Source organism: Pseudophryne corroboree, chromosome 3 (assembly GCF_028390025.1).
Source record: "Pseudophryne corroboree isolate aPseCor3 chromosome 3, aPseCor3.hap2, whole genome shotgun sequence".
NCBI classification, from domain to species: domain Eukaryota; kingdom Metazoa; phylum Chordata; class Amphibia; order Anura; family Myobatrachidae; genus Pseudophryne; species Pseudophryne corroboree.
Window position 1 is genome coordinate 46,216,718 of NC_086446.1, and position 205,242 is coordinate 46,421,959.

Sequence of the window (205,242 nt, forward strand, 5' to 3'; positions counted from 1 at the left end):
AGGTACCCTTGGATTCTACTGGACAAGAGGACCGACCTGCGTGGGGCCATAGGTAAGTATGTATGTATGTGTGTATGTAAGTAATAAAATTATACTTTCACGGTGTGTGTGTCTTGTCTTTTTTTGGGTATTTTTTTAGTGGTAGTACTACAGGTACCAGCGGGCCCGTTTTTCCGCCGCATGCTGGTACTTGTGGTTCTCCAAGTACCAGCATGCGGGGGAGTCTTGCTGGGACTTGTAGTACTGCTACTAAAAACAATATCTTTTATTTTACAACAAAGGCTATCAGCCCTCCCATCCGCAGCCCATTGGATGGGGGGGGGACAGCCTCGGGCTTCACCCCTGGCCCTTGGGTGGCTGGGGGGGGGGGGAACCCTTGATTGAAGGGGTCCCCACTCCCCCAGGGTACCCCGGCCAGGGGTGACTAGTTGGATTTTTGATGCCACGGCCGCAGGGCGCTGTATAAAAGTGACCCCCGGCTGTGGCATTATCTGTCCAGCTAGTGGAGCCCGGTGCTGGTTTTAAAAATACGGGGGACCCCTACTCTTTTTGTCCCCCGTATTTTTGGGACCAGGACCAGGCGCAGAGCCCGATGCTGGTTGCTTAAATATGGGGGAACCCCTGTCATTTTTTCCCCCATATTTCTGCAACCAGGATCGGCTCAAAGAGCCCGAGGCTGGTTATGCTTAGGAGGGGGGACCCCACGCATTTTTATTTGGAATTTTACATTGTTTAATTTTTTTAAAACAAAATACGAACCCCAGCACGGATCACACAGATCCAGCCGAGATTGATTGTAAAAAAAAACGGCAGTGTTTTGCTAATCACTGCCGTAAAATTAGGTAAAAAAACACGAATGACATCGACATCGGAAGCAAAGAAAAACCCGAATACGACAGCTTAGTAAATCCATCGTAATCAATTCAAAAAGTTGCAGTTTTACACTGTCGATGTCATTCGTGATTGAACTTTGACCTTTTTACGGAAATTACGATTCTTAGTAAATAAACCCCAGAGAGAGAGAATGCCAGTACACACCCAGCGCCACTGTACACAGAGACAAAAATCCCAGGCTGTCAGCGTTTTTTATATATATATGTGTAACAACACCACATTTTTGCGCCAAATAATGTGCCCCCCCTCGTTTTGACCCTCTGTACTAGCTAACAGCAGGGGACAGTCCGGGGCCGCTTCTCTGCAGCATGCTGAGGAGAAAATGGCGCTGGTTAGTGCTGAAGGATCAAGCTCCATCCCCCGATGGCGGGCTTCGGTCCCACTCTAAATCTTTATACTGGCAGGGGATTTGGATTTATATAGCCTCTACAGTATATATAAGTTCTCTGCCAGTCTTATCTGAGGTATATTTATGCTGCCCAGGGTGCCCCCCCTGCGTCCTGCGCCTTTACTGTGGCGCCTGTGTGTGTGAGCTGGGAGCAATGGCGCACAGCGTTACCACTGCGCGTTACCTCAAGAAGATCTGAAGTCTTCTGCCACCTTTGAACTTTTCTTTCTTCTATTACTCACCCGGCTTCTATCTTCCGGCATCTGTGAGGAGGACGGCGGCGCGGCTTCGGGACGAACAGCTAGGGTGAGACCTGCGTTCCGACTCCCTCTGAAGCTAATGGTGTCCAGTAGCCTAAGAAGCAGAGCCTATCATTTAAGTAAGTCTGCTTCTCTCCCCTCAGTCCCACGATGCAGGGAGCCTGTTGCCAGCAGTGCTCCCTGAAAATAATAAACCTAACAAAAGCTTTTTCAGAGAAACTCAGGAGAGCTCCCCTGCAGTGCATCCAGTCTCCACTGGGCACAGGAACTAACTGAGATCTGGAGGAGGGGCATAGAGGGAGGAGCCAGTGCACACCCATTCTAAAGCTTTACAGTGCCCATGTCTCCTGCGGAGCCGTCTATACCCCATGGTCCTTACGGAGTTCCCAGCATCCTCTAGGACTTAAGAGAAATAAATGATTTCACTGTGACACTCTCAGATCCCCTCACCTCACCGGTCATGTAACTGTATTATTACTATAGATATAAGTGATGTCACAGTGAGGCTCCCAGGTCCTCTCACCTCCTCAGTCATGTCCCTGTATTATTACATTAAATATGTGAAGTCACTATGACACTCCCAGATCCCCTCACCTCCCCGGTCATGTCCCTGTATAATTACTATAGATACAAGTGATGTCACTGTGACGCTCCCAGATCGCCTCAACTCCCCAATCATGTTCCTGTATTATTACTATAGGAATTAGTGATGTCACTGTGACACTCCCAGATCCCATCACCTCCTCAGTCATGTCCCTGTATTATTACTATAGATACAAGTGATGTCACTGTGACGCTCCCAGATCCCCTCACCTCCCCAATCATGGGGGTAATTCCAAGTTGATCGCAGCAGGAATTCTGTTAGCAATTGGGCAAAACCATGTGCACTGCAGGGGATGCAGATATAACATGTGCAGAGAGAGTTAGATTTGGGTGTGGTGTGTACAATCTGCAATCTAATTTGCAGTGTAAAAATAAAGCAGCCAGTATTTACCCTGCACAGAAATAAAATAACCCACCCAAATCTAACTCTCTCTGCAAATGTTATATCTGCCCCTACTGCAGGGCACATGGTTTTGCAGAACTGCTAAAAAATGTCCTGCTGCGATCAACTTGGAATTACCCCCCCATGTCCCTGTATTATTACTCTAGGTATAAGTGATGTCACTGTGACACTCCCAGATCCCCTCACCTCCCCAGTCATTTTCCGGTATTATTACTATAGATATATGTGATGTCACTGTGATGTTCCCAGATACCCTAACCTCCCCAGTCATGTCCCTGCATTATTAATATAGATAGAAGTGATATCATTGTGACACACCCAGATCCCTCACCTCCCCAGTCATGTCTCTGTATTACTACTATAGATATAAGTGATGTCACAGTGACACTCCCAGATCCCCTCACCTCCCCAGTCATGTCCCCGTATTATTACTATAGATATATGTGATGTCACTGTGACGCTCCCAGATCCCATCACCTCCCCAGTCATGTCCCTGTATTATTACTATAGATATGTGATGTCACTGTGACACTCCCAGATCCCCTCACCTCCCCAGTCATGTCCCCGTATTATTACTACAGATATATGTGATGTCACTGTGACACTCCCAGATCCCCTCACCTCCCCAGTCAGCAGGTGGACAATCTCCAGGGTGAGATGTAATATCCTCTCATTTGTGTGACTCCGGTCCATGTCCATTCTCAAAGTCTCTGGATCCGCACCACGTAATTATCTAGGAATAAATAATAAGATTTTACTTACCGGTAAATCTATTTCTCGTAGTCCGTAGTGGATGCTGGGGACTCTGTAAGGACCATGGGGAATAGACAGGCTCCGCAGGAGACAGGGCACTCTAAGAAAGAATTTGGATACTGGTGTGCTCTGGCTTCTCCCTCTATGCCCCTCCTCCAGACCTCAGTTAAGGAAACTGTGCCCGGAAGAGCTGACAGTACAAGGAAAGGATTTTGGAATCCAGGGTAAGACTCATACCAGCCACACCAATCACACCGTATAATTCGTGATAAACTTACCCAGTTAACAGTATGAACAACAACAGAGCATCAGATAAACCCAATGCAACCATAACATAACCCTTATGTAAGCAATAACTATATACAAGCATTGCAGAAGAAGTCCGCACTTGGGACGGGCGCCCAGCATCCACTACGGACTACGAGAAACAGATTTACCGGTAAGTAAAATCTTATTTTCTCTAACGTCCTAGTGGATGCTGGCGACTCCATAAGGACCATGGGGATTATACCAAAGCTCCCAAATGGGCGGGAGAGTGCGGATGACTCTGCAGCACCGATTGAGCAAACACAAGGTCCTCCTCAGCCAGGGTATCAAACTTGTAGAACTTTGCAAAAGTGTTTGAACCTGACCAAGTAGCCGCTCGGCAAAGCTGTAATGCCGAGACCCCTCGGGCAGCCGCCCAAGAGGAGCCCTCCTTCCTTGTGGAATGGGCCTTAACCAATTTAGGCAGCGGTAATCCAGCCGCAGAATGAGCCTGCTGAATCGTGTTACAGATCCAGCGAGCAATAGTTTGCTTTGAAGCAGGCGCCCCAAGCTTGTTGGAAGCATACAGGATAAACAAAGATTCTGTTTTCCTGACCCTAGCCGTTCTGGCTACATAAACCTTCAAAGCCCTGACCACATCAAGCAACTCGGAATCCTCCAAGTCAGTAGTAGCCACAGGCACCACAATAGGTTGGTTTATATGAAAGGATGAAACCACTTTCGGCAGAAATTGTGGGCGGGTCCGCAATTCTGCTCTATCCGCAGATAGGGGCTTTTATGCGACAAAGCCGCCAATTCTGACACACGCCTAGCCGAAGCCAAGGCTAGTAGCATGAACACCTTCCATGTGAGATATTTAAATTCCACCGTTTTGAGTGGTTCAAACCAGTGTCTTTTGAGGAAACTCAACACCACGTTAAGATCCCAAGGTGCCACTGGAGGGGGCTGAATATGCAGCACTCCCTTTACAAACGTCTGAACTTCAGGTAGAGAAGCTAGTTCTTTTTTAAAGAAAATGCATAGGGCCGAAATCTGGATCTTCATGGAACCCAATTTTAGGCCCAAAGTCACTCCCGACTGTAGGAAGTGAAGGAAACGGCCGAGCTGGAATTCCTCCGTAGGGGCATTCCTGGCCTCACACCAAGCAACATATTTTCGCCATATACGGTGATAATGTTGAGCCGTCACGTCCTTCCTAGCCTTTATCAGCGTAGGAATAACCTCAACCGGAATGCCTTTTTCAGCATGGCGTTCAACCGCCATGCCGTCAAACGCTGCCGCGGTAAGTCTTGTAACAGACAGGGCCCCTGTTGCAACAAGTCCTGTCTTAGAGGCAGAGGCCACGGGTCCTCTGTGAGCATTTCTTACAGATTTGGATACCAACTCCTTCTTGGCCAATCCGGAACAATGAGTATTGTTCTCACGCCTCCTTTTCTTATGATTCTCAGCACCTTGGGTATGAGAGGAAGAGGAGCAAATACATAGACCAACTGGAACCCCCACGGTGTCACCAGTGCGTCCACAGCTATCGCCTGAGGGTCTCTTGACCTGGCGCAATACCTCTGTAGCTTTTTGTTGAGGCGGGATGCCATCACGTCCACCTGTGGCAGTTCCCACCGACCTACAATCTGCACGAAGACTTCTTGATGAAGTCCCCACTCTCCCGGGTGGAGGTTGTGCCTGCTGAGGAAGTCTGCTTCCCAGTTGTCCACTCCCGGAATGAACACTGCTGATAGTGCGCTTACGTGATTCTCCGCCCAGCGAAGAATTCTGGTGGCTTCCACCATCGCCACCCTGCTCCTTGTGCAGCCTTGTCGGTTTACATGAACCACTGCGGTGATGTTGTCTGACTGAATCAGAACCGGTTGGTCGCGAAGCAGGGTCTCCGCTTGACGTAGGGCGTTGCATATGGCCCTTAGTTCCAGGATGCTGATGTGAAGGCAAGTCTCCTGACTTGACCACAGACCTTGGAAATTTCTTCCCCGTGTGACTGCCCCCCACCCTCGGAGGCTTGCATCCGTGGTCACCAGGACCCAGTCCTGAATGCCGAATCTGCGGCCCTCAAGAAGGTGAGCACTCTGCAGCCACCACAGGAGAGACACTCTGGCCCTGGGGGATAGGGTGATTAACCGATGCATCTGAAGATGTGATCCAGACCATTTGTCCAGTAAATCCCATTGGAAGGTCCTCGCATGGAACCTGCTGAAGGGAATGGCCTCGTATGATGCCACCATCTTTCCCAGGACTCGAGTGCAGTGATGCACCGACACCTGTTTAGGTTTTAATAGGTTTCTGACCAGTGTCATGAGTTCCTGAGCCTTCTCCATCGGGAGATAAACCCTCTTCTGGTCTGTGTCCAGAATCATGTCCAGGAAAGGCAGACGAGTCGTAGGAATCAACTGCGACTTTGGAATATTTCGAATCCAGCCGTGCTGTTTTAACACTTCCCGAGAGCGTGCTACGCTGATCAGCAACTGCTCTCTCGACCTCGCTTTTATGAGGAGATCGTCCAAGTACGGGATAATTGTGACCCCTTGCAGTGCCGAGCAGGAGCACCATCATTTCCGCCATTACCTTCGTAAATATTCTCAGAGCCGTGGAGAGACCAAACGGCAACATCTGAAATTGGTAATGACAATCCTGTACCACAAATCTGAGGTACGCCTGATGAGGTGGATAAATGGGGACATGAAGGTATGCATCCTTTATGTCCAGAGACACCATAAAATCCCCCCCTTCCAGACTTGCGATGACCGCTCTGAGCGATTCCATTTTGAACTTGAACCTTTTCAGGTATATGTTCAGGGATTTTAAATTCAATATGGGTCTGACCAGAGCCGGCGCTAGCCGCTCATCAAAGGGATGCAGTGCAGGGAGGCGCACAGCTGAAGCGGCGCTGTCCCTGCCCTGCACCCTGCTGCTGCCGCTGCGCCTGTCACAGTGGATGACAGGTAGCGGTGCTGGCAGCTTACAGCGCGGCTCCCTCCCACTCGTCCTCCCCAGAGAGAGCATACATTGTGCGGCCTCAGCCCACACACCGCGCCGCTGTCACCTCCCGTGCTGACTAGAAGTATGTGGGCGTGGCCTAATCGCGGGAGCCGTGGCCACGCCCCTTTCTGGGGAAAAAGTAATAAAAAAAAGATTTCCAGTGCTGAGCAGGGTGGGTGCAGTCTGCAGTCCTTGATACCTGAGCCCCCAGCCAGGGTCAATTCGAGGGGGGAGAGTGATCAGTGTGATCACTCCCCCCCCCCCCCCGGCCCCCACCCATACAGGAACAGACAGAGGCTCAGCAGCAGCAGCCTCTATGCCCCACTGCAGCACAGCACACTGCATCTGCTGCCAAGATGAGAGCTGCTGCTGCTGCTGCCCAGTAAGTTAGGAGGGGGGGTGGGACTGCAGCGGACCAGGGCCCCCGCCACGCCCCACCATCAGTCCCGGACCTGGGTAATTAGTACCCGCTCCCCCCCCCCCTCTCGGGGTCACTGACAACATCCTACAGAGCCACTGGAGTAACGGAGCCAGCAAGAAACCGGAGGAGAAGGGAGAGGAGGAGCAGCGCCCATGCCGGGACCTCCTGCAGGTACTGGGGCCGCACTGTGGAGGGAATGAAGGCTGTACCTGGCATAGAGGGTCATTCAGAGATGAACGCAGAGTGCTGCATATGCAGCCAGTTCTGCGTTCATCTCTGTACATGCTGAGGGCCGCCCAGCAAAAAGCAAGGCTATCCAGCATGTGTTGCGCCGCCTCCCGATGCATCTGCAATTATATTGCCAATGCATCTGATCTAAGGTTGACCCCTGGCAGCGCTGTCAGCAGCCTTTTTTCCGAAGCGGCTGTTTGTGACATCATGCAGTCGCCCCAAAAATGGTCCCGGCCCACCCCTGCAACGCCTTAACCCTGCTGCACTGTCTCCTGTCAATCACATTGGGGTTGCATCCATCGGGATGCGACCGCAATGTATATGCCCACTGCGCATGCACTGTTTGCTGCCACTGGCAAACTGCACTGCGGGCCACTAATGTGGCGGGGTCTGAATGACCACCATAATGTGTATAATGGGCTGTACATGGTATAATGGGCTCTACCTGGCATGACATGTATAAGGTGCTCTACTGTGACGTGTATTAGAGGCTTTTACTCTGGCGTAACATGTATAAGCGGCTGTCCTGTGTGGTGTAACGTGTATAAGGGTACTACTGTACAGGGTAATGTGACTAGCGAACACTACTGTGCGGTGTAATGTGACTAACAGACACTACTGTGCGGTGTAATGTGAGTAACGAACACTACAGTGCGGTGTAATGTGACTAACGGACACTACTGTGTGGTGTAATGTGAGAAATGGACACTACTGTGCAGTGTAATGTGAATAACGGACACTACTGTGCGGTGTAATGTGAGTAACGGACGCTACTGTGCAGTGTAATGTGACTAACGGACACTACTGTGCGATGTAATGTGAGTAACGGACACTACTGTGCAGTGTAATGTGAGTAACGGACACTACTGTGCGGTGTAATGTGAGTAACGAACACTACAGTGCGGTGTAATGTGAATAACGGACACTACTGTGCGGTGTAATGTGAGTAACGGACGCTACTGTGCAGTGTAATGTGACTAACGGACACTACTGTGCGGTGTAATGTGACTAACAGACACTACTGTGCGGTGTAATGTGAGTAACGGACACTACTGTGCGGTGTAATGTGACTAACGGACACTACTGTGTGGTGTAATGTGAGAAATGGACACTACTGTGCGGTGTAATGTGGCTAACGGACACTACTGTGCGGTGTAATGTGAGTAACGGACACTACTATGCAGTGTAATGTGACTAATGGACACTACTGTGCGGTGTAATGTGACTAACAGACACTACTGTGCGGTGTAATGTGAGTAACGGACACTACTGTGCGGTGTAATGTGACTAACGGACACTACTGTGTGGTGTAATGTGAGAAATGGACACTACTGTGCGGTGTAATGTGACTAACGGACACTACTGTGCGGTGTAATGTGAGTAACGGACACTACTGTGCGGTGTAATGTGGCTAACGGACACTACTGTGCGGTGTAATGTGAGTAACGGACACTACTATGCAGTGTAATGTGACTAACGGACACTACTGTGCTGGGGAGGCGGGGTCATATTAATATTTGCTGATCAAGGGGGGTTCATAGTAATGTGTGCTGGGGGAAGCGGCATGTGTAAAAGGGTGCCCTACCTGGCGCAAAGTGTAAAAGGGAACTCTACCTTTCTCAGTGTATAAAAGAGGACTCTACCTGGTGCATTGTGTATAAGGGTGCTTTATCTGGAATAATGTGTGACTGGTTCTACCTGGCATTGTAAAAGGGACTCTACCTGGCATTGTAAAAGGAGACTATACCTTGCGCAATATGTAAAAGAGTGCTCTACCTGGAATAATGTGCGACTGACTCTACCTGGTGCAATATGTAAAAGGGGGCTCTATCTGGCGTAATGTATATAAGGGACTCTACCTGGCGTAATGTATATAACTGGTACTACTGTGTTGCGTAATTTTGAATAATGGAGACTACTGTGCATTGTAATTATTTTACGCCGCTATACTTTACTTAATTTTTTTATGCCTCTATATTTTTGCCTTTGGCACGCACTATCCATGTTGTGGATCTTGAGGGGGAGGGGGGCACCAAAATATCTAGTTACAGCCTTGAGGATGAGATCGGTCACATTTATATTTGTAGAAAGGCGCAAAATTGATAGTTTGCAGGAGGGCGCCGAACACCCTAGCACCGGCCCTGGGTCTGACCAAACCGTCCGGTTTCGTTACTACAAACATGGTCGAATAATAACCCCTTCCTTGTTGAAGGAGGGGAACCTTGACCACCCACCACCTGTTGAAGATACAATTTATGAATTGCAGTTAACACTATTTCCCTCTTGAGGGGGGAAGCTGGCAGGGCCGATTTGAGGTATCGGTGAGGGTGCATCTCTTCGAATTCCAGCTTGTATCCTTGAGACACAATATATATTGCCCAGGGACCCAACTGGGAGTGAACCCACTTGTGGCTGAAATTTCGGAGACGCGCCCCCACCGGGCCTAGCTCCGTCTGTGGAGCCCCAGCGTCATGCGATGGATTTAGTGGAAGCCGGGGAGGACTTCTGTTCTTGGGAACTAGCTGCGTTGTGCAGCTTCCTTCCTCTGCCCCTGGCAAGAAAGGACGCACCTCGGACTTTCTTGCCTTTCTGTGATCGAAAGGACTGCATTTGGTAATACAGTGCTTTCTTAGCTTGTGAGGGAACATATGGCAAAACATTTGACTTTCCAGCAGTAGCTGTGGAGAACAGGTCCGAGAGACATTCCCCAAACAATTCCTCACCCTTGTAAGGTAAAACCTCCATGTGCCTTTTTGAGTCGGCATCACCTGTCCATTGCCGAGTCCACGGGACCCTTCTGTCAGAAATCGACATAGCATTTACTCTAGAACCCAGTAGACTAATGTCTCTTTGAGCATCTCTCATATATAGGACAGCGTCTTTTATATGCCCCAGGGTCATTAATATAGTATCCTTGTCTAAGGTATCAAGTTCCTCAGACAGGGGGGTAAATTTACTAAGGTGGGAGATTTTTAGAACTGGTGATGTTGCCCATAGCAACCAATCAGATTGTATCTATTATCTTCTAGAAGCAGCTAGACAAATGTTAAATAGAATCTGATTGGTTGCTATGGGCAACATCACCAGTTCTAAAAAACTCCCACCTTAGTAAATTTACCCCAGGGTGTCCGTCCATGCTGCTACAGCACTACACACCCAGGCCGACGCGATCGCTGGCCTCAGTAAGGTACCTGAATTTGTATAAATGGACTTCAGGGTACCCTCTTGCTTTCTATCCGCAGCATCTTTGAGGGTGGCCGTATCCTGTGACGGCAGGGCTACCCTCTTGGATAAGCGTGTTAAAGCTTTGTACACCCTAGGGGAGGATTCCCAGCGTAACCTGTCCGTTGGCGGGAAAGGATACGCCAGAAGCATCCGTTTGGAAATCTGCAGTTTTTTATCTGGAGATTCCCAAGCCTTTTCACATAACTCATTTAGCTCGTGTGAAGGGGGAAAGGTCACCACCTGCCTTTTTCCCCCATACATATGAACCCTCTTGTCAGGGACTGGGGTTTCCTCTGTGATGTGCAACACATCCTTAATTGCTATAATCATATAACGGATGGATTTAGCCAATTTAGGCTGTAACTTTGTATCATCGTAATCGACACTGGAGTCAGAATCCATGTCGGTATCTGTGTCAACAATTTGGGATAGTGGGCGCTTCTGAGACCCTGACGGTCTCTGCGACATAGGATCAGGCACGGGCTGAGACCCTGACTGTCCTAAGGCTTCAGCTTTAGCAAACCTTTTATGCAAGGAATTAACATTATCATTTAAAACCTTCCACATATCCATCCAATCAGGTGTCGGCGCCGTCGGCGGCGGAGACACCACATTCATTTGCTCCCGCCCTGTTTCCACATAGCCTTCCTCGTCAAACATGTCGACACAAGCGTACCGACACACCACACACACAGGGAATGCTCTTTTTGAAGACAGTTCCCCCACAAGGCCCTTTGGAGAGACAGAGAGAGAGTATGCCAGCACACACCCCAGTGCTATACAACCCAGGAATAACACAGTAACTTAATGTTAACCCAGTAGCCGCTGTTTATATTGATTTTTGCGCCTAATTATGTGCCCCCCCCCCCTTTCTGTGGAGAAAACATGGCACTGGTGAGTGCTGAGGAAGAAGCCCCGCCCCCTCAGCGGTGGGCTTCTGTCCCGCTTCAATGTACAATTTTTGTCAGGGGCTCATACATATATACAGTGCCCAACTGTATATATGTTAAACTTTTGCCAAAGAGGTCCCAATTGCTGCCCAGGGCGCCCCCCCCGCCCCCCCCCCTGCACCCTTACAGTGACCGGAGTATGTGAGGTGTGTGTGGGAGAAATGGCGCACAGCTGCAGTGCTGTGCGCTACCTCAGTGAAGACCGGAGTCTTCTGCCGCCGATTTTGAAGTCTTATTGCTTCTCATGCTCACCCGGCTTCTGTCTTCCGGCACTGCGAGGGGGACGGCGGCGCGGCTCTGGGATCGGACGACGAGGGTGAGACCCTGTGTACGATCCCTCTGGAGCTAATGGTGTCCAGTAGCCTAAGAAGCAGGACCTATCTGCATAGAGCAGGGTTGCTTCTCTCCCCTCAGTCCCACGATGCAGGGAGTCTGTTGCCAGCAGAGCTCCCTGAAAATAAAAAACCTAACAAAATACTTTCTTATAGCAAGCTCAGTAGAGCTCACTAAACAGCACCCAGCTCGTCCGGGCACAGATTAAAACTGAGGTCTGGAGGAGGGACATAGAGGGAGGAGCCAGAGCACACCAGTATCCAAATTCTTTCTTAAAGTGCCCATGTCTCCTGCGGAGCCCGTCTATTCCCCATGGTCCTTACGGAGTCCCCAGCATCCACTAGGACGTTAGAGAAATAATAATACCACATATCAGTGTGTGCCGGGAGCTGTGTTATTCCCCTCATATATCACTGTACAGTCCCCTCTCCTCTATATAATAATACCACATATCAGTGTGTGCCGGGGGCTGTGTTATTCTCCCCTCATATATCACTGTACGGTCCCCTCTCCCCTATATAATAATAATACCACATATCAGTGTGTGCCGGAAGCTGTTTTATTCCCCCTCATATATCACTGTACTGTCCCCTCTCTCCTATATAATAATACCACATATCAGTGTGTGCCGGGAGCTGTGTTATTCCCCTCATATATCACTGTACGGTCCCCTCTCCCCTATATAATAATACCACATATCAGTGTGTGCCGGGAGCTGTGTTATTCCCCTCATATATCACTGTACGGTCCCCTCTCCCCTATATAATAATAATACCACATATCAGTGTGTGCCGGGAGCTGTGTTATTCCCCTCATATATCACTGTACAGTCCCCTCTCCCCTATATGATAATAATACCACATATCCTTAGGTGTGCGCAGGAGGGGTGCTTGGTGCGCACAGGCACCCCCTAATGTCCGGCCCCCCCCGATCTCACATGCCTGATGCAGCAATCACCAAGCAGGTTGATTACTGTCCCCTCTGCGCTGCACCCTGTCAGGACTGTATTACTGACCAGACGCCTGGGTTAATCAAGGGTGCCACTGCCACCGGCTTTCAAATTCCCAGCTCCACCTCCATGTACAAAAACAGCGTTATGTGACATGATTATGTCATGCTGCTCGCACGCCCACCCGTCACATGCCCACCTCTCTCCTTCTATGCTATGCCAACGCCAGCCACTGATGAGGATCAGCATGCAGCCAGCGTTCCTCTTAGGAAGACAAATTCAATACTGGCAGGCGGTCGGCAGCAACACTGACAGGCTGAGGGGGAGCAGGGTAATTGCAGTGAGTGCCATCAGGGGTGTTTGTTTGGTGCACACCACAATATCTGACAATGTATCTGCTTTATCTGGCTTGGTACAAAAGTGGATATTTTATATGCATTGACCATCAATAGTTGGTGCTAGACACACCCCTCCGACGGTGCACCCCGTAATAAAATGTGCTGCGCACGCCAGTGCACATATCAGTATGGTAGATGCTAGAATCAAGTGGGCTAAGGGACCTTTTCCGTCTGAGGGAAGGGCCGCGACGCAAGGGGGAGGAGCTAGGCCAGCGGGATAGTAACTCTACTATCCACGCCACCAACTATTACCTTTAGTAATCAGGTGGCGAGCGAAGCGAGCCACCGAGCCCGAAGCGTGGCGAGCGGGTACCCTGCTCGCCCGTAGCTCCTCCCCCTGGTGACGTGTCTCCTCCCCTAGATACGCCTACCCTGTTCGCCAGTAGCTCCTCCCCCTGGTGACGTGTCTCCTCCCCTAGATACGTCCCTGCTCCCACTCCGAAATAGAATCAACCCTGCCCCCAGCGCCTGTCACACTGCCATGTGCTGGACCTGCGCCCTCTCCCTGTGCTGAGGCCGGGGGCGGGGCTAGAGGAGGGGCCGGGGGCGGGGATATAAACGTCAGTGTGTCCGGTTACTGAGGAGGAAGCAGCTTGTGTTCCCCTGCCAGTCACACCTCACTTCCGGCCTGTGCGTTCCATCACACCTACGGCCTCTGCGGTCCACACACAGGAAGAGAGTTTTTTTTTTCTTTCGCGGCAACTTCCGGGTTTCCCTCGAGCGGGAGTCCGTCGTCCGCAAAAGCAGGTAATGGGGTCCTACTATACAGGGGGAGCAGCCTGTGGTGTCCTGTTATTAAACAGGAGGAGCAGCCTGTAGTGTCCTGTTGTTATAATTATTATACAGGGGGAGAGGCCTGTAGTGTCCTGTATATTACCTGTAACACATATGCCCCCCTCGTATATCGCCTGCTACATATTTGTCCCCGCCCCCCTGTATATCACGTGTCACATATCCGCCTCTCAGTGAGCGCAGGCATTACCCTCTATATATTATAAGGGCACGGCCGTGCTCTTATATTAAGGCTGAATATATATATAAAACTGTGGCTCCAATAGGGGATTGCAGTGGGGGCAGTGCAGGGTTATGGCTCTATGACAGGAGGCAGAAATAAAGCAGAGCATGCCCCATGTTATAGCAGTGAGGGCGGCGGAGGCGTGCTGTGTGGTGTGCGCACATGACCCCCTATTGTCCTGGCACCACGCGTTTTGTCTTTGTCAGGGAATCAGTGAGGGAGACAGTCCCAGCTATAACGGGGCCCTCTCGGCTCTGTGTCTGTATAGTCACGTCAGCCTGACTGTTATAATATTACATTATATTCTAGATCTAATTCTAGGGTCAGTCTGACACTTGAAGCTCTCACAGCGGAGACGCATCAGACAGACGGTGACCCCAGCCTGAGATAATGATCCCAATGCTCCCACCGGAGATAATGGCCTAAACTAGGAGCAATTCTGAGAGACCTTCATTTTCACAGTCTCAGAAAACAGATAGCAGAGTTTAGTTTTTTTTTTTAGCCAACAATTCACTAAGTATACAGTATATATCAGTGCCGTAACTAGACATTTTAGCGCTGTGTGCAAGAAACGGCACCCCCCCCCTCCCGCATATTTAAGACAGGGCCAGTGCACACGCGGCCAAAAAATGTAGGGGCGTGGCTTCATGGGTAAGAGGCTTAGCCTCAAAATAATATCATGTCATATTACGCTGCACAGTAGTCTCCATTATTCAAATTACGCCGCACAGTAGCGCCACTTACACACATTCCGCCAGGTAGAGCACTTTACATCCCTCCCTGCCCTTAGAGTGTAATGTAGTGTACAGTAGTTTAATATAGTGTACTGTAGTGCAGTGTGTAGGCAGCCAATTACATGATTTCCCCTTCTTTCGGCGCTGGTGCCGGCTTCTTACTCGACGCTCCCTCTGTACACTGCACAGCTGAGCACATGGGGGCCGAGGGAGGCGGCGGGCCAGGGGAGCTCAGTACACAGGGAATTTACTGGTAGCCAGCGTTGCTGCTGACTTTATGCGGCAGAGGCTCCCACTGGTCGGAGCTTGGGGCTGCGGGCGCCAGATCCTGCATGAGCGCATAGGGGAGTGGGAACAGGAGGAGTGGCTTTCAGCAGGAGAAATATGTGGCTGTCAGTGCTCCTGTAATGTAGCCCAGGATGTGCTGAGAGCAAAGGGTTTTGTACCATTTGTGTTAACACCTACAAACATGGAAATCACTCTACACAAGTGTGTCTCCATGATGTACAGTCCCCTCACAATAGGAGCACATGAGATGCAGTGACCCTGCAGTGTCTGTATGATGTACGGTCCCCTCACAATAGGAGCACATGAGATGCAGTGACCCTGCAGTGTCTCCATGATGTACAGTCCCCTCACAATAGGTGCACATGAGATGCAGTGACCCTGCAGTGTCTGTATGATGTACGTTCCCCTCACAATAGGAGCACATGAGATGTAGTGACCCTGCAGTGTCTGTATGATGTACGGTCCCCTCACAATAGGAGCACATGAGATGCAGTGACCCTGCAGTGTCTGTATGATGTACGGTCCCCTCACAATAGGAGCACATGAGATGCAGTGACCCTGCAGTGTCTGTATGATGTACGGTCCCCTCACAATAGGAGCACATGAGATGTGGTGACCCTGCAATGTCTGTATGATGTATGGTCCCCTCACAATAGGAGCACATGAGATGCAGTGACCCTGCAGTGTCTGTATGATGTACGGTCCCCTCACAATAGGAGCACATGAGATGCAGTGACCCTGCAGTGTCTCTATGATGTACGCTCTCCTCACAATAGGAGCACATGAGATGTAGTGACCCTGCAGTGTCTGTATGATGTACAGTCCCCTCACAATAGGAGCACATGAGATGCAGTGACCCTGCAGTGTCTGTATGATGTACGGTCTCCTCACAATAGGAGCACATGAGATGCAGTGTCTGTATGATGTACGGTCCCTACGTGTATATCATGTTTAGGTGAGTGATGCAGTCAGTACAAGTGGTATAAGTAAGTGTAGAGCTCCCACATAGTGACATTATATACTGCTGTCTTATTGTAAACACTACTTCTTTCTTCCCTTTGTTTGTTAACAAATATTTCTATATCAGGGTCCACAGTGATCCACAGGATCTACCTTGGTATTTCTCCGGCAGTGTCCACAGGTTATCCACAGGATAACAATGGGATATGATGGAGCGATAGCGGATTGGCACCAAACGATCACAAGCTTTCAGTCCTCCCAGGATGCAACGGACTAGTCCATATATCCCGCCCACTAGCTGAGGCAAATCAGTTTTTGATTTGGTGCGGCATGAGCCGGACCATGGTCACAGGGCTGCTGTTCTAGGCAACCCTAAGCTTTATTATTTTATTTTTATAGTCTTACTATATTTTGAGCAATTTTTCTTAACAGCATCTTACACGCATATTGGAAAGAGTCGCTCCAACAACTCTGCGCCGGGTCGCAACAATGCTTACCCACGTGTACAGTGTTGTCTCGGCGGGCATCTGTGTTGGATATTCTAGCAGGTCCAGCAGACGTTACCAGGCTGTGGCCAGAGCACGGGGAGAAGGTAAGGCATCGGTTCCGCTTACTAGGGGAATACGGACACAGCCGCACTGTATTGGAGGAGACTACCAAACAGTGGCTGATGTGCTGCCACCACGGTGCTCCAGCGCTAGGCCTTAGGGATCATAGGCGCACATGATTAGGATGAGGCCGCGATCCCTGGGGTGATGTCAGCAGTGGGGAGTCAGACGCTCTCCTGGTCGCCCCTCCCCCCGGTTCATGACCAGTTTCCACGTGTCTCAGACGCTACCATGAGGGGTCTTGATCGCAGCTTAGGCCGCTGCTTCTGTGTTCACTAAAATGCTACCGTGTGGAGACCCGGTTACTATATCTGTATAGTCCCGGAGCATCTGTGTGCACAGTGCGTCTGTGTTCGCTGTAATCTCGGAGCGTTGGTGTACACTAGTAGCGTCTGGTTCCACTGAGCGTTTTTTAACGTATTGATCGAGCCTGGAAGTGAGGTGTGTCTCCCTGTATCCCACTCTACTGAGTGCGGGTGATACAGCACTACAATTCTATGAATAGTTAAGCTTAGTGCCTAATGCATATGAGTCTGTGTACATACTGTGGTTTTCTTCACTTTTGCGTTCTAAATGCATTATTGTCTGTATAGAACAGAATTCAGTAATATGTACCCCTACATACTTTGAAATGTGTTGTAGTTGATGATATGCTCATATGTCTAATTTATAGATTACATGTATGACTGACTGCTAGTTTTGATTACTGACTTTGTTATAATATTGTCAGTGGTTCTTTTTTGACCTCAGTACTGATGTGGGTACTGTCTCTGGAGGGTCAGTTTGATATCACTTTCAGAGGTATTGTGATTACAGTCATAAATAGTGTATAACACTGTGAAGGTGCTAGATGTTAGCATGTCTTAGAGCGGCAAGTTAAGAGGTTGTATTTACAGTAAGCAATACTCATATACATATGTTGTTTGCATGAACTGTATTATCCTCTCTGACCTAGGCAGATTGTCTAGGTTTAACTTGAAAAGTTTTTTGTTTTACAAATGCAGCTCTCTTCATACGGTATGTCCCCTACAGCTTTTCAGAGTAAAGCAAGCTGAGAAACCAAACACAAATAAAGCATCCACTTCACAGGCTACACAGATAATTCATCACACGATGAAAGCTGTATACTTCAGCATACAAGGTAAAAGATATTTCTCTGACGTCCTAGTGGATGCTGGGTACTCCGTAAGGACCATGGGGGTATAGATGGGCTCCGCAGGAGACTGGGCACTCTAAAAGAAAGATTATGTACTATCTGGTGTGCACTGGCTCCCCCCTCTATGCCCCTCCTCCAGACCTCAGTTAGTATCTGTGCCCGGCCAGAGCTGAATGCACCCTAGGGGCTCTCCTGAGCTTCCTAGAAAGAAAGTATTTGTTAGTTTTTTTATTTTTAGTGAGATCTCATGGCAACAGACTCACTGCTTCGTGGGACTGAGGGGAGAGAAGCGAACCTGCCTGCTTGCAGCTAGCTTGGGCTTCTAAGGCTACTGGACACCATTAGCTCCAGAGGGATCGAACACAGGCCCAGCCTCGGTCGTCCGGTCCCGGAGCCGCGCCGCCGTCCCCCTTGCAGAGCCAGAAGAACGAAGAAAATAGATGAAATCGGCGGCTGAAGACTCCGGTCTTCATGAAGGTAGCGCACAGCACTGCAGCTGTGCGCCATTGCTCCCTCTGCATACCACACATATTCCGGTCACTGATGGGTGCAGGGCGCTGGGGGGGGGGGGGGGGGGGGGGGGGCGGGTGCCCTAGGCAGCAATTAGAGTACCTTAGATTGGCTAAAAGCACATAATACAGTGTATAACACTGTATATGTGCATAACCCCCCCCCCCCCCCCATTATACAGACAAACGCGGGAAGAAGTCCGCCGATGAAGGGGCGGGGCTATCTCCCTCAGCACACCGGCGCCATTTTCTCTTCACAGTTCAGCTGGAAGGACGCTCCCCAGGCTCTCCCCTGCAGCTCCAGACTTCTAGGGTAAAAAAGAGAGGGGGGGCACATAAATTTAGGCGCAAATCTATATGTATATATAAGCTGCTATAAGGGAAAAATCACTCTGTACAGTGTGCATCCCTGTGATATATAGCGCTGTGGTGTGTGCTGGCATACTCTCTCTCTGTCTCCCCAAAGGACTTGGTGGGGTCCTGTCCTCAGTCAGAGCATTCCCTGTGTGTGTGCGGTGTGTCGGTACGGCTGTGTCGACATGTTTGATGAGGAAGCTTATGTGGAGGCGGAGCAGGTGCCGTTAAGTGTGATGTCACCCCCTGTGGGGCCGACACCAGAGTGGGTGGATATGTGGAAGGTATTAACCGACAGTGTCAACTCCATACATAAAATATTGGATTACGTAACAGCTGTGGGACAGCAGGCTTCTCAGCCCGTGCCTGCCCAGGCGTCTCAGAGGCCATCAGGGGCTCACAAACGCCCGCTACCTCAGATGGCAGACACAGACGTCGACACGGATTCTGACTCCAGTGTCGACGACGAGGAGACAAATGTTCAATCCACAAGGGCCATCTGATGCATGATTACGGCAATGAAAAATGTGTTGCACATTTCTGATATTAACCCGGTTACCACAAAAAAGGGTATTATGTTTGGGGAGAAAAAGCAGCCAGTGGTTTTTCCCCCATCAGATGAGTGAATGCAGTGTGTGAAGAAGCATGGGGTTCCCCTGATAAAAAACTGGTAATTTCTAAAAAGTTACTGATGGCGTACCCTTTCCCGCCAGAGGACAGGTTACGTTGGGAGACATCCCCTAGGGTGGATAAGGCGCTCACACACTTGTCAAAAAAGGTGGCACTGCCGTCTCAGGATACGGCCGCCTTAAAGGAGCCTGCGGATAGAAAGCAGGAGGCTATCCTGAAGTCTGTATATACACACTCAGGTACTATACTGAGACCTGCAATTGCGTCAGCGTGGATGTGTAGTGCTGCAGCAGCTTGGTCCGATACCCTGTCAGATAATATTGATACCCTAGACAGGGATACTATTTTGCTAACCATAGAGCATATTAAAGACGTTGTCTTATATATGAGGGATGCACAGAGGGATATTTGCCGGCTGGCATCTAGAATTAATGTGATGTCCATTTCTGCCAGGAGAGTATTATGGACTCGGCAGTGGACAGGTGATGCTGATTCTAAAAGGCACATGGAGGTTCTGCCTTATAAGGGTGAGGAATTATTTGGGGAAGGTCTCTCGGACCTCGTATCCACAGCAACAGCTGGGAAGTCGACATTTTTACCTCAGGTTTCCTCACAGCCTAAGAAAGCACAGTATTATCAGGTACAGTCCTTTCGACCCCAAAAAGGCAAGCGGGTCAAAGGCGCTTCCTTTTTGCCCAGATGCAAGGGAAGAGGGAAAAAGCTGCACCAGACAGCCAGTTCCCAGGAACAAAAATCCTCCCCCGCGTCCTCTAAGTCCACCGCATGACGCTGGGGCTCCACAGGCGGAGCCAGGTGCGGTGGGGGCGCGTCTCCGGAACTTCAGCGACCAGTGGGTTCGCTCACAGGTAGATCTCTGGTTGCTGCAAGTGGTATCTCAGGGATACAAGCTGGAGTTCGAGGCCACTCCCCCTCGCTGTTACCTCAAATCAGCCTTGCCGGCTGCTCCCAAAGAAAGGGAGGTAGTACTGGCAGCTATTCACAAGCTGTACCTCCAGCAGGTGATAATCATGGTACCCCCCCCTTCAACAGGGGTGGGGTTACTATTCCACAATGTTTGTGGTACCGAAACCGGATGGTTCGGTAAGACCCATCCTAAATTTTAAATCCTTGAACACTTACATAAGGAAGTTCAAGTTCAAGATGGAATCGCTCAGGGCGGTTATTGCAAGCCTGGAAGAGGGGGATTTTATGGTGTCATTGGACATCAAGGATGCATACCTGCATGTCCCCATTTACCCACCTCACCAGGAGTACCTCAGGTTTGTGGTACAGGACTGTCATTACCAATTCCAGACGCTGCCGTTTGGTCTGTCCACGGCACCGAGGGTATTTACCAAGGTAATGGCCGAGATGATAATACTCCTCCGAAAGAAGGGAGTTATAATTATCCCGTACTTGGACGATCTCCTGATAAAGGCGAGGTCCAAGGAGCAGTTGCTAGTCAGCGTAGCACTATCACAGGAAGTGCTGCATCAGCACGGCTGGATTCTGAATATTCCAAAGTTACAGCTGATTCCTGCGACACGTCTGCTGTTCCTGGGCATGATTCTGGACACAGAACAGAAGAAGGTGTTTCTCCCGGAGGAGAAGGCCCAGGAATTATCATCCCTGGTCAGGGAACTCCTGAAACCAAAACAAGTGTCAGTGCATCACTGCACGCGAATACTGGGAAAGATGGTAGCTTCTTACGAAGCAATTCCCTTCGGCAGGTTCCATGCAAGGATCTTCCAGTGGGATCTATTGGACAAGTGGTCCGGATCGCATCTTCAGATGCATCGGTTGATCACCCTGTCCCCGAGGGCCAGGGTGTCTCTGTTGTGGTGGCTGCAGAGTGCCCATCTTCTCGAGGGCCGTAGATTCGGCATACAGGACTGGGTCCTGGTGACTACGGATGCAAGCCTCCGAGGTTGGAGGGCAGTCACTCAGGGAAGAAATTTCCAAGGACAATGGTCGAGTCAGGAAACTTCCTTACACATAAATATTCTGGAACTAAGGGCCATTTACAATGCTCTGAGTCAAGCAGAATCCCTGCTTCAAAACCAACCGATACTGATTCAGTCAGACAACATCACGGCGGTTGCCCATGTAAACAGACAGGGCAGCACAAGAAGCAGGATGGCGATGGCAGAAGCCACAAGGATTCTTCGATGGGCGGAGAATCACGTGTTAGCATTGTCAGCAGTGTTCATTCCGGGAGTGGAAAACTGGGAAGCAGACTTCCTCAGCAGACACGACCTCCACCCGGGAGAGTGGGGACTTCATCCAGAAGTCTTCAAGCTCATTGTAAACCGTTGGGAACGACCACAGGTGGACATGATGGCGTCCCGCCTCAACAAAAAGCTAAAAAGATATTGCGCCAGATCAAGGGACTCTCAGGCGATAGCTGTGGACGCACTAGTGACACCGTGGGTGTACCAGTCGGTCTATGTGTTCCCTCCTCTTCCTCTCATACCCAAGGTACTGAGAATAATAAGAAAGAGAGGAGTAAGAACTATACTCATCGTTCCGGATTGGCCAAGAAGAGCTTGGTACCCGGAACTTCAAGAAATGATCTCAGAGGACCCATGGCCTCTGCCGCTCCGACAGGACCTGCTGCTGCAAGGGTCCTGTCTGTTCCAAGACTTACCGCGGCTGCGTTTGACGGCATGGCGGTTGAACGCCAGATCCTAATGGAAAAAGGCATTCCTGATGAAGTCATTCCTACGCTGATTAAAGGTAGGAAGGATGTGACAGCAAAACATTATCACCGAATATGGAGAAAATATGTTGCTTGGTGTGAGGCCAGGAAGGCCCCAACAGAGGAATTTCAGCTGGGTCGTTTTCTGCACTTCCTCCAGTCAGGAGTGACTATGGGCCTAAAATTGGGGTCCATAAAAGTCCAGATTTCGGCCTTGTCTATTTTCTTTTAAAGAGAACTGGCTTCACTGCCTGAAGTTCAGACGTTTGTTAAGGGAGTGCTGCATATTCAGCCCCCTTTTGTGCCTCCAGTGGCACCTTGGGATCTCAACGTTGTGTTGGATTTCCTAAAATCACATTGGTTTGAGCCACTTAAGACCGTGGAGTTAAAATATCTCATGTGGAAGGTGGTCATGTTGTTGGCCTTGGCTTCGGCCAGGCGGGTGTCAGAATTGGCGGCTTTGTCGTGTAAAAGCCCATATCTGATTTTCCATATGAACTAAAGAGAAAAAAGTATTCCGTATAAGGGCACACTCAAAACAAATACACTAATATATCCTAAAGTCCACGCCCCTTAGGGGAGAGGACCACAAATTGGTTAAAATATAACTTTTATTGATATATGTTAAAGCTTACGAAATATGTGTGGGTGAAAAAATAATAATAATAATGAAAAAATAAAGATAATGGAAAAATTAAGAAAAATGGAAAAATTATAAAAATTATAGATTGTGCAAACTTAATGTGATATTAAAAAGCTGAACCACTGTATTGATGTGCGTGTTGTTAATTCTTCCAATAAAGAAGGTGTGTGTCACTTTATTCTGTGGTTACATTAATCATTGCTACAACTGTTGCAATGTTGTAGCTGCTTATGACAAAGATGGTATTTGTATCAATTTCACTATGAAGGTCTTATTTTTAAAACCTACTATACCTTCCACATAAGCAATGTATAGAAACACACACAAATAAAGGTATTAATAAAATGCTGCTGGATAGATTTCTTCATAAAGAGTGATGTAATTATTGTACATAATAGTCCTTTATATGTATATAACTTTATATGTCCCCATCAATGTTCATAGTTACATATCAGTGTTTCCTATAAGGGGTACAATAGTATTAACCCTATGCTTGTCTCGTGGGCTAAGTTCTCTTATATATACACACACAGTGGGTAGCGATAGTCTCACTATACACAATAGATATTGTTCTTGCACCCACATTTATAATAGATCTGTGTTAATATGCCCTGAGCAATGGTCTTATAGTAAAGTGGCAGCATTAAATATCCAATAAACAGTATGTTTAAAAGTCGGATATTAATTAATAATAGTCGGCGTCTCGGGGCATTTTCAGTGTGTCCCAGCGCCCAGTATTAAATTAAGCTGCAGCAAGCACCTCTATCCGCTGTAACTATAATGTACAAGTAACAGGGGGTTATATGGTAATAGTCCTAAGAACCGCTATCGGCGTTTACCGATAAACGCGGTCAGACCTGTTGATTACAGCTGACCGTGATCGGGATCCCCCGATTGATGCGGTCATAGGATTGTTGTTGGACCGTATGTACTAAATACTTATAAACAAACGTACGATAGATCCTGCTCTCAGGTGTCTATTAGCTGTATGAGTACGTCTGCAGTTCAACCATTAACAGTGTGCCCGTGCTGCTAGCACGCACGTCACACTTGAATAGGCTAATGTAGTCAATCCAGCAGTGTAATATGGAGGAACACATGCACAAACATATATTAACTTTGTAGGAGACTTAAATGTCCATTTTAACAGTGGTAAAGCTGACAAAAAGACGGACACGTTCTAAGCGTGCCCCGTCCTGCCTAACGATCGTTTCGCATTACAGCTTCATCATAGGGATGAAGCTGTAATGCGAAACGATCGTTAGGCAGGACGGGGCACGCTTGTCAGCTTTACCACTGTTAAAATGGACATTTAAGTCTCCTACAAAGTTAATATATGTTTGTGCGTGTGTTCCTCCATATTACACTGCTGGATTGACTACATTAGCCTATTCAAGTGTGACGTGCGTGCTAGCAGCACGGGCACACTGTTAATGGTTGAACTGCAGACGTACTCATACAGCTAATAGACACCTGAGAGCAGGATCTATCGTACGTTTGTTTATAAGTATTTAGTACATACGGTCCAACAACAATCCTATGACCGCATCAATCGGGGGATCCCGATCACGGTCAGCTGTAATCAACAGGTCTGACCGCGTTTATCGGTAAACGCCGATAGCGGTTCTTAGGACTATTACCATATAACCCCCTGTTACTTGTACATTATAGTTACAGCGGATAGAGGTGCTTGCTGCAGCTTAATTTAATACTGGGCGCTGGGACACACTGAAAATGCCCCGAGACGCCGACTATTATTAATTAATATCCGACTTTTAAACATACTGTTTATTGGATATTTAATGCTGCCACTTTACTATAAGACCATTGCTCAGGGCATATTAACACAGATCTATTATAAATGTGGGTGCAAGAACAATATCTATTGTGTATAGTGAGACTATCGCTACCCACTGTGTGTGTATATATAAGAGAACTTAGCCCACGAGACAAGCATAGGGTTAATACTATTGTACCCCTTATAGGAAACACTGATATGTAACTATGAACATTGATGGGGACATATAAAGTTATATACATATAAAGGACTATTATGTACAATAATTACATCACTCTTTATGAAGAAATCTATCCAGCAGCATTTTATTAATACCTTTATTTGTGTGTGTTTCTATACACTGCTTATGTGGAAGGTATAGTAGGTTTTAAAAATAAGACCTTCATAGTGAAATTGATACAAATACCATCTTTGTCATAAGCAGCTACAACATTGCAACAGTTGTAGCAATGATTAATGTAACCACAGAATAAAGTGACACACACCTTCTTTATTGGAAGAATTAACAACGCGCACATCAATACAGTGGTTCAGCTTTTTAATATCACATTAAGTTTGCACAATCTATAATTTTTATAATTTTTCCATTTTTCTTAATTTTTCCATTATCTTTATTTTTTCATTATTATTATTATTTTTTCACCCACACATATTTCGTAAGCTTTAACATATATCAATAAAAGTTATATTTTAACCAATTTGTGGTCCTCTCCCCTAAGGGGCGTGGACTTTAGGATATAATAGTGTATTTGTTTTGAGTGTGCCCTTATACGGAATACTTTTTTCTCTTTAGTTCATTTATATCAAATCTTATTCCAGGAGCACCTCCCCCGATTCATAACTCTGTAATATTGAAAACTGAATGATAAGCGGGGTACTATTGAATACACACAATTGACGTATAAATAAATCTATTTAGTCTGTGCGACCTTTTTCTTTCGTTCATACTGATTTTCCATATGGACAGGGCAGAATTGAGGACTCGTCCTTAATTCCTTCCTAAGGTGGTATGAGCGTTTCATTTGAACCAACCTATTGTGGTGCCGGCGGCTACTCGGGACTTGGAGCATTCCAAGTTGCTGGATGTAGTACGGGCCCTGAAAATTTATGTTTCCAGGACGGCTGGAGTCAGAAAAACTGACTCGCTATTTATCCTGTATGCACCCAGCAAACTGGAGGATTCCAAGTCCCTAGATGTAGTCAGGGCCTTAAAAATTGATGTAGCCAGAACGGCTCGGGTTAGGAAAACAGAGGCACTGTTTGTCCTGTATGCAGCCAACAAGGTTGGCGCTCCTGCTTCAAAGCAGACTATTGCTCGTTGGATCTGTAGCACGATTCAACTTGCACATTCTGCGGCTGGACTGCCGCATCCTAAATCAGTGAAAGCCCATTCCACGAGGAAGGTGGGCTCTTCTTGGGCGGCTGCCCGAGGGGTCTCGGCATTACAGCTTTGCCGAGCAGCTACTTGGTCAGGTTCAAACACTTTTGCAAAGTTCTACAAGTTTGATACCCTGGCTGAGGAGGACCTTGTGTTTGCTCATTCGGTGCTGCAGAGTCATCCGCACTCTCCTGCCCTTTTGGGAGCTTTGGTATGATCCCCATGGTCCTTACGGAGTACCCAGCATCCACTAGGACGTCAGAGAAAATAAGAATTTACTCACCGGTAATTCTATTTCTCGTAGTCCGTAGTGGATGCTGGGAGCCCGTCTCAAGTGCGGACTCTCTGCAATATATGTATATAGTTATTGCTTAACTAAAGGGTTATTGTTATGAGCCATCTTTGAATGAGGCTCAGTTATTGTTCATACTGTTAACTGGGTATAGTTATCACAAGTTGTACGGTGTGGCTGGTATGAGTCTTACCCTGGATTCCAAATCCTTTCCTAGTAATGTCAGCTCTTCTGGGCACAGTTTCCCTAACTGAGGTCTGGAGGAGGGGCATAGAGGGAGGAGCCAGTGCACACCAGATAGTACCTAATCTTTCTTTTAGAGTGCCCAGTCTCCTGCGGAGCCCGTCTATACCCCCATGGTCCTTACGGAGTACCCAGCATCCACTACGGACTACGAGAAATAGAATTACCGGTGAGTAAATTCTTATTTTACTCAGTAAGTAAACTGTTATTATGGAGCAGTGGGGGCTAGCTGTCCTTGGAGGCAGCAGAGCCTAGGTTGTATAAGGCATTTTTTGTGGAAAATCCCAGAATAAGGTAGGACCTCCTGATGGGGGCACCAGCGGTTTAATGGGGAAAGAGTTGGGTGACACCCAAATAAAATAGAAATCTCACTAAATGGGATATCTGTTTCTTTTTCCTTTTCCAGCTGGGTACTGTCTTTAAAAATGTATTTTAAATATTCATATTTGTTACAATGGCCTCTACATCAGATTAAGGCCAGCCCAGATTTTCAGCTGGCATGAAAGCAAATAGCTGTTTGGGCTAGGGTACTGGAAACGTTCAGTACCTGGTTAGGAACAAGATTCCATATATAAGTCACGTTATCTTGGTTTCTCTGACGTCCTAGTGGATGCTGAGAACTCCGTAAGGACCATGGGGAATAGCGGCTCCGCAGGAGACTGGGCACAAAAGTAAAGCTTTAGGACTACCTGGTGTGCACTGGCTCCTCCCCCTATGACCCTCCTCCAAGCCTCAGTTAAATTTTTGTGCCCGACCGAGCAGGGTGCAATCTAGGGGGCTCTCCTGAGCTTCTTAGAAAAAGTTAGTTTTAGGTTTCTTATTTTCAGTGAGACCTGCTGGCAACAGGCTCACTGCATCGAGGGACTAAGGGGAGAAGAAGCGAACCTGCCTGCTTGCAGCCAGCTTGGGCTTCTTAGGCTACTGGACACCATTAGCTCCAGAGGGACCAAACACAGGCCCAGCCTCGGAGTCCGGTCCCAGAGCCGCGCCGCCGGCCCCCTTACAGAGCCAGAAGCAAGAAGAGGTCCGGAAAATCGGCGGCAGAAGACATCAGTCTTCATCAAGGTAGCGCACAGCACTGCAGCTGTGCGCCATTGCTCCTCAGGCACACTTCACACTGCGGTCACTGAGGGTGCAGGGCGCTAGGGGGGGGGCGCCCTGAGCAGCAATATAAACACTTTGGCTGGCAAAAATACACCACATATAACCCCCAGGGCTATATGGATGTATTTTAACCCCTGCCAGAATACAGCAAAAAGCGTGAGAAAAGTCCGCCTAGAAGGGGGCGGAGCCTATCTCCTCAGCACACTGGCGCCATTTTCCATCACAGCTCCGCTGGAAGGACATCTCCCTGACTCTCCCCTGCAGTCCTGCACTACAGAAAAGGGTAAAAAAGAGAGGGGGGGGGGGGGGGGCACTAATTTGGCGCAGTTTGATAATATCAGCAGCTATAAGGGGAAAACACATTATATAGTGGTATCCCTGTGTATATATAGCGCTCTGGTGTGTGCTGGCATACTCTCCCTCTGTCTCCCCAAAGGGCTAGTGGGGTCCTATCCTCTATCAGAGCATTCCCTGTGTGTGTGCGGTGTGTCGGTACGATTGTGTCGACATGTTTGAGGAGGAAAATGATGTGGAGGCGGAGCAATTGCCTGTAATAGAGATGTCACCCCCTAGGGAGTCGACACCTGAGTGGATAGGCTTATGGAAGGAATATGTGACAGTGTCAGTTCTTTACAAAAGACAGTTGACGACATGAGACAGCCGGCTACTCAGCTTGTGCCTGTCCAGGCGTCTCAAAGGCCATCAGGGGCTCTAAAACGCCCGTTACCTCAGATGGCAGACACAGACGCCGACACGGAATACTGACTGCAGTGTCGACGATGAAGAGACGAATGTGACTTCCAGTAGGGCCACACCTTACATGATTGAGGCAATAAAAAATGTTTTACATATTTCTGATAATACAAGTACCACTAAAAAGGGTATTATGTTTGGTGAAAAAAAACTGCCTTTTTTTTTTCCCTGCATCTGAGGAATTAAATGAGGTGTGTGATGAAGCGTGGGTTTCCCCCGATAAAAAACTGATAATTCCTAAAAGGTTATTGGCATCATACCCTTTCCCGCCAGAGGATAGGGCACGTTGGGAAACACCCCCTAGGGTGGATAAAGCGCTCACACGCTTGTCTAAACAGGTGGCACTACCCTCTCCTGAGACGGCCGCCCTTAAGGAACCTGCTGACAGAAAGCAGGAGAATATCCTAAAATGTATATACACTCACACGGGAGTTATACTGCGACCAGCAATCGCCTCAGCCTGGATGTGCAGTGCTGGGGTGGCTTGGTCGGATTCCCTGACGGACAATATTGATACCCTAGACAGGGACAGTATATTACTGACTATAGAGCATTTAAAAGATGCATTTCTATATATGCGTGATGCACAAAGGGATATCTGCCGACTGGCATCAAGAGTAAGTGCGCTGTCCATTTCTGCCAGAAGAGGGTTATGAACACGACAGTGGTCAGGGGATGCGGATTCCAAAAGGCATATGGAAGTATTGCCTTATAAAGGGGAGAAGTTATTTGGGGTAGGTCTATCAGACCTGGTAGCCACGGCAACTGCTGGGAAATCCACATTTTTACCCCAGGTAGCCTCTCAACATAAGAAGACGCCGTATTATCAGGCGCAGTCCTTTCGGCCCCTTAAGGGCAAGCGGGCAAAAGGTTCCTCTTTTCTGCCCCGTGGCAGAGGGAGAGGGAAAAGGCTGCAGCAAACAGCCAGTTCCCAGGAACAGAAGCCCTCTCCTGCCTCTGCCAAGTCCTCAGCATGACGCTGGGGCTTTACAAGCGGACTCAGGCACGGTGGGGGCCCGTCTCAAGACTTTCAGCGCGCAGTGGGCTCACTCGCAAGTGGACCCCTGGATCCTTCAGGTGGTATCTCAGGGGTACAAATTGGAATTCGAGACGTCTCCCCCTCGCCGTTTCCTAAAGTCTGCTTTACCGACGTCTCCCTCCGACAGGGAGGCGGTATTGGAAGCCATTCACAAGCTGTATTCCCAGCAGGTGATAATCAAGGTACCCCTCCTGCAACAGGGAAAGGGGTATTATTCCACGCTGTTTGTGGTACCGAAGCCGGACGGCTCGGTGAGACCGATTTTAAATCTAAAATCCTTGAACACTTACATACAGAGGTTCAAATTCAAGATGGAGTCACTCAGAGCAGTGATTGCGAACCTGGAAGAAGGGGATTATATGGTGTCTCTGGACATCAAGGATGCTTACCTCCATGTCCCAATTTACCCTTCTCACCAAGGGTACCTCAGGTTTGTGGTACAGAACTGTCACTATCAGTTTCAGACGCTGCCGTTTGGATTGTCCACGGCACCCCGGGTCTTTACCAAGGTAATGGCCGAAATTATGATACTCCTTCGAAGGAAGGGAGTTTTAGTTATCCCTTACTTGGACGATCTCCTGATAAGGGCAAGATCCAGGGAACAGTTGGAAGTCGGGGTAGCACTGTCTCAGGTAGTGTTGCGGCAATACGGTTGGATTCTCAATATTCCAAAATCGCAGCTGATCCCGACGACATGTCTTCTATTCCTAGGGATGATCCTGGACACAGTCCAGAAAAAGGTGTTTCTCCTGGAGGAGAAAGCCAGGGAGTTATCCGAACTAGTCAGAAACCTCCTAAAACCAGGCCAAGTGTCAGTGCATCAATGCACAAATGTCCTGGGAAAAATGGTGGCTTCCTACGAAGCAATCCCATTCGGCAGTTTTCACGCAAGAACTTTCCAGTGGGATCTGCTAGACAAATGGTCCGGGTCGCATCTTCAGATGCATCAGCGGATAACCTTGTCACCAAAGACAAGGGTGTCTCTCCTGTGGTGGTTGCAGAGTGCTCATCTTCTAGAGGGCCGCAGATTCGGCATTCAGGACTGGGTCCTGGTGACCACGGATGCCAGCCTGCGAGGCTGGGGAGCAGTCACACAGGGAAGAAATTTCCAGGGCTTGTGGTCAAGCCTGGAGACATCACTTCACATAAATATCCTGGAGCTAAGGGCCATTTACAATGCTCTAAGCCTAGCAAGACCTCTGCTTCAAGGTCAGCCGGTGTTGATCCAGTCAGACAACATCATGGCAGTCGCCCACGTAAACAGACAGGGTGGCACAAGAAGCAGGAGGGCAATGGCAGAAGCTGCAAGGATTCTTCGCTGGGCGGAAAATCATGTGATAGCACTGTCAGCAGTGTTCATTCCGGGAGTGGACAACTGGGAAGCAGACTTCCTCAGCAGGCACGACCTCCACCCGGGAGAGTAGGGACTTCATCCAGAAGTCTTCCACATGATTGTAAACAGTTTGGAAAAACCAAAGGTGGACATGATGGCGTCCCGCCTCAACAAAAAACTGGACAGGTATTGCGCCAGATCAAGGGACCCTCAGGCAATAGCTGTGGACGCTCTGGTAACACCATGGGTGTACCAGTCAGTGTATGTGTTCCCTCCTCTGCCTCTCATACCCAAGGTACTGAGAATTATAAGACAGAGAGGAGTAAGAACTATACTCGTGGCTCCGGATTGGCCAAGAAGGACTTGGTACCCGGAACTTCAAGAGATGCTCACAGAGGACCCGCGGCCTCTGCCTCTAAGAAGGGACCTGCTCCAGCAAGGACCCTGTCTGTTCCAAGACTTACCGCGGCTGCGTTTGACGGCATGGCGGTTGAACGCCGGTTCCTGGAGGAAAAAGGCATTCCGGAGGAAGTCATCCCTACCCTGATCAAAGCCAGGAAGGATGTAACCGCAAAGCATTATCACCGCATTTGGCGAAAATATGTTGCGTGGTGCGAGGCCAGGAAGGCCCCAACGGAGGAATTTCAACTGGGTCGATTCCTGCATTTCTTGCAAACAGGAGTGTCTATGGGCCTCAAATTGGGGTCCATTAAGGTTCAAATGTCGGCCCTGTCGATTTTCTTCCAGAAAGAACTGGCTTCAGTTCCTGAAGTTCAGACGTTTGTCAAGGGAGTGCTGCATATACAGCCTCCTTTTGTGCCTCCAGTGGCACCTTGGGATCTCAATGTAGTTTTGGGGTTCCTCAAATCACATTGGTTTGAACCACTTAAATCTGTGGATTTAAAATATCTCACATGGAAAGTGGCCATGCTGTTGGCCCTGGCTTCGGCCAGGCGCGTCTCAGAATTGGCGACTTTATCCTGCAAAAGCCCCTATCTGATTTTCCATTCGGACAGGGCGAAATTGAGGACTCGTCCTCAGTTTCTCCCTAAGGTGGTGTCTGCGTTTCACCTGAACCAACCTATTGTGGTGCCTGCGGCTACTAGGGACTTGGAGGACTCCAAGTTGCTAGACGTTGTCAGGGCCCTGAAAATATATGTTTCCAGGACGGCTGGAGTCAGAAAATCTGACTCGCTGTTTATCCTGTATGCACCCAACAAGCTGGGTGCTCCTGCTTCTAAGCAGACTATTGCTCGTTGGATTTGTAGTACAATTCAGCTTGCACATTCTGTGGCAGGCCTGCCACAGCCAAAATCTGTAAATGCCCATTCCACAAGGAAGGTGGGCTCATCTTGGGCGGCTGCCCGAGGGGTCTCGGCTTTACAACTTTGCCGAGCAGCTACTTGGTCAGTGGCAAACACGTTTGCTAAATTCTACAAATTTGATACCCTGGCTGAGGAGGACCTGGAGTTCTCTCATTCGGTGCTGCAGAGTCATCCGCACTCTCCCGCCCGTTTGGGAGCTTTGGTATAATCCCCATGGTCCTTACGGAGTTCCCAGCATCCACTAGGACGTCAGACAAAATAAGAATTTACTTATCGATAATTCTATTTCTCGTAGTCCGTAGTGGATGCTGGGCCAAGTGCGGATTGTCTGCAATACTTGTACATAGTTATTGTTAACTAAATCGGGTTATTGTTTTTGTGAGCCATCTTTCCAGAGGCTCCTCTGTTATCATGCTGTTAACTGGGTTCAGATCACAGGTTGTACGGTGTGATTGGTGTGGCTGGTATGAGTCTTACCCGGGATTCATGAATCCTTCCTTATTGTGTACGCTCGTCCGGGCACAGTATCCTAACTGAGGCTTGGAGGAGGGTCATAGGGGGAGGAGCCAGTGCACACTAGGTAGTCCTAAAGCTTTACTTTTGTGCCCAGTCTCCTGCGGAGCCGCTATTCCCCATGGTCCTTACGGAGTTCCCAGCATCCACTACGGACTACGAGAAATAGAATTATCGGTAAGTAAATTCTTATTTTCTGTAAAAGGGTAATATTTATTAGCATATCTGCGGTCTCTGTGACAATGCAGAGAAGAGACAGGGTTTGATTGTCCCAGGGCAATAAGTCCTAGGGTAGGCCAGGATAGAAGTGGCTCCATTTGTAGCTTAAGGCAGCTATAGATGTTTGTAATGCTGCTGCTGTATGACCCTTAATTAAAGCGGGTGGCAGAGCAATTTTCTTTATAAGAAAGGTGATTCAGAGTCGGGAAAGGGTTCTGGGAACTTAATTTTGGAGTAGCAGACTCCAGGAAAGTCTTACCTTTTCCCTCATTTAATCCTTCTTTAGGAGTCCAATTCTGGCCTTCACGGGCATAAAACGGAAAACTAAAGGATGGTGACAGCAACCAGAGGGCCAGCTGTCGAATCACATTCACCATCAGGAGATGGTGTGGGCCTCTTTCCTGGGGGATACCCAGAGTAGGGGGCTGACTTCTTCATGGGGACTATAACATTATGAATACAGTGTCTGCCTGCAATGTGTGCATCCCGGGTTTGATACCGAGTGGGGCTGTGCAAAGATTGACCCAGGCAGGTGCGGGAGTGCAGAAAAGGGTATCCTTACTTATCTTTTCATGAAGTAGTCCTCTCGAAGGTTCCCTTACTCCAGTTCGTCTCGGGTAGAGGCGACGGCAGGGGTTTTGTAGGAAAGCAGTTGAAATTGTTTTACCTCAGACTGAGCCCCAGGGGCTTAATGGGGCTACTGGCCTCCTGGGCAGGGGATTCAGGTCCCATAGAAGTGGAAGTCAGTACAGCGACTATCTCTTCACAGGAGATAATGCTTTTCAGGTAATCCAAATAGAGGGGTTTGTCTAATCTGGTTGATATAGAAGGATGGGGACTCCATTCTCATAAAACCAAAACAGATAAGTTTGGGTATCGCGTTTTATATGGAAACATTACGTCCCATAGTTTGGGGATCCAGGAGAATACCTAGATTCTCTGGATAATTATCAGTTTCTGTAGGTTATGGCATGCAGACTGTATACCTCAGGAGCTAAACAGTGTTGGGCCTGGTTAGTACTTGGATGGGAAATCACCTGGGAATACCAGGTGCTATATGTATTTCTCACTACCAACACAGTACTCCTGATACTTTCTTTTTTTGTACACATACTGAAATGTGTACCGTGTGTGTCTAATCTTGTGACAAGCCTAGCATAAATTTCTATGGCATTGTCCATCTGTGTTATTTCAAGGTATTTCTCTTTCAGCAACATCTCAGTTTAGGCCTTACCCTTTTGGTTAGCCACAATCCCAGAGTATTTACCGGACAGTTTTATCCCCATAGATAGGAGATAAGACAATTGCCATTCTTGACCACTTCTTATCCTGTCAGGATTTTGTGCCATTTCTAACAGACAATAACTTGTCAACAGTGGCACGGTGGGTTTTTAATGGGCAAAGCCATGTCTGGTTTCATAACAACGGATTACTCATAATGGATTTTGTCTGACTCAAGTCTGCAGGAAGTATTTACTTTGAAGTAAGTATCCAAGGTATGATAAGACTTGGGACTTGTTACACATGTGATTATATCTTTTCACGTAATAGTGCAAATGAGTGGTTAGCGGTGTTAACAAATCGGCATGCTGAAGTGTGCGCAATTGCACTCAGGGCTCCTACGGTATCTCATTTATCAGCAGCCGAGTCACACTGGAGATGCCCAATCTCAGATGTCCTTGGAAGCTACACAAATGTTTGTATGGTTGGTCTTTGGGTAAAAAACCACCTGTAAGTGTCAGGTGTGGTATCTGTGAACAAGCTACTGTCAGAAGAGTTAAGGATGGTCATTGGCCTAGTGGCTACAGACAGCTCATCTAGACAGGGGATATCATTTTGGATATCGGTTTGGAGTATCCTGACAATATATGCAAGTCTTCAGGGGTCACTGTCCAGAAGAATATTCTAGGGACCATAGACCACAGAAGTAAATTGTCTTTTAATAAGCCTGTTTACACTTCAGGCCTATACATGGTATTGTTCGGGTAAAGGACATTCCTAAGGGAAAACCAGTCCACGTCTGGCCAGACGAGGCTACGACAGTAGCATATTTCAACTTTTCAAGAGGAAAGCGCAGATAAAAAGGAAGGAGGTAGGTCACGTACAAAAGTGGCCAGAACTCCATCTTTCAGGTTTTCCATAGCAAGTGACTAGGAGTCTTAGATTGAGAAGCGTTTCTCATCTCGACATACCATTTCGGTAGACGAATGGGCTTAACGGTCGGTTCAGACTCAGGTACACTAATACGGGTCACACAGGATCAGGGACTGATCTTTGTGGGCGCTATGGGAATTTATTTCACTTATGTGTGTCCACCAATCCATTCTGCTAAATCAGGATGGTGAGGCAAATGAAATAAGGTAAGTGCCGTGATCTAATGGTTCCGGCTTGATACAGAAGGCGTTGGTACTATGATTTGCAGGGAATGGTGCTCCACTTCTGCTTCTCAACGCCCACATCCACTCATGCAGGGTCCTGGTTGTTACCGACATCTACATCAACTGTCTTGGACGGCGTGGTTCTTGGATCTGTATCCTGAACTCCAGAGGATTCTCGCAAATATTTCCAATTATGCTCAGAACAAGGAAAGACCTTCTCAGCTCATATTTACCAAATATGGTATATTTATTGGTAACACTGAAAGAGGCTTGGACCCGAAAGTTTTTGGAGTGTCCAGAGTTCTGCCGTTCCTTCATACAGGAAGGAATAGGGGTTGAGGATGGCTTTCTTGAAAATGCAAGTGTTGGCATTTACTGTATGATTCCAAAGTAAATTGCCAAAATTACAGGTTGTGCGCACTTTTCTCAGGGAATACTGCGCATTCAATCGCTTTTTCTCTAACATTCTAGTGGATGCTGGGAACTCCGTAAGGACCATGGGGGAATAGACGGGCTCCGCAGGAGACTGGGCACTCTAAGAAAGATTTAGTACTACTGGTGTGCACTGGCTCCTCCCTCTATGCCCCTCCTCCAGACCTCAGTTAGAATCTGTGCCCGGACAGAGCTGGGTGCTTTTAGTGAGCTCTCCTGAGCTTGCTAATAAGAAAGTATTTTAGTTAGGTTTTTTATTTTCAGAGAGCTTCTGCTGGCAACAGACTCTCTGCTACGTGGGACTGAGGGGAGAGAAGCAAACCTACTAACTGCGGCTAGGTTGCGCTTCTTAGGCTACTGGACACCATTAGCTCCAGAGGGATCGAACACAGGACCTGACCTTGTCGTCCGCTCCCGGAGTCGTGCCGCCGTCCCCCTCGCAGAGCCAGAAGACAGAAGCCAGCAGGTTGAAGCAAGAAGACGTCAAAATCGGCAGCAGAAGACTCCTGTCTTCATATGAAGTAGCGCACAGCACTGCAGCTGTGCGCCATTGCGCCCACACTAACCCACACACTCCGGTCACTGTAGGGTGCAGGGCGCAGGGGGGGCAGGGCGCCCTGGGCAGCAATTAAGTACCTCCTTGCAAAAGCAGCATATACACAGTTGGACACTGTTATATGCATGAGCCCCCGCCATTAATTTTACACAAAATCGCGGGACAGAAGCCCGCACTGAGGGGGCGGGGCCTTCTTCCTCAGCACTCACCAGCGCCATTTTCTCTCCACAGCTCCGCTGAGAGGAAGCTCCCTAGGCTCTCCCCTGCAGAAGCACGATAGAGAGGGTGAAAAAGAGAGGGGGGCACATAAAATTGGCGTAAAAACAATATATACAGCAGCTACTGGGTTAACACTAAGTTACTGTGTGATTCCTGGGTCATATAGCGCTGGGTGTGTGCTGGCATACTCTCTCTCTGTCTCTCCAAAGGGCCTTGTGGGGGATCTGTTTTCAAATAGAGCATCCCCTGTGTGTGTGGTGTGTCGGTACGTGTGTGTCGACATGTCTGAGGTAAAAGGCTCCCCTAAGGAGGAAGGGTGATAAGGGAGCGCTAGTAAGTGTCGGTTACCTGCAAAGTAAAAACAAATATTTAAAACAATTGCTTAGCATTGAAAAATGCTGCTGCTGCATTGCAGAATGTTTACACTCTTTTTTGAATGTTTGATTGGGTTTCCGGATGGCCGGTATGGAGGTTGCTAGTGTCAGAGTTTCCGTGTCTTTTGCGGGCGGGGAGGTGGAGTCGGTACAGGTAACCGACACTTACTAGCGCTCCCTTATCACCCTTTCTAACTAATTTCCAATTGGAGCAGCTCTACACTTTCTAGCGCGGTATTAACATATCTTTCTCTCCTAAGGAGGAGATAGAGCGAATGTGTTTGAGAGGGTGTCTCTGTCGACAACGCCGACACCTGTTTTGGATATGTGTAAGTGCTAAGGTGAATTTATTGCACAAAAGATTAGGGAACAGACAGGAAATCTACCCATGTCTGTCTCTATGGCACAGAGACCTGCAGAGTCTCTCAATGATCACTATCCAAAATAATAAAACACTGATATCGACACGGAGTGTGACTCCAGTGTCGACTACGAAAATGCAAAGTTACAGCCAGAATGGCAGAAAAGTATTCAATATATGATTATTGTAATAAAAGATGATTTGCATATCACTGATGACTCATCTGTCCCTGACACAAGGGTACACATGTTAAGGGGAAGAAAGCTTAGGTAAATTTCCCTCCTCTCATGAGGAAAAAGAGCGGGAATCTCCAGACAAGAGACTGCAGCTTCCCACAGAGTATTCTCAGGCAGTATCCTTTCCCCACTAGGGCCAGGATGTGATGGGAATCTTCCCCTAGGGTGTCACGTTTGCCCAGAAGGTAGCCCTAGCTGTTCTCAGGGATCCTGCAGATAGCGTGCACATTCTGGTACACTACTCAGACCGGCGATTGTGTCGGCATGGGTTTATAGCGCTGTGGCAGCGTGGACAGGCACCTTTCAGCAGATATTGAGACCCTAGTATACATATAGATATGTATATGTATATATAGAGATATATATATATATTAAAGATGCTGTCTTAAGAGATATGTGTGTATATATATATATATATATATATATATATATATATATATATATATATATATATGACATGCCTAAAGAGACATGTGTATACTGGGTCCTAGAGTCAAAGCTATGTCGATTTCTGCTTGACGTGTCCTGTAGAATATGCAATGGACAGATGATGCCGACTTAAGAGGCATATGGAAGGCTGAGGATTGTGTGAAGGGTTCTCGGACCTGGTCTCCACAGCTATAGTTGGTAATTCTGATATTTTACCTTATATTCCTGCACAGCTTAGGAAAGCACGGCATTATCAAATGCAGCCTTTCGAATAAAGAAACAAGAAAGTCTGAGGTGCGTCCTTTCTTGCCAGAGGCGGGGGCAGAGAAAAGAAGCTGCACAACACCGCTAGTTCCCAGGAACAGAAGTCCTCCTCGGCCTCTACAAAAATCCACCGCATGTCGCTGGGGCTCCACAGGCAGAGCTAGGCCCAGTGGGGGCACGCCTTTGTAAGTTCAGCCACAAGTGGGTTCACTCCCTGTTAGATCCCTGGGCAATAGATATCGTGTCTCAGGGATACAAGCTGGACTTTGAGAAGATGCCCTCTCACCGACGGCCCTGCCGGCTTCCCCCCACGAGAGGGGAACAGTGTTAACTGCAATTCACAAATTGTATCTTCAACAGGTGGTGGTCAAGGTTCCCCTCCTTCAACAAGGAGGGGGTTATTATTTGACCATGTTGTAGTCCCGAAACCAGACGGTTCGGTCAGACCCATATTGAATTTAAAATCCCTGAACATATACCTGAATAGGTTCAAGTTCAAGATGGAATCGCTAAGAGCGGTCATTGCAAGCCTGAAAGGGGGAGATTTTATGGTGACTTGGGACATAAAGGATGCATACCTTCATGTCCCCATTTATCCACCTCATCAGGCGTATCTCAGAATTGCGGTACGGGATTGTCATTACCAATTTCAGACGTTGCTGTTTGGTCTGTCCACGGCCTGGAGAATATTCACCAAGGTAATGGCGGAAATGATGGTGCTCCTGCGGAAGCAAGGTGTCACTATTATCACGTACTTGGACAATCTCCTCATAAAAGCGAGATCAAGAGAGCAGTTGCTGAACAGCGTATCACTTTCTCTGGGAGTGTAACGGCAACACGGCTGGATTCTATATATTCCAAAGTCGCAGTGGGTTCTTACAGCTCATCTGCCTCTCCTAGGCATGATCCTAGACACAGAACAGAAAAGGGTTTATCTCCCGATAGAGAGAGCTCAGGAGCTCGTGACACTGGTCAGGAATCTATTAAAACCAAAACAGGTGTCAGTGCATCACTGCACTCGAGTCCTGGGAAGGAGGGTGGCATCATACGAGGCCATTCCCTTCGGCAGGTTCCATACGAGGGCCTTCCAATGGGACTTACTGGAAAAGTGGTCCGGATCACATCTTCAGATGCATCGGTTAATCACCCTATCCCCCAGATCCAGGGTGTCTCTCCTGTGGTAGCTGCAGAGTGCTCACCTTCTCGAAGGTCGCAGTTTCGGCATTCAGGACTGGGTCCTAGTGACCACGGATGCAAGCTTCCGAGGGTGGGGGGCAGTCACACAGGGAAGAAATTTCCAAGGACTGTGGTCAAGGCAGGAGACTTGGCTTCACATCAATATCCTGGAACTAAGGGCCATATACAACGCCCTAAGTCAAGCGGAGACCCTGCTTCGCGACCAACCGGTTCTCATTCAGTCAGACAACATCACCGCAGTGGCTCATGTAAACCGACATGACGGCACAAGAAGCAGGGTGGCGATGGTAGAAGCCACCAGAATTCTTCGCTGGGCGGAGAATCATGTAAGTGCACTGTCAGCAGTGCTCATTCCGGGAGTGGACAACTGGGAAGCAGTCTTCCTCAGCAGGCACGACCTCCACCCGGGAGAGTGGGGACTTCATCAAGAAGTCTTTGCGCAGATTGTAGGTCTGTGGGAACTGCCACAGGTGGACACTTTTGGCATCCCGCCTCAACAAAAAGCTACAGAGGTATTGCGCCAGGTCAAGAGACTCTCAGGCGATAGCTGTAGACGCATTGGTGGCACCGTGGATGTTCCAGTCGGTTTATGTGTTTCCTCCTCTTCCTCTCTTACCCAAGGTGCTGAGAATCATAAGGAAAAGAGGAGTGAGAACAATACTCATTGTTCCGGATTGGCCAAGAAGGACTTGGTATACAGAGATGCAAGAAATGCTCACAGAGGACCCGTGGCCTCTGCCTCTAGGGCAGGATCTGTTGCAGCAGGGACCTTGTCTGTTCCAAGACTTACCGCAGCTGTGTTTGACGGCATGGCGGTTGGACGCCGGATCCTAGTAGAAAAAAGGGATTCCGGATGAGGTTATTCCTACGCTGATAAAGGCTAGGAAGGACGTGACGGCTAAACATTATCGCCGTATACGGCGAAAATATGTTGCTGGCTGTGAGGCCAGGACGTCTCCTACAGAGGAATTCCAGCTGGGCCGTTTCTTTCACTTCCTACAGACGGGAGTGACTTTGGGCCTAAAATTGGAGTCCATGAAGGTCCAGATTTCGGCCCTATCCATTTTCTTTCAGAAAGAACTGGCTTCTCTTCCTAAAGTTCAGACTTTTGTAATGGGAGTGCTGCATAGTCAGCCCGTTTGTGCCTCCAGTGGCACCTTGGGATCTTAACGTGGTGTTGAGTTTCCTGAAATCACACTGGTTTGATCCGCTTAAGACCGTGGAGTTAAAATATCTCACGTGGAAAGTGGTCATGCTATTGGCCTTAGCTTCGGCTAGGCGTGTATCAGAATTGGCGGCTTTTGTCAGGTAAAAGCCCCTATCTAGTTTTCCATATGGACAGGGCAGAATTACGGACTCGTCCGCAATTTCTGCCAAAGGTGTCATCTGTTCATTTGAACCTACCTATTGTGGTGCCTGCGGCTACTCGTGACTTGGAGGATTCCAAGTTACTAGATGTAGTCAGGGCTTTGAAGATTTATGTAGCTAGAACGGCTGGAGTCAGGAAAACTAACTCGCTGTTTATCCTGTATGCATCCAACAAGCTGGGTGCTCCTGCTTCAAAGTAAACTATTGCTCGCTGGATCTGTAACACGATTCAGCAGGCTCATTCTGCGGCTGGCTTGCCGCCTCCAAAATCAGTAAAAGCCCATTCCACAAGGAAGGTGGGCTCTTCTTGGGTGGCTGCCCGAGGGGTCTCTGCATTACAGCTTTGCCGAGCAGCTACTTGGTCGGGTTCAAACACTTTTGCAGAGTTCTGTAGATTTGATACCCTGGCTGAGGAGGACCTTGTGTTTGCTCATTCGGTGCTGCAGAGTCATCCGCACTCTCCCGCCCGTTTGGGAGCTTTGGTATAATCCCCATGGCCCTTACGGATTCCCCAGCATCCACTAGGACGTTAGAGAAAATAAGATTTTACTCACTGGTAAATCTATTTCTCGTAGTCCGTAGTGGATGCTGGGCGCCCGTCTCAAGTACGGACTTCTTCTGCAATACTTGTATATAGTTATTGCTTAAATAAGGGTTATTTTATGGTTGCATCAGGTTTGTCTGTTGCTCTGTTGTTGTTCATACTGTTGACTGGGTATGTTATCACAAGCTATACGGTGTGATTGGTGTGGCTGGTATGAGTCTTACCCTGGATTACCAAAATCCTTTCCTTGTAATGTCAGCTGTTCCGGGCACAGTTTCCTTAACTGAGGTCTGGAGGAGGGGCATAGAGGGAGGAGCCAGTGCACACAAGTAGTACTAAATCTTTCTTAGAGTGCCCAGTCTCCTGCGGAGCCCGTCTATTCCCCATGGTCCTTACGGAGTCCCCAGCATCCACTACGGACTACGAGAAATAGATTTACCGGTGAGTAAAATCTTATTTTTCACCTACAGAAGACTTAAGTCTAGTCCTATAGGTCCTTTCAAGTTGCCCATTGGGACCACTTAATAGGTGAATCTTAATTGGTTGACAACAAAGGTACACTTTTTACTGATTATAGCATCAGATGTAGGAACGCTGTCATGTCGTTTCCTAGTTCTGGATTTTTTTATCCAAGTAAAATAGTTCCCAGACCTAGGTCTGGGTATCTTCCTAACGTGGGGTTGTATTCCACCTTAATGAAATTATGGTAGTCCCGTCCTTTTCAGGTAGCAGGACTTCTCTGCGGGAGATACGTCGCTGAACGTAGTCTAAACATTTAGGATCTACGTGAATCATACCGGTGCCATCAGAAAGACAGATTCTCTCTTCATTCTTTATGGATTCCATAAGAATAGATGGCTGGTTACTAAATAGACGCTGGCTAGATAGCTTCGAATAAGGACTTCGCAAGCATAATCTCAAGCAGATCTCCCTGTTCCGGCTAATGTCTCTGTTCACACTACTCATGAGGTAGGTCCTTCATGGGCAGCACAACAGGGTGCTTCAGTAGAACAGATTGGAAGGCAGCCGCATGGCTTCCATTAACACAATCAATAGACATTATGCTGGCATACTTTGCCTCTCATGATGCTTAATTCGGGCATAGGGTTCTCCTGTTCAATCAGAAGTGTCCCCACCACTAGGGTTGCTTTGGGAAGTCCCATTGTCATCCTGTGGATAACCTGTGGACCCTGCCGGAGAAATATACGTTATGGTAAGAACTTACCGTTGATAACGGTATTTCTCCTAAGTCCACAGGGATCCCTGATGCATCTGATTTGAGAATCTTTACACTCACTGAACCTCTGCCCTCTTATAGGGATGGGTGTGCGTGTGTGGTCTTCTCGCCTGAATAGGGTTCTACCTAATGCTCCTGCCTAAATGCTTTGGAATAAACTGATTTGCCTCAGCTAGTGGGCGGGATATATGGACGAGCCTGTTGCATCCTGGGAGGACTGAAAGCTTGTCATCGTTTGGTGCCAATCCGCTATCGCTCCATCATATCCAATTGTTATCCTGTGGACTTAGGAGAAATACCATTATCAACGATAAGTTCTTACCATAACGTGTGTGTGTGTGTGTGTGTGTGTGTGTGTGTGTGTGTGTGTGTGTGTGTATATATATATATATATATCAGCATATAGAAAACCACAGCACTCGCCACCCCAGAAGTGGGGTGCAGTATCCGCACTCGCCACTAATAGGGTGGGGTGCATGTAGCCCATGGCCACCTACTCAAAAATATAGAAACAAAAAGTACAGCACTCACCAAAATAAGCTCAATTATCCTCACAACATCTATGGATAAATGAATAAATGATTGGGGTTTAGTTAGTGAATTGGCCAATGCACGGAAGCCTGCATACCGCTCCACGGTACCCCACCTTCATGCAGGTCCTACACTATTACCAAATCATCTAAATTAAAACCTGGCAACTGTATCTCATAACACAACTGCAAAAATGCCCACTTGGTGTAAGGTATACCTGCCATGAACTGCATGGCTTTTAAAGGTACACTAGTCACCTGACACTGGCTAATTATTTACTAAAGGGCAGCTGACACAGGTTTAAGATAATTGGGGTGCATGAACATAGTTTGTGGCCACAGTTAATGAGTTAACCAGAGGTTAACCCTAAAATATACCAGCATATAGAAAACCACAGCACTCGCCACCCCAGAAGTGGGGTGCAGTATCCGCACTCGCCACTAATAGGGTGGGGTGCATGTAGCCCATGGCCACCTACTCAAAAATATAGAAACAAAAAGTACAGCACTCACCAAAATAAGCTCAATTATCCTCACAACATCTATGGATAAATGAATAAATAATGGGGGTTTAGTTAGCGCATTGGCCAATTCACTAACTAAACCCCCATCATTTATTCATTTATCCATAGATGTTGTGAGGATAATTGAGCTTATTTTGGTGAGTGCTGTATTTTTTGTTACTCTCTCTCTCTCTCTCTCTATATATCTATATCTATATATATCTATATATATCTATATATATATATATATATATAATAGTAGCGACAGTGGAACGGGCACCAAACAATTACGCTTTTCAGACTCCCAGGATGCAGTGGGTCAGCCCCCCTATATCCCTACCTCCCTGCTCAGGCAAATCAGTTTTTGTTTGGTGTGGCAGGAGCCGGACCACTAGAACAGTTGGGCTACAAAAAAAAATTCTGCAGCCACAAGATTTTGTTATTTCTTTTTCATCCACTAGGGGTCACTGGAGTACTCTTGGGATATGGACGGGCTTCCGTAGGAACACAGCACTGAATATTTAAATTTAGTAACACTCCACCCCTCCATATCCCTGAGCACTTACTCAGTGTTTTTTCTGTGCTGAACGTGGCAACACATGCTTAGCTGAAGTCACGGTTTTGTTGAAGAAACTTTTATTTTTAATTTTTATTTTTTCTACTGTTTGACCACATCCCTGTCCCCCTTCCAAAAGGCAGGGTCAGGGATCGTGCAGCTGCTGATAGCAGCACGGGCGTGTCGGGCCTCTCTGAAAGAGCTCCCTCACAGCCCTCACATCCTCCTGCACTGGCTGGCCGGCGCTTACTGAAAAGCCCCGTCGGAGCCTCCGCACGTCTGCAGGAGTGAGGTATGTGAAACGGGGCGGTCAGCTCCCGCTGCCGCCCCGACGTGTGGAGACATAGTGCTGGGTGACGGCAAGGAGCGGCTCTCCCCTCTCAGCCTCCGGCATCTTCCCGCTCAGGCGCCCGCCCATTCCACCCCGCTCAGGCGGCCGCACGTTCGTCCACAGACCTCCGTGCAGGCACCGCGGCTCTCTCCACTCAGGCGCCCGCACGTTCGGCCACAGACCTCCGTGCAGGCGCAGCGGCTCTCTCCACTCAGGCGCCCGCACGTTCGGCCACAGACCTCCGTGCAGGCGCCGCGGCTCTCCCCGCTCAGGTACCCGCCCGTTAGGCCACAGCCTCCGGCCAGGCACCTCGGAACGACCCTCACTTCGCCGCAGCGCTACCTTGGTAGCTGACACGCTATTATACAGGAGCCCACCGCTGGGACACACGAGGCACATAGCGCTCTACGATACCCGCTGGGGGCCCACACGCTGCGCTGCCGCTGTAATAAGATAAACAGCCATTACAGGGGGGACATATCAGTGAAATACTGCAGCAGCAGAGGGATTATTACAGTATAATCAGTGAATGCAGCACTGTGATTATATGTATAAGTATAGCAGGGCAGCCATTTTTAACATGCTTCCTGTGTCTTCCTCTGTGATTCCAGAACGTTCCTGTCCTACATCTCTTCTCCACCGGAGGCGCAGGGGTGTTCGTGGGAATTTGGGATCAAAATTTATAGTACTGGCCACGTGTATTGCACTGGGCCAGATATATATACAGAGCCACCTTATTGCTATTTTACTGAGTCGTGCAGGTGTCTGTGTTTTGTGTATTGTATTGTCTGTCGCCATAATGAGTAAGGCACCAGCAAAAACTAAAAAGCATATTTGCAAAGTATGTGGCAGTGTGTTACCGGATGGATCTACCACATGTAACGTATGTTTTGTGGATTCCGTTCAGAATACCATTTCTGCTCCGGTTTTGCAACCAATTTCATCACCGGATCCTCCGTGGGGTATGTTAGTAAATGTACTGGAGAAATTTCAGACAGAAATGACCGCTGCTCGTCTGGAGCGAGAAACGCTAAGATCTGAGTCTAGGGTGAGACCGCCAGAACTACCGGAGGCGTCTCAGCCTTGCGTAGGGTCCAAATCCATTTTGGGCAAACGGGATAATTTTCATATGTCTTATGATTTTCCAGTGTCTGCTATGTTGCAGTCTGACGATTCCATCCCAGACCTCACGGAACACGATGAGGGGGAGGAGGGCGAAGTGGAGTCAGACGGCGAGGATGTTAACAGTTCCGGCATTGATGATCTCATCAGAGCGGTACGGCAGTCGCTAAGGTTTCCTGAAGCTGAGCAGCCTCTCACCAATGATCAGGTCATATTTACTAAACGACGGAAGACGCCAGTAAGTTTTCCTGTGTCGGATTCTCTAAATCAGATGTTAGTAGAATCCAGACAGAATCCAGATAAACGGTTTTCTATACCTCGCAGATTTAAGTCTAGTTATCCGTTTCCAGAATCGGTAACGGGTACATGGGAGAATCCACCAATAGTTGATTCTTCAGTGTCAAAGCTTACCAAGAAATTAACCATACCAGTGCCATCAGCTACTACGCTTAAAGATCCGTCAGATCGTAAGATAGAAACTATGCTTAAATCCATGTATGTAGCAGCAGGTGTGATGCTAAGACCTGGATTGGTTGGCATTTGGGTCACTAAGGCGCTCATAATATGGCTTACAGAACTCAAATCGGCTTTACATGACGAAAACCTGATAATTCAGGTGAATCAAATGATTGAGGCTGTAGAGTATCTCTGTACAGCGTCTACTGACGTCTGTCAGCTCACTTCTCGTATTTCATCTTCGCTAGTTACGGCACGAAGAGCACTCTACCTGCGTACTTATCAAGCGGAGGCAGAGGTCAAACGAAGTATAGAGGCGTTGCCTTACGATGGCAAGAAGTTGTTTGGTCCAGAATTGGACGCATGGATTAAGGAGGCTACGGGAGGTAAGTCTGTGTTCTTACCATTGCCTCCACCTGCGCCAAGAAGAAGGTACGCTGGACCTTCGTTCAAATCCTTTAGACCTCAGCCCTTTCGAGGACGTGGCAGAGGATCAGCCACGCCTGCTAGACGTGGTCGAGGACGTGGTTTCCATCAAACCAACACAACTCGCCAAGACGCTAAGGTTACCGACAAGCCAGTGGCATGACGGGTTACCAGCCCATCTCGGATCTCCAATTGTGGGAGCACGCCTTCACACGTTCCATGGGGCGTGGTTCCACACGTCCGCGGAGGGCTGGATTCGCAATTTAGTGTTAAAAGGTTACAAAATAGAGTTCGACTGTCTTCCGCCTCTGCGGTTTTTCAAGACAGGTTTGCCTCTGTCGGACGACAAGAGGACAGTTTTGCAAATTGCCATTCAGTCCTTACTGGATTCGGCAGTGTTGATTCCGGTCCCTGTACACCAACAGGGTCAGGGTTATTATTCAAGTCTATTTGTGGTCCCGAAGCCGGATGGCTCAGTCAGACCAATATTGAACTTAAAGGGCCTCAATCAGTACGTAACTTACTACAGATTCAAAATGGAGTCTCTACGGTCGGTGATTGCGGGGTTAGAGACCAAGGAATTTATGATTGCGCTAGACCTCAAGGATGCGTACTTACACATTCCAATTTGGCAGCCTCATCAGAAATTCTTACGATTTGCAATACGCCAAAACCATTACCAGTTTCAGGCTCTGCCGTTTGGCCTGTCATCAGCGCCTCGGGTATTCACCAAAGTAATGTCTGTGATGATAGCTCACCTCAGATCCCTGGGAGTGACGATAGTTCCGTATTTAGACGATCTGCTCATCAAAGCTCCGTCTCAACAGATACTTACCCAACATGCGCTGCTAACTTACAATGTACTGGTTCACCACGGTTGGATTGTCAATTTCAAGAAATCACATCTGATTCCGTCTCAACGCCTTCAGTTCCTAGGTATGATTCTCGATACGGTCAATCAAAGGATTTACCTACCACAACAGAAAGTACAAATGCTACGCCATCTAGTACAATTAGTACTCAAACCACGCACAGTGTCGGTACACTTGTGCATTCGCCTGTTAGGCACAATGGTGGCAGCTTTCGAGGCGCTTCAGTTCGGGAGATTTCACTCTCGTCCATTTCAGCTGAACGTGCTTGCCCAGTGGTCGGGCTCGCATCTGCAGATTCACCACAGAGTGAGGTTGTCACCAATAGCAAGAGTTTCTCTGCTATGGTGGCTCAAGGAACACAATTTAACCGCAGGAAGACGGTTCGGAGTTTGCAATTGGATAATTCTAACTACGGACGCCAGTCTCAGAGGTTGGGGAGCGGTAATTCAAAATTGTCAGCTCCAGGGTCTCTGGGCGGATCACGAAAAATTGCTGTCAATAAATGTTCTAGAACTCCGCGCGATTTTCAATGCGCTACGACAAGCGGTGCACATGGTTCGCTCTCAGCCTGTCCAAGTGCAGTCGGACAATGCGACAGCGGTCGCATACATCAACAAACAAGGAGGAACGAGAAGCCGCATGGCAATGCGGGAAGTAGCTCGAATCCTCAATTGGGCAGAATACCACCAGGTGATATTGTCGGCCGTGTTCATTCCGGGAGTGGACAACTGGGAAGCGGATTATCTCAGTCGTCGGGATCTTCACCCAGGCGAATGGTCATTAAATCCAGAAGTGTTTCACATGTTGGTTCAGCGATGGGGTTATCCTCAGGTGGACCTGATGGCATCTCGACACAATCATCAAACGCCCCAGTATGTGTCCAGAACAAGAGATCCAAAGGCAGTCGCGGTGGATGCTCTCACTGTCGCGTGGCCGTACAGTCTGGTGTATCTGTTTCCACCGTTTCCGCTGCTCCCTCTGGTGCTAAAACGGATCAAAAGAGAGTCGCTCACAGTCATACTAGTGGCGCCTCATTGGCCTCGGAGAGCTTGGTTCTCGGATCTTCGAGGATTACTCGCAGACGATCCGTGGCCACTCCCGATACGTCCAGACCTGTTACAACAGGGTCCTTTTCTTTACCCCGATTTAGCGCGGCTGCGTTTGACGGGGTGGCTGTTGAGACCGCCCTCTTAAAAAGAGAGGGCATTCCAGATTCAGTTATACCAACCATGTTACGGGCTAGAAAGCCGGTTACGGCAGCTCATTATTACAGAATATGGCGTGCCTATATAGGTTGGTGTGAAGCTCGGAAATTTCCGACATCAGCTTTCAAGTTATGCCGCCTTTTGTTGTTTCTACAATCAGGCTTAGATGGAGGATTGCGTTTATCTACACTAAAGGTGCAGGTATCTGCTTTGTCAATTTACTTTCAAAGACGATTGGCTCTATTGCCGTCTATACGCACCTTTCTCCAAGGTGTAATCAGGGTACAGCCTCCTTTCATTCCACCTACAGCGCCATGGGACTTGAATCTGGTTTTGGAGTTCTTACAGTCTTCATATTTTGAACCCTTACAACAAGTGGATATAAAGTTTCTCACTTGGAAAACAATTTTTCTCTTAGCCTTAGCTTCGGCAAGGCGTGTTTCGGATTTGGGTGCCTTGTCCTGCAAGCCACCGTATTTGGTGTTTCATGATGACAGAGCGGAACTTCGGACGAATCCCGCCTTCTTACCAAAGGTAGTGTCATCTTTTCACATCAATCAACCAATAGTAGTTCCTGTGTTGACAGCACATTCTGGAACTCTGGATGTGGTTCGTGCGTTACGCGTTTATGTAACCCGAACGTCTTCAGTTCGTAAGACGGATACGTTATTTGTTCTCTATGATGCTGCCAAGATGGGTTGGCCAGCATCTAAACAAACTTTATCCAGATGGATAAAACTGACCATACGCCAGGCTTACCTTCATGCTAGGTTACAACCGCCTACGTCAGTAACCGCTCATTCCACACGTTCTGTGGGAACTTCATGGGCAGCTGGTCGTGGGGCTTCTGCGACGCAGCTTTGCCGGGCGGCTACATGGTCTTCAGTGCACACGTTTGTGCGCTTTTACAAGTTTGATACTTTTGCGGCATCAGCATCTAGCTTTGGCCGCCTAGTGTTACAAGTGCCAAACTGCTCTCCCGCCCACGGGGGAAGCTTTGGTACGTCCCAAGAGTACTCCAGTGACCCCTAGTGGATGAAAAAGAAAATAGGATTTTGGTACTTACCAGGTAAATCCTTTTCTTTGAATCCATAGGGGTCACTGGACGCCCACCCAGAGCAGTTTACTTACTTGGGGTTAGTTCTGAGGATCTTATGGTAACACATTTTCACCGACTGGTTCACGTTACAAGTGCTGGTTAGGGTGTCAACTGTTAGTTGTCAGTAACGTTATGGGTTAACTTCGTTATTGTCAGTTATGTTATATGTAATACTCCATTATTAACCTCTCTTAATTCCTGTTCGGCTCAGTAAAAAACACTGAGTAAGTGCTCAGGGATATGGAGGGGTGGAGTGTTACTAAATTTAAATATTCAGTGCTGTGTTCCTACGGAAGCCCGTCCATATCCCAAGAGTACTCCAGTGACCCCTATGGATTCAAAGAAAAGGATTTACCTGGTAAGTACCAAAATCCTATTTTTATAGTATTTTTTCTTTTTATGAGTGATCTCTCTATGCGTCTTAAGAAAGATGCTCCAACAACTCTCTGCCGGGTTGCGGCAACTGTTAACTCCGAGTACACTGCTGTTTCGGCGGGCTTCAGACTGGATGTACTGATGACTCCAGGCTACGTCCGGAGAACGGAGAGAAGGTAAGGCGTCTGTTACCGATCAGCGGTTTAAGATGCATATAACGCAACCTTATTGTCTCAGGTGGAGACTACCGGACAGTCGCTGATGCTGCTGCCACATCGGGTGCACCAGCGCTAGACCTCAGAGATCATAGGTTCTGGGGAATAGTAGAGGCCGTTATCCCTGAGGTTGATGTCAGCAGTGGGGAGTCAGACGCTTCCCTGGTCGTACCTCCTCCCAGTTCATGACCAGTGTCTGCAGAGTTTCCTGCCATGACCTGCTATTTCTCTAACATCCTAGTGGATACTGGGGAACTGTACTTTCATAGGGGTATAGATCGGGTCCACTGGATCATGGCACTTTAAAACCTTTAGTGTGTGTGTGTGTGCTGGCTCCTCCCATCTATGCCCCTCCTACCAGACTCAGTTTAGTAAAATGTGCCCAAGGAACCGGGTGCATCTCTCTGGAGCTCCAGAGAGTTTCCTTTAATTTCTCTAACGTCCTAGTGGATGCTGGGGACTCCGTCAGGACCATGCTGGGGACTCCGTCAGGACCATGGGGAATAGCGGCTCCGCAGGAGACAGGGCACAAAAGCAAGCTTTTAGGATCACATGGTGTGTACTGGCTCCTCCCCCTATGACCCTCCTCCAAGCCTCAGTTAGGTTTTTGTGCCCGGCCGAGAAGGGTGCAATCTAGGTGGCTCTCTTAAAGAGTTACTTAGAAAAAGTTTTTAGGTTCTTTATTTTCAGTGAGTCCTGCTGGCAACAGGCTCACTGCATCGAGGGACTTAGGGGAGAGATTTTCAACTCACCTGCGTGCAGGATGGATTGGATTCTTAGGCTACTGGACATAGCTCCAGAGGGAGTCGGAACACAGGGCTCGCCCTGGGGTTCGTCCCGGAGCCGCGCCGCCGACCCCCCTTGCAGACGCTGAAGATGAAGAGGTCCGGAACCAGGCGGCAGAAGACTCTCAGTCTTCATCAGGTAGCGCACAGCACTGCAGCTGTGCGCCATTGTTGTCAGCACACTTCACACAGCGGTCACGGAGGGTGCAGGGCGCTGGAGGGGGGCGCCCTGGGCAGCAATGTATAATACCTGTATGGCGAAAAATACATCACATATAGCCCTTGAGGCTATATGGATGTATTTAACCCCTGCCAGATATCTAAAACTCCGGAGAAGAAGCCCGCCGAAAAGGGGGCGGGGCCTATTCTCCTCAGCACACAGCGCCATTTTCCCTCACAGAAAGGCTGGTGGGAAGGCTCCCATGCTCTCCCCTGCACCGCACTACAGAAACAGGGTTAAAACAGAGAGGGGGGGCACTGATTTGGCGATATGTATATATATTAAAATGCTATAAGGGAGGAACACTTATATAAAGGTTGTCCCTGGATAATTATAGCGTTTTGGTGTGTGCTGGCAAACTCTCCCTCTGTCTCCCCAAAGGGCTAGTGGGTCCTGTCCTCTATCAGAGCATTCCCTATGTGTGTGCTGTATGTCGGTACGTGTGTGTCGACATGTATGAGGAAAATATTGGTGAGGAGGCGGAGCAAATTGCCTGTATGGTGATGTCACTCTCTAGGGAGTCGACACCGGAATGGATGGCTTATTTATGGAAATTACGTGACAATGTCAACACGCTGCAAGCCGGTTGACGACATGAGAGGGCCGGCGAACAAATTAGTATCTGTCCAGGCGTCTCAAACACCGTCAGGGGCTGTAAAATGCCCATTTACCTCAGTCGGTCGACACAGACCCAGACACGGACACTGATTTCAGTGTCGACGGTGAAGAAACAAACGTATTTTCTTTTAGGGCCACACGTTAAGGGCAATGAAGGAGGTGTTACATATTTCTGATACTCCAAGTACCACAAAAAAGGGTATTATGTGTGAGGTGAAAAAACTACCTGTAGTTTCTCTATCGTCCTAGTGGATGCTGGGGTTCCTGAAAGGACCATGGGGAATAGCGGCTCCGCAGGAGACAGGGCACAAAAAGTAAAGCTTTTTCCGATCAGGTGGTGTGCACTGGCTCCTCCCCCTATGACCCTCCTCCAGACTCCAGTTAGATTTTTGTGCCCGGCCGAGAAGGGTGCAATCTAGGTGGCTCTCCTAAAGAGCTGCTTAGAAAAAGTTTAGCTAGGTTTTTTATTTTACAGTGATTCCTGCTGGCAACAGGATCACTGCAGCGAGGGACTGAGGGGAGAAGGAGTCAACTCACCTGCGTGCAGGATGGATTGGCTTCTTGGCTACTGGACATCAAGCTCCAGAGGGACGATCACAGGTACAGCCTGGATGGTCACCGGAGCCGCGCCGCCGGCCCCCTTGCAGATGCTGAAGTCAGAAGAGGTCCAGAATCGGCGGCTGAAGACTCCTGCAGTCTTCTAAAGGTAGCGCACAGCACTGCAGCTGTGCGCCATTTTCCTCTCAGCACACTTCACACGGCAGTCACTGAGGGTGCAGGGCGCTGGGAGGGGGGCGCCCTGGGAGGCAAATGAGTACCTATAAAGGCTAAAAATACCTCACATATAGCCCTAGAGGCTATATGGAGATATTTAACCCCTGCCTAATTTGTCTAAATAGCGGGAGACGAGCCCGCCGGAAAAGGGGCGGGGCCTATCTCCTCAGCACACGGCGCCATTTCCTCTCACAGCTCCGCTGGTCAGGACGGCTCCCAAGTCTCTCCCCTGCACTGCACTACAGAAACAGGGTAAAACAGAGAGGGGGGGGCACATTTATGGCGATATTTTGATATAACAAAGCAGCTATAAGGGAGCACTTATTATAAGGCTATCCCTGATATATATATAGCGCTTTTGGTGTGTGCTGGCAAACTCTCCCTCTGTCTCCCCAAAGGGCTAGTGGGTCCTGTCTTCATTAGGAGCATTCCCTGTGTGTCTGCTGTGTGTCGGTACGTGTGTGTCGACATGTATGAGGACGATATTGGTGTGGAGGCGGAGCAATTGCCAAATATGAGGATGTCACCCCCTAGGGAGTCGACACCAGAATGGATGCCTTTATTTATGGAACTACGGGATAGTGTCAACACGCTAAAGCAGTCGTTTGACGACATGAGACGGCCGGACAATCAATTAGTGCCTGTCCAGACGACTCAAACACCGTCAGGGGCTGTGAAACGCCCTTTGCCTCAGTCGGTCGACACAGACCCAGACACAGGCGATGACTCCAGTGGTGACGGTGACGAATCAACCGTATTTTCCAGTAGGGCCACACGTTATATGATTTTGGCAATGAAGGAGGCGTTACATTTAGCTGATACTACAGGTACCACTAAACAGGGTATTATGTGGGGTATGAAAAAACTACCTATAGTTTTTCCTGAATCAGAAGAACTAAATGACGTGTGTAATGAAGCGTGGGTTGCCCCTGATAAAAAGCTGATAATTTCAAAGAAATTATTGGCATTATACCCTTTCCCGCCAGAGGTTAGGGAGCGCTGGGAAACACCTCCTAGGGTGGACAAGGCGCTAACACGCTTATCTAAACAAGTGGCGTTACCCTCTCCTGAGACGGCCGCACTTAAAGATCCATCAGATAGGAGGATGGAAAATATCCAAAAAAGTATATACACACATGCAGGTGTTATACTACGACCAGCTGTAGCGACTGCCTGGATGGGCAGTGCGGGGGTAGTTTGGTCAGAGTCCCTGATTGAAAATATTGATACCCTGGACAGGGACAATATTTTACTGTCGTTAGAACAAATAAAGGATGCATTTCTTTATATGCGTGATGCACAGAGGGATATATGCACACTGGCATCACGGGTAAGTGCTATGTCCATTTCGGCCAGAAGAGCTTTATGGACGCGACAGTGGACAGGCGATGCGGATTCAAAACGGCATATGGAAGTTTTGCCGTATAAAGGGGAGGAGTTATTTGGAGTCGGTCTATCAGATTTGGTGGCCACGGCTACAGCCGGGAAATCCACCTTTCTACCTCAAGTCACTCCCCAACAGAAAAAGGCACCGACTTTTCAACCGCAGCCCTTTCGTTCCTTTAAAAATAAGAGAGCAAAGGGCTATTCATATCTGCCACGAGGCAAAGGTCGAGGGAAGAGACAGCAACACGCAGCTCCTTCCCAGGATCAGAAGCCCTCCCCGGCTTCTACAAAAGCCTCAGCATGACGCTGGGGCTTCTCAAGCGGACTCGGGGACGGTGGGGGGTCGTCTCAAAAATTACAGCGCGCAGTGGGCTCACTCGCAAGTAGATCCCTGGATCCTGCAGATAATATCTCAGGGATACAGGTTGGAATTAGAGACAGATCCACCTCGCCGTTTCCTGAAGTCTGCTTTACCAACGTCCCCCTCCGAAAGGGAGACGGTGTTGGAAGCCATTCACAAGCTGTACTCTCAGCAGGTGATAGTCAAGGTACCTCTTCTGCAACAAGGGAAGGGGTATTATTCCACTCTTTTTGTGGTACCGAAGCCGGATGGCTCGGTAAGGCCTATTCTAAATCTGAAGTCCTTGAACCTGTACATAAAGAAGTTCAAGTTCAAAATGGAGTCACTCAGAGCAGTGATAGCGAACCTGGAAGAGGGGGACTTTATGGTATCCTTGGACATCAAGGATGCGTATCTCCACGTTCCAATTTACCCCTCACACCAGGGGTACCTCAGGTTCGTTGTACAAAACTGTCACTATCAGTTTCAGACGCTGCCGTTCGGATTGTCCACGGCACCTCGGATCTTTACAAAGGTAATGGCCGAGATGATGATTCTTCTTCGAAGAAAAGGCGTATTAATTATCCCATACTTGGACGATCTCCTAATAAGGGCGAGGTCCAGAGAACAGCTAGAGATGGGATTAGCACTGTCTCAAGAAGTGCTAAAACAGCACGGGTGGATTCTGAATATTCCAAAATCCCAGTTAATGCCGACAACTCGTCTGCTGTTCCTAGGGATGATTCTGGACACGGTTCAGAAAAAGGTTTTTCTCCCGGAGGAAAAAGCCAAGGAGTTATCCGAGCTTGTCAGGAACCTCCTAAAACCAGGAAAGGTGTCTGTACATCAATGCACAAGAGTCCTGGGAAAAATGGTGGCTTCTTACGAAGCAATTCCATTCGGCAGATTCCACGCAAGAATTTTCCAAAGGGATCTGTTGGACAAATGGTCAGGGTCGCATCTTCAGATGCACCTGCGGATAACCCTGTCTCCAAGGACAAGGGTGTCTCTTCTGTGGTGGTTGCAGAGTGCTCATCTATTGGAGGGCCGCAGATTCGGCATACAGGATTGGATCCTGGTGACCACGGACGCCAGCCTGAGAGGCTGGGGAGCAGTCACACAAGGAAGAAACTTCCAGGGAGTATGGACGAGCCTGGAAACGTCTCTTCACATAAACATTCTGGAACTAAGAGCAATATACAATGCTCTAAGCCAGGCAGAACCTCTGCTTCAGGGAAAACCGGTGTTGATCCAGTCGGACAACATCACGGCAGTCGCCCATGTGAACAGACAGGGCGGCACAAGAAGCAGGAGTGCAATGGCAGAAGCTGCAAGGATTCTTCGCTGGGCAGAGAATCATGTGATAGCACTGTCAGCAGTGTTCATCCCGGGAGTGGACAACTGGGAAGCAGACTTCCTCAGCAGACACGATCTTCACCCGGGAGAGTGGGGACTTCATCCAGAAGTCTTCCACATGCTGGTAACCCGTTGGGAAAGACCAATGGTGGACATGATGGCGTCTCGCCTCAACAAAAAACTGGACAGGTATTGCGCCAGGTCAAGAGATCCGCAGGCAATAGCTGTGGACGCGCTGGTAACGCCTTGGGTGTACCAGTCGGTGTATGTGTTTCCTCCTCTGCCTCTCATACCAAAAGTATTGAGAATTATACGGCAAAGAGGCGTAAGAACGATACTAGTGGTTCCGGATTGGCCAAGAAGGACTTGGTACCCGGAACTTCAAGAGATGATCACGGAAGATCCGTGGCCTCTACCTCTAAGGAGGGACTTGCTTCAGCAGGGTCCCTGTCTGTTTCAAGACTTACCGCGGCTGCGTTTGACGGCATGGCGGTTGAACGCCGGATCCTAAAGGAAAAAGGCATGCCGGAAGAAGTCATTCCTACTTTGATTAAAGCAAGGAAGGAAGTAACCGTGCAACATTATCACCGAATTTGGCGAAAATATGTTGCGTGGTGCGAAGATCGGAGTGCTCCGACGGAGGAATTTCAACTGGGTCGATTCCTACATTTCCTGCAATCAGGATTGTCAATGGGTCTCAAATTGGGATCTATTAAGGTTCAAATTTCGGCCCTGTCGATTTTCTTTCAAAAAGAATTGGCTTCAGTCCCTGAAGTCCAGACCTTTGTTAAGGGAGTGCTGCATATACAGCCTCCTGTGGTGCCTCCAGTGGCACCGTGGGATCTCAATGTGGTTTTGGATTTCCTAAAATCTCATTGGTTTGAACCACTAAAAAAGGTGGATTTGAAATATCTCACATGGAAAGTGACCATGCTTCTAGCCCTGGCTTCTGCCAGGAGAGTGTCAGAATTGGCAGCTTTATCTTACAAAAGCCCATATCTGATTTTCCATTCGGACAGGGCAGAACTGCGGACTCGTCCGCATTTTCTCCCTAAGGTGGTATCAGCATTTCATCTGAACCAACCTATTGTAGTGCCTGCGGCTACAAGTGACTTGGAGGACTCCAAGTTACTGGACGTTGTCAGAGCATTAAAAATATATATTGCAAGGACAGCTGGAGTCAGAAAATCTGACTCGTTGTTTATATTGTATGCACCCAACAAGATGGGTGCTCCTGCGTCTAAGCAGACGATTGCTCGTTGGATCTGTAGCACAATCCAACTTGCACATTCTGTGGCAGGCCTGCCACAGCCTAAATCTGTAAAGGCCCACTCCACAAGGAAGGTGGGCTCATCTTGGGCGGCTGCCCGAGGGGTCTCGGCATTACAACTTTGCCGAGCAGCTACGTGGTCAGGGGAGAACACGTTTGTAAAATTCTACAAATTTGATACTCTGGCTAAGGAGGACCTGGAGTTCTCTCATTCGGTGCTGCAGAGTCATCCGCACTCTCCCGCCCGTTTGGGAGCTTTGGTATAATCCCCATGGTCCTTTCAGGAACCCCAGCATCCACTAGGACGATAGAGAAAATAAGATTTTACTTACCGATAAATCTATTTCTCGGAGTCCGTAGTGGATGCTGGGCGCCCATCCCAAGTGCGGATTATCTGCATAAATTGTACATAGTTATTGTTAACTAATTCGGGTTATTGTTGAAGGAAGCCATCTTTCAGAGGCTCCGCTGTTATCATACTGTTAACTGGGTTTAGATCACAAGTTGTACGGTGTGATTGGTGTGGCTGGTATGAGTCTTACCCGGGATTCAAAATCCTCCCTTATTGTGTACGCTCGTCCGGGCACAGTACCTAACTGGAGTCTGGAGGAGGGTCATAGGGGGAGGAGCCAGTGCACACCACCTGATCGGAAAAAGCTTTACTTTTTGTGCCCTGTCTCCTGCGGAGCCGCTATTCCCCATGGTCCTTTCAGGAACCCCAGCATCCACTACGGACTCCGAGAAATAGATTTATCGGTAAGTAAAATCTTATTTTTTCCTGAATCAGATAAATTAAATGAAGTGTGTGATGATGCGTGGGTTTCCCCCGATAGAAAATTATTGGCGGTATACCCTTTCCCGCCAGAAGTTAAGGCGCGGTGGGAAACACCCCTCAGGGTGGATAAGGCGCTCACACGCTTATCAGAACAAGTGGCGGTACCATCTACGGATAGGGCCGTACTTAAGGAGCCAGCTTGATAGGAGGCTGAAAAATATCCTAAAAAGTATACACACACATGCTGGTGTTATACTGCGATCAGCGATCGCCTCAGCCTGGATGTGCAGAGCTGAGGTGGCTTGGTCGGATTCCCTGACTAAAAATATTGATACCTTTGACAGGGACAGTATTTTATTGAATATAGAGCATTTAAAGGATGCATTTCTATATATGCGAGATGTGCAGAGGGATATTTGCACTCTGGCATCAAGAGTAAATGCGATGTCCATATCTGCAAGAAGATGTTTATGGACACGACAGTGGTCAGGTGATGCAGATTCCAAACGGCACAAAGATGTATTGCCGTATAAAGGGGAGGAGTTATTTGGGGTCGGTCCATGGGACCTGGTGGCCAGGGCATCTGCTGGAAAATCCACCGTTTTTTACCCTAAGTCACATCTCTGCAGAAAAAGACACCGTCTTTTCAGCCTCAGTCCTTTCGTCCCTATAAGAGTCATATCTGCCCAGGGATAGAGGAAAGGGAAGAAGACTGCAGCAGGCAGCCCATTCCCAGAAACAGAAGCCCTCCACCGCTTCTACCAAGTTCTCAGCATGACGCTGGGACCGTACAGGACCCCTGGATCCTACAAGTAGTATCCAAGGGGTACAGATTGGAATGTCGAGAGGTTTCCCCCCTCGCAGGTTCCTGTAGTCTGCTGTACCAATGTCTCCCTCCGACAGGGAGGCAGTATTGAAAACAATTCACAAGCTGTATTCTCAGCAGGTGATAATAAAATTACCCCTCCGACAACAAGGAAAGGGGTATTACTCCACACTATATGGTGGTACTGAAGGCTAGGTGAGACCTATTCTAAATCTGAAAAATTTGAACACTTGCAAGGGTTCAAATCCAGATGGAGTCACTCAGAGCAGTGATAGCAAAGAACAAGGGGACTATATGGTGTCCCGGGACATCAGGGATGCTTACCTCCATGTCCCAAAATTTGCCTTTTCTCACCAAGGGTACCTCAGGTTCGTGGTACAGAACTGTCACTATCAGTTTCAAGACGATGCCGTTGGATTGTCCAAGGCACCCCGGGTCCTTACCAAGGTAATGACCGAAAGGAGGATTCGTCTTCAAAGAAAATGGACGACCTCCTGATAAGAACAAGGTCCAGAGAACAGTTGGAGGTCGGAGTAGCACTATCTCAAGTAGTTCTACGACAGCACGGGTGGATTCTAAATATTCCAAAACCGCAGTTGTTCCGACGACACGTCTGCTGGTCCTAGGGATGATTCTGGACACAGTCCAGGAAAAGGTGTTTCTCCCAGAGGAGAAAGCCAGGGAGTTATCCGAGCTAATCGGGATCCTCCTAAAACCAGGAAAAGTGTCAGTGCATCATTGCACAAGAGTCCTGGTAAAAATGGTGGCTTATTACGAAGCGCTTCCATTCGGCAGATTTCACGCAAGAACTCTTCAGTGGGATCTGCTGGACAAATGGTCCGGATCGCATCTTCAGATGCATCAGCGGATAACCCTATATCCAAGGACAAGGGTGTCTCTCCTGTGGTGATTACAGAGTGCTCATCTTCTAGAGGGCCGCAGATTCGGCATTCAAGATTGGATGCTGGTGACCACGGACGCCAGCCTGAGAGGCTGGGGAGCAGTCACACAAGGAGTGTGATCAAGTCTGGAGAATTCTCTCCACATAAATATACTGGAGCTAAGAGCAAATTTATAATGCTCTAAGCTTAGCAAGACCTCTGCTTCAAGGTCAGCCGGTATTGATCCAGTGGGATAACATCACGGCAGTCGCCCACGTAAACAGAAAGGGCGGCACAAGAAGCAGGAGGGCAGTGGCAAAACTGCAAGGATTTTTCGCTAGGCGGAAAATCATGTGATAGCACTGTCAGCACTGTCATTCCGGGAGTGGACGACTGGGAAGCAGACTTCCTCAGCAGGCACGACCTCCACCCGGGAGAGTGGGAACTTCATCGGGAAGTTTTCCGCATGATTGTGAACCGTTGGGAAAGACCAAAGGTGGACATGATGGCGTCCCGCCCGAACAAAAAATGGGACAGGTATTGCGCCAGGTCACGAGACCTTCAGGCGATAGCTGTGGACGTCCTGGTAACACCGTGGGTGTAACAGTCGGTGTATGTGTTCCCTCCTCTGCTTCTCATAACCAAGGTATTGAGAATTATAAGACATAGAGGAGTAAGAACTATACTCGTGGCTCCGGATTGGCCAAGAGGGACTTGGTAACCGGAACTTCAAGAGATGCTCACAGAGGACTAATGGCCTCGGGAGCTAAGAAGGGATTTGCTTTCAGCAAGTACCATGTCTGTTCCAAGAGGAACCGTGGCATCGGCCTTTAAGAAAGGACCTGCTCCAGCAGGGACCTTGTCTGTTCCAAGACTTACCGCGACTGCGTTTGACGGCATGGCGGTTTGAACGCCGGATCCTAAGGGAAAAGGCATTCCGGAAGAGGTCATACCTACCCTGGTCAAAGCCAGGAAGGAGGTGACCGCACAACGTTATCACCACATGTGGTAAAAATATGTTGCGTGGGTGAGGCCAGGAAGGCCCCACGAAAAAAAAAAAAAAAAAAATTTCAACTAGGTCGATTTCTGCACTTCCTGCAAACAGGAGTGTCTATGAGCCTCAAATTGGGGTCCATTAAGGTTCAAGTTTCGGCCCTATAGATTTTCTTCCAGAAAGAATTGGCTTCAGTTCCTGAAGTCCAGACGTTTGTCAAGGGAGTATTGCATATACAGCCCTTGTGTGCCTCCAGTGGCACCGTGGGATCTCAACGTAGTGTTGGGATTCCTCAAATCATATTGGTTTGAACCACTCAAATCTGTGGATTTGAAATATCTCACATGGAAAGTGACCATGCTGTTGGCCCTGGCCTCGGCCAGGCGATTGTCAAAATTGGCGGCTTTGTCTTACAAAAGCCCATATTTGATTTTCCATTCGGACAGGGCAGAACTGCGGACTCGTCCCCAGTTTCTTCCTAAGGTGGTGTCAGCGTTTCACCTGAAACAACCTATTGTGGTGCCTGCGGCTACTAGGGACTTGGAGGACTCCAAGTTGCTAGACGTTGTCAGGGCCCTGAAAATATATATATATATATATATATAATTCCAGGACGGCTGGAGTCAGAAAGTCTGACTTGCTGTTTATATTGTAGGCACCCAAAAAGCTGGGTGCTCCTGCTTCTAAGCAGACTATTGCTCGTTGGATTTGTAGTACAATTCAGCTTGCACATTCTGTGGCAGGCCTGCCACAGCCAAAATCTGTAAATGCCCATTCCACAAGGAAGGTGGGCTCATCTTGGGCGGCTGCCCGAGGGGTCTCGGCTTTACAACTTTGCCGAGCAGCTACTTGGTCAGGGGCAAACACGTTTGCAAAATTCTACAAATTTGATACCCTGGCTGAGGAGGACCTGGAGTTCTCTCATTCGGTGCTGCAGAGTCATCCGCACTCTCCCGCCCGTTTGGGAGCTTTGGTATAATCCCCATGGTCCTGACGGAGTCCCCAGCATCCACTAGGACGTTAGAGAAAATAAGATTTTACTTACCGATAAATCTATTTCTCATAGTCCGTAGTGGATGCTGGGCGCCCATCCCAAGTGCGGATTGTCTGCATTACTTGTACATAGTTATTGTTACAAAAAATCGGGTTATTATTGTTGTGAGCCATCTTTTTTAGAGGCTACTTCATTGTTATCATACTGTTAACTGGGTTCAAATCACAAGTTGTACGGTGTGATTGGTGTGGCTGGTATGAGTCTTACCCGGGATTCAAGATCCTTCCTTATTGTGTACGCTCGTCCGGGCACAGTACCTAACTGAGGCTTGGAGGAGGGTCATAGGGGGAGGAGCCAGTACACACCATGTGATCCTAAAAGCTTGCTTTTGTGCCCTGTCTCCTGTGGAGCCGCTATTCCCCATGGTCCTGACGGAGTCCCCAGCATGGTCCTGACGGAGTCCCCAGCATCCACTACGGACTATGAGAAATAGATTTATCGGTAAGTAAAATCTTATTTTTTGTTTTAGTTTATTGTTTTCAGGTAGTCCTGGTTGGCAACCAGGCTACCTGCTTCGTGGGACTTAGAGGGGAAACCGAACCAACCTCCTGAGGGTTAATGGTTCGTAATCCCAGCTGACAGGACACTGAGTTCCTGAGGTGCTGATCACACATCGTTAGTATGTGTGCCCACGCCAGCAGCAAGCCGCCACCGTCTAACAGATGCAAAAGATCGAGGTGCTATGAGTGTTACACCGGGGTCCTGATTAGTGAGTCCCCGTTGCAGTTTGGCGGCATGTCGTGTGGTGGTCACGAGCCATGAGCTGCAGTGCCCGCCGCAATAAAACTGGCTCAGGGCTCATGCCCTGCAGTTCTCACTGCCCCTTAGGGCTTGTCTGTGCTGTTATCTATATGAAATTTACGGGATCCGGTCTGAAGATCGACAGTGTCTAGGTCGACAATGTTTAGGTCGGTCACTAGGTCGACACGGTCAGAAATTCAACATGTTCTAGGTCGACAGGTCAAAAGGTCGAGTTTTTAAAAAAATTATATTTTTTTTAACTTTTTCATACTTAACAATCCAAGTGGACTACGATTGGAACGGTAATCTGTGCCGAGCGAAACGAGGCACCTTGCCCGAAGCATGGCTCTGGGTTCCATGGCAGCGCCATGTCTGTCTCGGCTTGCAGGGGTCTCTGGCTGTGCCAATGGTCTGCAGACGCGGAGTCCAGGAAAAGTGTAGAGAACCTACCCTATTTAGGTCAGGCTCTTTTTGGGGAGGCGCTGGATGCGTGGATTGCTACGGCTACGTCGGGTAAGTCTCCTTTTCTTCCCTCAGCTGCACCGGCTACAAAGAAACCTTTTACTCCCAACACGTGACAATCCTTTCGGCCCGCTAGGACTAGAAAGAACAAACCCTCCCACACCTTCTTTAGAGGTGGTCGAGCCAAATCCAAGAAACCTGCACCTGCAGGTTCCTAGGACCAGAAGCCTGCTTCTGGTGCCTCAAAATCTAACGCCCCATTTAATAAGACTGTGCGTGCCTGTATCTGCTGTGAGGTTTCACTCTCAGTGTTTCCCAGATATAACTGTCACTATATTCTGTACCCTACGAGGCTAGGTGCGTCAGTGTCCGCTAATATAGTGCGTCACAGTATTTCTCTTACGTCCTAGAGGATGCTGGGGACTCCGTAAGGACCATGAGGTATAGACTGCCTCCGCAGGAGACATGGGCACTATAAAGAACTTTAGAATGGGTTTGCACTGGCTCCTCCCTCTATGCCCCTCCTCCTGACCTCAGTTAGATCCAGTGCCCAGAGGAGATTGGGTGCACTACAGGGAGCTCTCCTGAGTTTCTCTGATAAAGAATTTTGTTAGGTTTTTTATTTTCAGGGAGCACTGCTGGCAACAGGCTCCCTGCATCGTGGGACTGAGGAGAGAGAAGCAGACCTACTGAAGTGATAGGCTCTGCTTCTTAGGCTACTGGACACCATTAGCTCCAGAGGGAGTCGGAACGCAGGTTTTCCCCCACTGTTTGTCCCAGAGCCGCGCCGCCGTCCTCCTCACAGAGCCGGAAGATTGAAGCCGGGTTAGTATAAGAAGAAAAGAAGACTTCAAGGCGGCAGAAGACTTCAGATCTTCACTGAGGTAAGCGCGCATCGGTAATGCTGTGCGCCATTGCTACCACACACTACACACACTAGCGGGCACTGATGGGTGCAGGGTGCAGGGGGGGCGCCCTGGGCAGCAATAATAACATCTATATCTGGTATTATAATAGGCACTGCGGAGGCAGTCATTCTTTAATTCCCCCGCCAGTTTTGATATTGAGCGGGACCGAAGCCCGCCGCTGGAGGGGGCGGAGCTTGGTCCCTCAGCACTAACCAGCGCTATTTTCTCCACAGAGATCTGCAGAGAAGCTGGCTCCTCTGTATCTCCCCTACTGAACATGGTGACACAGGGCTGAAAAGAGGAGGGGGTGCACTTGTAAGGCGCAGTGAGTGTATTAACACAGTGAGTAATATAAAAAGCGCTATTATCTGGGAGTTTATTTTCCAGTGTCAGTTGGCGCTGGGTGTGTGTTGGCATACTCTCTCTCTGTCTTTCCAAAGGGCCTTATTGGGGAACTGTCTCCTTATAACTATATCCCTGTGTATGTGGGGGTGTCGGTACGAGTGTGTCGGCATGTCTGATGCGGAAGGCTCAGCTAAGGAGGAGGTGGAGCAGATGATTGTGGTGGCTCCGTCGGCAACGCCGACTCATGATTGGATGGACATGTGGAATGTTTTAAATGCAAATGTGACCAAGAGATTGGACAAAGCAGAGTCCGGGAGTCAATCCATGGCTTCGGCTGGGTCACTGGGCCCTTCTGGGTCTCAGAAACGTCCCCTATCCCAAATAGCAGACACTGATACCGACACGGATTCTGACTCCAGTGTCGATGAGGCGAGGTTACACCCAAGGATGGGCAAAAGTATTCATTATATGATTCTTGCAATAAAAGATGTTTTGCATATCACAGATGACCCCTCGGTCCCTGACACGAGGGTGCGCATGTATAAGGAAAAGAAACCTGAGGTAACCTTTCCCCCATCCCATGAGCTTAACGAGTTATTTGAAAAAGCTTGGGAAACTCCAGATAAAAAACTGCAGATTCCCAAGAGGATTCTTATGGCGTATCCTTTCCCTGCACAGGACAGGGTACGGTACGTTGGGAATCCTCACCCAGAGTAAACAAGGCTTTAACACGCCTGTCCAAGAAAGTGGCGCTACCGTCTCCGGACACGGCAGTCCTCAAGGATCCTGCTGTTTGCAGACAGGAAACTACTTAAAAGTCTATTTATGCGTATACAGGTGCTTTGCTCAGACCGGCAATTGCATCGGCATGGGTGTGTAGTGCAGTTGCAGCTTGGACAGATACCTTGTCAGCTGACCTTGATACCCTAGATGGGGATACCATTTTATTGACCTTAGGCCACATTAAAGACGCAGTCTTATATATGATTGACGCTCAAAGAGACGTTGGGCTGCTGGGTTCGAGAGCCAACGCCATGGCGATTTCTGCTAGGCAAGCCCTGTGGACCCGCAGTGGACGGGTGATGCCGACTCAAAGAAGCATATGGAAGTTTTATTTGGGGAAGGTCTCGCGGACCTGGTTGTCACAGCTACCACGGGTAAAACTACCTTTTTGCCTTTTGTTCCCCCGCAGCAAAAGAAAACTCCACAATATCAGATGCAGTCCTTTCGGTCGCATAAGTCCAGAAGAGGTCGGGGCTCATCTTTCCTCACCAGAGGTAAGGGTAGAGGAAAGAGAGCACCTGCTCCGGCTAGTTCCCAGGAGCAGAAGTCCTCCCCGGCTTCTACTAAATCCACCGCATGACGCTGGGGCTCCACTGAGGGAGTTCGCACCGGTGGGGGCACGTCTTCGACATTTCAGCCAGGTCTGGGTTCTGTTATACGTGGATCCTTGGGCGATGGAAATTGTATCCCAAGGCTACAAATTGGAATTAGAAGAGGTGCCCCCTCGCCAATTTTTCAAGTCGGCCTTGCCAGCTTCTCCCCCAGAGAGGGAAGTAGTGTTATCTGCAATTCAAAAGCTGTATCAACAGCAAGTGTTTGTCAAGGTTCCCCTAGTCCAACAGGGGAAAGGGTACTATTCGACCCTGTTAGTGGTCCCGAAGCCGGATGGTTCGGTCAGACCCATTTTAAATCCAAAACCCCTGAACCTGTACTTGAGAGTTCAAATTCAAGATGGAATCGCTCCGGGCTGTAATCTCCAGTCTGGAAGGGGGGATTTTATGGTGTCACTCGTCATAAAGGATGCATACCTTCATGTCTCCATATATCCTCCTCATCAGGTGTACCTGAGATTCACTGTACAGGACTGTCATTACCAGTTTCAGACGTTGCCGTTTGGGCTTTCCACGGCCCGAGGATTTTCACCAAGGTGATGGCGGAGATGATGGTGCTCCTGCACAGGCAGGGAGTCACAATTATCCCATACTTGGACGATCTCCTGATAAAAGCAAGATCGAGAGATCAATTGCAGAAGAGCGTGTCGCTCTCCCTGAGAGTGCTACAACAACACGGTTGGATTCTCAATCTGCCAAAGTCACAAATGATTCCAACGACTCGACTATCATTCCTAGGCATGATTTTGGACACGGAACAGAAGATGGTTTTTCTCCCGATGGAAAAAGCCCAGGACCTCCAGAACATGGTCAAAGACTTGCTAAAACCAAAAAGAGTGTCTGTTCATCAATGCACTCGAGTTCTGGGGAAAATGGTGGCAGCCTACGAGGCCATTCCCTTCGGCAGGTTTCATGCAAGGACGTTTCAATGGGACCTCCTGGACAAGTGGTCCGGGTCCCATCTACTAATACATCAGAAGATAAGCCTGTCCCCCCGGGCCAGGGTGTCTCTCCTGTGGTGGCTGCAAAGTGCTCACCTTCTAGAGGGTCGCAGGTTCGGCATTCAGGACTGGGTTATGGTGACCACGGACGCGAGCCTCCGAGGATGGGGGGCAGTCACACAAGGAAGACATTTTCATGGGCTATGGTCAAGCCAGGAGGCATGTCTACACATCAACGTACTGGAATTGAGGGCCATATACAACTGCCTACGACAAGCGGAGGATCTTCTTCGCGACCTACCGGTTCTGATTCAATCAGACAACGTCACAGCCGTGGCTCATGTAAACCGCCAAGGTGGGACAAGGAGCAGAGTGGCAATGGCGGAAGCCACCAGGATTCTTCGCTGGGCGGAAAATCACGTAAGCGCTCCGTCAGCGGTCTTCATTCCGGGAGTGGACAGCTGGGAAGCAGACTTCCTCAGCAGACATGATCTCCATCCAGGAGAGTGGGGACTTCATCAAGAAGTTTTTACAGAGATAACAAGTCTTTGGGGAATTCCTCACATAGACATGATGGTGTCACGCCTCAACAAGAAGCTTCGGAGGTATTGTGCCAGGTCAAGGGACTCTCAGGTAGTAGCCGTGGACGCCCTGGTGACACCTTGGGTGTTTCAGTCGGTCTATGTGTTCCCCCCTCTTCCTCTCATCTAAAAAATATTGAGAATCATAAGACAAAAAAGAGTGAAAACATTACTCATTGTTCCAGATTGGCCTCGAAGGGCCTGGTATTCAGGAGATGCTCACAGAAGATGCCTGGCCTCTTCCTCTCAGGGAGGACCTGTTACAACAGGGGCCTTGCGTGTTCCAAAACTTACCGCGATTACGTTTGACGGCATGTCAGTTGAACGCGGAATCCTAGCTGGGAAAGGTATTCCGGAGGAAGTCATCCCTACTCTGATAAAGGCTAGGAAGGAGGTGACGGCAAAACATTATCACCGTATCTGGAGGAAGTATGTTTCTCGGTGTGAAGCCAAGAATGCTCCTACAGAAGATTTCCATCTGGGCCGTTTTCTCCACTTTCTACAGACAGGAGTGGATATGGGCCTAAAATTAGGCTCCATTAAGGTACAGATTTCGGCCCTATTTTCTTTCAGAAGGAATTGGCTTCTCTCCCAGAAGTCCAGACTTTTGTAAAGGGAGTGCTACACATCCATCCTCCTTTTGTGCCCTCAGTGGCACCTTGGGACCTTAACGTGGTGTTACGGTTCCTGTAGTCTCACTGGTTTGACCCTCTTCAAACAGTTGAATTGAAATTTCTCACTTGGAAGGTGGTCATGTTGTTGGCCTTGGCATCTGCAAGGCGGGTGTCCGAATTGGCGGCCTTGTCTCACAAGAGCCCCTATTTGACCTTCCATGTGGATAGATTACAGTTGAGGACTCGTCCTCAATTTTTGTCTAAGGTGGTTTCTTCATTTCATATGAATCAACCTATTGTGGTGCCTGTGGCTACAAGTGACTTGGAGGATTCAAAGTCCCTTGATGTAGTCAGGGCCTTAAAAATTGATGTAGCCAGAATGGCTCGGGTTAGGAAAACAGAGGCACTGTTTGTCCTGTATGCAGCCAACAAGGTTGGCGCTCCTGCTTCTAAGCAGACTATTGCTCGCTGGATCTGTAACACGATTCAGCAGGCTCATTCTACGGCTGGATTGCCGTTACCAAATTCGGTAAAGGCCCATTCCACGAGGAAGGTGGGCTCTTCTTGGGCGGCTGCCCGAGGCGTCTTGGCATTACAGCTTTGCCAAGTGGCGACTTGGTCGGGGTCAAACACTTTTGCAAAATTCTACAAGTTTGATTCCCTGGCTGATGAGGACCTCATGTTTGCTTAATCGGTGCTGCAGAGTCATCCACACTCTCCCACCCGGTCTGGAGCTTTGGTATAAACCCCATGGTCCTTACGGAGTCCCCAGCATCCTCTAGGACGTAAGAGAAAATAAGATTTTAAACCTACCGGTAAATCTTTTTCTCCTAGTCCGTAGAGGATGCTGGGCGCCCGTCCCAGTGCGGGTATATTTCTGCAAGGCTTGTATATAGTTATTGCTTACATAAGGGTTATGTTACAGTTAAGATCAGTCTTTGGCTGATGCTGTTTTGTTCATACTGTTAACTGGTTGCGTATATTCCATGTTATATGGTGTGGATGGTGTGGGCTGGTATGAATCTTGCCCTTAGATTAACAAAAATCCTTTCCTCGTACTGTCCGTCTCCTCTGGGCACAGTTCTTTAACTGAGGTCTGGAGGAGGGGCATAGAGGGAGGAGCCAGTGCACACCCATCTAAAGTCTTTAGAGTGCCCATGTCTCCTGCGGAGCCCGTCTATGCCCCATGGTCCTTACGGAGTCCCCAGCATCCTCTACGGACTAGGAGAAAAAGATTTACCGGTAGGTTTAAAATCTTATTTTCTTCAAGCAGGAATGGACAAGGGTCTCTGTATAGCTTTCTTGAAGGTACAAGTGTCAACATTATCTGTATGGTTTCAAAAGAAAATTGCTAACCTAGAGGATGTTCACACTTTTTTCCATGTATTGCTTCACATTCAACCTCCTTTTGTTCCCCCCTACAGCTCCATGGGAATGAATTCTCATGAAATCTAGAATGAATTCTCAGGGCACTTCAAGTTGCTCCTTTTGAACCACTGATTCGAGTGGATCTCAAATGGTTGACAGCTAAAGTTCTTTTTTCTTACGTCCTAGAGGATGCTGGGGTCCATTTTAGTACCATGGGGTATAGACGGGTCCACTTTGAGTCATGGGCACTTTAAAAGTTTGATAGTGTGGGCTGGCTCCTCCCTCTATGCCCCTCCTACCAGACCCAGTTTAGAAAAAGTGCCCGGAGGAGCCGGTCACAGCTAGGAGAGCTCTTAGGAGTTTTTCTAGTTTTTATTGTTTTCTGAGTTGTTAGGTCACAGGCAGGCTCCCTGCTTCGTTGGACTTAAGGGGGAGTAGGACCCAACTCTAGAAGTTAATGGTTCTCTATCTCCGCTGACAGGACACTGAGCTCCTGAGGGTGATGATCGCAAGCCCCCGAGGCGACCGCTCACTCCCGCAGCACAGCCGCCACCCCTTAACAGAGCCAGAAGATAGAAGAGGTGGTGAGTATGACGCCGGCGACCCGGTTAGAGGGAAGCCGGCGGGTATGGCAGCACAAGTGTGGGAGCGCAGCTCTCGCAGGCTGCGCTCCAGCTGGCTCAGAACACACTGTGCTGGCGCGTGAGGTGCGTCCTGGGCTGACGTTTGTACCCTAACACTGGTCACGCCAGCCTGGGTATCGGTTCATCAGTGCATTCGCCTTCTGGTGAAGATGGTAGCATCTTACGAGGCTCTACAGTACGGTAGATTCCACGCATGGTCTTTCCAATGGATCTCCTGGACACATGCACCAGCGGATACGCCTGTCGCCGAAAGCCAGGATTTCGCTCCTATGGTGGCTGCAAGCTTCTCACCTTCTTGAAAGTCGCTGGTTCGAAATTCAAATTGGATCCTTCTAACCACGGATGCAATTCTCAGAGGTTGCGGAGCAGTCACCCAAGGGGAAAACTTTCAAGGAAAGTGGTCAAGTCTGGAATCCATCCTTCCGATAAACATTCTGGAACTGAGGGCCGTATACAACGGTCTTCTACAATCGGCACATCTTCTGCAAGATCGGGCCATTCAGGTTCAGTTGGACAATGTAACGGCATTGTCCTACATAAAGCGTCAAGGCGGAACGAAGAGCAGAGTGGCGATGTCAGAGGTGTCGCATCTTCTGCAAGATCGGGACATTCAGGTTCAGTTAGACAGTATAACGGCAGTGTCCTACATAAACCGTCCAGGCGGAACAAAGAGCAGAGTGGCGATGTCAGAGGTGACAAGAATCCTCCTCTGAGCAGAAAAGCACGTGCTGGCGCTGTCAGCCATCTTCATTCTGGGAGTAGACAACTGGGAAGTGGACTTCCTCAGCAGACACAGTCTCCAACCAGGAGAATGGGGCCTCCACCCGGAGGTGTTCACAAAGGTAACAAGTCGGTGGGGAGTTCCTCAGATAGACATGAAGGCCTCCCGCCTCAACAAAAAAGCTTCGGAGGTACTGTTCCAGGTCGAGAGACCCACAAACAGTGGCGGTGGATGCCTTGGTAACTCCGTGGGTGTTCCAGTCAGTATATGTGTTCCCTCCACTTATTCCAAAAGTTCCCAAACTAATAAAGAGAACAAGAGTTTAGGCAATCCTCATTGCTCCGAACTGGCCAAGACAGGCTTGGTACGCGGATCTCCTTGAATTACTGCTGGAGGATCCGAGGCCTCTTCCTCTTCGCGAGGACCTTCTCCTGTAGATGAGTGGATCTGAAAAAGATGGGGAGGTTAATTGCTCTCCCCTAAAGGATGTCTCAAAATGAGATGTTGGTGTGAAAATTACAATAAGAGATGCTGACAATAAAACACCTTTGCTGTATCATACAGAGCATATGGACTCAAAAGTTGCAGCCCACGGATTGCCTGGACAGTTAATAATAAATAAACGGTTAACCATAAATTGCTAACAGGCACAAAAATCTCAGACTTGATATCGGATCCAGTCTGGAAGTTAATGAGAATTCATACAGACTTCAGATCCACTCATCTATTGAACACGTTATTTTCAGTGTGTGTAAATAAAGCTTGTGAGGGGAGAGAAATTAATCTCTCCAGTTTTCCAGACCCCTCTATTCATTTACGTGTCATTTTGGGGGCGACCTACGGGTCATTGACCAATATCAGTTATTATATTAGTTTTTCCTAATTGGCCCCATCAGTGGCCATTGCCTATGCTGACAGGTATTTTCTCCACTTTCTACAGTCATACCATGCTGGACATGCCCGATCTCGCCTGATCTTGGAAGCCAAGCAGCATTGGGCCAGGTCAGTACCAGGAAGGGTGACCCTCTGGGAATACCGGGTACTGTAGCACCAAGGAATATACCTTCTGCTGATGAGCAAATTTAATTCTATTCAAACCTTTTAATCCATTACCGCAGCTGACCCACTTTCTAGGAGTCCTGATTTAACACAAGCCGGTTTTCCATTATCTCTTCTATGAATATACAAATGTATATAACATCATAACCTCATAGAGATAATAGGAATATTTATATTTTCGCTTCTGACAAACGTCAAACATCAATACTCACTTACAAATCAGTGGGTTTACAGATAAACTTCCTGTCACCCTCTTTATATAAGCGAGTTACATATTGTATCGTCTACATTATTTTGTTGTTTAATACTTGTTTTAACAATATTGCTGATGCACAGCAATAATTTTATTATCCTTTCGTCTGTGATTAAAAGTTAAGTTTTATCCTTTCCCACCCACACATTACCATATCCTATCCAACCCTCTTATCTTTCCAATATATAGAATCAAGTGTGCCCCTGAGAGACATTATCAATAGTCCCCCTTTTTTTGCCTCTTGCTTAAACACTTCTACAGTTTGTTTTGGAACTGATGTCCGGGAGCACCACCAACCTTGTTCTACTTTAAAAGCCTTATTAGGCGAAGTCTGTAGCTTTATGTTGGTTTAAATACATTTGGTCACATATGATATATACCAATTGAATTCTAACTATTGTACAATCTGGACCAGTGAGGATTCCTAAAAACCCCCACCCAATACAACACATCCTTTACCACCTGGTAATTTACAAGTCTCCTTTGATCACACAGATTCTATACTTACTACAGTAGTGTCTGTATTGGTAACAAATGGTACAGGAAAACAACTTATACAAAGTATAGAAATTGTTTCCCCCTGCCATTCACGTATCTGGAGTGAATATTCAGGAAATCATTGAAAACAAACTGATTTCCCCAATAGCATAGACACACCAAAAGACCACCTAGGGGTCATTTCACAGGAAGTGCTGTAACCAAAGTATTGGTCATTTCACTCTTACACCTTCTCACAGGAACTGCAGAACCCAAGCACATTACCTGCGGTGCCCTGACCAACAAATCAAAAGATCTGATCACACTAGGAGGTTACTGAGCATATGACTTCCTATGTGAGAGTGTGCTATGACTTATCCTATAGTTACTAAGAGCATCTTGGATACAAATACATTATAAAACGTGCAGTATATAACTCTCCAACTGCGCACAGCGCAGTGATATAACATAGACACATCTTTAAACAGGCTGCGCCCGACGCCGTTAGTACTTTTGAATGGGGCGCCTAGCGCTCATTGTCTCTGTAAAATGGGGCCGGGCATGGAAGGATAACCCCTTCAGTGTCGCTGACGCCATTGTCCCTGTGGCTGACGGGGTCTCCAGCCACACAATCACTATATGATCTGTAGAGGAGCTGTGTGTCTTATACAGTGATAATCTGTTGGTCAGTCTTAAAGTAATCAGACATTACTAAAGTGTTATTTTGTTGTTATTCAGGATGAGTACCTTTCTGATATGAAGGCCGAAGATATAGAGGGAGAAGAGACGTATATGATTGATATGAAGGCAGAAGATATAGAGGGAGAAGAAGAGACGTATGTGACTGATATGAAGGCAGAAGATACAGATGGAGAAGAAGAGACGTACGTGACTGATATGAAGGCAGAAGATATAGAGGGAGAAGAAGAGACGTATGTGACTGATATGAAGGCAGAAGATACAGATGGAGAAGAAGAGACGTATGTGAGGAGATATCAGAAGTGTAAGGAAGAGGAAATCCCTACAGATATCAGCAGAGGTAATATCCTTATTACAGAAAAGAGTCACATATTCTCCTGCTGCATCACTACAGATGTCTCTTCCCCTACACCCTCCTCTGTCAGTACAGACTAATGAGGGAAATGTATCTGCTCAATGTGGGAGTCGGGTAACATCAGCCCCGATTATACTCCTGCTCTCTCCCTCACATCATGTCATTGTCTTACCAGCCCAGAGATTTGGCCAGTCTCCTCTCCACACTCTCTGGTGTATCTCATACATCAGGAGCCATCATCCCCTATTGTACTCCTGCTCTCCCCCTCACATCATGTCACTGTGTGTTACCAGCCCAGAGATCTGGCCAGTCTCCTCCCCACACTCTCTGGTGTATCTCATACATCAGGAGCCATCATCCCCTATTGTTCTCCTGCTCTCCCCCTCACATCATGTCACTGTGTGTTACCAGCCCAGAGATCTGGACAGTCTCCTCCCCACACTCTCTGGTGTATCTCATACATCAGGAGCCATCAGCCCCTATTAAACTCCTGCGCTCCCCATAACATCATGTCACTGTGTGTGTAACCAGCCCAGAGACCTGACCAGTCTCCTCCCCACACTCTCTGGTGTATCTCATACATCAGGAGCCATCAGCCCCTATTATACTCCTGCTCTCCCCTCATATCATGTCACTGTGTGTGTAACCAACCCAGCGATCTGACCAGTCTCCTCCCCACACTCTCTGGTGTATCTCATACATCAGGAGCCATCATCCCCTATTGTTCTCCTGCTCTCCCCCTCACATCATGTCACTGTGTGTTACCAGCCCAGAGATCTGGACAGTCTCCTCCCCACACTCTCTGGTGTATCTCATACATCAGGAGCCATCAGCCCCTATTAAACTCCTGCGCTCCCCATAACATCATGTCACTGTGTGTGTAACCAGCCCAGAGACCTGACCAGTCTCCTCCCCACACTCTCTGGTGTATCTCATACATCAGGAGCCATCAGCCCCTATTATACTCCTGCTCTCCCCTCATATCATGTCACTGTGTGTGTAACCAACCCAGCGATCTGACCAGTCTCCTCCCCACACTCTCTGGTGTATCTCATACATCAGTAATTAGGTCGTCACTATTATGATTGACTTATTGGCTTCATTTACTAGCATAAGTCTGGTGGGACTATTCTACCTGGGGATGACCAGAGGACCGTATAGAGGCTGCTGTTGCAACATACATATCCACCTGGAGCACTTTGTGTAGTGTGGAAGCAGATGTTGGTAGTTCAGCCCACGAGTGTTCTGTATGTATGTGTGGGGGTAATCTGGATAGATATTGTGTTTAGCAATGTCACTAGCTGAAGAGGCTTCCTGTTCTGTAATGCTGGCCTGTGTATGTTACATAGCAAAGTCTGCATTATGTGGGGGAGAGATAATCATTGGTGATGTGCCATCTGCATGTCCCTGTGGCTGGTGCTATGACATCTGTGATTGTGGGAGCAGAAGACAATATTTTATCTGTTCTCCGAGAGTCTTACTTGATGTTAGTACATTTATAATTGTAATAATGTGGTCATAGGTTATAAGTTGAAATTTAACAACTAAACATTATTCATAATAGTGACACGGTGGTGTAGTGGTGAGCAGTGTTGTCTCGCAGCATTAGTGATGAGTTCAGTTCCCAACCAAGGTTCTATGTGTGGAGTTTGTATGTGTTTCCTACACCTGCTGCGCATGCCTCCAAACTACTCTCTCTAACCTCCTCTCTTGGCCTCTCCCAATGGACTGACTCCTCTACTCATCAGGCGGGCCACTGCCTTGATCTAGTATTCACCAGACTATGCTCCATCTCTGAACTCACTAACACTCCTTTCCCCCTCTCAGATCACAACCTTATCACCTGCATGCTTTCCTCTGTTAATTCAAACCCTGTGTTGCGGAAGTCCTCCAATCTTCCTCAAACTCGCAGAAATATTAACACCATTAATCTTCAGGAACTTTCCACTTCACTTCAACAACTGCTTTCACCTATTTCTGCATTCACCTCTCCTGAGATGGCTGTATCACACCTTAATAAGACTCTAGAACTAGCCCTTGATGAAGTGGCTCCAGCTACCCATCACACTCCACGCAGGCCTAGATGTCAACCATGGCACTCCAAATCAACAAGACAACTACAAAAACTCACACGAAAACTTGAACGTCAGTGGCGTAAATCTCGTATTTCAAGTGACTTCCTCACATATAAGACAGTCTACCATTCTTATAAAAATGCTCTGGACACTGCCAAACAAACATATTTCCAAACTCTTATCTCTGCTCAAGCCTCTAACCCCAAACGACTCTTTAATACATTTAAATCACTTCTGAATCCTCCTGCACCTACCCCACCAGCCACTATCAAGGCACAGGATCTTGCTTCCTACTTCAAGGAGAAGATTGATAAGATCCGAGATGAAATGGTATGCTCTTCGGCAGCCAGTGACCTGCTCCGTTCTTTACCTGAACCCTCTGGCACTCTTTCTTCATTTGATCCCACAAATGAAGATGAAGTATCATCACTCTTCTCATCCTGCTTCTCTACTACCTCTCCTCTTGATCCTTTACCCTCACAAATAAGTAAAGCTCTGTCTCTGGTGCTCATCCATACCTTAACTAACATCTGTAATCTCTCTCTCTCTACTGGTATTTTTCCTTCACTCTTCAAGCATGCAGTGATTACTCCCATTTAAAAAAAAAAACTAAATTCTGACCCTAATGCTCTCTCAAACTACCGCCCTATCTCTCAGCTCCCTTGTCTCTCTAAGCTACTTGAGAGACTTGCCTACACTCGACTCACACACTTTCTTAACTCATACACTTTGTTGGACCCACTTCAGTCAGGCTTCCGTTCCCAACATTCCACAGAGACGACACTGACTAAAGTGGTTAATGATTTGGTCACTACGAAGTCTAATGGCCACTACTCACTACTTATTCTTCTAGATCTATCTGCTGCATTTGACACTGTAGACCACTCTCTTCTCATACAGACACTACAATCCCTAGGTCTTAAAGACACAGCCCTTTCTTGGTTCCTATCGTACCTATCTAATCGCTCCTTCAGTGTTCGCTTCTCTGAATCTACCTCCTCTTCGCTACCTCTTTCAGTTGGAGCACCGCAAGGCTCAGTCTTGGGTCCTCTGCTTTTCTCTATCTATACCTCATCTCTTGGTAAACTAATCAGCTCTTTTGGTTTTCAGTATCATCTGTACGCAGATGATACTCAAATCTACCTATCCTCCCCTGACTTGTCCCTATCTGTACTGGACCGTGTCACTGAATGCCTTTCTGCCATCTCATCCTGGATGACATCTCGCCACCTCAAACTTAATTTTTCAAAGACAGAGTTAATTATATTTCCACCGGCCAATAGTAGGTACCAACCTGATATCTCTATCACTGTTGAAAACTCGACTATCTACCCTACCCCACAAGCTCGCTGCCTAGGTGTCATCCTTGACTCTGATCTGTCCTTTGTTCCCCACATTCAATCTGTCTCAAGATCATGTTACATGCATCTAAAAAACATATCCAAAATACGACCATACCTTACACAAGACACTGCTAAAACTCTAATCCACGCTCTCATTATCTCCCACATTGATTATTGCAATAGTCTCCTAACTGGTCTTCCCAAAACAAGACTCTCACCACTACAATCCATTCTGAATGCAGCGGCGAGGCTTATCTTCCTCGCTAGACGTTCATGGTCTGCAGATCCACTCTGTCAGTCCATCCATTGGTTACCTGTACTCTACCGCATTCAATATAAAATACTTTTACTCACACACAAGGCCATTAACCAAACTACACCAACATACATCACTTCGCTTATCACAAAATATCTCCCAACCCGACCTCTGCGCTCTTCACAAGACCTGCGTCTCTCATCCACACTCATTACTCGCTCCCACTCACGACTGCAGGACTTTCATCGGGCTGCACCCACCCTGTGGAATGCCCTACCACGCACAATAAGACTCTCCTCTGGTCTCCAAATCTTTAAGCGTTTCCTCAAAACTCACCTCTTTAGGCAAGCGTATCAAATTCCTGAACCGCCCACATAACTTTCATAAACCTTCCTATCAAATTACATCCACTCTGTACAGTCCACACATATCCTCACATGTCTTCTCGTTCTATGCAATAGATAGCACCTTTCCTTGTGTACATATGCCTATTTTCCTATAGATTGTAAGCTTGTGAGCAGGTCCTTCCTACCTCTATGACTGTTATCACCCAGTTTGTTATTGTTATTTCAAATTGTAAAGCGCAACGGAATTTGCTGCGCTATATAAGAAACTGTTAATAAATAAATACACCTCTGCAAAAATCATACTGGTAGTTTATTTGGCTTCTGACACATATGAACCCTAGTGTGTCATGTGGAATATAGATTGTTAGCTCCACTGGGGCAGGGAATAATGTGATTTTCTAGTTATTCTCTGTAGAGCGGAGTAATATGTGTGTACTGTATATAGAACTGTGCATTATACTACTCATATTATTTCCAGCAGATGGAGGCACAAGCAGGAATTCCTTGAAGGGAGATCTCATCTTGTCTGCAGATAGTAAAATAGAAGATAACATCACACAGGATTCTCCAGGAGACATCCCCATTACTCTAACTACACATCCAGTACCTGATACTTCATCTGATCCCTGTAATCGCGATGACTGTTCATCTAATACCTCAGATTTTGTTACACATCGTGCAGCTCATACATGTGATAAAATATTTCCATGCTCTGAGTGTGGGAAAAGTTTTGCAAGCAAATCACGTCTTGTTAGACATCAAAGAAGTCACACAGGTGAGAAACCATTTCCATGCTCTGAGTGTGGGAAATGTTTTCTGTGTAAATCAGAACTTGTTATACATCAGAGAAGTCACACAGGTGAGAAACCATTTCCATGCTCTGAGTGTAAGAAAAGTTTTGCAGGCAAATCACATCTTGCTAGACATCAGAGAAGTCACACAGGTGAGAAACCATTTCCATGCTCTGAGTGTGGAAAATGTTTTCTGTGTAAATCAGAACTTGTTATACATCAGAGAAGTCACACGGGTGAGAAACCATTTCCATGCTCTGAGTGTGGGAAAAGTTTTGCACACAAATCACTTCTTGCTAGACATCAGAGAAGGCACACAGGTGAGAAACCATTTCCATGCTCTGAGTGTGGGAACTGTTTTCTGTGTAAATCAGAACTTGTTATACATCAGAGAAGTCACACAGGTGAGAAACCATTTCCATGCTCTGAGTGTGGGAAAAGTTTTGCACTCAAATTACGTCTTGTTAGACATCAAAGAAGTCACACAGGTGAGAAACCATTTCCATGCTCTGAGTGTGGGAAAAGTTTTGCACTCAAATTACATCTTGTTATACATCAGAGAAGGCACACAGGTGAGAAACCATTTCCATGCTCTGAGTGTGGGAACTGTTTTCTGTGTAAATCAGAACTTGTTATACATCAGAGAAGTCACACAGGTGAGAAACCATTTCCATGCTCTGAGTGTGGGAAAAGTTTTGCAAGCAAATCACATCTTGCTAGACATCAGAGAAGTCACACAGGTGAGAAACCATTTCCATGCTCTGAGTGTTGGAACTGTTTTCTGTGTAAATCAGAACTTGTTATACATCAGAGAAGTCACACAGGTGAGAAACCATTTCCATGCTCTGAGTGTGGGAAAAGTTTTGCATGCAAATCAAATCTTGCTAAACATCAGAAATCACACAGGAGTAAAGTATTACTATGACCTGATACACAACAGGGTTGTAGGAACACTATTTATTGCATTGGACAGGTCCGGACTGCCCATCTGTCACCTCTGGCATATTCCAGAAGTGCCAATGGACTGGTGGATTCACCCAGATCCACAGAGAGATGGCAAGGCCGTGTGCAGCGCAGCCTCTGGTTCTCTGGTTTAGCCGCCCCTACTTCCCAAAGTGTCTGTCTCCATGGAAATGGGGGCGTGCAGTAAGCCCACTCTTCCCTTACAGTACGTCCTCGTGTGTCATGTTCCTGCGCCCCCCTCCCCGTGATGTGCGCTTGCAAATTTACAAATGCCCAATTCAAATAGGAGCCCCAGTTTGTCCCTGCCAGTAGATATCGGCACCACTCTCCACATCAATAACAGACCATCGTGTTATATAAGCGTCTATGGGCCTAATTCAAGGTCGATCGCAAAAGCAAAATCTTCCTCTCATGGTTAAATCCACGTGCACTGCAGGTGGGGCAGATGTAACGTGCAGAGAGAGTTAGATTTGTGTGAGGTGTGTTCAAACGGAAATCTAAATTGCAGTGTAAAATTAAAGCAGCCAATATTTACCCTGCACAGAAACAATATAACCCACCCAAATCTAACTCTCTCTGCACATGTTACATCTGCCCCACCTGCAGTGCACATGGTATTGTCAATTAGAGAAAGATTTTGAAAACGCCCATTGCAGAAATTGCTAATGCATTGCAATATGCGGGTTGATCACAAAACCATACACAGTTATCGGAACATCGTCGATTTTTCCTATCTGCGCCAGGCAAGGTCGTCCACAATTCGTGTGACACAAACGCTGGAAGTGGTCATCGCTGACATTAGAGGGCCTCCTTAAAAACGCCTGGGCATGCTTGCATTGTGTCAGACACAGACAGAAAACTGCAGGTTTCCGCTCAGAAATGCCAACTTCCTGTCAGTCAAACCGGCTGCATTGCGCTCATGATCTGTACATAATATATGTTGCTATTTTCCCTAACGCTTGCGCATTGCAAATGCTGCACCTACACAGTCGTTCGATAATCGACCGGATTGCGAATCACAAATGTTAAAATCCTTTCTGAATAAGAGCATAGAGAGATTCTTCAAGAATGTATGAGATCAGTGGGTGTGGTAAAAGGATTGGGTGTAACCAAGTATTATAAAATAAGTGCACCATCAAATTTCAAGTTATCTTCCTGTAACCCTGAGATAAACAAATGCTGTCTCTCAGTCTGTACAAGGGCGTGGTCTTTGGAATAAATAATTCTTAATTAAACTGAATTCAATTCAATCTGTTACTTCATACAACATGAAAATAAACTATTCAACACATAGAGAAGCTAGCGTGAGGACATGGAGTTGCAAGTAAACGGGAAACTTTAGGAGGAAGGTTACTAAGCACATAGTGTCTGGACTGTAGGTATAAGAAAAATAGGGAATGTGGGAGATTGTACTTTGTACACATTTGTTGATAGGAATAAATAGTGCCCCAAGATTTCCTGAAATGCTGGAATACCTTTATCTTTCCATGTCTGATAGTGAGCTATTGTGAGAGAGGGTGAGAGGTCAGGGTTCCCTGAAAATGGAACAATGCGGATCTGTATGTAAACATGTATTAATAGTCACCCAAGTCTTATAAGTGTCTGTAAATAAAATATGTGACAGTATACCTCTAGGACGTTATGTACGGGGCAGATGCAGAAGGGCGGCAGGAGAGAATGGTGAAAATAGCTCTTACTCTAATGGTAAACTAGTGAAACGAGACAATCGTGAACAGTGGGAAATATAACAAAAAATGCTTATTTAGAAAATGTCTGAATATCTGGTAGATGAAGGCCTCCTCTAGACTTTGGTTGAATCATCTTTAGTTTGGAAATTCTAGTTTTTTTTTGCCTTTCCATATACATTTAGAAAAGGCTTTTGTCCTCCGAAGTCATCTAATTTTGAAAGCTAGATCACCAAACATTTGTGCTCAAAGGGTTAATGTTTTCTTAACCAGAACTCCACCTTAATAGTGCCTAATAGAAGCAGCTCCCAGCTGACATAGCCAGTCACAGCTTTAACAAGAGAATGACTGATGCAAGTTACTCTGGTAGAGAGCGCTTATACATTTATTAGAACTTAGTAGAATTTGTCCATTCAGGACACACAATTAGGTAAAATGACTATAAAAGTAGCAGTGATGTATCAAGATGTTAATACAACTCTCCTCAGCAATGGATATAAACAGTCACAGATAGCTTTACCTATAACAGGCAGTAAGAACGCAGTGTTCAGTTAGTGAATGGTCAGCCAGCGGTATGCTGCTACCTCACGCTCACATTAGTTATTCTCACCAGCTGTATCTATAGCCGTCCTGGATATAAAGTCTCCTATGCTCCATTGAGCTGCTCGGCTGTAGTGGAGTGTAGCAAGTGCTTTGTGATATGCAGCGGGAGGGAGGCCGCGGCTCACGTACTTCTGTCTGTCTCCATGCTGTATGGTGGCAATTGGCAAAAGGAGCGCAGTAGGTGTGGGAGGGTGCCGTCTGTCCTTAACGCATTTCGCCACTGTCCGTTCTGGCAGATTGTTCAGAAGGAATGGTAATAGTGTGCACTCCATGTAGTCACCTTTTTAAAGGCATCAGTATCCAATCAAATGTCTCAGTTCATTATTAAGGTGATTCTCTGTCACAATCCTGACTGTAGGTTTCATATTTGGTGACTTACCCTTGCCATCTGTCCCGGATCCTGTGTCTTTTTCTCATTGAGTTAAACAGCTTGTCAGCACTATGAGTTTTCTTGAGTTCGCTGCCTGAGAGATAATGGTTAATTAGCTCCACCTGTGGTGATCTCCTGTGTGAGGCTGAATTCAGTGGTCTGAGGTTTGGGCCTAAAAGCCAGCATCCTATGTTTTGCAGAAGTTCAGGCTTCAGTGTTCTCTCGGCCTGCTAGGCCTCATTCTACAACACAAAATAGTCTAGAGTAGTCACATGACAGTGACTGTTCACCTGACCCAGAGTTGTCCAATCCTCTGCCAGCCTGAGACTCTCTGCATCACCTAATCCTGCTCATCAATCACTAAGGACCAGGAAGTATAAGTTGGGAGACTGAGTTGGAAACTGGGCCAGTTCCTCATGTCACACACACAGGTCTGTGGGAGTCTTAAAGCTGAGCTCACTAAAGGTAACCTTTGTACCTAAGTTCCTGTGGAAACTGTTCCCTTGTTACCCTGTTTGGTTTACTTTTGTGTTGCCACTGATTTCACTGTTTCCATGAGTCTCAATGTAAAGGCACAGCTGTAGTGGTTCATCTTAAAGGCACAGTACTGTATTCCATAGTCTCCATTGAAAACCACAGCTGCCGTGTTTCAGTTTTACTGCTGTTGTAGTTGTGATCTCCAGAGCTCCCGTATCCCTGTGGCTTCCGTGCCTCCAAGAACCTCCGTGCCACAGCATCCCTGTGCCTCAGCACTTCCGAACCTCCGTGCCTCCAGGCACTTCTGCACCTCCGTGCCTCCAAGCACCTCCGTGCCTCCAAGCACCTCAGTGCCTCCAGGCACTTCTGCACCTCAGTGCCTCCAAGCACCTCAGTGCCTCCAGGCACTTCTGCACCTCTGCCTCCAAGCACCTCAGTGCCTCCAAGCACTTCTGCACCTCAGTGCCTCCGAGCACCTCCGTGCCTCCAAAAACCCAGTGCTCACAAGCGTAGTTTGTGTCTCCAGCATCCGGTACTCCTTAATTCTTTACTCAGCACCTTTTTCAAGTTCTGTCTTTCAGGAGACCTCCAGCATCCATACCTGCTTCCTGTCTGCCGACCAAATCCTGCATGAGGAAAACCTAGATTCAGTCATCTCTGCTGCGGCCCCTCTTCCTGGTCACCGGAAGAAACCCCGAGCCCACAACACCTCCAAACCAGGTCAGTGAAAGTATTCACATAGTCCTCCAGTCGCCCGAACAGACTTCACTAACACCGGGTTCACAAAACCTCAGTCATGACAGTAGGAACTGGCCTCATGGACCCGGCTGAAAGTGTTTGTCTGACGCAGGACCTCCTAAGCAATATTGCAGGACGCTTGGAAGGTCTGGAGTCGACTCAGCATCAATTAGCACAGTGTCTGCAGCGGAATTCTTTCTCCCGAGATTCTCTGACCTGCACTAAGACTCCTGACCAACTGCAGTTTTTCTACCAGATGTTATTACAGTTACAAGAACTTTTGTCTAGTATTCTTTCTGTGATGCCTGCTCTCTTCAGGAATACTACCAACGTTGTTGATCCTGTTTTGTCCCATCCAGTTAATAGAGTCTCTTCCTCTGTGCAAGGAAAAGTTGTTCATCAGAGCTATCCACGGCCCAAGCTCTCTGAAGCTGAACGTCAGCGGCGTAGGGAGCTACACCTCTGTCTTTACTGTGGAAATTCCAGTCACTTTGTTAAAGACTGCATTCTTCGTAAGCCAGGGAATGGTGACAAATCTCAGTATCACAGTGCTCATGTCTACAAGTCATCCACAGTAGCCGATCCTGCTACTGCTGACGGGGGTATCAAGACGGCTACTCTGAAAGAGACTCAAATTTATGACTGGGGTCCGGTGATTAAAAGACCTTATCCAAAGTTAGGTGTCCAGAGAAGAATGTTTAAGCCATTTAGAGTCACAGATGAGTCCGTGTCTACAGCCCAAGGAGGGGCGTCCGTGTCTACAGCCCAAGGAGGGGCGTCCGTGTCTACAGCCCAAGGAGGGGCGTCCGTGTCTACAGCCCAAGGAGGGGCGTCCGTGTCTACAGCCCAAGGAGGGGCGTCCGTGTCTTCAGCCCAAGGAGGGGCGTCCGTGTCTTCAGCCCAAGGGGGGGCGTCCGTGTCTTCAGCCCAAGGGGGGGCGTCCGTGTCTTCAGCCCAAGGAGGGGCGTCCGTGTCTTCAGCCCAAGGAGGGGCGTCCGTGTCTTCAGCCCAAGGGGGGGGGGTCTGTGTCTTCAGCCCAAGGGGGGGCGTCCGCGTCTTCAGCCCCAGTGAGGGGTTCAGAGGGTCCAGCCCCAGAGAGACTACAGAGCGCTGCCCAGCCAGAGAGACTACAGAGCGCTGCCCAGCCAAAGAGACTACAGAGCGCTACCCAGCCAGAGAGTCTACAGAGTGCTGCCCAGCCAGAGAGTCTACAGAGTGCAGCCCAGCCCTGTGAAGAGGGGGCTCTTGCCTCAGCCCAGCCCCGTGAAGAGGGGGCTCTTGCCTCAGCCCAGCCCCGTGAAGAGGGGGCTCTTGCCTCAGCCCAGCCCCGTGAAGAGGGGGCTCTTGCCTCAGCCCAGCCCCGTGAAGAGGGGGCTCTTGCCTCAGTCCAGCCCCGTGAAGAGGGGGCTCTTGCCTCAGCCCAGCCCCGTGAAGAGGGGGCTCTTGCCTCAGCCCAGCCCCGTGAAGAGGGGGCTCTTGCCTCAGCCCAGCCCCGTGAAGAGGGGGCTTCTGCCTCAGCCCAGCCCCGTGAAGAGGGGGCTCTTGCCTCAGCCCAGCCCCGTGAAGAGGGGGCTTCTGCCTCAGCCCAGCCCCGTGAAGAGGGGGCTTCTGCCTCAGCCCAGCCCCGTGAAGAGGGGGCTCCTGCCGGTCCAGCAATACTCCAGTACCAGCCTGGTCAGTCTCCGTTGGCTCCAGCAAATTCGAGTATCCTCGGATCCATACAGTCCTACTCGTCCAGCCAAAGTTTTCTCCAGTTTCAGCCTCTAAGCTTTCGTCTGATGGTTTACCACCTATTTACTTTGATGGAGATTTATTGCAATATGCCGCTCTGGTTAAACAATTTCTCTCTCGGATGGAGTCTGATCCTTCAGGTGCAGTAACTCCTTCCAACGTTACTCGATATCTGTTCCTGGCATTCAGAGGAAGAGCTTTGGAGTGGGCCAACATGCTTTTTGAGAGTAATGATCCTGTGTTCCATGACTTACAGACTTTTAGTAATGCTGTGGTTAAAGAATTTGGTCCTAAACCTTTGGAATCTGACTCGGTTAAAAAATCATGCTCTAAAGGGAATGCAGAAGGAAGTTTGTGCTGTCCTCCCAGGGATAATCTAAAAATCTCCTTCGGTAAGAATCCGACCATTAAAATTGCTCAAGTTGGAGTCTCTCCTAGCCCAGAGAATTTAAAACTCCAGTGCACCTCCTTTTCATCTGCAAACTGTGTATCTAAGGGAGATTCATATCTTCCATTAGACTTGGACTCAGACTCTAAATTTGATCCAGTTCATGATGCTACTCCTTTCTTGGGAGGCCCCATGTTTTCTAAGGAAGGTTTTTCTTTACAGGAGATTCCGCTGTCCTTGGTCAAAACCAAATGTTCCCGTAAGAAGAAGAGGCATCAACGAAGGTCCTAAATTCTTCTGTATGAATTTCTCAAGTTCCTCTAAGATTCAAGGTGGGTGTCCGGAGTCCACCCTTGAAGAGGGGGATACTGTCACAATCCTGACTGTAGGTTTCATATTTGGTGACTTACCCTTGCCATCTGTCCCGGATCCTGTGTCTTTTTCTCACTGAGTTAAACAGCTTATCAGCACTATGAGTTTTCTTGAGTTCTCTGCCTGAGAGGTAATGGTTAATTAGCTCCACCTGTGGTGATCTCCTGTGTGAGGCTGAATTCAGTGGTCTGAGGTTTGGGCCTAAAAGCCAGCATCCTATGTTTTGCAGAAGTTCAGGCTTCAGTGTTCTCTCGGCCTGCTAGGCCTCATTCTACATCACATCCTAGTCTAGAGTAGTAACATGACAGTGACTGTTCTCCTGACCCAGAGTTGTCCAATCCTCTGCCAGCCTGAGACTCTCTGCATCACCTAATCCTGCTCACCAAGGACCAGGAAGTACAAGTTGGGAGACTGAGTTGGAAACTGGGCCAGTTCCTCGTGTCACACACAGGTCTGTGTGAGTCTTAAAGCTGAGCTCACTAAAGGTAACCTTTGTACCTAAGTTCCTGTGGAAACTGTTCCCTTGTTACCCTGTTTGGTTTACTTTTGTGTTGCCACTGATTTCACTGTTTCCATGAGTCTCAATGTAAAGGCACAGCTGTAGTGGTTCATCTTAAAGGCACATTACTGTATTCCATAGTCTCCATTGAAAACCACAGCTGCCGTGTTTCAGTTTTACTGCTGTTGTAGTTGTGATCTCCAGAGCTCCCGTATCCCTGTGGCTTCCGTGCCTCCAAGAACCTCCGTGCCTCAGCATCTCCATGCCTCAGCACTTCCGTGCCTCCAAGAACCACTGTGCCTCAGCACCTCCGTGCCTCAGCACCTCCGTGCCTCCAGGCACTTCTGCACCTCCGTGCCTCCAAGCACCTCCGTGCCTCCAAGCAACTCCGTGCCTCCAGGCACCTCCGTGCCTCCAGACACCGCCGTGCCTCCAGGCACTTCTGCACCTCAGTGCCTCCAGGCACTTCTGCACCTCAGTGCCTCCAAGCACTTCTGCACCTCAGTGCCTCCTAGCACCTCCGTGCCTCCAAAAACCCAGTGCTCACAAGCGTAGTTGGTGTCTCCAGCATCCGGTACTCCTTAATTCTTTACTCAGCACCTTTTTCAAGTTCTGTCTTTCAGGAGACCTCCAGCATCCATACCTGCTTCCTGTCTGCCGACCAAATCCTGCATGAGGAAAACCTAGATTCAGTCATCTCTGCTGCGGTCCCTCTTCCTGGTCACCGGAAGAAACCCCTAGCCCACAACACCTCCAAACCAGGTCAGTGAAAGTATTCACATAGTCCTCCAGTCGCCCGAACAGACTTCACTAACACCGGGTTCACAAAACCTCAGTCATGACAGTAGGAACTGGCCTCATGGACCCGGCTGAAAGTGTTTGTCTGACGCAGGACCTCCTAAGCAATATTGCAGGACGCTTGGAAGGTCTGGAGTCGACTCAGCATCAATTAGCACAGTGTCTGCAGCGGAATTCTTTCTCCCGAGATTCTCTGACCTGCACTAAGACTCCTGACCAACTGCAGTTTTTCTACCAGATGTTATTACAGTTACAAGAACTTTTGTCTAGTATTCTTTCTGTGATGCCTGATCTCTTCAGGAATACTACCAACGTTGTTGATCCTGTTTTGTCCCATCCAGTTAATAGAGTCTCTTCCTCTGTGCAAGGAAAAGTTGTTCATCAGAGCTATCCACGGCCCAAGCTCTCTGAAGCTGAACGTCAGCGGCGTAGGGAGCTACACCTCTGTCTTTACTGTGGAAATTCCAGTCACTTTGTTAAAGACTGCATTCTTCGTAAGCCAGGGAATGGTGACAAATCTCAGTATCATAGTGCTCATGTCTACAAGTCATCCACAGTAGCCGATCCTGCTACTGCTGACGGGGGTATCAAGATGGCTACTCTGAAAGAGACTCAAATTTATGACTGGGGTCCGGTGATTAAAAGACCTTATTCCAAGTTAGGTGTCCAGAGAAGAATGTTTAAGCCATTTAGAGTCACAGAGGAGTCCGTGTCTACAGCCCAAGGAGGGGCGTCCGTATCTACAGCCCAAGAAGGGGCGTCCGTGTCTACAGCCCAGGGAGGGGCGTCCGTGTCTTCAGCCCAAGGAGGGGCGTCCGTGTCTTCAGCCCAAGGGGGGGCGTCCGTGTCTTCAGCCCAAGGGGGGGCGTCCGTGTCTTCAGCCCCAGTGAGGGGTTCAGAGGGTCCAGCCCCAGAGAGACTACAGAGTGCTGCCCAGCCAGAGAGACTACAGAGCGCTGCCCAGCCAAAGAGACTACAGAGCGCTGCCCAGCCAGAGAGTCTACAGAGTGCTGCCCAGCCAGAGAGTCTACAGAGTGCAGCCCAGCCCCGTGAAGAGGGGGCTCTTGGCTCAGCCCAGCCCCGTGAAGAGGGGGCTCTTGCCTCAGCCCAGCCCCGTGAAGAGGGGGCTCTTGCCTCAGCCCAGCCCTGTGAAGAGGGGGCTCTTGCCTCAGTCCATCCCCGTGAAGAGGGGGCTCTTGCCTCAGTCCAGCCCCGTGAAGAGGGGGCTCTTGCCTCAGCCCAGCCCCGTGAAGAGGGGGCTCTTGCCTCAGCCCAGCCCCGTGAAGAGGGGGCTCTTGCCTCAGCCCAGCCCCGTGAAGAGGGGGCTTCTGCCTCAGCCCAGCCCCGTGAAGAGGGGGCTCTTGCCTCAGCCCAGCCCCGTGAAGAGGGGGCTTCTGCCTCAGCCCAGCCCCGTGAAGAGGGGGCTTCTGCCTCAGCCCAGCCCCGTGAAGAGGGGGCTCCTGCCGGTCCAGCAATACTCCAGTACCAGCCTGGTCAGTCTCCGTTGGCTCCAGCAAATTCGAGTATCCTCGGATCCATACAGTCCTACTCGTCCAGCCAAAGTTTTCTCCAGTTTCAGCCTCTAAGCTTTCGTCTGATGGTTTACCACCTATTTACTTTGATGGAGATTTATTGCAATATGCCGCTCTGGTTGAACAATTTCTCTCTCGGATGGAGTCTGATCCTTCAGGTGCAGTAACTCCTTCCAACGTTACTCGATATCTGTTCCTGGCATTCAGAGGAAGAGCTTTGGAGTGGGCCAACATGCTTTTTGAGAGTAATAATCCTGTGTTCCATGACTTACAGACTTTTAGTAATGCTGTGGTTAAAGAATTTGGTCCTAAACCTTTGGAATCTGACTCGGTTAAAAAATCATGCTCTAAAGGGAATGCAGAAGGAAGTTTGTGCTGTCCTCCCAGGGATAATCTAAAAATCTCCTTCGGTAAGAATCCGACCATTAAAATTGCTCAAGTTGGAGTCTCTCCTAGCCCAGAGAATTTAAAACTCCAGTGCACCTCCTTTTCATCTGCAAACTGTGTATCTAAGGGAGATTCATATCTTCCATTAGACTTGGACTCAGACTCTGAATTTGATCCAGTTCATGATGCTACTCCTTTCTTGGGAGGCCCCATGTTTTCTAAGGAAGTTTTTTCTTTACAGGAGATTCCGCTGTCCTTGGTCAAAACCAAATGTTCCCGTAAGAAGAAGAGGCATCAACGAAGGTCCTAAATTCTTCTGTATGAATTTCTCAAGTTCCTCTAAGATTCAAGGTGGGTGTCCGGAGTCTACCCTTGAAGAGGGGGATACTGTCATAATCCTGACTCTAGGTTTCATATTTGGTGACTTACCCTTGCCATCTGTCCCGGATCCTGTGTCTTTTTTTTACTGAGTTAAACAGCTTATCAGCACTATGAGTTTTCTTGAGTTCTCTGCCTGAGAGGTAATGGTTAATTGGCTCCACCTGTGGTGATCTCCTGTGTGAGGCTGAATTCAGTGGTCTGAGGTTTGGGCCTAAAAGCCAGCATCCTATGTTTTGCAGAAGTTCAGGCTTCAGTGTTCTCTCGGCCTGCTAGGCCTCATTCTACATCACAGCCTAGTCTAGAGTAGTAACATGACAGTGACTGTTCACCTGACCCAGAGTTGTCCAATCCTCTGCCAGCCTGAGACTCTCTGCATCACCTAATCCTGCTCACCAAGGACCAGGAAGTACAAGTTGGGAGACTGAGTTGGAAACTGGGCCAGTTCCTCGTGTCACACACAGGTCTGTGTGAGTCTTAAAGCTGAGCTCACTAAAGGTAACCTTTGTACCTAAGTTCCTGTGGAAACTGTTCCCTTGTTACCCTGTTTGGTTTACTTTTGTGTTGCCACTGATTTCACTGTTTCCATGAGTCTCAATGTAAAGGCACAGCTGTAGTGGTTCATCTTAAAGGCACATTACTGTATTCCATAGTCTCCATTGAAAACCACAGCTGCCGTGTTTCAGTTTTACTGCTGTTGTAGTTGTGATCTCCAGAGCTCCCATATCCCTGTCGCTTCCGTGCCTCCAAGAACCTCCGTGCCTCAGCACTTCCGTGCCTCCAAGAACCACCGTGCCTCCAAGAACCACCGTGCCTCAGCATCTCCGTGCTTCAGCATCTCCGTGCCTCAGCACCTCCGTGCCTCAGCATCTCCATGCCTCAGCATCTCCGTGCCTCAGCATCTCCGTGTCTCAGCACTTCAGTGCCTCCAAGCAACTCCGTGCCTCCAGGCACTTATGCACCTTCGTGCCTCCAGGCACCTCTGCACCTCCGTGCCTCCAGGCACCTCCGTGCCTCCAGGCAGTTCTGCACCTCAGTGCCTCCAGGCACTTCTGCACCTCAGTGCCTCCAAGCACTTCTGCACCTCAGTGCCTCCTAGCACCTCTGTGCCTCCAAAAACCCAGTGCTCACAAGCGTAGTTGGTGTCCCCAGCATCCGGTACTACTTAATTCTTTCCTCAGCACCTTTTTCAAGTTCTGTTTTTCAGGAGACCTCCAGCATCCATACCTGCTTCCTGTCTGCCGACCAAATCTTGCATGAGGAAAACCTAGATTCAGTCATCTCTGCTGCGGTCCCTGTTCCTGGTCACCGGAAGAAACCCCTAGCCCACAACACCTCCAAACCAGGCCAGTGAAAGTATTCACATAGTCCTCCAGTCGCCCGAACAGACTTCACTAACACCGGGTTCACAAAACCTCAGTCATGACATTCTCACACCTGGAGAATGTATTCAAAGGCAACTGCCCCATGTGGAGTTTTATAAAGTATATCTTATCATTATAGAAATAGTATTATAAACATGGCCTCATTGAGAAATTGGTGAATACGTGGAAAACAAAAGTATAGAACCTGTATAAAGTGCGCACTAGGAGGGAAGGCAAGCCCCAAAAAGATTGCAGGACAACACAGATTTAGTCATAAAACCTGTCGACAAAGGCGGGGGGGTAGTGATCCTGAGTAAGGCAGGCTATGAGGAGGAGGTGTTAAGACAAGTGGAGGATCAATGATCTTACATCAAATTGAAAAAAGATCCTACACAGGAGATCATGGACAAACTACAAACCCTGTTGGTGAAGTACCTAGAGCAAAACATTCTTGAGGAAAGAGAGTATAAATATTTATACAATGAGGAACCGGTCATTCCCGTGATCTACGTTTTGCCCAAAATACATAAAGACCCACTTAGACCACCACGGAGGCCAATTGTCTCTGGAATTAATTCCGTGACCTCCAATTTGTCCGAATACCTCGATTTCCATTTACAACCTTTAGTGGTAAAGAATCGATCCCACTTAAGAGATACTACAGATTTTCTCAAACACCTGGACGCTATAATATGGGAGGAGTCGGACATCATGGTCACAGCCGACGTTAAGTCATTATACACAATAATTAACCATCAGGAAGGTCTTAAGGCCATGACAGCAGCTTTAAGTAAAAGTGCATTGACAACTGGATTACAAAATTTTATTGTAGATGGCGTGGAATTTATTTTGACAAACAATTATTTCCATTTTAAGGATACATTTTATCTGCAGAAGGTGGGCACAGCCATGGGCACCAGGTTCGCTCCGAGTTATGCTAACCTCTTTATGGGGTTATGGGAGGAGCAATACATTTGGGATAACAATCCCTTCGGAGCGAACCTGGTGTCCTGGGTTAGGTTTATCGACGATATATTTTTTATATGGAGGGGCGATGGCCTAACATTAGATGCATTTTGTGAATATCTAAACCACAATTCCCTGAATTTAGCATTCACCTTCGAGAGAAGCAATAAAGAGTTGCACTTCTTGGATGTAACTGTTTATTCGAAGAATGGTGCATTACAGACAAAGAATTATAGAAAACCTACTGATTCTAGAGCGTATCTTCAACATAACAGTTGCCATCACCCAGATTGGCTAAAATCCATACCATGTGGACAGATGCGACGTTTACGGAGAAACTGTACGGAGACTGTTACTTTCAAAGAACAAGCCAGGGAGATGCAAAACAACTTCATAGCATCCGGCTACAAACTGGAGAAAGTAAGCGAGTCCGTAACTAGAGCAGGCAACTTATCTAGGGAAGAACTGATACACAAGAAAGATAAGGTACCTAACATCAAACCCACACCTTTTGAATGGGCCTTCATTTCGTTCTTTAATAGTCAACACAGAGATTTAGAAAGGATTCTTAAGAGACATAGGGGAATCCCGAAAAGGGACCCCATAGTGGGGAACAAACTCCCAAATAAACCGAAATGCATTTTCAGGAGGGCTCCAAATCTAAGTAATGCACTGGTAAGGACGGCTCTACCACCTGTAAAATCACTGCCCACGATTAAATCGAAAGGATTCTTTCGATGCGGGATGTGTATTGGGTGCCGTACAGTGAAAGGTGATGGTAACAATAAAACAAGTGAACTCATGATAAATGGAAAGAAGGTGAACATCAAAACCTTTGTTACAGGCAACACAAAAAATGTTGTGTACGCTGTCGAATGCACATGTGGACTTTTTTACATTGGCAGAACTTCCAGACCTTTAAAGGTGCGGATCAGTGAACACCTTAGAAATATCAAAAATGGTCTGGCAACGCATGCTTTGTCTGACCATTTCCGCATTGCACATAATAAAGATCCTACGGCAATTAGGAGATTTTTAGGTTTACAGTGGGTGAAAGGGAATTGGAGACAAAGGGACCTCCCAGCACAACTAGCGAGAGCAGAAATGAAATGTATATATGAGCTGGGCACACTACAGCCGGGGGGGCTTAATCTCGATTTCGAGATAAAATGGTTCTCTAACCCAGCTTTTCCTTCTCTCATCACCCACTTTTTGATTGCACATGATATGTCTGCACTTTGATTCTTTGGCACGTTGCACTTTGATATTATCAAACTAGGAGTTTTGTACCAGCCATTGTTATAACAGTGTTTGTGAACTATATGGTTAATTGAGTGATCTCCTTTATATCTTCCTCCCGATATACCTGATGACAAACTACATGTCCGCATAATGCTCCGTGAGAACTTCTACAGGAGACAGCTATTTATACTATATACGAGTGAGACATTCTCCGCTGGACGGAGCGGGTTGCCACGGAGACGGGCGCGTTAAGCCGGTTGCCATGACTACAGACGCAACGGTCGGAAGCGGAAGTGACGGCGAGGCGCGGAAGTGCTCATGGGACTTGTAGGAAATTGACTGTATAGGAGCCACCTGCGCCCGCTGCACGGGGATTGGGGGAAACCGTATTTAAATAGAGGAATGGGACACAACGGAGGACACACTACTAAATAGCCTTGAAAAAGACCCGATGAACATGGGTAGAAACGCGTTGGTTTAATTTTATTTGAGGCTGAACCAGGAGATCCAGTACGGAGGACATGGGGAAGCGGTGAGGTGTTCCCTACAGTCTCTGAGGATTTACTAATTCTATATGCCTCTAATCCTACCTGCTGCTGGCAATTACATTTGATTGGACTCCCTGTTCGGATATCTCTGGCTGCTATACTGTTGATGCTGCTATATCTGTTTTATGTTATATGTTTTATCATTAAAACTGTTTTTATCTGTGCTATACTCTATGCACTTTACTGTTGCTTTATAATTAGTACAAACGGTGCTTCACTATATGTACTTTATTTGTCTCTTTTTCCGGTAAACATTACATTGGAGACAGGACCACACGTGATAGTGGGTCCAGAAAATAATTTCTCCACTGATGCGCTTGGTTGTATGTATTAACATTAGTGATGTGCACCGGAAATTTTCCGGGTTTTGTGTTTTTGGTTTTGGGTTCACTTCCGCGGCCGTGTTTTGGATTCGGACGCGTTTTGGCAAAACCTCACCGAAAACTTTTTGTCGGATTCGGATGTGTTTTGGATTCGGGTGTTTTGTTTTCAAAAAACCCTCAAAAACAGCTTAAATCATAGAATTTGGGGGTCATTTTGATCCTGAACACCTCACATCTCACAATATTATTTTTAGTCCTAAAATTTGCACCGAGGTAGCTGTGTGACTAAGATAAGCGACCCAAGTGGCCGACACAAACACCTGGCCCATCTAGGAGTGGCACTGCAGTGTCAGGCAGGATGGCCCTTCAAAAAAATACTCCCCAAACAGCACATGACGCAAAGAAAAAAAGAGGCGCAATGAGGTAGCTGTGTGACTAAGATAAGCGACCCAAGTGGCCGACACAAACACCTGGCCCATCTAGGAGTGGCACTGCAGTGTCACGCAGGATGGCCCTTCAAAAAAAAATACTCCCCAAACAGCACATGACGCAAAGAAAAATTAAAGAAAAAAGAGGTGCAAGATGGAATTGTCCTTGGGCCCTCCCACCCACCCTTATGTTGTATAAACAGGACATGCACACTTTAACCAACCCATCATTTCAGCGACAGGGTCTGCCACACGACTGTGACTGAAATGACTGTTTGGTTTGGGCCCCCACCAAAAAAGAAGCAATCAATCTCTCCTTGCACAAACTGGCTCTACAGAGGCAAGATGTCCACCTCATCATCATCGTCCGATTCATCACCCCTTTCACTGTGTACATTCCCCTCCTCACAGATGATTAATTTGTCCCCACTGGAATCCACCATCTCAGGCCCCCGTGTACTTTCTGGAGGCAATTGCTGCTGGTGAATGTCTCCACGGAGGAATTGATTATAATTCATTTTACTGAACATCATCTTCTCCACATTTTCTGGAAGTAACCTCGTACGCCGATTGCTGACAAGGTGAGCAGCTGCACTAAACACTCTTTCGGAGTACACACTGGAGGGAGGGCAACTTAGGTAGAATAAAGCCAGTTTCTGCAAGGGCCTCCAAATTGCCTCTTTTTCCTGCCAGTATATGTACGGACTGTCTGACGTGCCTACTTGGATGCGTCACTCATATAATCCTCCACCATTCTTTCAATGGTGAGAGAATCATATGCAGTGACAGTAGACGACATGTCCGTAATCGTTGCCAGGTCCCTCAGTCCGGACCAGATGTCAGCACTCGCTCCAGACTGCCCTGCATCACCGCCAGCGGGTGGGCTCGGAATTCTTAGCCTTTTCCTCGCACCCCAAGTTGCGGGAGAATGTGAAGGAGGAGCTGTTGACGGGTCACGTTCCGCTTGACTTGACAATTTTCTCACCAGCAGGTCTTTGAACCTCTGCAGACTTGTGTCTGCCGGAAAGAGAGATCCAACGTAGGTTTTAAATCTAGGATCGAGCACGGTGGCCAAAATGTAGTGCTCTGATTTCAACAGATTGACCACCCATGAATCCTGGTTAAGCGAATTAAGGGCTCCATCCACAAGTCCTACATGCCTAGCGGAATCGCTCTGTTTTAGCTCCTCCTTCAATGTCTCCAGCTTCTTCTGCAAAAGCCTGATGAGGGGAATGACCTGACTCAGGCTGGCAGTTTCTGAACTGACTTCACGTGTGGCAAGTTCAAAGGGTTGCAGAACCTTGCACAACGTTGAAATCATTCTCCACTGCGCTTGAGACAGGTGCATTCCCCCGCCTTTGCCTATATCGTGGTCAGATGTATAGGCTTGAATGGCCTTTTGCTGCTCCTCCATCCTCTGAAGCATATAGAGGGTTGAATTCCACCTCGTTACCACCTCTTGCTTCAGATGATGGCAGGGCAGGTTCAGGTATTTTTGGTGGTGCTCCAGTCTTCTGTACGCGGTGCCTGAACGCCGAAAGTGGCCCGCAAATTCTTCGGGCCACTGACAGCATCTCTTGCACACGCCCCTGTCGTTTTTTAAATAATTCTGCACCACCAAATTCAAGGTATGTGCAAAACATGGGACGTGCTGGAATTTGCCCAGATGTAATGCACACACAATATTACTGGCGTTGTCCGATGTCACAAATCCCCAGGAGAGTCCAATTGGGGTAAGCCATTCTGCGATGATCTTCCTCAGTTGCCGTAAGAGGTTTTTAGCTGTGTGCGTATTCTGGAAATCGGTGATACAAAGCGTAGCCTGCCTAGGAACGAGTTGGCGTTTGCGTGATGCAGCTACTGGTGCCGCAGCTGCTGTTCTTGCAGCGGGAGGCAATACATCTACCCAGTGGGCTGTCACAGTCATATAGTCCTGAGTCTGCCCTGCTCCACTTGTCCAGATGTCCGTGGTTAAGTGGACATTGGGTACAACTGCATTTTTTAGGACACTGGTGAGTCTTTTTCTGAGGTCTTTGTACATTTTCGGTATCGCCTGCCTAGAGAAATGGAACCTAGATGGTATTTGGTACCAGGGACACAGTACCTCAATTAAGTCTATAGTTGGCTCTGAATTAATGATGGATACCGGAACCACGTTTCTCACCGCCCAGGCTGCCAAGGCCTCAGTTATCCGCTTTGCAACAGGATGACTGCTGTGATATTTCATCTTCCTCGCAAAGGACTGTTGTACAGTCAATTGCTTACTGGAAGTGGTACAAGTGGTCTTCCGACTTCCCCTCTGGGATGACGATCGACTCCCAGCAGCAACAACAGCAGCGCCAGCAGCAGTAGGCGTTACACTCAAGGATGCATCGGCGGAATCCCAGGCAGGAGAGGACACGTCAGACTTGCCAGTGACATGGCCTGCAGGACTATTGGCTTTTCTGGGTAAGGAGGAAATTGACACTGAGGGAGTTGGTGGTGTGGTTTGCAGGAGCTTGGTTACAAGAGGAAGGGATTTACTGGTCAGTGGACTGCTTCCGCTGTCGTCCAAAGTTTTTGAACTTGTCACTGACTTATGATGAATGCGCTGCAGGTGACGTATAAGGGAGGATGTTCCGAGGTGGTTAACGTCCTTACCCCTACTTATTACAACTTGACAAAGGCAACACACGGCTTGACACCTGTTGTCCGCTTTTGTGTTGAAATAATTCCACACCGAAGAGCTGATTTTTTTGTATTTTGACCAGGCATGTCAATGGCCATATTCCTCCCACGGACAACAGGCATCTCCCCGGGTGCCTGACTTAAACAAACCACCTCATCATCAGAATCCTCCTTGTCAATTTCCTCCCCAGCGCCAGCAACACCCATATCCTCATCCTGGTGTACTTCAACACTGACATCTTCAATTTGACTATCAGGAACTGGACTGCGGGTGCTCCTTCCAGCACTTGCAGGGGGCGTGCAAATGGTGGAAGGCGCAAGCTCTTCCCGTCCAGTGTTGGGAAGGTCAGGCATCGCAACCGACACAATTGGACTCTCCTTGGGGATTTGTGATTTCGAAGAACGCACAGTTCTTTGCTGTGCTTTTGCCAGCTTAAGTCTTTTCTTTTTTCTAGCGAGAGGATGAGTGCTTCCATCCTCATGTGAAGCTGAACCAACCCATGAACATAGGCCAGGGCCTCAGCCGTTCCTTGCCACTCCGTGTCGTAAATGGCATATTGGCAAGTTTACGCTTCTCCTCAGACACTTTTCATTTTGATTTTTGGGTCATTTTGCTGATCTTTTGTGTTTTGGATTTTACATGCTCTGTACTATGACATTGGGCATCGGCCTTGGCAGACGACGTTGATGGCATTTCATTGTCTCGGCCATGACTAGTGGCAGCAGCTTCAGCACGAGGTGGAAGTGGATCTTGATCTTTCCCTATTTTTTTAACCTCCACATTTTTGTTCTCCATATTTTAATGCGCACAACTAAAAGGCACCACAGGTATACAATGTAGATGGATGGATAGTATACTTTATGGATGACGAGTGACGACACAGAGGTAGGTACAGCAGTGGCCTACCGTACTGCTATATACAGTATAATGGACCTGGTGGACACTGTCAGCAGACTGCGTTTATAGTATAAAAAAAAAAAGACACCACAGGTATACAATGTAGATGGATGGATAGTATACTTATGGACGACGAGTGACGACATAGAGGTAGGTACAGCAGTGGCCTACCGTACTGCTATATACAGTATAATGGACCTGGTGGACACTGTCAGCAGACTGCTAAACTAGTATAAAAAAAAGCCACCACAGGAGTGTTTTTCATGCAGACAAACGTATACTGGTGGTCACTGTCAGCAAAACTGTGCACTGTACTCCTGCTATAGCTGCTCCCCAGTCCCCACAATTAAGCAGTGTGAGCAGTCAGCACAGATATATCATGCAGCACACTGAGCACAGATATGGTATGGAGCGTTTTTTTCAGGCAGAGAACTGGTGGTCACTATCAGCAAAACTCTGCACTCTACTCCGAGTCCTAACAGCTGCTCCCCAATCCTCCCCACAATAAGCTAAGCAATCAGATCAACTGTGTAGTATATAACTATATAAACGGAGAGGACGCCAGCCACGTCCATTCCCTATCAATCTCAATGCACATGTGAAAATGGCGGCGACGCGCGGCTGCTTATATAGAATCCGAATCTCGCGAGAATCCGACAGCGGGATGATGACGTTCGGGCACGCTCGGGTTAACCGAGCCATACGGGAGAATCCGAGTATGGCTCGGACCCGTGTAAAAAGGGTGAAGTTCGGGGGGGGTTCGGTTTCTCGGAAACTGAACCCGCTCATCACTAATTAACACCAATTGTTTTTGCAATTCATTGAGAAATTGCTAGTTTAATAAGCAACATATATAAAAAGCATACATATATATATTTCTGCTGCGGGTACACTGGGCTCCACAAGGATTGGATAATGGGGTGTAGAGTAGGATCTTGATCCGAGGCACCAACAGGCTCAAAGCTTTGACTGTTCCCAGAATGCACAGCGTCGCCTCCTCTATAACCCTGCCTCCCTGCACAGGAGCTCAGTTTTGCAAGTTGGTGCTGCAGTAAGCAGGCACTTAACAGAGGGGCTGCTCCAGGAAGCCCTATGAAAAGCTTTTTATGAAGAAAAAGTGAAGACTTCAAGGGCAGCAGCGGTGTGTAAATGTCAGAAACATTCACTGCTGCAGCTCCAGCTCTCCCCGGCGGCGCTCTACACTCCCGAGCCCTGGTTGCCGGGTACCTACAGCGGAGGCTCCGGTTTTCTTCACGTTAGACACACACAGCTGGGGCTCTCCAAGATCGCATGGGCGCGCTTCGGGAGAAGGTTAGTGGGTCCCGCTTGTGGGACCTGGTCTTTATCGCGATCCGGCACGGTCAGTGGGAGGCGGGCCGCGCGCGCTGGCAGTGGACACTGTGGCAGTACAGGCGATCCCACTAGATCACCAGGGCATGGGCGCAGGTCAGGTTTTCTCTTTAAACCAGTTTTTATATCGCCCAGAGTACCCGTGTTTTTGCCAGCAGGGGGATAAGGCTTAGACCTGAAGCCCCTCCCCCAGCCCCAGGGCGCCATTTCCAGAAAGTGTTCCAGCCCTGGAGCTGCATATCTGTCTTTTCCTCACTCCCTGTCAGTGTCTGCGGAGCCATTATCCCTCAGCTCACTGTTCCTGGGAATGCTTTGGCAAATTCTCCTATGTAAAGCCGCCTGGTTGTCAGTGCTGGCCCTTTACATGACACTTAAGTATTCTACCTGCCTTTTTAGTCAGTGTTAGTAAGAAAGAGTGCACTTATAGTACAATTACCCTGTGATATACATCAAGTTCTTACTGTGTACTGTTATATCTATTGTTATATAGCTGTGTAAGCTAGTCCAGTGCAGTATTATTGTTAGTAATAACCTCTGCATTGTACAGACTGTGACTATTTGTGTGTGCATTAGATAGCTGAGTGGTGTCCATCTTGTGTCTTTCACTCAACTTGCTATCCCTATATTCTATAACCTGAGGGGGCTTGGTGTGTCAGATGTTATCTAATATTGGATTTTCACAAAGATATACTGTATTACGTATTTTTCTCTGTGATTTAGTCACCATATCTCTCCTTTATCTCTGCTAGTGCTGACCACACTGCGCAGGGGTTTGGGTTTAGAGGTATAGTGCTGCTCATAATTGTACTGTGTTACCTCATTCTGCAAGTTATATCATGTCTGCTTCTGAGGGTAACGGTTCTGGGGCGGAACACACTGCCGCTGTTGCTGAAGCCCAGACCCATATGAGGAGAATATAGCAGCTGTGGGCTCTTGTTCTGGGGGCTCCTTGCCCCCCCAGTGGGAGTGTGGCAACGGAGGCACATTCTGACCCACCGTGGGCCGCCTTTTCCACACTTCTGCATACGCTGGTTCATAATCTTACACCCCCTATGGGACCCCCAATGCCGGTACACCCGTATATGTGGTCCCTGCAGCTAACACGCCGTGGGCGGACGATTTATCTGCTCAATTGAAGAAGTTGAACCAGTCCTTGACTACTAAAAAGTCTGACCAACGCTCGCCTACGTCCAAGGGGTCCCCTAAGCGAGCGCTTGTCTCCTCACAATCCACTGCTGTCACTGACACCTCTCTGATGAAGACGGCACATATACTGACCCCACAGGTTCTGACTCATACGACTGATGGGGAGGGTAGTTCACATGTTGATGTTCCTGATCTTTTGGAGGCTACTAAGTTAATTCTACAGATTACAGATGATCTCGAGCCATCTGTCCCTCCTAAGAAGCCAGATAGGTATGAATATTGCCGATATGGCCAGTAGATGGCGTTCCGCCCAACGTAGAATCCGTGAGACTTCCTTCATTGCAAACGGCTTCAAGTGCCGCCTTGATGATTTATGTCAGCCACTGTGGTGGCGTTGTCCGACTGTACTTGCACAGGACGGTTCTGGATTAAATGCTGGGCCAGGTTCAACGCATTGAAGACTGCCCGCAATTCCAGAATGTTGATCGAGAGGAAAGATTCCTCCTTGGTCCACCGACCCTGAAGGGAGTGTTGCTCCAGCACCGCACCCCAACCTCTTAGACTGGCATCTCTCGTCAACAGGACCCAGTTGGATATCCAGAAGGGACGACCCCTGCACAATTGTTGGTCCCGGAGCCACCAAAGCAGCGACAGACGGGCCTCCGGAGTCAATGAGATCATTTGAGATCTGATCCGTTGAGGCAGGCCATCCCACTTGGCTAGAATCAGTCTCTGGAGGGGGCGAGAAAGGAATTGAGCATACTCCACCATGTCGAAAGCTGATACCATGAGGCCCAGCACCTGCATTACCGAATGTATCGACACTTGCGGACGAGAAAGGAAGAAACAAATCCTGTCCTGAAGCTTTAGGACTTTCTCCTGAGACAAGAACAACCTCTGGTTGTGAGTGTCCAATAGCGCTCCCAGGTGCACCATGCTCTGAGCAGGGACCAGTGAGGATTTCTTCCAGTTGATGAGCCGCCCGTGGGCTTGTAGAAGCCGGAACGTCATATCCAGATGACGTAGGAGAAGTTCTGGGGAATTTGCCAGGATTAACAAGTCGTCCAGATACGGCAGCATCCTGACCCCATGACAGCGGAGTACCACCGTCAGCACCGCCATTACTTTGGTGAGAACTCACGGAGCCGTTGTTAAACCAAAAGGTAACGCCCGAAACTGATAATGGAGGTTGCCAATAGCAAACCACAGGTATTGCTGATGTGACGCTGCTATAGGAATATGCAGGTAAGTATCCTGTATGTCCAGGGAGACCATGTAGTCCCCAGGTTCCAAGGCCAGAACTATAGAATGAAGGGTTTCCATACGGAACTTGGAAACCTTCACAAACCTGTTCAATGCCTTGAGCTTGAGAATGGGCCGGGAGGACCCATTCTGTTTCGGGACTAGAAACAGCGGAGAATAGTACCCCCGGCCCCTCTGAGCAAGAGGCACCTGTACTACAACTCCTGTATGCAGGAGGGTCTGTACCACCGGATGCAGTGTTTGCCTTTGTCTGGTCTGACGGAACATCTGTCTGGCAAAATCGATGAGGGGGTCGATTTTTGAAGGCTATGGCTACTCCAACTTTTCTTCAGAAAATAAAATTACTAATGGCAGTCAACCTGCCTGCCATTAGGTACCGAGATGAGATCAGATCCTCAGACCCCTTGTGAGACCATATGCTGGTGCGGTTGGCCCTGGGTTCCTCCTAATGCAAGACAATGCTAGACCTCATGTGGCTGGAGTGTGTCAGCAGTTCCTGTAAGACGAAGTCATTGATGCTATGGACTGGCCCGCCCGTTCCCCAGACCTGAATCCAATTGAGCACATCTGGGACATCATGTCTCGCTCCATCCACCAATGCCACGTTGCACCACAGACTGTCCAGGAGTTGGCGGATGCTTTAGTCCAGATCTCGTAGAAGATCCCTCAGGAGACCATCCGCCACCTCATCAGGAGCATGCCCAGGCATCGTAGGGAGGTCATGCAGGCACGTGGAGGCCACACACACTACTGAGCCTCATTTTGACTTGTTTTAAGGACATTACATCAAAGTTGGATCAGCCTGTAGTGTGTTTTTCCACTTTCATTTTGAGTGTGACTCCAAATCCAGACCTCCATGGGTTAATAAATTTGATTTCCATTGATAATTTTTGTGTGATTTTGTTGACAGCACATTCATCTATGTAAAGAACAAAGTATTTAATAAGAATATTTCATTCATTCAGATCTAGGATGTTATTTTAGTGTTCCCTTTATTTTTTTGAGCAGTATATATATATATATATATATATATATATATATATATATATATCGAGGAATGGACCGGCACTCTCCTGACTAGTTTTCTTACCCCGGTGCCTTCTGGTATAAATTTGCAGGTTCCAAAAGAAGACAGCGGCACTCGAGGATTTAGTAAATATGAAAAAGATGTATTCAAAGGTTTACAAGTAGCCGACTTGTAAACCTTTGAATACATCTTTTTCATATTTACTAAATCCTCGAGTGCCGCTGTCTTCTTTTGGAACCTATATATATATATATAAATCCAAAGGGGAACAATGAAAGGCACTCGAGAGGACAAAATACTCAGACAGATAAATGGTCCTGTGTCCTCTCGAGTGCCTTTCATTGTTCCCCTTTGGATTTCTATGTTTGCGTGGACTATGGTACCGGGGCCTGTTGCGCTATACCGTCTGAGTGCCGGCCGATAAGGGACTTTATATATATATATAATGTGTACTGAAAAGATATCAGCGCCACGGATGCAGTATCTTATATGTTAACACTAGAATGGGAACCCTGCAAGTATTGTGCAAAAATCTGCTTAGTGTGTTGGCACTCCCTTTAATATATCAGGGTGTCAGCTCGTTACCTCAAATAGATATAGGTATTGGTACCGTTACCTATGAAAATGGTTATGTGGACAAAGGATGAGGTGGTAGAGAGCGACCAATGGTGCCGAATAAATGCTAAAAGCAGAATGATGATATAAAAAATGTGTACAAATTTATTGCAGTGGGACGTACTATACAAAACTGGTTATAAAAACATACAAGCTCATATAAAAAGATATATATATATATGACCCTATACAAAAAAAAAAAAAAATTAAAAAAGATTATTAAAATTTAAAAAGAAAAGAGCATGGTGACATAAAACTAGATGTATTACTTAAAAAACTTTGAAGTATCACTTTAACACAGAGGGTAAAAAATACTTAAGTTTAAAAAGCACAAAAAGAAATAAAAGGTGTTCAAAAGGATATAGAAAAGAGGAATCAAATAGCTTAACTTTGTGGTGAGGTTAGACCAAAGAGTAGCACCCAACGCGTTTCGTCCTATCTGGACTTCATCAAGGGGTCCCCTTGATGAAGTCCAGATAGGACGAAACGCGTTGGGTGCTACTCTTTAGTCTAACCTCACCACAAAGTTAAGCTATTTGATTCCTCTTTTTTATATCCTTTTGAACACCTTTTATTTCTTTTTGTGCTTTTTAAACTTTTAAGTATTTTTTACCCTCTGTGTTAAAGTGATACTTCAAAGTTTTTTAAGTAATACATCTAGTTTTATGTCACCATGCTCTTTTCTTTTAAAATTTTAATAATCTTTTTTCATTTTTTTTTTGTATAGGGTCATATATATATATCTTTTTATATGAGCTTGTATGTTTTTATAACCAGTTTTGTATAGTACGTCCCACTTCAATAAATTTGTACACATTTTTTATATCATCATTCTGCTTTTAGCATTTATTCGGCACCATTGGTCGCTCTCTACCACTTCATCCTTTGTCCACATATATATATATATATATATATATATATATATATATATATATATACAAATGTAATGTTCCATAATAAACATTTATTTTTATTTTGCTAGCTATTGATACCTTATATTCCACACTCAGAGCAGGGGGATGGTGTGAAGATGGTGGCAACGGGGATGGAGTACAGTACTAACTGCGCTCCTGGAAAGGTACCAGAGGCACATAGTGAGGCGCCCTAGGCCAGAGCTTACCCCCACACTTGTCAGCAAGCCTGTCGGGGTCCGCGGTTCTCAGCCAGCAACTTTCCTCAGGCAAGTATAAAAATATGAAGAGCGGGAAGACCGCGCCATTAAGGGGGCAGAGCTTCTCAGAGCGGACCCATTTTCCTGCCTGTACAGGGCTGGATGGAAGATCAGGTCCCTCCACAGTAGCTCCATCTGATTGTACACGGTACCAGGGGGTTGTAGAAGGGAGGGGAGGCTGTAAAACGACTGTGTCTCCTATTAAGGGACACAGTCTGTGCTGGTAAGGGGTTGCCTTTTACTAAAAGCGCTATTTTGTGGGTTGGCTCCGATATTTGGGTCTCTCTTGCCTGTCTTGGGGGGGGGGGGAGAGAACTCTGTGTGTGCGTGTGTGCGTGCGTGCGTGCGTGCGTGGAGTGTTTGGTGGTCTCCTTTAGCTATGTCCAGGGACACTGTCATATGCTGCAGAGGATTTATCCTCCCAGGATGATCCCATTCCATGTAATCAGGATATCACGGGTTTAGCACAGATACCAGCAAGGGACCAGAGTGGTTTCCTCTATCAAAACTTGGATTTTTCAGATTTCTGACAGGGTTGCAAGTAATGAATCTGCAACCCAGGTATTACAGAGCTGTATGGCCTGTGTCTGGTACCTCAGGACGCCCCGCTATGTACCCCCACAAACGTGCGCTTGTGCTTGTCACACAAGACGACACGGATACGGATTCTGACACCACAGACGGTGATGGGGATGTATTGCGGGGGTCCGCATCTCTTGCAAGGGGGCTGCAATTGTTGATAGAGGCTATCAGGGATGTGTTGAATGTTAATGATACCACACCTGAGCAGGTTGAGGAGGCTTTTTTCACTGAAAATAAAAAAGCCTCGCTAACCTTCCCTGCGTCAAAGGAGTTGAATGCTATATTTGAAAAGCATGGGAAAACCTTGAGAAAAAGTTCCAGATCCCTAAAAGGTTTCATGTGGCTTTTCCTTTCCCTGAGGAGGATAGGAAAAAGTGGGAAAAACCTCTGATAGTTGACGCATCTGTGTCCAGACTCTCAAAGAAGGTGGTTTTGCCTGTTCCGGGATCTACCGCCTTAAAGGAGATATAAATATTGATAACACACTTAAATCAATGTATACTGCCTCTGGGGCCATATTACATCCCACTATTGCTAGTGCATGGATTGCAATAGTGAAGTGGTCGGCTTCCTTGCTTCAGGATTGGGATACGATGGATAGGGACCACGTTGCATTGTATTTACACAACATTCATGATTCTGCAGGTGTTATGGTAGAATCCATGAAAGACCTGGGTTCCATGGCTGCAGGAATTTCTTCCATGTCTGTTTCAGCTCGTCGGGGACTGAGGCTGCGCCAGTGGTCGGCCGACAAGGAATCCAGAAGAAGTGTGGAGTCGCAACCCTATACAGGTCAGGCTCTCTTTGGGGAAGCTCTAGCGGGTAAGTCTCCGTTTATTCCCTCAGCAGCACTTGCTCCAAAGAAATCCTTCTTCTCCGCTGCACCACAGTCCTTTCGGCCTAACAAGCCTAGAAAGGCCAGAACACCCAATACCTTCATTAGGGGAGGTCGGGTTTAGTCCAAGAAATCTGCCGCTACAGGTTCCCAGGAACAAAAGCCTGCTTCAGGTACCCCAAAGTCCTCCGCATGATGGTGGACTGCATGCCTCGGCTGTGGGGCCTGTGGGAGCGAGACTCAGACATTTCCGTCATGTCAGAGTATCGTCCGGCCTAGATCCCTGGGTAGTAGATATTGTGTATCAGGGATACAGGCTGGAATTTCAGTGTCTCCCTCCTCATCGTTTTTTCAAGTCGGGCTTACCAACTCTGTTGGAGGACAGCACAGTACTTCAAGATGCTGTCCAAAGGCTGGTAGAAGTCATTGTGCGGTACCACCTCCCATGCTGAACAAAGGTTACTAATCGAACCTTTTTGTGGTACCGAAACCAGATGGTTCGGTCAGGCCCATTCTGAACCTAAAATCATTGAACCCCTTTCTAAAGGACTTAAAGTTGAAGATGGAGTCTCTCAGGGCGGTGATATCAGGTCTGGAAGAGGGGGAATTCCTGGTATCCCTGGATATCAAGGATGCGTACCTTCACATTCCATTCCTTTGCATTGCTGGACTGTCATTTTCAGTTCCAGGTCCTGCCATTTGGCCTCTCTACAGCACCGAGGGTGTTTACCAAGGTGATGGCGGAAATTATGATACTCCTCCGCAAGCAGGGTGTGAACATCATTCCATATTTGGACGATCTCCTGATAAAGGCATCGTCCAAGGAGAAGCTGCTGCAGTCCAATGTTGTCACAATGCGACTGCTCCAGAGTCACGGTTGGATTCTGAACTTTCCAAAGGCACATTTGGAACCAACCCAAAGATTGTAATTTCTGGGAATGATCCTAGATACGGAAGTGCAGCGGGAGTTTGCGATCCAATCCATGGTCCAGGGTGTCTTGAAGCCACCCCTGGGTGTCGGTTCATCAGTGCATTTGCCTATTGGGAAAGATGGTGGCCTCTTTTGAGGCTCTCAAGTACGGGAGGTTCCATGCTCTGACCTTCCAACTGGATCTCCTGGACAAGTGGTCGAGATCTCACCTCCACATGCATCTGACGCCAAGGGCGAGGATTTCACTTCTCTGGTGGCTCCAATTGCATCACCTTCTGGAAGGCCACAGGTTCGGGATTCAGGACTGGGTCCGGCTAACAACAGATGCGAGCCTCAGGGGCTGGGGAGCAGTCACTCAAGGAGTAACCTTCCAGGGATGGTGGTCAAGCCTGAAAGCCAGCCTGCCCATCAACATTCAGGAACTAAGAGCCATCCGCATCGGTCTTCTACAGGTGGCCCCTCTTCTGAGAAATCGGGCCATTCAAGTGCAGTCAAACAACATAACAACAGTGGTTTACATAAACCGACAGGGCGGAACGAAGTGCAGAGCGGCAATGTCAATGTGGTGACAAGAACACTCCTCTGAACAGAAAAGCATGCGTTGGCGCTGTCAGACATCTTCATTCCAGATGTAGACAACTGGGAAGCAGACTTCCTCAGCAGACACGATCTCCATCCAGGAGAGTGGGGACTCCATCCGGAGGTGTTCAAGAAAGTAACAGATCTTTGGGGCTTACCCCAAATAGACATGGTGGCCTCTCGTCTCAACAAGAAGCTTCGGCGTTATTGTTCCAGGTCGAGGGATCCACAGGCAGTGGCAGTGGACGTCCTGATGTCTCCGTGTATGTGACACAGTCAGTGTATGTGTTTCCACCACTCATCCCAAGAATCCTGAAGTTCATAAGGAAAACAAGGGTTCAAACGACCCTCATTGCCCAGACTGGCCAAGAAGGGCCTGGTACGCGAACCTTCTGAATCTACTGCAAGAAGAGCCGAGGCCTCTTCCTCCTTGGGAGGACCTACTGCAGCAGGGGCCGTTCGCCTATCAAGACTTACCGCGGCTACGTTTGATGGCATGGAAGTTGAGCGCCTGATTCTTGCTCGGAAGCGCATTCCAAAGAAAGTTATTTCTACCCTCATACAGGCTAGGAAAGGGGTAACGTCTAAACATTACCATCGTATTTGGAAGAAATATGTCTCTTGGTGTGGCTCCAGGAAGTTTCCTACGGTGGAGTTTCAACTGGGATGTTTCCTCCTTCCTGCAAGCAGGTGTGGATAAGGGTCTGCGGTTGGGATCTGTGAAGGCCCATATTTCAGCCCTATCCATTTTCTTTCAGAAACAATTGGCTGCCCTCCCTGAGGTTCAGTTCAGACCTTTTTGAAGGGAGTTCTGCATATCCAACCTCCCTTTGTACCGTCTACGGCGCCTTGGGATCTTAACGTGGTGTTGCAGTTCCTCCAATCGGATTGGTTTCAGCCTCCACAGGAGGTAGAGCTCAAATTTCTTACTAGGAAGGCGGTCACTTTGTTGGCCTTAGCTTCTGCTAGACTTGTGTCCGACCTGAGGGCTTTATCCTGTAAAAGCCCTTACTTAATCTTCCACGATGATAGGTCTGAGCTACGGACTCGTCAACAGTTTCTTCCGGAGGTTGTGTCGGCATTTCATATAAACTAACCTATTGTGGTGCCAGTGACGACTGACTCCTCAATTACAATTACATCAAAGTCCTTGGATGTCTTAAGGGCTCTGAAGATATATGTGAAGAGAACTCGAGAAGTCGGACTCTGTCCTATATGATCCCAAAAAGATTGGGTGTCCTGCTTCTAAGCAGACAATCTCTCGCTGGATCAGGTTTACTATCTAGCACGCTTAATTCCACGGCAGGTCCAAAGTCTATTAAGGCCCATTCTACGTGTAAGGTTGGGTATTCCTTGGCGGCTGCCCGGGGTGTCTCGGCAGTACAACTTTGCCGAGCTGCAACGTGGTCTGGGTCGAACACGTTTGCAAAGTTTTACAAGTTCGATAGTTTGGCCTCTGATGATCTGAAGTTCAGTCAATCAGTTCTGCAGGAGCCTCCACGCTCTCTCTCCCATTCTGGGAACTTTGGTACATCCCCATGGTACTAATGTGGACCCCAGCATCCTCCAGGATGTAAGAGAAAATAGGATTTTGATACCTAATGGTAAATCCTTTTCTTGTATTCTGTAGAGGATGCTGGGCGCCCGCCCAGCGATTCGTTCTCCTGCAAATGTTATTTGGTTCAGTACAACTTTGATTTAGTTGAGTACTGCATTGTTACTTGGTAAGTAATGTTTCAGCTGTTGCTGAGTAGTTCAAGCTAGTTGGTATGACGTGCCTTGTAGGTGTGAGCTGGTATGAATCTCACCACTATCTGTGTATAATCCTTCTCTCGAAGTATGTCGTCTCCTCGGGCACAGTTTCTAGACTGAGTCTGGTGGGAGGGGCATAGAAGGAGGAGCCAGCCCACACTCTAAAACTCTTAAAGTGCCAATGGCTCCTGTTGGACCCATCTATACCCCATGGTACTAATGTGGGCCCCAGCATCCTCTACAGACTACGAGAAAAGGATTTACCGGCAGGTACCAAAATCCTATTTTTTTTAAAATAATTCTTGTTTGCTCTTCTATGTAGTTCACAAGCACAGTATCATAGTTTAATAAATATTTTTTTTTCTTATTAAGTCGTTTGATGTTATTTAATTGTGTATTACTCTTTGATATAAAAATAGGACCTAACTATGGGGGTAATTCCAAGTTGATCGCAGCAGGATTTTTGATAGCAATTGGGCAAAACTATGGCCCTCATTCCGAGTTGTTCGCTCTGTATTTTTCATCGCATCGCAATGAAAATCCGCTTAGTACGCATGCGCAATGTTCGCACTGCGACTGCGCCAAGTAACTTTGCTATGAAGAAAGTAATTTTACTCACGGCTTTTTCATCGCTCCGGCGATCGTATTGTGATTGACAGGAAATGGGTGTTACTGGGCGGAAGCACGGCGTTTTAGGGGCGTGTGGCTGAAAACGCTACCGTTTCCGGAAAAAACGCAGGAGTGGCCGGAGAAACGGTGGGAGTGCCTGGGCGAACGCTAGGTGTGTTTGTGACGTCAACCAGGAACGACAAGCACTGAACTGATCGCACAGGCAGAGTAAGTCTGAAGCAACTCTAAAACTGCTACGAGGTTTGTGATCGCAATATTGCGATTACTTCGGTCGCACTTTTAAGAGGCGAAGATACACTCCCAGTAGGCGGCGGCTTAGCGTGTGTAACTCTGCTACATTCGCATTGCGACCGATCAACTCGGAATGAGGGCCTATGTGCACTGCAGGGGAGGCAGATATAACATGTGCAGAAAGAGTTAGATTTGGGTGGGTTATTTTATTTCTGTGCAGGGTAAATACTGGCTGCTTTATTTTTACACTGCAAATTAGATTGCAGATTGAACACACCCCACCCAAATCTTAAGGCCCATACACACTTGACGATGCACACGTCGTTAACGACCTCCCTTGAACTTCCCTTGAACAGCTGAGCAAACGACATGAGCATATACACTACCAAAGACCACAGACCAAAGATCATTCATCGTTGAAGCATCCAAGCTGAACAGTTTATTAAAATAATGAGCTGGGAACAGGGCTGGTGAACAGTGGCTTGGTCATTGGTCGTTCACACCATACACATTCAACGACGTCTCTGGTCGGTAACGACCATAGTGGAAATTGAGCATACATGCTCCAAAGATAAGCGAGGGTCGTTAACGTCCCGTGGGGCCGCACATCTGTGGTCGTCAGATGCATACACACTTGACGATATAATGAGCGACGTCATTGATGAGGGCTGAAATGAACGACGTTGCTCATTTTATCATCAAGTGTGTATGGTCCTTAACTCTCTCTGCACATGTTATATCTGCCTCCCCTGCAGTGGACATGGTTTTGCCCAATTGCTAACAAAAATCGTGCTGCGATCAACTTGGAATTACTCCCTTTGATTGGACTTGAATCATTTTTGCATACAGAATAAGTTATTACGATTTGTATTTAGAGCTTCTTTTAATGTTTTTTTCAAAAGGCCTCTTGGATATCCCTGTGCAATAAATGCCTCTGTCAGGTCATCAGCTTGTTGTATAAATTGTGTATCTTTTGAACAATTACACCTGATTCTTAGGTATTGGCTCTTCAGATTGTTCAATAGCCAGGGTTTATAATGACAGCTATTAACGTTAAGAAACTTACACGACCCAGAGGCAATTGTTTGAGAATTTTAAACCTACCCCTAGCCCTTTATAATCTACATACTGCCACCCCCCAATGTGAACCAGGAGACATTCCCTCCCTATCTACCTTTTTCACTGATATTTTACTTCCCCAGATCTCGGACCAGCAATTGTTAGACTTAAATACCAATTTCACAGATATAGAAATTCTTAATGCCATTAAAAATCTCAAGACATCAGCTGCCCCGGGCCCGGATGGCTTCTCCCCCCAATATTATAAAAAGTGTGCGGCGGTACTCACTCCTTTCCTAACAAGTTTCTTTAACGATATACTACACGGTGCTTCTTTTGACGCTCTGACCTCCTTGGCAAGTATAGTTGTGATCCCAAAACCCGGTCGAGACCCCGAGTTGGTTACTAATTATAGGCCCATATCGCTCTTAAATGTTGATATCAAAATATACGCAAAACTATTAGCCAACAGATTGGGGCCTCTTCTCCCTCAATTGGTACACCCGGACCAGGTCGGTTTCATTCCGGGTCGTCAAGCCTTAGATAACACGCGCAGAACGGTGGACCTGATACATGAAATTCACAGACAAAAGAAGCCAGCGCTGGTCCTAGGACTGGACGCTGAAAAGGCATTCGACCGGATTAAATGGCCCTTTATGTTCCACACGCTTCAACAAGCAGGGATTACAGGACAATTCTTTCAGGGGGTCTCAGCTCTATATGGAAATCCTAAAGCAACTGTACTTGGCAACGGGGTTATGTCCCCGTCTTTTCAAATTACTAACGGTACGCGTCAGGGCTGTCCACTATCCCCACTAATATTTGCCCTCTCTATAGAACCCCTTGCTGCTAGGATCCGAGCCAACCCTTTAATTAAGGGAGTGAAAGTGGGTGCTATTGAACACAAAATTGCGCTATATGCCGATGACGTGTTACTTACAATTTCCGATCCCATACATTCATTACCCCATCTTTTTCGGGAAATAGAGGAGTTTGGTACACATTCTGGCTATAAAATTAACTTTTATATTTCGCAATCCACGAAAAATATGTTGGCCAACAGCTTAAATTTTCGATGGAATACAAAGCAACTTACGTATCTGGGAGTTGCTATAACCAAAAACTATTCCCAACTTTTCCAAGCGAATTTCCCCAAGCTTCTCTCCCAGCTTCAAAGGGATCTTGAAAATTGGGGTACCCATTATATCTCGTGGATCGGACGTATCAACGCAGTTAAAATTAACCTCTTGCCCAGACTCCTCTATTTGTTCCAAACCCTCCCGGTGCGGGTGCCACCTTACGTCTTCAAAAACCTTCAACACGCCACATCCCATTTTATCTGGTCCAAAAAAAAACCCAGAGTGAAGCGTATAACTTTACAGAAACACACATCGGAGGGCAGTCTGGGGGTACCGGATTTCAAGGCTTACTACATAGCGTCCAAACTTGCACAATGTAATCAATGGAATACACCGAAAACGGAGAGAGTCTGGGTCACAATATAAACCGACTCTATGAAGTTGAACTATATCCCCTCTTTGCTATGGCTTCCCTGTCTGTCACGCCCCAGTTCCATTAAATCACACCCAGTAATCTCCCACTCCTTGGACATATGGGACATGGCTAACCGTAAATTCCACCTGGCGCCGCCCCCTAGCCCCTTAGTTCCGCTATTTGATAACCCCCTGTTCCAACCAGGCCGACACCCCAACGCCCTACCGCAGTGGCGGGAGAAGGGGATCAAACTATTAAATGACAGCTACAGATCACACTTTCCCATCTTTTACAGATCTTCAAGCTAAACTCATGTTACCGCGCTCCCTCTTGTCATAATGTACCGACCATAGATCACCAGATTCACCCCAAAGGGTCCCTCCCAGATGTAAGTCTGTTCAAAGAGTCCCATATATAGATTGGCAAAACTTGGGGTGAATCTGGTGCCCATGGCGGTACCGTGCTTCTGTACATAAAATTTGGAATCAAAAGTGAAAGAGTTGCATGTGAGTATAAAGTGAACGGAATCAAGGATAAAGTTACACTGTGCTAAAGTAAAATTATCATCAGGAATCAAATAATTCTTAATTGCATTAATGCCTCTTATATGTGGTATATTCGTATATAGAGAGTCGACGTCACAAGTCAAAGGTACATAATCAGCTTTCCATTTGATGTCTTTAACCACTTTCCTGGCATGGTGGCATCAGATGCACCCATGCCTGCAAGTGCTTTATCTGACCTGGTCGCACAGGATGCGACCAGTCAAACAGGAGAGGGAAACTTCCCTCCGCTGCTGCTCTCGGAGGGACCAGAAGGTCTCCCTGCCTTCCAGCCCTCAGTGTTGCCGTGCAGTCAGCACCGCAGGATCCCCCACCCCCCAGCAGCTGCAGACAATACCAGCTGCTGGTAAGGGTAAAGCATCGCTCCCAAGATTCCCCCCAGTGTACCTGGCAGCTGTCCGGGGTCTAAAAACTAAAGTTCAATGTTCCGATGGTTACTATATTCCCGATCAAAGGGGGTCATTATGAGTTAGTTCGCTAGCAGTTTTTAGAAGCCGTGCAAATGCATTGTCGCCGTCCACGGGGGAGTGTATTTTACCTTTGCAGAAGTGCGAACGCCTGTGCAGCAGAGCGCCAGCAAAAAACGTTTTGTGCATAACAACACCAGCCCTGTAGTTACTCTTCGTGTGCGTTGAATCTAACGTTGGTGGGATGGCTTTTGACATCACACACCCACCCAGTGTTCACCCAGCCATGCCTGTGTTTTCCTTGGCACGCCTGCGTTTTTCCAAACACTCCCTGAAAATGGTCAGTTGCCACCCAGAAACGCCCCTTTCCTATCAATCTTCTTGCGGCCGCCGGTGCAACTGAAAACTTTGCTAGAACCTGTACAAAACCACAATTCTCTTTGTACCTGTACGTCGCGCGTGCGCATTGCGGTGCATACGCATAAATGCAGATTTTAAGCCTGATTACTGCGCTGCGAACAACAGCAGCTAGAGATTAACTCGGAATGACCCCCAATGTTCCAATGTTTTTATTAAAATAATTTTTGATAGGGTTAAATTCATGTTCTAATTCACTCATAAAAACCCGACAATGTCAGATCGATTTTTTTGGGGGGGGAAATAGTCAGTTAAGTGGTTAATAAGATTGATAAAGTGAGTCGAGTCTAATATACGATTTTGTTTTAAAAATCTGTTTATTATATTTTGTCATTTTATCACAACAAAATAAATAAGAACAAAGACACAGCAAGAGTAGTAAGACTCAGACATGGCAGAGTATTGAGACTGCTTGTACATATAAAACAGTAGCAGCATATAACCTGAACAAATCAGGATAGTATTTCTAAACTGTTTGAACCAAGTAGAAAAAAAAAGCGTGTCTGACGGAGTCCATTCAACATAAATATACAGCAGCTCAGGCATAAAATAAAAACAAAAGACAATACAATATCTAAAATGTGCCCAGAATTACCTAATCAGATACAAAGGAGAGAGACAAGAAAAGTAAAAAGAAGAAAGGGATAGAAGAAAGAGTGGGAGAGGGTATGAAAGCAAGGAGACCTCTTAGCGGTCCAAAAAGTAATCCCAGGTAAGGAGTCAGGAACTGAATTCCCTAATCAGCAGAGAGGTAAATAATACAGTTCAAGTAATCTGTCAGTACAGAAACCAAGAGGTGGTGTCAAACACCTAAAAAATCTTTAACTGAGTTGTTTGGTCCACTGTCTCAATGTAGACGCCCTATTTGTCGTAAAATCTTTTGGTCCCAGCCTCCGTAGCCAGAAGAACAGCCTGTCTATCAAAATGTAACATTTGTAACATCATAGCCTTAACAGCTTCCAGAAAAGGAGGGACTGAAGACATTCAGTTAACAGGATCAATTTTTTTTTACCAATGTAACTATAATAGCAAGCAAAAGGATATAAGACCTGGATTCAGGACCCAAGTCCCATTCCGAAAAATTGACCCGTAACATAGCTAAAGAGTTACAGCGTAAACTGAGCTGAAAAATAGAGTTAATAAAACGCAGAGCTTTCTCCCAAAATTTACGACTCTTGGGCAAGACCAAAAATTATCAAAAAACGTTGCGTTTGGGTGTCTACATTTAAGACAGAAACCAGTTTCATCAGCAACCATATGTCTTCTACGATCTTGAGATATATAAGCACGACGAATACATTTAAAATTAACTTCTTGCAACCAAGAACAACATAAATGTTTCCAAATGTTATCATAATATGGACGAGGTGCTGTGGAGTAGAGACAGAAGGAACTTCAGTTTGCCACACTGCAACCGTGTGGGACCACAATCTATCTCTAGATAGCGTCAATGAGTCAGAACAAATATATTTAGTTTTATATGGATGCAAAGTTAATAAATACCTCAACCTATGGATAGGATCCTGATTGACGACAGTAGGTATCTGGGACATGCTGGTGCATGCAAAGTGCGTGGCAAATATATAAAAAACTGGGAATGAGGTAAGTGGGCTTTGTCTTGCAGGGCCTTAAAAGTGAGAGTAACCCCTCCAGGATCAAACACATCTTTGATCCTAGAAATACCCCTCACTCCAGTGCCTACAAAGCTTGTGTCAAGACCTGGGGGGAAAAATGGGTTACCACAAAAAGGGTCATAATGCGACACCGAGAATGGTCTAGAAAGCGGAGTACATATCGAACGCCAAGCTTAATACACATCGTGGAAAAGTATGTTATGAAAAATAGGAGGGGGAATATCCTTAGGAACATGAAGAAGGGCAGCTGGTAAATAAGGTGAAAACATGGCCAATTCTGAGGGGGCACAAGTAAAAGTCCCACATGCCAAAAACCAATCACTAACGTACCTAAAGAAAACAGTTTTAGTGAAAACAGCAATATCGGGTAAGACCCGCCCCACCCTCACATCTAGGTAGCTGTAGTTTGGGTACCGCAATCCGAGAGCGTCCACCCCGCCACACACAATTAGTAAATAAACGGGTACAAAGTGCAATATCAGTTTTGGAAAGGGATATGGGAAGCATTTGAATTGGGTATGAGAGTTTAGGGAAAACTTCACTTTTTATTAAAGCAATACGTCCAAACAGAGAAAGCGGTAAATATTTCCAAGTATTCAATAAATGGGAAATTTGGGACAAGACGTGTAAAATTTGATTTATACAATTGGGATAAAGAAGGAATTTGGATTCCCAAATATTTAAACTGCTGAGAGGAGATACGGAACTGAGAATATGCATCATGGTATCAAAGAGAAGAATCAGGAAGACCTAGGGGCAAGAGTTTTGTGAACGTAAATCTTCTACCTAGCAAAAGCACCAAAATTAGACAACAAATGTAAAATGGCAGGTAAGGAAGTGCAAGGGTCTGATACGAACAATAACATGTCCGCAAACAAAGATACTTTGAGTTCAACCGAACCAATCTGTATCCCCTTGAAGCTCTGCAGACATCTCAAGGCAGTGGCCAAAGGCTCCAAAGCCAGTGCAAACAACAGAGGGGACATAGGGCATCCCTGTCACGTACCTCGTTCTACTATGAAAGGGGATGAGAGAAATCCAGTACTGGATATTTGAGTTAATGGGGCGGAGTGCAGAGCCTGCAAGGTAGACACAAGTCGGGAGCGGAAGCCAAACCTACCCAAGGTAAAATAAAGATGATCCCAGGTGACCAAGTCAAACGCCTTCTCGGCATCCATAGAAATGATAGCTTTATGGCAGGAATCAGGCTGACAGGCGGATGACTGGATCACCGAGATGACCTTGCGGATATTAATTACAGAATGGCGTCCCCAAATGAAACCACTCTGGTCCGGGTTAATAAGAAATGGCAAGATAAGTTTCAATCTTTCTGATATAATTTTCACAAATTATTTATAGTCCACATCTAATAATGATATCGGCCTATAAGAGGCCGGGTCTTCAGGGTTACGACCTGGCTTATGCAGAACCTTAATAGCAGAGTTAAAATAACTGGGAGCAGTGTTGTCTGATAAGATGACATTTAAACCCGAAAGTAACGTGTTACTAAGTTCCGTATCCAGGAGTTTGTAAAATTCACCAGAGAACCCGTCAGAACCAGAGGTTTTAATAGGTTTCAATTTCTTAATAGCCTGACTGAGTTCCTCAGCAGACATCAGGGAGATGTTGGTCGGAGGATAGGGAGGGTAGGTCAGTGTTGTACCAGTAATTGTCTTTAAGGGAGGGGTCAATAGTCGGACGAGAATATAGCTCAGCATAAAAAGCGCCTAACATCTACGATTTCTTTACCCTTCTGTAGACGAACACCACCACTGTTTTTTAAAAAGGGGATAGAAGAGGAAGTATCATAGGTAGAAAGTAAATTAGACAGAAGTCTCCTTGATTTATTCCCGTGTTTATAAAACATAGATCGTTTCTTCAAATCATGCCTGAACGCCAATTGGTCCAAAACTCCCTCAAAGTGACACTTGGTTTAATATTCCCACGCAATATGGATTTATCCATATGCCAAAACAACTGAGACGAATCAACGTGCGCTACGTTATTGTCTGGAAAGTTATGTCACCCAGCTATCAGCATATTGCGAAAGGTAACAGAGTTGGCCAGGTAGGACAGAAAATGCCACGGTTTATACTCACCATAGTCAATCGGAGTGGCAATCGTGACCAAAATCAGTGCATGATCGGATAAACCGATGGGTTCTATAGTGGAGTCAACTACCTTAGATAAAGAATCATGAGACAATAAAGAATAGTCGATACGTGACAGGGTAGAGTGAGCCGCAGAAAAACACGTAAATTCCTTATTAACGGGGTGGAAAACCCTCCAAACATCAGCTAAATGTAACGAAGGAGTCAACTGTATAATCCCTAGGGGGGAGCGGTAAGAGATGTCGGTCCATTGTAAGCAAAGCCACTAAGTTAAAGTTGCCCCCAATAAAGATAGTAGAATCACTAAAAGATGAAAGTTTAGCATTGACACATTGCATAAAACATTTAGAGTAAGTATTTGGGGCATAAAGATGACATAGTACATATTTAGTATGGTCCAGAGTAACCTCAGAAATGACAAAGTGACCCAATGGGTCACAAATAGACGGATGGAGAGTTCGGGAGAGCTGTTTCTTGACTAAGGTGACAACGCCACATTTTTTTAGAAGTATAGGATGCAGCCAATAACACAGAATAACCCATAACATTCAATGTCGGAATTTCGGGCAGCATCAGGGGCATTTCCTGAAGCACAATAACATCAATAACTAGTTTACGAATATAAGTAAAAAGCTTGGTTCTTTTAACAGGTGAGTGGTTTCCACCCACATTCCATGATCCACATTTTTAAGGAGCCATCTTACAACATTAGGGGGAAAAAGAGGTAAGCCACAACACGAATGAAAGCACCAGCATGTCCCAGAGAAGAAGAAAGAGAAGGTAAAGTAAACAGGGTCAGGAAAAAAGAAGGAAAAAGAGGTAAGCCGCAACACGAATGAAAGTACCAGCATGTCCCAGAGAAGAAGAAAGAGAAGGTAAAGTAAACAGGGTCAGGAATCCTCGCAGAAGGGAGGGAAGAAAGAAATAATAGAAAAACATGAGGAGAAACAAGAAATGCAGAGCACAGAAGAAATAGAAAGAAGTAGAAAATGAGAATAGAAAGAAACCAGCAAAAAAAAAGGGAGGAGGAGCTTCCCAATAAGTCTCAGGAACAAGAGACCAGACTTCCCAGGCAAAACACAAACAGTTACACAAAAATGTAGGAGAGGTCTAGTAGTAATCTAAAATCAGTGAACCGCCACACAGCACCAGCAAAGAGAAAGGTAGGGGGTAAGTGGGGGGAGAGGGAGGGGGGTTATAGGGTATGGAAGGGGGAGCAAGGGAAAAAATAAAACATCAGTATATTCAAAACAATAATGCATTAATTGGTAATAAAAACAGTAAAAATACTGTATGTGAATAAACATTAGATGAAAGCAAAAACCTTCTGCATCATCATTTTGCAAATAAAATACACAGAGAAAAAAATAGAGAGGCACTAGGCCTCAGTCCCACCTCTAAAATAAAAAGCACACATTGAAGTGAACAGTGAAAGGCGATAGGCCACGGCAGCACCGCTCAAGTAATAAGGAATAACAAGGGCCCTCATTCCGAGTTGTTCGCTCGGTAAATTTCATTGCATCGCAGCGATTTTCCGCTTAGTGCGCATGCGCAATGTCCGCACTGCGACTGCGCCAAGTAAATTTGCTATGAAGTTAGTATTTTTACTCACGGCTTTTTCTTCGCTCCGGCGATCGTAATGTGATTGACAGGAAATGGGTGTTACTGGGCGGAAACAGGCCGTTTTATGGGCGTGTGGGAAAAAACGCTACCGTTTCCGAAAAAAACGCAGGAGTGGCTGGAGAAACGGGGGACTGTCTGGGCGAACGCTGGGTGTGTTTGTGACGTCAAACCAGGAACGACAAGCACTGAACTGATCGCAGATGCCGAGTAAGTCTGAAGCTACTCTGAAACTGCTAAGAAGTTTGTAATCGCAATATTGCGAATACATCGTTCGCAATTTTAAGATGCTAAGATTCACTCTCAGTAGGCGGCGGCTTAGCGTGTGCAATGCTGCTAAAATCGCCTTGCGAGCGAACAACTCGGAATGACCACCTAGAATCTAAAGGCAGTGACCCACGGCACCACCACTAGTTAGCAGAGTATGCAGTAATATAAACTTCAAAGAGGAGCAATCCACAGTTTCACCGCTAAGATAGTGAGGCCTGCAGTGTAAGAAACATCGTTAGGTAATAATCCACGGCATCCTGCCCAAATAGCAAAATATGCATTTTGGCAATGATCAAATGGGCATCAGAGTCTAAAGTGTTAATCTAAACTCAACAAACCCCTACACAACGCCAGCAAAGGGAGAGGTAGGGGTTGAGTGGAGGGGAGGGGGGTTGAGCAGTGAGGGAGGGGGAGATAAGGGAAAGTATAAAACATAACAATATATTCAAAATAACAGTGCAAAATACCACATTTGGTGGAACTGCCCGGTAATCGTCAAGTGTTGGGCGATGGTCCGCACACTCTCCTCTCAACTAATTGATTTACCTGTATCACTCTCAACCGCTAACCTTCTTCTCTGCGCCCCGCCCGATGCTATTTCTAAAGATTCGAAAAGATTGATCCTCTTCATCTCTTGTGCAGCTAAATATCAAATAGCGCGTAACTGGAAGAGCCCCGAAGCGCCTAATCTGCAGGCACTAATAAATAGAATTTGGTTTGTCGCAAACATGGAATATATTACTAGCTTCCAACGCGACTCAGTACAAAATTTCCACTCCATCTGGCTTCCCTGGTACCGATACCATGACCACCCCCTCCCAGGATTGAACTAAGTACGAATTCCAATCTGTAGCCTTTTTCCTTCCCCCTTATACCCTCTCCCCCCCCCTTTTTTTGCTCCCCCCCCTTATTTTCGCTATACTTACAGGACCGCCGACCCAGAGGAGGACCTTTTCTTCTCTCTTTTTTCTTTCCCCACATTTTGATTTCTCTTTCTAGTTTTCCTCTTCCCATCTGCTTGACCTTTCTACATTTCCATATACCCATTGCTTCGATTTTAACTCGTAACCTCACGAGCTCGAGCTTTTTCCCGATATGTCTCTCTTCTCACTAAAACTGTCCTACTATTCTCACTCTAGATCTTCAGATGTAACATTAATGTATTATTTAGTCTTATCCCTCTACTGATTTTTATATTTTTTTTGAGAAATTTGATGTGTATACTCTAATACTGGCTCCCTTGCCACAGGTATGCTAATTATGTCACTGTTTTATTACCATTTGCTGTTCAGTATGTTTCTCCCATTCAATAAGAAACTACATGATTAAAAAATAAAAAAATAAGTGCAATAACCAAGTAATAAAAAAAAACCCAGCAGTAATATGTGGGGGGAAAAAAAACATTAAATAAAGGCAGAGTCCTTCAGCATCATCGTTTTGATGTAAAAATATACAGTGAAGAAAATATTGAGAGGCACTAGGCCTCAGTCCCACCGCTAAAGTAAGAAACACGCATTGAAGTGAACAATGAAAGGCAGTAGGTAATAAAAGTCACCGCTCAGATAATAAGGCAATCAGCATATCAATAAGGCATTGAACCACGGCACCACCGCTAAATAGCAAGGTGTGCAGTGAAATATATGTCAAATAGGAACAATCCACAGTTTCACCGCTGATATAGCGAGGCCTGCAGTGTAATAAACATCGTTAAGTAATAAATAATCCACGGCATCCCACCTAAATAGCGATATGTGTATTGTAGCAATCATCAAAAAGGGCAAAAAAAATCAATCACAGGAGTCAGGCTGGAAATGAGAGGGAGAAGAAGATGGGTTACTTGTAGATGCCTCTTCCCGTAAATACCGTGCCGCAATATCCAGGGTAGAAAAGTCCACAGTAGTATCACCATTGAATATTCTCATCCGGGCTGGGAACAGAAGGGCAAAACGATGACCAGATTTCACTAACTCCGCACAAACCGTGGCGTGCCCTCGGCTGAGTTATCCTGGAAGATCAAGAGCTTGTGGCCTTCCCATACCAAAGGGCATCATTTTCTGGAAGCATGCCAGAGAGCCTCATGGTGCAGGAAGTTAAGGCAACGAAAAATTGTGACACGTCGGGAATCCAAATTGTTACGAAGTGGGCCTATACGGTGCGCTCTTTCCACAACTAAGTCCAAGCAAGAGCCCTTCACATCCAAAAGGCCCAGCAAAGTAGTGGTTAAAAATTGAGTGAGTGCTTCCCCTTTTAGAGACTCAGGCAGCCCCACAATATGGAGATTATTTCTCCTCAACCTGAATTCCAAATTATCTAGCTTATCCAAAACTTGGAGATCTTGCTTATACAGGTCTTCATATTGTTGTTTAAGGGTGGAAACATCCTGGAAATTCTCTCCCGATGTAACCTCAGCAGAATGCACTCTGTGGGTAAGCTGCGGGATATTAGCATTGGTCTCCTGCAGAGCCTCCTTATATGATTCAGCTTGCTCCTGCATAAGGGGAGGCTATAGTGGACTTATTAGCCCAAACTGTATCTGCATAGCAGGCCAGAGGGGAGCAGGAGGGATCAGGAGGCATCCCAGCTTCAACAGCCAGGGAAGAGGAAGGATTGGAAGCAGTGGGAGAGGCTGGAGGAGAAGCCACGGCCACCACCTTGGACTTATTGCTCATCTGATCCCGGCGGCGGCGCTACTGCTTAGTGGGCATGGAGAAGGTAATATACCTCACCGTGCACTCCAGGAATCTTCCCCCACTAGCGGTGGTTCGGCTGGCGGCACCCGTTACCGGGTGGTAGTGGACGGAGAAGCTGCTGGCTCAGGAGTAGCACTACCTTGCTGTTATCCCCGCTAAAGATGGAACCAGAAGTTCCTAATATAAGATTTTAATCTAATAACGTGAGGTTGTAAAAATGAGTCAACAAATGCAGATGAATTTGTGGTTAGAGAGCCCACTCCAGAAATTATAGGACGCCCAGGAGGTGAAGAAAGAGATTTGTGTATTTTAGGTAAGTGATAGTATGTGGGGATAATAGGAAGTGAATGAAACAAAAAATGATATTCATTTTCAGACACCGTCCCCTTTTATAGTGCATCATCGAGTAAACTTTTTAGTTGACTCATATTTTCCACTGTAGGATCTTTGGGAAGTATGGTGTGGAACTTGGAATTATTCGATTGTCTAGTGGCCTCACTGATGTAGTCATTCTTGTCTTGTATGACTACGCTGCTGCCCTTATCCGCTGTCTTTATTATAATCTAATTATCATCCTTTAGGGTTTTAAGTGCTTTTCTTTCATTTGGATGTAAATTATACTTTTGTTTATATTTATTGGTAGAGGTACATCGTTTTCTAAAATCACTAAGAGTACCCGCATAAAAAGTTTTAATATAACCACTTTTATGTTGGGTCGGATAGATTTCAGATTTATTTTTAAATCTGGATTTAGTAGAATTCACATCATAAGCAATATCTTGGGTAGATTCTTGTTCAGTGCAGAGTTCATTTAGTATATCTAATGCTCCTTGATCTTGGCTATCTAGCAGAATGGGTGATGCAACTTCTCCATTTCTCTTCATGTTCTTATTAAGAAGTATCTTTCTAGATAAATCTCGGGTATATCTGTTGAGCTCTATAAATAAGTGATATAGTTCAGGTTCCTTTGAGGGGGCAAATTTCAGTCTCTTTGAAATAAGTGCTTTCTCGCTTTCACTAAGGGTTTTTGAGGATATATTATACACACCTCTTTTCCACATGTTCTTCTTATATTTTTGTCGGGATTTTTTCCAGCCTCCTCTAGTTCCTCTGAATCTTGAAAGCACCAGAGGGAGCATTTGTAAAGGATAAGCAAGTTTAGGAAATAAAATATGTGTAACCTTTGCTGTCCTTCCTATCAATAACAGGGGCAGATTCATCCAGTGCAAAGTAGACTGGATAATCCTATCAGTGACCACAGATAAATTGGCAGAATACATTTTATAAATGGAAGGGGTAATAAAAATAACTAATTATTTCAATTTAGATAAATTTACACACAAAGTGGTACTCAGGAGGGGACATTGCAGAAGTAAATCAGGCCATGTAAGCGGGAGGACCTCAGATTTTTGTCATTTCGTTTTATATCTTGCAAAAGAGTGAAAATTGTTAATTTTGTTTAATATAGCAGGGATGGAAACAGCAGGGCTGGATACAAAAAGCAGCATGTCGTCCATAAAGAGAGACAGCTTCAATTCTTGGTTACTTGAACAAATACCATGGAATAGTGTGTTGGAGTGAATAGAGATGGTGAAATGTTCCAAAACCAAGGTGAATAACAGAGTGGAGAGTGGGCAACCTTTCTGAGTGCCTCTATAAATGGTTAAATATTTGACATAAAATTATTAGTATTCTGGAAATGGAAGAAGAGTAAAGAATATTTAGGAGGATCATTTGAAGGGGAAAGCCATAATAGCGTAGGGTTTCGAAAAGATGATCCCTCACTACCAGGTCAAGTTACTTCTCAGCGTCAAGTGATAAAAGGACATTAAGAGTGTCATCCTGTATATTATCAAAATGTAGATACATCCTTCCATATATTGGAAAAAGTTTCTACCCCAAAGCAAGCCTGTCTGGTCGCTTTGTACTAGAGATGGAACTGTGTGTTTAAATTGTTCAGGTAAAAATTTTTGTAAAAAGTTTATAGTCAATACAAAGTAGCGAGATCGGGTGATAAGAACCTGGCAGTGAGGGATCTCTACTGAGTTTAGGGGGTCATTCCAAGTTGATCGCTAGCTGCATTCGTTCGCTGTGTAGCGATGAGGCAAAAAAATGGCACTTCTGCGAATGCGGCGCACGCGCGACATACTATTACAACAAACAATGTAGTTTCACACGGGCTAGCAAAGCTTTTCAGTCGCACTGCTGACCGCAGAGTGATTGACAGGGGTGGTCATTCTGAGTTGATCGCTCGCTAGCAGCTTTTAGCAGTCGTGCAAATTCTATGCCGCTGCCCACTGGGAGTGTATTTTAGCTTAGCAGAAGTGCGAACGAAAGGATCGCAGAGCGGCTACAAACTCTTTTTGTGCAGTTTCTGAGTAGCTCTAAATCTACTCAGCGCTTGCGATCACTTCAGACTGTTCAGTTCCTGTTTTGACGTCACAAACACGCCCTGCGTTCGCCCAGCCACGCCTGCATTTTTTTTGGCACGCCTGCGTTTTTCGAACACACCCTGAAAACAGTCAGTTGCCACCTAGAAACTCCCACTTCCTGTCAATCACTCTGCGGTCAGCAGTGCGAATGAAAAGCTTCGCTAGACCCTGTGTGAAACTACATCGTTCATTGTAATAGTACATTGCGCCGCATGCGCAGAAGTGCCTTTTTTTGCCTCATCGCTGCACAGCGAACGAATGCAGCTAGCGATCAACTCAGAATGACCACCTGGAAGTGGGAGTTTCTGGGTGAAAACTGACCGTTTTCAGGGAGTGTTCGAAACAGACTACATCTCATTGGAACACAGTAAATTGGTCTCCAACATGGCGGACCCTAGCACTGCAGACATGCCAGAGAACGGGACCTTGTTAATAAAGCCTCACCGCACAGTGCTTCAGCAGCCGCGGTCATCCACTCCCCCTCAGTTGCAACACACCAGTAGTCCTCTGCCACCATACCGCCAACCGCCGGGCAGGGAACCACCGCAGACTGTCACTTTCATGACAGCATATCGTATATTAATATCCAAATAATTCAATTACAATTAGAATGTATCTGCCGCTAGGGTCTGCCGTCTGACTACTGTAACAGGTAGATTCTCTTGAGGCAATATGGCCACACCTTTGGATTTTGAGGAAAAGGCTAAAACTTTCTGTTGGAGCATTGATCATTTTTGATGTTCAGCATCATCATATTTACATAAGTTTAATGTTTACGTCTCTTAGCAGGGGAATTAATGCCTTGAACATTCCAGGAGCAAAATGTAATGTCAGTCATGAGAGGAGGAAATGGCCATCAAGTCATCAGACGAGAGACCCAAAAGCAAAGCTTGAACATCAATATAGAGCATATAAACAGTCACTAATAATAAAAGATGGTGACCACAGGAGAACAGGCGGTGTGGGACAGAAAAGTAAAAGAGAGAGAGACAAAAGAGAAAAAAGTGGAAGATAAAGGAGATTGCAGAGCAAGCCGCAACTGGTGTACAAAAAAAACAAAACATTCTGCAACAACAGGTGATATTATGTTTTTTTAACAAATCTGAATTACTAACAGTAAACACATAAAAGGAAAAGTGATGGAATAGCTAAAACTTCAACCAAAAGAAAAGGGGGACAACAGCCCACAGGTTAAGTGATCCCCAGTGGGGTTGTCAAATCAAGTATCAGCCGTAGGTCTGGCTAGATCAAACACAGCAATAGAAACTCAAGAAAAAATAAGGCATATGACAATCATTTGATATAAGTGAATGATAAGTGTAATACGGGCATCCCTATAGAGGGATACAAAACATACTGGATGTCAGATCTATGAGAACAAAAATAAATAAATATGATGAACAAGGAAATATACGTCACATTATTTAGGAAGTGGGCTAAATCAGGTATCATCGGGCATCGAGGTCTCCTCATCTAGAAACGCCAGTGCGTCTTGAGTAGAAGGAAAGTCTTTAAAGTCTTTGCCTTAAAATATTCTTAAGCGGGCTGGAAACGAGTGCAAATTTTGTTTGGGATTGGATCAATTTAGTGCAAACTGGAATAATTTCCTTCCGAGCCCGAGATACTCCAGCAGAATAGTCCCGGAAAGAAGTAGGCGGTGGTTGTTCCGTGCAATATGGCCCATTGTCCGATCCCGGTCCAAAAGGCCATTTTGTGTGCGGAGTTCAGACAGCAGAGTATGACTGTCCTCGGACAGGGAAAGTCCCTGGGGGACCCAGACAGTGGGGTATAGCTTCAGAGATACCCAATAGATTGAAAAGTGTGGACTGTAGGAAATTTTCCAATTCTGGGCATCGGAGACTTTCAGGCAGGCCAACAATGTGCATATTGTTTCACCACAATTGGTTCTCAAGGTCATCGACCTTATTAAGTAATCAGTGTTTTTTCTAGATTGCAGAATGCATTTGTGCTTGTAATTCTGTAATTGTCTGCTCATGGTCACCAAGTCTTAATTTGTTAGGCACCACTCGGATCTCTGTGGATTCCAGTTGGGATTTCAAATCTTTGACTTAATTAGTAAATTGAAGGGCCTGTTGTTGGAGAATAGGAGCCATAGTTTCTTTAATGGCACGTACCATAGAGAGGGAATGAGGGAGTGTCAGAAGACATTGAGGAGGATGGTGAGGTGGACATTGTGGTAGGAAGGTCCATATTATTACTCGATGAGTCAGACGGAACTCCTGCAGATTCGGTGTCAGCTGAATCCTTTGAGCATCCGCACCCTTTTTTTACCCTTGCTCCAGTATGAAACACTCTGGCTGGGGTCTGTGTGGGGATAAATTTATCCATTCAGCCACAAGGTGTCAGCATAGACCGAGAGAAAGATCAACATTTATAGTGTCCAGCAAAAAATTGTAAAAGTAAAGACTACATTCAAATTATCGATGAGTAACATGAAGCAGGAGCCAGAGGTAAAGGAGTATATACCCCAGAGTCACTTCCATAAGTGAGAATATCACATCACAATGGTAGAAATAGAAGCCGTCACATCCAGGTCTGTGTCATAATGTTTGCAGATCATTGTGTTACAGACTTGCAGCTTTTGAGAAATAGATCAGGGGAGTAAAAGAAAAAACTGAAGCAGCAGCAACCTTACATTAAGTGAGGCATGTGGAAGTTGCTGGATATAAGCTGTGAGCTGGCACATTCACATACAGCAGCAGAGGGGAGAAAATGGCCGCCGTACACAGTGCAGCTGCAGCAGAACCCAACATGATATATGACTAGTAGTCATCCACAGACTTCTGCTCAGCAGCGGCGGGCAGTAGCCAGTGCTACCTGCTGTATTACAAGGAGCAGGTACTGGGGCTATGAGACCGCAACCACGGGTGTCACAGTGAGGAGAGCCGCTATGTATATAGTGCTACAATTAGCACCAAGCGCACCTCCGTCAGTCCTGAGCACTAAGCTGGATGTACCCCCGATGTGTGTGGCAGCAGGTAGCCGGTAGCTCCAGGAAAGTGATCTCACTCCATTCATCTTCCAAGCTGTGCCCCAGCGGTATCATTTATAAAAAACATTATTATGGAAACTTAAGGGTAGAATCCAGCATTTGCTGGATTTACAGGTGTTTCTCGGTGGTTGGTAGAGAAAAAAATAAAACATTAGCTTTCTTCTTCTTTTTAATGTTTTGCAATTGCATTTACATTTTTTGTTTTTGTTTGTTTTTTGGAGATTCTTCACCTTTTTAGGAGAAATAAGCAACTAATGGTGTTTTTGTTATTTAAAAAAAAAGATTTATGGTAGACTTACCATAGTTAAATCTCTTTCTGCGAGGTACACTGGATTCCACAGGGAATACATTGGGGTGTAGAGTTGGATCTTGATCCAGAGGCACAAACAGGCTAAAGCTTTGACTGTTCCCAGGATGTGTTGCGGGGCCTCCTCTACAACCCCACCTCCGGGCACTGGAGCTCAGTTTCGTTAACCAGTCCAATGCAGTAGAAGGTAAAAAGAGAAGGCAGATGTTAGTCCCATAGAACCACGTTCTCACGACAGGAGAAGGGACCAGCGGCTAATGCCATACAAACCCAAAGAAGCTAAATGCGTCTGGAACCCAGTGTACCTCGCAGAAAGAGATTTAACTATGGTAAGTCTACCATAAATCTCTTTTTCTGCAGCGGGGCACACTGTGTTCCACAGGGAATACATCGGGGATGTCCAAAAGCAGTTCCTCATGGGAGGGGACACAGTAGCAGGTACAAGAACCCGGCGTCCAAAGGAAGCATTCTGGGAGGCGGAAGTAGCAAAGGCATAGAACCTAATTAACATAGCTGCCTTGCACAATTGTTCAGCAGACACTCCACGGCAGGCCACCCAAGAAGGTCCAACAGACAGAGTAGAATGGGCCTTGATAGAAGCAGGAGCTGGGAGTCCAGCCTGCGCATAAGCTTGTGCATTCACCATTCTAATCCATCTGGTCAAGGTTTGCTTATTCGCAGGCCAGCCACATTTCTGAAAACCAAACAGTACAAAAAGGGAATCTGGCCTCCTGACAGAGGCAGTCCTCTCCACATATATACATAGAGCCCGTACCACATCCAGAGACGAAGGCCGGAACCATAATCTCTTGGTTAAGGTGAAAAGATGACACCACCTTAGGCAAATAACCAGGGCGAGTTCGAAGAACTGCCCGGTCACGGTGAAATAGCAGAAAGGGCGGATGACAGGACAAAGCACCAAAGTCTGACTCCCTCCTAGCAGAGGCAATAGCCAGCAGAAACAAGACCTTAAGCATAAGCCATTTAAGGTCCACAGACTCAAGAGGTTCAAATGGAGACTCTTGCAGGGCATTCAGGACAAAAGACAGATCCCATGGACCCACAGGAGGGACATAGGGAGCCTGAATCCATAAAACACCCTGAGTGAAAGTATGAACCTCAGGAATAGAAGCAATTTGTCCTCTGAAACTACACCGAGAAGGCAGATATATGAACCTTGAAGACAAAGGCCTAAGTCCAGACCATGTTGCAGGAAAAGCCAAAAGTCTGGAAGTTCTGAATTTGTATGTATCATAATTCTTAGCAGCACACCAGGTGAAGTAATGCTGCTTTCAGATCGCAAATGCCGGATCCTACCCGGTAAGAGAAACGTGTCCTTACCGGGTGGGATCCGGCATTTGCTCTCTTCTGCTGGCTATCCGACCCGGTAATATACCATAGCAGCGGGGGGCGCAGCAGCAGCAGGGGTGGAGACGGCGCTGGGAGATGAGCTCATCTCCTGCGCCGCCTCTCCCTATGCTGTGAATGGGAGCCGTGTCGCATCAAAACGGCTCTCATTCACATTGCACCTGACCCGGTATTCAACCCGGTAATAACCCTTCTTTTTAACCGGCTTGAATTACCGGGTCAGGCGACCCGCTAATTCGTCAAAGGCGCTTTCACATCGCACATTGACCCGTTTCGACACGGCAATATACCGTGTCGATACCGGGTTATTTGTGCGATGTGAAAGGGGTATTAGAATTTCAGACCCTGTAATAAATACGTGCAGATGCCGGTTTACGGGCCTTCAGCATAGTCTGAAAAACCGCCTCGGAAAACCATTTGGCCCTCAGGAGCCAAACCACACTCTTATTCAGAGAAGGGGTGGCTGGATCACAGGCAATGCACCTCTATCTCACCCTAAATAGATAGCGTTGACAGGGGCAGACGCTCTCAATGCCTACCCTAGGAGAGAGGGTAATGCGTGGAGGTAAGTCATCTGGCTAAGCTGGGAGGAGCAATTAGCCGTGAGGAGCAATGCTATCAGATGGTTCAGTCCAACAGCTGATTAGGAGATGCTGATGAGATGACCACAAAGCTACTTCCCCCTCCTCAGCTCATCTCCATGTGGGAATGTGATAGGTATGTGACAAATTATATACATATATAGTACTGTGATTTGGGTGGGGTGTGTTCAAACTGAAATCTAAAGTGCAGTGTAAAAATAAAGCAGCCAGTATTTACCCTGCACAGAAACAAAATAACCCACCCAAATCTACATCTCTTTGCACAGTACATCTGCCCCACCTGCAGTGCACATGGTTTTGCCCAATTTCTAACTTTTTTGTTTACTAACAACTTTGAATTGTCTCCATAGTATTATGCAACATTTTAGGCAGATGTGGAAAAAATGCCGCAGAGTAAGAATGCTTTCAAAAATAGACGTGTTAATTATTTTTATCAATTAAAAAAATGCAAAGTAACTGAACTGAAATCTAAATCATATCAATATTTGGTGTGAGCACTATTTGTCTTCAAAACAGCAACAGTTTTTCTAGGTACACTTGCACACAGTTTTTGAGGGAACTGTTGGACTGGACCATCTGATAGCTGTCAGAGGGAGGGGTAAGAATGATGCACACAGCACGTGTCCACTGCCCGAAAAGAAGTCAACTATGATTGAGGGTGCATCGATTTATTTCTGTGAACTTTTCCACAGTAGAAAACTAGGACTCATATGTAAGCAACCTTGTTTTCTGAACTGATTCCTATTCTTATTGCTGAAATTATTTTCAAATCATAACCTGTCATTCTAATTAAGTATTTTCAGATTAAATTACATTTAATCTAGCGCATTCTCTGTTCTTATTGAACTTGCACCTGTGAGGCACAATGCTACGTATCTATGTGTAATTAAGTGTGAAATATTACTATTTATGCATACAACATAACTACTCCCTTAAGATCCCTTTGGTGGTGACAGTGAAATTGTGTCTTTATCCTGAGTGACCAAAGTGCGCAACCATCATTACCCAGCTGTCTTAGATTGCGGTATCTGAGGGCAGGCTGGAATCATGACACCAGGCATATATTATGACATTATCAGCGTATCATACAGGTAACAACATAGTGTATTGCTGCAACAGATCAGCGATGATTGGTTTTTCATCCAGCATGTCCAATAAATCATTTGTCGGCCAATTCGGGAAGTGTATGGACTGCCATTCACAGTGGAGGAACGGGGAAATATCTCCACCCCAGGGAAGGAATGCAGATATTCGGTGGGATGTAATGCCGTCTGAGTCTGGAGACCATGCCAGCCGAACTCTGACTTTTTTTAAATTGACAATCTCTTACAAGGAGAAACCATGCCTTGTGATTGCCCCTTTAAAAAACGTCTGAGTAGAGCCGGCATACCGCACGGGTCACCGGACTCAGGCAGGATTACAGCCCACTGATTGTGTGACCATACACTGAGAATTCACAGTATCTGCTGGTTTTCAGGATGTCAGATAAAATATCTCTTGGTATGCACTTGTTATTGAGGGTAGCTCTGAGGAGTTCAGGACTTTAAAGGACTAGATGCAACACAGTACTGACTGGAAATAGCTGTGCTTGGACAGGATCTAATGGTCACTGGATATTGGTGTAGATAGACTGTGCTGCTGGGTGCTGTTGCAGTGGCTGGAGAGTGGGAGATTGTGGATTACATCTGGAAACCCTCATCCAGAAATCCTGCGTTTGCCACTGGAAGGGAATGCAATCAGCTGACATGTTCCAACAGCAACAGTTCTAGACAAACAGGAAATCTGACCTGCAGGCCAGGCAATAACTTCCTGCACATTGCGCAGGACCCGCACCTGAAGAACCCCTTAGGAAGTCACCCTCTAAAGAAACCCTGATGTGCCTTTAGAACATCTACAGAACGTGAGTCTGGGGTACGCCGCACCTTCTTGTTACTTGAACCTTTGAAAGATACCTTTATAGGAGTACTTAATTTGTTTTTACGTAAGTGTGGTACGTTCCCTACTTGAAATAGGATTTACATCACCTTGTTGATTTTTCTGAATCTGTTTCACGTTAATATATCGAACGCATTACACCTTTGGGGTTTCCACCCCTGTCTGTTACTCTTTGTCTTATGAGGGGCAACCGAAAAGGAAAGAAGAACATTAGAACCCACTGCAGTTAAGGAGGAAAAAAGATACCTTTATGGACACTTTACATACACTGTACATGAGTACGGTGTGTACCTGCTAGAAGTTTTCCTGGCATTTCCTCACGATACACATCTGTCAACTACCTTTATTTGAGATATCCCACACCATCTACCTTGAACTATACAGATTGTTGGTGGCTCTCTCTTTTGGGTTCTTAAGTTTGGGACTTTCACCTTTAGAAAGACCAGTACAATTTCCATTTAAGGACTTGTGGATAGCGCAGCAGAAGGCGGACTCTTGTATTTGTTTTGTCATTGTTGTGCTGGAGATAGAGTGACTTCTCCCTGTACACCCTCACTGCAGCCATCTGTGGGCGCAGTTGACCCTCACCTTTTTTTGTTTTTGCATCTCTTGGTCTGACAGACATGTTATTTGACAGTGTTTGCCCAACATTATTCAGGAGAGTAAGTACAGCACAGGAGGATGCACAGTACAGTGGAGGATCCGAAAAAAGATCTTGAAGTTGTTCAGCAAAGGAGTATTATTATCTCCTGAAACACAACCAAAAGCATCATGAGGAGAAAGAAGCTGGAGGCAATAGCAACCACAAGCACAGTCTAACAGCAGGCAATTGAATTAAAATATTGACAACTTCAGAATAATCCCCATCAAGCAGAAGCCATATGTTCCCAAATTCTCCAGCAAGACGGGCATCCCAACGTACCAAGATGGGTGTGACTGATACCATACCTAAAAGATTGGCAGATCGTACAATAGAGAAAGAAAAGGATTCTTATCCAAAGGTGGCACAATAAGCAGGCACCATTGGCCGTGGTACCAGGAGAACCTTTGCCAGCTGCTGTGCCCAGATCAGGACCTATCTATTTTTCCAAATATGAGGACAGTGTTGGGGATTATGATGGGCATTTGCAGGCTTTTGAAAGTAGTTACAACCCAGGCATGACTTGCCCTGGCAGGAGTGGGCATAGTGCCCACTCTGCAAAGACAGGCACTGGAGGCTTATTAAGGACTGGCCAATGAGAACTCTGGAGGCTATACCAAAGTTGTAAGTGTCCTCCTAAAGTAGTCTTCAATTACTGCCAATACCTGATACCCTCACAGCACCCATGAGCAGTTCAGCAAACAGCTGAAGCAGTACACGCTTCATCATTATCTACAACAATACGTACAGATCAGGGAATTACTAAACTTAAGTGTATGCTTGCAAATGTAAGAAGCCTAACAAGTAAAATGGGGTAATTAGAAATGATTGCACTTAATGACCAATACGATATCACAGGCATTACAGAGACATGGAGAGGTACACTCTCTTCAGGAGAGATAGGGCTAATAAAAAAGGAGGGGGTGTTTGTCTTCTTAAGCCATTCTTAAAATCATATTTAAAGGAGGTCATTTACGAGGGGACTGGAGATAATGTGGAGTAATTATGGATTGAGATTTCGAGTGGGTGTAAAGATACAGAAAAGCATTTAATAGGGACATGCTACAAACCACCAGATATTAGTGTCTGAGGAATTACAATTCTTGCAGCAAATCAAAAAAGCTGCAGGAATGGGGGAGGTCATTATCATTGGGGACTTTAATTACCCGGACATATATTGGAACACCGAAACAGTAAATACAGCTAGGGGTAACAGGTTCTTAAACATGCTAAAAGATCATTACTTGTCCCAGGTAAACGAGGAACCAACTAGACTTAGGACTATACTGGACCTAGTACTAACTAGTAATGTGGAGATAATATCAAATACTAAAGTAGGGGAAACCTCTGGAAATAATGATCTTAATATGATCACATTCGATATCAGCTTCCAAAAACACTATAATGGTCTAACTAAAACTTAACTTTAGAAAAAGATAATTTCAACTTGCTGAAACAATGAAGGACATCTATTGGGAAATTGTATCTCATGGTAAGAATATGGCTGAAATGTGGGATGTTTTTACAACTGCTCAATAAGTACACTCATTTGCTCATTCCCAAGGTCAACAAAAACAGGAGTAGTAAATTCTAACTGATAAAAAGCATTTAAGTCTGGCGGGAAAGTGGAATTATTCCAGTTCTACAAGGAATGTAACAAAATTTGCAAAAAAAGAAATCAGAGCAGCTAAAACGAAAAACAAATTGCAAAGGAGAGTAAAACAAGCCCCAAAAAGTTATTTAAGTATTTAAATGGTAAAAGGTTAAAAAAGGAGAATATTGGACCATTAAAGGGCGAGTTGGATGTCTTGACTAATAATGATAGGGAAAATCAGATTGAATAAATCCTTTTCATCAGTATTCACGAGGACAGGTTGACGAAAGTAGTGCAAAACATAATCTATAATAACGACCGCTGCTAAGTACTTGGTTAAACGAGGAAGTAGTCAGAGAGTATAATTAAGATAAATAAATCTCCTGGGCCGGATGAACTTCACCCCAGGGTTCTTATGGAACTTAACTCAGAGCTATTGAGGCCCTATATTTGATTTTCAGTGAGTCAATTACATCAGGAATGATACCGAAGGAGTGGCATATAGCAGAGGTAGTCCCAATATTTAAAAAAGGGAATTAAAACTCATCCCGATAACTATAGACCGGTAAGTTTGACATCTATAGTGGAGAAAAATAGGATTTTAGTTACTTACCGGTAAATCCATTTCTCGCAGTCCGTAGAGGATGCTGGAGTCCACATTAGTACCATGGGGTATAGACTGGTCCACCAGGCACTTTAAGAGTTTGAGTGTGTGGGCTTGCTCCTCCCTCTATGCCCCTCCTACCAGACTCAGTCTAGAAACTGCTTGAGGAGACGGACATCTTCGAGAGAAGGATTATACACAGATAGTGGTGAGATTTGTACCAGCTCACACATACAAGGCACAGCAAGCCAACTAGCTTGAACATTCAGCAACAGCTGAAACATTACTTACCAAGTAACAATGCAGTACTCAACTAAAATAAAGTGGTACTGAACCAAATAACATTTGCAGGAAAATGAAGCGCTAAGCGGGCGCCCAGCATCCTCTACGAACTACAAAAAAAAAGGATTTACCGGTAGGTAACCAAAATCCTATTTTCTCTTACATCCTAGAGGATGCTGGGGTCCACATTAGTACCATGGGGATGTACCAAAGCTCCGAGAACGGAAGGGAGAGCACGGAGGCTCCTGCAGAACTGATTGAACTTCAGATCATCAGAGGCCAAAGTATCGAACTTGTAAAACTTTGCAAACGTGTTCAACCCAGACCACGTTGCAGCTCGGCAAAGTTGCACTGCCGAGACACCCCGAGCAGTCGCCCAGGAAGACCCCACCTTACGAGTAGAGTGGGCCTTAACAGATTTTGGACACGGCAGTCCTGCCGTAGAATAAGCGTGCTGGATAGTGAACCTGATCCAGCGAGAGATCGTCTGCATAGAAGCAGGACACCCAATTTTCTTGGGATCATATAGACCAAACAGTTCGACTTTCTGTGACGAGAAGTTCTCTTTACATATAGCTTCAGAGCCCTTAAAACATCCAAGGACTTTGATGTAATTGAGGAGTCAGTAGCCACTGGCACCACAATAGGTTGGTTGATATGAAATGCCATCACAACCTTCGGAAGAAACTGCTGACATGTCCGGATCTCAGCTCTATCTTCGTGAAAGATCAAGGGCTTTTACAAGATAAAGCCCCCAGCTCGGACACACGTCTAGCAGAAGCTAAGGCCAACAATATTACCGCCTTCCATGTAAGAAAACGTGACCTCTACCTCCTGTAGGGGCTCAAACCAATCCAACTGGAGGAACTGCAACACCACATTAAGGTCCCAGGACGCCGTAGGCAGTACAAAGGGAGGTTGGATATGCAGAACTCCCTTCAAAAAGGTCTGAACCTCAGGGAGGGTTGCCAATTGTTTCTGAAAGAAAATGGATATGGCCGAAATCTGCACCTTTACAGAACCCAACCTCTGGCCCATATCCACTCCTGCTTGCAGGAATAGGAGGAAACATACCAGTTGAAACTCCACCGTAGGAAACTTCTTGGATTCACACCAAGAGACATATTTCTTCCAAATACAATGGTAATGTTTAGACGTTACTCCTTTCCTAGCCTGTATGAGGGTAGGAATAACATTCTTCGGAATACCCTTTCCGAGCAAGTATCAGGTGCTCAACTTCCATGCCGTCAAATGTAGCCGCTAAGTCTTGATAGACAAATGGCCCCTGCAGCAGCAGGTCCTCCCGAAGAGGAAGAGGCTCTTCTTGCAGTAGATTCAGAAGGTCTGCGTACCAAGCCCTTCTTGGCCAGTCTGGGGCAATGAGGATCGCTTGAACCCTTGTTCTCCTTATGACCTTTAGGATTCTTGGGATGAGTGGGAGTGGTGGAAACACGTACACTGACCGGAACACCGACGGAGACACCAGGGCGTCCACTGCCACTGCCTGTGGGTCTCTCGACCTGGAACAATAACGCCAAAGCTTCTTGTTGAGATGAGAGGCCATCATGTCTATTTCTGGCAAACCCCAAAGGTCTGTTATTTCTGTAAACACCTCCGGATGGAGACCGCACTCCCCTGGATGGTGATCGTGTCTGCTGAGGAAGTCTGCTTCCAAGTTGTCTGCTCCTGGAATGAAGATGGCTGACAGCACCAACTTGTGCTTTTCAGTCCAGAGGCGTATTCTTGTCACCTTTGACATTGCCATTCTGCTCTTCGTTCCGCCTTGTCGGTTTATGTAAGCCACTGTTGTTACGTTGTCCGACTGCACTTCAATGGCCTGATTTCTTAGAAGAGGGGCTGCTTGAAGAAGCCCGTTGTAGACGGCTCTTAGTTCCAGGATGTTGACGGGTAGGTCGGCTTCCAGGCTTGACCACTGTCCTTGGAAGGTTACTCCTTGAGTGACTGCTCCCCAGCCCCGAAGGCTTGCATCCGTGGTTAGAAGGACCCAGTCCTGAATCCCGAACCTGCGGCCTTCCAGAAGGTGAGGCAATTGGAGCCACCAGAGGAGTGAAATCCTTGCCTCCTGGTGCATGTGGAGATGATAACCGGACCACTTGTCCAGAAGATCCAGTTGGAAGGTCTGAGCGTGGAACCTCCCGTACTGGAGACCCTTGTTAGAGGCCACCATCTTTGCCAATGGGCGAATGCATTGATGAACCGACACCCGGGCTGGCTTCAGGACATCCCAGACCATAGTTTGTATCACCAACGCCTTTTATTGCGGAAGAAACCCCTTGAACAGGACGTTCTGAATTAAATGCTGGGCCAGGTTCAACGCATTGAAGACCGCCCACAATTCCAGAATGTTGATCGAGAGGAGATTCCTCCTTGGTCCACCGACCCTGAAGGGAGTGTTGCTCCAGCACCACGCCCCAACCTCTTAGACTGGCATCTGTCGTCAACAGGACCCAGTTGGATATCCAGAAGGGACGACCCCTGCACAATTGTTGGTCCCGGAGCCACCAGTGTAGCGACAGACTGTCCTCCGGAGTCAATAAGATCATTTGAGATCTGATCCGGTGAGGCAGGCCATCCCACTTGGCTAGAATCAGCCTCTGGAGTGGGCGAGAATGGAATTGAGCATACTCCACAATGTCGAATGCTGATACCATTAGGCCCAGCACCTGCACTGCCGAATGTATCGACACTTGCGGACTAGAAAGGAAGCAACGAATCTTGTCCTGAAGCTTCAGGACTTTCTCCTGAGACAAGAACAACCTCTGGTTGTGAGTGTCCAACAACACTTCCAGGTGCACCATGCTCTGAGCAGGGACCAGGGAGGATTTCTTACAGTTGATGAGCCACCCGTGGGCTTGTAGAAACCGGGCAGGCATATCCAGATGACGTAGGAGTAGTTCTGGGGAATTAGCCAGGATTAACAAGTCGTCCAGATACGGCAGTATCCTGACCCCTTGACGGCGGAGTACCACCGCCAGCACCGCCATGATTTTGGTGAAGACTCGCGGAGCCGTTGTTAAACCAATAGGTAACGCCCGAAACTGGTAATGGAGGTTGCCAATAGCAAACCTCAGGTATTGTTGATGTGATACAGCTATAGGAATATGCAGGTAAGCATCATGTATGTCCAGGGAGACCATGTAGTCCCCAGGTTCCAAGGCCAGAACTATAGAGCGAAGGGTTTCCATACCGAACTTGGAAACCTTCACAAACCCGTTCAATGCCTTGAGGTTGAGAATGGGCCGGGAGGACCCATTCGGTTTCGGGACTAGAAACAGTGTAGAACAGTACCCCCGGGTAGCCTCGAGTGATGACTTTCCGTACCCAGGCATCTGAAGTGGTCTTCAACCATTCCTGGGTATACCCTTGAAGTCGGCCCCCCACCCTGGGATCCCCCAGGGGGAGGCCCGCCCCGTCATGCGGCAGGCTTACCGGTATTGGCAGCTGGCTGACGGGCAGCCCAGGCTCTCTTGGGATTCGGCTTACCAGGTTTAGAAGTGCGGGCCTGCTTATGGTACGCCTGACCTTTTGCTTTACCTGAAGAACGAAAGTGGCGGAAGGACGTACCTTTAGCCTTCAACACAGATTAGGCAGACAGGCAGTTTTGGCAGTAGCCAAGTCAGCCACTATCTTATTTAAGTCCTCCCCAAACAGAATATCTCCCTTGAAAGGAAGTACCTCCAGGGTTTTTCTAGAGTCCAGATAGCCACATGTGAGTCCACTGGAGGAGGCGTTTCCCAATTTTTAGACAGCTCTGGCGCGAGGGGATAGCGAGCCAGCATCTTCTTTTGAGGCACAAACTTCGTACCCTGGTTTTCCCAGGGTTCCTGAAGTATATCCACTAGGTGGTCAGAGTGAGGTAAAACTTGTTTAACCACCTTCTGACGCTTGAACCTATCTGGTTTCTTAGGAGGGATGGATGGCTCGGGATCATCCGTAATCTGCAGAATTAACTTTATAGCCTCCAAAAGATCAGGAACATCCACATGTGAACTACCCTCCCCATCAGCCGTATCTGAGTCATAACCTGATGGGTCAGTATATCTGCCGTCTTCATCAGACGAGGTGTCAGTGACAGCAGTGGATTGTGAGGAGACGAGCGCTCGCTTAGAGGACCTCTTGGACCTAGGCGAGCGTTGGTCAGACTTTTTAGTAGTCAACGACTGGTTCAACTTCTTTAATTGAGCAGATAAATCGTCCGCCCACGGCGGGTTAGCTGCAGGGACCACATACGGTTGTACCGGCATTGGGGGTCCCATAGGGGGAGTTAGTTTATGAACTAGCGTATACAGTATGTGCCTCTGTGCCAGTATGTGGGTCAGTATGTGCCTCTGTTGCCACAGTCCCACTGTGGGGCAAGGAGCCCCCAGAACCAGAGCCCAAAGCTGCTATATTCTCCTCATATGGCCCTCTGGCTTCAGCAACACCGGTAGTGTGTTCCGCCCCAGAACCGTTACCCTCAGAAGCAGACATGATATAACTTGCAGTATGAGGTAACAGTACAATTATCAGCAGCACTATACCTCTAAACCCAAACCCCTGCGCAGTGTAGTCAGCACCAGCAGAGATAAAGGAGAGATATGGTGACTAAATCACAGAGAAAAATACGTAATACAGTATATCTTTGTGAAAATCCTATATTAGATACCACCTGACGCACCAAGCCCCCTCAGGTTATGGAATATAGGGTTAGCAGGTTGAGTGAAAGACACGAAATGGACACCATTCAGCTATCAAATGCACACACAAATAGTCACAGTCTGTACAATGCAGAGGTTATTACTAACAATAATACTGCACTGGACTAGCTTACACAGCTATAGAACAATAGATATAACAGTACACAGTAAGAACTTGATGTATATCACAGGGTAATTATATTATAAAACCCTGACTAAATGCACTCTTTCTTAACTATCACTGTCAAAAAAGGCAGGTAGAATACTTACGTGTCATGTAAAGTCACAGCGCTGACAACCAGGCGGCTTTACATAGGAGGATTTTCCAAAGCAGTCCCAGGAACAGTGAGCTGAGGGATAATGGCACCGGACACTGACAGGGAGTGAGGAAAAGACAGATGCAGCTCCAGGGCGGGAACACTTGCTAGAAATGCCGCCCTGGGGCTGGGGCTTCAGGTCTAATCCTTATCCCCTTTGCTGGCAAAACCACCTGGTACTGTGGGCGATATAAGAATTGGTTTAGAGAGAAAACCTGACCTGCGCCCATGCCCTGGTGATCTAGTGGGATCGCCTGTACTACCACAGTGTCCACCGCCACGAGCAGCCCGCCTCCCACTGACCGCGCCGGATCGCGATAAAGACCGGGTCCCGCAAGCGGGACCCACTTACCACCTCCCGAAGCGCGGCCACGCGATCCCGGAGAGCCCCAGCCGTGCGTATCTAACTTGGAGAAAACCGGAGCCTCTGCTGTAGGTACCCGGCAACCAGGGCTCGGGAGTGTACAGCGCCCTTGGGGAGAGCTGGAGCTGCAGCAGTGAACATCACAAGACATTTACCACCGCTGCTGCCCTTGAAGTCTTCACGTTTTACCTCATAAAAAGCTTTTCTATGGGCTGCTTGGAGCAGCCCCTCTGTTAAGTGAATGCTTACGGCAGCACCAACTTACAAAACTGAGCTCCTGTGCTGGGAGGCGGGGTGATATAGGAGGCTTCGCTGTGCATTCTGGGAACAGTCAAAGCTTTGAGCCTGTTGGTGCCTCGGATCAAGATCCTACTCTACACCCCATTGTCCAATCCTTGAGGAGCCCAGTGTACCCTGCAGTAGAAATACTGGAAGGTATAATAAGGGATGGCAAACTAGAGTACTTGGATACCTCCAAGGTTATTAATAGGAATCAGCATGGTTTTGTGAAGGACAGGTCATGTCAAACTAATTTAATAAGCTTCTACGAGAAAGCAAGCAATAATATTGATCAGGGTAAAGCATCAGATGTGGTCTTTTTGGACTTTGCTAAGGCCTTTGACAAAGTCCCACATCAGAGACTAATATTCAAAATAAGAGAGCGTGGGGTAAGAAACACTATTTGTACTTGGGTGAGTAATTGATGTACAACAGGGAACAGCGAGTGATTAATGGGATGTTCTCTGAATGGGCCTCGGTGCTTAGTGAAATACCGCAGGATTGTTATGAGCCACGGCTGTGGCTCATTCCTGTTTTGCATTTTGGTTCTGTATTTTATGTTTATTTAGTTGTCTTGCATGCCAGGATTTCCCATTGCTCTGTTTTAGATTACTCTTGTCTGCTGCCGCTGGTGAGTCTGTGCAATTGCAGCTTGTTCCCATGTGTTCAGCCTCATCTGGCTGCTAATTGCATCTTGTCAGCTTGGAGTCATGCAACAGGCCAGCTGCACGAGATAATTAATTAGGCCTCTCTATTATATGCTGGCTCAGTGCAGTTCGCAGATGCTGGTGATATTTCTTGGTTTTCAGTCTGCTTGAAGTCTGTGCTGGTTCCTGCCAGTCTCTGAGTCTCTGTATAGCAGTGTCTGACTAGCTGCTTCCTGTGTTGATTCCTGTGTCAGTCCCTGTGTCGATTCCTGTGTCTGATTCCGTGTCCTGCTGTGAGGCGTTCCAGCCCTGAGGTCCAGTGGCTTTGCCTTTCCCTGGTCAAGTTCCTGGTTTCCTGGTGTCCACCGGTGTGTCGTTTGGGATTCTGCCTGTCCTCCAGTTCTAAAAGTGTGTGTCGGCATGGTTGGGAGTTCATGTCCGTTTGCCAGTATTCGTACCGAATCCGTGAGTAGCGGCTCTGCCGCGTCTGTTGGCCTAGGCCGCTGTATTCCATTATTATTTCTGTCCCTGGTGTTTTGCAGAGGGTTCTGCTTATGCAGTCACCGCCGGTACACAAAGGTATTGTGTCAGCGTGTGATCAGCATTTCCTTTGTTGTTCTTTTCCTTTGGCGGCAAGCCGCACATACATTTAGTTTTAGACTAGTTAGTAGCCCCTGGCTTTGGTTGTTTCAGATTAGAGGGCCCCTTGTTATCACCCTGCCTCTGATTTCCCTTTGTCTCTTATTAAGACCGGTGCACATCGGCGTTGGGCAGACATAAGGCCATTCAAACGCAGCTGCCATGGTCTCAAGCAACCATAGTCTCGCAGGGGATTTCTGACAGCACGGGTGAGACAACGGAGTTAGGGCGCCAGGGGCTATTCCCTTCCCGCTTCCTTCCCCAGCATTCCGTTCCAGTGCTTCGGTCCTCGCAATAAGATCTCCAGAGACCAGAGTGCTGGAATCATAACAAGGATTCAGTACTCGGGCCATTGCTGTGTAACATATTCATTAATGACCTAGGAGTGGGCCTGGAAAGCACAGTGTCAATTTCCACAGACGATACTAAACTGTGTAGAGTCATTTATTCAGACAAGGATGTTGAGTCTCTATGGAATGATTTATCTAGACTGGTGGTCTGGGTAGACAAATGGAGAATGAGGTTCAATATAGAAAAATTTAAGGTTATGCACTTTGGGACTAAGAACAATCCGGCAGCTTATAAATTAAATGGGGAAAATGTAGGGATAACGGTAGTTGAAAAGGGGTACAAACAAAAGTGGAAGAAATCCTACCACGCCCTCTGGATTGCTGCAATGGGTCTGTAGAAGGAGATGTCACACAATCTCCAATGGGGTAGGAACAAGAAAAAGATTTTCTACTACCTTATTGCGCTATCCAACACAATACAGTACATGGGGTGGGGGTGGGATAATATACAAAGAAACTGTGATATCACAAATGGTAAACCAAGAGGTATTCCCAAACAAATGTTTCTAAAGTTCTGGTATATGTATAGTTCGATATGATGGAAGGTCAAGTGGAGTATTCTTGAAAGCAGAGAGGAGATTTTCACGGGGTACACACCGTACTCACGTGGATACAGGCTGTTCAATGCTCATAAAGGTTTCTTTCTCCAATTGGGACTTTTGTTTAACGGATGTCCTTTGGAAGGGACCTCTTCATATCAGTGTTCGATTTCCCATATGGACTCGGAAAATAAGAATTTACTTACCGATAATTCTATTTCTCGGAGTCCGTAGTGGATGCTGGGGTTCCTGAAAGGACCATGGGGAATAGCGGCTCCGCAGGAGACAGGGCACAAAAGTAAAGCTTTCCGATCAGGTGGTGTGCACTGGCTCCTCCCCCTATGACCCTCCTCCAAGCCAGTTAGGTACTGTGCCCGGACGAGCGTACACAATAAGGGAGGAATTTTGAATCCCGGGTAAGACTCATACCAGCCACACCAATCACACCGTACAACTTGTGATCTAAACCCAGTTAACAGTATGATAACATCGGAGCCTCTGAAAAGATGGCTCACAACAATAATAACCCGATTTTTGTAACTATGTACAAGTATTGCAGATAATCCGCACTTGGGATGGGCGCCCAGCATCCACTACGGACTCCGAGAAATAGAATTATCGGTAAGTAAATTCTTATTTTCTCTATCGTCCTAGTGGATGCTGGGGTTCCTGAAAGGACCATGGGGATTATACCAAAGCTCCCAAACGGGCGGGAGAGTGCGGATGACTCTGCAGCACCGAATGAGAGAACTCCAGGTCCTCCTTAGCCAGAGTATCAAATTTGTAGAATTTAGCAAACGTGTTTGCCCCTGACCAAGTAGCTGCTCGGCAAAGTTGTAAAGCCGAGACCCCTCGGGCAGCCGCCCAAGATGAACCCACCTTCCTTGTGGAATGGGCATTTACATATTTTGGCTGTGGCAGGCCTGCCACAGAATGTGCAAGCTGAATTGTATTACACATCCAACTAGCAATAGTCTGCTTAGAAGCAAGAGCACCCAGTTTGTTGGGTGCATACAGGATAACAGCAAGTCAGTTTTCCTGACTCCAGCCGTCCTGGAACATATTTTCAGGGCCCTGACAACATCTAGCAACTTGGAGTCCTCCAAGTCCCTAGTAAGTGCAAGGCACCACAATAAGCTGGTTCAGGTGAAACACTGACACCACCTTAGGGAGAGAACTGGGGACGAGTCCGCAGCTCTGCCCTGTCCGAATGGACAAACAGATATGGGCTTTTTTGAGAAAAAACCACCAATTTGACACTCGCCTGGTCCAGGCCAGGGCCAAGAGCCTGGTCACTTTTCATGTGAGATGCTTCAAATCCACAGATTTGACTGGTTTTAAACCAATGTGATTTGAGGAATCCCAGAACTACGTTGAGATCCCACAGTGCCACTGGAGGCACAAAAGGGGGTTGTATATGCAATACTCCCTTGACAAACTTCTGGACTTCAGGAACTGAAGCCAATTCTTTCTGGAAGAAAATCGACAGGGCCGAAATTTGAACCTTAATGGACCCCAATTTGAGGCCCATAGACACTCCTGTTTGCAGGAAATGCAGGAAACGACCGAGTTGAAATTTCTTTGTGGGGCCTTCCTGGCCTCACACCACGCAACATATTTTCGCCACATGTGGTGATAATGTTGTGCGGTCACCTCCTTTCTGGCTTTGACCAGGGTAGGAATGACCTCTTCCGGAATGCCTTTTTCCTTTAGGATCCGGCTTTCCACCGCCATGCCGACAAACGCAGCTGCGGTAAGTCTTGGAACAGACATGGTACTTGCTGAAGCAAGTCCCTTCTTAGCGGCAGAGGCCATAAGACCTCTGTAAGCATCTCTTGAAGTTCCGGGTACCAAGTCCTTCTTGGCCAATCCGGAGCCATGAGTATAGTTCTTACTCCTCTACGTCTTATAATTCTCAGCACCTTAGGTATGAGAAGCAGAGGAGGGAACACATACACCGACTGGTACACCCACGGTGTTACCAGAACGTCCACAGCTATTGCCTGAGGGTCTCTTGACCTGGCGCAATACCTGTCCCGTTTTTTGTTCAGACGGGACGCCATCATGTCCACCTTTGGTATTTCCCAACGGTTTACAATCATGTGGAAAAAACTTCCCGATGAAGTTTCCACTCTCCCGGGTGGAGGTCGTGCCTGCTGAGGAAGTCTGCTTCCCAGTTTCCATTCCCGGGATGAAACACTGCTGACAGTGCTATCACATAATTTTCCGCCCAGCGAAAAGTCCTTGCAGTTTTTGCCATTGCCCTCCTGCTTCTTGTGTCGCCCTGTCTGTTTACGTGGGCGACTGCCGTGATGTTTTTCCCACTGGATCAATACCGGCTGACCTTGAAGCAGAGGTCTTGCTAAGCTTAGAGCATTATAAATTTACCCTTAGCTCCAGTATATTTATGTGGAGAAAAGTCTCCAGACTTGATCACACTCCCTGGAAATTTTTTCCTTGTGTGACTGCTCCCCAGCCTCTCGGGCTGGGCTCCGTGGTCACCAGCATCCAATCCTGAATGCCGAATCTGCGGCCCTCTAGAAGATGAGCACTCTATAACCACCACAGGAGAGACACCCTTGTCCTTGGATATAGGGTTATCCGCTGATGCATCTGAAGATGCGATCCGGACCATTTGTCCAGCAGATCCCACTGAAAAGTTCTTGCGTGAAATCTGCCGAATGGAATTGCTTCGTAGGAAGCCACCATTTTTACCAGGACCCTTGTGCAATGATGCACTGTTTTTAGGAGGTTCCTGACTAGCTCGGATAACTCCCTGGCTTTCTCTTCCGGGAGAAACACCTTTTTCTGGACTGTGTCCAGAATCATCCCTAGGCACAGCAGACGTGTCGTCGGGATCAGCTGCGATTTTGGAATATTTAGAATCCACCCGTGCTGTTGTAGCAGTATCCGAGATAGTGCTACTCCGACCTCCAACTGTTCCCTGGACTATGCCCTTATCAGGAGATCGTCCAAGTAAGGGATAATGAAGACGCCTTTTCTTCGAAGAAGAATCATCATTTCGGCCATTACCTTTGTAAAGACCCGGGGTGCCGTGGACAATCCAAACGGCAGCGTCTGAAACTGATAGTGACAGTTCTGCACCACGAACCTGAGGTACCCTTAGTGAGAAGGGCAAATTTGGGACATAGAGGTAAGCATCCCTGATGTCCCGGGACACTATATAGTCCCCTTCTTCCTGGTTCGTTATCACTGCTCTGAGTGACTCCATCTTGATTTGAACCTTTGTAAGTGTTCAAAAAAATTTTTTAGAATAAGTCTCACCTAGCCTTCTGGCTTCAGTACCACAATATAGTGTGGAATAATACCCCCTTTCTTGTAGTAGGAGGGGTAATTTAATTATCACCTGCTGGGAATACAGCTTGTGAATTTTTTTCCCATACTGCCTCCTTGTCGGAGGGAGACCTTGGTAAAGCAGACTTCAGAAGCCTGCGAAGGGGAAACGTCTCGACATTCCAATCTGTACCCCTGGGATACTACTTGTAGGATCCAGGGGTCCTGTACGGTCTCAGCGCCATGCTGAGAACTTGTCAGACGCGGTGGAACGCTTCTGTTCCTGGGAATGGGCTGCCTGCTGCAGTCTTCTTCCCTTTCCTCTATCCCTGGGCAGATATGATCTTATAGGGACGAAAGGACTGAGGCTGAAAAGACGGTGTCTTTTTCTGCAGAGATGTGACTTAGGGTAAAAAACGGTGGATTTTCCAGCAGTTGCCGTGGCCACCAGGTCCGATGGACCGACCCCAAATAACTCCTCTTCCTTTATACGGCAATACACCTTTGTGCCGTTTGGAATCTGCATCACCTGACCACTGTCGTGTCCATAACATCTTCTGGCAGTTATGGACATCGCATTTACTCATGATGCCAGAGTGCAAATATCCCTCTGTGCATCTCGCATATATAGAAATGCATCCTTTAAATGCTCTATAGTCAATAAAATACTGTCCCTGTCAAGGGTATCAATATTTTTAGTCAGGGAATCCGACCAAGCCACCCCAGCTCTGCACATCCAGGCTGAGGCGATCGCTGGTCGCAGTATAACACCAGTATGTGTGTATATACTTTTTATGATATTTTCCAGCCTCCTGTCAGCTGGTCCTTGAGGACGGCCCTATCTATAGACGGTACCGCCACTTGTTTTGATAAGCGTGTGAGCGCCTTATCCACCCTAAGGGGTGTTTCCCAACGCGCCCTAACTTCTGGCGGGAAAGGGTATACCGCCCATAATTTTCTATCGGGGGGAACCCACGCATCATCACACACTTTATTTAATTTATCTGATTCAGGAAAAACTATGGTAGTTTTTTCACATCCCACATAATACCCTCTTTTGTGGTACTTGTAGTATCAGAAATATGTAACACCTCCTTCATTGCCTTTAACGTGTGGCCCTAATAAGGAATACGTTTGTTTATTCACCGTCGACACTGGATTCAGTGTCCCTGTCTGTGTCTGTGTCGACCGACTAAAGTAAACGGGCGTTTTTAAAACCCCTGACGGTGTTTTTGAGACGTCTGGACCGGTACTAATTGTTTGTCGGCCGTCTCATGTCGTCAACCGACCTTGCAGCGTGTTGACATTATCACGTAATTCCCTAAATAAGCCATCCATTCCGGTGTCGACTCCCTAGAGAGTGACATCACCATTACAGGCAATTGCTCCGCCTCCTCACCAACATCGTCCTCCTACATGTCGACACACACGTACCAACACACAGCACACACACAGGGAATGCTCTGATAGAGGACAGGACCCACTAGCCCTTTGGAGAGACAGAGGGAGAGTTTGCCAGCACACACCAAAAACGCTATAATTATATAGGGACAACCTTATATAAGTGTTTTCCCTTATAGCATCTTTTTTATATATTTCTAGCGCCAAATTAGTGCCCCCCCTCTCTGTTTTAACCCTGTTTCTGTAGTGCAGTGCAGGGGAGAGCCTGGGAGCCTTCCCTCCAGCCTTTCTGTGAGGGAAAATGGCGCTGTGTGCTGAGGAGATAGGCCCCGCCCCTTTTTCGGCGGCCTCGTCTCCCGCTCTTAACGGATTCTGGCAGGGGTTAAATATCTCCATATAGCCTCCGGAGGCTATATGTGAGGTATTTTTAGCCAAAATAGGTATTCATTTGCCTCCCAGGGCGCCCCCCTCCCAGCGCCCTGCACCCTCAGTGACTGCCGTGTGAAGTGTGCTGAGAGGAAAATGGCGCACAGCTGCAGTGCTGTGCGCTACCTTTAGAAGACTGAGGAGTCTTCTGCCGCCGATTCTGGACCTCTTCTTACTTCAGCATCTGCAAGGGGGCCGGCGGCAAGGCTCCGGTGACCATCCAGGCTGTACCTGTGATCGTCCCTCTGGAGCTGATGTCCAGTAGCCAAGAAGCCAATCCATCCTGCACGCAGGTGAGTTCACTTCTTCTCCCCTAAGTCCCTCGTTGCAGTGATCCTGTTGCCAGCAGGACTCACTGTAAAATAAAAAACCTAAGCTAAACTTTTCTAAGCAGCTCTTTAGGAGAGCCACCTAGATTGCACCCTTCTCGGCCGGGCACAAAAATCTAACTGGCTTGGAGGAGGGTCATAGGGGGAGGAGCCAGTGCACACCACCTGATCGGAAAGCTTTACTTTTGTGCCCTGTCTCCTGCGGAGCCGCTATTCCCCATGGTCCTTTCAGGAACCCCAGCATCCACTAGGACGATAGAGAAATATAAACAGTAGAGACACTGATAATGTAATATGTTTCAGCCAATGTATTTTCTCTAACGTCCTAGTGGATGCTGGGAACTCCGTAAGGACCATGGGGATTATACCAAAGCTCCCAAACGGGCGGGAGAGTGCGGATGACTCTGCAGCACCGAATGAGCAAACACAAGGTCCTCCTCAGCCAGGGTACCAAACTTGTAGAACTTTGCAAAAGTGTTTGACCCCGACCAAGTAGCTGCTCGGCAAAGCTGTAAAGCCGAGACCCCTCGGGCAGCCGCCCAAGAAGAGCCCACCTTCCTTGTGGAATGGGCTTTCACTGATTTAGGATGCGGCAATCCAGCCGCAGAATGAGCCAGCTGAATCGTGCTACAGATCCAGCGAGCAATAGTTTGCTTTGATGCAGGAGCACCCAGCTTATTGGGTGCATACAGAATAAACAGCGAGTCAGTCTTCCTGACTCCAGCTGTTCTGGAAACAAATATTTTCAAAGCCCGGACTACGTCCAGCAACTTGGAGTCCTCCAAGTCCCGAGTAGCCGCAGGCACCACAATAGGTTGGTTCAAATGAAACGAGGATACCACCTTTGGGAGAAATTGGGGACGAGTCCGCAATTCTGCCCTGTCCATATGGAAGATCAGATAGGGGCTTTCACATGACAAAGCCGCCAATTCTGACACACGCTTAGCCGAAGCTAAGGCCAACAGCATGACCACTTTCCACGTGAGATACTTTAGTTCCACGGTCTTAAGTGGCTCAAACCAGTGGGATTTCAGGAAATCCAACACAACGTTAAGATCCCAAGGTGCCACTGGTGGCACAAAAGGGGGCTGAATATGCAGCACTCCCTTTACAAACGTCTGAACCTCAGGCAGTGAAGCCAGTTCTTTTTGAAAGAAAATAGATAGGGCCGAAATCTGGACCTTTATGGACCCTAATTTTAGGCCCATAGTCACACCTGACTGTAGGAAGTGCAGAAATCGACCTAGCTGGAATTCCTCAGTAGGGGCTTTCCTGGCCTCACACCAAGCAACATATTTTCACCATATACGGTGATAATGCTTTGCTGTCACATCCTACCTAGCTCTGATCAGCGTAGGAATCACTTCATCTGGAATGCTCTTTTCCATTAGGATCCGGCGTTCAACCGCCATGCCGTCAAAAGCAGCCGCGGTTAGTCTTGGAACAGATAGGGTCCCTGTTGCAACAGGTCCTGTCTGAGAGGCAGAGGCCATGGGTCTTCTGTGATCAACTCTTGTAGTTCTGGGTACCAAGTCCTTCTTGGCCAATCCGGAACGATGAGAATTGTTCTCGCTCCTCTTTTCCTTACTATTCTCAGTACCTTGGGTATGAGAGGAAGAGGAGGAAACACAGACCGACTGGAACACCCACGGTGTCACTAACGTGTCCACAGCTATCGCCTGAGAGTCCTTTTTGTTGAGGCAGGACACCATCATGTCCACCTGTGGCAGTTCCCATCGATTTGCAATCTGTGTGAAGACTTCTTGATGAAGTCCTCACTCTCCCGGGTGGAGGTCGTGTCTGCTGAGGAAGTCTGCTTCCCAGTTGTCCACTCCCGGAATGAACACTGCTGATAGTGCTTGCACGTGATTCTCTGTCCAGCGAAGAATCTTTGTGGCTTCCGCCATGGCCACCCTGCTTCTTGCGCCGCCCTGACGGTTTACATGGGCGACCGCCGTGATGTTGTCTGACTGAATCAGCACTGGTTGGTCTCGAAGCAGGGGCTCCGCTAGACTCAGGGCGTTGTATATGGCCCTTAGTTCCAGTATATTTATGTGCAGACAAGTCTCCTGACTTGACCACAGCCCTTGGAAGTTTCTTCCCTGAGTGACTGCCCTCCATCCGCGGAGGCTTGCATCCGTGGTCACCAGGACCCAGTCCTGAATGCCGAACCTGCGGCCCTCGAGAAGATGAGCACTCTGCAGCGACCACAGAAGAGACACCTTGGCCCTCGGGGACAGGGTGATCAGCCGATGCATCTGAAGATGCGATCCGGACCATTTGTCCAACAGATCCCACTGAAAGATCCTCGCATGGAACCTGCCGAAGGGAATGGCTTCGTATGAGGCCACCATCTTTCCCAGGACTCGCGTGCAGTGGTGCACAGACACCTGTTTTGGTTTTAGGAGGTCCCTGACCAGAGCCACTAGCTCCTGGGCCTTCTCCTCCGGGAGAAACACCTACTTCTGTTCTGTGTCCAGAATCATGCACAGGAAGGGCAGACGCGTCGTAGGAATCAGCTGCGACTTTGGTATATTCAGAATCCAGCCGTGCTGTTGCAACACTTCCTGAGAGTGTGCTACGCTGATCAACAACTGCTCCCTGGACCTCGCCTTTATGAGGAGATCGTCCAAGTACGGGATAACTGTAACTCCTTGCTTCCGAAGGAGTACCATCATTTCCGACATTACCTTGGAAAATATTCTCGGTGCCGTGGACAGGCCAAACGGCAACATCTGGAACTGGTAATGACAGTCCTGTACCACAAACCTGAGGTACTCCTGATGAGGTGGATAAATGGGGACATGCAAGTAAGCATCCTTGATGTCCAGAGATACCATAAAATCCCCCTCTACCAGGCTTGCAATGACCGCTCTGAGCGATTCCATTTTGAACTTGAATTTTTTCATATAAATGTTCAAGAATTTTAAATTCAGAATGGGTCTTACCGAACCGTCCGGTTTCGGTACCACAAACATTGTGGAATAGTAACCCCTTCCCTGTTGAAGGAGGGGAACCATTATTATCACTTGCTGGAGGTACAGCTTGTGAATTGCCGCCAGCACTACCTCCCTTACAATGGGAGAAGCTGGCAACGGTGAGGGGGAGTCACTTCGAATTCCAGCTTGTATCCCTGAGATACAATTTGTGCAGCCCAGGGATCCACCTGCGAGCGAACCCACTGGTTGCTGAATTTTCGGAGACGCGCCCCCACGGCACCTGGCTTCGCCTGTGGAGCCCCAGCGTCATGCGGTAGACCTAGTGGAAGCCGGGGAGGACTTTTGTTCCTGGGAACTGGCTGCATGATGCAGATTCTTTCCTCTACCCCTGCCTCTGGCAAGAAAGGATGCACCTCTGACCTTCTTACTTCTCTGAGAATGAAAGGACTGCATTTGATAATACGGTGCTTTCTTAGGCTGTGAGGAAACCTGAGGCAAGAAAGTCGACTTTCCAGCTGTCGCTGTGGTCACGAGGTCCGAGAGACCATCCCCAAACAATTCCTCACCCTTATAAAGGCAAAATCTCCATGTGTTTTTTAGAATCGGCATCTCCTGTCCATTGCCGAGTCCATAAGACCCTTCTGGCAGAAATGGACATTGCATTTATTCTAGAGCCCAGCAGGCAAATGTCCCTCTGGGCATCCCGCATATATAAGACGGCGTCTTATATATGGCCCAGGGTTAGCAAAACAGTATCCCTGTCCAGGGCATCTATGTCCTCCGACAGAGTATCTGTCCATGCAGCTACAGCGCTACACATCCAGGCTGAAGCAATAGCTGGTCTCAGTAGAGTACCAGAGTGTGTATACACTGATTTCAGGATACTTTCCGGCTTCCTATCCGCAGGATCCTTTAGGGCGGCCGTATCCTGTGACGGCAGGGCCACCTTCTTAGATAAGCGTGTCAACGCCTTGTCTACCCTAGGGGAGGATTCCCAACGTAACCTGTCCGTTGGCGGGAAAGGGTACGCCATCAGTAGCTTTTTGGAAATCACTACTTTCTTATCGGGGGAACTCCACGCTTCTTCACATAATTCATTTAATTCATGTGAAGGGGGAAAAGTCACTGCCTGCTTTTTCTCCCCAAACATATACACCCTCTTGTCAGAGACAGGGTTAACCTCTGAAATGTGCAATACATCTTTCATTGGAATAATCATGTAGCGGATATCCTTGGTCATCTTAGGCTGTAAATGTGCCTCATCATCATCGACACTGGGGTCGGACTCCGTGTCGGCATCTGTGTCAACCATCTGAGATAGTGGGCGTTTATGAGACCCTGACGGCCTCTGAGTCGCCTGGGCAGGCCCGGTTGAGACCCCGGCTGTCCCAAGGCTGCAGCGTCATCAAACCTTTTATGTAAGGAGCTTACATTATCATTTAAGAACTTCCACATATCCATCCAATTAGGTGTCGGCCCGACGGCGGCGACACCACATTTATCTGCACTTGCTCCGCCTCCACGTAACCCTCATCAAACATGTCGACACAGCCGTACCGACACACAGCACACACACAGGGAATGCTCTGACTGAGGACAGGACCCCACAAAGGCCTTTGGGGAGACAGAGAGAGAGTATGCCAGCACACACCAGAGTGCTATATAACACAGGGATTCTCACTATAATAAGTGATTACCCAATAGCTGCCGATTTTATGACTTTTGCGCCTAAATTTATGTGCCCCCTCTCTTTTTAACCCATCTTGTACCTGGATACTGCAGGGGAGAGCCTGGGGAGCGTCCTTCTAGCGGAGCTGTGAAGAAAAAATGGCGCTGGTGTGCTGAGGAAGAAGGCCCCGCCCCCTCAGCGGCGGGCTTCTGTCCCGCTTTCTGTGTGAAAAAATGGCGAGGGATTTTACATATATACAGTGCCTGACTGTATATTATGCCAAAAAGGTACTTCAATTGCTGCCCAGGGCGCCCCCCCCCCCAGCGCCCTGCACCCTACAGTGACCGGAGTGTGAAAGTAGGCTGGGAGCAATGGCGCACAGCTGCGGTGCTGTGCGCTACCTTAAATGAAGACAGAAGTCTTCTGCCACCGATTTCGCCGTCTTCATGCTTCTGTTCTTCTGGCTCTGCGACAGGGACGGCGGCGCGCCTCCGGGAACGGACGATCGAGGACAGGTGCCTGTGTTCGAACCCTCTGGAGCTAATGGTGTCCAGTAGCCTAAGAAGCACAACCTAGCTGCAAGCAGGTACGTTTGCGTCTCTCCACTCAGTCCAACGTAGCAGTGAGTCTGTTGCCAGCAGAAGCTCACTGAAAATAAAAAACCTAACACAACTTTCTTTTACTAGCAGGCTCAGGAGAGCCCACTAGGAGCACCCAGCTCTGGCCGGGCAAAGATTCTAACTGAGGTCTGGAGGAGGGGCATAGGGGGAGGAGCCAGTGCACACCAGATAGTACCTAATCTTTCTTTAGAGTGCCCAGTCTCCTGCGGAGCCCGTCTATTCCCCATGGTCCTTACGGAGTTCCCAGCATCCACTAGGACGTTAGAGAAAATGGATTAGATAAAATCCTAACTGAAAGAAATATCCAAGGTTACAGCATTTAAATGATATAAAATTTTATAATACAGGTTGAACTCGGACATTTTGTCTTTTTTCAACCTCATCAACTATGTAACTATGGGGGTAATTCCAAGTTGATCGCAGCAGGAAATTTTTTAGCAGTTGGGCAAAACCATGTGCACTGCAGGGGGGGCAGATATAACATTTGCATAGAGAGTTAGATTTGGGTGGGTTATTTTGTTTCTGTGCAGGGTAAATACTGGCTGCTTTATTTTTACACTGCAAATTAGATTGCAGAATGAACTCACCACACCCAAATCTTTCTCTCTCTGCACATGTTATATCTGCCCCCCCTGCAGTGCACATAGTTTTGGCCAACTGCTAAAAAATTTCCTGCTGCGATCAACTTGGAATTACCCCCTATGTTGGGAGAGATCTTGTGCCACCACATGGGAAGCACTAACTGACCTGATGTGCCAAGAGCAGTTCTACAGCGGGTGCCCTCCAGAGATGAAGCAGAGGATGCTAGACCAGGAACCACCCACTTTGAAAGCAGAAGCCAAGCTAGCTGACCAGTATATATAAACTCCAGGAAAGTGGCCTGTTATAGGTGAAGCACTCGCCAAGTGGGTTCTGTAACCTCATGATTTTGGTAGCAACTCATAACACCATTGAAGCTGCAATATGGCCGCGGGCTATGGCTGCAGGAAAATCGGACATCTAAGGATGAAATGGCCAACATCCCAAATGCATGCCCCAAATCTGAGTGCTGGAGCCTGGTTTCATGTTTCACCCATGGAACTGGAAGGAAGAGTACATAAGGGAAGAGTCAAGTCTATAAGAGAGAGACAGTCAGGCATGAGCGAAAGAGACGCTGACTTCTCACGAAGCACAGATACCCCGGCACGATGCACACACGCCCGGACACGAGGCACATACGCCTCAGAATGATGCACAGATGCCTGAGTATGACTCGCACAGACACCAGGACACAAGGAACAGCTGCCCCAGAATGATGGACAGATGCAACACACAGACGCCCAGAGATGAGGCACAGATGCCCCCGAATGTTGCACAGACACAATGCACAGATGCCCGGACATGACGCAGATACCCAAGAATGTCACACAGATGTCCCAAACCATGGCACAGACACAAAGCATAGATACCACATCGAGATGCACACAGACGCCGTACATGAGGCACTGACACCAAGGCACGAGGCACAGATACCCCGGTATGACACACCGACACCCCGATACGACACACAGACGCCCAGATACAGTGCATTGATGGCGGACATAGTGTACAGACGCCCGGACACGACGCGCAGATGCTGGGTAGATACATGGTGCACAAACTCCCAGTAAACAGACCACCCTGGCACCATTAGAGCAGCGCTCCCCCTCCCCCACCACCACGCCCGGATGAGGCTGCGCTGCAGATGTGCCGGCGCCCTGTACATCTATCTCTGGATATACACACAGAAAGCATTGCACCTATGCAGCCCTTGCTCTGTGTCCTGCAACAGCTGCACGGGTACCCGCCCTCTCTCACACCTCCCTGCCTGCCCCCAGCGCCTGTCACACTGCCATGTGCGGGACCCGCGCCCTCTCCCTGTGCTGAGGCCGGGGCTGGAGGAGGGGCCGGGGCTGGAGGAGGGGCCGGGGCTGGAGGAGGGGCCGGGGGCGGGGATACGAACGTCAGTGTGGCCGGTCACTGAGGAGGAGGCAGCTTGCGTTCCCCTGCCAATCACACCTCACTTCCGGCTTGTGCGTTTCATCACACTTCCGGCCTCTGCGGTCCACACACAGGAAGAGAGTTTTCTTCTATCGCGGCAACTTCCGGCTTTACCTCGAGCGGTAGTCAGTCGTCCTGCAACAGGTAATGGGGTCCTACTATACAGGGGGAGCAGCCTGTGGTGTCCTGTCATTATTATACAGGCGGAGTGTCCTGTAGTTTCCTGTTGTTATTATTATACAGGCGGAGTGTCCTGTAGTGTCCTGTTATTATTATTATACAGGGAGAGCAGCCTTTGGTGTCCTATTATTATTTACTAGGCGGAGTGGCCTGGAGTGTCCTGTTGTTATAATTATTATACAGGGGGAGAGGCCTGTAGTGTTCTGTATATCACGTGTCACACATCCGCCTCTCAGTGAGCGCAGGCATTACCCAATATATATTATAAGGGCACAGTCATGCCCTTATATTACGGCTGAAAAAAAATAAAAAATAATAATTATATATATGTATGTATGTATGTGTATATATATATATGTATATATATATGTGTGTGTGTATATATATATATATATAACTATATGTGTGTGTGTGTGTATATATATATATATATAACTGTGGCTCCAATAGGGGATTGCAGTGGGGGCAGTGCAGGGTTATGACTCTATGACAGGAGGCAGAAATAAAGCAGAACATGCCCCATGTTATAGCAGTGAGGGCGGCGGAGGCGTGCTGTGTGGTGGGCGCACATGACCCCCTATTGTCCTGGCACCACGCGTTTTGCCTTTGTCAGGGAATCAGTGAGGGAGCCAGTCCCAGCTATAATGGGGCGCTCTCGGCTCTGTGTCTGTGTAGTCCCGTCAGCCTGACTGTTATAATATTACATTATATTCTAGATCTAATTCTAGGGTCAGTCTGACACTTGAAGCTCTCACAGCGGAGACGCATCAGACAGACGGTGACCCCAGCCTGAGATAATGATCCCAATGCTCCTACCGGAGATAATGGCCTCAACTAGGAGCAATTCTGAGAGACCTTCATTTTCACAGTCTCAGAAAACAGATATCAGAGTTTAGGTTTTTAATTTGCTTAAAATTCACTAAGTGTATGTATGTGTGTGTATTATATACTTCTGACAAAATACAGAAACCGGAGATAGCGGCACGTTGTGCTGTGACTGAGCGCTCTTTCTCTTCTACCTATCTGCCATCGGCTGCGCCACCCTCCTTGCAGTCCTTTCGTGTGACAAGGTTCAGAGGCAGGGGCCGGGGAGTCTCCAACACTCCGAGAGGATCTTGTGGTAAGTCCCGTAAACCTGCAACTGCTGCAACCCTGGACCAGACCACTGGATCCCCTGCCGCTAAGCCTTCCACGTGACGGTTGGCCCCAGCAGCAATGCGACTTTTAGGTGGGTGCTTGCCTTCAACACTTCGCACACGTGTGGGCGAAGTCCTGCCGGGATCCTTGGGTGAGGGATCTCATTTCCCAGGGATACTGGCTGGAATTTCATGCTCTTCCTCCTCACAGATTTTTCAAATCGGGCTTACCAATTTTGCCCGCTGCAAAAGTTACCTTGCAAGAGGCCATTCAAAAACTTTTGCGGACAGGTGTGGTGGTTCCAGTACTTCCTCCATTACACAAACGGGGGTTTTACTCCAGTCTTTTTGTTGTTCCAAAACCGGACGGTTCGGTGCAACCCATCTTAAACCTGAAGTCTCTAGACCCGTATCTGCGGTGTTCAAATTCAAGATGGAATCCATGCTTGCAGTGGTGTCCGGTCTTGAGGAGGGGGAATTCTTGGTATCCCTAGATGTCAACGATGCTTACCTACATATTCCCATGTTGCCCCCTCATCAGGTTTACCTCAGGTTCGCCATCTTGGACGACCATTTCCAGTTTCAGGCCTTGCCCTTTTGCCTAACCACAGCTTCAAGGGTCTTCACCAAAGTCATGGTGCAGGTGAGGCTGCCACTGTGCAGGATGGGAGTCAACATAGTCCCTTACTTGGACAATCTTCTTATAAAGACTATGTGCAGGGACTCGTCTGCTTACTGTCAGGTCTCTGGGTTTGTCTGTCCCCGGCGGGGGTGCTAGTGGGTCAGTGTTGGTGCGATGTACAAAGCGGGGAGGCAATATGAAAGTCCGGCGCATAAGCGCTGATGTTTATTATACAGGAATCACAGAGTAAATGGCATAGCAGTGAATGACAAACTGAATCCAGGCAATAAAGTAACTGTGATTGGTAATTGAATCCAAAACAACTGAAAAGTCTCTTGCAACAGAAATATAAAGTGACTTGATGCTGAATGTGAATGAAATAAACAGAACTCCGGTAAAACTTGAGAAACACACAGTCTCTGTATAACAAAGTCTTTATGGCCACACTAGGCCCAAGCAGGAGACAGTCTCTATGCAATGAGATGGTATACTTGCAGAGATGCACAGATGGTATGTAATTAGCAGTGCACAGGTAATATTGAAATGCAACACCTGAGGAGTGTCTCTTACGGCTTGATGAGCTGGTAACCGGCTGTGGATGAAGTCTGAAGAAAACAGGAGAGCTGTAGTGAGATGAGATGACAAGAGGTAACCACGGGGAATCGCTGGAAACAGGAACACAGGAGTCCGGAGAACAAGGCACACCGAATGTGACTCGTTGTCTGAGGCAATGTGAGTGAACCACGGACTGGGAGTTATACCCATGGCTCTGCAGTGATTGGTCACTGAACTCTGGGTGGAGACACAGTGCTGGATTGCACACCAGGATCAGCTGAGTGCAGGAGTCATGGCAACGACCTCACAGGCAGGACGCCGGCACACAGCAGAATGCACATAGGACCAGATTCAGAGGTACTCAGCAAGGCGGAAGATGACGCTTGCGGTCCATACACACATGCAGCCGCAACTGGGGCCATGACCTCCGGAGGCCCGCACACCAGCGCGCTGGTAGGTGAGACGTAGCAGAGCGCCGATTCCTGACACTTACGGATCATGGGTGGATCCTCACCTTCCAGTAATCTCACCTGGAACTGACCCAACGTCTCCAATTCCTGGGAATGATACTGGGTACAGTGTCTCAAAAGGTGTGTCTTCCGATGGACAAGGCCTTGGCTATCTAGGCTTTGGTCCGCTCAGTGCTCCGTCCTCGCAAGTTGTTCATACATCTTTGCATAGTTGCTGTTTACGAGGCAATCCAATACGGCAGATTTCATGCCCGGCCATTTAAGCTGGATCTGCTGGACAAATGGTTGGGCTCTCACCTTCACATGCATCAGGAGGTGAACTTATCTCCGAAAGCCCGGATTTCTCTATTATGGTGGCTACAAGTACCTCACCTGGTAGAAGGCAGGATTTTCAATATCCAATCATGGATTCTACTGACAACAGATGCCAGCCTCCGGGGTTGGGGGTGCTGTGGCCCAAGGGGCCCAGTTTCAGGGGATATGGTCAATTCAGGAATCTCATCTGCCGATAAACATCCTAGAACTCAGGGCAATTTACAGTGCCCTTCTGCAAGCTTCACATCTCCTGAGGAATCGGGCGATCCAGGTTCAATCAGACAACGCCACGCCGGTGGCGTACATAAACCAACAAGGGGGAACAAAAAGCAGAGCAGCAATGCGAGAATTGTCAAATGCCTCCTCTGGGCGGAGGCCAATGCAAGGGCCATCTCAGCCATATTCATGGAGTGGACAACTGAGAAGCGGACTTCCTCAGCAGACACTACCTCCATCCGGGGGAATGGGGCCTACATCCCTAGGTATTTCAACAGTTATGGGGCTGTTCGCCGATAAATCTGATGGCTTCACGTCCCAACAAGAAGCTATGCCATTACTGTTCCAGAATGAGGGGTCCGCAGGCTGTAGCAGTGTGCGCGCTGATGACGCTTTGGACGTACCAATTTGTTTACCTGTTCCCTCCCCTACCGCTAATCCTAAGGGTTCTAAAATGACTAAGAAGGGAAAGCGTTCAAGAAGTTCTAATTGCCCGGGATTGGCCTCGACGGGCATGGTACTCGGACCTCCTAACCATGGCTCTGGAGGATCCCTGGCCTCTACCGCTCCAAAAGGATCTTCTTCAACAAGGTCCGTTCGTCTATCCAGATTTACAGCGGCTACATTTGACGGCTTGGAAATTGAGAGGGAGATTCTGGCAAGAAAAGATATTCCCTCCCGGGTTATTTCTACCATGGTCCAAGCCAGGAAGATGGTGACATCAAAACATTATCATCGTATCTGGAAAAAGTATGTTTCCTGGTGTGAAAGTAGAAGAGTGTCTCCTGTGGAATTTAGAATTGGTTGTTTATACTTTTCCTGCAAGCGGGAGTGGATATGGACCTACGTTTAGGCTCCATCAAAGTCCAGATTTCGGCGCTCTCTATTTTCTTCCAGAAACAACTTGCCATGTTGCCGGAAGTACAAACTTTCCTAAAAGGAGTTCTTCATATGAAACCGCCCTTCGTACCTCCCACGACTCCATGGGATCTCAATGTGGTTCTGTCCTTTCTTCACTCGGATTGGTTTAAATCCTTACATAGGGTGGAGATAAAATTTCTCACCTGGAAAACGGTGATGTTATTGACGTTGGCATCTGCAAGACGTGTCTCTGAATTGGGGGCCTTATCCTGAAGAGCCCTTATTTGGTTTTTCATGAAGACAGGGCGGAACTCAGGACCCGTCCTTCATGCCAATCAACCCATTGTGGTTCCGGTGTTGTCTGACGCTTCCATTGGGCCAGAGTCCTTGGATGTGGTGAGGGCTCTGAAGATTTATGTCAAGAGGAGGGCTCATCATCGGAAATATGATTCGCTGTTTGTCCTTTATGATGCCACCAAGATTGGTCGTCCGGCTTCCAAGCAATCCATTGCTCGTTGGCTCAGGTTGACCATTCAACAGGCCAATACTTCGGCGGCTCTGCCTTTGCCGACGTCTATTCAGGCCCACTCGACGAGGTCTTTGGGCTCTTCCTGGGCGGTTGACGGGGTATCTCGGTCTTGAAGATGTGCTGAGCTGCTACTTGGTCTGGTTCGTACACTTTTTTGTTAAGTTTTATCGGTTGGACACCTTGGTTAGGGATGACCATCAGTTTGGTCAGGCGGTTTTACAGGGGTCTCAGCACTCTCCCACCCGTTTGGGAGCTGGGACTTCCCCATGGTACTAAAGTACAGTTCCCCAGTATCCACTAGGACGTTAGAGAAAATAGGAATTTAATACCTACCGGTAATTCCTTTTCTCGTAGTCCGTCGTGGATACTGGGCGTCCGCCTCAGTGCTGCGATTCCTGCTTACTTGAGTAAGTATTTGGTTGGTCCGCCGTTGCAGTCCCATTATGTTGTTGGGATAGCTGTGCTATCCTGGTTAGGTTGGTGTTGCTATCCTCTGTTCTGGTTAGCACACTCCTTTTGGTTTTGGTTGTGTGTTGGCTTGTTGCCTCACCGCTGTTGTATTTATTCCTTCTCTCGTGGTATGTCCGTCTCCTCGGGCACAGTTTTCCTAGACTGAGTCTGATAGGAGGGGCATAGAGGGGAGGAGCCAGCACACACATACACACACTAAAGGTTCTAAAGTGCCGGGCTCCAGTGGATTCGATCTATACCCCTATGAAAGTACAGTTCCCCAGTATCCACTACGGACTACGAGAAAAGGAATTACCGGTAGGTATTAAATTCATTTTTCTCTCACGTCCTAGAGGATGCTGGTGTCCATATTAGTACCATGGGGTATAGACGTGTCCACCAGGAGCCATTGGCACTTTAAGAGTTTAACAGTGTGGGCTAGCTCCTCCCACTATGCCCTCCTACCAGACTCAGTTTAGAAAATGTGCCCGGAGGAGCCGGTCAAAGCTAGGGGAGCTCTACAAAGCTAGGGGAGCTCTACAAAGCTAGGGGAGCTCTTTATTCTTTAGTTTATTTTAGAGTTTTTTTTATTTTACAGGGAGGCTGCTGGCTACAGCCTCCCTGCATTGAGGGACTAAGGGAGGGGAGCAGTTTCTGCCTTGCGGGGTCTGAGCCACTGTCTCCGCTGACTGGACATTGAGCTCCAGAGGGGATATATCGCTCCCCGCCGCAGGGGAACGCTCACCGCGGTAGCATGCCGCCACCCCCTTGCAGAGCTGAAGTGTGGCGAGTGAGTCATTGGCTACCTAACAAGCAGGGAGCCGATGTGAAGATGGCGGCTACAGGGTAGGAGCGCAGTACTGACTGCGCTCTGGGGGCACAGCGGTATATGGTGTGGCACTGTGAGGGGCGCCCTGAGCCGGCGCCTTAACCCTACACTGACCAGAAAGCCTGTCGGGGTCCTCGAATCTCAGCCAGCACTAAATCCTCAGACCAGTACAATCTTGGAAGAGCTAGAAGACAACGCCATTAAGGGGGCGGAGCTTCTCAGCGGACCCAGCAGCATTCAGCGCCATTTTCCTGCCTGCAGACACGCTGCCAGGTGAAGAGCAGTCCCTCCAGAGCAACTCCCGCTATATGTACGGTACCAGGGGGTTGTAGAAGGGGGGGGGCTGTGTATAGACTGTGTCACCTGTTAAGGGACACAGCCAGCGCTGGTTAAGGGTCTCCCTATACCTATATAGCGCTGTGTGTGGGTTGGCTCCAATCTCTGTGTCTCTCTGCCGTTCTTGGTGGTGGGGGGACTCTGTCTAACCTGTACCCTGTGTGTATGTGGGGTGTACAAGCAAACACGTCTAGAGACTCTGTCTCATATGCTGCAGAAGATATCTCTTCTCCGGAAGATCCCATCCCATGTAATCAGGATTGCACTGTTGTAGTGCAGATCCCGGCTAGGGAACCAGTGGTTAGCCTGTCTTAGGGGTTTTTTTTCTCAGATTTCTGAAAGGGTTGCTAGGACTGAAACTGCAACTCAGGTGTTACAGACCTCGATGGCTGTATGACCCGGTCCTGTTCCCTCGGGTTCCCTGCGGTACATTCTCATAAACGTGATCTTGCCCACATTATGCAGGATGACACGGATACTGATTCTGACCCAGCAGACAGTGATGGGCATGTGTCGAGGGAGACGTCATCACTTGCCAAGGGGGTGCAGTTGATGATTGAGGCCATGCGGGATGTGTTGAATATTGCTGACACAGCCCCATAGCAGGTTGAGGAGGCCTTTTTCACAGACAGTAAGAAAGCCCCGCTCACCTTCCCTGCGTCTAAGGAATTAATTGCTATATTTGAAAAATCCTGGGAAAACCCGGAGAAAAAATTCCAGATCCCTAAAAGGGTTCTGGTTGCTTTTCCCTTCCTGGAGGAAGATAGAACAAAATGGGAGACCCCGCCTATAGTTGACGCGTCGGTCTCCAGACTGTCAAAGCAGGTGATCTTACCTGTCCCGGGATCCACCGCGTTGAAAGACCTGGCGGATCGCAAGGTTGATGTTACGCTCAAATCCATTTACACGGCTACGAGGGCGATCCTGCGGCCCACTATTGCCTGTGCATGGATTTCAAAAGCAATAGCAAAGTGGTCAATCACTCTGCAGGAAGACTTGACTACGATGGATAAAGGTGACATTGATTTGTTTTTACGTAACATACAGGATTCTGCATGGTTCCTGGTAGAATCTATGAAGGATCTGGATTCCATGGCTGCGCCATGTCTGTCTCGGCTTGCAGGGGTCTCTGGCTACGCCAATGGTCTGCAGACGCGGAATCCAGGAAAAGTGTGGAGAACCTACCCTATACAGGTCAGGCTCTTTTTGGGGAGGTGCTGGATGCGTGTATTGCTACGGCTACCACGGGTAAGTATCCTTTTCTTCCCTCAGCTGCATCGGCTACTTGTCACGGTGTGTGTCTCCTGTTTTTATTTGGGTATTTTTTTTCCAGTAGTACTACAGGTACCAGCGGGCCCGTTTTTCTCCCGCATGCTGGTACTTGTGGTTCTCCAAGTACCAGCTTGCGGGGGAGGCTTGCTGGGACTTGTAGTACTACTGGAAAAAAACAATATTCTGTCATTTTACTCAAGGCTATCAGCCTCCCATCCGCAGCCCTCGGATGGGGGGGACAGCCTCGGGCTTCACCCCTGGCCCTTGGGTGGCTGGGGGGGGGACCCCTTGATTGAAGGGGTCCCCACTCCCCTAGGGTACCCCGGCCAGGGGTGACTAGTTGGATATTTAATGCCACGGCCGCAAGGCACTGTATAAAAGTGACCCCCGGCTGTGGCATTATCTGTCCAGCTAGTGGAGCCCGATGCTGGTGTAAAAAATACGGGGGATCCCCTGTCAATTTTCCCCCCGCATTTTTAGAACCAGGACCGGCTCGAAGAGCCCGAGGCTGGTTATGCTTTGGAGGGGGGACCCCACGCCATTTTTTTCCTGCATTTTACCATTCCATCTAAAAAATATATATATATATATATATATATATATATATTTTTTTTTTTTTTTTAAATATATAAATAATACTTGTGCCTCCAAAAAAAGACAAACCAAGTACCTAATCCCTTCTAATATAAATAGATATGCTATTATCAATAAAAAAAACACCAAAAAAATCATGTTTTAAATTTTTTTTATTAGTTTCACCCACCACAGTGTGGCGGATTGAAAATGACGAATTTACTGTCTAAAAGCACTGTTGTCGAATTTCCAAACTTCAATTGAATATACTTTGGTCGAATTGCAGCACTTGTATCATTGCAGAAAATTCGAATTTGACAAAAGTCGAATTTTGAAAGTCCGTTTTTTTGACGGAAAGTACTGAATTGCATTGACGATTATTTTTTTTTGGCAAAAAATTCCCGAAATTCGACAATTTCGGGAATTCGACCGCAATTGCATATACCCCTATATCAACCGTCTACTGAGTCAATCTAACAGAATTTATACATTAATAAAAATATTCTTAAATTAAGCTTAATTACATCTATTTCTGTCTAATGGACAGACATCAAGTTCAGATGTGCATTACTATGTTGTATGTATCGTTAACTAAACAATTACCTCTTCATTATAAACATAGATCTTTAAACATTATATACTCCTAAATAGATATTTATATCTTAATAATATTCATATTCACTTGTTTATAAATAATATAATGATATTAGTTTGTCTTACTCAGCTGCTTTTGATGAACTATTAATTAATTACTAATTGATACCAGCGCCGGAAGAATAACAGCTAGGGACAATTGTCCTGTTCTGTTTATTCCCACAAACTGCTCACTACAGAAGTTATTTCTTTCCAAGTGGGACAGACCGTCTCATCGGATCAGATCTCACATGATTTCTATGACTTTGGAGGTTAGTCTGTCGCTGACCTGGTGGCTCCAGGACCAGCATTTGAGCAGGGGCCGTCCTTTCTGGATTCCCGATTGGGTCCTGCTGACAACAGACGCCAGTCTGAGGGAATGGGAAGTGGTGTTGGAGTAACACTCTTTTCAGGGTCACTGGACCAAGGAGGTCCTTCCAATAAACATTCTAGAGCTGAGGGCAATGTTCAATGCACTATCTGTCACCCTGCCTCTAGTATGGAACAGGCCTGTTGAAGTATGATCTGACAACGCCACCATGGTGGCATACATAAACCATCAAGGCGGCACTCTAAGCCGCATGGCATTGATGGACGTGTCAAAAATAATTTTGTTGGGTGGAACGCCATCTGCCAGCCATATCGGCAGTGTTCATTCCGAGCGTCCTGGACTGGGAAGCGGACTTCCTCAGTAAACCAGGACATGCACGCCAGAGAGTGGAGTCTTCATCCAGATTTCAACTCCTAGTGGACAGGTGGGACCTACCGGACGTAGACCTTATGGCGTCTCAACACAAACACAAGGTTCCGATCTTCGGCTCAAGGACCAGGGATCCTCAAGCAGCATTCGTGGACGCACTGGCAGTTCCATGGAACTTTCGGCTGCCCTACGTGTTCTCTCCAGTGTCACTCCTGCCCAGGATACTACGTAAGTTCAAGCAAGAAGGAGGAATACTACTTCTAGTCGCTCCAGCCCAGATGGCAATGGTTCTCAGACCTGCAGGATCTATCGACAGAGCATCCCCTTCTACTTCCTCAACGCCCAGGCCTCCTCGTACAGGGCCCTTGTCTTTACCCAGACCTGGCCAGACTGGCTTTGACGGCGTGGCTATTGAAGCATCACTCCTGAGGGCCAAAGGATTCTCTGAGGCAGTTATCCAAGCTATGTTTAAAGCCTGCAAACCGGCATCTGCTCTGATTTATTATAGGGTCTGGAATTCTTCTATCACCTGGTGTGCTGATAAGAATAATGATGCATACAGATTCAGAACTTCCAGAAATCTGGCTTTTATGCAATGAGGCCTGGAAATAGGCCTTCGTCTGGCCTCCCTCAAGGTTCACATATCTGCCTTGTCGGAATGGTTTCAGAGGAAAATTGCGTCTATATCTGACGTTCATACATTCACTCAGGGTGTACTGCGGATTCAGCCTCCCTATGTCCCTCCTGTGGCTCCATGGGATCTAGCTGTTGTACTAAATGCCCTGCAATGCCCTCCATTCAAACCTCTTGACTCAGTGGACCTTAAATGGCTCACGGCCAAGGTCCTGTTCTTGCTGGCTATTGCCTATGCAAGACGGGTGTCGGACTTAGGCGCTTTGTCCTGTCGTCCGCCCTTTCTGGTATTTCACCATGGCTGGGCAGTTCTACGAATTCGCCCAGGATATTTGCCTAAGGTGGTGTCATCTTTTCACCTTAATAAAGAGATTGTGTGTCTGGCCTTTATCTCATCAGACTTGTCCTCCAAAGAGAGGTCTTTGGATGTGGTAAGGCAGGGGCGGGCAGACTTTTGGAGTCGGCGATCTACTTTGAAAGCTAAAAAGCTTTTGTGATCTACCTAGTAGGAATAATAGCAAAAAAGGGGCGTGGTATAACAAAAAAGGGACATAGCCTTGCTGCACAGAGTGTAATGACTGTCTCGCACGAAATAACACATTGGCCCCCACAGGTAAAAACCTCAAACACATATGCCCCCACAGTGCCAGATACACACATGCCCCCACAGTGCCATGTGCCCACAGTGCCAGATATGCCCCCACAGTGCCAAATACAGATATGCCCCCACAGTGACATGTGCCCACACTGCTACATATGCTTGCCCAGTGCCAGATTACAGATATGCCCCCACAGTGCCAGGTTACAGATATACCCCCACAGTGACATGTGGCCGCAGTTCCAGATATGCCCCCAGTGCCAGATGTGCCCACACTGCTAGATATGCCCCCGCAGTGCCAGATATGCCCCCATAGTGCCAGATATGCCTCCACAGTGCCAGATATGCCCCCACTGTGCCAGGTTACATATATACCCCCACAATGCCATGTGGCCGCAGTTCCAGATATGCCTCCAGTGCCAGATATGCCCCCACAGTGCCAGATTACAGATATGCCCCCACAGTGCCAGATTACAGATATGCCCCCACAGTGCCATGTGCCCGCAGTGCCAGATATGACCCCACAGTGCCACATATGCCCCACATTGCCACATATGCCGCCACTGTGCCCGCAGTGCCAGATATGCCCCCACAGTGCCACATATGCCCCACATTGCCAGATATGCCCCCATAGTGCTCACCATGCTGTGTGGAGAGTGCAGCGGGCGCTTCTCCTGCCTGCCGTCCTGCCCCTTAGTCTGGTCTCCGGCGGTGACGGCAGCGTGTATGGCTCAAATTAGGCGCCGGTTCGCGAGCTCTGATTGGCTAATGAACCGGCACCTGATTTGACCTATACACTCCGCCGTCACTGCCGGAGATCAGACTGAGGGGCAGGACGGCATGCAGGAGAGGCGCGGCTTCGGGTGGATGGGCAGCGGATCGCGATCGACTGGTGTTTGGCCACCCCTGTGGTAAGGGACTGTTTGGCCACCCCTGTGGCACTCCATGCGACGAAATAATCAGAACACTTACGGTTGAAGTAGTGACAACGTTTCAATGCAATTTAATTGTGTATTTTCATCAGGTCAAGTGACAAAAAACCAAACAGTGCTTACCTATATACTGTGTGTGCAGAACGCCATGACCGCACTGCCGGGCGACTGGTTGATCACTTGAACCTTTGGCAATTGCTGCTTTAATAGCCGAGCGGTGAGCTGCCATCCGTTCTTTAAACATTCTCACCGTTTTGCCTATATATGACAGCCCACACGGGCACAATAGCTGGTAAACTACAAACTTGGATGAGCACTTCAGGGTATAGTTAATAGTCAACATTCTACCAATAAGTGGATGTGGGAAATTTTTACCACTGATCATAAATTGGCATGTTGATGCATGTGCATCTAATACATCCTCTAGAATTGGCCTGCATTAACACCTGTGGGTTTGGGGAGATGTCAGCTTTGACAAGCATGTCCCTAATGTTCCGCCGTCTAGTGTAGCATGACAGTAATCTAGTCTGGCCTAAATTCAATGCCTTATCAGATTGAACTATATGCCACATGCTCTTAGAGATCTGGTTAATGCCGCTGCTAGCAGGGCTCAATTGGCCCACCCATGGCAGAATATTATTGGGTTCAGTGTCTTGAGGTTTCGCCTGTAATAGCTTTGGCCTATCTGCAGCCAATGCCCTTGCTTTAGCCTGCTCAAGCAAAGACAATGGGTACCCTCTAGCTACAAATTTGCTAATCATACTGTTCATTTGGGTCTCCGCTAATGCAGGGTCAGACGTGATGCTGCGGACCCTGAGTAGCTGAGAAAAAGGCAGGCCTCGCTTCAATGGTGTAGGGTGGAAACTAGAATAGTGCAACAGATGGTTTCTGTCAGTTGGGTTGGTAAATACTGATGTCTGAATGTAACCATCCCTAATTGAGATCTCCACATCCAGGTAATTCACCGAATTAGTGCTCAAATTATATGTAAATTTAACTGGATGGTTCCGGTTATTATGTGTCTCTAAGATTTGAACTAGCCGTTCCTGCAAGCCCTTCCATAGTATTAGTAAATCGTCGATGTAGCGACAGTACATGACAATATCAGGAGATATTACAGGATCCTCAAAGAATATCTCCTGTTCAACCTTGAACATGTATATGTTCGAGTACGATGGGGCCACTGGGGACCCCATCGCACAGCCGGTCTGTTGTAAATAAATCTTACGGTCGAACATAAAGAAATTCCTCGTGAGGATCATCTGCAGAAGGTCTAGGCACAATTATAAATCTGGTCCTTTAAATTCAGGGTGCCCCTGCACAAATTCTCGAGTTGCCTCGATGCCCGCATCATGAGGGATTATTATCGTGTACAAGCGCTGTACGTCAATACTACATAGGACAATTTCATGATTAAATTTACTCAACGCCTGTAGTTTACGGAGCAAAGTGCTGGTATCAAGGAGGTACCGGGGATGTGACTGAATACATGGTTGGAAAAGGGCATCTAAGAATAAGGCTACAGGCTGGAACAGAGATTTATTAGCTGATATGATCGGTCTACCTTTAGGTTTAACCAGACTTTTATGGATCTTAGGAGTGGTATACAGCAATGGTATCACTGTAATGAAATGATACCTGAATCAACTGCCCCTTTCAACACAATAGATAACTCAGAGAAGACAGACGTAGGGTCCTCAGCTAATAACCTGTAAACCGAACATCATTAAGTTGTGATAGAATTTCAGCTCTATAATCACTTAAGTCCTGCAGCACTATGGTACCTTATCGGCAGAGATTGAGACCCTAGTATGTATATATGTATATATATATAATATATATTTAGTCCATAGCAGCCGGCACTCCAACTCTGAAACAGCATCAAGTCTCCGTGCAACAGTGTAAAATCACATACACTCCTCCTAGAATCACGGCACTGGAGACAGTTTGTATAGAAGCAAATGACTTGTATTAGGGTAAACGCACATTTCGGAGCTACAGCTCCGTCCTCCGTACCTTACAAGATATTGTGTCTCAGGGATACTCAGGGATACTAGCTGGACTTTGAGGAGATGCCCTGCCGGCTTTCCCCCACAAGAGGGAAATAGTATTAACTGCAATTCACAAATTGTATCTTCAACAGGTGGTGGTCAAGGTTCCCCTCCTTCAACAAGGAGGGGGTTATTATTCGACCATGTTGTAGTCCCGAAACCGGACGGTTCGGTTAGACCCATATTGAATTTAAAATCCCTGAACATATACCTGAAAGGGTTCAAGTTCAAGATGGAATCGCTAAGAGTGGTTATCGCAAGCCTGAAAGGGGGAGATTTTATGGTGTCTCTGGACATAAAAGAGGCATACCTTCATGTCCCCATTTATCCACCTCATCAGGCGTACCTCAGATTTGCGGTACAGGATTGTCATTACCAATTTCAGACGTTGCCGTTTGGTCTCTCCACGGCCCCGAGAATCTTCACCAAGGTAATGGCGGAAATTATTGTGCTCCTGCGGAATCAAGGTGTCACAATTATCCCGTACTGGGACGATCTCCTCATAAAAACGAGGTCAAGAGAGCAGTTGCTGAACAGCGTATCACTTTCTCTGGAAGTGTAACGGCAACACGGCTGGATTCTAAATATTCCAAAGTCGCAGTTGGTTCCTACGGCTCATCTGCCTTTCCTAGACATGTTTCTAGACACAGACCAGAAAAGGGGTTATCTCCCGATAGAGAGAGCTCAGGAGCTCATGACACTGGTCAGGAACCTGTTAAAACCAAAACAGGTGTCAGTGCATCACTGCACTCGAGTCCTGGGAAGGAGGGTGGCATCATCCGAAGCCATTCCCTTCGGCAGGTTCCATGCGTGGACCTTTCAATGGGACTTACTGGACAAGTGGTCCGGATCACATCTTCAGATGCATCGGTTAATCACCCTATCCCCCAGGGCCAGGGTGTCTCTCCTGTGGTGGCTGCAGAGTGCTCACCTTCTCGAGGACTGGATCCTGGTCACCACGGATGCAAGCCTCCGAGGGTGGGGAGCAGTCACACAGGGAAATTTTTTTTAAAAAGTTCCACAGTCTGTGGGCAAGTCAGGAGACTTGCCTTCACATCAACATCCTGGAACTAAGGAGACCCTGCTTCGCGACCAACCGGTTCTGATTCAGTCACAAGCCACCAGAATTCTTCGGAGAATCACGTAAGCGCACTGTCAGCAGTGTTCATCCCGGGAGTGGACAACTGGGAAGCAGACTTCCTCAGCAGGTACGACCTCCACCCGGGAAAGTGGGGACTTCATCAAGAAGTCTTCACGCAGATTGCAAGTCGGTGGGAACTGCCACAGGTGGACATGATGGCATCCCGCCTTACCAAAAAGCTACAGAGGTATTGCGCCAGGTCATGAGACCCTCAGGCGATAGCTGTGGACGCACTGGTGACACCGTGGGTGTTACAGTCGGTCTATGTATTTCCTTCTCTTCCTCTCATACCCAAGGTGCTAAGGATAATAAGAAAAAGAGGCGTGAGAACAATCCTCATTGTTCCAGATTGGCCACGAAAGGACCTGGTATCCAGATCTGCAAGAAATGCTCACAGAGGACCCGTGGCCTCTTCCTCTAAGACAGGACCTGTTGCAACAGGGGCCCTGTCTGTTCCAAGACTTACCGCGGCTGCGTTTGACGGCATGGCGGTTGAACGCCGGATCCTAGCAGAAAAAGGCATTCCGGACGAGGTCATTCCTACGCGGATAAAGGCTAGGAAGGACATGACAGCTAAACATTATCACCGTATATGGCGAAAATGTTTCTTGGTGTGAGGCCAGGAATGCTCCTACAGAGGAATTCCAGCTGGGCCACTTCCTACAGTCAGGAGTGAATTTGGGCCTAAAGTTGGGTTCCATTAAGGTCCAGATTTCGGCCCTATCCATTTTCTTTCAAAAAGAGTTGGCTTCTCTACCAGAAGTTCAGATGTTGGTAAAGGGTGTGCTGCATATTCAGCCTCCTTTTGTGCCTCCAGTGGCACCTTGGGATCTTAACGTGATGTTAAGTTTCCTGAAATCACACTGGATTGAACCACTTAAAGCGGTGGAGTTAAAATATCTCACGTGGAAAGTGGTCGTGATATTAGCCTTGGCTTCGGCTAGGCGTGTGTCAGAATTAGCGACTTTGTCACATAAAAGCCCCTATCTGGTTTTCCATATGGATAGAGCAGCATTGCGGACCCGTCCACAAGTTCTGTCAAAAGTGGTGTCATCTTTTCATATGAACCAACCTATTGTGGTGCCTGTGGCTACTCGTGACTTGGTGGATTCCAAGTTACTGGATGTGGTCAGAGCTTTGAAGGTTTATGTAGCCAGAACGGCTAGAGTCAGGAAAACGTAGTCACTGTTTATCCTGTATGCATCCAACAAGCTGGGTGCTCCTGCTTCAAAGCAAACTATTGCTCGCTGGATCTGTAACACGATTCAGCAGGCTCATTCTGCAGCTGGATTGCCGCTGCCAAAATCAGTTAAAGCCCATTCCACTAGGAAGGTAGGCTCTTCTTGGGCAGCTGTTCGAGGGGTCTCGGCATTACAACTATGCCGAGCGGCTACTTGGTCAGGTTCAAACACTTTTGCAAAGTTCTACAAGTTTGATACTCTGGCTGAGGAGGACCTATTGTTTGCTCAATCGGTGCTGCAGAGTCATTCGCACTCTCTCGCCCGTTTGGGAGCTTTGGTATAATCCCCATGGTCCTTACGGAGTCCCCAGCATCCACTAGGACGTTAGAGAAAATAAGATTTTACTTACCGGTAAATCTATTTCTCGTAGTCCGTAGTGGATGCTGGGCGCCTGTCCCAAGTGCGGACTTCTTCTGCAATACTTGTATATAGTTATTGCCGCAATAAGGGCTATGTTATTGTTGCATCAGGGTTGAACTGATGCTCTGTTGTTGTTCATACTGTTGACTGGGTAAGTTTATCACAAGTTATACGGTGTGATTGGTGTGGCTGGTATGAGTCTTGCCCTGGATTTCCAAAATCCTTTCCTTGTACTGTTAGCTCTTCCGGGCACAGTTTCCATAACTGAGGTCTGGAGGAGGGACATAGAGGGAGGAGCCAGAGCACACCAGAATCTAAATTCTTTCTTAAAGTGCCCATGTCTCCTGCGGAGCCCGTCTTTTCCCCATGGTCCTTACGGAGTCCCCAGCATCCACTACGGACTACGAGAAATAGATTTACTGGTAAGTAAAATCTTATATATATAACACATTCTCTTGTGACAGATTGCTAGTGTGACTGCTGACTTTAAACTCTGTTTCGCTTAGCCATTTCTCTCTGTTCTTCAGATCCTCAATGCTGGTGCAAAGCGGGTAGTATCTGATTGTATTTAACTTTAAAGTATTAAAGGGAGAACGGTCACATTCATGCGTAGACTTACACTGTTTATTGTGGTATTCATTGTTGCTATGTCCAAGAACGGCAAAAGTGACGAGACACCTACATTCACATCATGTCCTGCAATGCTAAGTTACCCGCCCAGTATCTGGTACAAGATGACTTGTGTGCAAAGTGCTATAATTTCCATAAAAACCATATGAATAAACCAGCACCAAGTCATGTACCTGGTCAGTCACAGGAACCGCTGCTTCGAAACCAGAAACCAAGCCATTGGCCTGATGGTGCGGGCCTCCACCTGGGGGAACCCAGGGAGGGAGGCCGAATTCTTTTTGCACAAGTATGGCAGCAGTCCACCACAGATATCTGGGTGCAAGAAGCGGTGTCTCACTGTTACGCATTTTCCTTCAGGAAAAACCTCCATCAAAGATTCTTTTGTACCAGCCCGTCTCTGGTGGAATCGAAGGCCAGGGCTTTAGAGGACGCAGTTCGGAATTTGCTGCAGTCAGGAGTAATAGTGCCGGTTCCTACAGCACAGAGAGGACGAGGTTTCTATTCCAACCTGTTTTTAGTTCAGAAGCCAAATGGATCTTACCGACTCATTCTCAATCTTAAGACTCTGAACAAATATATCTGGGTGCCCCGATTCTGTATGGACACCTTGCGGTCCATTATTCTAGCTTTTGAGCCAGGGGATTTAATGGTGTACCTGGGTATTCAGGCTGCTTATCTCCATGTACCGATAGCAGCTTCTCATCAGTGTTATCCCAGGTTTTCTATCCTCCAACAGCATTTCCAGTTCCAGGCTCTACCTTTTGGACTGGCTACAGCTCCAAGGGTATTTACCAAGATCATGGTGGTGATTGTAGCTCATCTCCGTCGTTAGAGAGTATTTTCCCATATCTAGACGACTTGCTTATCCTGGCTCAGTCCCAGAAAACTTTTCAGTGCCATCTCCAAGTGGCAATAGCCTATCTACAGGATCACAATTGGCTCATAAATTGGGCAAAGTCTTCATTGGTTCCATCACAACGAATGACCCATCTAGGGGCTGTATTGGATACCAGTGTTTAGAGAATCTTTCTACCTTTGAGCAAAATAAACACATTACAGATGAGGGTTCAGGAATTGCTACACAGTCGGAGAGTATCCATCCAGGCAGCAATGTGAGTTCTGGGATCAATGGTCTCAACATTCGACATGGTAGAATATGTTCAATTCCATTCAAGACCCCTTCAACATCTGATTCTCTCCATATGGAACGGACAGCATCAGACGATAAAACCCCAGACAATAATTCTTCCTGAGGAAGTGCGTCGGTCATTAGCCTAGTCGCTACAGAGACATCCCATCTGGATAAAGGGTGACCCTTTTGGATCTCAGAGGGAGGTGCTGACAACAGACACAAGTCTTCAGGGCTAGGGAGCTGTGACAGAACAGTACTGGTTCCTGGGACGCTGGACCAAGGAAGAAAGTCATCTACCAATCAACGTCCTGGAGCTTCGGGCCATATACACGGCAATCACCCAGGCAAAATAAATAGTTCAAGGCAAACCAATTCAGAGTCGCTCGGAAAATGCCACAGCAGGAGCATACCTCAATCACCATGGAGGCACTCAAAGTCTAATGGCAATGGAAGAGGTAAGCCGCATGATAAAGTGGGCGAAACTTGTCAGCATATTTCATACCAGGAGTCCTAAATCCAGAAGTTTTTCAGATCCCGGTAAACAAGTGGGGACTGCCGGAAGTGTATCTCATTTCTCCTGTCAGAACAACAAGGCCCCTGCATACAGGGCAAGAACAAGGGATCCTGAAGCAATCTTCTTGGATGCTTTATCAGTGAGATGGAATTTTCATCTGGCTAACGTGTTTCCACCAATTTCTCTGGTACCCAGACTGATTCGAAAAATTCAAACAGGAAATGGGCGCCGTGATATTAATAGCTCCAGGGTGGTCCAGGAGAAATGAGTACACAGATCTGCAGATGATGTCTGTGGACGCTCTGTTTCTTCTGCCTCAACGTGAAGATTTGCTATTTCAGAGTCCCTGTCTCTACAAACATCTGTCTTGACTGTCTCTGACGGCATGGCTCTTGAAACATTCGTCTTAAAGGCAAAAGGTTTTTCACATGAGGTAATTCAAACAATGCTTTAAGTAAGGAAACCATCCTCTGCTCACATCTTTTACAGAATATGGCATGCTTATTTTCTGTGGTGTGCTGCGATAAGTTTAGATCGTAGGTCTTTTAGAGTTTCTAGAATTCTAGCTTTTCTTCAAGCAGGAATGGACAAGGTTCTCCGTATAGCTTCCTTGAATGTACAGGTGTCAGCATTATCTGTATGGTTTCAAAAGAAAATTGCTAACCTAGAGGATGTTCACACTTTTTCTCTGGCTGGGTCCACAGGTTATCCACAGGTTAACATTGGGATATGCTGGAGCGACAGCGGAAATGGCACCAAACGGTCACAAGCTTTCTGGCCTCCCAGGATGCATCAGGGCTTCACCATATGATCCCGCCCACTGACTCGGTCAAATCACTTTTTTGTTTGGTGCGGCGGGAGCCAGACCATGGTCACAGGGCTGAAAGCTTTTATTATGTTATTTTTATAGTCTTACTATGTTTTTGAGTGACTTTTCTTAACAGTGTCTTAAACGCATATTAGAAAGAGTCGCTCCAACAACTCCCCACCGGGTCGCAACAACGCTTACCTTTGCGGTACAGTGCTGTCTCGACGGGTGTCTGTGTCGGATGTTCTAGCAGGTCCAGCAGACGTAACCAGGCTGTGGCCGGAGCATGGGGGGAAGGTAAGTCTATGGATTTTCTCTTACTAGGGGGGCCCGGACACAGCTACACTGCTTTAGGTGGAGACTACAAACAGTGTGTTGATGCGCCGAACACTCTCTGGTGCGACAGCGCTACGCTCTAGAGATCAGAGCTGCCAGGACTAGGTTGAGGCCGCGATCCTTATAGTTGAAGTCAACGGGGGGAATCAGACGCTCTCCTGGCCGCCCCTCCCCCAAGTTCATAACCAGTTACCGCGCGTCTCCCGTCCATGAACTGAATGACCTAACTTCCGTCTCAGACGCTACCACGAGGGTTCTCGGTCGCAGCTTAGACGCCGCGGTTGTGTACACTAGAGATTGCCGGACCGAGTTGCAGGCCTTAGCGTCTGCATACACGTGGTATTTCACTGAGCATCCGTGTCTTGTATCAGTTATCAGAACGGCAGTGTACACCAGTAGCGTCTGAATCAACTCAGCGTTTTGCAAGCGTATTTGTTTGGATATGGAAGTGTGCTGAGTCTCCCTGTATCCCGCTCTATGGAGGAAGGGTATACAGTACTAAAAATTCTCTCTACTTGGTAGTATGAATTGTTAATTTTAGTACATATTGCATATGAGACCTGTATATTACTGTTGTTTCTGCATGTTATGTTGGAAAGGAACCAGTTAAAAACAGAAGTACAATTTTCCTACTTACTTGTAAGTTGTTAGGGGGGGTTGTATTCTCATATGACAATGTTTAATGCCATGTGATTGACTGCTAGTATGTGTGCTGACTTTTTTATGTCGTCAGTCCTGTTCTGAACCTCAATTCAGGTGCACGGTTGTGGTCAGATTGATCTCACTTCTATATATCCATATATAGGTGATTTTCAGTCACAAATTGTGTAGTCATTAACAGAATATTACCATGTCTGTGAGCGGCAAAAGTGACGAGGAGAATTTATCAGGCACTCCTACATCCCTAACATGTTTATCGTGTAAAACAGGGTTAATTGGTATAGGCCAGTTGGTCACTTATGAGGGGTTGTGTGCGAACTGTTTTCCATTTCAGCAAAGTAAAAAAACAGGTTTTGGTTCAACAACCAGCAGAGCCACCATGGAGTATGTTCGCACAGAGTTTGTCTTCAATAGCAGACAGGTTAACTCCGGCAGAACCACCCCAGGGGTTAGGTTACACTATTAACCCAGACATGCAGCTCCCTTCCTACAGATTGGTTCCAGTATCCTCTACAAGTAACCAAGGGACAGGCAAGACTAAGACAGATGCGTCTATGTGGCAGACTACACAAGATGATGCAACAGATGATGATACAGTATATTCAAATACTCCGTATGATGATCAGTCGCAGAGTTTTAGTTCAGAGGATGTAGCTGAACTTATTGATGCTGTGAAGGCTGTTCACTCTTTGGAAGATTCTGCCAAAACACTGTCAAAATCTAAAGCACCTGTGTTTAAACGAACAAAGACAGTTAAAACTGAGTTCCCAGCGTCAGATGAGCTGACGGAAATGATAGATGAATCCTGGGCGACACCCAGTAAAAAGTATAAGATAACGAAAAAATGGGATTCTTATTATCCATTTCCAGCTGCGGATTGTTCGAAAAGAGAAGTTCCTCCAAAAGTAGATGCACATGTACTGCGACTTGTGCATAAATCTGCTTTACCACTGTTATCTACCTCACTAAATGATGTCACAGACAGAAGGGTAGATAGCTTCTTGAAAAATATATTTTCTCTCTTAGTAGCAGCGGTAAGACCTGCTATGGCTTCGGCCTGGATAGCAAAGGCAATGGGCGAATGGATAGAGGAACTAGAGAATGGCCTCTCTCCTAATAGGGAGCAAGAGTATCATTTGAGCTGTTTGAGACAAGCCACCCAATATTTGGAAGAAGAAGCAACTGATATGGGTACAATTGCTTCTAAAGCTTCAGCCTTGACAGTAGCCGCTTGTAGAGCAGTTTGGCTACGTACCTGGAAAGCAGATGCTGAATCCAAGAAAGAATTGGAAGCATTGCCTTTCATTGGTAATATATTGTTTGGAAAACAATTGTCTGATATTCTAGAATCGGAAGCTAAATCAACGAAGATCAGATTTCCTGCTAGTTATAACCCTAAGACCAAGCGTACGACGTTTCAGCCATTTCGATGGAAGGCAAAGCAAAAGCTAAAGAGGAGTCTAAGCAACCGCAGTCCAATAGATCGGCCAGTGGTAGGAAGCAATGGGCTAGTAGAAAGCCAGCTTCCAATCCTGAACAGAAACCATCAGCCTGAAGAGATGGGCCTCTGCCTGGAGGATTCCAGGGTTGGTGGCCGACTTCTTCATTTTGCACACATATGACAACAGTCAACAACAGATGCTTGGGTGCAGAAGGTGGTATCTCAGGGGTATGGGTTCCCACTCAGGAGGTAGCCTCCTCAAAGAGTTTTTTGCACCAGACCGTCTTGTATAGAGTCGGAGGCCAATGCCCTGCAAGAAGCAGTCCAAAAATTACTGCAGTCAGGTGTGATTGTCCCAGTACCTCCATCACAAAGGGGACAGGGGTTTTACTCCAATCTATTTCTGATCCAGAAGCCAAATGGGTAATTTCAACCAATTCTCAATCTGAAAATGTTAAACAAATACATTTGGATTCCAAGGTTCCACATGGAGACATTACGCTCCATAATGTTGGCTATGGGACCGGAAGATTACATGGTATCTCTGGATTTAAACAAGGGGAGACCCTTTTGGATAAAAGAATGGCAAGTCCTGACAACAGATGCCAGTCTGCAAGGCTGCGGTGCGGTACTCGGAAGCCTTTGGTTCCAGGGAAAATGGACCGTAAGGGAAAGTCGCCTACCAATAAATCTGTTGGAAATAAGGAGCATCCCCTCCACTAGTAGCTACTTTGGGACATCCCAAGGTAGATCCTGTGGATCACTGTGGACCCTGATAGAGAAAGCAGAGTTTATGGTAGACTTACCTAGATAACCCTCTTTCTCTGAAGTCCACAGGGATCCCACCCTGAGGCACCTGATTTGAAAATCTGTACACTTACTAACCTCTTCCTGTCCTTTGGTATAGAAGTGTGTGTATGTTCTTCTCACCTGAATAGGTCTCCCTCTTGAACTGCTCCTGCCTTGAACTTTGGAACAAACTGAATTGCCTGAACCGGGAGGCAGGGATATAGGGGGCTGGCCCATTGCATCCTGGGAGTCTGAAAAGCTTAACTGTTTGGTGCCCGTTCCACTGTCTTTACTATATATCCCAAGGTAGTACCTGTGGACATCAGAGAAAGAGGGTTATCTAGGTAAGTCTACCATAACCTCTGCTTTTGTTATTTTATAGACTGTTTTGTGAGGATTTCTATTATTTAAATATTTTTTAATAAAAGCTTGTGTTTTATATATGAGACGAGACCGAAGCCCATTCAGCTGCAGATATCTGCTCTTTGTGTATTCACTGTGGTAGTAGGTAGCGTCTCCTTAAATTCACATTGACTAACATAACACTAAGAGAATGTCAGGATAACCTGTGAGGATGTTCTTTTTCAATAGTGTGTATCATTGTGTGTGTCAGGTGCCTATAAGGTGTCAGGATGTCACTGTCTATCTCTCCATGCAGGAGGGGGAGTATATGAACACAGGGGTCTGTACCAGGACGTGATGATGGAGAATCACCGGCCCCTCACATCACTGGGTAAGAGGAGACTGTCATGTATTGTACAGGGGAGAGCAGGTATGGGGGCCCACTATATACACACATCATCTTATAATCCCATATATACAATGTACTCAGTCACTGTGTGTCTCCTACAGATAGACCCAGTAACAGAGCTACCCCAGAGAGATGTCCCCATCCTCTGTATTTCCAGGATTTTACAGAGGAGAATCACATTATCCCACATGAGGATCAGGTAGGTGGGATTTAGGCTCTCGCCAATATACCAAAGTGACTATCTGTGACCGGACACCTGCGACAGCACTCACCGCTTCGAGTCACGCCGTCACAGAATGGAGTTCAGGTCACATGGGACCTGGCAAATTATGGGATTCCCGCCTACCGCCAATAACCGCCTGTTACTGACTCCACCCACTGCGCAGTGGGTGTGTACTATGCTGCCACCACCAGACTCCTTCCTGTGGCGTCTGGAACCACGGTTCTGCTGTGTATGCGTCGACACGCTGTCTTACCACACCTGTGTGGCGTTGACTGATCCCCACTAATTGCTTGCCCAAGCACGGAATGGTAGTTGGCAGAAGGCGGAGCTTGGAGATGCTGGGTGTACCCCAAACAGCCAAATAACGGGGCTATGTTTGACATAACCCTGCAGGTCAGAAGATGAAGTGGTCGTCTTTAGGCAAAAGATGTTTATTCGCTCAAATAGTTCTAAAAGGAACTCTTCTCTAATTTTAGGGGCAACAGCAATACAGCAGATGTTCACAGCAGACAGAAGATGGTGTATATCCCCCTGAGGCTCGCAGGACCCTCTTTATACAGTAAAACCACTCTGAATCTCATGGGGTAGTCCCACCCGAGTCTTTTCCATCCAATCAGGATATCTTACAAAATATAAATAAATTACATTTTAAAAGGATATAACTGCATAAAGCAATTTCCTCCTTCCTGTCACACAGACAAAGTTTGATATCGTTTAAACTGCTTCCTTTACCACCTGGTAATTTACAAGTCTCCTTTGATCACACAGATTCTATAGTTTCTACAGTAGTGTCTGTATTTGTAACAAATGGTACAGGAAAACAACTTATACAAAGTATAGAAATTGTTTCCACCTGCCATTCATGTATCTGGAGTGAATATTCGGGAAATCATTGATAACAAACTGATTTCCCCAATAGCATAGACACACCAAAAGAACACCCAGGGGTCATTTCACAGGAAGTGCTGTAACCAAAGTATTGGTAATTTCACTCTTACACCTTCTCACAGGAACTGCAGAACCCAAGCACATTACCTGCGGTGCCCTGACCAACACATCAAAAGGTCTGATTACACTAGGAGGTTACTGAGCATATGACTTCCTATGTGAGAGTGTACCATGACTTATCCTATAGTTACTAAGAGCATCTTGGATACAAATACATTCTAAAACGTGCAGTTTATAACTCTCCATCTGCGCAAAGAGCAGTGATATAACATAGACACATTTTTAAACACTCTGCGGCCGGCTCCGTTAGTATATTTGAATGGGGCGCCTAGCGCTCATTGTCTCTGTAAAATGGGGCCATACACAGAGGAATAACCCCTTCAGTGCCGCTGACGCCATTGTCCCTGTGGCTGACGGGGTCTCCGACCACACTCTCCCTATATGATCTGTAGAGGAGCTGTGTGTCTTATACAGTGATATTCTGTTGTTCAGTCTTAAAGTAATCAGACATTACTAAAGTGTTATTTTGTTGTTATTCAGGGTGACCACCTTTCTGATATGAAGGCCGAAGATATAGAGGGAGAAGAAGAGACGTATATGATTGATATGAAGGCAGAAGATATAGAGGGAGAAGAAGAGACGTATGTGACTGATATGAAGGCAGAAGATATAGAGGGAGAAGAAGAGACGTATGTGACTGATATGAAGGCAGAAGATATAGAGGGAGAAGAAGAGACGTATGTGATTGATATGAAGGCAGAAGATATAGAGGGAGAAGAAGAGACGTATGTGATGGATATGAAGGCAGAAGATATAGAGGGAGAAGAAGAGACGTATGTGACTGATATGAAGGCAGAAGATATAGAGGGAGAAGAGACGCATGTGACTGATATGAAGGCAGAAGATACAGATGGAGAAGGAGAGACGTATGTGACTGATATGAAGGCAGAAGATATAGAGGGAGAAGAAGAGACGTATGTGACTGATATGAAGGCCGAAGATATAGAGGGAGAAGGAGAGACGTATGTGACTGATACGAAGGCAGAAGATACAGATGGAGAAGAAGAGACGTATGTGAGGAAAGATCAGAAGTGTAAGGAAGAGGAAATCCCTACAGATATCCGCAGAGGTGAGTAATAATCCTTATTACAGAAAAGAGTCACATATTCTCCTTGCTGCATCACTACAGAAGTCTCTTCCCCTACAACCTCCTCTGTCAGTACAGACTAATGAGGGAAATGTATCTGCTCAATGTGGGAGTCGGGTAACAACAGTCCCTATTATACTCCTGCTCTCTCCCTCACATCATGTCATTGTCTTACCAGCCCAGAGATCTGGCCAGTCTCTTCCCCCACTCTCTCTGGTGTATCTCATATATCAGGAGCCATCATCCCCTATTGTACTCCTGCTCTCCCCCTCACATCATGTCACTGTGTTACCAGCCCAGAGATCTGACCAGTCTCCTCCCCACACTATCTGGTGTATCTCATACAGCAGGAGCCATCAGCCCCTATTATACTCCTGCTCTCTCCCTCACATCATGTCACTGTGTGTGTAACCAGCCCAGAGACTTGACCAGTCTCCTCCCCACACTCTCTGGTGTATCTCATACAACAGTAATTAGGTTGTCACTATAATGATTGACTTATTGGCTTAATTTACTAGCGTAAGTCTGGTGGGTCTATTCTACCTGGGGATGACCAGAGGACCATATAGAGGCTGCTGTTGCAACATACGTATCCACCTGGAGCACTTTGTGTAGTGTGGAAGCAGATGTTGGTAGTTCAGCCCACAAGTGTTCTGTATGTATGTGTGGGAGCAGTCTGGATAGATATTGTGTTTAGCAATGTCACTAGCTGAAGAGGCTTCCTGTTCTGTAATGCTGGCCTGTGTACGTTACATAGCAAAGTCTGCATTATGTGGGGCAGAAATAATCATTGGTGATGTGCCATCTGCATGTCCCTGTGGCTGGGGCTATGACATCTGTGATTGTGGGAGCAGAAGACAATATTTTATCTGTTCTCCGAGAGTCTACTTTGTTAGTACATTTATAATTGTAATAATGTGGTCATAGGTTATAAGTTGACATTTAACAACTAAACATTATTCATAATAGTGACACGGTGGTGTAGTGGTGAGCAGTGTTGTCTCGCAGCAATAGTGATGAGTTCAGTTCCCAACCAATGTTCTATCTGTGTGGAGTTTGTGTGTGTTTCCTGCAACTCTGCAAAAATCATACTGGTAGTTTAATTGGCTTCTGACATATGAACCCTAGTGTGTCATGTGGAATATAGATTGTTAGCTCCACCGGGGCAGGGAATAATGTGATTTTCTAGTTATTCTCTGTAGAGCGGAGTAATATATGTGCACTGTATATAGAACTGTACATTATAATAGTTATATTATTTCCAGCAGATGGAGGCACAAGCAGGAATTCCTTGGAGGGAGATCTCATCTTGTCTGCAGAAAGTAAAATAGAAGATAACATCACACAGGATGCTCCAGGAGACATCCCCATTACTCTAACTATACATCCAGTACCTGATACTTCATCTGATCCCACTAATCGCGATGACTGTTCATCTAATACCTCAGATTTTGTTACACATCGTGCAGCTCATACATATGATAAAATATTTCCATGCTCTGAGTGTGGGAAAAGTTTTGCATTCAAATCACATCTTGTTATACATCAGAAAAGTCACACAGGTGAGAAACCATTTCCATGCTCTGAGTGTGGGAAAAGTTTTGCACTCAAAGCACAGCTTGTTAAACATCAGAAAATTCACACAGGTGAGAAACAATTTCCATGCTCTGAGTGTGGGAAATGTTTTCTGTATAAATCAGAACTTGTTATACATCAGAGATGTCACACAGGTGAGAAACCATTTCCATGCTCTGAGTGTGGGAAATGTTTTCTGTGTAAATCAGAACTTGTTAGACATCACAGAACTCACACAGGTGAAAAACCATTTCCATGCTCTGAGTGTGAGAAATGTTTTCCATTCAAATCACTGCTTGCTAGACATCAGAGAAGTCACACAGGTGAGAATACATTTCCATGCTCTGAGTGTGGGAAATGTTTTCTGTGTAAATCACAGCTTGTTAGACATCAGATGAGTCACACAGGTGAGAAACCATTTCCATGCTCTGAGTGTGGGAAATATTTTCTATGTAAATCAGAACTTGTTAGACATCACAGAACTCACACAGGTGAGAAACCATTTCCATGCTCTGAATGTGGGAAAAGTTTTGCACTCAAAGCACAGCTTGTTAAACATCAGAAAATTCACACAGGTGAGAAACCATTTCCATGCTCTGAGTGTGGGAAAAGTTTTGCAGGCAAATCACAGCTTGTCATACATCAGAGACATCACACAGGTGAGAAACCATTTCCATGCACTGAGTGTGGGAAATGTTTTCTGTGTAAATCAGAACTTGTTATACATCAGAGATGTCACACAGGTGAGAAACCATTTCCATGCTCTGAGTGTGGGAAAAGTTTTGCTTTCAAATCACATCTTGTTATACATCAGAGAAGTCACACAGGTGAGAAACCATTTCCATGCTCTGAGTGTGGGAAAAGTTTTGCAGGCAAATCACAGCTTGTTATACATCAGAGACATCACACAGGTGAGAAACCATTTCCATGCTCTGAGTGTGGGAAAAGTTTTCTGTGTAAATCATATCTTGCTAGACATCAGAGACATCACACAGGTGAGACACCATATCCATGCTCTCAGTGTGGGAAAAGTTTTACATTCAAATCACAGCTTGTAAAACATCAGACATCACACAGGTGAGAAACCATTTCCATGCTCTAAGTGTTGGAAAAGTTTTGCACGCAAATCGTATCTAGTTAAACATCAGATATCACACAGGAGTAAAGCATTACCATGAGATGATACAGAACAGGGTTGTAGCAACACTCCAGTGACACTTTAAGTTACCCATCTACATATAATTGGAAGGCGTGTCATTAATATAAGACTGGAAATGATCAGTCAGATGAAACTTACTAATTCTATATACTCCCATATTTCTCATACGTCCTAGAGGATGCTGGGGTCCACTTCATGACCATGGGGTATAGATGATTCTGCAGGAGCCATGGGCACTTTAAGACTTTTCAAAGGGTGTGAACTGGCTCCTCCCTGTATGCCCCTCCTCCAGACCTCAGTTTTAGAAATGTGCCCAGGCAGACTGGATGCAAACCAGGAGAGCTCTACGGCGTTTCTCTGAAAAGACTTGTTAGGTTTTTTATTTTCAGGGATTACTGCTGGCAACAGTCTCCCTGCTTCGTGGGACTGAGGGGGCAGAAGTATGAACCAACTTCCTAAAGAGTTTCATGGCTCTTCTTCTGGTGACAGGACACCATTAGCTCCTGAAGGGTACTGAACGCTAGCCGTGTCTAGATGCTCACTCCCACAGCACGCCGTCACCCCCCTCACAGAGCCAGAAGTCAGAAGACAGGTGAGTGTAAGAAGATAGATCTTCAATCAACATAGTGAAGGCTAAAGGTACCGCGCGGCTGGCGGGAGCGCAGCGCGCCATTGCTGCCCACACACAGGGTGCTGGGCGCACGGGGGGGCACCCTGGGCAGCAAAATACCTTACAAACTGGATAAAAAGGGGCATAAGATGCCCAGGCACAGCCCTACCCCTGCCAGTATAAATATTATATGAAAATTTCTGAGGTGAAATCGCACCATTGCGGGGCGGAGCTTCCTCAGTCAGACAGCACACTGCTCAGCGCCATTTTCTCTCTCTCAGGCTGCAGAGACAACGCTGGTCCTCCTCCACTTCTCACTACAAGTATCAGGATGCAAAATGGGGGGGGGACAGTGATGTTGGTACTTTACAGGTGTATTTACATTGTAAAACAGCGCTGCATGTCAGTGTGCATTTTGTGTTCACAGACATTATATACTGGCGCTGGGGTTGTGAACTGGCTGCTCATAAACTGTGTCCCTCTGACAGATTTTACTGTGGGTCTGTCCCCTACAAGTCCCAGAGTGTCTGTGTGTGTGTAATGCTCGAGTGTGACATGTCTGAGGCAGGGAGTTCTTCCCCGGAGGAAACCATTTTAGGGACACAGAGTTGTAATGTGGTGGCACTGCCGGTACACCAAGAGCCTGCATGGGTGAAAGAAATACGTGATAGTATGCATAATTTCAATAGGAGGTTAGATATGTCTGAATCCCATGCAGAATGCTGGAGAAAGTCTGTGGAAGATGTGATTTTTCAGGGTTCTGTTCTTTCACCCGCAGGCGACTCCTCTGGGTCACATAAGAGACCGTTTGCAAATATTGTAAATACTGATACCGACACGGACACTGATTCCTGTGTCGACGATAGTAACTCCAGGGAAATAGATCATAAATTGGCGAAAAATATACAATATATGATTGTGGCTATAAGAGAAGTTCTGGAGGTTACAGAAACCACTCCTGTACCTCAGGAAAAGGCCTATTTCTATAAGGAAAAGAAATCAAAGGTTACTTTCCCTCCTTCCCACAAGCTAAATACTCTCTTTGAAGGGGGGTGGGTGAATCCAGAAAATACATTTTGTATTCCCAAGAGGATTCAGATGGCTTATCCTTTCCCTGCTGATGACAGGAAAAAGTGGGAGTCACCCCCGGTGTTAGACAGTGCACTGTCCAGGTTGACAAAGAAAGTCATTCTCCCTGCACCTGGGACGGCTTCACTAAAGGAGTCGGCAGAACGCAAAATGGAGACTACATTAAAATCCATTTATGTTGCCAATGGTACGCTGCTCAGGCCCACAATTGCTTGCGCGTGGGTGAGTCGCGCGATTGAAAAATGGTCACAAAGCTTGTCATCAGAGATTGACACGATTGTTAAAGATGAGATACTCCTTAAGTTAGGGAATATCAAAGACGCTGCCACATACATGCTAGAAGCCATGAAAGATATTGGACTCTTGGGTTCAACAGCCGCTACCATGGCAGTATCGGCTAGGCGGGCATTGTGGATTCGCCAGTGGAACGCAGATGCAGATTCCAAAAAGAATATGGAGGCTCTACCGTATAAAGGTGAGGCCTTATTTGGTGATGGACTGGATGCGTTAGTCTCGGCGGCTACCGCAGGTAAGTTGACCTTTTTGCCTTCTGCTCCAGCACGGGCAAAAAAGCCATCACTCTCACATGCAGTCCTTTCGGCCCAATAAATACAAAAAGACCAAAGGTTCCCCCTTCTTTGCAGGTAGGGTAAAAGGAATGAAGTCCACAGCAGCTTCAGGATCCCAGGAGCAGAAGTCAACACCTACTTCTGCCAAATCTACAGCATGACGCAGGGGCTCCCTTGTGGGAGGCCGCTCGGGTAGGGGCACATCTAAAACTGTTCAGTCAAGGTTGGATTCAATCTGGCCTGGATCCCTGGGTTTTACAAATAGTGTCCCAGGGGTACAAGCTGAAGTTTCAAGACGTTCCTCCATGCCGATTTTTCAAATCGACCATGCCAGTTTCTCTACCGGAAAAAGAAGCAGTAGCAGCGGCAATTCAAAAATGATGTCAGGATCAGATCATAGTCCTGGTGCCTTTCTCACAACAAGGGGAGGGGTTTTATTTAAGCCTCTTTGTAGTTCCGATCCTAAACCTAAAAAAATCAGAATCTCTACTTGAAACGGTTCAAGTTCAAGGGAGGAGGGGGACTACATGGTGTCAGTAGACATAAAGGATGTTTACCTGCATGTTCCCATTTATCCACCCCACCAGGCTTATCTGAGATTCGCGGTTCAGGATTTCCATTACCAATTCCAGACGTTGCCTTCCGGTCTCTCCACGGCGCCGAGGGTATTCACCAAGGTGATGGCTGAGATGATGGTCCTCCTTCGTCAAAAAGGAGTCAGTATTATTTCTTATCTGGATGATCTCCTGATAAAGGCGAGATCCAGGGAGCAGTTGCTACAGAACATCACAGTCTCCCTGTCTATACTCCAACAACACGGTTGGATCATAAATTTTCCAAAGTCACAGTTGGAACCAACGACAAGATTATCTTTCCTCGGAATGATTCTGGACACTAAGGTTCAGAGAGTTTTTCTTCCGGTGGAAAAGGCTCTGGAAATCCAGATAATGATGAAACAGATATTGAAGCCAACAAGTGTGTCGATCCATCAGTGCATTCGATTTTTGGGAAATATGGTGGCGGCCTACGAGGCCATATAGTTTGGCAGGTTCCATGCCAGAGTATTCCAGTGGGACCTGTTGGACAAGTGGTCGGATTCCCACCTACACATGCACCGGAAGATAGTCCTGTCGTCAAAAGCCAGGATTTCGCTCCTGTGGTAGCTACACAGTTCTCACTTACTAGAGGGATACAGGTTCGGGATTCAGGACTGGCTCCTGGTAACCACGAATGCAAGTCTCCGAGGCTGTGGAGCTGTCACTCAGGGGGAAAGCTTCCAAGGAAAATGGTCAAGTCAGGAAACCTGCCTTCATATAAACGTGCTGGAATTGAGAGCCATTTACAACGGCCTTCAACAAGCGGTACATCTTCTGCAAGATCATCCCGTGCAGATCCAGTCAGACAATGTAACAGCAGTCGCGCATATAAACAGGCAGGGCGGAACGAAAAGCAGAGCGGCAATGGCAGAGGCGACAAAAATCCTCCGCTGGGCAGAAAAACAACTACGAGCTCTGTCGGCAATATTAATTCCGGGAGTAGACAACTGGGAAGCAGACTTCCTCAGCAGACACCATCTCCATCCAGGAGAGTGGGGCCTCCACCAAGAAGTCTTCACAGAGGTGGCAAGTCTTTGGGGAGTTCCTCAAGTAGACATGATGGCATCTCGCCTCAACAAGAAGCTTCAGAGAGATTGTTACAGGTCGAGAGACCCTCAAGCAATAGCAGTGGGTGTTCAGGTCGGTGTATGTCTTCCCTCCACTTCCGCTGATCCCAAAAGTTCTCAAGATAATAAGAAGAACAAGAGTTTGTGCAATCTTCATTGCCCCAGACTGGCCAAGGAGGGATTGGTACCCAGATCTTCAGGGGTTGCTCATAGAAGACCCTCGGCCTCTTCCTCCTCAAGAGGACCTGCTACAGCAGGGGCCGTGCGTGTATCAAGACTTACCGCAGCTACGTTTGACAGCATGGCTGTTGAGCGCCGGATCCTAGCCCGAAAGGGTATTCCCAAGGAAGTCATTCCCACTCTTATTCAGGCCAGGAAAGGAGTAACGTCTAAACATTACCACCGTATTTAGAGAAAATGTGTCTTGGTGTGAATCCAAGAAATCTTCTGCGAAAGAGTTTCATTTGGGACGTTATCTCCATTTTCTACAGGCTGGTGTGGATGTGGGCCTTCGTTTGGGGTCGATCAAGGTCCAGATTTCGCCTTGTCCGTTTTTTTCTAAAGACAATTTGCCTCTCTTCCAGAAGTTCAGACCTTCGTGAAAGGGGTTCTGCACATCCAGCCTCCATTTGTGCCTCCAGTGGCACCATGGGACCTTAATGTGGTGTTGCAGTTCCTTCAATCGTATTGGTTTGAACCTCTACAAGAGATAGAGTTGAAGTTTCTCACTTGGAAAGTGGTGATGCTTTTGGCTTTGGCATCCGCGAGGCGGGTGTCTGAATTGGGGCCCTTGTCTCACAAGAGCCCTTACCTGATCTTCCATGAAGATAGGGCAGAGTTGCGAACTCGTCAACATTTTCTTCCTAAGGTGGTTTCATCTTTCCACATAAACCAACCTATTGTGGTGCCAGTGGTTACTGACACGTTCACTGACTCAAAGTCTCTAGATGTGGGTAAGGTTTTGAAGATTTATGTCGCTAGAACAGCTAGGATACGGAAAACAGAGGCTCTATTTGTCCTGTATGCTCCCAACAAAATTGGGTGTCCTGCTTCCAAGCAGACTATTGCAGCTGGATCAGAGGAACGATTCAGCATGCTCATTCTACAGCTGGATTGCCGTTGCCTACGTCGGTGAAGGCCCATTCTACTAGGAAGAGGGGCTCATCCTGGGCGACTGCCCGGGGGATCTCGGCATTACAACTTTGCCGAGCAGCTACTTGGTCAGCGTCAAACACATTTGCAAAGTTCTACAAGTTTGACACCTTGGCCGATGGGGACCTCAAGTTCGGTCAATCGGTGCTGCAGGGTCATCCACACTCTCCCGCCCATAATGGAGCTTTGGTATAAACCCCATGGTCATGAAGTGGACCCCAGCATCCTCTAGGACGTATGAGAAAATATGATTTTGATACCTACCGGTAAATCCTTTTCTCCTAGTCCGTAGAGGATGCTGGGCGCCCGTCCCAGTGCGTACTCTACCTGCAGTTTGGTTTATTAGAGTTACACATGTTGTGTTATATTGGTTTCAGCATGTTGCTGTACTTGGTCCTGTTGGCGTGTGTTATGTTGAATGCCATGTTGTGCGGCATGGTTGAGGTGTGAGCTGGTATGTATCTCACCATTAGTATTAAAGTAAATCCTTTCCTCGAAATGTCCGTCTCCCTGGGCACAGTTCCTATAACTGAGGTCTGGAGGAGGGGCATAGAGGGAGGAGCCAGTTCACACCCTTTGAAAAGTCTTAAGAGTGCCCATGGCTCCTGCAGAACCGTCTATACCCCATGGTCATGAAGTGGACCCCAGCATCCTCTATGGACTAGGAGAAAAGGATTTACGAGTAGGTATCAAAATCCTATTTTTGCAGTTATACAGGTATACCTATCGTATAATATACCTTACATGGAAAATTTGCATATTCCATAGAGTTAGATATGTGACCTTTATAAACACATTAGTTCAATTATAAGATACATGTTCTTTTAACAGACTTTGTACAAATACTTCTTATTTCTGGGAAGCAGGTCCAATGTGTGTAATAGAATAGGAATTAGCCACAAATAAGGCTAACCAGCTTCTAGCTTGTTACCAAGGACAGTAGGTCCTAATATGAACATAGAACTTAAGGGCCCTACACACCCGCCGCCGAGCTGCCCGACGGCGGATACGGCCGACGAGCGACCCGGCGGCGGGGGGGCAGTGACGGGGGGAGTGAAGTTTCTTCACTCCCCCCGTCACGCGGCTGCATTGAAGTGCAGGCAAATATGGACGAGATCGTCCATATTGGCCTGCATGCACAGCCGACGGGAGACCAGCGATGAACGAGCGCGGGGCCGCGCATCGTTCATCGCTGGAGTCTCCACACTGAAAGTTATGAACTAGTTCTCGTTCATTTATGAACGAGATCGTTCATATCTTTCAGAATATCGGCATGTGTGTAGGGCCTATCAGAGAGATTCTTCAAGAATGTATGAGATCAGTGGGTGTGGTAAAAGGATTGGGTGTAACCAAGTATTATAAAATTAAGTGCACCATCAAATTTCAAGTTGTTATCTTCCTGTAACCCTGAGAGAAACAAATGCTGTCTCTCAGTCTGTACACGGGCGTGGTCTTTGGAATAAATAATTATTTATTAAACTGAATTCAATTCAATCTGTTACTTCATACAACATGAAAATAAACTATTCAACAGACATAGAGAAGCTAGCGTGAGGACATGGAGTTGCAGGAAAACGGGAAACTTTAGGAGGAAGGTTACTAAACACATAGTGTCTGGACTGTAGGTATAAGAAAAATAGGGAATGTGAGAGATTGTACTTTGTACACATTTGTTGCTAGGAATAAATAGTGCCCAAGATTTCCTGAAATGCTGGAATACCTTTATTTTTCTCTTACGTCCTAGAGGATGCTGGGGACTCCGTAAGGACCATGGGGTATAGACGGGCTCCGCAGGAGATAGGGCACCTAAAAAGAACTTTGACTATGGGTGTGCACTGGATCCTCCCTCTATGCCCCTCCTCCAGACCTCAGTTAGATCTTGTGCCCAGAGGAGAATGGGTGCACTGCAGAGAGCTCTCCAGAGGGACCGAGGAGAGAGAAGCAGAGCTGGCTTGTCAAGTTGGGCACTGCTTCTAAGGCTACTGGACACCATTAGCGCCAGAGGGAGTCGGAACACAGGTCTCACCTGGGGTTCGTCCCGGAGCCGCGCCGCCGTCCTCCTCACAGATGCCGAAGATAGAAGCCGGATGAGAAGGCAGAAGACATCTTAGGCGGCAGAAGACATCAGATCTTCATGAGGCAGTCACACACACAAAGAGCACTGAAGGGTGCAGGGCGCAGGGGGGGCGCCCTGGGCAGCAATATTCCTCACTTTTGGGCAAATTCAGATAGATTAGGCTGCGGAGGCAGTAAATCTAAGATCCCCTCCATTTTAATAGAAAAGTCACTGGGACCGAAGCCCGCCATCGGGTGGGCGGGGCTTGATCCTCAGCACTAACCAGCGCCATTTTCTCCACAGAAGCTGCATGCATGAACGCTGGCTCCCTGGTCTCTCCCCTGCTGAACTTCACAGGCTGGAAAAAAGAGGAGGGGGGCACATTAGCGACGCAGTGAGTGGGAATTGGTATATTATATATAAAAAAGCGCAATCTGGTCATATTTTTTTCCAGTGTTTTTAAGCGCTGGTGGGTGCTGGCATACTCTCTCTCTGCCTCTCCTAAGGGCCTGGTTGGGGTTTTGTCCCCTTATAGGTTAATCCCTGTGTGTGTGTGGGGTGTTGGTACGTGTGTGTCGACATGTCTGAGGCGGAAGGCTTCTCCAAGTAGGAGGTGGAGCAAATGGGTGGTGTGTCCCCGTCGGTTGTGCCGACTCCGGATTGGATGGACATGTGGCATATGTTGAATGCAAGTATGGCATCTTTACATAAAAGGCTTGATAAGGCTGAATTAGGGGGGACATCAGGGGGTCAATCCTCGTATTGGACCGACTCAGGGCCCGTCGGGGTCTCCAAAAGCGTCCCTTAACACAAGACACTACTATCGACACGGATTCTGACTCCAGTGTCGACTACGACAAAGTAAAATTGCACCCTAGGGTGACTAAAACCATTCAGTGTATGATTGTGGCAATAAGGGATGTGTTACATATTGTGGATGAACCCTCAGTCCCCGACACAAGGGTACACATGTTTAAGGGAAAGAAACAGGTTATTAATTTTCCCGCATCTCATGAATTAAATGATTTCTTTGGAAAAGCTTGGGAGACTCCGGAAAAGAGACCGCAGATCCCTAAAATAATTTATATGGCATACCCCTTCCCTAAGCAGGACAGGGAGATTTGGGAATCATCCCCCTCTGTGGACAAGGCCCTGACGCGCTTGTCCAAGAAAGTGGCGCTATTGTCTCCTGACACAGCGGCCCTTAAGGACCCTGCAGATCGCAGGCAAGAAACTACCTTAAAGTGTGTTTATTCTCATACTGGTGCTGTGCTCAGACCGACAATTGCGTTGGCATGGGTGTGTAGCGCAATTGCAGCTTGGACAGATGAGCTGACAGATCACTTTGATAATATGGATAAGGATACTATATTCTTAACTCTAGCCCACATAAAAGACGCAGTCTTATTTATGAGGGATGCTCAAAGGGACATTGGATTGCTAGCTTCTAGGACCAATGCCATGTCTATCTCAGCGAGAAGATCCTTATGGACTCGCCAATGGACGGGTGATGCGGATTCCAAAAAACATATGGAAGTACTACCCTATAAGGGTGTTGTATTGTTTAGGGATGGGCTGACGGACCTGGTTTCCACAGCTACAGCAGGTAAATCACATTTTTTACCACATATTCCCCAACAGCAAAAGAAAGTAACACCCTATCAGATGCAGTCCTTTCGGTCGCACAAGTCCAGAAGAGGTCGGGGATCTTCTTTCCTCTCCAGAGGTAAGGGCAGAGGCAAAGGAGCACCTGCTTCGGCAGGTGCCCAGGAGCAAAAGTCCTCCCCAGCTGCTCCAAAACCCACAGCATGACGCTGGGGCTCCCCTGAGGGAGTCCGCACTGGTGGGGGCACGTCTTCGATTTTTCAGTCAGGCCTGGGTCAGTTCAGACCTGAATCCCTGGGTGTTGGAAATAGTTTCCCAGGGTTACAAATTGGAATTTGAGGAGGTGCCCCGACGCCGATTTTTCAAATCGGCCCTACCAGCTTCCACATCGGAAAGGGATATAGTGTTAGCTGCAATTCAAACGCTGTGTATACAGCAAGTGATAATCGAGGTTCCCCTGCACCAGCAGGGAAGAGGTTACTACTCAACCCTATTTGTGGTCCCGAAACCAGACTGTTCGGTCAGACTTATTTTGAATCTGAAATCCCTAAACCTGTACATAAAAAGATTTAAATTCAAAATGGAATCTCTCAGAGCGATAATAGCCAACATGGAGGAGGGGGAGTTTATGGTGTCTCTGGACATAAAGGATGCGTACGTTCATGTCCCCATTTATACCCCCCATCAGGAATACCTGAGATTCGCTGTACAGGATTGTCATTACCAATTTCAGACGTTGCCGTTTGGACTTTCCACGGCCCCGAGGATTTTCTTTCTTTTTTTTTTAAACATTTTATTGAAGAAATGCACAACATACAAAAAATATATGCATAAGTAATAAGTATATCTGCAACAGCAAATGAATTAAAGCAAACATGAAATATATCAGGTAAACAGATAAAAATGAATATTGAGGTGGTCACACGTCCCGCACATCGCACAAAAACACATATCAAATCAAAAGGCAACAACAGAATCAATTTTAAGCAGTGTCAATGAGAGCTCAAAACGGAGGGCAGTTCGAGGAGAGCATCTCCAAGTTGTACCAGGAGGTAAGTATTACACCTTTCCGCATTATATCTCTTTGGGCCCGAGGCAAAGTTTTTATATAAGGCAACCAGGTTTTAAAAAATTTGTCTGCCCTCGCCTCCTTATTAATGGACATTTCCAACCAATCCATATTGAATAAATGAGTGATTCTAGGCAGTAATAACGTAAGGGTCAAAGTGTCTGAGGATATCCACTGTGAGAGGATGGTCTTCCTCCCTGCGGCAGCAATTTTTGCTATTAAGTTGCGGTGTCCCATGGGCGGTTTCCCACTAGAAGTCGGATATATATCCCAAAGGGCCCATTCAGGAGAAAGGGCGAAAGATATACCCAGGGTGTTTTGAATATAATTCTGTACAAGCGACCAAAACTTGGCCACCTCAGGGCAGCTCCATAAACAATGATAGAGATCTGCATCAGGAGCTTGACACTTAAAACAGGCAGAAGTCGATGATATACCCATGAGACAGCGCAACTTAGGTGTAATATAAGATCTATGTAAGATCTGATACGTCATTTCTGCATAAGATGTTGAAATCAAAAGTTTGTTAAGCCGTACAAAGGCATCAAGTATAGATTTGAAAGGTAAAGATGGAAAATCATTTGTCCACTTAGCCATACCCGTAGACAGAGTATCAACATTCACGGATCGTTTGATATGTACATAAATAACAGATGTGGAGCAACCCCTCCCTGGGCAGCAACGTAGCGCACCATCCAGCACATTCGCCTTGTCAGATATAGACAATTTAGACACCACCTTTGTAGCATAACTACGTATCTGAAAATAAAGAAAAAGGGGGATATATAAATTAGGGAATTTTTCCACCAAGCAATCGTGGGAGAGCACTTTAAGGGAAGTTGGATCTATAATCTGGTGAATTAAGCGCAAACCTCCAAAATACCAGTCCCTAAGCACAGTAGATGTAGTAGTGTAAGGCATTTGAAGGTCCTTGTGTGATAGTGGAAGAAATAGTGTGGTATGGGTCGAGATGCCCATCCGGGAGCGAGATCGTCTCCATGCCATACAAGTACTAATTAATAATAGGTTACAGGCCACATGTGGAGGATATGTAGTGGGTTTCATATGTAGTAAACTAGGGAGGAGAATGTCTGGACAAAAGGCTTGTTCCAAATCAGTATTTGCAAAATCAGAGGATCCTTGTAACCAATCAACTGCTATTCTGTATTGCGCTGCTAAAACATAACTGCGTATACAAGGCAAGTTAATACCCCCATAGTTTTGACTTTGGCTTAACTTAAAAAGTGAAATTCTAGGCTTTTTCCCCGCCCATATGAATTTACTCATGGCCGTAGACAGTAACCGAATGTCTGAATCCTTAAGCATCAAAGGGAGCATTTGTATAGGATAAAGCAATCTGGGGAACGAGATCATTTTAATTAAATGGCATCTGCCAATGTATGAAAGCGGGAGGTGTTTCCAAGATTGAAAATCTGCCATAATGCGAGAGATTACTGTTGGGAAATTAACCCTATATAGGTCAGATGGAAGCACCGGGATATTAAGTCCCAAATATTTCAAAGAGGAGTGTGCCCATTTAAAAGGAAATCGGCCATCCCACCCCTCCACAGCTTTTGAATGTAATGCCAAGGCCTCTGTTTTAGATTCATTTACCTGGAACCCTGAAATGGACTCAAAGGTATGAAGAAGTCTTAAAAAACTGGGAAAGGCCTCTTGAGGGTTAGCAAAATATAACAACAAGTCGTCAGCATAGGCCGAAACCTTAAGCTCATGAGAACCAATTTTTATGCCTAGCCAGTCAGTATTTTTGTAGAATTGCCTAATAAGGGGATCTAGGGCTAAGTCGAAAAGTAGGGGAGATAAGGGGCAACCCTGCCGAGTGCCCCTGTGGAGTGAGAAACTATCAGTGTTCAAGCCGTTTACCGTGAGAAACGCGGTCGGGCTAGAGTATAACATGCGAAAAAGTCGGACAAAAGAGGAACCAAAATTTTGTAGGTGAAAAAGCCTAAGGAGATGGTTCCAGGAAACTCGATCAAAGGCTTTATCGGCGTCACAGCTGACCAATAAAGAACTTCCCCCAGTTACTCTCGTGGATTGTGTAAGAGCAGCGACCACTTGTCTAATATTATGTACAGAGGACCTGCCTTTCACAAAACCAGATTGGGAATGGTGAAGCAACTTTGGAAGCAGTAACTGTAGACGCTGTGCCAGCAAGGTAGTGAATAGTTTTAAATCTTGGTTTAGTAAAGATATGGGGCGATAGGACTGTATTAAAGTGGGATCCTTCCCAGGTTTGGGTATGAGGATAATGCGGGCTTGAGTAAAGGAGGGAGGTGGGGCTTGGCCAGAAAGAATTGAATTAAAAAGGACAACTAAATGAGGGACGATATGTGGAGCCAATATTTTATAATATTCTGCGGATAGGCCATCGGGGCCTGGAGCCTTACCATTGGTTAGGCGTTTTATCACAGATAAAATTTCTAAGTCATTGGTGGGGGCAGTAAGAGATTCATGTTCCTCATCCGTCAAAACAGGTGAACCTGCCGATCTGAGGAAGGACATACCTAAAGAAGGGTGATCCGGTGGAGCAGCATACAATGTCTTAAAATAATTCAAAAAAGAATCTGTTATTTCTGAGGGAGCAGTTAAAACCTTTCCGTCTGAGAGAATACGCGAGACAGTAACTTGGGGGCGTTGACTTCTAACCACGTTAGCCAGCAATTTGCCTGACCTATTACCCCATCTAAAGTATCGATGTTTTTGAAAATCTAAGACACATTGAGCACGCTCGGTACATAGAGTGTCATAAAGGTGTTTAGTGGTCAAATATGTGTGGCGAGTCTCAGCGGTGTCAGATCTCAACATATTTGCATATGCTGTAGTCAATGTCTGTCCAAGATCCGTATACCTCTGATTAAGTACTCTCCGTTTATGGGCAACATAATTAATTATATGACCACGCAGTACCGGTTTTGATGCGGCCCAGAACAGATTAATGTCGTCCATGTGTTGTAGATTGTCATCCACATAATTTAGAAAATGTCGTTCTAAATCTAATTTGAAGTCGGGGGAGTCAAACAGATATGAGGGAAATCTCCAATTAAATGAAGTCATTGAGGGATTAGAAAGAGATAAAGTGAACCAGGTAGGGGCGTGATCGGAGATGACAATATTTTCCACCTTAGATTGAGAGACCCTGGAAAGTAAATGTGTAGGCAAAAGCCAAAAGTCAATTCTAGTGGAGGTGCGGTGAGGATGAGAATAAAAGGTGTAATCCCTTTCCACAGGATGTTGATGACGCCACGGGTCTGACAGCTGCAAGGAAGAAATAAAAAATCGTAATGCGGATGGCGCGCTACCCCGCCCCCCGGTACCTGATCTGTCTAACATAGGGTCCAAAGTAGCATTAAAATCCCCACCCAAAATGATGGCCCCTTCAGCCCATTCCTGTAATTTAACATAAAGATCGGTAAAAAAGGCACCATTCGGGCCATTGGGTGCATATATAGTGGCTATCGTGTAAATTGAGTTTTCAATGCGCAGTTTAACAAATAGAAATCTGCCTTCAGAGTCACACAGTTTATCAAGGACAACATAACGTAGAGACTTATGAAGAAGCAGCATCACACCCCTTTTTTTAGTCGTAAAGGAGGCAGAGAAGAATTCCCCTATCCAAGTGTCCCGCAATTTATTATTGTCACCCTCCCTCCAATGGGTCTCCTGGAGTACCGCTACGTCCGGTTTAAGACGTTTAAGGTGTTGTAACACCTTTTTCCTCTTTATAGGGGTATTTAAGCCCTCCACATTCCAGGATAGGAATTTAATATGTGTTTTTCTACTCAGTGATAAAGTAGCAGGGTCTATAGGATTAGCCAATACCACATTTAGTAAAATAAGTAAATTTGAATACAGCAAGGAAAGGAGTCCCCCATGTCCCAGCAAGCAAGGGAACTACAAGGTGTGACCGCGTGTAACCGCCCAACCCCAACAACAGCATAAAACAAAAGAAGACAAACAAAATAACATATGACATAAGTCCTGCAGTTCTTCCATTTTGTAACATTATAAGAACCAACGCAATAGACCAGAGCAGTCTATCATGAAACAAATAAAAACCTCTGATATGAATAAGGTGGGAGAGGAGCTGGAGGAAAAAGGAAAGAATAACAAAGGGGAGAAAGGGGTGAAGAGAGCTAGAAAAGGAAGAGAAAAAGGAAAGAACAAAAAAGCAGGCAATGAGATGGAACAAAAGTAAGATCCCGTGAACGGCGTCAATCAGAAACAGCCCGGGACATAAAATAACAGTTAACCACAACATGATGAAATAAACAGCGAGAAACATCATAATGATAATTGCAATAAGAACAATTGCACAATACTAGCTGGCGTGACAGTCAATCACTCTGCGGCAGTAGAGATAGCAGGAAGAGAGGCCACGAAAGTCTTGGCTGGTTCCACTGAATCAAAAAAGAATTGTTTGCCGTCATGATGTACTCGAAGTTTGGCAGGGTATAGAAGAGCGAAGCGAACTCCCGCTTCGAACAGTAACTTGCACACCGGCGAAAATTCACGGCGTTTCATCGCCACCTGATAAGAGAAGTCCTGAAACAACATCAAACGATTCCCTTGATAGGATAGATCTTGAGCTTTGCGGTATGCTTCCATGACACCAACTTTATCCGTGTAATTAAGGAACCGGAATATAACAGGTCGAGGTCTGCGCTGGTCAGTCCGACGGTCAGGTCCAACGCGATGAACTCTTTCAATCAGGAAGGAGCCGGAAGCAGGTGCGCAATTAAGTTCCTGCGGCAGCCAGGTGGAGACCATATCCATGAGATCCTTTTGGCGGACCGACTCAGGCAGACCAATCAGACGTAAGTTATTCCGACGATTTCGGTTTTCAAGATTCTCTAACTTGTCGTTTACTGCTGCGAGGGACGTTTCATGTGTATCAATCAGTGCTTTTGCAGCGGACAAATCATCCTCAAGATCTGAGATCCGTTGTTCTGCCTCATCCAGACGTGTTTCATGTACTTTTATTTGCACCATGGTAGAGTCAATCGCCTCCTTCAAACTTGCCAATTTTTTGTCAAGCAGCGGGGAGATAATATCAGAAATTTCTTGTGCTTTAGCGACAGAGGCAGATGCATATTTGGTCAAATCCGAGACTCCTGCCAGGACGTTATCTCTATCTGGAGAAGCTGGGGAGCCTTGGGAGACCGGAGTGGAGGCTCTGGTTTCACGACTTTTAGTAGCCTGGTTACCTTTACCACCCTTTTGTTGCTTGGCCATATATTTATCCATGACAAAACAGGTGACGTGGTACCAAAAAATTAATCACTATATAAAAGATGAAAGAATAAAAAAAAAAAAAAAAAAAGGGCAGACACTGCAGGTATCTGACCAGCAGGGGGAGCCAAAGTCAAAGCCAGCAGACAAACGAGAAAAAAAAAAAAAAGGCAGACACTGCAGGTATCTGACCAGCAGGGGGAGCCAAAGTCAAAGCCAGCAGACAAACGAGAAAAAAAAAAAAAAGGCAGACACTGCAGGTATCTGACCAGCAGGGGGAGCCAAAGTCAAAGCCAGCAGACAAACGAGAAGGAAAAAAAAAAAAAAAGAACGTAAAATCCACCTCGTGTGCCGTGTGTTTAGCAGAGGGCAAAGAGATCAGGCCAGGCAGAGGAGAAGCAGCTGAGAGGTACCTGGGAGTCCCCACAGGACTGATGACTTCTGGAAGATGGTGAGTGCAATCTCCAGGGGTGACAAACTCAGCCTTCCAGCGGGTCTGAGATGTGGGAGACCGGAGGTGACACACAGCAGGGCAGTAGCTGCAGGTCCACAGTGCCGTTTCCAGCCTTCAGTACTCACACTGGCCGCCTCACAGAGTCCCAGGAGCAGGGGAAGACAGAGGGGGAAAAGAGCCCAGCCGATCCAAGATGGCGGCCGCGGGCGGGAGCGCCGACTAAAACCCTCCAGATCCGGCAGTAACAGGGCGGTGGAGAGCCGGGACCAGCGTCCACTTGTCCACCACTATCTCCAGTACCCTAGGTGACAGTATGGGGGTACAGCTCCCGGCGCCAGCAGTGTATAATAGGCGCCCAGCGTGCGAGGAGCAGAGAGCTCACTTAAAATGCAGCCTGTTGCAGGGGCTGCCCACCGGAAGTCCCTGCTTCCCTTCTCTTATCTGCGAGAGTGTGTCTTTATGTGTACCATATCTTTCTTCACTCCTATCCTCTTCCTGCTTTGGGCTTGTTAACAAAACTAACCTGCCTGAGCATCGCCCCGAGGATTTTCACCAAGATAATGGCGGAAATGATGGTACTCCTGCACAAGCATGGAGTCACAATTATCCAATACTTGGACGATCTCCTGATAAAAGCGAGATCAAGGGACAAATTGCTGAGCAGTGTGGCGCTCTCTCTGAGGGTGCTCCAGCAACACGGTTGGATTCTAAATCTACCGAAGTCACAGTTGATTCCGACAACTCGACTACCATTCCTAGGTATGATACTGGATACGGAACAAATAAAGGTCTTCCTCCCAATATAGAAATCCCAGGACATCCAGAATATGGTCAGAGATCTGCTAAAACCGAAAAGGGTGTCAGTTCACCAATGCACGCGAGATCTGGGAAAAATGGTGGCAGCCTACGAGGCCATTCCCTTCGGAAGGTTCCATGCAAGGACTTTTCAATGGGAAATTTCTGGACAAGTGGTCTGGGTCCCATCTGCACTTACATTGGAAAATAACTCTGTCCCCAGAGGCCAGAGTGTCTCTCCTGTGGTGGTTGCAAAGTGCTCACCTGCTGGAGGGTCGCAGGTTCGGAATTCAGGATTGGATCCTGGTTACCACGGACGCGAGCCTCCGAGGATGGGGAGCGGTCACACAGGGAAAAAAAATTCAGGGTCTTTGGTCAGACCAGGAGTCCTGTCTACACATCAATGTGTTGGAACTCAGGGCCATTTACAACGGCCTTCGACAAGCGGTGAGTCTTCTTCGAAACCTACCGGTTCTGATTCAATCAGACAATGTCACAGCAGTGGCTCATGTGAACCGCCAAGGTGGGACAAGAAGCAGAGTCGTGATGGCGGAAGCCACAAGGTTTCTTCGCTGGGCGGAAAATCATGTAGGCGCTCTGTCAGCTGTCTTCATTCCGGGAGTGGACAACTGGGAAGCAGACTTCCTCAGCAGACACGATCTCCATCCAGGAGAGTGGGGTCTTCATCAAGAAGTCTTTGCAGACATAACACGTCTTTGGGGAACTCCTCAAATAGACATGATGGCGTCACGCCTCAACAAAAAGCTTCGGAGGTACTGTGCCAGGTCTCGGGACCCTCATGCAGTGGCAGTAGATGCTCTGATAACACCGTGGCTGTTCAAATCGGTCTACGTGTTTCCTCCTCTTGATTTTTCATGTGGATCGAGCTGAATTGAGGACACGTCCGCAATTTTTGCCTAAAGTGGTTTCTTCGTTCCATATGAATCAGACTATTGTGGTGCCTGTGGCTTCAAGTGACCTGGAGGATTCCAGATCCCTGGATGTAGTCAGGGCCTTAAAGATTTATGTGGCCAGAATGGCTCAAATTAGGAAAACAGAGGCTCTGTTTGTCCTGTATGCTGATAATAAGATTGGCGCACCTGCTTCGAAGCAGACTATTGCTCGCTGGATCTGTAATACGATTCAGCAGGCTGATTCTACGGCTGGATTGCCGGTACCAAATTCGGTTAAAGCCCATTCCACTAGGAAGGTGGGCTCTTCTTGGGCGGCTGTCCGAGGCGTCTCGGCATTACAGCTTTGCAGAGCGGCGACTTTGTCGGGGTCAAACACTTTTGCTAAATTCTACAAGTTTGATACCCTGGCTGATGAGGACCTAGAGTTTGCTCAGTCGGTGCTGCAGAGTCATACGCACTCTCCCGCCCGATTGGATGCTTTGGTATAAACCCCCATGGTCCTTACGAAGTCCCCAGCATCCTCTAGGACGTAAGAGAAAATAAGATTTTAAACCTACCGGTAAATCTATTTCTCCTAGTCCCAGTGGCGTAACTAGAAGTTTTTCTCCCCCAAGCCAAAAAATTCTTCTACCACATATCACAATGCCCGTGATATAGTATACCATACACCATAATACCTGTGACACATTCCGCAAAGCCCGTTACACCCTATGCCACACTGCAATGCCCCTGAGACATTATACCACATACCACAATGCCCGTGATATAGTTTGACACACACCGTAATGCCTGTGACACATACCGCAATGCCCGTTATATATTATGCCACACTGCAATGCCCCTGAGACATTATACCACATACCACGATGCCCGTGATATAGTATGCCACACACCGTAATGCCTGTGACACATTATGCCACACACAGTAATGTCCGTGATACATTATGCCACACACCGTAATGCCCATTACACATTAAGTCCTACAGTAAGGCTTCTAATTACTTTTAAAATACTTGCTCGTTGCTAGGGGTTTCATGCTCAGGGTGTCATGCTCGTTGCCAGGTGTTTCATGCACTGGGTGTCATGCTCGTTGCCAGGGGTTTCATGCACTGGGTGTCATGCTCGTTGCCAGGGGTTTCATGCACTGGGTGTCATGCTCGTTGCCAGGGGTTTCATGCACTGGGTGTCATGCTCGTTGCTAGGGGGGTAATGCTTGTTGCTAGGGCTGTGCTCCCAGTGCCACATATGTCCCCAGTGCCACATATGTCCCCAGTGCCAGATATTCCCCCACAGTGCCAGGTACTCACGTGCCCCCAGTGCCAAATATAGCCCCCCCCCCAGTGCCACATATACCCCCAGTGCCAGATATTCCCCCACAGTGCCAGGTGCTCACGTGCCCCCAGTGCCAAATATAGCCTCCCCCATGTGCCAGGTACACATGCAGTGCCATATATGCCCCCTCAGTACCCCCCCAGTGCCATATATGCCCCCTCAGTGCCATATATGCCCCCACAGTGCCCCCCCAGTGCCATATATACCTCCTCAGTGCCCCCCCAGTGCCATAAATGCCTCAGTGCCCCCTCCGTGACATACATGCACCCCCAGTGCCATATATGCCCCCTCAGTGCCCCCCCCTCCCCGCTGCTGTGAAGGAGGGACAAGGAGGGCACAGCGAGCGCCTCTCTCATGTCCCTCCTGCATCTCCGTCTGGTCTAATAAATGAAGTGCCGGTTTGTGAGCCAATCAGAGCTCACGAACGGCACTTCCATTATTAGACCAGACAGATACGCAGGATGGACACGGGAGAGGCGCGCGCGGCTCGCTGTGCCCTCCGTGTCCCTCCTTACAGCAGGGAGGGAGAGGAGACAGCAGATTGACATCCGCATGTCAATCTGCTCTAAATCAGTGGCGGCACCCCTGCAGCCCCTCGCCCCCAAGCTACCGCGGGGGCAGTAGTTACGTCACTGCCTAGTCCGTAGAGGATGCTGGGTGCCCGTCCCAGTGCGGAAACTCTACAAGACTTGTATATAGTTGTTGCTTACATAAGGGTTGTGTTACAGTTGGAATAGGTCTTGGACCGTTACTGTCGTTTGTTCATACTGTTAACTGGTTATGTATGTTCCAGGTTACATGGTATGATTGGTGTGGGCTGGTGTGAATCTTGCCCTTGGATTGCTAAATCCTGCCTTGTATTGTCCATCTCCTCTGGGCACAGTTCTCTAACTGAGGTCTGGAGGAGGGGCATAGAGGGAGGAGCCAGTGCACACCCATAGTCAAAGTTCTTTTTAGGTGCTCTTTTTAGGAGCCAGTCTATACCCCATGGTCCTTACGGAGTACCCAGCATCCTCTACGGACTAGGAGAAATAGATTTACCGGTAGGTTTAAAATCTTATTTTCCATGTCTGATAGTGAGCTATTGTGAGAGAGGGTAAGAGGTCAGGGTTGCCTGAAAATGGAACATATCTAGAAAAATGCAGCTTTGTATGTAAACATGTACCAGACGGGCTCCGCAGGAGACTGGACACTCTTAAAAGATAGATTAGGTACTATATCTGGTGTGCACTGGCTCCTCCCTCTATGCCCCTCCTCCAGACCTCAGTTAGTATCTCTGCCCGGCCAGAGCTGGATGCACCCTAGGGGCTCTCCTGAGCTTCCTAGAAAAGAAAGTATTTGTTAGGTTTTTTATTTTCAGTGAGATCTGCTGGCAACAGACTCACTGCTTCGTGGGACTGAGGGGAGAGAAGCGAACCTACCTGCTTGCAGCTAGCTTTGGCTTCTAAGGCTACTGGACACCATTAGCTCCAGAGGGATCAAACACAGGCCCAGCCTCGGTCGTCCGGTCCCGGAGCCGCGCCGCCGTCCCCCTCGCAGAGCCAGAAGAACGAAGAGAAGTGGAAAAGCGGCGGCTGAAGACTACAGTCTTCATTAAGGTAGCGCACAGCACTGCAGCTGTGCGCCATTGCTCCCTCTGCACACCACACACTCCGGTCACTGATGGGTGCTGGGGGGGGGGGGGGGGCGCGCCCTGGGCAGCAATTAGAGAACCTTACATGGCTAAATAGCACATAATACAGTTATTAAACTGTATATGTGCATAATCCCCCACCATAAAACATATAAAAAAGCGGGAGAAGTCCGCCGAGAAAGGGGCAGGGCTATCTTCCTCAGCACACCAGCGCCATTTACTCTTCACAGTTCAGCTGGAAGAACGCTCCCCAGGCTCTCCCCTGCAGGTCCAGACTTCTAGGGTAAAAAAGAGAGGGGGGGGGCACATAAATTTAGGCACATATTGTGTATAATAGCAGCTATTGGGAAAAATCACTCAGTATAGTGTGCATCCCTGTGATATATAGCGCTGTGGTGTGTGCTGGCATACTCTCTCTCTGTCTCCCCTAAGAATTTAGTGGGGTCCTGTCCTCAGTCAGAGCATTCCCTGTGTGTGTGCGGTGTGTCGGTACGGCTGTGTCGACATGTTTGATGAGGAAGCTTATGTGGAGGCGGAGCAGGTGCCGATAAGTGTGATGTCACCCCCTGCGGGGCCGACACTAGAGTGGGTGGATATGTATAAGGTATTACACGACAGTGTCAACTCCTTGCATAAAAGGTTCGATGACATAACAGCTGTGGGACAGCCGGCTTCGCAGCCAGTGCCTGCCCAGGCGTCTCAAAGGCCATCAGGGGCTCAAAAACGCCCGCTACCTCAGATGGCAGACACAGATGTCGACACAGAGTCTGACTCCAGTGTCGACGAGGACGAGACTAATGTACATTCCACTAGGGCCACCCGTTGCATGATTACGGCAATGAAAAATGTGTTGCACATTTCTGACATTAACGCAGGTACCACTAAAGGTATTATGTTTGGGGAGAAAAAGCAACCAGTGGTTTTTCCCCCATCAGATGAGTTGAATGAAGTGTGTGAAGAAGCGTGGGCTTCCCCCGATAAGAAACTAGTGATTTCTAAAAAGTTACTGATGGCGTACCCTTTCCCGCCAGAGGACAGGTTACGTTGGGAGACATCCCCTAGGGTGGATAAAGCGCTCACACGCTTGTCAAAAAAGGTGGCACTGCCGTCTCAGGACACGGCCGCCTTAAAGGAGCCTGCGGATAGAAAGCAGGAGGCTATCCTGAAGTCTGTATATACACACTCAGGTACTATACTGAGACCTGCAATTGCTGCAGCAGCTTGGTCCGATACCCTGTCAGATAATATTGATACCCTCGACAGGGATACTATTTTGCTAACCATAGAGCATATTAAAGACGTCGTCTTATATATGAGAGATGCACAGAGGGCTATTTGCCGGCTGGTATCTAGAATTAATGCAATCTCCATTTCTGCCAGGAGAGTATTATGGACTCGGCAGTGGACAGGTGATGCGGATTCTAAAAGGCACATGGAGGTTTTGCCTTACAAGGGTGAGGAATTGTTTGGGGATGGTCTCTCGGACCTCGTTTCCACAGCAACAGCCGGGAAGTCGACATTTTTACCTCAGGTACCCTCACAGCCTAAGAAAGCACCGTATTATCAGGTACAGTCCTTTCGGCCCCAGAAAGGCAAGCGGGTCAGAGGCACTTCCTTTCTGCCCAGAGGCAAGGGAAGAGGGAAAAAGCTGCACCAGACAGCCAGTTCCCAG

At 47.3% G+C, this 205,242-nt stretch overlaps 1 protein-coding gene and 1 pseudogene across 1 annotated transcript; both read left to right on the plus strand.

Moving 5' to 3' along the window:
- The first annotated feature begins 13,646 nt into the window (after nt 1-13,646).
- On the plus strand, nt 13,647-183,591 carry LOC135057142 (uncharacterized). Its single transcript, XM_063963039.1, has 9 exons — nt 13,647-13,810; nt 72,466-72,766; nt 77,281-78,510; nt 90,990-91,264; nt 154,471-154,777; nt 178,235-178,309; nt 178,429-178,526; nt 180,039-180,627; nt 181,911-183,591. Exons 2-9 carry the CDS (start codon nt 72,484-72,486, stop codon nt 183,299-183,301), a joined length of 4,248 nt encoding a protein of 1,415 aa, XP_063819109.1. The 5' UTR covers nt 13,647-13,810; nt 72,466-72,483; the 3' UTR covers nt 183,302-183,591.
- LOC134889766 (5S ribosomal RNA) lies at nt 70,871-70,989 on the plus strand (annotated as a pseudogene).
- Nucleotides 183,592-205,242: the final 21,651 nt, after the last annotated feature.

Bases quoted from the DNA above. Each gene is read 5' to 3' on its own strand.
- LOC135057142 (XM_063963039.1), top strand. From the start codon at position 72,484: ATGAAGGCCGAAGATATAGAGGGAGAAGAGACGTATATGATTGATATG. The intron at 154,778-178,234 runs GTAATGGGGTCC...CTCTCCATGCAG, and splicing joins AGTCAGTCGTCCTGCAACAG to GAGGGGGAGTATATGAACAC. The intron at 178,527-180,038 runs GTAGGTGGGATT...GTTGTTATTCAG, and splicing joins TTATCCCACATGAGGATCAG to GGTGACCACCTTTCTGATAT.